Below are 287,533 nucleotides of genomic sequence, written 5' to 3'. Positions count from 1 at the left end.
ACATGTGGGCAGCAGGGTTGAGACACAGGCTGGCATGACGTGAGGGGGGATCTTCAGCAGCTGGCAAGGATAGTCCTCTCCGTCTTCTCCCCAAACCCCCAGATCTCGGCCCTGTGCCTGGCCCCAAAGTGCCTGATCATCGCCCCGAGAGGACCCCAGGCTTCCAAGAGCCCCAGGTTGGAGGCTTATCCAGTGCAGTCCCCCGAGAGGGCAGGAATCTCCTCTATAACGTTCTTGATCCAAACTCTGCTTGCTTACCTTCAGGGATGGGGAACTCCCTCTCTGTCAGGAGGTCAATTCCCTCTGACTCCAAAGTAAGGTCCCCACTCAGTGGAGTCAGTCTATGTCCTCCTGCTACTGCTCTGCGTTGGTCTGCTTTGCTCTCCATGGTCACACCACGTGATCTTGCCCTGGGAAGAGCCCCTGTGATCATCGGAACACCCCCCGCCCCCTGCCTCCCATGAGCTCAGCTCACTGCACTCCCCCTGAACCTCACCCCCCACTCCCACCCATGCTTCCTGGCTAGCTTTCAGGTTTTGTGGTGAGTCAGGGGAAAAACCATGAAGCCTGGAAGCACTTTACCCACAAAGCAATGACGGCAATTCATGCCACTTGGCCAACTGGAGCCAGAGACCGAGTCAAGAGCCCGAGACCCAGAAATGAATCAGTCCCTGCCCCTGAGGATCCCCACTGGGCCAAGGGTGGGATGGTGCAAAGGTGGGTGTACCTGTACCTGGGCATCAGCCAGAAGTGGGGGACCACCAGAGGCAGCGCTCCCTGCCGGTCGCAGGTGGGTTTGCAAGGGTAATTCAGGATGGCTAGTTTCCCAGCAGGTGGACAAAGGCAGGTGGCAGAGAGAGAGAGAGAGAGAGAGAAATAGAGAACCTGGAGTGGGCACAGACCTGAGAGCAAAGGCCAAGCTGTGGGGCCACTTAGCCCACTGATTTGCTTGGGACAGAAACTATCAGGGATCCGCACGCTTTGTGTGTAAAGGGCCAGACGGTTAACACCCGGCTTCTGCGGGCCTTTCGGCCTCCGTCCCATTTTCTCAGCTCTACCGTTGGAGCTCAGAAGCAGCCGGAGAGGATGCCTACATGAATGGGCATGGCTCTGTTCCAACAAAACTTTATTTGGTGACACTGAAATTTTATTTTCACATAATTATCCTGTGTCATGAAATGGCATTCTTCTTTTGATGACTTCCCGGCCATTTACAAATGTAAAAAGGATCCTTAGCCCAGGGGCTGTGCAGAAACGGCTGTTGGGCTGGATCTGGCCTGCAGGCCGCAGTTTGCTGACTCCCGCCCTCCCCCCCACCCATGTGTTTGGGAATCCTGGCAGATTGTGCTCATAGATGGGTAGAAGTGAGCCTTGAAAGCCAAGGGGAGGCTTGGTCAGCGCTTGGTTACAGATCCCACACCCACTGCCCTGGGGGAACTCGCCACTCACCCATCTACCCACTTTCCCACCCAACCCAACTGTCATCAAGTCAAGTGTTGAAAGGTACAGTGGGACGATTTCTTTAAACATGCATGTCCAATGACATAGGAACACAAGCTTATTGTTAAAGGAAACGTTGGTGCGGTAGAGAGCCTAGTAAAGAAATTGCCCTTCCAATCCCACTGTATACCCGGGGGTGACCATGGTTAGGAGGCGGGTGAGTGTGAGCCCAACCTCCTTCCTGTGCACAAGGACACACACACACACATACACACAGTGTGTTTATTCACACCACACGTAGTGCATCCTATATAACTATGCTTTTGTCACTTAGCAACTCAACCCCGAATCTTCCCTCCTCGGCACACGGATGCGTCCTCTGGACCCTCGCACCAGCCGCCGAGCAAACCTCGCCAGCAGTGGCCCACTGACGGACCGCCAAGCTGGTCCCCGTGTCACAGGATTACAAGCAGCCCTGCCACAACCCTCTCGACACCGTACCTATTTCTGTGTCCCTGTGCCGGCAGTCCTGATGGAGAGATCCTCAGAAGCGGAAATGCTGTGTCAAAAGGCACCAGAACTTAAAATGTGGATCAGTGTGGCATTCTGGAACACTTTCTCCTTGCCACTAGGAATAAGCAGAGTAAATCTTCTGGGGCCTGGAGAGGCCTACGGGGGCCAGTCAGGATCTGGGACCTCAGCCTCTCAAGCATTCCTAGAGGACTGTGGGTTCCAGAGGCACACCTGCCCGTCAGCGCCTTCATCCATCCCTCCATATTCACCCAGCCCCCCACCCAGCTCCCCACCTATCCCCCTACTCACCCATCCCTCCCTCCCTCTCTCCATCCACCCACCATCCCCGCATTCCGTCCTTGTTGAAAACTAGTGGTGGCTTGAGTACTCTGGCGGTCGTGGTGAATACAGCCATATCCCTGCCTCTTTAGTCTCCACCATCTAAGGAAGGAGAGTGTCTACATGCCAGATGCTGACAGTAGAGCAGGAACAGACGACAAAAAACCCCTCCCCCCCACCCCCCGACTTACATTCTAGTGGAGGAGACATAATAAACACATACAATATGTTGGGGAGGTGATGAGGCAGAATGAAGGGGTTAGGGAGTCCTGGGAGTCAGGCTGTGCTCTCTGAGCAGCGATCCGCGGGCAGTGAGGGGAGGAGTGGGACAGATAGGGTAGGCGTGAGTGTCAAAGGCAGAGGGAACAGCCAGTGCAAAGGCCAGGAGGCAGGGATGTTCAGGGAACGGCACTGAGGTAGTGGAAGAACAGGTCATCTCCTAAAGGGCTCCTTGGCAGGGAAGGGCTTGGCTGTTGCTCCGAGTAAGAAGGGGGCCTGTGAAAGTTCTGGGAAGGGGGGGGGGGTGACCTGACTTACAGTTGGCTGCTGGGTTGGGAATAGACAAAGGGGGCTAGCGCTGAACTGGGGAGTTGGGTCAGGAGGCCACTGAACTTGACCCAATAAGGGATACCAGGCCAGGTGGCTGGGTGGAGGTGGCGAGAGGGTGGGACTTGGGTGTGTTTGGAAGGTAGCCATGAGCCTTCCTGATGGGTTGGTCGTGGAGTCATAAAAAGGGAAAAGGATGGCAGCAAGGCTCAGGGCTTCACGAACTGGAAGAATGGGGCTATGGAAGGGGTGGGGGTTGGAGGAAGGGAGTTGAACTGAGAGCTTGACTGAACTTGATAAGTTGCCAGTGGGCACTAGCCATCAAGTGCAGAGGGGATAAACAGGTCAGAGGGTGGAGACAGACCCCGGGAGCAGGCAGGTGGATTTAAAGCCCCTCACCAGCATCAGAGGAGAGGAGGTGGAGGAAAGAGGAGTCCAGGGGCGAGCTGACACCAGCAGGCAGGAAGATGAGGAAGAGCTCGTCGAGGGACCTGAGAAGGAGCGGCCGGTGAGCAGAAGGAGGGCCCAGAGAGTGGCGACCTGGGAGCCCAGGGCAAAAGGGGTTTTGTCAAGGAGGACAGGACCAGCTGGGTCAGGTGGTACTGAGCAGCCCAGCGAGCTGGGGACACAACAGTGACCACCGGTTTGACAACACAGCACGAGCTGGGCAGAGACGGGAAAGCCCACGTAACCGTGGGACCCCTAAGGAAGAGCACCTGGCCTGGGAGGGCTTCCTGGAGGAAGAGCGTCTATGCAGGAACCGGAGGGACACAGACACATTTGCCACGTAGAAAGGGGGTGTCCAGGCTGAGGGGTCAGCCCAAGGTCAAGAGGAGAGAGCAGTCAGCTTGTTTGAGGAACTGAAAGGAAGAAAGTCTGGCTGTAATGTGGAGCGCGGGAGGGGCAGACGCGGAGGGAGCGCTGTCCTCACAGGACCCTGGAGAGATGGCAAAGCAGATGGTGGGGTCCCTGATTAGAGACCAGGCTCTGGGGCCGGGTGAGTTGTGGGGGTGCCGTGTGGGGAGTGAGGAACCAGGAGGAGAAGCAATTTGGAGACGGGTGATTAATTCGATGAGTTTAGGGTGCGGAGGGTGTTCAAGGGGAGATGTCCAATGTCAGTGTGCACGTGGGCTTGGTGTCGGGGTTGGAAGGGACCTCCCTGTGCAGGGAGGTTGCTGGGAAGAGCTGGGTGGAGCTGAGCCCCTCACCCACCTCTTTCTCTGCTGCAGCTCGAGGCCCGCCTGTGTCCAGCCACACACTGCGTGCTGGGGAGGGGCCCGGCAGCTTCTAGCTGTTGTGGTTTTTCTTGCCTGGCAGCAGGAGCCCAGGGGGAGCCCGGCGGTTCCTCTGAATGAGCTGTTGTAACTATGGCTGTTCCTCCCATGTCCCTCCCATCTGCAGCCCACAGAGCGCCTTTGCCGTACCCCTCAGGCACCGCAGAAGGAAGGGGCCTCCGCCATTCCATGTGCGCTCTTGAACATTCAAGGGACCGTGATTTACGGAGCACCTAGTAGATGCCATCATAGCCGCGGGAGAGCAGGCTAGGTAGACCCAGGCAGACTGGCTTCTGTCCTCAAGGTGCCACCAGGGGAGGCAAATAGTAAATGTGTAATTCGAGTCCAGTGTGGTATTTGGAGAAAGAAGCTTGGTGGGGGGCAACGGGGTGGTTGGCAGCTGGGATTCGGGGGGCTTCTAGGAGGAGGCAACATTTAAACTACAGGTCTGAAGGATGAGTCAGAGTTAGACAAGAAAAAAATGGGGTGGGTGGAACAGTGTTGGAGTGAATGGGAACAGCCTGCTGAAGGCTCAGAGATGAGAGAGCGTGCCAGGTGGGACGGAATGGAAGCAGTCAGTGTATTACAACCAGGCCGTGCCGCCTTCAGGTGGCAGCGGTTTGGAGAGGGGTGTGGTGACGGCAAAGAAACTCAAGAGTCAGGCTCAGGAGTTCGGACTTTCTCCTGAGGGCAATGGGGAGCCATGGAATGTCTTAAACAGGCAGTGCACTGCTCAGATTTACATGTGGGAGAATTCACAGACAGAAATTGGAAACACCCAGTCTCAGCCCAGAGAGACCCAGGATCATCTCATCCAAGGCAAGATCCTCTCCACCTTCACGTAGGTCCCTTCACAGGTGAGGTGGGTCAGTAGGGCTTGCACACCTCCAGGGACCTAGACCTCACTACCTCTGGAGCCATGCCCCAACGATGATGTGACAAGCCCTGTCAGAGCCCCACAGGCACGTTCCGGGAATCCAGTCTTGTCACCGGGATACCCCGGGGCATTTAACACGCGCCACGGTTAACACGCGAGGTGGGTTGGGCCGCACCACGGCGTGAAAATGGCCCGGCAGCTGGCGCTGGAATGCAGCGCCGCCACCTACGGGGGCGATTGACTTGTTGCGTGCGAGCGCTCCGGATGCCACCTGGTAAGGCTGTCGGCAGGATGCTGAAGAAATAAATCTGTTCATGAAGATGCGCCGCCCCCTCCCCGCCGCGACATCACCCCCCTCCTTCCCACCCCCGCTCCCACCCGGGCCGGGAGCCGCTGCGCCTGCCCCGCAGCGCCACCGTGTGGGCGAGGCGGGTCACGGTGGAAGGTCTGTCGCTCAACTCCAAGTACTAAGTGCTGGGCCAGGAAAGGACGGGATGGGTCACTGGCCTTCCAGGCTGCAAGGCACAGCAGGTGCTTTTCTCATTAGATTTTTAAAATTTATTTTCCAGAATGGACGTATATTTGCGTGCTGTTTAAAATTATTTAAAGAGTATATGCTTACTGAAAGAGATAGGCAAACTCGATAGACCATACAAAGCTGCGGTCGAGTTTCCTCCCAGCATTCAGGCTGCCCACCCCCGCAGACATCCGCGGATTGCATCCTGACCAATAGGCTTCGAAATTTTCTTCTGCAGAAAAAAATTCCTGTATACATTTCCCTTTGTCCCACCTGTTTTCCGTTTCCTTTTCCTTATTTTTTCCCCTATGTATACATAAACAAATGAGATCCTATTATATGTGCCTAGTTTCTGCCAATTGCTTTGCCTTTTTTTAAAAAAGATTGATTGATTTGACAGACAGAGATCACAAGTAGGCAGAGAGGCAGGTAGAGAGAGGAAGGGAAGCAGGCTCCCTGCTGAGCAGAGAGCTCCATGCGGGGTTCGATCCCAGGGCCCTGGGATCATGACCTGAGCCGAAAGCAGAAACTTTAACCCACTGAGCCACCCAGGCGCCCCTGCTTTGCTTTTTAAATTTATTTTTATTGGGGCACCTGGGTGTCTCAGTGGGTTAAGCATCTGCCTTCAGCTCAGGTCATGATCCAGGGGTCCTGGGATCCATCCCTGGGGAGCCTGCCTCTCCCTGCTTGTGCTCTCTCTCTCTCTCTAACAAATAAATAAAATCCTTAAAAATAAATAAATTTATTTTTATTAACTATAGAGTAGAGGAAAAACAATACTTACCTAATGTATGTAAAGGATGTGAATCAGGTTGAAGTGAACACTACGTGCTCCCTTCCCAATTTTAAATTTTTATTACCTCTGAAGTTTCTTCTATGTTACTTTATTTTTCAGTTAAAAAAATACATTTATTTTCTCTCCTTTCTCACTTAACTCTGGATTGATTTGGTATTTTTTATTACTACATGTTATTTCTTTATTAGCTTGCCAGTTTTCTATTCTTTTAGTGCTTCCCCTAGAGATGACAATATGCATCCTTGACTTATTAAAGTCTAGCATAAATTAGTACTCTTACCACTTGCAGGAAAATGCAGGAACCTTAAGCCACTTAAAACTCCATTTACCCCCTCCTGACTTACATGCTATTGTCATCTGGTGCCATTTGGTATTTTAATTCTTTATATATTTCAAATTCCACAAGAGGATATTATTATTGTTTTATACAGACAATGTTGGTTTAGATTAACCACATATTTTGTCTCTCTATTGGCCTTCATTTCTTCCTGCATCTCCAAGTTTCTGTCTGGGATCCATTTTCTCCTGCCTGGAAAACATCTTTTCCTAATTCCTTTGATGGGGGTGAGCTGGCGACAAATTATTATGGTTTTTATTTGCCTGGAATACCTCTGCTTCATTTTCATTTTCAAAAGAGTAGCTTTTGCTGGGTATGTACTTTCAGGTTGGCAAGAGAGGGCAAGAAAGGAGACAAAAGCAACAGAGAAGAAGTGGGACAGAGAACAAACAGGAAAGTGGGAGACATAAAGCCAAATATGTCAGCAATTATATTAAATGTAAGCAGATTAAATACTCCAATTGAAAGATAAGCATGGACACCTTGGATAAAAAATGAATAAAACCCAATCATATGCTGCTTATGAAACAGACATGTCCAATATAAGGATACAGAAATGAAAAGAGGAAAAGGATGGAAAAAATTATATATAAAATACTAACCCAAAGTAAACTGGTATAGTTACATTAATGTCAGCAAAAGTAGAGTTTACAGTGAAAAAAAAGCAATGCTAAAGATAAAGAGAGTTATTCACAGTGGGAAAAATATGTTCAATTCATGAAGCAGATACAAGAATTCCAAACTTGTATGCAACTAATAAGGTAGCTTCAAAATATAGAAAGCAGAATTCAAGAGACCAAAAAGGAGAAACAGATAAACCCACAATCCTTCTTCCAGTAATTGATAGCACACGCAGATAAAAAAATTAGGGGAAGCTTCATACACCCACAGGAACATCGCAGGGATCCTGCAGTCTTTTTATTGAATCTTAACAGGTGATTCCGGATTGTCACTTATCTCATTTCTGATAGCTTGATTAAGATGGTGTCTGCTAGGCACCCCCACTGTAAAATTACTCTTTTCCCATTTGTAATTCAAGAGCATTTTTGTGGGGAGTTACTTTGAAATATATAAATATCCAACTCTTTATCAAGCTTTCAACATACTCATTTATTTATTGCTATCAGTATATAGTCATGGATTCCTGTTTCATTCAATGGGTTATATCAATATGACCAATACTGGTTTATTAATGTCAATACTTTGACACTCAGATATCTTCAGCTGTGGCCAGGGCGCACTCCTTTAGATTTGTTTCCTTATTCTTTGTACACTTGCTTACTTTTGGTTGCAATTTGACATTTCAGACTCATTTTGTTTTTTTTCCCTGCCCTGAAATCAGTCATTTCCCTAAGGATACTTGATTATTTTTAGTGGAGAATGAAATTTTCAAATTTATTTTTTTAGTTAATTGGTTTATTTACTAGATTTTATTTATTTGAGAGAGAGAGAGAGAGCATGGCGGGGGGTAGAGGTAGAGGGAGAAGCAGGCTCCTTGCTCAGTCCCAGGATCCTGAGATCATGACCTGAGCCTAAGGCAGATGCTTAACCAACTGAGCCAGCCCTTCCTCTACCCACCCCCATGCTCTTGCTCGCTCGCTCTCAAATAAATAAATAAAATCTTTTTTTTTTAATTTAAAGATTTATTTGAGAGAGAGTGCATGGGCCAGGCCAGAGGGAGAGAGAGAGAATCCTCAAGCCCTCTTAGGGCAGAGCCCAATGCAGGGCTTGATCCCAGGACCCTGAGATCATGATCTGAGCCAAAATCAAGTCATCCGCTTAACGGACTAAACCACCCAGCTAGCCCTAATAGAAAATTGTATTTAAAAACCCACTAAGAGGGGCACCTGGATGGCTCAGTGGGTTAAAGCCTCTGCCTTTGGCTCAGATCATGATCCCAGGGTCCTGGGATTGAGCCCCGCGTCAGGCTCTCAGCTCATCAGGGAGCCTGCTTCCCCGCCCCTCTTTGCCTGCCTCTCTGCCTACTTGTGATCTCTGTCTGTCAAATAAATAAATAAAATCTTAAAAAAAAAAAACCCACTAAGAAAAAAAATAAAAATAAAATAAAACCCACTAAGTGTGCCCACTACCTTTGGTATGTCACTGTTCTGCTGTTTTCTCAGTGGACAGAGCTGGGAGTACGTGTGTGTTTATACACGTGTATCTACACATCCCCCACGCCACATCTCTATCCATTCAACATCTATGTACAGATGCGAACAAGCAAGAGCTTGAATTTCTATCTGGCGCCGCGAGGTCTTTCTAATTATTTACTTTTCCGTACTTGCATTTCCTTTCTCCAGTGGTGAGAAATCTGGCTTCCATTAGTTGGTAATATCTTTGCTTCTCTTTATATATGGGATCAATCCCGGGATATTAGCGACCTGTTGCTGTATAACAAAATCTCCCAAAACTCTGTGACTTAAAACAACAAAAACCACTTATTCCACTGTTCCTGCGGGTCCGGAATTTGGGAAGAGCTTAGCTGGGGATTCCGGCTTGGGTCTTACATGAGTTTGCAATCATCATCCAGGCTGTAGTGAGGGGCCGGAGAATTTGATTCTGAGATGGCTCCACAATCCTTCTTTCAGTAATCGATAGAGCAAGCCAATAAAAAGTTAGTAAAAACTTCAAGTTGGTGCCGACTACTGGCAGGAGGGCTCAGTTGAGGGTCGTGTAGCCTTCTCCTTAGGGACAATGAGTGTGGCAGCTGGCTTTCCCAGAATGAGTGATCCAAGAGAGAGCAAAGGGGACACAAGAATTTATTTCAGAGCAGTGGGGTCTTAGGTCCCTCCCAGGTCTGGGTTCTCAGATCCCGCCCTCAGGACTCCCATCCTTCTTTGTCTTCCCCAATGGAGCCCAAAATGGGCAGAGCCCACCACGCCCATGATGCCCAAAAGATGTTGATGTTCATTTACTTTTTTGTTCCAAGTCATTCTTCCCACTAGATTATGAGCTCCTGGGCCTGGGTCTGCGTCTAGGGGGGCTGGGAGGGGGCCAGGCACATAGTAGATGCTCAGTAGGTATGAGTGGATGGGATGGATGACCAAGTGCTCTGACCTTGGGGTGGAGGTCAGGCAAGGGGTGTCTGAGACCTTGACCTTTGGAAGCCTGCACCCTCCCTCCACATTCCCACTCCAGGTGGAAAGAATTCAAACCTCAGGAAATGTCCGCCTCCCTCTCAGCTTCAGTCACCTTCTAAGGGGGCAGCCAGAACTGTGTCCCAAAGGCTAGGGCTGGAGAGGAAAAAGGTGCGGTAAGTGTGGGCCTTGGGTGTGACAGCACATTCACAGGGGGCAGGTTCTCTGGGGCCCGGGGACCCAGAGCCAGGGGTGGGAGTGGACTCCCTCCCCAGCTGAGGGAGCCTGAGCCACGGAGTCAGAGGAGCCCTTGGAAGCATCCTTGCAGAGTCTTTGGGGGAGGAAAGCAGAGAGTTGCCATGGAAACCATCCCACAACAACCCACTCCACTTGGAGCTCACGGAGGTTCCCTGAATAAGAACTGTCATCTCAGGGCGCCTGGCTGGCTCAGACACTAGAGCAGGCAACTCTTGATCTCGGGGTTGTAGGTCCAAGCCCCACGTTGGATGTAGAGCTTACTTTAAAAAAAAAGAAAAGAAGAGAAGAGAATCATCATCTCTTTGAGGATGCTGCCTCTTACCCACAAGTGGTGTGTGTGCTGGCTGGCGTGTTGGCCTGTTGGTGTGTTGGCTTTGTACACCTGCATGTGGCCCTCACCGCACACGTTACCTCGGGAAGCACGGTTCTCTCTTCTCCAGGACTTTGCACGTGCCTTTCCTCTGCTTGGAACATGCTCTCCCTTCCCCAGCCTCACCTTGGTCTGGTGCTCTCTTACCCACTCATTTAGAGTAGGTGAAGGAATCTTCTCCTTCGGGAAGCCTTCACTGACCCCCGCACTGTCTGGCCAGGGTCCCCTCCGGTGTTCCCACAACCCCCACCTCGGGCTTCCTTCCCCTACCAGCACTGGGCATACGAGGCTGGACTTTCTGGATTTTGTGTCCATGAGTTTCTCACGTGCAGGATTGGCCCAGAAAGTGCTTGCAGAAGGAAGGAAGGAAGGAGTGAATGTGGAAACAACAACTACTGCAGAAGGGTTTGGAACACTAGCCAGGCTTCTCCGCTCAACTCAAAAAACCAAAGTGCTGGGGCACCTGGCTGGCTCCGTTGGTAGAGCACGCAAGGCTGGATCTTGGGGTCGTGAGTTTGAGCCCCACGTTCGGTGTGGAAATCACTTAAAAATAAAGCCTTAAAAGAAATCAAACCCAGGGACACCTGGGTGGCTCAGTGGGGTAAGCCTCTGTCTTCGGCTCGGGTCATGATCTCAGAGTCCTGGGATCGAGCCCTGCATCGGGCTTTCTGTTCGGTGGGGAGCCTGCTTCTTCCTCTCTCTCTGCCTGCCTCTCTGCCTGCTTGTGATCTCTCTCTCTCTCTCTCTGTGTCAAATAAATAAATAAAATCTTTAAAATCTGTTTAAAAAAAAAAAAAAGAAATCAAACCCTGCCAGGGCACCTGGCTGGCTCGGTCAGGGGAGCATGCAGCTCGGCCTTGGGGTCGAATTGGAGCCCCACTGTTGGATGTGGAGCCTACTTGGAATTAAAGCAAGCAACCAAAACCTGTCATCAAAGGTGACAGGTCTCCCAGAGATAAACCCAAGAGCCAGCTGTATGGGCACCCCCCTACCCCCACCTCAGGCTTGTTAGAAATGCAGCTTCCAGGCCCCACCCCAGACACACTGGTTCAGAATCTGCCTTTTACAGAAAGATTCCCAGGTGATTCAAAGGCACGTTAAAAGTCGAGAAGCGCGCTCTGGGGACCCCCAATTCCCATTTTACGGGCCAGGAAAGCAGAAGGTTATAACAGGAAAACTGAGGCTTGCAGAGGGGAGGGTGCCTTGCAAGGCAGTGGCTGCGCTGGGACTTCGAGCCAGGTGGCTGGGTCCCCAGTGTCAGGCTCCTGCCTCCACCTCCACCGCTTCAGCCCACTGGGCTTGCAAACACCTCCTTTCTGGCTGGCCCGACCTCAGAGTCCAGACCCTTCCCTTTCCGCCTCCTGAGGTCTTTGCAAGGAGCGTGTGCTCCCCCTAGTGGAAGCCGGCCACAATGGCCCGGGAGGCTTGGCTCCCCATCTAACAGTTAGGAATGGAGACAGAGGTGGAGGGTACATGCCAGATGCCAAGCTCCGTGCTCAGTCTTTTTCCTCTTTTTTTTTTTTTAAGATCAATACTTTTTTATCTAAAAAATATTCTTAATTTACCATATCAGCTGTTTGTAAGTGCACCATTCAGGGGCACTGGGGCACCATTCAGCATTGGACAACCATCACCGCTACCCACCTCCAGAACTCATCATCTCAAACAATGGGAACTCCCCGTTGCTCTCTGCTCTCTGCCCTGTAACCTCTGCTCTCCTTTCTGTCCCAGTGAATTTGCCTGTTCTAGAGACCTCACCTACGTGGAAACATACACTATTTGTCCTGCTGTGTCTGGTTTATTTCACTTACCACAGTGGTTCCAAGGTTTGCCCGTGTTGTCATGGGTCAAAATTTTATTCCATTTTAATTAAGGCTGAATAATATCCCACTGCGTAGACACTCCACATTTTGTCTCTGCGTTCATCTGCTGGGGGACGCTTGGGTTATTTCCACCTCCTGATGATTGTGAATACTGGCATTATGACCGCAGGTGGACAGGTGTCTGTCCCTGCTGGGAATTCTTCGGGGTGCGCCCCTGTGAGTGGAATTGCTGGGTCCTATGGTGGTTCTGAGCGCTTTCCACAGCAGCTGTGCTAAGTGTTCTTTGTGCCTTATCTCAGGAAAGTTCTGGAAGCACCACCTGGGAGGCTGGACCTGCCCCTGAGATCCAGATGGACAAAGTAAAGGGTCCTGTGCCCCTCAGCTAATAAGTGCAGAGCCATGATTAAAGCCCAGGTGGTATCGGGCAGGGCACAACACTCCGTGAAGTGACTCAAGGGGAGGCTGTCACAGAGAACACCACTCGTCTTGACTCTGTCTTCTCCCCTCGGAACCCTTCACCCAGCCCCAGAGCGACTCATTCCCATTTAGCACCAAAGTCATGCTTTTCCTGAGCCATGGGTTTGTCTGCGTTCGAAGACTTTGGGATTGTGTAAGGGGCTGTAATGGACCCCCTTTTGTGCCACCTGCTAGAAGCTTAGAGCCAAGGCGTGACCCTCCACAGCAAGATGCAGTGATGGCGGAACCCAGCCCCCTCGTAGCAAGAGAACGTCTCGCCATGTAGCCCAAAAGCTAAGCATTCACCTGACAGAAAGATCTTCAACACTTAATCCTTCAAAACTATATTCCCTTTGTGGATTTTTTCAAGAAAATTGTCTTTTCAGATGTATGTCTAGATCTTTTTCATGGGAATAGCTTTTTTTTGTTTACTGTAACTCCTTGTTTACAAAATGTATCATTCTTCAAATGTACATTATAAGGGCCTCTCTCCCTTGTACAAGAGGATGTGGTGAGCTGTGTGTGTGTGTGTGTGTTCACACCCACGGGCTCTGTACCCTGGTGTAGAGAAACCTATGAACTGACGGGGCAAAACCGAGATGAGTTATCTCTTCGCCATGGCTGCTGATTGCCTCCTGCATTTCTCTCTGCCTTTAGGAGATGACAGAAGCCACCTTCCAATTTTCTGAGCCTGTGGTCTTATTTCCAGAACAGTCAATCCTTATGGTCTGTATTTTAACTTCCCTCCCGCCTCCTCCGTGTTCCCATTCTTGTGCTTTCTCCTCCTTTGCCCACACCCTTATTCCCCGCTCTGGGGGTGCATTTTGCCACCTTGGAAGTTGCCCGAGATCTTTTCTGCAGCCAATCAACCCTCGGCCTAGTTGCTGTGGGGTTGCTGGGCTCCTAGGCCAGGCTCCTTGTCTTTCCAGCACTAGCCAGAAGGTGGCACTAGGATGCTCCCAAATTTCCCACCAGGGTCAGGGCCAGGGGACCTCAGGTATTACGTAGACAGACCTTAGGTATTGGGTGGACCGTGGAGGCCCTGAGGACTGCAGAGGGAAGAGGCTGGGCCAGAAGAGAGCTGAGACATGGCATCAGCAATCAGCGTCCCACAGGCTGGGCTGATTTTCGGGCCTCCCAGGCTAAGTATTCCAGGTCAATGTCAGGAGTGAATGAGAGGTGCTCAGGAAATGTCCACGATGTCCTGGAGGAAGGAGTAGCTTTGCTCCTTATAGGACTGGTGTCTGGGGCCCAACCCAGGACCACACTGCCGCCAGGTGTTTGTCCACCGGCGCTGGGAGCCCCTCTCTCCTGGGAGTTTCCATCGTGAAATGCAGGGGGTGGAGAGAGATGGTAAGAACGGCGGCAGCTTGTCCCACTTCCCCTTGTCCTTCTGGTTCTTCTCCCAGAAGAGGAAGCCAGCGGGAGGGGCACTTTGCCAGCAGCCCATGGGTCGCCAGCAATGAGCCTCAGGGGAAGAACAACAGAAAGAACTTGAAAATTGGGGTTTATAACCATCGGTCTGGTGAAAAGCCTGGGCTTCAGTGCCAGTCCGAGCTCAGACGGGAGCGGGCATCCAGATGTTCCTGCCTTGCACACTTTCTGACCTGGGGCCGATTACTTACTCTCCCCAAGCCTCAGTTTCCTCATCTTGAAAATGGAGAGAAGAACCGTTGTGTTGATTCCATGATTTAATGTTAGTAGGCTGCTGGGCCTGGCACCTGGGCTCCCGTCCCAGTCAATGTGCGTATCACTGTGGCCACCTTTCAAGGAGCGACCCGGGCAAGGACCTTGGTCCTGGGGAGTCTCCATTTCCTTATTTGATAAATGGGGGTCTACAGATAACTCCCTCCCTGGGCTGTTGGGAGAATGGAGTCAGCATGTGTCGGCCCCTTGGACAGGGGTCAGCACTCAGAAGATGTCCTGTCACCATGGGCTGGATTGGAATCCTAAGAATCCAGGAATAGAAGGAAGTACTCTTTCTAGTCCTTAGTCCCCTCTAAGTGTGTGCTCTGTGTCTGCTTGAATGCTTCTGGTGATGGGAGGCTCACCACCTCTGAGGAAGCTCTACCTCTTCTGTTAAGCTCTGGCCTTGACCACACCCTTCTTTGTGTAGGGCTGGGACTCATCTCCGGGCAGCTTTCCACCCAGGAGTTCAATGTATTCCAAACCCTGATCTCTGGGGGCCATCACTAACCCCTCACTTCCCTTCCCCATGACTTCTGCTAAATAGATTAGTCCTCCAGCCTGTGCAAAATTAGATTCTGGATCTGGCAAGCCAGAGAGGGGGTGGGGTACAGCTGAAGTTGTCCTGTGGTTTAGGAGAACAATTAACCAATTCCATGCCAGGCCTGGGATCATCCTGCAGAGCTGGTGACCAATGGGGGAGGCTGCTTCTGCTGGGACCAGGGATGTCCACAGTCAGAGTTCATGTTCATGGAGCCATTGGACACATTGCCATGGCTGCCTGATGCCCAGGGTAGCGCCCACTGCAGATGGGGAAACTGAGGCTCAGAGGTAAGTGGCCAAACTGGACAGTCTGTCTGTAGGTGAGTTTATTTGTTAGTTCAATTGTTCTCTGAGCCCTTACTCTATGCCAGGCCCTGCGTGGGGTCCTAGGGGTACTGCAGAGCACAAGACAAAGGTGATTTTATGCTTGGCTAGTGTAAGGCTAAGTAAAGAGGGAGCTACTGAAGGGGAAATAATTTATCCTCCCTGGGAGCTGGAAAGATGCCTTCATCCGGCCATCTGTCTGTCTGTCTGTCCATTCATCCATCCATTCATCACAGAAACATGTACTGAGTGCCTAGAATCAGGGGTTCCCCAGAATTCAGACCCTATGACAGAGACATCAGTTATGATCCTCTTTCTTCTTGGGACAGTAGTTCCCTGATTTGCCTTTGGGGGACCTCGGGCCCCAGCCCACATGTTTCATAGTCACCAACTCCCGTTTCCAGTCCTGGGGGTGGAACACATGATCTGGGCTAAACCCATCAGTGCTGTCTACAATTCTGGCCGTGATGATCTGTTTAGGGATAGGCCCTTGACCTAGGTCAGGCCAATCAGGACCAAGAGGGCTCTTTCCCAGGACTCTGGTTTGAGAGAAGGAGGAAGAGCCCTGTCCCTTCCCCCGGACTTGGTGTTGAGGTCATAGGAGCTGCTGGGGGTCACCTGACAAAACCGGAGAATGGAGCCAACCCCGATAAAGGAGGCTGGGGTCAGCCACTCCAGCGATGTTGTTTGAGTCCTGAATCTACTTACGTGGAGGCCAGATGTGTATACGATGGGCACCATTTTGTGGGTAAGCCAGTCTGGGTTTGGGGTCACTTACAACATAAGAGGCTGCCTGATTCAGGCCCCGCCCTCCTCCATGCTGACCCTGGGAGGACATCATGATCCTCAATTTCCGTGGCCACGTCACCACCTCTCACCTCCCTGACAGCTCGTGGCTCTGACCCCCTGCTCCCCGAGATGAAGGACACCCTCCTCTGCCAGCCTCCCAGAGTAGGGCTTCTCAACCAAGTTCAGTTCTCCTTGGGGCTCCACCCTCTGCTCTCACCTCTGCCCCCAAACTTGGAGCAAACCCCTTGTCACTCAAGAATTCTTTCTTGGGCTGTCCCCTGAGGATCCTGCCCGGGATGACGTTTTCTGTGCTGGGAAACGGCCCCTCCGTCCCCACAAGGCTCTGTCTCTAGGAGTCATCCCCCCCACCACATCTCCGCACTAAGTTTGCCTCCTAAATTATCTCTAGGCACCCCCAGTCCTGCCGTCGCAGCTGCCCGGGTCCAGGCCGGACGTCCCATCAGCCTTCTCCCCCTGGCATCTTGGCCTCTAGCCACTGTCATCAATGGAGGCACACCCTTTGGGACACAGTCGCTTAAGAGACAATTCTTGCAACCTCTTGCTTGGGGTAGAGCATGGTGGGCATTCTGGGAGGAGCTTATCTTTCCACTGGGGCTCCCCATGTCCAAAGCTGGACTTGGCCTCTGGCTCACCCCAAACCTGCCCGTCCTTCTTTGCTCCTAGCTCGGGAAAGGTCATCACCATCGCTCTAGTCGCCCTGAAAGGTGGATGCCAACCTTGACGGCCCCATTTTCTCAATCTCCACACTCAGTCACCGAGGCCCTCTGGGATGACTCCCTGCCTGCCTCCTCCCCTCTTCATCCTGCTGGCTTCTCTCTTGGCTGGACTCCCCGCCTTTAGTCCAGACTTCTTCATGCCGCAAGCTGGCCATCTACTGTTAAAATGCAAATCCCATCATGTCCTCCCCTCCTGAAAAGCCTTTGATGGCTCCCTACTACCTAGGAATTAAGTCCAAATTGTCCCAAGGCTGGAATGGCCAGATTTAGCAAAAAAGTAAAAATTAAAAAAAAGACAAAACAACAACAACAGGATGTCCAGTTCATTTGAATTTCAGATAAACAATGAGTGTGTGTGTGTGTGTGTGTGTGTATTGAGTATGTCCCCATCCATGCAATATTTCACATCTGGACCCTTTCCATACACCTAACTTCATTTCTTGCTATGCTTTATCTCACATCTGAGCCTCATGAGGGACTGAACTGCTTGACAATGAACTTCCCCAAATGGGTCAAACATGTTCTTACCCACAGGCTCCTCTTATCTGCTGTTCCTTCCACTGGAAGGGCCACGTCCCCTTTTTATCCTGGCCAACCTGTGCTCATCTCTTGGGTTTTGGCGCACTGGGGCCCCCTCCTCCAGGGAGCCTCTGAGCTCCTTTGTCGTGGATTGGGCTCCTTGCCTGGGTGACCAGAGGCCCCTGTGTTTCCCTGGTTGGCAGCACTTTACCCTCTGGATTGTCATCCAGTTTGCTCTTTGTCTCTCTCCTCTGTAGACAGGGAGTCACCAGCCTTGCCCAGCCTGCATCTGGCCCGGCCCCATCCAGCTAGATGCTCCCGAGGTCCCAGAGCCTCAGCCAAGCCTCCGTGTTCTTCTTTCTCTCTTGGCCTGGGTCCCGGCTTGATGGTTCACACTCCCTGCTCGCCTGAGTTCCCAGGAAAAGTGGCCTCCACCCCTAGCCCCCTGCCCGGGGCCAGATTACAACATGCTGAGACAATGGAGGCTCCAAGCCAAACTTCCAACAGGCCTGCCATTAAATCCCCCACAGCATCTGCGTATAAATCTGGGGACAGATGCGGGTAGCTGAAGCTGTGGCTCTCTCACAGTGGGTACACCTAGGCCTTTGCAAGGGTGGAGGGGAGGGAGCTTAGGCCCGAAGTCAGGACACCTGGGTTTGAATCCCAGCCCTGCCCCTTTCTAGCTGTCTGGAGAACAGGCAGATGAGCACCCCCTGAGCCTCAGATTTCTTGTCTGTAAAATGGGTATAAAAATGCTGACCTCACGGGCTCTGTTGCCAAAGAAGAGCACCTAACACATCCGAGGACATCCCGCAACAAACGGGATGCTGGCTCTCACCTCCGCTCGTGTTTCTCGAAACTAATGGTAAAAACAGGAGGCCAGAGCTCTCCTGGTGGGTGTCTTCTCCCGGAATCACTGACGTCTCCTGCCCTCGCCGTCCAGCTTTATTCAGATAAGTGGGGGGAGTATTATCATTATCAGCATAGGGTCTAGACAGCAGCTCCACTGGGAAAAACACCTCCCAACCAACGGCCCAGCCGACCTCCATATCGCTGACGAAGCAAGCTGAAAGCCAGGTGAGTGAGGAGAGGGGGGTTAAGGGCAGACGTTAAGGGCCAGGAGGTGGAGAAGCTAGGCCTGCTCTCTCCTCGAGGCTGTCCCCTCCCATCTCTCTCTGTCCAGCGCCCTCAGACCCCCGCTGAACCACCCCCAGCCTTCCCTTGTAGACATTCCTGGGGTGCTTCTCAGACCCCCCTCATCATTTAGATCCTTTACTTCCCACACCATTATTTACATCCCAAACTGAAATGCCATGAGGGGGAAAAAAAAAAAAAAAAGAAAACAAAGGAACAACATATCAAAACAGTGGGATAATTTAAAGGTACAACATATGTGTCCCGGGAACACCAGAAGGAGGAGAAAGAAAGGAGCAGAAGACATTTTGGAAGTAATAATGGCCGAGATTTTTCCAAAATTAGCGACAGCCTCTCTCTCCCTACCTCCCCCTCCAGATGCTAGGGGCCCTAAGGGCAGGAGTCTGTCAGCTTGCACATAACAATAACCAAAACTGTTGAGGATGACATTTACTAAATGTTTTAAAAAAATTATACACGCACACAGACTTTCAGTTGCAATGCCAACACATACAGAGCTCAGAAGTCATCCCTTCCATCCTCCATAAGAAAAAGCCAGAACTGCAAATCTCAGATCCATCAGAAAGCTGAGGTCACGGGGCAAACCCCGAACACTGGTGAGACCAGGAATACAGAGAATCACTTGCAGATTAGCCTCCTCGGGGAACGGAAACCCCTGGACTGTAACTGGCAGGAGCGCTTCCGATGGTAACTGATAGATGGCTTGATGCTTGGTGTAGACTAAGTGGAGAGTTAAACAAAACGCCTAGGGGCCCAGTCTTCAGGCCCCCATGTGTCTGAGGGTTGTATATCCAGCACCCCACCGCGGGCTCACGTTGAAGACTGGAGAGAAATCCCACCATGCTTCCAGCACGGACAGCCAAAGAGGAACGACTTCGAGAAACCATCCAGAAGGTTGTCTGTAACAAAGGCCTGCCCGCTAGGAAAACTGCTTCACCCCAGCATCTTATCTGATCTGGGCAAAGAGCAATTAGACAGCTTTAGCCACTTCCAGCCTTCCGGTCTCACAGGCAGAGAGGGTGGGGGGAGCTAAGAAAGACTTCTGAAGGTCACAGTCCCATAGGGACTCAGGCCGGAGAAAACAAAGCAAAGCAAAACAAAACACATTGAGATTTAATAATAAGATTATAGAAAGCTTCCCCTCCCCCAAACTGTACCAACACATCAAGGGGTCTAATCACAGTAGATTACCATGTAGAAAGCTGGAAGACAAATGCATTATTTAAGAAAGACTTGCAGGGGCGGGGAGGGGGGGGGGCCTGGCTGGCTCAGTGGGTAGAGCACGTGACTCTTGCTTCTGGCGTTGTGGGTTTGAGTCCCACACTGGGTGGGGAGATTAACTTAAAAATAAAATCTTTTTAAAAAGAAAGAAAGAAAGACTTTTTAAGGAAAACCAAAGACAACTAGAGAGAAAATAGCAAGGAACTAGAAGAAAACCCAGAGCCTCTGGCGCCAACAGTTATAACAAACATGAAAGACAGTCCTGATCCTAGCCAGGTTCATATAGAACCTCACACTAGAAGCCTGATTGGGCGCCTGGGTGGCTCAGTTGGTTCAGTGGCTGCCTTCAGCTCAGGTCATGATCTCAAGGTCCTGGAATTGAGCCCCCCACTGGGTTCCCTGCTCAGTGGGAAGTCCACTTCTCCCCCTGCTCGTGCACCTCCCCCAAATAAATACATTTTTTTAAAATCTTTTTTAAAAAAGAAATAAAAATCAATCAAGCTCTGATTACCTCAGTTTTTAGCACCAGATACATCACAGCCAGTTTTCAACACAAAATTACAAGACATGCTAAAGACCAAAAAAAAAAAAAAAGTGTGAAGAGACAAAGCAAGCATCAGAAGAGGACTCAGCTACAATGCAGCTTTTATAATTATCAGATAAAGAATGTAAAATAACTATGGCTACTATGTTCAGGCCCTAATGGAAAAAGTGTACAACATGCCAGAACAGATGGGTAATAGCTCAGAGATAGAAACTCTAAGAATCAGAAGAAAGTGCTAGACGTCAGAAACACTGTAGCAAAAGTGAAGAATGCCTTTGATGGGCTTATTAGTAGAGGAGACACAGCCAAGGAAAGAATTAGTGAGCTCAAAGCTATGTCAATAAAAACATCCCAAACCGAAATGCAAAGAGAAAAGAGAACGGGTCGGGGGGGGGGTGCGCAGAGAAGAGAAGGAACAGAAGGTCAAACACTGTGAGACGGTTACAAAAGGTGTAACGTATGTGTCCTGGGAAAACCAGAAGGAGAAGGAAGAGAGGAAGGAGCAGAAGAAATTTTGGAAGCAATACCGGCTGAGAATTTTCCAAAATTAATGACAGACACCAAACCTCAGATCCAAGATGCTCAGAGAATATCAAGCAGATCAATGCCAAAAACAGAGCAAAACAAAACACAAACAAACAAACGACAGCAAGGCATATTATGTTCCAACTACAGAAACCCAGAGATAAAAAGAAAAATCTTCAGAGAGGCCAAAAATGAAAAGCACCTACCCTATAGAGGAACAAGGATGACGGTCACATTGGACTTTGGTCAGAACCATGCAGGCGACAAGAGAATGGAATCGTTACTGAAAGAAAAAAGACAAACCGCCCAGAGTTCTGGATATAGTGAAATTGTCCTTTAGAAGCAAAAGAGAAATAAAGTCTTCCAGGGTGCTTGGGTGGTTCAGGCGGGTGAGCGTCTGACTCTTGATTTCAGCTCAGGTCATGATCTCAGAGCCATGGGATTGAGCCCCATGTGGGGCCCCGCACTCAGCGTAGAGTCGGCTTGAGGTTCACGGTCCCTCTCCCTCTGCGACTCGCCTGTTGGCTCATGCTCTCTCCCTCTCTCTCTAAAATAAATAAACAAATCTTTCTCAGACTAACAAAAACAGGAGATTTGTGGCCAGAAGTCCCGCTTGCAAGAAATGGTCACAGAAATTCTTCAGAAAGGAGGGAAATGATGCAAGTGGCAACTGGAATCTACATGAAGAAAGAACATCAGAGAAGGTGTTTCTCCATCTTTTATGGGTTTGGTTGGTGTGGCTGCAAGAAAGCACACAGGAGAGGTCAGGAAAACAAAGTTTATGACACTCCCAGGTCCTAGAGATGGGAGGCACTGAGCACAGGGTAGGCAGTGCCCCCTGGGAAGGACTTCTCGTGGTCAGGAGCGAGAAGACTAGGGAGGGCATGCTTAGGCCATGGCCTTCACTGGCGGTCCCATGGGGCAGAATGAACAGCTTATGATCGGCTGGTTTGAATAATTGGGTGGGGGATGACTTTGGGCTACAGAGGTGCCCTCTAGTTGCCTGTTACCTTGCCCTGGGATGATTGAAGCAGAGGGATGTTGTCTCCCGGGGCATATGGATCAGATGGGGTGGGGGGAGTGGGGGGCTCTGAATTACAGTATTGTAGGGTGACTTTATCACCCTGTTATTTGAAAGCTGATTTAGATTCGTTGTGAATGTATGTTGCAAACTCTAGGGTAACCACCAAAGAAAAAAAATTTTTAAGCATAATTGATAAGCTAAGAGAAGATTGACAATGGAAGCAGAGTAGATGCTCAATTAAAACGAGAGAAGTCAGATAAAGAGGGGAAGGTTTTAAATGTGTGTGTGTGTGTGTGTGTGTGTGTGTATCAAACACAAAGAAATATAAATATAGGTAAAATGACCCATAATCCTACCTTCAGACAATCGATGTTGAAACCATATTTAAAAAATCAGATCAGAAAGTGCAAACTAGGGGCACCTGGGTGGCTCAGTCGTTAAGTGTCTGCCTCTGGCTCAGGTCATGATCCCAGGGTCCTGGGATCAAGCCCCGCATGGAGCTTTCTCCTCCGTAGGAAGCCTGCTTCTCCCTCTCCTACTTCCCCTGCTTGTGCTCCCTCTCTTGTTGTGTCTCTCTCTGCCAAATAAATAAATAAATAAAATCTTTTAAAAAAAAAGAAAAAGAAAGAAAGAAAGTGCAAACTGTACAGACAGCAACGGAATGAAATTCGACACTCTCCCTCCAAAAAGCTTTCTTCCATTGTTAGTTTCTTGTGATTCTTTCTGAGGTTAAAAAAAAAATTATACACAAAAATAAATATTGCTTACCGGTGACCTCTTTTCTTGTTTATGGTTTTTTACTGCTGTAAATGATGCTGCAAGGAACACTCTTCTTATCTTTTCAAAAACTTTTTTCTTTCGAAATAAGTGTCAGCTGAGAGGGAAGTTGCCCCAAAAGTAGTCCACTCCTCCCGGAGCTTCCCCTAATGTTGACATCTTATGTGGTCGTAGTCCAGTTACCACCATTAGGAAATTAACCTCATGCACCTGATGGCAGCCAGCGTTTTTCCTATCAGTGCCCTTTCTCTAGGCAGATCCACCCCAGGATCCCACGTGACATTCCCTTGTCAGGCCTCCTCTGCCTCCTCCGATCCGTGACAGTTCTTCCTCTTTCTTGACCTTGACACCTTAGCAGAGTTTTAGCCAGCGACTTCCCAGAATGTACCTCCATGGGTGTTTATCTGATGGGCTGTCATGATTGAATTGTGTACTGGCGGCAAGAATACCATGGAGCCATATTGTGTCCGTTCTCAGAGCCTCCTACCAGAAGATTCATGACGTCTGCTGATGCTCAGGAAGTGTCTGTCGTAGTAAATGATACTATTTCTCATTTGTGATTAATAAGTGTCTTGTGGGGAGATACTGTCATATGATGCAAATATATATATTTACACACACACACACACACACACACACACACACACACAGAGGGATGCCTCTGATGTCGGGCCAACACCATAGAATTCATTCCAACCTTTCTCTGCTTTTTTCTGACTCTTTCCTCCAATAGCACAAAGCCTGGCCCCACAATGTGTGACCCTACTTCCTCAGTCCCAGTGCATGCATGGGATATACAGAACGGCTGCCCCATACTGCTGTGAAAAAACAGATTTACTCACTGGAACACGGTCTTGGTGCACAGTTAGTTGACTTTCGACTCACAGACGTTTTGTCTCTATCCGGTCAAAACAATGGCTTTCCAAAGGCACTCAAGTTCGTTCCTTTCTTCCCTGTGGCTTTCAATGTGGCGACTTTATTGGTATGTCACACTGTCATATTTGTCTGTTACTGTTTGGACAACATTTGGGGCTCCCACTACATCCTGGTGGCTTCTGTATTATTTGGACAATATTTGGGGGCTCTCCCTACATCCTGGTGACTTCTATACTATTTGGACAATATTTGGGGGCTCCCCCTACATCCTGGTGGCTTCTGTTTAGCCAGTTAGTTTGGGGGATTGTAAAAGGTTACCAAGGCTCCGAGGCAGAGGTGTACATGAGTGGATGCCCAGAAACGTCATTCATCCCATCTCTCCCCTTCCCCCCTCTTCCCACCCTGCCCTCAGCTACGCCCTGCAGATAACCAATTCCATTGGCGCTCATTGATCCTTCCTGTGTCTCTTCTGCTCAAGTGAGTTGACGCGTGTGTATTTTCTTACGCTCCTTTAAAAAAATACATTTATCTCGAAAACATTTGGCAAAAGTTCATTTCAGGGAAATTCCAAGCATGAGATTTCTGGTGTGCGCTACATTTGTTTCTTAGATTATACCAATTGCTTCTGTATGGTAGAGGAGGTGCTCAGTAAATTGCTGACGAATGAATGAATTCTTGGTTTGAGACTAACTCATAGTGTAATCTGGGGAAAAAATCTCTTCATCTCTCTGGACTTCAGCTGTCTTAGGTTTATGAGCGAAGTACGGCTCTTCCAGCTCCGACCTTGGAGGACACACAACAAAGACAGCTAGATGTGTGCTTGACCGCTTCTCTGCTCACCTTTCACGGTTCCTCCCACCTCTTGCTGTCTGCCTCTCCATTTCCTCTCCACCAACAATAATAAACACACAGCAAAGACAGTAATAGCCAGGACTTCTTTTTTCCCCCTAAGATTTTATATATTTATTTGATAGTGGAAGAGAGAGAGCACAAACAGGGGGAGCGGCAGGTAGAGGAAGAGAGAGAGAAGCAGACTCCCCGGTGAGCAGGGAGCCTTATGTGGGGCTCGATCCCAGGTCCGTGCGATCATGACCTGAGCCAAAAGCAGATGCTTTAACCGACTGAGCCACCCAGGCGCCCCTCACCAGGATTATTTACCAGCCGCTTGCCTATGCATTACCTCATTTCATCCTCACAAAAACCACCTGCCGTGGAGACTGTTATCATTCCTACTTTAAAAGATGAAGAACTGAGTCTGGGAGTGTCGGTTGTTTGCCCAAGGCTGCATGGTTCTAACTCGTGGAGCACAATTCGAACTCAGATCTGCCCGACCTCTGAGTCCACACGGTTATGCCCTCGGCAGAACGTTCTCCCTGCTCCCCCAGCATGTTTCCGTGAGCCTGCCTGTTAATGGATTCTTGACCACATCTCCTATGTCCAGCATTTCCCGTCCCTGCTGAATATAAATAGTGTTTTGTGCCCAAATTAGCCATAGCCGCTCTCCCCCAGGACTTCAGCGCTGCCGAGCGCTCTGTGACTTTCCACAGAACGTCTGCAGCTGCCCAGATGCTGAGTTGCCCAAACTTGTGCAAGCACGAAACCATTTTCCTTTGCATCATCTGCTTACATCCCACGTACTCATTGGGCCAAACCTTAATATCACCCTTGGGTTTTCAGGGGCAATGTGACCCGGAGGGTCTCTCTTTTCGGGGGTAATTACGTGTCCCTAGGAGGCTTGCAGCCTGGAAACCATCCAGGGGCCAGAAGAGTGACTCTGGCAATGGAGACACCAGACCCTGGAATCCTGCCAGGGAAGCCGGTGAGGGCATCAGGACCAGCCTAGCCCCCTGCATGTCAAAGGCAGTCACGCTGCTTCTTTTGTTCCCTTGGCTGGTTCTGGTTTCGAGAGCCAAGATGATACTCCTTCCCCTTAAACCCCGGGGGGCGGGAGAGTTTGGCCTCAGCTGCGTTTGCCCTGGTTTGCCTGTAATCAGAAAATGTAGGGGCGCCTGGGTGGCTCAGTGGGTTAAAGCCTCTGCCTTTGGCTCAAGTCATGATCCCAGGGTCCTGGGATCGAGCCCCGCATCGGGCTTTCTGCTCGGCAGGGAGCCTGCTTCCCTCTCTCTCTATCTCTACCTGCCTCTCTGCCTACTTGTGGTCTCTCTCTGTCAAATGAATAAATAAAATCTTTAAAAAAAAAAAAAAGAAAGAAAGAAAGAAAATGTACCCACTGCCCGGCGTTACGGAAACCACACCAAAGGCCCCAGAGATAAGGAGGCTCTACGAGAACACCTCTTTTTGATGAGAAATGCTGCCTGGGGCTGCCGCCTCCCACAATTCCAAGAGGCACTGCTCAGAGAACGTGGGGGACACAACAGATCTGCCTCCCCAGAGTCCACCCTGGCAGAGTCTCCTGAAATGGATCCAGATCAGCCATGATCCCGATGCTGCCTCTTTCCCTCTCTTGAGACAAAAATTAAGACCTTGTTCCACTGAAAATAAGGCAAAGAGCAAATATCAGGCAAGATGATGCCTCCAAATTCTTGAAATTTCATTTCCTGAAATGTCTTCATACGAGCTGTGACCCCCCCCCCAAGACATTATTTTTAAAAATGAGAAAGAATTGGGGCGCCTGGGTGGCTCAGTGGTTTAAGCCACTGCCTTCGGCTCAGGTCATGATCTCAGGGTCCTGGGATCGAGTCCCGCATTGGGCTCTCTGCTCGGCAGGGAGCCTGCTTCCCTCTCACTCTCTCTGCCTGCCTCTCTGCCTACTTGTGATCTCTGTCTGTCAAATAAATAAATAAAATCTTTAAAAAAAAATGAGAAAGAATTGTCCCAAGCAGATATTTTCAGGCAATTCCAGGTTAAGTAAAATGTAGCAACTCCCTCTGCGAAAGGACTTGTCAGAGCCTTTAAAACACTGAAGACCCCGTGAATCTAAGGGCAAAAATGAGCTGTGACTCTTTCTTAAACTTATTTCACTAACGAAACCACCCCCCCCGCCCGCCTTTTTTTTTTGCAACTAAGGATTCAGAAGAACACACTTTGGGAAACTCTGGCACCAAAGGGTGTGTTTTCCCCCCAAAAGCCAAACTTGCCCTAACCACGTGTAGAAAACATCTTTTTTCCCCTCCTGTCCCTCCCAGCTTAAATCCCATTCCATCCCTGAGACTGCTGGGACCCTGGCACAGCTCAGCCCACCAGCCTGTGGGCCCTGGAATGAACCGTGGTATTTGTTGAAGTCCTAGGATTTGTGGTTGCCCGGCCCTGGAATGTTGTTCTCTGCCACCCCGTCGTCCCCTCCCTGTCCCCTGCAGCCTCCCACTACTTTCGCTTAGCCTTTAGCATTAAACAGAAGTATGTTCTCCCTTTAAATCTGACACTCCCCTGCTATGTGAAGTTGGGCCAGTGATAAGACCTCTTTTTGGGTTAACTATGCCTACATCCTAAGGAAGCTACAAGACCTATGGTAGATAAAGGATGTAACGAGCTGAGGCCAGTGCCAGGCACATAGTAGGTCTTTGGGCTCTCTGGTTGAGTGATCCCAGCTGTGTTGTTTCCTGGCCGTGTAAACTTGTGCAATATACTTCTTGTCCCCGAACTTCAGTTTTCTAGTTCCTAAAGTAAGAATAATCATGCATATTTCAGCGAGTCATTGGGGAAATTGAATAAGATAATGCATGAAAATGCTCTTTGGAAGCTGCAAAGCCCTACGGTAGCTACAGTAACCATGGTAACGACAATGCGTTCGTGAGATGTAAAGCAGATGTCCCAACCTCCAGGAACCCATTCTAAATCCCTGAGGAATTCTGTGTACTTGGCAGTGACTCCTACAGGACTGACAACCACCATTCATCCCATGGATATTCTGGACTGCTAACAGTATGCCAGGTTCCAAGCTAAGGCTGGGGATGCCTACCAAGACCCGGGAAGGGGCATGACATTCTGCCCTATGTGCTAATTTGGACGTGGGCAGAAGACACGGAACTCTAGGGTCAGAGAAAGGACTTTATTACCCACACCACAAGCATCAGCATATTTGGACCAGTTTCTCTTTCCCCCAGGTCCTTGGGGGTAGAGTCACCCAGCTTCGAAAATAAGCACATAGGGCAGCCCATTAAAGTTGAATTTCAGATAAGCACTGAATGAGACTTTTTTGTGTGTAAGTCTCAAATATTGCATAGGACATGCTTGTATTACAGGAGTATTCATGTCCATCTGAAACTCAAACTTAACTGGTGTCCTATAATTTAACGGGCAAATCTACTCAGGGATGGCATAGATGGGTCCAGCTGGATGCCTGACACGCAGTGGATTGTAATACAAGAGAAACCAAACTTTTATAACAGACACATTAATTCAGAGAAAGGTCCCTCTTCCAAGGCTGTTCGTTATGTAAACATCCTTGAAAGAACCGTCTAGAACAAGGGGCAGTCATGGGCTCTGCTTGCGACAGTCGAAAGGCCCAGGGAGAGAGGTCTCCCCGCAATATCCTGGTGGAACAGGTGTGGGGAAGAGGTGAGGGCTGGGGTCTCAGCCCCCTGGAGTCTGTACCTAGAGGCGGAGCCCCATCCCTGACCCTCCCCTGGCCTTCCTCCCCCCATCCACCCATGACAGTCCACCTCCCTTGCAGGGGGAGAGCAGACTGTACAGCAATCCAGGAGCCAAAATAAGAGACGGACAAGAATACATATGCTCCCCCTTCCAGCTCATTCAGCATATGCTTGTCTGGTGCCTATGAGGCTCGGTCCAGGCACGAGGGCAGGTCATGACCTCGTCTTGCCCTCATGAAGCTTGCAGTCTGCGGGATTTGTAAAAGGGTCCCCGAGAAAAGTGGCTACTCCTTTCTGTAAGGGAAAGACTCCAGCTGTGACGCCCGCACGAGGTTCTCTGCCTGGAGGCCTCCGCTACAGCCCCACGATCTACCCGTCGCTCTCTGTCTGGCCTGTGTCTCTACTTCCCTGCCTTGGCTCCAACCGCAGCGGCCTGGTGGTGCCTTCCCCTCCCCCTCCCCCCCATACCCTGCTTTTCCCTGGAAAATTGCAGCTCAGATCCTGCCTCCTCCAAAAACCTTTCTCAGAATGGCGCTTCCTTTCTTCCCGCTCCGGCTGCAGATTTCAGCTTCACTCTGAGCACCAGTGAGCACCAGCTTTCCATCCCCAGTATGGGAACTGACCGCCCGCCCGGAGCCTGGACGCTGGGGTCAGACTACCTGGGCTTCAGGCCAGGCTTGGGCACTTGGAAGCCAAGCAATGCTAGGAAAACTGCTCTGCCTCTCGGTGTCATCTCTGGAGAGGGGTCACCGAGAGGACTGAAGGAGATAATTAAGGGAAAGGGCCTGGCACAGAGCAAATGCTCACTCTGTAAGTCCCAGCGAGAATGATTATGACAGATTGTGTTCGTGTTCTCTTCCTGCTGATTCCCCAACAGGGCCCCACTGTGCCAGCGTCGTAATCCCCAATTTACAGATGTGGAACTGAGACTCAGGGATACGAAGTGATTTGCCGAAGCTGTGCCAGTTAGTGAAGGAGCTGGGCCTCCCACCTTGGCCAGCCTGTGTTCTTCCTGGGACAGAAAACCTCATGGGGTGTGGGAGCCAAGTGCCCCGGGAATGCTGGCTGCGCCTCCTGGAAAGCCGGGAACCACGAACCCAGGAGGCGCCTTACCTTCCATCCCAGGCTCCATCTTGGGGAGAAATGGGCTGATCTACAAGCAGGTGGACTTGGGGGACCTTTGAGCCTCAGGGGGCACTGGCGATGTTATTCGCACACTCAACCCCCTCTCTCCCATTCCAAGACATTCCCGTAAGGAGTCATGTGAGCCCTCACGGAACAGGGAAGCTCATTTCCTTCCGCTGTTGCTCTGCCTCCCCAGCTCCTGCCGCCTGCTCTGTGGCTTTCCTTCTGAGCCCAGAACACTTGTTTGGGGCCCCAGGCCTGCCCTGAGCTCCTGCTTGCCTGGGCTGTTTCGTTCATGGACTGTCAGGTCTCCAGGGTTGCTGAGATGCCCGCCGATGCCGAGAGCCTCAGCGTGGAGTAGGACTGGGCCAGGGAAAGCCTGCTTGGCTCGGGCGGGTGGACCCAACCTGGGCGACTCAAAGCCTCGGTGTCCACACCACACAAGGCCCGAGGGGCAGCGAGAGGACCCTCAGGAGCCTTCCCAGAGGCCGGGTGCTGTCCATTCCTGCTTCTAGAAACATTAAGGGCATGTTCTGTCCCTTTCTCTTTTGTGGGGCATCAAGACTTCTCAGTGAAGCCAAGGGACTTAGAAATGCACCCGGCTTGGGGCGCCTGGGTGGCTCAGTGGGTTAAAGCCTCTGCCTTCGGCTCAGGTCATGATCCCAAGGTCCTGGGATCGAGCCCCGCATTGGGCTCTCTGCTCCGTGGAGAGCCTGCTTTCTCCTCTCTCTCTGCCTGCCTCTCTGCCTACTTGTGATCTCTGTCTGTCAAATAAATAAATAAAATCTTAAAAAAAAAAAAAAGAAATGCACCCAGCTTGTCTGCTCTCCTTGGTGGGGGGGCGCTCAGGCCTCCCAGAGGAGAAGAACATCTTTCCTTCCTTCCAGAGCCAAACAATCTGCGCTCCCTGCATCACACACCTGCTCATTATCAACTCGGTGAAGGAGACGTCTCCCCTAGCATCAAGAAAACAAGACTCAGCTTAAGCTCTCTCTGAACCGGCTCCTTGTGCTAACGGCCCTCTCCACAGCCCGTAGCCCACAAACACCCAAACACCTTTGAGAAGTGGGGTTTATGGATCCGTTTCAGGGAGAGACAGGCTCTTCCGACGACCCTTATCATAATCAGAAGGGCTGTCACTTGCGGAATGTGTACAAAACACGTCCTGTGTGTAACCCACCAGCAGTCGGCTTGCATCCTGGAGCTCTGCTGGAATGTGTCCAGCACCCTCCACCCCAATGTCACAGCCCCTGGAAGTCTAAAACCTGTGAGTGTATTGTGTGGTGTAGGTTAAATTTCTTTAACCATCAGACCCAGAAAGAAATGACCTAACCCAATAGAAGCATATTTTCCTCTCCTGATAAGATCTAGGACATTCCAGGCTGGTTTTGGGTGGGGGGGGGACTCTGCTGATGGCCACACATGGCTCCCAAGGCCCCCCACAGGCAGGAAAGAGAAGCAGGGAGGGACTGGTGCAGGAGGCTTTCTGGGCCAGGCCTGGACGCGGCCCTCATCACTTCCACACGCAGTCCACGGACACCAGCTCCCCTGTTGGGCCAGGCCTCCCTGCAGGGGAGGCTGGGAAATGTAGCGAGCTGGGAGCCCAGGAAGTGGGGGGCGGCTCCCCACGGAGAGCTGGTGGTCTCTGCCAAACCAGGCTTTCTCAGAGCCCTTAGCTTTGTCTTCCTGATGTGTGGTCTCTGTTTCTCATTCACTTGACTCAGATAGGAATTTGAGTGCTCTTTGGTTTACACAGACACACACACACACACACACACACACACACACACACACACACACCCTGTTGTGGGACTGGATCATCTGGGGCTGTAGAAGGGATGGGGCCCGGTGGCAGCTTCTGGGGAAGGGCAGCGGCGCTCTTTTGCCTGGAAACCTAGCTGCTCCCCACTTCCCGGTGCTGGCCCTTCCGCCTGCCCCTTCCCTTCCCCTCCCCCACCCCATCTCTTTATTGTTTCTTTTTAAAACTTTTATTTTTAAGTCTAGTATGGTTAACCCACAGTGTTATATTAGTTTCAGGTGTGCAATACAGGGATTCGACACTTCTGTACATGATTTGGGGCTCGTCACGATCACATACTCTTTAATCCCCATCCCCGAGGTCCCCCATCCGCCCACCCACCTCCCCTCTGCCAACCACCTGTTTGTTGTCTACAGCCAAGAGTCTGTGTTTTATTTGTCTCTTTTTTCCCTTGTGTTGCTTGTTTTCTTTCTTACATTCCACATATGAGTGAAATCATATGGTATTTGTTTTTGTCCGACTTATTTCACTTAGCATTATATCCTCTAGATCCATCCGCGTTGTTGCCAATGTCAAGGTCTCCTTCTTTTTGATGCCTGAGTGGTATTCCATTATATACATATATATCCCCCATCTTCTTTATCCATTCATCAATTGATGGAGACTTGGCTTGCTTCCATATCTTGGCTATTTATTATACATAATGCTACAATAAACATAAGGGGGCACGTATCTTTTCGAGTTAGTGTTTTTGTTTCCTTTGGGTAAGTACCCAGTAGTGGAATTACCGGGTCATATGGTAATTTTATCTTTAATACTGTTTCCCACAGCTCCTGCCCCCATTTCTTCCTCTCCCTTTCAAGAGCTCCCTGCCCCAAACGAAGTCTTCCCAAACAACACGCTGAAGAGGTGCCCACCCTACCATACCCAGCCCTCTCCAAGCTTAGTGAGGTGTTTTCCCTGAACAAAGGCAGTTCCTGGCTGTTAAGATAAGAGATGCCAGCTATTAGGACAACTTTCTCTGTTTATGTTCTTAGTAACTCCTGGAGTAGGCATTGCCACCTCACTTTACACGAAAGAGAAGGAAAAACTTGTTTCATTGAACAGCTGGTCATTCGCAGAGTCTTGGCTCTAGAACCCTAGGTGTGGCCTGGGTATGGCTGGAGAAGGGCACTGGTATCTCTCAGGTGGTCTGCATGGTCCTAGGGCTGTGCATTTCTTTTTTTTTTTTTTTTTAAGATTTTATTTATTTATTTGGCAGATAGAGATCACAAGTAGGCAGAGAGACAGGCAGAGAGAGAGAGGGAAGCAGGCTCCCCGCTGAGCAGAGAGCCCGATGCGGGGCTCGATCCCAGGACCCTGGGATCATACCTGGGCCAATGGCAGAGGCTTTAACCCACTGAGCCACCCAGGCACCCCCTCCTGGTGTATTTTGCAGGAAAGGAGATACATTTCCTGTCTCCCTTGCCCACATCTCCCCCAGCTGTATTCCCTGTGCAGCCAGCAACCGTGGGCCTCCAATGGAACTACAGAGCAATTTGAAATTCCTTTCCAAACAGCCGAGAGGGCTGAGTTCTAGAGAAAGGAAGAAAGGGAGAAAGGAAGAAATCGGTAACAAAGCAAATCGCAAGACTATTCTTGTTCTGGTCTTGAGGGCGTGGCTCAAGTTCAGTGCTTCAGGGTAGCCCCTCCCCGGGGTTCCCAGTGTCTCTCCCACCTTGGAGCAGCCAGAGCACTTTCTCGTCGGGTGACCAACTCATCCTCAGTTGTCTGGGACTACCCCAGTTTTAAAGGCAAAGCCCAGCATTCCAGGAGTCCACCTTGGTTCCAGGCAAACTGGGACAGCTGGTCACCCTGCTCTCCCCGTCCTTTTCATATTTGCTACCTTTGTAGTTGCACGGTGATTAAGCATTCTGGCTCTGGAGCCTGACGGCTGGGTCCTGTCTCTGTCCCTTATTGGCCATGCAGCCCCGAGCAGGCCATCTCTCCCCCTGGCCTCGGCTGTATTATCTAGTCCCTTGGATCACAGAGAGGACACAGATGCCGCCTCACAGAGACGGGACAGAGATCCCGTGTGCGGGCGGCTCCCTGAAAGGCCCTGTGTTAAGGTTCTAGAGGAGGCTGGTCCTGACAGGCTCCTGGGGGCATAGGGAGGGGCTGGTTGAGGCAGCCCAGAGCTGATAAGAGGCGCCTGTGGGTTGGAGAGATGTTTTTCTGGAGCCTTGATAGGCGAGTAGGAGTTATTCTTGAGGAGAATGGGGAAGAACATTCTAGGCCAAGGAAATGGGCTGGGGAAGTATGTGTCTGGTCAAATTTAGCTGAGCTGGAACTACGTCTTCTGGAATTTCCTTTGGGTTGGGGTTAGCCATGAGAGAAATCTGCCTGAGGTTTGGAAAGGGGAAATGAACGCAGCCGTGTTTGTGCTCTCAGACTGTCAGCAGACACGCCTGTAGCTTGTCCGTACGGCGCAGATGTGCCGGTTCTCCGTCTATGTGTGTGTGTGTGTGTGTGTGTGTGCATGCGGGCGTGTGCACATGTGTAAGGCGGGGGAGAGAGGAAGGGGTGTGGTAGCAGCTCGCACCTGCTCTAGCTCCTGCTGGACATTCTCCTTCAGTGTCTTCGTCTCTTGGGCCAATTTTGCCAACAAAGTCTCCAGCCTCTGCCGCAGGGCGGTGGCACGAGGGAAGCTAGAGGCTTGGACGCCAGGCGAGACAGGTGTGGGTCCTAGTTTGTTTTCGTCACACTCTCCCCAACTCCTGACCATTCTCCTTCTCTGTTGCCCGCCCTGCTGGCCTCATATCGGCCCCGGGTGCAGAGGTCGCGGCTGGGCAGGAGCCGCTGGCACAGCCGTTCCGCTCCTAGGATTGCGTAAGGTCGGCTCCCTGTAATACGGTCCCGCTCTCTGCCCCTCCTGGTGGTTCTGCTTCTCCAAATGAACCCCAGCGGATGCCCCAAGTCCTGTGTGATGGGGGGACGGTGTGATGGGAAATGAGGATAGAGGGGTGGGCTGGGCCCCCGGACCTAAAAGTCATGAAGGTCTGGCCAAAGGCTTACAGTTCAGCCTGCTGTTAATGAGGAAGCATTGAAGGTTTTTGAGCAGAGAAGTGACACGGCCAGATCCCAGATGTCTTTTTCCTTTTCCAATGTCCTTGATTCCTATGATTGTGTGTTTATTATGGTCCAAGCCCTGGGCTGGGTCCTGGGAGAGACCTAGAGGGTCAAACATGGATCCTGCCCTCCAGGCACTGAGCACACCTGCGCACACACGCACGCGTGCACACACACACGCACGCATGCACACACACACGCACGCGCGAAGTCTCGCCCATCAAGGAGGGACTCTGAGGCAGATGGTGGTCAGAACCACAGAAAGAGAACTGGCGAAACACTGCATTTCCTCAGCAGGAATGTGGCTTCCTCAACCCAAATTTCTTCTGTACTTCCCCCACCCAGGGCCGAGGGAGTTTACAGCCCTGCTTCTTGGATTGACGGCTTTCAAGTCAAAGCTAATCTCTTTTTATCAGAAGAAACTGGAACATGCTTAGGGGCTTATACTAAACAAACAGAAGTTTCAGAAACTATCTTTTCTCCTCTTGTCTTCACCTACCCAAAACTGTGGATGCCTCGGCTTATCAGCAGGGGCTAGGACATGGGGACACCAGGAGTGCTAGCTGGTCAGAGCTGAGACTCTGACACCTTTGTACATGTGCCCCTTTAGGGGATACCCGCCATCCAGCCTTGGGCTACCTGTGCCCACGGATTTACACGAGGGCTGAGGAGCTCCCTGGGAGGAGACCCACGGCCACAATCAAGGCTCTGACAGAAGCAGGTGTGTGCGGCAGAGGGAGGGAGAAGGAGGAAGGAGGAAGGGAGCCACTGGCAAGGCACTCAGCATTTCTCCCAGAGGGTAAGGGATTTGGCATGGCATCTCAGACTCCCCAACAAGACCAGGAAGGGGGACACAGGGATTAGTGGTTGCTGTTGGAAGCTGCCTTCATCCTGGTGGTCCTTGTGGGAACCATAGGAGTTAGCTCGCTGACAGCTAATGTGGCCTTGCCGTGGGGCTCCTAGACCATGTGTCGCCCAGCGAGCCTTCTCATCTGCAGACACGTGACAAGCGGTGGCAGCCCTGGGAGGTCCGCCTGCATACAGGGCAACGCAATAGCCCGAGCTCGACGGCAGAGCCTCAGAGAGGCAGAGGGACAGCTGTGTCAGATGCTGTCTCCTGCTCAGTGAGATGCCATCAGCATCTCTCACTTTCTAATGGCGAGAGCATTGGCCATGGCTGTGACAGGAAGTGGCACCCAGGGCTGACTCAGGAGGATCATATCATGCGCCTGGGGACAGGGAATCCTGTGTGAGCAGGGGGAGGCTTTCCAACTCACAGCACTGAAGATTAACTGTTAGCGGGACATTGTCCATTTCCGTAGTTGGCAAGACCCGAGAACATTGGATTAGACTAAAATAAGATTGGAGCTGGTGCCAGATAGCGATTGGATGCGTGGAGAACTGGAAATCCGGTCTTTGTGGGAGGGGAGGGCATGGGATTTGGTGGAGCCTGGGGAGAGAGTGGGGGTGTGCATAGGGTGCGGGGCTCGGGGTGGGAGAGAACTAATCCCCTCTTTCGTATGGCTGTCATGGTACAGAAGGGGCAGACGTTTCTGCAGGGAGGGGCAGAAGGGAGGAAGCAGGACCAATGAGGGAAAGCCTTGGGAAAGAACATTCTAGCAGGATTGTAGCAGAGGCCAGATGACTGAACATGGGGACGCTGAGGACCAGTGGACTCCAGGCTCTGAAGTCTCGCGAACCAATAAAGTTAAAATTTAAAAACAATTCTGGCTGTCAACAGAAGTTTAACACCAGATGAACAAGGAAGAACGTACTCACAGCCCCCCCTAAAACAGGATTTATGGCTCACATTCCAAGAAGAAGAAGGAAAAAAAAAAACCCAGAAGAAAAGATCACAATGTATGCCTCCCGTTTCTGTTCCCATGATGGGCTGTGATGCAGCAGTGGCCAGGAAGGAGTCTCACCTGGAAACACGATGCGGATGAACCTGAGAAACACAGCGTGGAGGAAAAGAGATAAGAGACAAATCACAGAAGGGGTAAACCACCACACTCTGCCTCTAAAAGGATTCAAAATCAAGCACAGCCCCAAAATATATTGTGTAGGGGCAGATATAGCTGTGGTAAAACTATTTTTGAAAAGTGAGGGGATTGGAAATACAACTTTAGGTGGTGGTTACAGCTGCGGAGAGGCGGGGGAGGGGAGACAGGCTGCGGGAACCCCCAGGTGGCTCTGACAGCCTTGGTCACTTCCGGGTCCGTCCCGCACAGGTGGCCGAAGTGCAGGTGTTTGCCTTATGACTTCATAACGTGACGTGTATTTTTGTCTGTATAAAATATGAAATACAAATTTTAAAAAAAACCCAAAGGACATATGCAGAATTACATCAAAAAAGAATGCATCTATTTAAAAAAAAATTTTTTTTGTAATTTCACGGTTATGTCATTGTTGTCTATCCAGAATCCTTTCCGTTTAGGCACCTAGACCCACGGTAACACAGAAATGGAGCTCATACAGCCAACTTGTTCCAGAATTTCCCATCCTTTTCCCCAATCCAGCGTCACATGGAAGTTTGAAGGTCATTCTGTCACTTGTGCAAAGGCAGGAAGTGGAGGGATGGTAGCTCTGGGGGGCAGGGCTTGGGGGAGGCGGGCAGCTGGGCTGGCTGGGAATGCGGTGGGATGGGACCGGGAAATAGGCAGATACAATCTGGAATTTGGAAACCAGGCAGAGGTAGGAGGGAAGGGTGTGGTGTGGAGGGCAGCGGGGGAAGGGAGCGCTCGCTGTGAGCAGCCTTTGAGAAGGTGAGAGTCCCTTGTGGGGATGCTCTTAGACCAGAGATGGATTCCCAGTGACACTTTGGTCCTCCTCCAGCTGTGCCCTCTCTGTGCGGGGAGGAGTCCTAGGTCCAAAGGGACGTACCTTCTCAGAGTTTCCCTTGCCCTCTCCTTGGACCCACACCCTGCAACCTGGGAGTTCTCTGCTCCGTGGTCCTGGGCCTGCTTCCTGAGGACAGATGGCGCTGCCCCAGGTGCCCGGGACGGTCACGCACGGGGAGAGTGTGGACCAGCCCCTGTCACGGTGTGTATCCGATTCTGAAACAACTATGCCTTCCCTGTGAGAGGCTGTCTCTTGCTCTCAGTTGACCCTTTGCGAGCTGCTCTGTGGAGAGACCCATGAGGGAGAGGGGCTCAGGGAGCCATCCAGCAACCAGCAGGGAGGAACTAAGACCCTCAGTCCACAGCTCCGGAGAAACCGAATCCTGAGTGAGCTTGGAAATGGGTCCTTCCCCACGGGAGGCTTCAGTGGAAAGTACAGCTTGCTGCCAGGAGAGATCTGAGCCAGAGGCACCCCACCTAAGCCGGGCCCAGCTTTCCGACCCCGGAAACTGGGAGATAATGAATGTTTGCTGTTTCAAGGCCCTAAACGCTGGCATAGTGCGTTAAGCCACGATAGATAACTAAGCCAGTGGCTTTCCCTCTTCCCTCACCAGCCCCGATGGTTCCTGGTTCCTCTGTCTTCTGCTTTGCTTGCAGTCAGTAGGCCTGTTCTCCAACCGTCTGTCCCTCGATTTTCTAGGCTCTTCTGGGGCAGGGCAGCGCGTGTCCATCCCATGGGGTCTCTGGGGGAGGGGGGGTTCTCTCTTTGTGCCATCCGCTGAGTCTGGGGCATCTCCCTTGGACAGAGAGTGATGGCCCAGCCCAGAGTTGGGTCCTGGCAGGTGCTAGTTCTGCAAAATTCTGTAGGTTTGCTGTGTGACTCTGGGTGGCCATTTGAGCCCCCTCTGGCTCCCTCCCAGGATGGCCAGGGACGCAGAGCGCTCTCTCAGGATCATTGCTGCAAACCAGGAAGAGTGACTACAGTTTCTCCTCCCTGGAAAGGAGCCTCCGGTTCACTGGTCTCCTGGGCCAGCTGCTTCCACCGTTGCCATGGAAAATGAGGATGGTCAAGGGAAGCTCAGAGAAGCCGTCAACTCGTGGGGGTGGGAGTGAGACAGCCAGGCCCCAGCCTCCCACTTTTGGCCGGCACATGACCTCAGAGCTAAGTGCCTGTTCCTCATTTCCTCACAAATGCTCCCGCAAGATCGCCTCAGCCTTATTTTTCTATCCCTTCCTCCAGTTTTCTGTGTGGGTATTCCAGGGTCTCCCCCAGAGGAGCTGCTCCTGAAGGACACTTGGAAAGAGTAGAGTGCAGATAATGGGAGACCCCGGCTTGAGAATCAGACCTTGGTGCAAATCCCAGCTCTGCTTTTCTCTAGCCGCCGTGATGTGGGGCAAGTCAATTAATCTGTTTGAGCCTCAGTTTCCTCCTCTGTAAAATGGGGCAAGTCACTGATCCTTGAGAGTGTTTTCAAAAACGTTTACTCTGGTAAACATATATATATAACAAAAAACTCACCACTGTAACCGTGTTCGTGCACAGCTCGGGGGCATTCGAACGTTCACACTGTTGCACAACCATCGTGACCATCCTTATTGGGGCGCTGTTATCAGCCCAAACCCACACTCTGTACCCATGAAGTGGTAGCCCCCCGCTTTCCCCTCCCATCAGCCCTGATTACCCGCCTTCTCCTCCCTGTCTCTTTGAACCTGACTCCTTTGAGTTCCTCGTGCAGGTGGAATCAGATGGTGTTCGCGCTCTGCGTCGAGCTCTGGTCACGGAACTGCTGCGGGGTGTCGGAGGAACAATCGGAAACGCGCGTGTGACAGCTACAGCTGGAGGAGGGCACGTACTGGGTGCTAAGCCGTTTGTGGATGAGCGACTATCAGGACAGGCCCCTCTGGCTCTGGGTCCCCGGGGCAGAAGGAAGAGGACAGAAAGGGAGGGGTCCGCCTTACATGTGGGGAATCCAAGCCCCGGGAAGGGAAGCAGCTTGCCCGGGTCACGTAAGCCCGGGGACTCCAGATTGTCCTGTCGCAAGGCAGGCCGTGCGGTTGACGACGGAACCCGGAAGGTCCCTGGTGCCTTCAGCGCCACTGCTGCCGGGGACAAATATTCTGTCACTGGGACTTGGTTATTCCGGGTCTTCGTGGGGTCTTCAATTCCCAGTTCGTTCACGCATCTACTCTCTGCTCCTGCCCATTAGCTCCTCAAAAGCTGGGTCCCTGGCTTCTTCATCACTGTGTCCCTCAAACCTTCGGGGCGATGGCACGATGAATAGCTCCCGGCTTTAACAGGTGTTCACGGTGCTGTAACAGAAAGCAAGTCCATCGGGGCCCCCAGAGCAGGACCTCCTCAAAACCAGAGGCCTCTTTCCCCCAGCCTGCCTCCGCCTGGGCTAGACAGTTGCCTTCCTACAGCCGAGGCTGGGCTGGATCTGGGCTGGCCCCGGGAAGCCTGGCACCTCCCAGACCACGTGCCACCATTGCCAGGACCCCGGGGTGGGGGGATTAGTTATCTACCTCGGCTGTGACAATTATCAAACACTTGGTGACTTAAAACACATGCGTTAATTATCTCATCGTTCTGAGCTCAGAAGTCGGACAGCCTGGCCTCACTGACCTAAAACCAAACAGTCAGCAGGGCCGTGTTCCTTTCTGGAAGCCGTAGGCAGCATCTGTTTCCTGGCCTTTTCCGGTTCCAGAGGGTGCTCATGGTGCCCGTGTCCCCAGAGCCACCAGGGAGGGACCAAGTCCTGGCATCACACCACTCCAACCTCTGCTCCTTCTGGGATCCTTCTGTCTCTGTCTTTTGCTGTTAAAGGCTCTTGTCTTGGGCTCATCCAGATAATCCAGAATTTTACATTTTATTTTTAAGGTTGGCTGAGTAGCCAATTGATGGCCTCAGTTCCTTTTGCCATGTGACATAACACACTCAGGTTGGGGAAGTTAGAATGGGGACGTGCTGGGGGCCCAGTATTCTGCTCCCACGCCTTGTAGCAATCCCCTCCGCCCCCCCCCCGCCCCCTCAGAGGTGGGTGCAATCACTTTCTGGGGCTCAGGAGTCTGCATTTTACACCTGGGTCAGGGGAGCAGGAAGTGGGGACTAGGAGAATTTCATGGCAGGTGAATGAAAACCCAGGTCTGAAGTGTGGGTGTGTGTTCATATAATGAAGGTGGGGAGGCAGTCAGGGTACCCCAAAAAAGAGCCCCAGGCTTCTCAGGCAGGTTCTAGTGACTCCTGGAAACTTTCCTTTCTTTTTCCTGTGCCATCCTGGTCCTTACGGGCTGTGGATGAGTCCCTGGTCACAGATGGAGCTTGTGGCGACAACAGATATTTCCAGGTGTGTCTCTGAGATCCCGAAATGCCTGCATCCTGAGTCACTCAGGGCGTGCAGGGGGCCCGCTGGAACACGCAGAGGAATCCTGGTGGGAGAGACGTGTCGCAACCATTTGGAGAGGCGTCATTTTGTCAGAAGAACTGGAAAGCAAGACTCAGAAGATTGGAGGGGGAGGGCCCTGCCTGAAACCCTCTGTCTCCACCGCTCTCAGGAGAACAGAGTTTGAACCCCGTAGCACCTCCCAGCTGCACATTACCCAGTCTCCCCTTGCCGGTTTCTGACCTGCCTCATCAGCTTGCCCTTAACCCCACATGTGTGCCCTTCTGTCCTACCTACCTCAGGCCTTTTGCACATGCTGTTCCCTCCTTGAACGCCTTTCCCTCTCTCAGCCCCTTGTTACCTTTTACTCATCCTTCAGAAGCCAGCTTTCTGATCATGTTCTCAGGAAAGCTTTCCCGGCCTCCCTGGAGGAGTCTTGACTTCCCCCATGCAAAGCCCTCAAGGGCAGGCTGTGCTGTCTCTGACAACACTTTTCATGGTTGTACTTTCTCTCCCAACAGTCTGTAAGCTCCCCAAGGGCAGGGGCTGCTGTGCCGGCTTAGCATCATGCCTGGTACACAATAGGTTCTTAAAAATATTTGCCCACTGAACAAAAAAAGACAGATGACTACATTGTCCAAAAGTAGAAGATGCTTCTTTGGAGGCAGTGAGCCCTCCATCCATGAGGAGCATTCAAATGCAACTTGATATTTGCCTGGAAAGAATATCTGTGTAGGGGGGAGTTAAGCGTGGGATGAGTGTCTCAGATGAGTTCTCTCATCCCCTTGGATCCCAAGAAGCTAGAGGGATGGGGGAAATGGTATGAAGCAGCCAAAGTTGACAACTCAACTCTAAAAATTTTACTGTTTATTATTTCATTTTTTTGTTTCCTCCACTAAGAAAGCTAAGGAAGGCTGTGGTCTGGGCTGGTGATCAGCTTAGCCTGAGCCTAGTGGAGCTCTAGAATGTGGATCACATCATGGAGGTGGTTTCATCTTGAAATAATGGGCAAACTTTCTATGTAGCCCATGGCAGTCAGCAGTCCTCGGTGGCTGGGTACTCTGGAGGAGTGACAGGACCTCCCAGGCAAACAGCATCCATTTGGCTGAGGTCAAGAAGGGGGCAGCTGTGACCTGAGGAGCCGACATTCACAGAGGCTGGAGCTGGGTGCACCAGCCAGGGGAAAGAAGACATGGACAGCCCCAGAGGCGTCCGCCACTCATGTTCAGCATCTCCGTTTGGACCTCCTTGAATCAGCGGGGTCACCCTTGGTATCAGGCACTTCATTTTGCCAGTGAGAAAGTGGAGGCTCAGAGGGTTTCAGCTACTTGTCCAAAGCCTTCCACTCCCCCCGAGGGTGGGAGCAGGACCTGAACCCAGCTTGTCAACCCCCAGATCTCTTGACCCGTTCATTCTTGCTGCCAGTACTGAGGCTCCCCTGCCTGGGGCAGAGCCCTGCCATGCAGCCCAGCAGGGAAGGTGAGGGCATCATGGGAGAGGGGCACGACGTTTGGGAGGGGTCCCTCCCTTGGGACCAGAGCTGCGGTGTTCCTCCAGACCCTCAGCGTTGGGGCCTATGGGAACCAGCTTCAGCTGAGCTCTTGCAAATTTGTCCTCTCTGGTTCCCACAAAGGAAACAGAAATAAATGAGTGGGTGAGAGGCTGTCAGGTGCCTTTTGGGGCCCCGTCGGTGTGAAAGGGGAACTGCTCTATCGTACACACCGTGGACGTTTCCTGATGTGGGGAAGGGACAAGCAGCCCAGGACTGCCAGGCTCACCTGCCAGTGTCCAGGCACCCACCCACCCAGCACACACGCGTACACACACATGGACACACTCACACACACACGCACACACTTGCAGCACGCACCAAGAGGCGTGCCCACAAACCACCCTTGCAGACAAACTCGAAAATGCACATAAGCACCGTCTCGCTCACACTCAGCCGCATTCGCACACCAGTAGGCACCCAGACCTCTTTCCAAACACGAGCACACACAGACGCAGATGAATCTACAGGACTGGGTGTGCATAGCTGTACAAAGGCCCTCGAGAGGGCACACGTGCTCTCTCATAGGTATTCATTCAATTATCAAATATTGATTGAGCCCTAATACGTGCCAGGCCTTGTCTGGGCTTGCAGACACACGGACAAAGACGTAGTCAAATATGTCTGCACACACGATGGTGCACTTGCAAGCAGACCCACAGTCACGGAGAAGCAAACACGTGCCTACAACACTCACACGCATCACAAACACAAACTGCTCTCCAGGCACACGTCCAACTTTGTTTTCCAGCTTTACCGACACATAATTGCCCACACACCCAGCTGGATGCCTCAGTAAGTGAATATGACGGAGGGGCGTTGTTTCTAGAGAGATCTTGTCTTGGCCACTTTTCTCTGCAACCCCTCCTCCCACATCCTTTCTCCATTTCCTCCCACCCTGCTTCTCTTGTTGGTCTCCTGTAAGGGGAGGGGAGGCCACAATGCTGTTGTATTTGTAAGAAATTGAAGCTGAAAGGCTTGTGGGCCTGGGTTTCTGTCTTCCCTTGCATTGTTCTGAACCCCCCCCCTTTTTTGTTGTTGTTCAGATCAACCTGATTGCCTCTAGCTGAGGGCAGTCCCAGACCCTGATGACCTGATAAAATTCAGTCCTGGAACGCAAAGTTGGGAGAATTTGGTTGGAAAGCTCAAGGGATAAGAAAAGGAGCTAGTCTTTGGCCACAGGGTGCATCCCTGACCTAGCTCTCCGGCCTAATCCCCTTTCCTTTGGAAGGAAAGATTGAGGCTGGGAAAGAGGCAGAAGTTTGCTTAAGCCCCCTAGGCAGGAAGCCAGATGGGGAGATCTTCCCACTCTTCTGGGTCACTGTACCTATGGGGCATGCGGACCCCGGGGAAGGGACCTGTGGCAAGATCTCTTCTAGGGAGAGCTCTGAAGCTAAAAGTCAATCAAGTTGGGGCTCTCCTAGATGGAAGGGGGTGTGGCTAAGTCTGACTTGGTCACACCCAGGAAGTGGAGTCAGCGGAGAATATACATGAATATACTTTTACCACAGGAAGCTGGGCACCCAGCAGGGGCTCAGATAGTGCCGGTCACCCCCTTATCCAGAAAGGAGACAGGACCCCAGGCTTGAGAAAGAACTCAAAGTGCTGTCAGCATGCAGACTGCCCACCCACTGCACACAGGTGTGTCAACTTGTATCCCAAGGACCCGGTCTGGCATAGAGAAAGCACACAATAAGAATCTTTAAAAAAAATCACAGTCAACTCTAAGATGGACAAAAACATCGCCGTCCTTTAGAAACGATCTATGGTCCAGGAAGCTTCCGTTCTGTCCAGGACCCCAGCACCTGCAGATACAGCGTGGGGAGAGAGCAGCTCCCTCCGTCGGCGTTCAGAATGACCGTTGTCCCCTCACCTTCTGTGCAAAGAGACACACAGGGCTGGCTTCCCAGGATCGCAAGTTGGTTGTTCCCTAGGGTTACAATTTGAGGTGGCCCAAGAATGCCCATCCACCCTCCCTGTACCTTCCCCATTGCCTCTTCCAATTCCAGACATTCGGCCACTTGACGTTCATTCCTCAGTGTCCTGATAACCGTCAAAGCTTTTGTACGTGCCTCATGTGCAAGGCATCCCCTCTCATTGGCTCCTGAGTGGTAGGATTCCTTGTTGCACCAATAAAGAGACCAAGTTTCTGAAAAGAGCAGCATCTTGCCCAAAATCCCAGTTAGTAATGGTCACGCCAAGATGGGGACCAGGTTTGTTAGAATTCAGGACTTTCTGTCTTCCCTGGGACAAGCCCTGGTGACTCTGGCTTCCTGCATGCTGTGACCTCCGCCTCCAGAAATGGGGTGACACATGGCTCTCGCAGGAGGCCCCCTCCAGCGACCAGGGTATGTGAGCCTCGGGTAGCACAGGTGGTAAGACAGAAGGCGGAGAAGTGACCTTGCCTAATGAGGGGACACACAGACCCAGGCACGGAACATCTTAGCAGGGACCTCCTGCCAGGGTTACGAAGAAGAAAAAAAAAACAGGCTCTCAACACGTGTTTTCTTGACAGCCCCATAGATCATAAACCAGTACCACCGGAGACAGAGTTTAATAGACTTTCTTAGTTTAAGAAGGTTTTTTGCTTTTTTAAAATAAATAAATAAATAAAACCTAAGAAGTACATGCTTACAATAAGGAGAGGCATGACTCTGGATGGGGTCGGGGGAGCATCCCAAGAAGCTCCCTGTTCCCTGGAAAGGGAGGTGCAAAGGCCCAGGTTTGGATTGTGTTTGACCTGTTTGAGGGACATCAGAGAGTGTTCCCAGAGCCCAGGGGGTGGAGAAGAGTGTCAGGAAGCGGAGGACCAGGAAGCCAGGTTGTGCCTGGGCTGAGAACTGCAGGGAGAGGACAGGGTAGCCAGGAGCAGACGGAATGGCCTGTCGGATAGGAAGACCCCATTCCTGCAGGGTTTAGTGCCTGAAGAATTCAAAGGCTCTCTTCCAATAATTGATGATAAGAGCACCCATTCATTTGGTGTCTTACTGTATTCAGAGTCTCTTTTGCAGGAACACACGTTACCTCATTTTTTACCTTTACAAATCCCTGGGAGATAAGAGCTAAGGATCCCATTTTAGATAACTGAGCCTCAGAGAGGCTGAGTGATTTATTTTCCCTCAAGGTCACACAGCTTGTGGAATTGCAGGAGCAGAACTTGAACTCAGACGGATCCCGGGCTGGTTCTACTAACATTCGATTTCGAAAGCATCAAAGATAGCATTTGAACTCTTGAGAAGACCCAGTATGTTAACATTTTTTTTTTAAAGCTGTGTTTTTATTTTATTTATTTACTTGGTTTCAAAAATAGATAAGAGGGGCGCCTGGGTGGCTCAGTGGGTTAAGCCTCTGCCTTCGGCTCAGGTCATGATCTCAGAGTCCTGGGATCGAGCCCTGCATCGGGCTCTCTGCTCATCGGGGAGCCTGCTTCCTCCTCTCTTTCTGCCTGCCTCTCTGCCTACTTGTGATCTCTGTCTATCAAATAAATAAATAAAATCTTTGAAAAAAAAAAAGATAAGATATTCTCATGGAATGACAACCCAAAAGTATGAAGAGGTTTACAGTGAAAGTTTCCCTTCCCCCACCCTTACTCCCCTCCACTCATGGATATCTTCAGGGCCTGTTTCAGAGGTTCAGGGGAACACACTTTTAAAATTCATGGAACACAGCTTCGGTTTGGTTGCATAGGTAGAATAGAATTCTTTGGCCCTGGGAGCGCTGACAGTTTTTTCAACCAAGTGAACCCAAGAGCATTAAAATACTGGTCTTTCTCCCTGTTTCTGCCTTTGAAAATCAGATATGTGCGTCAGAGACAGAATTTAATATCATAAGCAGACCAATAACTTCCAAATACAACATCAGATAAAAAGATAAGCTATAGCCCTTCGTGGAAATGATTTTTAGCAGCATCTCCTTGGTTCAGTAAAGGAGAGGGAGGTTGATGGGCCCCTAAGCCTTCCGTCTCCTGGGCTTGTCAACTCTTTCTGATGTCGTTTTTGGAATGCTGGTGAGGTCCAGAGCCAACGGCCAAGAAAGAATTCTTGAGACGTCTTTGGTGCAAAAAGGTGATTTCATTAAAGTACGGGGACAGGAGCCGTGGCCAGAAAGAGCTGCTGCCCTGGGCTTGTGAGGAACGGCTGATTATATACTCGGGAGATGGGGGACGAACAGAGAAAGGGAAGTGTCCAAAAGGACTTTGGTAGAAGAGCCTCAGGACACTGGAGGCCTGGCTGTTGTCAAGTTAAGGTTGCTTTTCCTTCTAGCAAGGCTGTAACATTAAATTAAGGTAGTCGGGAGCTTCCTGGAGGAATGTTAGCCTCTTTCTTTTTTTTCTTTTTTCTTTTTTTTTAATTTTATTTATTTATTTGACAGAGAGAGATCACAAGTAGGCAAAGAGGCAGGCAGAGAGAGAGGAAGAAGCAGGCTCCCTGCTGAGCAAGGAGCCCGACGTGGGGCTCGATCCCAGGACCCTGGGATCATGACCCGAGCCGAAGGCAGAGGCTTTAACCCACTGAGCCACCCAGGCGCCCCTGTTAGCCTCTTTCTATTCCAAGTTGTTGTCACTAGGCTGCAGGTCGTAAAGAAACTTAAGTGTTGACATTTCCTTCTGCCTCTGTTCCCCACAGCACTCGTGGAGGGGAGTGTGATGGTAGGGCTCTGGGAGAGGTGGAGTCACAGGTCTCTGAAAGTTCGGTTACTGATTAGAATGCTTTTTCCTTGGTAAACTGGTGGGGATTGGTACAGGACTGGGATCTCTATCAGTTAACCTTCTGTGTTTCCCTTCCCTCAGTGCCGGAGGGATGTCACACAGACCCGGTGTCGGGGGTGGGGTAGCTTGTGCTTTGTCCTCAGCCTGCCTTCTGCTCTCGCATCACTTGCCACTTATTGACCATCATCGAGCCGGAGGAAAGCAATTATCTGATGCCCGTCCCAAGTCAGAAAGCTCGCCCTTCTTTCCTTCCTGCCCTCCCCTCCCCTCCCCTCCCTCTCTCCCTTCCTCCCTCCCTTCCTTCCTTCCCGGCTCTCACTTTCTCTTTCCTTCCTTCTTTCTCTATTTCCTTCCCTTGTGACTTCACTTTTCAGAGGTGACTGTGGGAGTGATCCCTCCAACACAAGCTCCATCACGCCACCTTCCCTTCCTGGGGATCCTCCCCAGGCCTCTACCTGGGGAGGTGGTCCCTGGTCTTCCCCTTCAAAGCCTCTCTGCTATGACTCCAGCTTGAGCTCCGAGCCCCCAGGGAGGCTGATGGCCCAGGGAGAGCCCCGCTGCCTGGGGACCTTGCCGGTCCAGTCCTCTGAGCCTGTGCACATGTCACTTTCTCTGCTCCCTGCTCCCTGCTCGTCTCCACTTCGTCCGAGACTCAGCAATTACATTTGCCTTCTGCTTCTCTGGACTCACTCGATCGCTTCCAAGTCTCTGCTTTAAGACACCTTTCCCTCTGGACCTGGGACTTTCTCAGCTTGTCTGGGGCCAAGGAGCTCCAGAGAGAGCTGACAATAACACCCAGCTCTGAAAATTCCCAGCTTGTGATGTCAAGGCCATCACTCCCCCACCCAAATCTCATTTCCTCATCTATAATTTGAGCAGTCCTACAGACCATCTCCAGGGGCTCCGGGGCCATGTGTTTTTCTGCTTCTCTGGAAGTTTTCCCATTTCCTTGGTCTGCTATTTCTGTGGGGAGGGCTCGTCGGACTCTGAGGACCTTGGTCCTTCCCCCCCAATCCCACCTTTGTTGATATTTCTCTCCCCTTAATCTCCCCTCCCCCCAAGGTCTCCAGGCAATTTTCCCTGCCAAGAATCCTCTGGATTCGCATTCCAAGCTCTGCCTGCCAGAGGTGCCCTCACTTCCACGTTCCCGACAGGCAGAAGCTGAGGAACGAGGGACCTTGTGAAGAGAGAGGAGCGAAAGGGTCTAGGATCTCCTTACGCATCCTTCCTCCGTCTCTGCACACCTTTTTCCATTCAGTCAACCCATTTCTGCCCACGTGTCCTGAGTGCCTGGTGGGTGCTGGGGATGCCACGTGGCACGACGCGAGAGTCACTGTAAGGCACTGACCTTACAGGGCGATGCGGCCCAACAACAGTTTATTCCAGGTACTTCTAAGGGCCGTGAAGGGGACATCCGGGCACCCTGACCCAGTGACCCTTCCTGCAGGACCCAAGCCAGGTGTGAAGATGGAAGAATGTTTGTCTTTCCCTGTTTCTCTGCAGGGGTTCCTCTTCTACCCTGGCTACCTGTCCTCTGTGACTTACCTAGATTGTAAACATCTCCCAACCTGTGGTTTGTCCATGAATGGGCTCGGGCATCCTCCCTGATTCACATTTTAATGGAGTCAAATTTATCCCCGTCTTTCTTGATGGTCAGTGCTGTATGTGAGTTTCAAAAATCCTTATCTTTTTTTTTTTTTTAAAGATTTTATTTATGTTTTCCACAGAGAGAGAGACAGCGAGAGAAGGAACACAAGCCGGGGGAGTGGAAGAGGGAGAAGCAGACTTCCCGCTGAGTAGGGAGCCCGATGTGGGGCTCGATCCCAGGACCCCAGGATCATGACCTGAGCTGAAGGCAGATGCTTTAACGACTGGGCCACCCAGGCACCCCAACAATCCTTATTTTTATTTGAGGTGGTAAGGATTGAGGTAAAATAATATTTTCCTGTAAAAGTTTTAAAGTTTCTCTTAAAGTTTACCTGTCTGTTGTTGTGGGGTGTGTGTGTGTGTGTGTGTGTGTGTACGCACGTGCGTGTGCACACGTGTTAGGAATCTAATTTTATTGTTCATATGGCTATCCAATTGCCCAGAAACCTTTCTTATATAAAATTCATGTAACATAAAATTCGCATTTAAAATGGTTCGGTTGTGTTTAAGGGCACAGTCTAGGGGCATCTGGCGCATCCACAGGGTTGTGCCATCCCACCCCGGTCTAGTTCCAGAACGCATTGGTCAGCGCGGAAGGAAACCATGTACCCATTGTGCAGGCACTCCTACTTCCCCTGCCCCTACTTCCCCAGCCCACGGCCACCACTTACCTCATTTCTGACTCCGGGAATGTGCCTATTCGCGGTTTTTCATAAAAATGGCAGGTAAATGTCATATAAATTGCGTCACACAAAATGGTGGCCTTTTCCATTTGGCTTCTTCCACTTAGCCCTTCACTGGGTTCGGCCCTGTTATCCCATGAATCCCAATATTTCCCTCCTCTTTATGCCGAACAGTACTCCACTGGCTTGAGGCACCACATTCTGTCTATCCAGCTGAGGCCTCCTGGGCTGTTTCCACTTCTTCCTGATTCTAGTGATGTGATGGACATTCCTGTACAGAATTTTGTCTGCATACTTGTTTTCAATCCTTTTGGGTCCAGCAACATTTTCTGTTCTTCCTCCCCACTTCCTTACCCCCATTGATGTGCAGTTCCCCCCTCCGTCAGACACTAATTTTCCATACATGTGAGTGTCTTTCTAGGCTACTTATTTTCTTCCATTGGTCTGATAATCCATCCCCGTAGCAGAGCACACTGTCAGAGCTTCATGGTACATCTCGATATCTGGGTGAGCAAGTGCTCACCTCTCCCCACCCCTGCTTTGCCAAAACTGTCTTGGTTAAATCTGGCCCTTGGCTCTCCCACATGAACTTTGGGAGCAGCTTGTCAAGGTCTACAAAAACTCCGTTGAGCTTTGTTTTGGATGGAGAGGTTGGCTTGAAGGGAAGAAATTGTGCCCTTTACGATGGTGAGGCTTCCCAGCAGACACATGGGTCCTTCTCTTCCCACCTCAGGACATTGGCACATGACTGCTTGGGTCCCCTCCCAGCCCTTCACCCAGCAAACTCTTTCTTCTTCCAGGCTCGGAGTCCTCTCCATGAGTACTTCTCCCTCAGAGCCCTGATCATTGGTCCTGAAATCATTAATTGGGTAGGTGTTGATTTAACATCTGGACTGCCGACTCTTTTGGGGCTATGAATCTGGCTTGCTTGTGTGCCTCAGTTCCTCCACTTGAAGCAGAGGAACTGACACATAGTGGGATGCCAGGAAATATCTGTTACAAGAATGAAGAATGTAAAGGGAAGAAGGTCTCCGGGCCCTGGAGTACTTAGGCCACACTGATGTAGGAAAGACATTAGGGTTCAAAGCCGATGACCAAGAAAGAATTCTTGAGACTTCTTCGGTACAAAAAGGTGGTGTCATTAAAGCACGGGGACAGGACTCCTGGGCAGAAAGAGCTGCACTGGGGTCATGAGAAATGGCCCATTAGATACTTTCAAGTTGGGAGGAGGTTAGGGGTGGCATAAGTCTCTGAAGAAATTTGGAAGCAAGGTTTCCAGGACCTTGAGGGGGCTAGCTATTGTTGGGAAAAGGTCATTTATTACCATCTAAACCTTAGTCATGAGACCCTTCAGATGTACATCGGTAGGTCACATGCTTGGGGGATGATTGCCAACATGGATCTTGGGGGATTTCCCAAGGAATTTTTATATGTTTAAGTAGACTCACAAGATCCTGGGGGTTGGCCTAAGATTGCCTTTTGCCCTTAGCAAAGTAGTCACATTGAGGCAGCTGAGCTCCTAGAGGAATGTCACTCTGCTTGTTTGAGGGACCCATCAATGGGCTGCAAGTAGTAAGGAAATTTAGTAATTTTTCTTCTGCCTTTTATGTCCCACATCAATACCTAGAGAGATGGTGAACAAAGTTACTTGTCTGTGCCTTGGCTTTCTTCCCTGGAAAACGGGGATGTGATGAGGATGAGCTGATTGGGTGGGTGGGGGGGGGGTCAGGTATGGCTGGAGTGCTTGGAGTAAAGCCCACAAGTGGTCAGCACTAGCCAATTGCCTACCTGACCCACCCCTCCCCTCCATGAATCCAGTCTCACACTCCTGGGACGTGGCAGCACGTTCCAAGGTCACCAACTTTGATTTTACCTCCCCTAAGATCTAGTCATCTTACCCCATTTTGCATATAAGGCAAATGAAACTCCGAAGGGAAGAATGACTAATCTAAAGACTTAAACCTAGAACTCCCAACCCTAAGCCCAACGAGTAGTTTTCAAGGTGTTTTCCAGCTCAGATATTGTCAGTAGAACTGAGGTTAAATTGTGAGAACTACACGGATCCTCTCAAAGCAAAACAAAACTTCCAGACCCACACACTGTTGACTTAAGTTATATTTATCTTATGGTTCCAGAAATAGCGATAAAACTAAATTAAGCATGAACTCCTCAAGCTCACAGCTCTAGAAACAAACCATAAAGCCCAACAAATCTTCTAAGGAAACAGACACACAACTGTGAAACCAAGAAAATCCAAATTAACAACATTTAATGAATGCGACTGATGATGTGTGGCTGAAATCCAATGTCTGACATTGGGGTTTAACGGTAGCAGAGTAATGTTTTTACACGTTTTATGTTTCCGGTGTCATCGTCTTTTGATTTTGATCTTGATGAGCCATCCCTTGAACCACTGTCAGAGTTACCTTCATTGTTTTCTTAAAAACAAAAACAAAAAACCTCATTTATAATCCAGTTTGATGGGCTGAGCAACTTAAACAATGCGTTCTCCAATGCAGTAATGAGAAACGGAAATAATGCGTTTAGTATCATATTACTTATTGTATATTTATGGTGATACTTACTACTGACTACAAGTGTGTTCACCAAAGACAATAATGGTCCAATTTATGCTCTAGCAAAGGACCCATTGTGCTGATTGCCAGGGAGCTCCTCATTCCTGAGCTGCTGTGTGGGGCTGATGATTCCCTTCTCCCACCATCTCACTCCACTGGACCGTTCTTTGTAGCTTTTGGAGGCCTGGTGCTGGTGAGGTCTGGAGCCCACAGCCAAGAAAGATTTCTTGAGACATCTTTGGTGCAAAAAGGTGGTTTTATTAAAGCGTGGGGACAGAAGCCATGGGCAGAAGGAGCTGCTGCCCTGGGATTATAAAGCAGCAACAAGATTATATACTGTGGGGCTGGTGGAAGTAAAGATAAGGGAAGTTCCAAAGGATTTTCATGTGCCAAAGACTCACTGGCTACCAGAGGCCTTGGATTGTCAAGCTAACGTTGCTTTTCCCTCTAGCAAGTCATTAACATTAAGACAGTAGGGAGCTTCCTGGAGGAAGGTTATATTCTGCCCGTCTCAAGTATTTGTTAATGGGCTGCAGGTTATAAGGACATTTTATTTTATCTACATTTCCTTCTGCCTTTCTTTCCCACATCAGACCCATCAGGAAACCTCATTCTGCCAAGCTCCAAGACAGGCACCTGGCCCACTGACAGCCTCTGTGCCTCCTCCAAGGATCCAACCAGGCTTCTGTTCCCTTCTGGTTAGCATGAAACAATTAAAATTGTACATTACACCCAGGCTTTGTGCCACTTCCCTGGCGTCAAAGTATAGTTCCAATGCTTTAAAATATTTAAGAAGCTGACTTCCCAGTCCTTCAAACTGACGTTTAATGGCAAATGACCCGAGCAAAAGGAAGTTTTGACCGTTCACCCGTAAAAAACCTGGTCGTGGGCCCCAGAGGGGGAGTAGGACGCCTGTTGTCTTCCTCAAAGCTGGCAAGCTAAGCGAGGGCCGCCGGATGTGCCTACAACAACTGACCAGGAGTAGCCGCCCGTCATGCGTCATACCGGGCGCAGAAGCACAAACTCTCCAATAGACGTTGTTGGGGTCGGGGTGGGGGGTGCTCCTGTTTAAATAATTCCAGTGGAGAACCCCAGGGGGTGTGTAGGGCGTTTGAGAAACTTGGGCTGGAGTCTGTGAACGAGCGTGGGCAGGACCCGCACCAGGTGCCCAGAGACCAGCCCCCACTTCCGGAGCTCAGGACTTGGGGGGCTCCGGCGAAGGCTACAGCCCGCCCGCCTGTCGCTGTCGCCCATCTGCGCTCTTCCTTCCCCAGGAAACAAATGGTGGATCAGACCTCCCAGGCTCTCGGCTTCCCCAGGGGTTGGCGGCGCGCCAGGGCCCCCGAGGCCCCTCCCTGCAGTACCGGGTGACAGACCCCACCCCACTCTCCGAAGCTCCCGGTTCCCCCCTCCCCCCACCTCCCCCACCACGTGCAGCCCGAGACGGCAAAGAGGCCCAGCCACCGTCACCAGGGATTTTCTTTTCTTTTTTTGCTGGTTGCAGGCTTTTTTCTGCCTGAGTGAAAATGAAACAGACACCCCCGCCTCCCCGCCCGCAGACACTCACACTCACACGCACCCGCACTCACGCACTCGCGCCGCCGGCCTCCCGGCCGCCAGTGTCCGGGGCGGGCCCCGCTCTGCACACACGGCCGCTGGCGGCGCCGGGCGGGGAGCGCCAACGCTATCGAGCGCTCGCCGGCTCCAGCGCGCGCCCCTGCCCGCCGCCCGCCGCCCGCCGCCCGCCGCCCGCCGCCCGGGAGCAGCGCTCCGCGGCCCGCCCGCCGGAGCGCAGGCTGCACACCCCGCCCCGGCACGCCCCGCGGGGCTCCGGCAGAGGCGGCGCGGCGACTGTGCGGGCGGCCGAGGGCGCCGCCGGGCCGGGGGCCGAGGCGCCGTGCAGCCCCCCGTGCGTCCGGGCTCTGCGGATCAGGTGGGTCCCGCGGGGCGCCGCCCGAGCCCCGGGGTGGCCGGAGCTGGGCTCGGCCCCGGGGCTGCGGGCGTGGCGTGGGGGCGGCGGGGACGAGGAGCGGGCCACCGCTCCGGCCCTGCCCTGTTTCTGCCCTGCCTGTGTCCTCGCTTTTGTTCTTGTCGCTATCACTCTGCCCCGGTCCCTGTCCCCATCCTGTCCCTGTCCGCATCCTGTCCCCGTCGTTGCCTCTGCCCAGCCTACAGACTCGCCAGAGGGGCTGCGGGCGGGGTTCTCCCCACGCGGTCCGCGGGATGCGGGCGGGAGAGAGGAGGCCTTGGGGGAGCGCACGGGGGTAGGACCCCCGTCCCTGAGGAATCTGGAAAGGAGTGAGGGGTCTGTTCCCCCCAGTCGGGCGGGACAGAAGACGGCTCTGGCCCAGGACCGGACGGTAAGAGGATGCCCCTGGGAAGGGGGAGACTGGGAAGGTACAGCGAGGGGCGTGCGAGCCCCTGAAAGCAGGAGCACAGAGGGGGAGTGGTCCGAGAGCGAGGACGGAGCCAAACACCCGGCGCGGCGCGGGGAAAGTTTCAAACATTAGTAACTTTGGCAGCAAAAGGGCCTGCTGCACTGGGTTGAAGGGAGGAGACAGGGTCCCTTCGACTTTACAAGCCACCCCGTTCCTGCTAGAAAGGGACACCACCCGCCTTTGAAAATGGCAGAAAAACAGCTAAACAGAATGATTGCACAAACTCTTGAAAGGCATCCAAAAAAACAGTAAAGTGGAAAAAATTGTCAGCGCTCGAGGAGAGAAAGCAGGACGAATTGAGATTTCCCAATCTTCCCGCTGGCAGGCGGGAAGAAGGAGGAAGGCTAGGAGGGTGTCTTCCCCGCCCCCCTCGCCCAGGAAGGAGAGGAGACCCGGTAGGCTGCTTCCGTGGCTTTGCTTGTCGTTTGCGCACCTTCTGGCTCCTGCACAGGCCTCGTTGTCTCCTCCGTTTACCTGGAAATAGGTACGTCTCAGGAGGCAGGAGATGCCCCGGGGAGCCCGGGCCTCGCTGCTTCTTAGCTGGGCGACGCTTGCCCAGGGGCAGCCTCAGTTTCTGCAACTATGAAATGGGGATGCTGTTCTGAGTAAGAAAATTCCAGTGCGGAGGGGCCAGTGTGAGCTGTGCTGGGTGGGGACATGGTTATTCTGTTGCCCTTCTGTGCCTTTGTGGATACACTAAGCAACTACTTTCTATCTTGTTCCAAGTTCTTGCTAGGTTTACCTTACCTCCAGCGCCAGATGGGGGCAGGTGCAGATCTCGGTTATTGCTACAAGTGGCAGATTCTCAATGACTGAAGAAAGCAGAGCTGAAAAAGTCCCTACGGTTTTTACCTGGTCCGAGAGATTTCGGGCTGTGTCTCTGGGAGTCTTGTGGTCCTGGCTGCCTAGCACCACAGTCGGGGAGGAGAGCCTCCAGGGCAGGGCTCTGACCCCTCCCTGCCTTCTTTCAGACAGAACAAGTTTCCTTCTAGAATCCTTTATCTCTTCTATATATTGGGAAACCCCAGGGGCTGTTTTTAGTATCACATTCTTCAGATCCAGTCTGGTTTGGTCATGTCGAGAGGAGAAACTGAGTCAAGAGGTGTGCGAAGTGACTAGTGTGACTAGTGTGACTAGTCTGATGGCCAGACCTTGCCAGGAAACCTGTCCCCCGAGTCCTGGGCCGGGAGCCCCTTTCCCTGGCCCTGGTGGCTCTGAGCAGCCATTCCGCCAGCTGTTAGCACCGGCTGACTTGGACCCTAACTCCAGGGCCTCAGGTCCATCTCCTTCTCCTGGAAGAATCGCATGGTCTGAGGTTTTGTTTTGTTTTGTTTTGTTTTTCCTTAGGACTTTTGTGGGAACTTCACAGGGGTGTTGGTTTCACAGGCTGAGATCAAAAAGAAATGCGTTCAGCAGGAGCTAGTTGGCACACTGGCCCCACCTGCGCCTAGCCAGACAGGGTGGGGAGTTCAGAGACGCCAAGGGGCTCACCGCCCCCCACTCCCCAGCATTTAGCTTTTAACTCGAGGCTGGGATTAGACTGCAGCTCTGTCTGACTCTAAGTCTTATGCTCTTTACATTATGTTATCTCTCATGATGGATTTTAAAAAATGACTAATGGACAGATGTCAGTAAGATGGGAGCAAGGGTGAGGGGAGAAGGGCTGAAGGGGGGGGCAGCATTAAGTGGGAGACTGGGCCTTCATACTATAAATGTAATCGTATTTGAAACGGGTGTGTTTTCTGCACTGTAGTTTCTTTTTTAGTTTAGTGGGTTTTTTTTTTTGTAGGTATTTAAAATTATTTTATTTTTCTAATTTTTCATTAAAGAATAATCTACACACAGTAGCATCCACGGATCTTAAGTGTTCAGTTCAAACATGTCTTGGCAGTCGTTTGTGGCTGTGTTGTTGCTACCCAAAATGAAATGTAAATATTTGCATCATCCTAGAAAGTTCCCACGCCAAACTAATTTTCCTTTGTCCTTACAGGCAACCATTTTTCTGATTTTATTACTATTGATTAATTTTGCCTGCTCTTGGGCTTCATGTAAATGGATTCGTACTGTTTATCTCAGGTTTATTTCACTTGACATAGTGGTTTTCAAGGTCACCTGTGTTGCTACGTATATGAGTATTTGTCCCTTTTTATTCCTGAGTAGTACTCATTCTGGATGGGTATACCACAATTGGCTTATTTATTAAGTCTCTTGTTGATTAACATTTTGGGTTATTTCCAGTCGAGCTCTTAATTTCTTATAGAATTCTTTTGTGGACGTTTGTTTCACGTGGGAGTGTTCCCCCAGAAATGTATGAGGCTTGTGATTAGTCCACACCCTTGACGATGTCTGGTGGCATCAGTCGTTTTGATTTTAGTTATTTTAGGGGCTGGGTGATGGTATCTCATACCTTCTATTTTTACAATGGAATTGTAAAGGTTGTTGGAGCAGATGGCATGAACTGGGGACAGAATATGGAATAAGATAGTAGTTTGGAGGCCAGTAGTTGGAATTGTGACCGTAGGAGTGTGGATTTCTGGGCTCAGGTGAGCTCTCCATGTATCGCCTGAGATTTAAGACCTGGTCCTCCTATTCTGTACACGTGGCAAGTTCGTCCATGCTTATGGCTTTAAATGCAGCCTGCAGGACAATCATCTTATCTCCAGTTCACATCTCTGTTTTGGGTCCCCGATTCACATGTTTAACTGCCCGTTGGGCATCTCTTCTTGGAGGTCTCAGCCACACTACATACAGACTTGACAAGAATGGAACACCACTCATCATCTCATATTGGCTTTCCATCATAGGTCACTGGATGAATGATGGTACCACTGGGAGAATATATAAAGAGGAATGTTTGGGTCAAGGGCAGGGATAATGTATTTGGCTCCATGCTAAATGGTGCGGAACTGTCTGGGAAGATAAGGACAGGAAAATGCACTGGGCAGTCAGGAGATGACTGAAATCTGCTGGGTGTCGTTTTGGTGGAATGGAGGGCAGGCAAGCTAGATCGCTGAGACCTGAGAGCGAAAGAAGCAGAGATGGTGAGTACAGGCAGCTCTTGCAAGAAATTTGTTTGAAAAGGCCAAAGGGAGATTGAGCTACAGTTGTCCAAAGACAGGGTGAAGGAAGGGATTTTAGGATGCAAAGGACAAGGGAAAAGGAGGCTTGGGGGAAGGACTCGGTCCAGGAGAGGGAAGGTTGGCCAATAGAGCAAGGTGCTAGGGGAATAGGAGGGAGCCGGGAGGTTGGTCTGGAACAAGGATGGATGGCTCCACTTCTGAAGCTGGATGTGAGTGAACGAAGGGGAGAAAGCTTATCAGCTACAGAATTCTCTGTTGACCCTCCAACATGCACAACCTTCGTGACGTGGAAGGCTCTTCACCATCTGCTCCCTTCTCATCTCACCTGGCTTGTGTGTATCAGGTAGTTTTCGCTGCAGCCGTGCTGCGTAACAAACAACCCTCCAGTCTTAGCTGACAGCCGGTAAAGTTTATGGTTTGCCTTGTGTGGCAGCTGCAGAGCAGGAAGCCACATGGTCTCGCGGCTGTGCTCCCGGTGCCAGCCAGCCACATCTGTTCCATATGTCTTCTCCCTTCAGAACGCAGGCTGAAGGACCTGCCTCGATCTGGTAGGTGTTATCTTTGTGGTTAGAGCTGGAGGAAGAAAGGAGGGATGGGATGTGTCATAAAGCCCGCTCTCTGAACGGGCCCAAAATCAGCAGGACAGATGGATGGATATATAGGCATGAGTACGGGGGAGGGGCAGAGGGACAAGCAGATGCCCCGCTGAGCAGGGAGCCCCACCACGCAGGGCTCCATCCCAGGACCTGAGATCATGACCTGAGCCGATATCAAGAGTCAGATGCTTAACCAACTGAATCACTCAGGTGCCCCATCTGTACCGGTTTTTTTGCAACAGCATTTGCTCAGTGTGTCTCTGTGGCACATTTTGGTAATTCTTGCAATGTTTTCATTATTTCCACAAACTCTTTCATTATTACTATATTTGAATTGCTGCAATCTCATGACATCAGCTGGGTTATTAAAGCAGAGGCAGGATCTGAGAGGTCTGACTCCAATTTTAAAAGAAGTTCTAACATGGGCAAAATGTTAGCAAACAGCATCTCGTGCTATAGAGAAATCATTCATGAAAGCAAGAGTCATTGATGCAGCAAACTACACTGTTTCCTTGTTTTAAGAAATTGCCAAGCCACCCCAACCCTCAGCAGCCAGTTACCCTGATCTGTAGCCATCAGCATCAAGGCAAGACCCTCCTCCACCAGCAAAAAAATTCCAAATTGCTGAAAGCCCAGATACTGGCTAGCTTTTTTTTTTTTTTTTTTTTTTTTTTTTTAAGCAATAAGGACTTTTTAAATTAAGACATGTACGCTGTTCTTTTTTTTTTTTTTTTTTAAGAAATAATGCTCTTAATAGACTACAGTGTGGCATAAACATAACTTTTATGGGCATGAAAAAACCACAAAATTCATTCGATTTGCTTGGTCACAGTATTTGCTTTATTGCGGTAGTCGGGAATCGAACCTGAGGTATCTTGGGGGTATGTATGTCTCTAACTCTGCTCTCTGGCAGGGAATGATGCTTGGGAACAGCACTCCAGGTGAGCACACATATTTGTTCATAACTCCCCAATACAAGTCTCCATTGATTTTTTTTTTTTTAATCTCTCAGAATGAGTCCCTATTGCACGGTCTACTCTTTGGGACAGTAGCCCTCTCTGCAGGCATGGCAGCGCGCTTTCAAGTCCGTGTAGCTTTGTGCACGCGGTCCCTCCATCTGGGAGTCTCCCTGGAACCAAGTGTCTGACCCCGTGCAGGCAGGCAGTCCTACCTCTTTGTCGTCCTGTACTTCCACGCTGCTGAGCCTGCTTCACTGAGGGGCAGTCCGCTCCAGCCCAGACCGCTGCTGCCATGGCTGTGTGCTCTCTGCTCCAGGCTCGTGTCCTCTAGTACATCTTGTCACTGGAACCCGTGCCTTGCCAGACACCGGGCCGATTGGGGTTTTGATTTTTCCCAGGCCCCACTCTGCCGTCAAGGTATAAGGCCCCTGTTCCTTTATGGGGCAGCCAGGATCTTGCAGGAGCTGCCCTCTCTGCCACTCTTCATTCCCCCCCCCCCGCCCCTTTGAATTTCTGCTCAGGCCTCAGTTCCTGAAACCCTCTCTTGGCTTTATGGCTCTGGGCTCTCTCCCATGCTGCCCACCCCTGCTTGGAACGCCCTCTTCACTTCCTCGCCAAATCCACCTGCAGACTCCTACTCATGCTTCACAACCCAGCTTGATCATCATCCTTTCTGGGAAGCCAGTCTCTTCATCCTGCTTTCCAGGAGTCAGGCGATGCCCTGCCCCCCCACCCCACCCCCCCTTGCCTGCCCAGCTACCTTGGGGAACCTGCGGGTACGTTTTGTCACCTGTGGTTGGTTCTTTCTTCCTTGACCGAGAGCTCCCCCTGTGGTGAAGCGTGGCCCCTGTTGGCCCACTGCCTGACTTAGTATTCTTACTGGCCATCCACTGGCTCCAGCAGGAGCAAAGCCCCTCACTGCTTGGCGTGGGCTGAAGGTCCTCTCCCAGGAGTTTTATCTTTGCTCCTGGGAGAGGGAGGCCAGCTGAGTTCTTTGGGGAAGCCAAAGTGATGTAGATTGGGTCCATGTACCGAAGGCAAAGGGGTCGTCCTTTTGTATATTTAACCAAGAATTCTAAAAGTCCCGTCCATTCAAAGAGGAAGGAAAAATATGTCATGTAAATCGCCAACCAGAGAGCTGACGTGATCAGCTGTGCTTGTCCCACCCCAGTGTGGAGGCCACAGACCTCGGCTGCAGGCCGGCGGACCCGGCTGGGGGCGTTGCCAGGACACGCGCTCGGGCAGCCACTCTGCTCATTTTTATTGCCAAACAGAGTTTCATAAGGGAGAGGTGGTGATGGCTGGTGGAGGGTGGAGCTGTGTGCTCCCGGGTTTTGTGCACCGGGGAAAGCCTGCTCCGTGTTCACAAGGGGACTGGGTTGGGGGGGTGGGATGCAGCCTGTGTCTTCTCTCTTAAGGCACCGGTGCTTGGCAGGTGGCAATGTCAGGAAAGATGGTGGTGCGCCCACCTGCGCCAGCCTGCACCTCGGAGAGCGAGTGATCTGAGATGGGGGGGAGAGCCCAGGGAGAGCAGGTTCTGGGGAAGTGGGGGTGGGGGCAGAGCAAGGTTCCCGGTGGGGGGGGGTATGTTGTCAGGAGGACTGAACCGTGCTGAGAGGTTGGGTGGAATGAGCCTGGAAGAGATCAGCTGGCTACCGGTTGACAGCAAAACCCCGGGGAAAACAGAAAAATAATTATAGAATTATTATTAGCGTTCTCTATGCCAGTCAGCAGTTCGAAGAGTGAAGTCATATTTCCATCTTGCTTGAGGGTCACAAAAGCCCTGTGAGGGCAGCAGATTAAAAATTAGGTCCCCATTTTATGGGGGGAGGGGCGGACCGAGGGATGGGAGTTCTAATGTTTCGGCCAAAATCTCTTAAGAACCAATAGCAGAGGGAGGCATGAAAGCCTAGTCCCGACTGCAGACATGGTGTGGCTTGGAGACCCTGGCGGGGTACAGGCACGGGGAGCGAAGATGGGTCGGAAGGTTCTGGGGTGTTGGGCTTGGAGCCATGTCCCTCCCAGGACACGGCTGCTCCCAGGGGCTGCTCAGAGAGGAATCATCCAGAGAGAGTGAAAGGCCGTCTCTGCAAGAGGCCGGGAGACAGACGCCAGGTGTTGGGATGAGTTCTCAATGGAAGTTTTTAATTCCATCTGGGCTTGGGTGCTCTTGTCTTCAGGAGGCTTGCTTTTAAATGTGCACTTAGGGGCAGGACGGTGGAAAGCGTCTGGGCTGAACTTGAGCTAACCTGGCCATACCCTGTACACAGCACACATGCTGCCAGTGGGCAGAGTGGTTGGGGGCCACAATGCACCCCCAACTCTGCCAGCAAAATGGCCCGAGGCCGTGATCTGGCAAACTTCTCTCTGAGCAACTCCTGCTGTTAAACCAGCAAGTCTAACTGCCCTGGGCAATGAACACTCAAAGTAAAAGCCAAGAGGGAGAAGCAGTCTTGTGCCCAGAGGGAGCCCACGTTTTTGACCCCTGCTCGCCAGTTGGACACCAGGGACTGTGGTTCTAGGAGATGCGCCCATGCCAGAGACCGTGCTTTGAAATTAGCTATTCGTTCAACAGCCACTGAACCACCATAAATTCATTCGCTCACTTATCCACGGGCCCAGAATCTGTTGGGCAGCTGCTGTGTGCTGGGGTAGATGCCTGGGAGGGAGCAGCGATCAGAGACACAGTCCCTGACCACAGGGAGGCTGGGATTCGGCTGGGGAGACTGTCGTTAAAAAGAAAGACGGCACAGCAAGAGGCGTGGAGGAGAAGAACAGGGTGGGTATCACAGGGGCCTGCACCTGTTGGGAGAGGTGGTCAGGGAGGGCTTCCTTGAGGAAGTGACCTGTAAACCGAGCCCCACAGGAGTTAGAGGGTGAAGAGGAAAGTGTTTCAGGCAGAGGAAAGAGGCTGTAAGAACCAATTGTCCTGATACCCTGCTGGCTGTTCCAGAACCCAGACAGCCTTGGTGCCCAGAGGTGCACAGAGACGGCAGCAAGCCTGGGACAACGGGCCAGCTGCCCAGAGGGATGACATTGGGGTTGGTAGTGTCTGTGTGCAGAATAGCAGCTGCTCCCCTGTCTCCTCCCTCAGGGAACCGTGAATCCTCAAGTGGACTCCAGCTGTCCCCGAGAGGAACTTGCCCGGCTTCTGTAGGGAAGGCAAGACACTTCTCAGAATCATGGGCAGGGTCTTGGTGCACTGAGTTGACTAAGTCTGTGGTTGCCTCTGAAGTGGTATTTTGTATAGCAAAATCTGTCTTCGTGTGTTAGCTAGAGCAGTGCAGAGGAAGGGCCGGGTAATATTCCTATGTGCAAATTCAATTGCGTGCTTAAGAATTATTTACTGGGCGTGCAAGTGCTCAGTAAATGTCTGGGGTTAATGTACAGAGTAGCACCTGAGAACGTGTACTGGGCAGAGATCACGGTCGGAAGCAACAGTTGGAGATTCTAGATCGCAGAGGCAGACAAGGCATGCGTCGGAAGGATTTCTTTTACCGCTCACAGTATCCCTGGGGAGGCCGGAACACCAAGCTGACCCGAAGCAGTAGACATGGGCCACAGACAACACAGTTAGGGTCCTGCCCAGGAGCTAGTTCTAGCTCTTGCCGCCGGCGGAACTGCTGTAATGTTTCACGGGCATCCAAACCTTCGTGCACTTCTTTGGGATGTCAAACCCCTAACTGGCCGGCCTAGGAAAGGCTGCTTTAATCCAGGGGCACCTGGGTGGACAGGAGAGCGTCTGGCCTCTTCTGCTCTGGTGGCCGGAGGCGATTCCTGACGTGAGGCTGAGAAGCCACAGAGTCCACCAAAGCCACCAGAGTTGGGGCACCCTCAGTGCTCTCAGGACCCTGCAGGCCTAAGGAGAGTCACAGGGCCGTCGCTGCGGGAGGGAGAAGGCTTCTGGAGAACTCTCCGAGGGGCCGCCTGGCCTTGGTCACCTTATTGAATGTCCGGGCCTCAGCATTCTGTGGTGCAGAGCCGACTGGGGCGGAGTTTAGAGACCAATGTGCCCCGTGGCGTAGTGTTCTTAAATGGGAAACTCCCCTTGTTGTTATGCTCAGCAGAAGTAACTTCACTCAGCTGTTACCAGAACAGTTGTGTCCTCAAAGGAAGGAAACCCAGCTTAGGAAAATCTAGAAGTCAGAAGTGGACCACAAACTTTTCTACGCACAGATTCTCTGCAGGGTTCCTTGAAATTTTTGCTGCCTCAAGATACTTCCCGTAGGACTTAAGTGACCCAAATTCAATCCACTGCCAGATGGACCCTTGAAAAGTCCTGTTGAAGAGACCAGCTCTTTTGCAGGAACAGACATCCATTTAGAGATCCTAGTCTGGCTTCCCTTCCTCACTGGGGAAGCCTTAAAAAAGGAAGAGAAAGTTCAGGCCCCGTGACTGGAGGTACCCCCCCAACCCCCGCAAACCCCCAATCCCCGGGAGAGTTGGGGCTGCACCACCACACCCTCTGGCCGGAAGAACACAGACTCCCACAGACATAGAACACCCGGGTTAGATCTAGACACGGAGGCAGGCTGGTGAATGTTTCATGACTAGCTCCTTGAGAATTGAAAAAGCCCTGGTACATGATATTTGCCAATTTCCACAAATATTTCCACCGTGACCAGTTTCAAGCCACCAGCGGAGGACTTGGGAGCATACTGTTAGCACTTGCCTCCATGTCTGCATAAGGTTGGTTGGAAATAACCTCAAGGGTACACCATGTAATAAAACAATTAGGAAGTGATGAGTTTTGATGATTACCTTTGTTCTTAATACAATCATTTAATTGTAAGGTTACACAATTTAATTTTTAATGATGGCTGTGTTTAACAACTCACTTGCCAAATTCCTGAAAATTTAGCATTTGGCTCTTGCAAGCCAACATGAGCCAAATTCAGCATGCTCCTGGCTTGGGAGGTCCCTAGGGACCACGGAGAAAGGCCAGTGCAAACAGGATTCCCAAACAGCCCTCCCTGCCCCCACTGTCAGTCTCAAACATGTTAACACTCTTTTTTTTCTTTTTTAAAAATATTTACGTATTTGAGAGAGTGAGCGTGAGGTTGGCGGGGGAGGGGCAGAGGGAGAAAGAGAGAGAGAGGATCTCATGCAGATTCCCTGCTGAGCACAGAGCCCCACCTGGGGCTCCATCCCAAGACCCTGAGATCAGGACCTGAGCCAAGATCAAGAGTCGGATGCTTACCTGAGCCCCCCAGGCGCCCCATGTTCACATCTTTTATTTGCTTTATGACTCTTTCCACCACCTGAAATTATATCCTTAATTATTCGTTAATTATAATTATTAGTTTGATTTGCTTACCAACCGGAATGTGAGCTCTGTGGGAACAGAGAACCTGTTTGGTTCACCGTCATGTCCCCAGTGCTTAGAACAGCACATCCGTGCCATAGGCTCTCCGTAGTCGTGGATCCATAGAATGAATGGAAGTAAGCCAAGGAGCTTTGAGGGTTCGAATCCTGCCTCTGCTATAAAGGGCATCTTACCTTAAGCCTATTCCTTTAGCTGCAAAAGAAAAGGGTTTGAGTGGAAACCCCTAAGGTTCCCCGCCACTATTAAAACATCTCTGTCGGGCGCCTGGGTGGCTCAAAAATCCTCTGCCTTTGGCTCAGCTCATGATCCCAGGGTCCTGGGATCGAGCCCCACATCGGGCTCTCTGCTCAGCAGGGAGCCTGCTTCCTCCTCTCTCTCTCTCTCTGCCTGCTTCTCTGCCTGCTTGTGATCTCTGTCTGTCAAATAAATAAATAAAATCTTTAAAAATAAAATAAAATATGTCTGTCCCTGAGAAAGACACCCCATCCACATGATGCAGCCGGACACATTTCTTCAGTGAGCGCGGTCCAGGGAGCTAGTGCATGGGTTTTGGGGACCGTCGGTTTTATTCTTTTGCCCTGTGGACAGCTTTTTTAACCCTAAGTGCCAGGGACTTTCCTTGAGCAGCTTGAGTGGTTCCTGCCCGGCCTTCTGGACGGTGAGAGAGAGCCTGTGCCGTGGCAGCCGAGACTTCAAGGCCAATGGCATTTGCTACGGCGTGAAATGCTCTCGGCTCAGGACGGCGGGTCTGCCTGGGTGAGTTGTTCCAGCAGGATTGGAGCCCAGACTCCACCTTGACCGCAGAGCCCCTGAAGCCACACGGGGCAGCTGCAGGGGGCAGGCTGTGACCCTGTGTCTCCTGCACCAGGCTTTAGGGCTTAGGACAGTGCGGAAGAACAGTCAGTCCTTCTTTGTTCCTCTCTTTCTAATCCTCCGTGGATGATATTTTGCTAAAATACAGTAAAATGAGTAATTACTGTCAATTTCTCTGCCTCCTCGTGCAGGAGAAAACAGCACCCTCCGCAGGCCTAGCTCTGAGGGCCGCGGCGCTGGGGGACGTCGGCCAAGGCTCCTTTCATTCCCACAGCAGCGGGCAGAAGCAGCCAGTGAGGAAACTGAGGCCGGGCGTGGTTCCGGACCACTCTGTGAGGAGCAGAGGGAGGCAGCGCTGCCCACCCCTGCCATGTCCGTGGAGGGGAGAGACCAGCACTTCTCATAGGGGACAGAGTCCCCTGTTCCCCACTCCTCGGGGGCTGTGATGACTGAGTCCAGCCTCCTCTTTACCTGTGATGGTCAGGACAGAGACAGGAACAGAGCTAACCCCACACCTGGCATCTTCTGCCGCATCTCATCCATCTTTCCAAACAGCCATCCTCTCCCGGGTGAGTCGAGGGTGGCCCTGGGGTCCTCCCCCGGCTGCTGAATCTGGATGCGCCCACAGACCTTCCTGGGCTAGCAGCTGGCCCCCAAATCCATCTGCTTTGGGGAAGCGCGCTAGAACTTTCTGCCGTTTGCCTTACACTTCTCTTTCCCTGACGAGCTTCGCTGCACCCAAGATGCCGATTGGCTTTCTCTGAGGCACGGGCCCGGGCGTGGCTGGCAGGGCCAGTAGGACGGTCTGGGCAAGGTGAGAAAGGGAAGCGATCCAGAAACCAGAGTGGTAATGAAACAACCACTCACGCTCCCCGGGCACTTCCTCACCTCAGATGCTGCCCAGGAGCTCTCCGGGAGGCCTGGCTTTTCATCAGCCAGAGAACCACCCCCCAGCTTTGCAAGTGAGGAAACTGAGGCACAGAAAGGTGAAGACATTTCCTGGGGCCACATGGCAAAGGAGAGATTTAGGGACCCAGACACGGGCGAGGAGATGGTGCCCTTCATCGTGGCACCGCGCTGGCTTCTGGAATCGAGCGGGGAGCCAGCGCAGCCCCCACATCCAGGCCCGTTACTCAACAGATGGGAAATGCAGGCCGGGGGTGGGGGTAGCTGTGCTTCCCTGCGGTCGCATGGGGCGTGGGCCGGAGCCCAGGGGTCCAGCCCTCCAGGGTGGGGGTGGCAAGGGAGGCCCAGATGGGCACCAACAGGGTCCTCTGGCCACACTCTTGGAGAAAGGTCTTGGGCATAGAGTCTTGGCTTTAGTAGAAAGTTCAGAAACTCTTTGTTTCTGTGTTAGTCCAGCCATGCTTGCGAGCAACAACCTGGATGTCCCATTTCCTGTGTCTAAGGTATTGCCCTCAGCGAAAGGCAAGGGGAGGAGGCAGCCTCCTTACTGGAATCACTATTGTCGACGGTGGGAAGAGCCCAGAAGGTTGTACCTGAATGCGTCGTTCTGGAGATGGGGAAACGGAGGCCCAAGAATGCAAGAACCTGTTCTCCAATCTTGTCCAGTGCGCCGAACTCACAAGGGTTGTTGGGTTGGGTTGGTGGGTTGGTTGGTTGAGGGGATAAAATCAGAGAACGGTGAGCTGGCAGAAAAATAATATGTCCCCGGTCCACCTCCCCTTGTTGTGTAGATGAGAACCTGAGGACAGCATGGCCATGGGTGGGGACAGGAGGGTGTTTTCTGAAGCTCAGAGCCCCAAGAGGAACTTGTTTTTTGAAACATCGTACAACAAAAACCACTGACTGTCTCCTCTGTGCCGGCTGATTAATGATGAGTCCTCCATCTCGTGGCGAGGCGTGTATGCCTGTGTCCAGATGCAGTGGGCAGTGCCCCAAAGGAGAGGCATACACTGCATCAAGGGAGATTAAAAATGTAACGGGGCGATGTCCCTTGGGCAGTGACACTGTCATCGAAGCTTAAAGGAAAGGAGGAGGGTACGCAGGTGTGAGGGGGCAGAGAAAGGGGTCCAGACAGAGAGAAGAGCATGTGCGAAAGTCTTGAGGCAGGAAGTGCCTCATTTTACAGATGAGGATGGCAGAGTCCAGAGATTGGCAACTTACCTAATTTAGTGCCTCAGAATCTTCCTGTCCCCTCCCTGCCTTTTCTTTTCTTTTTTCTTTTTTTTTTTTAAGATTTATTTATTTATTTATTTCACAGTCAGACAGAGATCACAAGTAGGCAGAGGCAGGCAGAGAGAGAGGGGGAAGCAGGCTCCCTGCTGAGCAGAGAGCCCGATGTGGGCCTCGATCCCATGACCCTGGAATCATGACCTGAGCCCAAGGCAGAGGCTTTAACCCACTGAGCCACCCAGGCGCACCCCCCCCCGCCGCCTTTTCTTGAAAACTTTTTCTAAAGAGAGAGGCAAGAGGTAAACAACTAGTGGACGAAGGAGTTAGTGGTGGAGCTAGAAGTACCAGGAACCCCCGCCCCCACCCCCACCCTGTTATGCCAAGGGAGTTTTAGGAAACCCTTTATCTGGCCATTCCCTAACCGTGTGACCTTGAATAAGACAGAGAGCCTCTCTGAACCTCTGTTTCTTCATCTGTGAAATGGAACCCACCTTCCAGCTCTGAGGATCTCACATGGACTCCAATGCAAGAGCTTTGTGCTGGCCAGTGTTAGAGCTAGAGCTGGGGGTTGTGGGGGCTGCTGGGCTCCCCTCCCCTGCCTCCCAGGGCTGCCCCTGAACACTGGGTCTGAAGGAGCCTCTGTTTACCCCACTGCTGTACCATAGTCCTGAAACCCACCGCTCAGCATTAACTACCTTTGGTAACTACCACGCTCCAGTCCACCACCAAGGCGCACATGAATCTTAAACGGTGAACTTCTGAGATAGAAAGGTAGAAGCTTGAGCACCTGCTGTGTGCCCAACATCTCAGGGACACTGTACATGTAACCCCTGCAACGGCCCTGCAAGATGGGGGCCTTTCTTCCCCTGGGTTGGGTAAGGACTGCCTGAGATCCCATGGCCAGTGAAGAGCCGCTCTGGGGTAGCCTGGGCCTCACCCTGCCCAGAGGGCCCAGGAGTCAGGAAAGGCGGGTGTAGCTAGCTTAGGATAGAGGGGGCACCTTGGCGGGGAGACACATCAGCTGCCCTTCCAGCCAGGATCCTTTAAATATTTGGGGGCTGTTGGAGGAAATGGATTTGCAGTGAGCACAGAAGGTGGGGCTCTCCTGGCTTTGTAATTCTTTCTGCCCAAGAGTGTTTTCCAGAAGCATAACGGATAGAAATTCACCGGCAAAGTCACTTTCCTGACTGGTGTGTGAACGTCCTGAAGAAAACATGGGCTGTCCCCCACTTTTCTGTGGCGTTCTTTCTCTCTTCAGTTTGCGTTTGAGCTTTCCCAAGCCAGACAGCTTTGGGGGAAGCTCATTAGAGGATTATATTTTGGTTCCGTTTTTATCTGAAATTTATTTAAATGTAGGTGAGGACAGCTATCTTAAAAAGGGGAAGCACTCTGCCTGTCGTTCATTTCTACTGAGTGGCTTGCTGTGTTCTTGAGTTGGCATCCTTGAACTTGGCTCCTTTTATTAATTAAGTACATAAAGTATCGCTTCCATTTACATAAAAGGCAACAATGCATTTTTGGAAAGTGTCAGAGAACCACCAGATTTATTTAATTAAGTGGATTTTTGTCCAGTTTTGAAAGTCATTTGTTCTCATTGTAGAGCATTTGCAAATGCGGGGAGGTGGAAAGAATAAAGTGATGGCTTTCCCACAGTCCCTTCACACGATTCACCACCATTACCACGTGAATCTGGTTCTGGCTGGTATTTTTTTTTTTTTTTAAACCTTGGAGAAATATACATAACGTAAAACTTACCATTATAACACTTTCTGGGCGAACCATTCACTAACGTTAAATACATTTACATCAGTGTGCAACCATCACTACCGTCCATTTCTGGAACATTTCCATCCTCCCCAGTGGAAACTCTGTACCCATTAAGCAGTAACTTCCCATTCCCTCCATGCCCCAACCCTTGGCAACCTTCACTCTACTTTCTGTCTCCGTGATGATTCGAAGCACCTCATCTAAGTGGGATCATCCAGTATTTGCCCTTTGGCGTCTGGCTTATCTCATTGGGCATAATGTTTTCAAGGTTTATCCCTATTGAAGCAGGTGTCACAACCTCCTCCCTTTCCAAGGCTGAATCCTATTCCATTGTATGTATATACCACACTCTGTCTATCCATCGATGGACATCTGAGCTGTTTCTACCTTTCTGGCTATTGTGAATAATGCTGCTTAGACTTGGTACACAAATACCTCTTCAGGGGGGGCGCCTGGGTGGCTCAGTCTAAGTCTCTGCTCGGGTCATGATCAGAATCCTGGGATCCAGTTCCATGCCTGCTTCCTGCTCAGCAGGGGGTCTGCTTCTCCTCCCTCTGGCCCTCCCCTAGCTTCTGCTTCCTCTCTCAAATAAATACATAAAATCTTTAAACATAAGTAAATTAAAAAAAACAAAAAACCCAAATACTTCTTCAAGTCCCTGTTTACAGTTATGTTGGGTATATATATATCCACAAATAGGATTGCTGGATCGTATGAGAATTTGATGTTTAATTTTTTGAGGACCCGCCAAAATTACTTGTCCAGTAATTTTGATATATTAGATCCAGAGTTGAGATCGTGGTCTATGTGCAGTTTGGTCTCTGGCTTTCTCATTTAATTTCCCATTTTATTAACTATTCTTCAAAAACAATGTTTCTTTAAAAGATCGTGTAATATTCCATTGCATAGCTGTCCCTACGTTTCCCCCCTCCACTCATTGATTTCTGCTCTGCAGCAGACGATTTTAAAATGCATAACCCCAGTGAGCAGCCTCGTGCTGTGTCCGTACTTGTCTGAGGAATACGCCAGAGAAGTAGGTTGCTGCCTTTAAGGAATTTAAAAATTTCTCCTTGGGGATTCTTGGGTGATCATCCAATTCAGTGGTTTTAAAAGTTCTTTGTAGCCAAGGAAACTTAACTGCAAACAAAATAGCACACGGAAGCACAGCACATGATAATGGACAGATAAAAGGGGAGATGATCCAAGGAAGGGTGGACAGTGGGCTCAGAGCCCTGCTCTCTCGGCCTCCCCATCTCCCTCCTGTGGTTCCCGAGGGCCTTTGGGAGATTCTGGGGTTCTCTAGAACATAGTTGGAAAAATACCAGGGTGACCCTTTTATTTTATTTTATTTTATTTTAAGATTTTATTTATTTATTTGACAGAGATCGCAAGTAGGCCGAGAGGCAGGCAGAGAGAGAGAGGAGGAGGCAGGCTCTCTGCTCCCCGCAGAGCAGAGAGCCCGATGCGGGACTCGATTCCAGGACCCTGGGACCATGACCTGAGCCGAAGGCAGAGGCTTTAACCCACTGAGCCACCCAGGCACCCTCAGTGCCTTTATTTTAAAGAAGAGAAGACATTTTGAGCAGGGAAGGGACTTGCCTGAGGTCAAGTTCATTTTTGTACTTCATTCATTCTTTTTTTTTTTTTTTTCAACACATGGCACTTACTGCTTGCATGTTGGAATCACTTAGGGAGGGAGCTTGTTAAAAATACAGTTTCCAGGGATTCTTCTGGATTCCAAAGCAGTAGATGTGGGAGAGACCAGGACTGGACCCCTCACTCCCCCGTCCACACTGGGCTCGGTGGGGTGCTCTCATTCTAGCCCCCTGCATTTGCACGTGCTTGTCCTTCAACCCATGGACACTCCTCCCCATGCACTCACCCTTCAGATGCCGGGTTCGAATGGAGCCCCTTCCTCTCTGAAGCCTGGCACACAACCCTGTGCAGTATGCCTTCCTCCTTCCTCCTTGACCCCAGAACAGAACTTCCCCACTTGCATTGATTTCTTATCACTGCGGGCAACAGTTCATTGCTTCGAGGCCTGGCTCTCCCACTAGAATGTAAGCTCCCTAGGGAGCCTGTGTATAATTTCTGCATTCTCTACAGCTCCAGGCACACACTGGGTGCTTTGTGATTCTTGATGGACTGGCATTGGATCTGGTACACACCCCATCTCTGGAGGATAAAAAAAAAATCAGATAGCCGCAACTTATGGAAGGTCAGATAGTCCATCAGAGCAGTGCCAAGACTGGCACTGGATGTCCTGAGGCTCGGCCCTCTGCACTGGCCACCTGCCAAGGAGGACAGCTGTCTGGTCTGGAAACAGAGCACTGGCCCCAGCTGCCTTATCCCTGAGTCCTATAATAGCCCAGATTTTCCAAAATTTAGAGAGCTCTGCCTGCTTGGTGATTCAGCATGCAGGTTTGGATGCCTGAAATTTGCTTTATGAAACTTCAGCATATGTAGGATGGGATTTCGTGTTAGTGCTGTTTAGACTGAGGCAGTGCACAGATGCTAAGAAGGCAAGTCTAGTGGGGGACGGCCAGCTAGTCAACCCTCAAGGGTGCGTAGCTGGGGCTGGGGGTCAGCCAGCATTGTATCCAGAGGCAGCTGTCACAAACCCGCCTGGTATTCCAGTTTGTGATCCACAACTGACGCTTTTCTGATGAGCACACTGGACGCTAAATTTTCTTTTTATTGGGGAAACAAGTGACTTGTTCGTTTCAATGAGGAATTGTTATACATGGGCTCATACTGCTGAAATCGAAGTATTTATGGTATTTATGTATTTATGATGTGCAGGTGGGCTAAAGGAGCAGTGATTCACTCGCTGCCCTTGCAGGAAGATGGCATAGGGTCCCTTACTCTGCTTGCCCGGTCCTAGCCAGGAGCTCTGGGTTCTGCAGGGTAGGTGGGGGGACCGAATCCTGCCTCTGGAACCCAGGCACCTGCCTCCACCATGGATGCCTTTGGCATCTGGGGAAGCCCATAGACCCCTTCTGAGAATGTTTTAAAATCTGAAAAATAACAATAAATGAGATTATAGAGGAAAGGACTCAAATTGGACTATCGTTATTAAAATATTAATAGCAGGGGTCGAGTTTCAGCTCAGAATGAGAGGCTTCCGCATCTGCAGAATGGGGGTGATTCATACGTGTTTCAGAGTTGAGTAAGAACTGAAAAAGTGTAAAGTGCTTAGAACACAGTCTGGCATGTTGTGTGTTCAATAAAGGGTAGCATTTGCTGCTGCTACAGCTACTATTACTAGTTATTGTATAAAGTACTTATTCCTGCTCTTCAGGACCTCACGATCTGGCTTGGGAGACGATGGACATATGAAGTAGTAATTAGAAGGAGAAGTTCAGGTGCAGAAGGAAAGCTTGATAAAGGGCCAAGGGGAGCTCCAAGGGAGTGCCATGGCTCCGACTGAAAGAGTACGAGTAGTGGCTAAGCTTTTGGGCCCGCCAGGCTCGGATAGTTCTGGCTCTGACCCTTAGCTGTTGGAGCTGGGCAAGCCATATCATGTCTCTGGGCCTCAATTTCCTTCTCTATAAAGTAGGATAACAGTAAAACCGACTGTGAGCCCTGCCTCCGCGCCTCCTGTGATTAGTGAAGGGGACCATGTGGCCAGCTCAGTTCCGACCCCAGGAGGCTTCTAGGGATGCTTGGCACCCTGGGTCCTTGTCCCTGGTCGGTCTCTCCCTTCCGCCTCCCAGCGCCCCTGGCATCTGCTGCTCACCTGCAGGCTCTCAGGCTGCAGTCTCTCTTGCTCTTATCAGATGATCTAGCTATCTCATACAAGAGGAGTCTGTAGACAACAACCCTTTCGACTTCCTTATTCTTTTCAAATGCAGGTGAACGTTCAGCCATCATTGGGACTTGAGGAGAAGATTTCTCCAGGGCATTGGAGAACTGTTTTCTCCTCCTCTGCCTTGTGTGTGGCCATGCAGGGCTCTTAGCGATGGGGAAGGTGAGGTTTTGACAGGGAAGAGGGTAGACCAAGACCTCGAGAGTCGCCTACTCTGTGAGAGATGGGCTGCGTATCTGAGTCAGGATGGAGTAGGTTATAGCAAGCAGCAGCCCCTCGAGGCTAGGGACCAGACCCATAGAGGTTTATTTCCTACTCTAACTGATACAGCATCTGGGGTCAGCTGGTGGCTGTGTCCCTCACTCAGGGAACCAGGCTGCTGGAACACCTTCTTAAATATACTCCATGGCACAGAGAAAAGAGAGCCCTTGGGGGTCTTTCCCTGGCTGTTGAATAGCCCACTCTTACCACATTGGTCCGATGAGTCGCTAGTCCCCAACCACAAGGGGACCAGGAAATGAAATCCTGCAGTGAAGGTGGAGAGCTGGAAATATTTGGTGGGACAGACAGCATTAGTGAGACCTGGGCGGTGGGGGGGGGGGTGCAGGGGCGGGTATTCCCTTATGTGCCTAGCTGAGGTAAGCAGCCCAGGTGGTGTAGACAGAGCAGCCTATGGACTTTGCATCGTGCGTCCTAGGAAACCACACTCCGATTAAAACCCCAAGGCCATGTCTCAGCCCCAGGCAGAAGAACAGAGAGGCACACATGGCTACGGGCATGTCTGGAGGGAACAGAAGCAGAAGCTCAAGTGGAGAATGGAGCCGTGAGGAGAGCAGGCAATACCTCCTCAGAGCTCGAGGCCCTAAGCTCACGACCAAGGCCAAGGCAATGGGGTTGAACTGTGGCTTCTTCATAACAGACTCATGTGATGTGGCAATATTCTTCATAACAGACTCATGTGATGTGGCCTCAGTGGAGCTCGTATTTATGTGTTTTTGCTCCATTTCTGAGCTGCTTTATGTTTATGCATGAGTGAGGATGTTTTTTTCTGAATCGGTTGCCTCTTTTAGCTTCAGCCCATCCCGTGCTCACCTTTTCCCAGTGACATTTCTGTCAGAAAGCCCACCGTTGGCATCCCCAAGTCCTTCAAGAGCCGTGGGGCCAAGGGAGGGGAAGAACAATGATGTGGCCATCGCTGGCAGAGGCTTCTGGAGTTTTCTTGGCCACAAATAAGGAAAGTTGGGAAGAAGACCGTTGACGGCGGCCTCCAGCCCCTCCCTGAGCCCTTCGATTTCCTGTGCTGTGGTTTAGAGGCATCTTGTCCTGGAGAGATGCCAGACACCTGGGTAGCAGCCCTGATCTCATGTCATTGCCAGGCGGAGCCGTCATTTCCCTTCCTCAGGGCCTCAGTTTTCTGAGCTACAACAGGCTCAGGAGACGGGGGGCATGCTTGAGGGTAGAGTAACCTTGGGTAATCCTGCAGCCACATGGGCAGGTGGCATGTGAGACTGTGGTCCGATGCTTCTAGAAAGCTGTGGAGCTCAGAGTAAGGGAGTGACTGCATGTTGGGGGGCTCCTTTGTCTTTCCTGTCTCAGGATATTCCCCTGGATCACAGAGTGCATTTGGCGGTGCGATACTTGGATTCTGGGCTCAGCTTCTCTCCAGAGCTCCATGGGAGTGAGGCCATATTGGCTAATCCTTATAGACCTAGCAGGCTGAGCAGGGCCAAGTGGACACAAAATCAGTACTTATTTTATAAATGAATAAACAAGGGACTACATCATTCCCTTCCACTTTGACTGAAGCAGTGACCTTCAGACTTCCTATGGGCCAGAAGCAGGTTGGGAGAAACTCTTGGCTCCATCCAAACCCAGCTTCTGGTCCAAGTTGAGTCACCTTGGGCAAGTCCCCAGATTCCTCTGCTGGTGGGAGGAGCAGTACTCACCCTGCCTCACGGGCTAGGGAGGCTCCAGCAGGTGGGAAGATGTGAAAATGCCCCATCCAAAGGATGGGCTGGTTGTTTTTAGGACCCAGGAACATGGTGGATTCTTTGGGAACACAGAGCAGGTGATGCTATGAGCTGGAGAGTTCTGGAATAATCATTATTAGGAATTAAGTAGCTGCCACTGAGCACTTGTTCCAACATCAGGCCCTGTGCCAAGCACTGTTTGTGTACCCTCTCACTCCCCATGGTTGAAGAGAAAGGCATTGGTTGTTACTCTCATTTTACAGAGGAGAGAAACCAAGTCTCGGAAGCTCCCGTGATTTGCCCAAGGTCGTGCATTTAGTCCATGCCAGGCCTGCCTGACTCCCAGGCGGGCTGTAAGCCCCGTGCCATGCTGCCTCCTGGCACTGGGATGTGGCGGAGATGGCACTTGTCTCTCAGACCCCACTGACGATCATGCCAGTTCCTTTCTCCTGAGTACCTGCAATGGCCTGGGAGCTTTACGGATGTTACTGTTCATCCTTTCAACAGCTCAAGGAATAAAGAATTATTATCCCTACTTTACAGGTGGGTAAACTGAGGCTCACAGAGGGTGGAGTGACTTACTTATCCAGGGTCAGAACAGCAGGAAAGTAAGTGGGACTGGGATTTGAATCCAGGCCTGTCTCATTCCAAGAAAAGGAGGAGAAAAAGCCATCTCCATTGTGATCTCAATTCAGAGGTGTTTTGTTTTGCTTTGTTTTGTGCTGTTAGCTTACAGCTAGGATTCCTGGAACCTCATCTTTAGAGATTAGTTCTTGGAAGTCAATTTATTGTCAAGTTATTACAAGAGTCAGTTTATTACAAGAGAGATGGGAAAACCTGGTGATGGGGGACGAGACAACCTCTGGATTTTCCAGTAAAAATTTTTTAAAAAGATGTTATTTATTTATTTGAGAGAGAGAGGGAGAGTGAGCATGGAAGAAGTGGGGCAGAGAGAACCAGGAGGAGGATAGGCAGGGGAAGAGGGGGAAGCAGGCTCCCCACTGAGCAGGGAACTGGACGGCAAGACTCCATCCCGGAACCCTGAGATCATGACCTGGGCCAAAGGCAGATGCTTGACTGACTGAGCCAGTCAGGTGCCCCCATTCTCCAGTAAATCATTAGCCTTTGAGAACCTTCTAGGCTGCATAGGGGAAGCAGGGAGAGTAGAGAAACTCCCAGCCAAGGCACTAGGGGACAGGTGGAGGGCAGCGGTAGAGCAGAAACACATCTGGAGAGGCTGGGTTTCCACCACCTCTGAGCAGCTGTGGGAAAGACTATGGATACTGGTGAGGAGGATCCCAAGGGACCCCCAGGTGGTAAACACAAGCCCTGGATTCTAGCTGGAAGGGATCTTGAAGAGGACTTCATTGAACTCTCTTTATTTTATGGAACCATTTCTACATAGAGTGACCCTGTGATTTACCTGCAGACGGGCACACCTTTGAAAGTGAAAGGGGGCTCTAGGAGATTAACCTTTTAACTGCCCCACAACACATGTCAACCGGAACCGTCAGAGGGAAGGCAGTCTGTATGGTCGCCCCGATTTTATAGGGCCTTTCTTACTGACGACACCAGGCAAAGGCAAAGACTGTAGAAAGGCAAAGCACAAGTGATAGAAACAGGGGGACGGTAAAAACGAAGCAACAGGAGACAGACCCCTAGGGAGAGAGGAGTGCTGACTTCTTTCCGCCAGTGGACGCGCGCACGGCCTGGCTCTGTGCCAAGGCTGATGGTAGGATCAGGAACTGACATCTGTAAACAGCATTTGGCATTGGTAGGTACACGTGTCCCTCTCGCCAGATATGGACTTGGAAAAATGCAGGCTGCAGGTCTGATTCAAGCTGTGCGTAGCCACGTCCCAGCACAGTCCCCGGTACGGGGGAAATGCCCTCCACGTGTGTATTGCTGGAATGAACGCTGGTGGGCATGGCTTTGCGGAAGTGTGAGAGGGAAGATTGTGTTTGCTTGCAGAGGAAAGGGTTGGATCTCGGAGGAGCTGTCGGGTTCAGTGGGGAAAGCACGGCTCCGTGGACAGAGAGAGCTTACTGGCTGTGTGATCTGGTCCGTGTTACTTAACCTCTGAGCCCCAGTTTTCTGCCTGGGAAATGGAGAGCATCGTCACTGATCAGAGTAAGGATCAGATGAAATGGCGCATGTAAATGAATGATATGATAGCCTTTATCCTTATTAATAACATTCTAGGAAGCAGAGATCAGAGATCGGTGCCACACTGAAAAGATGTGCTTTAAACCATCAGAAAAGTCTAGAGACGGGACATCTGGGTGGCTTGGTTGGTTCAGTGTTTGCCTTTGGTTCAGGTCATGATCTCAGGGTCCTGGGATCGAGCCCCACGGCGGGTTCCCTGCTCAGCGGGGAGTCTGCTTTTCTCTCTCCCTCTCCCCCTCCCCCCTGCTTCTGCTCTCTCTCTCTCTCTCTCAAACAAATAAATAAAATCTTAAAAAAGAGAGGAAAGTCTAGGGTTGAAACAGTTCCCCATCACAAGAAGCCTTCAAGCAGAGGCTGTCTGGTATGCATGCTGTCAGTGGTGGACAACTTTGGGGGGCAGGCTGGCTAGTGAGACCCTGGGAGCATTGACAGATTACCACTGGCATAAAAGCCAGAGGGACTTGAACTCTTGTGGATGAGATTGACTTGTTTATTTCTCTCATGTCACCCTGGCTGGTAGACGTCAACCAGCCAGGGCAACACACAGGGGCAGCGAGGCTGGGACTGGGAGCTGGCTCCTTGAGACACAGGCTCTGCCTGTGGGAGGGAGAAGAGGACCCGGGCAGGGGCCAGCCTGAAAACCTTCCCGTCTCTCCCCATGTTATGCTTGCTTGCGGGAGGCCCTCCCATTGCAGCTGAGCGAGGCGAAGGCTGCTTGGAACTTGCCTCTCAGCAGTTGTGATCTCAGTCAGATGAAGCCGTGGATTAGGCACACCTGTTGGCTCTGCGCCCCACCCAGAGTGCCTTTCTCCAGCCAAAGGCTGGGGCCTCCCCTTCTGTCTCTGGTGTTGGGAGCCCCATCACAGCCTAGGGCTCTGAAAGCCCCAGCCGCCCCTCTGCAGGGGTCTGCAGCCAGAGTCTGTGGCCGGGTTGGAGGGGGGCCACGGCCCCCCATGGCTGGGATGCAGGGCAGAGCAGGAGACCCTAGCCCAAGCTTTTCATCTGCCAGGAGGTGGAGGGTTAGGGAGAGAAGGAGGGGGGAAGCGTGGGAAACAACCCACACATGCAGGGAGTTGCCCGCAGTGGGACGCAGAGCCAGGACCAGAACCACCTCCGGGGTGGCACTCCTTGCAATTCTCAAAACAGCAGCCACTTTGCCCAGACACATGTGTGTGGCCTTCTCCTCTTGTCCAGTGGCCAGGGGGCCCCAAGGGGGTCCGGCAAGAGCTGGGACTCCAGATGGCCTCACCGGTCCCCGCCTGCTGCCCTCCCATGCCTGTCTTGGCTGCACAGGGTCCTCTCGGGCTGTCTCGATTCCTTTGGTTCCCCACCCGCCCCAGTGCCCTGCCTCTTAGCTGTGCCTGCCTGGTTTCAGGGTGGTGCCTGTTAGGGATGCCCCGCTTTGCCCTCTATGCTGCTGGGCCTTAGCACCCAGCAGACCTGCCCGCTCTTGCCTGTGTGCCGGCAGCTCCCAAACTGCACCCCTCCCGGCCTCAATCTCTCCAGGATGCCCTGCTGAGCGGGCTCCAGCAGCTTCTTCAAACCCGAGGCATCTAGGACGAAACTCAGCAGCTCCCCACATTCCCACCCTTGTGCTGCATTCTTCAGAAGCACCAGTACTAGTCCACTCCGCTGCTGCACCCAGAAACCTGGGCACCAGCCGAGGGCAGACCTTTCAAACGGCAGCGAGCGGCTGTTTCACCGGACTCCTGGTGCAGGCACTGACCCTGGGCCCACGCTGGACACCCAAGCGTCCACACCTGCAGTAGTGTGGACTGCACTCGTCTCCGCCTCGCTCCCTCCATCCCACCGCTCACTGCCAGTCGTGCTCTGATCACGGCCGTCCACTTTTTAGAATAGTTAACATTAACTGAACACGCAGGTGCCAAGCCCTGTGCTACCCATGCGGCGTCGCCCACGAGATGCAGGGAGCATCAGCTGTTATTTCGCTTTGGTACAAAACAGATGAAAGTACCCACCCGCAGAGTTGACGTTTTGGTAGAAGCAGAAAGATACTTAAAAGATAAACAAGGGGGCACCTGGGTGGCTCAGTGGGTTAAGCGTCGGCCTTTAGCTCGGGTCATGTTCCCAGGGTCCTTGGGTCGATCCCCGCATCAGGCTCACTGCTCAGTGGGGAGCCTGCTTTGCTTCTCCTTCTCCCTCCACTTGTGCTTTCTTTCTTTCTGTCAAATAAATAAATAAAATCTTTAAAAAAAGAAAAGATAAATAGGGAACCTACAAAAAGAAAGTCATTCTAAATCCAGGAATTTCTCCCCAACGAGGTGACACTTAAGCAAAGTTGAGGGAGAATGTACTTCATGTAACCCAGAGAGAATGTCTTTTGTGACTGCCCTGAACGAACACAGACAGCTTGCAAGCATTTGGTCTGTAGGGTTGTCACCGACGCTTAATCCTCCTTCCTCTGCAGAGATAATCAGGGTGGGATCTTGACCTTCATTTTTCCCAGCCAGAAGTGGTCATGGGTGCTGGGCCAGGCCTGCCACACCTGGGCTGCAGTCACCTTGGCCATAACTCTGAGGCCCCACTGTCTTCTACTTCGAGGTGTATCCGGTGGACAGCTACCGCACGCTTGCTGCTAGCTCCTAGATCCATGGGCGGCTGGGACTGGATGGGCCCTAGTCACCACGAATGATGAGATGAGGCACCCCGGCCAGGCCCGGTCTGAGCTCTTCCCTGGGTGGCCTCTGTCCTCCTTCGATCAGCACAGCTGTATGGCCCGAGGCTCATTTGCTGGTTTTTTTGCTTCTCAATTCAGGAGTGACCACAAGTGTGTGCCCCTTTGTTTTGAGAGTCTGAGCATGACCGTAGATCAGGGAAAGAGGAAGACCGTGCCAGATCCTTAAGAGCTGAATTTTCTGCCTTCCGGGTTTGCACACTGAGTCGAGCTGATGTTAGCCAGCCTGGAGCCTGTTAACCCCACGGCCTGCAGAGCGTCTCCTGGAGGCGGCCAGGGGAGAAAGAGCAGCCCCGGACTCACCAGCTGGTGACCTTGAGCAAATCCCGGAGGCTCCCAGAGCCTCCTTCTGTTCCGACTACTCTGTTGGTGATTCTGAGGATCACCAGGAGGGACTGCCTTGTCATCTGAGAAGTGGGGCCTGCGAGAGGTGCTTGCGTGTGAAAAGGGACCAGTTTATCTTAGCCTCCAGCCTCTGCGATCTTTCCTGTTTGCATTGACCATGGCTCCAGGTTTCTGGATCGTTGAATGCAGCAGATCATCCCTGGACCCTAGTAGGGAGCTCAGTAGTGCTCGGTAAAGGTAAATGGAAAAGGCTCATTCATGACAAAGTTTCATGAAGTGGCCACACCTGTGTAACCACTACCCAGCCCAAGAAGCAACAGGACCAGCCCCACAGGAACTCCTCTGGGCCCCTTCTGACTCTCAGCCACCCCCGTCCTTAACTTCTAGCACTGCAGATTGGTTTTGCCTGTTCTTGAACTTTAAATAAATGAATTCACCCAGGGCTCCTTTCTCTGGGCATTCCGTGTGTGGGAGTCACCCTGTCGGTCTTAGCAGCTGCCGCTGGCTCGTTCTCACCGTGGTGTGCGGAATCATGCTCTAGGACGGGACTGAGCTGCTCTGAGGATGGGCTTTGGGGTCGTTTCCAGTTTTTGCTGTGCTATGAACGTTCCGGTCCTGTGTCTCTTGTTGAGCTTATGGGCCTTTTCTTTTGCGTCCAGATCTAGAGCATGATGAACTCGCTTGCAAGGCACACCTTTGTTCATAAGCACGTTCTTGGGACTTCCAGACCCTAAACACTGTGGCCAACCAGCTCATGCCCGCAGAGGAGGGGGTGTAAAATTTGGTCCAGAACAGCAATAAGAGGCTGGACTTGACGGGACTCCTGGACTTTGGTCCCCTCTCCCAAGTCTGGGGTTTCCAGAATGTCTTCCCAGGAGGCACGTGGGGCCCCTCGGGAGGGCTGGAATGGAGTTGGGGGTAGTTTGGGGCAGGCACGGGGGCGTGGGGGCTCTGAGCTTCATTTCCCTGCCTCACCCAAAGCACTCTGTGTGCTCTGTTTTGCATAGTGGGGTTCTGAGAATGACTTCCTGTGGGGTTTTTGTTGTTGTTGTTGTTGTTGTTTTTAATAAAAGTTTGAACTGCTTCAATGTTTGAAAATCCACTGCACTAAGGTCCTTTCCAGCTGGAAAGTTCTATTTTGGGAGCAGGAGGTGGGTGTAGGAAGGGTTAAGCATTATTCAGCCAAAGAGCAGGGTTGGGCCTCAGTGACCTTTTAAAGTTCTTATAGCTCGGTTTTCGATGCGGGAGATCTCATAACATTCTGTAAAAATAGCGTTCAAACGAAACAACTTCTGAAGTTCAAAAGATGTGGAGGAGAGGCTTAACCTTGAGGAACGTCTAGGTAGCATTTCGACAAGAGTGTTGAGGACTCTCCCTCGGACTCTCCCTCTTGCCCACCCACCCCTGCATTTTTTTTTTTTTTTTTAACCTCTCCATTGGCTCTTCATTATAGTAGTCACTTGGGGACTTCGGGGCTCAGAACAGTTCCCATTTTGCCAAGGAGTGGGCGATGTGGGCAGCCTGCGGGTCCCTCTCAAGGTGGTGGCCTTCTATCCTCCAACACTAGGCCTAGTTTGGGCCTGTAGTTTCACTGGGTGAGGGAGGCCCGGCCACTTGTGGACCCAAAGAGAAAGGTCTCTGCCTTGGCATGTAGCTCTGAGTCGAGGCCTGATAAACAGCCCATTTCTCGGGGCCAGCAAGGAACAAAGCCCCTGGCTGCAGCGGGATCCATCAACCCCCCTCTTCCTGAAACAGCTGTTTATTCTTTTGACAGGAGTTGGAAGGCTGCACCTTCCCTTCCTCCCAGCCCTGCCTCCTTCTGCAGAGCGGAGCTCAATAGAACTTTGTTGTTTTGCCTTTTACTCTGCGGGAGAGAAGCAGACGATGAGGTATGTGAAATGTTGAAATTATTTGCTTCTGCCTTGTTGGGGTCACTGGGGAAGGTGCGAGCAGGCTCCGAGGCATGGACCCACCTGGGGGAGGAAACTTGCTCTCCCCTTGACCTCTTGCTGGTGCCCTCAGCAGTCCCAGAAGAAGACAGAGTCTTCCCTCCCTGCTCTAGAAGCTGGAGCCGTGGGACGCTGGCTCAGGGATTCACTGTAAGCTCTTTATTTTGCTCCCCCAGGGGCTGGCTGGCTGGCTGGCTGGCGTGGCTGTGGCCTGGGCTTTTCTCTCTAGGATTCCAAGGGCTGTGCAGAGGCTGGAGGGCCCGGGGCTGGCGTTGTGGGTAGACCCAGAGCCCTCCCACGGCACTGCACACTTCATTTGCCATATTTCTCTTGGGAAAACCCTGGCACGGCGACTCCTGGGCCAGGCGGTAGGGACAGGCTTGCTGGATCCAGGCCTTAAGAGTTCCTGAAGGGGATTCAGGAAAAGGCACCACAAGAGGTACCTCAGGGAACAGGTTGTTCCGTTTGTGGTGGCTGGAGCGACAATTAGCCCTGTGTTTAGTCTGAGACCTGACTCTTCATTTCCTCTGCCTGTGTTTACTCTGAGCCTCATAATGGAAAACATCACTGGAAACAGCCTTCTGTAAGCTTTTTTTTTCCCCCCACAGATTGTCCCATGTTTCTTCCAATGGGGAACATTTCCCTGTAACACCCAGCATTGCAGGGGGCCCTCTCCCCTCCTCACCCCCAGGCAGCCTCCTCTACTGAGAGCGGGGCCTGGGAGACAGAGGGGCTGCTTTTCAGACTCCCCCTCTGGGTGAGCGCAGTGACCTCAGTCTGTATTAAAGCTGTTTCCTCAGCTAGAAGCTGCTACTCTGACCACGATGAGGGACGAACGAGGTAGAGAGGGTGAGGAAGGACCCACCGGGCACACGGGAGGAACCTAGAAATGGCAGCGCTGTTTAGCCAGTGCTCACCGGCTGGCCCCAGGAGAAGCCAGCCCCTCAGGGAGTCCAGCCTATGAGTGGCCGGCTCGGGGTCAGTTGTGACCCAAGTGATGATCGTGTGATTATCAAGAGAGACAAAATGAGAGGATGTGTCAGAGAGCCCCAGGTGATCAGTCCATGGATAAGCCTTCACGCTTCTTGAGAAAAGAGGGTTAAAAGGGTGGACATGGAAGCCCAACTCCCTGGGCCTGAATTCCATCTCTGCCACTTTGTGCTGTGTGACAATGGGCAAGTTACTTAACCTTTCTGAGCCTCCATTTTCCTATCTTTAAAACGGGGATGCTGCTAGAGTGACTTCACAGGGTCGTTGTGAGATGCATCTGAGAGACTACTGGTAAAACTTTTGGCCCAGGGCCTGGCCTAGCTCAGCGGGTGAGCATCCAAGTGTTGAAGGGCCTGGAGCTTATTTCATTTTCAGAGCCTTCTTCAAGAAAAAGAACTCAGAGTTGCGAGTACAGTATTAGCATGGAAATGAAGATTAGAATATGAGAAGAGATAACATAGCAAATAACACTGACAAATACTTCAAATAGGACTAAATCCAGGAAACGACATCATAATAAAATGATGTGAAAATCATAGAAAGACGATTAGTCTACTTAGCTGCCTAATGCATCTGTCTTAGTCTGCATAGTCTTGGATTGCCTCTTTATCTGACAACGATTTTGCAGTATCATTTTCGATTGAGACAAAGAACAAATCCATTTGGCCTCTGGCACGGTTAACCAACGTTACTTTTTGTTACGGAGCATTTAGAAACGTCTCTTAGAGCTTCACAGCTTAGTGGTGCCACATCTGTACATCTCTTGGCTGTTTCTCCCTCGGAGGACCCAGCTCTTCGACCCTGGAGGGGTTAGGGATGGGGTACGAGGTGGCTATGAAACCTGGATCACTGTGACCCCTGGGCAGGGCGCAGAGCAGCATCTGGGTAAAGTCCTTCCTCTTGGGACCCAAGTGGGCAGCTCCTGGGTGCTCAACCAGGTCCACCTGGGGCAGGCTGTTACTGGGACCCAGGTGGGCATGCAGGGAGTGGGATCAGTCACTCGGCCCCACCTGCAGCCCCAGGACAATGCTCAAGGCTGGAACGATCCCCCCAGATAGGGGCAGCACTCCTTGCCTCAGGAAATGTATAGGCCTTCCTGACCCACTCCCCACCCTGATGATCTGGCCCTGGCTTGCAAGGAGGACTAGCTTCATTAGCTTCTGGTTAAGTCAGCCTCTGTGCTCAGCGCATGCTGGTTGGTGCTCCCACCACTCAGCACATGCTGGCTGGTGCCCCCACCATTCTGTTGTCACAGCAAAGAATTCCCCTAGGCCATGGCACCAGGAGCTCCCTGTGTGTCTAAGTGAGCTGCCCTTGTAAAGTGAGACTTCTAACCCTCACCTTCCTGGCCCGCCCACCTTGAGCACCGGGCGGGGGTGGGGGGCACCATGCTGAGTAGCTGGGTCCTGAGTGTGGCGGGGGGGGGGGGGGAGCTGTCATAACAGTCATCTATGTGGGTCCCCCGACTCTTCTGTATGGTGCAGCCTCCAAGGACCCAGACTCCTCTCTCAGATAAAGTCAGAGCTCTACTTCAGAGCCACAAATGCAGAAACTCTCCTATGGAACAGTGTCCTTATCATGATGGCTGCCATTTGCAGCACGATTGCTGACCGCCAGGCACAACGTGCTGCATGGACACCGTCCCCTTCAGTCCTTTCTCAGGAACCCTGGAGGAGGATGTTTAAAGCTCCATTTTGTACATGCAAATAGAGGCTCTGAGTACTTGCTCAAGGCATGCCTCCAGGAGCGCTAATTCCAGAGTCTTCCTGCTGGCCTAGTTTCCACCTGGAGTGCTGGGTCTAAACATTACAGTGGCAGATGTGGAGGACTCAAGAGGGTTTTGCCCAAGGTCATGAGCACCCAGTTGGTTCCTCTGCCCTCCCCTGCCCTCTCACCTGCTTTGTTCTGGTTTGCAACACTTGTCCCTACCTAACCTGTAGCCTTTTGGAGTCTCTTCGTTGAATGCAAAAGTCCAGAAGTGACTTAAGACTAGCAGGAGTCAGCCTCATGGGGAGCATGCTGCTGGGTTCCCGGGTTTGGGGGAGGAATCAGAGGCAGAGAGGAGGCTCTTTAGCCTGTGGGAAGGTCTGGTTTCCCTCTGCCCAATTCCTGTGCTCCCGAGATAATGGCTTTTCCAGAGTTTCTGAGTGTTGTTACTCAGCTGAGACGTTCACCCCCTGACAAGATGGAGAAAACATGGTCCACCAGAATTCCTTTCAGAGAGGAATTCAGGTTAGGAGGAATACCTTGACTTAGCCCCAGTGGGGTGGAACTCCGGAGATTCTCCGAAAGGGGTGTGTGCGCGCACGCGTGTGTGTGTGTGTTGTTCTGTGTGGGACAGGGTGGGGGTGATAGGGAAGAATTAATTTATGGGCCACATGGAGAAATCCATCCGACACTTCATGTGGAAACTGTTGTGAGGGCCACGCTCTACGAGGAGCCCAGGGGCAGCCCGTATGTGGGGTTGGAAGCATTTGGGGGGAAAAATCACAAGTGTGACAAGAGGGCCTAGGAGATGGTGGGGGGGTTTGGTGGAACTGGACCTGGTTGAATCTTCCAAAGGGTGGCCCGGAGTCACATTTCCCCACATGAGACAGGGTGGCAATTTTCAGCCCAATTCTGTTCTCTACCCCTTAAAAGAAGGAATTCAGAAGCAATCCCACATTTCCATCTTGATGGGGAAGAGAGCCAACCACCAATTTTCAGAATTATCCAGTTCTGAAAATTCTGAGACAGAAACCCAAGAGAAGGACTCGTAGACCACATCAACTGCCAAAGGCCTCATTTTGGTCCAGAGAGAAAAATTAAAATGTCTTAGAAGATGAGATGGCCACCCTGCCAAGCCTCCCTTCCCCCAGGGACTTGGATCCCAAATTCCAGGAAGCACAGATACACCCATTTCAAGTGCCTCGCTGAAGGGCACAGAATTGGCTCCCTGGCGAAGCTTCTGGTTGTAAGTCTCCAGCAAGAGCGACGACTGGCCATGATCAGGTTCAAGCCGTCTATGAAGTCCAGAAAGCCACAGGCTTCCAGAGTTGCCTCTGATGCTAGCTTCTGGATTGAAACAGTGTGCGCATATTTGGAGAGGCGAGGAGGAAGTGTGTCTGATTGGGACGCCACCCGGGGTTAAGTGTCAGCGATCCTTCTCCACCCCGAGAGTGTGGGTGTTTCTTACACTGGGAAACAGTCAGCATGGGCTTCTCAGCAGAAGGGGCTGGTGGAGCTCTGGGTGCTAGTGGCAGTGTGGCCACCTCCTCCGCACATGCGGGGTGTCGGTAGCAGGGCCCCTGGCTTGGGCTTGGTCAGTGTAATCCCACTTGCATCCCACGTCCAAGGAGCTCTTCCTCAGGCTGTGGCTTGGAACAGATAGAGAAACCTTTAGGGTCCCTCATTAGCATCTATTTGCACTTCGTTGTTTAATAAATCAGTCCTACGCTTTCTCTTCACATTTGTTTTGAACTCTTGCTAAGTACCAGGCATGGCCCCTGGTCTCATTGGAGCCTCCCAAAGGCCCATTTTATGAACTAGCATTTTGGGGGAGCATCTCCACAGTGCCAGGCGCAGGGAGAAGCGTTTTGTGGACTCTGTCTCTTGTCATCACCATTTTCATCCCCATTTTATTTTATTACTTTATTTTTTAATAAGATTTTATTTATTTATTTGTCACAGAGAGAGAGAGACAGCGAGAGAGGGAACACAAGCAAGGGGAGTGAGAGAAGGAGAAGCAGGCTTCCCGCTGAGCAGAGAGCCCAATGCAGGACTCAATCCTGGGACCCTAGGATCATGACCTGAGCTGCAGGCAGAGGCTTAACGACTGAGCCACCCAGGCGCCCTTCATCCCCATTTAAAAAGATGAGGAAACCAATTCAATTAGAGAGCCACGATCCCTTTTCTGAAACCCCATTGGGGTGTGGATAAGACATCACGTATTAGGCGGCGCCCCAGTACACGAGCATTACTTAATAAAATACTTGAATGTTGATGGAAAGAAACATTTAAACAGTCTCACTAAGTGGGATAAAGATTATAGAGCGCCTCCTATCAGTTAGGGTCTTGAGGCCAGTGGAATTATAAAAAGACTTTTGGTTGGGGGCGCCTGGGTGGCTCAGTGGGTTGAGCCTCTGCCTTCAGCTCAGGTCATGATCCCAGTGTCCTGGGAGTCCTGGGATGGAGCCCCCCCATCGGGCTCTCTGCTCCGTGGGGAGCCTGCTTCCCCCCCTCTCTCTCTGCCTGCCTCTCTGCCTACTTGTGATCTCTCTCTCTCTCTCTCTGTCAAATAAATAAATAAAATCTTTAAAAAAAAAAAAAAAGACTTTTGGTTCTCAGAGGTTTTTGGAGCTATGCATGAGGACCCGAGGACCTACCCCAAGGTCAGGGCTCCCCGGCTCCATGTGTGTTTGTGCTGGCCCCCAGATCCACATTTCTCTGAGAGTGAAGACATCTCCTCACCGTGAGAGGTGGCCACAGTCCCAATCTACTAGATCTGTTCGCTCCCAACTGTACATACAGCAATCAAGACATGTTTATATACCTATTGTGTGCCCATGGATTGATTGATTGATTGATTGATTGCCTGTGGGCATGGTGGGGAAAAGCTAGGTGGGGCTGAGAAGTGAGTGAGCCTAGACTTTAAGGGACCAGGGTCGTCTTCCCCTCTGAGGATGGGGCATGTGGTCAGTGTATCAAAGGCAGCAGAGAGCCAGGGAAGAGATGATTCCCCACAATCGGAGTCAGGAGGCAGCTGGAGCCCATGGGAACCATTTATAGCTACGCCCTCACCCACCCAAGTCCATGGCGGACCCTGTGGTCAGTGAGTACACTTCCTCCCTGAGTGCCAAAGTGGCCTTAGGCTCCTTCCCCACTGGGAATTCATTAAGTTAGTCAATTCATTAAGTGAGCCCAATCTGCCATTGCAAGCCTGCTCAATTTAAGGTAGAACACACTTCTTAGCTCTAGTTAAATATTTATAAACATTTCCCCTTAGAGGGTGGAAGCCTTGCTTAGAAACCATATCTCACCTTGCATTTATTTAATACATCTCTTCCTTTCTCCTTTTTTGTTTCCCCAGGAGAAAATAATGAATGTCAAAGGAAAAGTGATTCTGTCAATGCTGGTTGTCTCCACTGTGATTGTTGTGTTTTGGGAATATATCCACAGGTAACTGGGGAGTGCGGTGTCCACTTTGACTTGAATCTCTTAGTTACCGGCCAAGTCACCAGGTTGAAGTTGAAATTGAGATTAACTGAAACAATGAAAGGCAGATTCCACCCTTCCTGTATCCCAAGCCCTGGACTATATTTAAAATCATTAGATCTCCAAGTACCTTGGAGCAAAATTCTCTTCCTTCCTGCTACAATCCGAATGTCCTGATTTTTATAACCTTGCCATTCCGGGTAGGCTATATCCAGAAACAGCAAGGCCACTGTAAACCCAAAATGTGACTTTAGATAATTTGTATGATGAGCTGTGGGAATTACCTTAAGAAATTTCAGACAGGAATTTCGTGAGAATTCCACCCTGAATTTTGCAATTCTAAAATATTTTCAGGGCTTAAAGGAGCAACTCAGAGTTGTTGACTTTTGCTGTAAAATCCACTCCGAGTGGCGGGTGATTCATTTGTGCCTGGCTGCAATGCTTGGGGGTATTTTGTTTTGTTTTGTTAACTCTGGAAAGCAAAATGAATTAAACATTTCTCGGTTTTCACATTCATCTGTGGATTCACCCTAAAATACGTGCTTCTGTGCTTTGGGAAAATAAATGGTCTCAGAGGTTCCAGCTGGAGAGACTCCTAACAGAAAGAAGTCTCTGCAAACAGCTACAAATATGCAGGATGCCTTTGACCTCACTGGGACAGCTCCGTCTTGCTCCAAAAAGTCCACCATACAGCTCTGGGCAGGGAGAGCTGTGTTGGCACGGCTACTGCTGTTTTCATGGTGGGGTGCTTTAGTAGCCCCCAAGTTAAAGATGGCAGCCTGGATTAACATTTGAATTCTTTCAATTCTGAAATCCTAAGATTTGATGAGCCAGCAGGACCATCTTGGCTACTTAAAAAGGACCAGTGCCTTTAAGAACATCAGTAGGAGAAGGACTCCCCAGAATATGGAGCTGTTATTCCCCGGAGTACTGCATAGATCTAACCTGTTGTGGAGCATTACTCTGTTTCATTCTGAACAGCTCATTTTCATAAAATCAAGACAAGCTAGAGTGTGATCAAGTTCAAGGGGTCTACACCCACAGCTTTCAAATTGAGGGAGCTGGGGGTACTTAGTCCTAAGATGAGTGGATTCAGAGTTGAGTGCAGGGAGCCTGGGATCCCTTGGGTACTTGAGGGCAGAGGAATCTGGAGCTACGTTGTCTGGAACTGGTCCTCTGCCACCATGTACCACCTCTGTGACCCCAGGCACGTTACTCAGCAACTCTGTTCATCAGTTTCCTTCTCTTTAAAAATGGGTGATAATAGTACCTGCCTCATAGGTACGTTGTGGGGAGGATTAAGTAAGTCATTGTATATAAAACATTTAGGGCAATGCCTGGGACTTAATAAGCACTCAGTAACTGCTAACTGCCATCGTCGTCGTCATCATATTGGCTCCAGAGGGCAGAATAGGACACGGGGATTTGACAAATAGAAGGAAGAGCTTTAGCAGTTGGAAGACTCCCAGCAGAAGAACAAGCACTCCGTAGGGTCCCTGCCCTGAGTCGCGATGCTTGTGCGGATAACCCGCAGGCTCTGAGTGCTTGATTGTTTAAGCTTGCTGTTTTGAGTCTGAGCCAGAGTTGTACTTCCATATTTTGGGCAGCTTGCAAAATTAAAATGTGGGAGCCAAAAGCCCCAGTGTGCATTTTGGCACCAACCTCCCATAAACAGGGTTATTTTGCAGCGCTGGGCACTGGCTGAACAGTAACTAGAGCAGGTTCTGGCTGCTCTTTGGGACCAGGGTTTGGCACCCGGACTCTGGGCACATCATCCTCCAGTGTGAGGAATCTAATGAGGGTCTGCAAGAGGTGTAAACGGCAGCAGATCCTTTGCCACCTCGTGAGTTGGCCGCGTGATGGCTTGCGGGGAGCTGAGGGCCCTAACCTGAGACAGGTGCACAGCAGTGAGCTTAAAAAGGATTTTGACATAACTAAATGGAACACATCAACTGACTACACTCAAGGGGTTATGGTCAAGATGGAGCAGGAAGATGCTAGAAGTAGAGAAAGACTATCAGGGTAGAGAAAAGGAACTAGCAGAGTTAAGGAGGCTAAGATTGATTATGTTTGGCTTGGAGGAGGAATCTATTTTTTGCATTGATTTACAACTGTTTATTGAGCACCTACTAGGTGCTGGGCACTATGCTGGGATCGTATCAAGAAAGACACAGAAGAGATGGGCATTTGAGCCGTGCCTTGAAGGATGAATATGTGGGAAATGTCATATATGCATCGTGGGTATCACGGTGACTGTTGAGATGCTGAAGGATTCTGAGAGGAGGGTGAGGAGGAGAAGAAGGAGAAGTTAGTCCAGAGAAGTGACAGGGTAGCAAAGCTGAATTTAGAAATTGGTGCCCTGAGTGCCAGGTGGCCACCTGAGGGGTGGATCCCATCCTCATTCCCCTCCCCCTTCCACCTCTTGTAGCATCTGGAGTTGGATTCTCCAGGTTCAAATACCGGCTCTACTCCTCACTAGCAGTATGGCTTTGGGCAGATCACCTAATGCTTCTGTGCCTTGGTTTCCACCTCCGTAGAATGAGGAAGAGTAGAACCTACTTCATGGGTTGCAGTGAGGGTTCAGTGAGCTAATATATGTCAATTGCTTAGACATATGCTGAACAGTGGCTGGCCAAGCATTCACTATTATGAATATTGTCAGAATCAGTAGAGGAACAAGAAATTTTAGAGTGTGGTCCATGAGTCCTGGGCCCAGAGGAGGAAACCATCGGCAGTGAGAGAGCATGAATTTTCTTCCTACAAGGAGGTGCTGACACCCAACAGGGGGAGAAGGCAGAGGGAGGGGATAAGAGGCTAAGGGGCGTTGGCAGAGTCTGCAACAACTGTGAGTCATTTGTGTTTTTCAGGGTTGAGGGAGCTGGGGTCAGGCAGGGGTTGAGCCAAGGGAGGTGCCTGAACTCTTCCTACGAGGCTGTCCTCCCTTTATTCAGAGAGGAAAAGGGGCCAAGCAAGGCTTAGCACTGGGGCACAGCGTCCCTGCGCAGAGCAGTGGAGTAATGCATGCGACAAGTTCTGTCACTCTCCCCTCCAAAATGCCTCTCAAGTCAGTGAGCTTCCTCCCCTCCGCCTCCTCAGCTACCCTGAGTCATGCCTGGGCAATGGCCATCACTTCCGAAATGGTAACCCACATTCACTCCTATATTCCTGCACTCCGTTTTCTGGTGACCTTCCTCAGTTGCATGTAACACCCTGTCCCTCCCTTGCTTAAAACCCTTCAAGGGCTAAATCCCCAGTAGGTCCCAGCAAGGTCTGGCCTCTGGCTACTTCTCTTCCACTTCCTTGCACATTTCAGTGCCTCCTTTTTTCCTCAAGTCCTTTGCATGGTTTTTACCTCTGTCTGGAACACTCTTCCTACTTGCCCTTCCCCTGGACTCCATTTATTCTTCAGATCCCAGCTAAAACATTCCCCCTCTTCCAGGAAACCTTCTGGGTCTTCCTGTTAAGTGCTTATAGTTACTTATGCTTTTTTTTTTTTTTTTGGTTAAGGTTTGAGATTTTCCAGTGACCTCTTTCCCACCTCTTGTTCTGAATAACCCTGATGTGACTATAAGTGAAAATTTCCAGTCCCAGTAGAAACCTAGGAGTAGTCAAAACCCAGGCTTTCAGCTCAGCCCAGGGCTTCGCTGTTAATGGTTGCAAAATCACTTTTCTCTGAATTAAAAGTAACATGATATGTTTTTATTTCTCATTTGCTTTCAGCCCAGAAGGCTCTTTCTTGTGGATATATCATTCAAAGTAAGTGCTTTGAATTCTACAGGTCTATGGGAGGTCTCCCATGTCTAGTCTGTCACCTCCTCAATTTTTAGCATGGCAGCGGGCTGGGGGGTGGGGTAGAACCCTGGTGAAGGGCTCCGTGGGGGTGGTGGGGGAGGTGAAGAGTGGTTTCCCAGGGATGTCGACTACCCGCCTCCCATTCCCTAGATTGGCTTTTATCCAACTGTGATTTGTATTTTGCCCTTGCTTCTCATCAAGGGTTTCTTTAAGTGGTATCACTTGGAGAACATTCCCCGTTGCTGATGAAAAGAATCAGGACAGGTATTCTCCATTATGCTGCCCAGTATATGTTATACAAAGACCTTGTAAGAAATTCCTTTGAGACAAAGGATCAGGAAAAAAAGTCAGGGTCTCCTGACAAACTAATATATATATTTATTATTATTATTATTATTATTATTACCGAAGGCAGCGAGAACTACGTAAGCCTTCATTTTTCTATCTTTGGCTTGTTTGCCAGGAGGCTCAGGGTAAAGTCTTGCGCTTAACTGCTCGTACTTTCCTCAGCTTTCATTTCTGATATCATTCCTTCCCTGGTGTCAAATCCTGGCTTTTATGCTCACGTTCTGTGGGATCTTAGCGCTTGGCCCAAACCCATGTGGCCAAATTCTCAGCTATGAAGTGAACATAAAGGTGAAAACCTTTATTCTCATGAGTAGCTGGGATGACCAAGATCAAATGAAAACAGCTACCTGGGCGACTAAAGAAATACTTCTCTTTCTGTTCCCTTTTGTTTAAGTCGTATGTGGTCTCCCTGTGGTATGGCGTGGTGGTATTATCCACCATCTGAAACACCTCCGGAACGTAGATGGGCTTTAAAACAGGTTTCTTCCTATTATTAGGCCTGTTCCTGCCTCACCACCTGATTTGTCCCGCCACAGGGCACCGCAGCCTCTGCCTTCCCGCTTTTGCTTGTTGCCCTCCTCCAAAAAGCCCCCGCCTTGGAGAGACTCTCACAATGAGAGAGGATGGAAATTTCCACGTGTGGGTGGCGAGGGTGGCTTCTGATGACGGACAGCTTCCTGAGGCCGTCCCTGCTGGCCTTGGTAGCAACCTGAACTCTGCTTTAGCAGAAGAGATCATTCTTGGAAAAATATGCAGTTTTATTGTGTGTGTGTGTGTGTGTGTTAAGATTTACAATGCGTTCTAGTAATTTTCAACTTGTAATAAAGCTCTCTGCTATATACGATATCGTTTATGTTTCAAAGCTACCTTCGTGGTAGGTTTATTGTCATGATTGTCACCATGGTTATTATATATCTGACTTTTCAGAGGAGAAAACCAAGATACAGAGAGGGAAAAGGTCCCATCACGGTCGTACTACCAGTAAGTGGGATATCCATGACTCGGGTTTACCTATCAGTCCCCCCCCCACCTTGCACCCCCCTTCTCTCCTCTGTCCCTGCCAGGGCCCCCTAGTTGAGCTGAGTGAGGGGGGCTGCCCAAGGGAGGGGAGGTCGGACAGGGGTGGGTCCATCTTCCCCTGTTTGACTAGAGCAGCTTCACTTTTTTTTAATTTTAAGTTTTAATTTTAATTCCGGTTAGTTACATACAGTGTTATCTTAGTTTCAGGTGTACAGCAGAGTGATTCAGCACCCCCGTAAATCTCCCAAGATAGGGTAGCGTCACTTCTGTTTTATGAACTGGCAGTTTTGTTTTGTTTTGTTTTAAGAAATTAAGTGATTTTCTGCCATAAAAGGAGTTCGGAAACCCTCCCCCGACGAGCCCAGTTTGGGACTGCTTCATTTTCTAAAACTGTCATCTTTCTCATTTCTTAGAAACCCAGAAGTTGGTAACAGCGTAAGTCAGAAGCACTGGTGGTTTCCGAGCTGGTTTAACAATGGGTAAGGTGAAGGGAGGACCCTCTATGTTTGTCCGTCCGCCCAATGCTTATAGAGAGTCTGAATGAAATAGCTTCATGGTCGTGACCTTCTCGATCACTCGTCTTTCTGGCCCTGTTGAAGTCATACAAGGAATCTGTTTCATGGTTGGGACTAGGATATTTAACTTTGGGGGTTTGGTTTAGTTTTTCCATTTAACTTGGGGGTGAGTGGGGCTTGGGCTGATGTTTAGGCTGTGGGAAAGATGCTTGCAGCAAATTCAGTTAGCTGTTCATTAGTCCAGCAAGTTCCCTGAAATAACCTGAGGGCTTTGGGTCACTAAACTGGTAACTGTGCAGACCTGGAAGGAAAATAAGAAAGGTGGGTACTGAGCCTTTCCACCAGAAGCATGTGTTTATGCACAAACACATCATGTATCGTGAAGCTTTCTCCAGATACCCCCGCGCCGCACGCATTCTCCACCTGGGAAGGCGTGCTCATGTTCACCAGCTGTCCCGGCACCATAGATCAGCCTCCCTGCCTCACTTGGCTTGCTTTCCCTTTGTACGTAGGACCCACATTTACCAAGAAGTGGAGGACACAGATGAAGATGAACGAGAGGAAAACAGCGGAGAGCTTCAGCTGTCAGACTGGTTTAACCCACAGTAAGAAAGGAGGCATCCCCCACCCCCTCCCTGGGTTCAGTAAATCCATGAGCTCCCATCAGAGGTGGCAGGAGGCAAAAGTACCATTGAGAACGTTCCTGGTTGGGGATACGGAGTCTTAGCATCCATCAGACTTTCACCATAGATTAGATGAGAAACTGAGGGTCTGGGTGTTTTGACTCAGACGCTTGAGCAATGACACAGCGATTCTGACAGCAGCTGTCCAAAGGCAGCAGGAGAATCACAGAATAGTGGGGCTGGAGGGGGTCTCGCTGGCCACGGGGTATTGTGGAAAGCTGCGGCATCTGGAGTCAGAGCAAGAAAATTGTCTCTTGAGATTCAGCTAACTCATCTGAAAATTGGCGGTGATGATGAAAGATCTCATGAGGCCGTGCGTGCATTCACTAAGTGAACATACAACAAATGTTTATCAAATACCTATGATATACCAGCTGGTATTTTTCAGACTACTAGTCACAGTCCATTAATATGTTCAGAAACTAGTTTAATGGGTCAAAATGAGTTTTTTTTTGTAAAGAATTGAAATCAAATAGAAAATCAGGAGGCATCACATGAAGTAGAAGTAAGGTTAAATATTGTGAGGTTGAATTATTGTTTCCGTATGTATGTGTGTGTGTTTGATTGTGATGTAAAATGCATTTCTCACTATAGGTTGTGGTCAAAAATACTGTGCTAGACGTTGTATTAGGCACAGGAGATAGGAGAAATCAGTCAATATGGTTATACTTAAGAAGTTCGTAGTCTTCGGGGCAGGAGATGTGCAGGGAGAATTTGCCAGAATTGGGAAGGAGTTGTGGTCAGTCCGACTTAACACAACGTGGCTGGGGGAGTAAGGAGGCAGGTGCTGTCCAAGATGACCGTGACACCTGAGAGACTGGTGGGTGGTGGTGGTGGTGAGCACGATAGGAAGAAGACAGCCAGGACTAGGAGTGGGGGTAGGTGATGAGCTCTACTAGAGACGTTTGGATTCAGGTACCTGCTGGGCATGGGGACTGAGATTCACAGGGTGCCTGTCTTAGTCTATTCAGGCTGCTGTAAACATCAGAAATGTATTTCTCACAGTTCTGGAGGCTGGGAAGTCCAAGATCAAAACCCCAGCAGCTTTGTTGATTGGTGTGAGCCCACTTCCAGGGTCATAGACAGCCATCCTCTCTGTCCTCACACGGTGACAGAAGGGCCGAGAGGGCTCTCTGGGAGCTCTTTCTTGAGGGCCCCAGTCCATTCTTGAGGCCTCCACCATCATGAACCAAGCACTTCCCAAAGGCCCCACTTCCAGACGTCATCACACTGGGAATTGGGTTTCAGTGAATTCCGGGGTGGGGGGGGAACAGTCAGTCAGTCTATGGCAGTGCCCATGAACTCAGTGGAAGACGTGTGGTAGACATGTGGGCAGCCCTGGGACCTGTAGGCCTGGAGGGGGCCACCCAGGTAGAGGGCTAGAACCCCATCCTGTCATATCAACATTTAAAAGGCCGGTGAAGGAAGAGAAGTCTGAGAGGGGGCAGGAAGATCCGTAGAGGAGAAGGATCAGGAGAGACTATTCCAGTGGGAGGGGTATGAGCTCCGGAAAGACTGGGTTATGTTCTGGCAAGCTCTCTTTTTGTTTGGGGGTAATGTGGAAGGATGGGAATTTTGGCCCCCACGTATGTCATTCAGTGAGCTGGGCAGCAGGGTAGCCGTCTGTGAGACGCTAAACCCTTACTGGAAATGCAAGAATATGGAAGCAGTGGTGCCTTGTTAAGCCCCTTAGGCATGTGTGCTGGGGAGGGGAGGGACCTCCATGAGGCTCGAAGGGCTAAGTGAACCAGAGATAGTCACCAAGTCCCCTTCTAAGGAGGATGGTGCTCTTCTGCTGTGGCATTTCTGCTCACTGTGCGGGACCTAGGAGGCAGGTTGAAGGCTGAGTTACTGGAGACAAAGGGAGAGACATATCGTGGCCACCAGCTGTGACTTTGCTCTGCCCCATGCATAATACAGCATCTCCTCCAAACAGATGGTGAGCAGATATGTAAGGAATATCAGTTTGAAGAGGCACTAAATTTAAGCCTTCCCAGGACACCAAAGTATATTTCCTGCCTAAATGAAGGATTAGATGAACGACTGCATGAACAAATAAATATATTTCTATAAGTGTATCCCTTCCTAGAAACGACCTATAACATGTTGCAGCATATTGTGCACACATTTCCACAGCGAGATCTCTTAGCTTCTGTGACAAAGCACCCTCTGGATTTCCCTCCTACTTCTCCGTTCTCCCTTCTCAGTCCCCTCCAGAAGCGTCTCTTCTGCTTCCCAGCCATCAGTTGTTGGAGTTTCTGGAGGCTCTCATCCATTCCCATGGCCTTAGACACCATGGTGTGAGAACAACTCCCACCTTCCCATCATCAGCCCAAAGGTTCCCTGAGCCCTGACTTGGGTCTGAGCGCCTGCTGGGCAGCTCTGCACACACGACTTCCATGACTCAACTGGATCTCCACATTCTACCCTCCCTTGTTCTCAGTTCCGATCTCACGCCACAGTCCCGCCTATCTCTCCGGTTCATCCTTTCCTCTACCCACCCCACAGTCTCCCTGATGGATGTGTTCTGTTAATCCTGCCTCCAAAATTCTTCCTGCATCATGTCCTTCTCTGTATTCTGCGGTCCTCATTCTTGTTTCTGTTGCCATCAGCTCTTTGCTGGGTCATGCCAGCTCCGGCATGCTGATGCACACATGGTGTGCACCTCACAGCTTTTCTGACCTGCTTCATGATTCACATTTTATCATATTCATATTTAAAATATTCACTTTGAACACTTCCTCTACCCAAAACTTGGGGACCACAAGGTACCCATTAGTCAGCATGTAAAATTTAAAAGCTACCCATAGCTTAGGTAGGTGTGTGTTTATCTTGTGGCAAGACTCTGGCCATCGTGGAGCTGCACACACTGACCTGGTGGGTGTTGTGCTTGGACAAAAGGCATTTGGGCAGCTCTGAGTCTGTCCTGGCACTTTCCCCTCTTTCTAGAGCCCCATCCTTGTGATCTTGCACATCTCTGGCAATTGGCAGTAGCAAACACTAGCTCTGACACATGGGTGGCCTGCCCTGTGTCACTTCTTTCGGGAGCAGTGGTGTGGATGGTTTTGCTAAGACTCCCTGATGCACAGGTTCATCTGGGAACTGATCTGGTTCTCATCCTCCCTCCTCTGGGCCCCCCACTGCCTGTGTTTTCAGGCTGTTGCCCGGCTTCTTCATCAGGGTCCAGGACATACTGGAATTGCCAGTGAAATTTAATAATTAACAGCTGGGAAATAGGACATTTTAATTTTTAAGTAAACATTAATTTTTAATATCGCTGCCTTTTTCTTTCCTGCTTGGAGGACTCTCCCCAGCCAAGCGACAAAACTGGGTATGACTTTTTCTAACTCAGTCTTTCTAGAAGATGAGGACTAAGCAGGGATCCCATTGTATAACAGGCTGACCACCTGTTGGGAGTGTGAGATTCTCAAGGAGTAGGAAGGAGTCTCATTTCTCTGATCTCTGTGCTCAGCAGTGGGGCTGGTGTGGCTAGGAAATGTGTGGTGAGGGACTGCCCCTTCTTATAAGGCTGAAGATGCAGATCTCTTCTGCTTTTCTCTTACCCCTCCTTCCTTTATTTGTAAAATATGGGGGAGGGTAACACCCACTTTATAAGGTGGGGGTGGGGATTAAATGAGAGATTGAAAGTCAAGTACTTGGTCCCCGTGCACATAAGTATTAAATAAGTACACTTGCTACCTTCCAGCCCCCCACCTTCCTTTTTTTTTTGAAGATTTTATTTATTTATTTACTTACTTACTTAGGGAGAGTGTGAGAGATAGCGGGGCGAGGGTCGGAGAGAGGGAGAGAGGGAGAGAGAGAATCTCAAGCATACTCCCTGTTGAGTGAGCCCAAGGCAGGGCTTGATCTCACAACCCTGAGATCATGACCTTAGCTGAAATGAAAAGCTGGATCCTTAACTGACGGAGCCACCCAGGCTCCCTTTTTTTTTTCCTCTTTTTTTTTTTTTTTTAATAATATAACCTGCTTACAACATGTCCAGCTCGTAAACAGTTGCAAGACTTGGCTAGTGGGCTGGGTCGGAACTACTGAAAGATCCTTGCTGGGCTAAAACTAAGGTCCGCAAAGAATGAGGCAGTGACACAGGGCAGAGTTCAAGTTCAGAAGCGTTGGTTATAGATGTGTAAGCCGTGTGTGTGTGTGTGTGTGTGTGTGTGTGTGTGTGTGTGGTGTTTTGTGGTTTGAAATCCTGTCATTCAACAAAGGGGGGGTTTTATGTGACTAAAAGCATCACATAAACTTCTAAAAACATAACAAAACAAAAGCTCATTATTTCTCATTCTGCACTGATAAAAATGCCAGGGTAGCTAAGGTGAGTGGAAATGATGACAAATGTGGGTTGTAAGCCCAGCCTCACCAGCAGAGCTGGTACGTGTCCATATAAGAAGCAATACAGGGTGGCAGCTCAGAGCATGGACTCCGGAGTCAGACCATCTGGGTTCAAAAACCGGCTTTGCCTCTTACTAAGCTCTGTGACATTGGGCAAACTATTTAACCTCTCTGTGCTGCTCACAGATAAAATGGAAATCAAAATAGTACCTCTGAAGGGTGATGCCCTGAGCACAGTGCCTGGTCTCACGGGACATACTCATGTTAGTTTCCATCAGCGGCAGCCAAGTTAGCAAGTCTTTCTGAGCCTTGGTTTTCTTACCTGTACAAGAGACATAATATGTGGCAGGACTGTTGCCAGGACTAAATGAGAAAGTGTAGTGAAGGTGCCTGGCACAGGTTGGTGCTTTCGTGATTGAAGGAAACCAAGAGCGGTTCTTCTCGGAGCAGCCAGCCCGTGCAGGGTGTGAGGGCAGAGCCTGGACTCCACACAAGATGGCGGGGGCAGGAGAGCAGCCTCAGAGTACCCCATCCCCCCATCTCTGGGGGTGATTCAGCTGTGCAGGGGGAGAGGGAGGCCTGAATCAGGGCACAGGCTGGAGCCGGAGGGACTGTCATCTCAAGAAGTAGAGTGAAGAGCTTGGTGACTGATGGACAGAAGATGAGAGTCTGCTGAGGCACTTTTCCATTCTGGGGCTAGGGCTGGAGTGGGGCTGGGACTGGAGCTGGGACTGGGGTGAGGTTGGAGCTGGGCTGAGGGCTGGGGCTGGGGCTGGGATGAGGTTGTGGTTGACCCAGCTTTGCCCAGCCTCACTCTGGAAACCCCAGCTTAGGTGGTGGGATTCTGGCAGTTTTGTGAAAACCCACCCTCCCCCGATGTGTGGGACTAGGGGAAGTTCTCACTGGCTCCACCTATTTGCTGACATGTCCCCCAGAGCCTCCCCAGGGCCACACTCACACAGTTGGCCGGGCCCCAGTGGGGACCACGAGGACTTTGCCCTCATCACTGGCCTTTACCCCTCAGTGGATGAAGTACAAGCAGGTGGTTAGTGGGGACAGGCCCATTTGTGCTGAGGTTTGAATCTGATGACTGTTTCAGTCTCTGCTTCCCAGCAGGGGAAATGCAGCCACTTCCTGAGCAGTTGGGGGTCAGAGCTGAATCTGTGTCACCCCCTCCTGCTGGGCCCCAGCTGCTACACAGCCCTTCCACATCTACCCTCCGCAGTTGGTCAGTTTGCTGTCGCTCTTGTGTTGCTTCCTGTGTTTGCGTTGGCTTTGCCAAGTCCCTTTCGAGCATTCTAAGTGCAGAAAACATGCCTCGCCTTTGCCCTTTGTGCTCCTAGCAAAGAGGCAATGTGGTCTGAGGGGAGGGTCTGTGCCAGAGCCCCATGTTCCAGCCTTGGCCGTGGGGGTGGGGGGAGGCTCTATTGAGTCCCTGCTTTTCTGGGTGACTTTGTCTCTTTGTTCGTGAAACGAACAATAATGCCAGAACCCCCTTAAATTTGGGGCCCTTTTTGGCCTATAACCAAGGTTTTACCCAGAAATCCATTTCTGGCGAAAGGCAGATTAAAATAGCTTTCTCTCATTTGGTTCCAAGGTCACTCTTTCATCCTCCCAAGTCAAAGATTAGGGCCTCCTGAGCCTTGAATGGCACCCATGGGGAAAGAACCCAAAGATGCCACTGGCAGTTTAGGAAGGGTTGGGAAGATAGGGGAAGGGATCCAGAAGGAAGAAGAGAACTAGGAAAGCAGCAAAAGGGGACAGAGTGATGGAGATGTACAGGTAAGATCCCCATTAGGGCCCCAAAGGCAGCCCTCAAAGGTACCTAGCCAGAGCCTCCTGCCCCTCACGCAGAAGATGCTGCCCCTGCAAAGGTCACACCAGTCTGCTGACTGCCTGGGGTGAACTCAGGATTCAGGGGCAGTCTCAGCAGATCATAGCTGACCCCAGTGTCCCCTGAGACAGTCTCTGCCACACCTTAGGAAAGCTGTCCTGACTCATGGGGCCCTATATTTTGTCACCAGGAAACGTCCAGAGGTGGTGACGGTGACCGGATGGAAGGCACCGGTCGTGTGGGAAGGCACTTACAACAGCACCATCCTAGAAAATTATTATGCCAAACAGAAAATTACCGTGGGTTTGACAGTTTTTGCTGTTGGAAGGTAAGTGTCCCTAATAAGATCAACCTCCGCTTTTTCTTGTTTCATTGTCAGAGTGTTTGTAAGGGGCCCCCTGGGCTCACGGAGCTGTTCCTGCCTTGTCTGAATTCTTAGATAGGAGAATGTTATAACGGGACGGTTTCCATCCCTCCTCTGCTGAGCGCCCCCCCACCCCCCAGAGGGCTGAGAACAAAACAATAGTGAGTGGACTCCTTCCCACCTCAAAGTGAGGATCTTGGGTTGCAGGTTAAAGTATCCATTCCACCCACGGAGCCTAGGGTCTATAGCACACCCACACACATCATGGCTTTATCTGGAAATTCCAAAAACGGCAGCCGTTGGCCCAAATGTGCATCATCCATCCTCTTACACTCTCAGACCCAGGACCAAGGACAGAAGGACCTACAGTCCAGACCGATCCATGCATGGCGGTTCTTCATGTCTTCCACGGCGCCTCAGGTCTTCCTTGGCCCCCAGAGATTCAGTTAGCCAGAACCTCCTCTCTAGAGGTTGGGTAGGTTCCTGTTTGGGCTTTCATTTCCTTGTTTAGAATGCCTCTTCCAAAACTACAGTCATTCTTACTTGAAATTAGTAGCCATAATATTAGTTTTAAAATGTAACATTTTAAAACTAATATTATGGCTCTTTTGGAAAGTCTTTGGGTTTTGAGGAGTCGACTCACCATTTTGCTCTTTTGGAAAGTCTTTGGGGCTTTTTTTTCCCCAAAACAAAAGCAAAAGTTCAATTTTCCTAGTCCCCACCCCCACCATGGGCCTCTCCTTCTGTTCCTTTCCTGAAAACCACATGGAAAGTTGATCCCTTGGCCTCTACAAAGAGTGTTGAAGGCCCAGGTTGATTTGAGCCTCAGATCTACCTGCCGTAGGGCCTAAAGGAGAGCTCTGTGAAGATCTGATGGTTCTCCTGAGAGCCCCCCAACACAGAACCAAGAAGCCATCGCTCTAGCCTTACTAATCAAGAATGGTGACCTGGCTAGTCACCTGGGTGGCATCTCTAATAGACAAGGGTGACTCTGGAGTTTTGACATTTTCCTCAGAAGAATCTGTAGCATTCTGAGTCAGGAGCCTATACTCAGCTCACCTAATCCCATGGCACTGGGATTATGTTAGGGATTGCTTCACTCTTGGTGTTTCCCAAAAGAACAGAAGACTGCCTATGGCTTCACAACAGCTTTACCGTCCAGCTACAACTCTGCAGAACCAAACTATAAATCACGTATCCTGGGGAAAGCCCTATGCTCTCCGCTCTGAAGCTTGCGGGGACTGTTTGTGTGCTCAGCAGCAATAAATCCTTGTAAGAGTGGATTTGGACTTTTAAGAGGTGTGATGTTTGGTTTGTTTTCAAATAACAATGCAGGAAGCCAACAGCAGTGTTTTAATCCCTAAACAATGTTAAACCTCCAGCAGCTCCCTCCCTCATCCTAGGATTGTCTCCCAAGCTTCAGAGCACAATAGATTTTTCTTAAAGTTCCAGAGTACCCAAGAATTTCCTGGCAACCAGCCATAGAGCCATGTTGAACTCCCTGTTTATATTGCTCAGATATCTTCTTTCCATTTAAATCACCAGGACTGTAAACTCTTGGGCTTCTGGTGACCAGCTTTAAAAGCACACTTTGTTTTGGTAGTAAAGAAAGGAAATCCAGGCAGTCACCAAAAAGCACAACGAGGTAACAGTTATTATGGCTCACAAAACTTCTTGACTGGCTGCAGCTATGATCAGCAAATTAAATTCAATCCACAGTCACTGAGCAAAGCATGAGTCTGGGATCTGCATGAGTTGTGTAAAGCCATGTGACTCCTACTTCTTCCTTCTCTCTGTGATCTTCCTGGCTTCACAAGATTGTACAGCTTGGGTTATAGAAGACACCAATATGACGTATTTGGAATAAAGACATACATAGCTAAAATATCTCCACCCACCCATTAGCGTGGCCCAAATCCAAAACACATTGTCAGTACCACATACCAAATGCTGGTGAGGATGTGGAGCAATGAGCACTCTCCTTCATTACTGGTAGTAATGCAAAATGGTGCAGCCATTTTGGAAGACCATTTGGCAGATTCTTACAAGGGTAAACATAATCTTACCATATAATTCAGCAACTGCACTCCTTGTTACTTAGCCAAAAGAGTTGAAGACGTATGTCTACACAAGAAAACTCCCCACAGATGTTTATACCAGCTTTATTGATAATCGTCAAACTTGGAAACAACCAAGACATGCTTCAGTAGGTGAATGGATAAATAAACTGTAATATCTAGAATATTATCAGTGCTAAAAAGAAATGTGCTATCAGGCCATGCATACTTGGAGGAACCTTAAATGCATGTTAACTTAGTGAAAGAAACCAATCTAAAAAGACCGCATACTGTATGATTCCAACTATATGACATTCTGTGGAGACAGTGAAAAGATCAGTGATCGCCAGGGGTGGGGTAGGGTTGGGGGAAAGGTGCTGATGAACAGGCAGAACACAGGATTTTTAGGGCATTGAAAATACTCTGTATAATACCATACATAGTGATAGATACATGTCACTATACAGTTGTCCAAATGCATAGAATGTTCAACACCAAGAGTGAATCTTAATGTAAACTATGGGGTGATTATGATAGGTCAGTGAAGAGTAGTGGATTGCAAGGCATGTGTCTCCCCAATGCTGGATACTGGTATTGGCCGGGGCGGGGGCGAGGGCGGGGGGAAGCTGTGGGAAGGGAAGGGGAGCAGTGGGTACATGGGAACTCTGTGCTTTCAGTTCAGTTTTGCCGTGAACCTAAACATGGTGTGAAGAATAAAATCTGTTTTGAAAAACAAGGAAAAAAATAGTTAAACTAAGGTTAAATCAGGTTGTTTGCTCTGGTGTTAGGAGGAGTCTTACACTGGTGGGAGTGGGAGTGGGAGGCTCCCAGGGTGAATATGTAATATAGAAGGATATCTATGCCCTGTAACCCATTCTCTGGGTCCCAGAAGAAGATAGGAGAATAGTGATGGTTAGGCATAATATGTCCCCAAAGAACCTAAGGGTCATGTCACTCTTGTATCCGGTAGGACAATAGCAACATTGGGTATAGTTTGAGGGAGAACTAGTGCCCCCTAATGTTGGTCAGAGGGTACAAGCTTCCAGTTACAAGATGAATAAGTTCTGGGGATCTAATGTATATCATGGTGATTACAGTTAATAATACTGTTATTAGGCACTTGAAAGTTGTTAAGAGAGTAGATCTCAGATGTTCTCATCACAAAAGAGAAATAGTAGTTATGTGAGATGATGGGGGTATCTGCTAATGCTGTAGTGGTAATCATTTTGTAATATACATGTGTATCAAATCAATACTTTGTATACCTTAATGTTATACAATGTTATATGTCAACTACCTCAGTGAAGCTGGGAAAAAAATATCAAGTAGTACCCACTTTGCCTGCCCAGTCTGAACCAAGAGATAAATAAGACTAAGGGCTAAGCAAGATAGATGACGTGAAATCATGTTCAGGGCAGTTAAGGTGGGTACTGGAGAATGTGGCTTCTGTCTGCAGACCCTAGGCTTCCTGAAATTAAATCACTGAATTAGAAAGATTAGATATCCAGGTTTCCAGATGCAGGGTAGGGCCTGTTCCAGTACTCTCACTTCAAGGCCCCAAGCAGTTGAGAACACAGGCTCCAAAGAGTGAGAGTGGTGGGTACAGGTCAGTCTTCCAACATCAGCAGGTAAGTCACTCCTCCTCCCCAAAGTGGAGCAAATGAATGGTGGAAAGCCAGTCAGGAATGTTGCCCTATCAGATGTGGAAAACACCTGTCTGGGATGGGGAAGATCATTCCTCCCCTACACTGCCAAACACAGACGAGATCATTGGAAGAGCATGGAGTCTCCTGTGCAGATCCCAGCAGTTACATTTGTCCCATTCTTCTTTGTTTCAGATACATTGAGCATTACTTGGAGGAGTTCTTAGTATCTGCCAATAGGTACTTCATGGTTGGCCACAAAGTCATATTTTACATCATGGTTGATGATGTCTCCAGGATGCCCTTGATAGAGCTGGGTCCTCTGCGTTCCTTCAAAGTGTTTGAGATCAAGCCTGAAAAGAGGTGGCAGGACATCAGCATGATGCGTATGAAAACCATTGGGGAGCACATTGTGGCCCACATCCAGCATGAAGTGGACTTCCTCTTCTGCATGGACGTGGACCAGGTCTTCCAAGATAGCTTTGGAGTGGAGACGCTGGGCCACTCGGTGGCTCAGCTGCAGGCCTGGTGGTACAAGGCAGATCCTGACGAGTTTACCTACGAGAGGCGGAAGGAGTCTGCAGCCTACATTCCATTCGGCCAAGGGGATTTTTATTACCACGCAGCCATTTTTGGAGGCACACCCATTCAGGTCCTAAACATCACCCAGGAGTGCTTCAAGGGAATCCTCCAGGACAAGAAAAATGACATAGAAGCCGAGTGGCATGATGAAAGCCACCTAAACAAGTATTTCCTTCTCAACAAACCCACTAAAATCTTATCCCCAGAATACTGCTGGGATTATCACATAGGCCTGCCTTCGGATATTAAGACTGTCAAGATATCTTGGCAGACAAAAGAGTATAATTTGGTTAGAAATAATATCTGACTTTAAACTGTGCTGGTTGGCTTCTGAATTTGAGAGAGTATGATTCTGGCAACTTTCTCAGAAGAGTAACACTTAACTTTTAAACAATACTAACAAAACACCAACACCGCAAATACTTACTCTTCTTCCTTGTAACTTTGAACTTTGCGTATGGGAGAATGAACCTATGGTAATCAGGTGTAAATTCCCAGTGATTTCTTATCTATGCTGGGTTTGGGGGGAAATACAAAAAAAAAAAAATTTTTTTTTTTTTGACACAGGCAAAGAAAAAGCCAGAAACCCTCTGCACATGCCAGATAACATACTGGAGAAAAAGGTGCTAAGGAAGTGGTTAGCCACAAGATACAATTGTGAGGGGTCAGCCCTTCGACTTCAGTGTCCTTGCTGAGTTGCTCAGCAGCAAAACTCTGAGGAAGGACACAGTCAGTCCCCCTTGGCAATCCTCAGATGGTTTCAGGAGCAGACTGCTTCAGGCCATTGGCTGTCCACGTTCTTCTCCCATCAGGAAAATGTCATTTGGCTTCTGTACAGAAGATTGATGGAGAATTCTCAGTGGATAGCATGGTGGTGAAGGTTTGGAGTCCCAGGCTATGTGAATGAGCCAATGGGGGCTCAGCATGGAGTGGAAACAGACTCATAGTGAGTTTGCCATGAAGTGGCAGAGGGTGGGAAAAGAGGCTGGTCACTGTGGGCCACCTCTGAGGGGCACAGGGCACGGGACTGGTGCTTAAACACGGAGCGGATCCAGGCGCTGTGTGGGAGGCTGTGTGGGAGGCCGTGTGGGCCATCTCCAGCCTCCTCAGACCCACAGCAACCAGGGCAGTGGTTTTGCATGGAGATGCTTCTCGTTTGGCCCAAGTCACATTCAGTCTGCTGGACTCTGCTGCTTGTGTCCTCAGTTCTGTGGCCAGAGGAAGTGGATGGTGACAGAGAAGGCAAAGGCCCACAGTGGACTAAAGAGGCTGGCAAAGAGTTTCACTTCCCAAACCTGGGCTGCATGACAGCCAGTCGTCAACGTGCCCGGCCTCCGCCTGCTCGAACCCTCAGGGCCCCCGAGCCCACCATGCCCCAGAGTGGAGGGCTGACATCCAGGAGTAGACTGGATTGGAAAAACCCTCCCATCAAGCAACCTCTCATTTTCCCCTGCCCCATCTGCACTAAAGCAGTGTAACAACCAGAATAACAACGGCGAATAAAATCTGCTTCATATCAGAAGCAGAGGGTACGGCAGTGGGACACGCCATCCTCATGACTGAACAGCTTAACATGCAGTTCCCTTCTCTAAGAGAAGCTCTAAAATCCTACATATTATTTAAAGTTAAGTGATTCAGTGTCAAGGAAGTTGGGACGCAACATCTACATAGGCAGGAATATTTATAGTTGGCATGTGTTCCAGTTTGGGTCATTTTGTTTCCATTTTTAAGTAATGGATTTGAAGAACCACTGCCCTGGCTCCGTGGTGGGCACAGTGGGCTTATGTGATCCAAATGAAACCCATGTTTTTTTTTATCCTACCATTTCACTGTGCCTCCTACTCTTCAGTCCTTGCCAAAAAATCTCACAACCCGGCAAAACCAAACCAAACCAACAAAAGTCCTGAAGAAGTGGACTTCGTGAAAGAAGACGAAAGCCACACATCAGGGTGCTGCCTCTCCAGGATTCAGGTTTTCCGGGATCCCTTCTGGAGTAGGGACAGTTGAGCATTTATGTCCTACACCAAAGAAATGACCTATCTTAAAAGATTAGGGGAAAGGATTGATGTTTATTTACTTTTGAGGGAATCTTGATTTCCTTTTGTTTGTTTAAATTTAAATCTCAAGTGAGTAAACACAAGATCTCATGAATAGTTCTTCTTAAACATTAAAAAAAATAAAATTCCTGATTCACAGTTGAATAAATTATTTTCTCAGTAGATTCTGGTCTGGTCATGGATTGTGCACTTCCTCCCAAAGACATTCAGAGTCGTCCATGATAAAAATTTTACATTCTTAAGACTCCAAAAAGTCCTGAGGTCTTTCTAAAAACACGTACACTATTAAGAAGATAGGATATGGTTGAGAGTCCCAAACTTTTAAAACAACAAATGCTTATGGAGAGCTCTTCCATAGTGGGGCATTGAAGTAATTAACTCCCCGTGGAGGAACCAGAAAGAAAGGCTCGCCCCTGAAGCCTAGGGTGGGACGGGGCAGAGGGAGAAAACAATGTCATACTACATCTGGGGGTTGTTAGTCCTGACCTCTGGGGAATATATATGGCCAAGGGACTCTGGGAAAAGGCTAGATTTCCAGCAAAGTCAGGGCTGGTGGATTTGAAATAAATAAATGAAAAGTGACAAGAATGAGGGAGTGAGGTGCACTACATTTTCAACAGGGCATCGTTCCATCATTAGAATTATTTTCATTTTATAGATGAGCAAAGTGATATTCAGAAAGGTTAGCCACCTGGCTAGGAAACAACTGAGTAGAAGCTTAGACCAGAGAAGCCGACAAGGACAGATGCGTCAACACCATACATCTGAAGGACCATGTTTCATATCAAGGAAAAGGCAACTTTATAGAAGGATCTCATAAAGGGTTGTTTTTGCCATAAGAGTTAATATTTTAAAAGCTAGATATATCTCCAAGCCTGTTGTGTTATTTCCCACTTTTTGTGTACTAAACCTGCCCTAAATGCATTAGTTAAAATGGATCATGTAAAAAAAATAATAAAAGACTATGGTCATTCTTATCTTTTCTTCATGCACGCAGGGCTGATTCAAGTCCTATGGGCACACACTAGCTGTTGTGCCAAGGCAGGTGCCACTGAGGGTATGATTGGGCGGGGCAGGTGGAAGGGACAGCCACACCTCCACCTTCCACTCCACCTTTGATATGCGGGTCACATGCAGCCGGAAGGGGACACACTTCTTTAAGCCCCGAAGGGCCTTACTTCCCTTGTCCTTCCTGTAATGCCACATCGTTGATGTCTCCCAGCCAAAGTCACCTTGTGATTTACCAAGAAAGGAATCATAGTTACGGCAATACTTAAAAGTATTTATTAAACGCACTATTTGTTAAATGTGCCTTATGTAAGTGAATAACAGGCACAATAGCATAGTAACGGGTGAAAGGTCGTAGAAAGCATGATTGCATCACATATAATGCATAATTTTTAAGGCGAGAAAACAGGGTTTAGTGAGGATCCATTGGCCAAAGCCTCAGATCTATAAGGGTGCCGACTAGAATTCAAACCCAGGACGATCTGACTGTACATCCTTTGCTCTTTTCACAGCTCCTGTCTGCTTCCCTCACTCTCTTTCACATATGTGCAAGCGTGCACAGATGCGCATACACACACATTTTAGCTATCTTGTTTTTGAAATTTGAGGACACCAGAGGAATCACTACCAAAAGCTCTCAATTCCTTTATTAGGAATTAGGAACTTAGTAGACCAAAAACTCTAAGAATGCAGGTCTAAAGCCATCATCTAGTGCCATGTTGGAGAAGTGGACAAATAAAACGTGAGCAATACGGAGTCCAGGGAAGCATGGAGGAAGGGGGGAGAAGCTGCCTCGGAGGGGCTGACTCTGAGCTTTGAAAGAAGCAGGTGACTGAGGAGTGGAGCTGGAAGGAGATTTCAGAGGGAGGAGCAAATGTAAAGCACAGAGGGCTGCCTTCCCAGAGACCCACACAAATGGTGCTGGGGCCTTGGTACTGGCTGAAATGAGCTGGCAGAGCCTGTGTGGAAAGCAGTAAAGACCATGTGAGCACTTTGGCTGGTTGAGGACTCCACATTTGCCTGGCATTTTGTGGCTCTCCTTCTCCCCTCCCAGCAATACCGGGGCGCTTTGGTGGAGTCGACGTGATTTCCATGGAAACTGGTGGCATGGTTGGAGCAAGGGATCCAGACTAAGCAAATCAACACTTTCCATCCCCTTGGTGGCAACAGTTGATTTGGGGATGGGCAGGTGACCTAAACTAGTCCACTCAAAGTGAATCTCAGGTCCTTTCAGGAAATGAGGAAGCATGTAGTATTAGGAGCTTGACCATGGGAAGGTCAGCCTTAGGATGGAACTGACAATAGGACAGGAGGAGCAGGGAGGCTGAAGGAAACACAGTCCTTGATGACAAGCCTGAGTCGCTGTCTCCAGCCTTACCTGAAGCCTGCACTGCCTGTGGGCTTTTCAAATGTGTGTGTGTTCCATTATTAAGTCAGTTGGACTTATTTATAACTGAAAAATACCCCGTTGAACTCTTCTAGATGTGTTAGCTCCTGAAAGGCAGGTCCACAGTCCTGGCCCCCAACTACATCTCAGAGGTGCTGCTTAACTCATACCTACTTAATGAATGAAGGAAGGAATCATCATATCGACTCCCATCATGCTTAATAAGGAGTGGTTGTTTTTCATTTAAAAATTTTAAATTTTGGTTGTGAACTCTTATGTCCTACCACAAAGAGGATGCTTTCATATCTGGCACCTGGAACATCTCCCCCTCTGTGTAGTACATAACATGAGGACTTAGGAATTGCAGCCTGGGCTTCAGGCTCGAACCTGGGGCTGTAACCTACTGCGTCGCAATAATGATCTGGCTCAAAATGTCCATAGTGATGAGGTTGAGAAATGGCGATGTAACGTTCCTTTGAACTTCATTAAGGAAGAAACACTGGGGAGTCGACATGCATAATACCCAACGGCCTGTCCCCTAGGAATAGTCCCTGATGGATGTCAAGAGCTTTAAACTCACCTCTTACTCCTGTAACATTCACAGCTAAGACAGAAGTATTTCCCTATACTGGACACCAGAAGGCAGGGATTTCCAAAGATTGCACGTCTCCAAAGCAAGTGCAGTGATTAAACACATTCCTCTCTGGGTCTGCTAAAGACCACACATTTGTAGAAATAGATGTGAATAAGCGAAAATAGCTATAAATATCTAAAGAATGTGGCTGTAAAAAAATCAGCCAAAGTTAGAAAATACTTTTAGTGAACTGACTGTAACTGTTCAGAATAAGACGTGGTTACGCCTGCTAGGTATTTTAGTTACAAATATTTTGATTGCTGGGGTGCCAGGGTGGCTCAGTTGGTTGGGTGTCTGATTTAGGCTCAGTCATGATCTTAGGGTCTTGGGGTCAAGCCCTGCATCAGGCTCTGTTCTCATCAGGGAGTCTGCTGTCCCTCTCCCTCTGTACCCCTCCCCACCATGCACATGCATGCCTCTCTCTCAAATAAATAAAATCTTTAAAAAAATATTTTGATTGCAAGGAACAGGCATCCTCCTTGAGCTGTCTAAATCTGAAAGGGAGATTTTTGGGAGTCTCTTTTTTGGGAGGGAAATTTCAACTAAATAAAAGGGAGAGTTGATAACCAGACAGTAGTATACTGAAGCTGGTTTATTCCCAGCTTCCCGTGCAGTGAGTGACTTTACTGTGATAGTTTGATATGGGCCATACTGAGAATACTGACACCATGGGAATCAGTACACGCTGGAAATCAGGGCTTTTTCCCTCTTCCTTTCTTTTCCATTTATCTTTTTTAGGACTTGGTTGCATAAAAATTTTCCAGGCCATGAGCAAGAGCCAGGGAAGTTCTATCTAAAGGCTTCAACAGCTAAAAATTGTGAACTTTCCCCAGGGGTCTGTCAATATGGCTCAGCCCCAACTATTTCCAGGCTCAGGGTTTCTTCCTTCAAAACTTGTACATTCCTGGAAAAGAAAACGCAAACAGCACAGCATCCACTCCTGCTCCCAGCCGCTGTGCTACAGGGCAGGCTTAACCGGAGGGTTGACTGCACTGCGGGGCAGTTCTCAGAGAAGGACATATCGTGAGCTGGGTAGATGCCTCTCACAGTGTCTACCGCACTCCACTTACAACTATCTAGTCGTCAATCACTTCTTCCCATGTATCTAAAATATTCCCTGCTACCATGATCCAAAAACATGCTACACTACTCTAGCACAGCCCCCTTGCCTAAGAGCAGACCACAGAATCCACAGATAACATTAAAAGGCCAAGCTTCTCAGAGTCTACTGTCTCCTTTGGTTCCTTAGAGAACACATCTGACTGTTCAACAATCTGTACAGTAAATGGTAAGCTTAGCTCACACCCGAAACACACTAGAGTCAGTGGTGAGACACAAGGAAAGAAGAGGGAAAAAATTATAGTAACCCCTGTTTAAAAGAAGGAAACGGGGGCGCCTGGGTGGTTCAGTGGGTTAAAGCCTCTGCCTTCCGCCCGGGTCGTGATCCCAGAGTCCTGGGATCGAGCCCGAATCAGGCTCTCTGCTCAGCGGGGAGCCTGCTTCCTCCTCTCTCTCTCTCTGCCTGCTTCTCTGCCTGCTTGTGATCTCCGTCTGTCAGATAAATGGATAAAATCTTAAAAAAAAAAAAAGAAGAAGAAGAAGTAGGAAACGATGGTTATCTGCTCAAGAGGCATTTCCTTGAGCCTCTGCTATAAGTATTCCATCAGGGCTAGGTGCAGTCTATCCATCATTTCATTCTACTGTGGATTCTCTGAACTATGTAAGATAGGATTGGTCATGTGATAGGGCAATAGGCCTGCAAGCTGAACCGGCTGGAGAGCTTTCTCTTGTCCGGGATCCCACTGAAGCTTTTATATTATCAGGTAAATGGGATCAATGTGTATGGGGCACTGCCTCCAAAATCCAAAGTAGCCCATAAGATTTATACCTCTCTCTTAGTTGTAGGGGGTATACAGCCCGGGTTCTCAAACTTGGCTGCACCCTAGAACTACCTGGAGAGCTAATATTGATGCCTGGTTCCGACCCCACAGATTCTGATTGAACTAGATGGGCATTAGGACTTCTAAAAGCTTCCTAGGTAGAGAGGGTTCCAGGAACGTTGTGGAATTGGAAGCACCAGGCATCTGTCTCCCCACCTAGACAATGACTGCACTTGCAGAATCTAACTATTTTGGAACTCCAGAATCTATCAAAGGTGAGCAACTTCCAAAGGAGGGCTTGGATGGTACATTAAGGTTAACTTTGGTCAATTTCAGCTCTTAGCATGGAAGCAGCCACCCATTCTCCACTCCAGCCATGTGGCGAGCAGTTGTGCACATGTTCCTGGAATCTTGGGGGACCCAGAAAGGGCAAAAGGGACCCTGTCCTCTGCATATCAGGGATCTGTGCTCCGATCACTAACCGATCACTAACTGTAGCTTAAGATTACAGAGATGAGTCAGAGGCAGGCGGCTGTAGATGTTGCTCTTCCCAAGTTGTTGCAAGACCCTCCCCCTTCAGCTGAAGAGACCGCCCAGGGATTTAAAGGACCAGCATTCTTTTTCTCTCTTTTCATTTTTCTCTTTTCCTCTTTTGGGAGCCAGAGTGGAAGATTCCATAATGACTACATACATGGGAAAATTAGTAAGTGATCATGCATGCCCAGGGATAGGCTCAGAAAAGACCTCAGAAGGCCTTAAATTTACACCTTATCCTGATCCTTGGCACAGAGACAGCCTACAACAATCAAAAAAGCAAAAACAATAAATGAAAACAACAACAAAAAACAGTTAACACTGGAGAAAAAAGATAATTGACTTCCAGAGTTATCACAGTATTAGATTTAAATGTCCAGTTTTCAACAACAACAACAAAAAAAATCACAAGGCATACAAAGAAACAGAAAAGTATGGCTCATGCAAAGGAAAAATAAATAAACAGAAACCGTTCCTGAAAAAGTCCTGATGGCAGATGTACTAGACAAAGGCAACTGTCAACAGTGCTCAAAGAACCAAAAGAAGACATGGGTAAAGTCAAGAAAATGACGTACGAACAAAGTGGAAATAACAATCAAAGAGAAAAACCAAAAGAGAAACCAAAAAGAGATTCTGGAGCTGCAAGCTACAATAACTGAAATGAAAAATTCATTAGAGTGAGTCAAAGGCAGATTTGAGCAGGTGAAAGGAAGAGTCAGCGACCTGGAAGATACATGACAATAAATATTATGGAGTTTGAGGAACAGAGTAAAAAGACTGATGAAAAGTGAACAGAGCCTAAGAGACGTGGGACACCATCAAGCAGAGCACATACACATTGGGGGCATCACAGAAGGGGAAGAGAAGGAGAATATATGAAGAAATAATGCTGAAGACATCCCAAGCTTGATGAGAGAGATGAATGTAAACATCCAAGAAGTTCAACCAGCTCCAGGTAAGAGGAACTGAAGATGCACACTTTGAGACAACTGAGACACATTGTTATCAAACTTTTGAAAAATAAAGATAAAGACAAAGAGAATCTTGAGGACAGCAAGAGAGAAATGACTCATCACATACGAGGGATCCTCCATAAGATACTGGCAGATTTCTTTTTTTGTTTGTTTGTTTGTTTGTTTTTTAAGTTCTTTTATTCTGCATATACATTATTTTTAAAAAGTTTACATAGTACAGAATGATTTCAAGGGTGATAGGACTTCAAAGATTTGGGAGGATAACAAGTTATTACATCATATTTCATCAAGGAATTATTATTACTTTTTAAATTTCTTTTCAGTGTAACAGAATTCATTGTTTATGCATCACACCCAGTGCTCCATGCAATACGTGCCCTCCGTAATACCCACCACCAGGCTCCCCCAACCTCCCACCTCCCGCCCCTTCAAAACCCTCAGATATTGGCAGATTTCTTGTCAGAAACTTTGGAAGTCAGAAGGGAGTCTTCCAGAGTGAAATGAAAGGACACTAGATAGTAACTCAGAGCAGCATGGAAAAATAAAAGTAAATACATGGGGGCACCTGGGTGGCTCAGTGGGTTAAAGCCTCTGCCTTCAGCTCAGGTCATGATCCCAGGGTCCTGGGATCAAGCCCCACATCGGGCTCTCTGCTCAGCGGGGAGCCTGCTTCCTCCTCTCTCTCTGCCTGCCTCTCTGCCTGCTTGTGATCTCTCTCTGTCAAATAAATAAATAAAATCTTTAAAAGAAAAAAGTAAATACATGGGCAAATACAAAAACTAGTATTGTAACAACGGTTTGTAACTCTAGCTTTTGTTTCCTATGTTACTTAAGAGACTAATACACTTTTAAGTCACTATTCTAAAAGCTAGTATTATAACTTCAGTTTGTAACTTCAAATTTTGTTTACTACATATTTAAAGAGGCTAATGCATTTAAAAGAACTGCTAGTTCATGGTTTTTGGGCATACCATGTGGAAAGATGCAATTTCGTGACATCAACCACCACAAAGGATGGAGACAGAGGTGTAAAGGAACATAGTTTTGGTATGTTATTGAAGTTAAGATGGTATCAATTCTAATTTAAGTGTTATAATTTCAGTATGTTCACTGTAATCCCCATGATAATCACAAAGAAAGGAGCTATAGAATATACACAAAAGGAAATGCAAGAAGAATTCAAGTATTTCACTACAAAAAATAAACTAAACATAAAAGAAGACAGTAATGGGGATGCCTGGGTGGCTCAGTTGGTTAAGCAGCTGCCTTCGGCTCAGGTCATGATCCCAGCGTCCTGGGATCGAGTCCCACATCGGGCTCTTTGCTTGGCAGGAAGCCTGCTTCTCCCTCTGCCTCTGTCTGCCAGTTCTCTCTCTCTCTCAAAAAAAAAAAAAAAAAAAAAGACAGTAATGCAGAAAATGAAGAGCAACAACAACCAAAAAAGGCCCTAAGGCATATAGAAAACAAAAAGCAAAATGACAGAAGTGTCTCCTTACAGTAATTACATAAAGGTTAGACCTTTATTCTTATGGCTAGGATGTCCAAGGTCATGGAAAACACCTACCTAAGTGACTAAATAAATATTTCTTTCTATTCCCTTTTTAAAAAAAAAATTCTTGTGTTGTTTCCCTCTTTACTGTAACCTTACCTTCTTAATAGTAAGCCATCTCAAACACTTCCTGAGGATAGATGGGCTTTAAAACAGACTTTCAATATTATTATGCCTGTTCATGCCTCACCATCTTATTTGTCCAACCACAGGACACTGCACCCCCAGGCTTCCCACTCTTTCCCCTCCTCCGGAATGCCCCCAACTTGGGGACACTGTCATAGTGACACAGTGTGGAAACTTCAGCATGTGGGTGGCTAAGGTGGCTTCTGATTGCAGTTTAAATGTAAATGGATTTTCATTTCCTCTCTTTTTCGCATAAGATGATTAACATTGATCTATCTTTCATTTCACTGACATTTTCTTCTATAGTATACAGTCTGTTTATAAGCCCATCCGCTAACATCCTTACTTCAAATACAGTACTTTCAAAATTCTAGAATGTCCATTTTTAAACAGCTTTCCTCTGTTCATTTGCTTTGACCAAGTTTTCCATTAAATCCTCAGCCATTTTTATAATAGTTGCTTTAAAGTCCTTGTTTCCCACTTTCAGCATCTGACTTATATTGAGGTTTCGTTCTCATCACTATGGGTCACATATTCCTGTTTCTTTGCATGTCTAGGAACTTTTCCAAAATGTATACCTGACATTATAGATAACATGTAGAGACTATGGATTCTGTTAGTTTCCTCTAAAGAGTGTTGATTTTTGTTTGGACAGATAGTTAACTGGGCTGGACTCAAATTCCAAATTCCATTTATCCTGCAGGGGGAATTGCTGGAAATTGCCCAATTTCAGATGTTGCTATTTCCTAGTTTCCCTAGTTTTTCCTATGCACGGACAATTTAGTTGTCATCCAGGGGTTAAGTCAGAGTTTCTGTGCAGATTTTGGGGCACCCCATTCTGTGTTTTCCTTTCTGGGATTTTCTATATTACTTTTCAACCTCCTTTACATCTACCAATTTCATCCTCTGACCCCTCAAGTCTTTCTCTGTGAGTTCTAGCCACACAATACCGTGTGAATTGGGAGATAACCTCAGATGAAAAGTTGTATAAATGTACATTTTACCCAATACACTTCCCTCCTTTCAAGGATCAACCTGGTTTTGTTCCATCTCTTTTGTCTTCAAATCGTTTTATTTAATTTTTATTTTATTTTCCCTTCCAGGACTTATGATTGTCATCTATGGGAGCATTAGTCTGGTATGATCTACTTTCCTATGACTCAAAACATTCTAATTCTGTATTAATTTAATTTCATTATCCTCCTTCACCACCCCCCATTTTTTCTTCTAGGAAGAATGGAGATCAACAGAAAACTTCTAACATTAATATAGATTTTATTTCCTGTATGGATCATGTATGGTGTGTATTATTTAGGTGACTGTAAACCACTGGTGAGCAGTAATTGCTTATTTATACATTGCTTAATGTTGTCTTTTGATGAGCAAAAGTTTTCTAATTATAATAAAGTATAATTTATCATTTTTTAGTTGTTGTTTTCTGTCACCTTCTAAGGGACCTTTATCTATCCCCAGGCTAGAAAGATATCCTCCTACGCTTTTCTCTAAAAGTTTGTGGCTTTAGCTTTTATGCTTACATCTATAATTCATTTTGAATTAACTTTTGGTATGTGTCGGATACACACAACAACATAAGTAAGTTGCAAAACCTTGAGTTAAAAAAAAAAAAAACACAAAGAATACATGCCATACAATTCTACTTATATGAAGTTCTACAGCCGGAATAACTCCACTATGGTAATAGAAATCAGAACACTGGTTTCCTGGATGGGTGAGGGTAGTGACACAAAGGGGTACAAGAAAAAAGATACTGGGGTCATGGAGATGCCCTGTATCTTAATTAAAGTGGTTTTACACAGACATGTCCATGTGTAAAAAACCCAATGAGCTATATAGTTAAATTGCTTGTGTTTTACTTCATATAAATTATATTTCAATTAAAAATGTATTATAGGGGCGCCTGGGTGGCTCAGTGGGTTAAGCCTCTGCCTTCAGCTCAGGTCATGATCTCAGGGTCCTGGGATTGAGCCCCGCATCAGGCTCTCTGCTCAGCAGGGAGCCTGCTTCCCCCCTCTCTTTCTGCCTGCCTCTCTGTCCACTTGTGATCTCTGTCTGTCAAATAAATAAATAAAATCTTTAAAAAATGTATTACCAAAAAAAACCGCCCAAGTAAGGAAAAGAACTTCAATGATCCCACATTTTTTTTTCTCCTAAATGAGACAAAATCTAGTCCCTTGGTAATGACAAAGAGAAGCTACTGGCATACGAATTATTATGATTGCAAGTATCCAATTCTTTCATCATCAAAACAGAATCTGATGACATCATCATTCCGAGAAGACTGAAATAATCAACAGGCAAACTGGGGAGTGCCATAGAACCAATACCAGGTTATCTGATTCATGATTTTTCAAAGGTCTTAGAATGTCCTGCTTGAAAACTGTCTGCCAACGTGAGGTTTTCCACATGTCTTCCCAAACCACCATACCCTAAATGTTATGTCTCTAAGGAAGAAACTATATAAAAGTCCTAGGTGATCTTAGGAAAACAAAAGGTAAGAGTTTGTCCTTAATTTCAATCAGACTGAGCCACCTTCAATTCCGTTTCTGCACACAATTTCGTAAGTGCATAGACTGAGTATCACAAAGGAGCTTCATAAACTTCCTGGCTAAAATTCCTAGGTCAGGGCGCCTGGGTGGCTCAGTGGGTTAAAGCCTCTGCCTTCAGCTCAGGTCATGATCTCAGGGTCCTGGGATTGAGCCCCACATCTGGCTCTCTGCTCAGCAGGGAGCCTGCTTCCTCCTTTCTCTCTGCCTGCCTCTCCGCCTACTTGTGATCTCTGTCAAATAAGTAAATAAAATCTTTATAAATAAATAAATAAATAATTCCTAGGTCAATGAACAAATAATCTAAAAGTTATAGGTAAGCCTCTAGCCCATTCTTGGAGTTCATTTTATATTCAATTAGTTTTGAGATGGAGCATCTATTTTATGCTGTTATTGGTCCTATCACCTGTCTTGGAATGACCAACTTCATAATATTAATTCATTAAAAATAAGTTCCTTCATAACTATGTGCCTTTTAGAGTCCAAGTATTTTCACAATTATCTCTCTTCTCTGACATCCCACCCTGTGAGATAGGCTGGGAAGTGGCATTTGTATTTTCTGTAGGAAAAGCCCTGTGCACTCTAGAAACGACAAATGAAGATTATAAAATCTCTTGCATCAAGGTCAGCTTAGACCAGCTAATGTCCCAAGACTTTGGACAGCTAGCTCCCACAAAAAGTGTCTCCACAGACTCAACTCTATTTTCATATAGAGAGACGTCCAAGGACCGGATGTGCCTCAAACCCTAGCCAATACCTATGAAATCAGCTGGCTTAAGTCATGGAGAATCACAATTCAACACATCTCATTCTATATACATTGTTCTGTATTTAACCTACTTCTATCTGTTTCTTTTTCCTCTCAGGAAAGGATGAAGTATGGAAGAAAAATAATTCAGTTGTTATTACTTTTATTGTTTCTATGGGCTTTGCACAAACGGTATAATTTCAGGTAATTTTTAAAAAATTAATGAATATTTTGGGCACCTGGGTGGCTCGGTTGTTAAACATCTGCTTTCGGCTTGGGTCATGATCCCCGGGCCCTGGGATCGAGCCCCGAACTGGGCTCCCTCCTTGGCGGGAGGCCTGCTTCTCTCTCTCCCACTCCCACTGCTTGTGTTCCCTCTCTCACTGTGTCTCTCTCTATCAAATAAATAAATAAGATCTTTAAAAATACATAAGAATTAATGAATATTTTATTCTGGGGTTTGGTAAGGATCTAGTTTATCAGAAAGATGATAGGCTAACCCCCTGAATAAATCAGCATCCAAATGTATCAATCCAATATACCCCAAAATATCCAAATAGCATTCAAATATATCAGCATAAACATATCCTTCAGCATAAAAATTCTTTGCTTCTAATGTGATCAAAGCTAACATAATTTTTGTAGGCTCATATGTGTGAGGAGAAGCAATGTTAAGATACCAAGATAGTGACCATATAATTATGGCAGTTGGCAAATGTTAGAGAAACCGCCATTTTCAAATAGGTGGCACCTTTAAGAAACATCCCCAATATTGGTGACTTTGGGCACTATGTATGGTATCTGCTCTCCACATAGTTACACACGTAGAAAGATTTCATGGGTAATTAGCAAATTCCATTGTTTCAATGACATTAAGTTAGCTCTTCTTTCATTTCTAGCTCAAAGAATTAGGTTTCCTTTCTTTAAGATACAGCATATGAAGTCCTTAACTGCAGTCACTACTGTTTCTCTACAACCAATAATGTACTTGGCACATAGCATGTCTTAGTCCGTTTGAGCTGCTATAACGGAATACCATACCCTAGGTGGCTTATCAGCAACAGACATTTATTTCTCACAGTTCTGGAGGCTGAGAGGTCCACGATCAAGGTGCTGGAGGACTTGGTGTACTGGTCCATAGACATTTATTTCTCACAGTTCTGGAGGCTGAGAGGTCCACGATCAAGGTGCTAGAGGACTTGGTGTACTGGTCCACAGCCGCCTTCTCCCTGTGTCTTCACATGGCGGAAGGGACAAGGGAGTCTTCTAGTATCACTTTGGCAAGGCTACTCATCCCATTCATGGGGGCTCTAATCTCATGACCTAATCATGTCCCAAAGGTCCCACCTCCTAATGCCATCATACTGGGGGTTAGGATTTCAACATACAGATTTGAGGGGACAAAAATATTCTGTCCATAATATTATGTGTTCATTGAATATTTGGCAATATTAGGTAACAAAATGCATGGATTGATGGAATATAACTAGTCATCTTAAATGTGGAAACCCGGAGTGCCTGAGTGGCTCAGTCTGTTAAGCGTCTACCTTTGACTCAAGTCATGATCTCAAAGTCCTCCAATCAAGCCCCATACTGGGCTCTCTGCTGAGCTTCTTCCTCTCACTCTCCCTCTGTTCTCTCTCTCAAATAAATAAATAAAATCTTAAAAAAATTAAATGTGGAAACCCTTTATATAAGTTTAAAAGTAATGTAATGCTATTTGTTTATCCTAAGCACAAAGAAACTATAGCAGATATACCAGTGCCGGTAAGTCTTATTTACAAATGCTCTATGACCTTTTCTTTGAGGACAAAACCTGTCGGAGGACAGTGGGGTACCTGCAAGTTCTTGGCTCCTGCAGGCAGGGTAAACCAAAATAACTTTGCAAACATATGTTGGAGATGCTCATGTAAGGTCAGAGGACTGGGAGTACTAGGAGTGAGAACTGGTTAGGGGAAACATGTGATGGGAGCCAGAACCCAGCTTCCAGGAATTCTGGGTCTTTTAAAGCTCTGGGAAATCACATAGGAGTAAATTTTTGGTTAGAAGACTTGGGAGATTGTTATTAACCATAGGCCACCTACAAAATCATACTATCAGAACATGAGCAGAGAGAAAAACTTCCCTAAAAATTGCACAGGACCCCAAATCATAGTATGTTCTTCAGTTTCTCCCTAGAGTCATGGGAACCCACATAGTGAAGTAAAAGAAACTTTCTTTCTGATGCTTGCTGTGTCTAAGAGCTTTATGTCTCTGGTGGTTCTATGGTGCACAATGCTCTCATCAGGACAGTGACTCCATATCTGGGTGAGCTGCTCTGCGCATGAAAATAATACAGTAAGATGGTTTTCATGGGCAGGGTGTTTCCTCTCTATAGAGCCATGGCTAACAGGGGGCAGTAATTCTCAACTACCGGAAAACCCCTAGACAAAGGTGGGAACATGCAGAAGAGGCTGGGAGGAAGAAGGATTTAACATGTTTTCTGGTAAAATGTACACAATGCAACACAATCTAATAATCACTCTATCATTAATATCAGCTCTCCTTAGCATCAGACCTTACACATATGGCCTTAACACACTAATGCTTGGTAACCAAAGGCTTTGCTGTCAATGAGGCAGGTGCCTGTGTAGAAGGCCTTGTCTCAGTCACACTCTGGACACTGTGGTATTCACTCATGACATACAACTCAGCTCCACAGCTGCCCAATCCCCTCCTGAACTCAGTCCAGGATCAACTCTCCAACGACAGGCTAGCCAGGGTGCCATTAGAGTGTATAGGAAGGAGGAAGTAAGGACTCAGGCCCAACTGTTTGTCTTTCCACCTGCTGTGCATCTGGACAAGATAATAAAAACTCTTTGTGTCTCAGTTTCCTTATCTAGTAAAATGAGGATAATAAAAATGACAACAATACCTATCTCATAGGGGTGGATTAAATTAGATAATACTTAGGAAAGTATTCCATAAGTATTAGCTATTAATGAAGGAAATCTAACTTTATCTAGCAATACATCTCTTAGGTAGGGATATTTAACACAAGACCTAAAGGCTATGTAGGAATTAGCTGGTTTAAGTTGTGGCATGTTTAAGGAAATTTAAAGGGGCAAGTGAGTATGGAAAGTTACCATTGTGGGGCTGGGTAGGAGATGTGGCTGGAACAGTGTGAAGGGTCAGATCACTCAAAATGTCCTGGCCATTTAAGGAATGTAGATGTGATCCTTAGGACAATGGGAAGCCAATGAACCCTATTAAATAGAACAGTGGAGCTTCAGAAACATGACAGTGGAAGTACAGTGGACATATGGAGAATGGGTTGAAAAAGGCCAGTGCAAAAAAAAAAAAAAAGAAAGAAAGAAAGAAAGAAAAAGGCCAGTGCAAGGACAGGTAGAGAAGGAATCACAGTGTTAATTATGGAGGATGGGAATATGGGGGTTCATTATATTCTTCTCTTTCAGCTTGTGGACCTTTGACATTTTTCATACTACAAAGTCTTGTTGAAAATGTACAAACAGTGAGACCAATTAGAAGGCTACTACTGTAGCCCCGACAGATGATGGTGATCTCAAGTCATGTGGTGGCAGAGGATGAAGATAGGGGATGGATTTGAGAGATGTTTTGGAGGTACAGCCAGTAGGGGTTAATGATGGATTTGAGGTCAGGATTTAGGGAGTGCTCTGAGTGTAGAACATTGCTCATAACTTCTGCTTTGTCAATCTAAGTGATAAGGCAACATATGAAAGGGACCTACTTTGGGGAAGACAGGATGATTTTCACATTAAACATCATCTAGTGGCATCAGTGCAAACTCAAGTAGAAAACTCCAGAACACAATTTGATGTCTGGGTCTTCAGTTCCTGGGAGAGGTCAAGATGCACAAACAAATCTGAAGTCACAGGAAAATGCCTGCATGCATGTCAACTGATCAAATAGAAAGCCGAGGAGAAACCCTTCAAACCAAGACTCCTGAGCAGATAGGATATTTAAGGCCAGAAAGTAGGGTTATATTTTTATTGCAATAAAAGAGGGGGGGGATCAGTGCTCAAGATAAATTTGGTGGCAAGGTGGCAGAAGACTGAGGGAGCTTTTATGTGATGATGGGTATTTCTCTATCAATGAGAAGAAGGAGAATGAGCATTGTGGAAACACATAAAGGTTTCTGGGCAGCCCAGAGACTTAAGTCAAGATAAGAAATCATGATTTTCCCTGCCACTTCCATCAAAGTTGATCATTGCTTTTTGTACTGCTGCACACTTATCTTGCACTTTACGTCAGATTATAACATAGCCCATGATTTGGAAGACACTCAGTTACCACAAACTCAGATAGATATAGTGTGATTCTTTGCATTATTCCTCCTGATAGGTCTGTGGATACTCAGTCAAAAGAATTAAAGCTATCAGACTGGTTTTCTCCCAGGTAAGAATTCCAAATCAAACACATGTGAGATTGATCCATAGAGCGTTTGGAAGTTAACAGATGGCAACAATACTACAAATGGCATTCCAACTGTTAGATGGCAGATGGATCTTTGATTACGTTTAAAAAAAAAAAAATAAGCAGTGACAGAGATGCATTGGGAATGGACGTTAGGGCCCACATTCTCCATAAATGAGAATGCAGAATGACAGAAACCCAAAGGCCTTAAAATTATGTCAGGTCAAAGTGTGAAGAGTGTATCTAAGATCTTTTGGTTGATTCTCCTCATTTCACCAAGGAGGGAACCAAAGCCCGAATCAGATAGGTGGGCCATCTGCGCACTTCTCACTTTAATATGGCAGCTTTCCTCTGGCCTGACTTCCTCTTCTTACTATACCCTCCTGTTTTTCTCCCTGGTGCTGCAGCATTTCTGGACTTATCCTAATTAAAACTTTGCAAGGAGATGTCCAGTTAAGATCATTATTGGATAATGGTCTGTGACTCTCCTCCTGTGATACCTTTACTTTTTTCAAATCTAATCAGGACACAGAAAGCAGCAGAATTATTTTAACTGGGAATTTAATACAAAGAATTGTTAACGAGTATAAAGTTGTTAACTAGGTAACTTGAGCTTAAACTCTGATGCACTCCACTGATGCTGGTACCTCCCAGCTCTTGATAGGCCTCTTGGGACAGGGAATCAGCCTTCTAGGGAAGGGCACCGTGAGCCTGGGTTTTTAAGTGTTGGAAAACCTGAAATCTGGATTCAACTGCTGGTCTGGGAAGGAACTGCTGATATGGGGGTGTGGGATTTGAGGGAACAGGAGGTAGGCAAGGAGCTCACTGGAAACAGGAAAGAGCAAGTTCCTTCTTCCTCCAGGCCTGTAATTTTCCTCCAGTGACCTCTGTTAGCAGAGCCGCCCAGGGTGCCCGCTGGCAAAGCAGAAATGTGGTTTGCAGAGCCCCAGCTCAGGACAATAACGCCAAGTATAGTGTGGTGGGTTCAGTAATGAAAGATGCTAGCTAAGTAACTGGCACAGGATCCCACTAACAAGACAAGTAAGGCATATCCTTGTACTCAGGATGATGATTCAAACCAACAATTGAACAAAGGAAAAAAAACATATATTCATTTACACAGATTCCAAATAACCTGCTGATAAAATTCAACTCCCTCTGCTTTTTTTCCCCCCCATCGGGATCTCTTTGCTAGCGGGGAGCCTGCTTCTCCCTCTATCTGCCTCTCCTCTGCCTGCTGCTCCCCCTGCTTGGGTGTTCTCTCTCTCTCTGACAAATAAATAAAATCTTAAAAAAAAAAAAAAAGATTTGTCAATTTTGTTGATCTTTTCAAAGAACTAACTTCTGACTTCATTAATTCTATCATTTTTTTCTCTTCTTCTAGGTCAGTTTTCTCTGCTTCAGTCTTTATTATTTCTTCCTTCTGCTTGTTTTGGGTTTAGTTTGCTGTTTTTTTCTAGTTCCTTAAGGTGGAAGGTTAGGTTATTATAGGATAGCTTTCTTCTTTTTTAATATAGATGTTTACAGCTATACATTTCCTTCTGAGTATTGTTTTTCACTGCATCCTGTAAGATTTGGTATGTCATATTTTCATTTTTATTCATCTCATTGTATTGTTTTATTCCTTTTTGTGGGTTTTTTTTCCCCTTCGGCCCATTGGTTGTTTAAGAGTGCGTTGTTCAATTTTCATATACTTGTGAACTTTCCAAATTTTCTTGTTATTGATTTCATCCCATTTTCAATGAAAAAGATAGTTTGCATGTTTCCAGCCATCTTAAGTTTATTGAGATTTGCTTTATGGTTTACCATATAATCATCCTGAAAGTGTTCCATGTGTATTTGAGAAGAATATGTATTCTGTTTTTGGTTAAAATGTTCTATGTGTATCTTTCTTCTGACTGTTCAAATCTGCTGCTGAAATCTTACAAGTTTTGTTTTTGTTATTGTTGTTGTTGTTGTTTATCTATTATACTTCTCAGCTCCAGAATTTCTATTTGGCTCCCTTTATAATTTCTATCTCTTTATTCACATTCTCTATTTGTTAAGCTGTTGCTTTCCTGGTTTCCTTTAGTTCTTTGTCCATAGTTTTCTTTGGTTCTTTCAGCACATTTAAAATAGTTGGTTTAAAGTCTGGTTCTAGTAAGTCCAATGTCTGCGCTTCCCTAGCTTTTGTCAATTCCCCAGTTTTTGTCAATTTTTCCCCCTATGAATGGACCATACATTCTTGTTTCTTTGCATGCCTCATAATTTTTAGTTGAAAACTAAGCATTTTGTATATTATAATGTGATCACTTTGGAAGTCAGATTCTCTTACCTCCTAGAGCTGTTCTTGCTTACTGCGAATTGTAGTTGTTTGTCTTTTTAGTGACTTTTCCAAACTATTTTTAAAGACTGTATTCTTTGTCTTGTTTGGTCTGGGAGGTCTCTGTTCCTTTGGTTTGTGGTCAGCTAGTGGTTAGACAGAGATATTCTTAAATGACTAGAGCCAGAGTGGTGGTGATGGTGGTGGTTGGAGGGCTCTTGGAGAAGAAGGAGAAGATGAAGAGGAGGAGGAAGAGGAGAAGGGGGAAGAAGAAGAAAAGAAAAGAAGAAAGAAAAGAAAAGAAGAAGAAGAAGAAAGAAATGAACCCTCTTACACAGTCCTTGAGGATTGGTTCTGTGTTTGGGTCCTCCTTCAACACAGCCCAGCTATTTACAACTCTACCTTAGCCTTACCTCCCGTTTTCACCTAGTCTAAATATCATCCAGAGGTGAAAGCTTAGGATCTTCAGAGATCTTTTCTGAGCATGTAACCTGTTCTGAGCATGTGCATGGATTTCCTAATTCCTCATTATACATAGGATCTTGTCAAAGGCTTTACTTTTCAAAGAACTCTCTTCCAAACTTTTCTTCCCAGGCTTTCAGCACATCTAGTGTTTATTCCAACTGTAATTTCTTGCCTCAGGTGGCAGGGGCTTGTTCCTTTTTAAAACATTTTCAAGGATTGCCCTCCACTTACCCATTTCTCCATTTTGAGAGAGTTCTGAGTTAAGCAAAACAAAGGAAAGCACTAGAAGTCCAGTCCTTTGAGGAGCCCTCGGGTCAAAATGGACAAACACAATTCCTTTGGAATTAGATCCATTCTTCTTCTCCAGAAGCAGGACTCCACTGAGGACATGGTTTGGTGTTTTTAGTACCACTGCCATACTGGCAGGGAGTGGTACAAGGACAAATTAAAATACCACAAAGCTCTCTTTCTCCTATTGTGTTGTCATTCTTTTCTTGATTTAACTTTTGCTTGATTGCTCTAAAACTCTACCTTCCAGAGTTTTGACAAAGTTGTTTCTGATAGTATGCAGTAATAGTAGCCTGGCAGCATTTTAGAATATGAAACTGGAAAGGTCATTTTTCAAAATATGGTCGCTGAAAATAATTAATGTCAAAAAGCCTAACACCAGGGAATTTTATCCAAATACAGGAGATATTCTTACTTTAGACTTTGGGTGACATTTTATCTGTGTCCTCAAGGATCTTGGAATCACAGTATAACTAATCTGTAATGTACTTTTGAATGATCTAACCATTTCTGAGAAGCTATTTCTCTAGTTTATCATAACAATCAAGGCTTTGGATTAGGAGTAAGGAAATGCTGCAACCAGATACAGGCTTTATACTTTAGTAACACCTACTGATGTTTTATTAAAAGGTATTTTGTTCATAGTTCTTATGTCTTTCTTACAGTGAATCCATGAACCTGACTACCACCAACTGGTCAGCTCCAGTTGTGTGGGATGGCACTTTTGATAAAGAAATATTGGAAAAGTATTATGAAAAACATAAAATTACTGTGGGATTGACTGTATTTGCTGTAGGAAGGTAGGTAATGCCAAATGTCCTTTACATTCAAGCTTTTTATTGTAGAAGATGGTAGATAATCAATAATCCCACCTCAAGAATCTAAGAAAAGTGGGACAAAATAAAGACAAAGTAAACAGAATTAAGGAAATAGTAAAGATGAGAACAGAAATCCATGAAACTGAAAACAGAGAAGCCATAGAGAAAAATCAAAGAATCAAAAAGCTTTTTCCTTGAAAAAAAAAATCAGTAAAGTTCACAATCATCCAAGAAGTCTGGCAAAGAAAAAAATTTGAAACAAATTACCAATATTAGGAAAGAAACAGAGTGTATCACCTCATACCTGGCAGACATCAAAAGAATAATCAGAGAATACTATACTCTACACACATACATTTGAAAACTTAGGTGAAACAGAGCTTGAAAACACTATCACAACCCACCCAACATGAAATCAACCGTTTCAATAGCCCTATATCGGTTGAGGAAACAGAATTCATAATTTTAAAAACTCCTAAAGTCTCCAGGCCCAGATGTTTTCACTGGAAAATTCTACCAAATATTTAAAGAATTAACATCAGTTCTATATAATCTTTGAAAAATTGAAGAGAAAGGAACACTTTCCAATTCATTTTATGAAGCAAGTGCTGCCCTCATATCAAAATCATACCCCAAAATTTACAAAAAAGTATTAAGTTGAACAACTTATATATTACCCATTAAAATTATAAATTTTTATAAAGAAGTTCTCAAACTCAATACCCAAAAAACAAATAATCCAGTCAAGAAATGGGCAGAAGACATGAACAAACACTTCTCCAATGAAGACATACAAATGGCTAACAGACACATGAAAAAATGTTCAGCATCACTAGCCGTCAGGGAAATACAAATCAAAACCCCAATGAGATACCACTTTACACCAGTTAGAATAGCAAAAATTAACAAGATAGGAAACAATAAATGTTGGTGAGGATGTGGAGAAAAGGGAACTCTCTTACACTGTTGGTGGGAATACAAGTTGGTACAGCCACTCTGGAAAACAGTATGGAGATTCCTCAAGATGTTAAGAATAGAGCTACCCTATGACCCAGCAATTGCACTACTGGGCTTTTACCCCAAAGATACGGATGTAGTGAAAAGAAGGGACACATGCACCCTAATGTTCATAGCAGCAATGTCCACAATAGCCAAACTGTGGAAGGTGCTGAGATGTCCTTCAACAGATGAATGGATAAAGAAGATGTGGTTCAGGGGCGCCTGGGTGGCTCAGTGGGTTAAAGCCACTGCCTTCGGCTCCGGTCAAGATCCCGGCGTCCTGGGATCAAGCCCTGCATCGGGCTCTCTGCTCGGCAGAGAGCCTGCTTCCTCCCTTCTCTCTCTGCCTGCCTCTCTGCCTACTTGTGATCTGTCAAACAAATAAATAAAATCTTTAAAAAAAAAAAAAAAGAAGATGTGTTTCATACATACAATGGAATATTACTCAGCCATCAGAAAGGGTGAATATCTACCATTTACATCCACATGGGTGGAACTGGAGGGTATTATGCTAAGTGAAATAAGTTAAGCAGAGAAAGACAATTATCATATGGTTTCACTTATATGTGGAATATAAGGAATAGGGCAGAGGACCATGGGGAAAGGGAGGGAAAACTGAATGGGAAGAAATCAGAGAGGGAGACAAATCACGAGAAATTGAAGGTTACAGAAGGGAGGGAGATGGGGGATGGGGTAACCGGGTGATGGGTATTAAGGAGGGCACGTGTTGTGATGAGCACCTGTGTTATATGCAACTTATGAATCATTGAACACTATATCAAAAACTAATGATGTTTATTTTGGCTAACTGAACATAATAATAAAATAAATAAAATAAAATTTCGAATTTTATCAACTTTATAGTAACTCATTATTAAATATTGATAGTAACTTATTCTTTTTTAAAATAGACCTATTTTATAAGTTTTTTGTTTTGTTTTTTTTAGTAATTTCTACACCCAATGTGAGGCTTGAGCTCACAGCCCCAAGATCAAGAGTCGCATGCTCTTCTAAGCCAGCCAGGCACCCCTGATAGTAATTTATATTTAAAAAGAAAATAACACAGGTGTTCCTGGGTGGCTCAGTTGGTTAAGTGCCTGCCTTTGGCTCAGGTCATGATCCTGAAATCTGGGATTAAGCCCCACATCAGGCTCCCTGCTCAGTGGGGAGTCTGCTTCTCCCCCTCCCTCAACTCCTCCCCCCAATTGTGCTCTCTCTCTTACTCACTCTCTCTCTCTCAAATAAATAAATAAAATCTTAAAAAAAAAAAAAAAGAAGGAAAGGAGGGAAGGAGGGAGGGAGGAATCCTTACAGAAGAAGCTCCTGTGTACCTCCTTCCCAGATCTGTTCTGATCTGTCTCCATTGCTGCCCCAGGATCTGTAAGAAGGCACAATGACTGACCCCATGCCAGAGCAATGCTCCTACTTTCAGGATATAAGTGGAGCTTCTGCTTCCTTCCCACCCTCCTTTGGTAGAACACACTGAGTCTTAACGAGTCCTATGCAAATGAAGGGGCACTGAAACCAAAGCCTCATTAACTTTTTTCATGTGTGTTAAAGAACCACTGAGAATCTCAGTTATTAATGGCATCAAGTGCCTCTGAAAATAGGAGTATAGGTGGGACTTAAAACAGGATAGATTGGAAGTATCTATATGTGGGCCGCCTGAGTGGCTCAGTCTTTGGGCATCTGCCTTCAGCTCAGGTCATGATCCCAGAGTCCTGGGATCGGATCGAGTCCTGCATCAGGCTCCCTGCTCAGCAGGAGGCCTGCTTCTCCCTCTCCCACTCCCCCTGCTTGTTTCCTCTCTCTCTGTGTCTCTATCCATCAAATAAATAAATAAAATCTTAAAAAAAAAAAAGAAAGTACCTATATGGAGCATTTAGACATGAATATTTGCAACAGGAAGGAATAAGCCAATATAATAAAACATACACACCCATGCAGAAGTGAAAGACTGTGGCTATGGCTATGACATTGTGGATCTGTAGGGAAAGACTTCCACAAGGAGGCTGGAGAGAGGTGATGTCAGCACGAGAACACCACAATTGTACCTCTATGGCATGTATAGATGGCAAGTGTATACAAATATAATTCCCAGGTAGCTTGAAGACCAAAGGTTGAAGGGAAAACCATAGTGTATCTTTGTGAAATCAAGACAAGAAAGGAGTTCTTAATCAAGATACAGAAAATACTAATCATAAAGGAAAAGGTTGATAAATGTGACTGTATTAAAAATTAACTTTACCTAAGAAAACATCAGAAAGACCCAAACTGGAGAGAAACTGAGACCGCCTAGAGGAGCCTGAGGAAACATCATGACGAAATGCAATATGTATTCTGGATTGGAGCCTGGAAACTAGAAAGGCCATTCAGGGGAAAAACTGGTGAAATCAAAACAAAATCTGTGGTTTAGTTATAGTATTTAACCACTGATAATTTCCTAGTTTTGACAAATGTACCACGGTTATAGACATTAACAGTAGAGGAAGGTGGGTAGAGCACATACAGGAACTCTCTATAATATGTTTGCACCTGTTTTATAAATCTAACACCATTCCAAAATAGAAAGTTTTTTAAAAATCGAAAAAAAAAAGTTTGCCATTATAGTGAGAGTGCCTGACAATAAACTTTTTTCCTTGTAAATGCCTGCCATTAAGCTTTTGATCACTGAGACATCCATGTCAAAGACATCCAACTCAAATAAGCCTATTGCCAGTCTTGACGTGGTCACTAGCTAGACAACTAGGTAAAGAGCCAGGCCACCCCTCCCATGAAATTCCCCTTTTAAAGAGAGGCCTGGGTAACCTACAAAACCGACCACTTGAGTGACCCTGCATTTTCCTTCCTGTGCTTTCATTCTTGCTATTAGGTTTTAAACTGTGAAACCCCAGGCACCCCACCCCCGACCCCAATAAAGGTGGAACCTCCAAGGTACCCCCTTCTCTCTCCCTACCTAGGACCTCGCTCTGTGACCCTGCACTTACCTTGTACCCTCCAGTGCTTGTGAGTAATAAATCTCATTTTTTCAAAGTTCTCTGGTAGTTGTTCCTGAGATGCATCTTGCAAGTGTAATAAGAACCACCAGGACTGGTCCAGCCAACATTGGCTCTGTAGGGGAAATGTCTGTGGGGGGTCTTGCCACAAGTAGCCGGGCTCAGGTGAGTCCCAGGCATTCCTGGCAAATAGGATTACTATTAAAGGCCGAGAACAACAAAAACAGCCCTATAGTATGTCATACACAAAAATTCATTCACATGGATAACCAACTTAATGTGAAAGTTAAAACAATAAAGCAACTAGAGAAAAACATAGGAGCATATTTTCACTACTTTGGGGAGGAAACGATTTCTGAAACGTAATACCAAAGCACGAACCATAAAAAATGTGGATAAATTGTATTTCTTTGCACTTGAGTTGTTAGTTTCCAACTCAGTAGACTATTTCAAGTGATATTTTTCATAATTTATCTTGCTTTAATTATTAAATATTTTAGATAATCCAAACTGGAAAGTTTTCTCCCGACTCCAACCGCTATGTTTCTTAAAACTTAGGTCAATATTCAGAACTTATTTTTAGTGATTATATAAATATTATTTGAGGCTGAAGTGTGTATGATTGCCCATCCTTTTTTTAAGTTACCTCAGGCCACGTATTGTTCTGAGAATTTTCACTGTTTGGAGGGACCAGAAATCAGAAAGTTTTGTTTTCTAATCCTGCAACCTTAGCGTTATATTAAAGACCATGAGGCAAAACAAGAGAGACAGTGCAGATTGCGGTAGCTGGCCAGGCTACCTGTGACCTTTTCTGCATAACTGACTCCTCATAAAGCAAGCCGCAGACATCAATCACTGCTCTTGCAATGCCTCAAGACCTTCTTGCCTACAACCTGAAAAGCAAATGCCCTCTTCTCTGATCACCCTGAAGGCTCTGGCTGTCATCTTGCCCTGGGCTCGATGCTGTTTCCTGACCTCACCAAGTTTCATTCCCCCTCATGAGGAAGTCCCCTTCTTTCCTATAATTTGCAGAACCCCGTCAGGGAGAGGAAAAGCAGATGACTTCACTTGCTTTTACACCACTTAACTACAACTCAAGAAGTACTTCTAATATTTGGTTTGCTTACTAGCATGTTTGGACAATCTATAGCCAGGATAATTAAAGTAGTAGGTGTTTCACCAAAATATAAGACAATGAACTCAGTCATTTCTTATTTGCTTCACAGATACATTGACCACTATTTGAAGAAATTTATGTTCTCTGCAGATAAGTTTTTCATGGTTGGCCATAAAGTCATAATTTATGTCCTGATAGATGACTTCTCCAGAATGCCTTGGATACAGCTGAGTCGCCTCCGTTCGATCAAAGTGTTTGAAATCAAGCGAGAGAAGCGATGGCAAGATATCAGTATGATGCACATGAAGGCTATCAGTGAACACGTTGAAGACCATATCCAATATGAAGTTGATTTTCTCTTCTGCATGGACGTGGATCAAGTTTTCATCAGGAAGTATGGACTGGAGACTCTGGGGGACTCAGTAGCTCAGTTACACGCTTACTGGTACAAGGAAGACCCTATAGGAGTGCCATATGAAAGAAATAAGTTATCAGAAGCATATATACCTTTCGGTATGGGAGATTTTTATTACCATGCTGCTGTATTTGGTGGCACGCCCATTCAAGTTCTCAATATTGCCAGGGAGTGCTTAAAAGGAATCATGAACGACAAGAAAAACAGCATTGAAGCAGTCTGGCATGATGAAAGTCACTTAAACAAGTATTTCTTTCTCCACAAACCCACTAAAGTCTTATCACCGGAATATTGCTGGGCTTTTTCTAAAACGGATGTTCCTTTTATTCACAACATCAAAATCTACTGGGCTAAAAAGGATTATAACAATCTTAGGGTGACAGTGTAATTATATGGCACTTCCTTCAGGTTGCTGAAGTTAAGAGTATCATCTTGTTTTATTCCTGAGGAAATTAGCACTTGATAAATTTTAGCACTAAAAAAAAAAATTCACTAACAAAAATGGCAAGACCACCCACACAGTATACTCATACTTTTCCTCATATTCATTTTGGATTGTATAAGAGTGGACATAGCAGTTGCAGAATGGACGTACTGACATCGGAAGGAGATACAGTGACTTCGTAACCTGCGTGAGTGTTGAGGAAATACTATTTGTTGGACCACATTAAACAAAATAGAATCTCTCACCAGAAAATCAAACCTGAAATATTTTTACTGATCCATGCAGATACACACTTCTCATATTGCTTAAGAAAGGGGATTGTGTAGAGGTGTAGATAAGAAGTCAATGCAAGAATAATAATATTCCCTCTAAGTACAACATTAAAGATGTTAAAGTTGCCACTAGATGGACAGATCATTACTTAGGAAACTTTGAGTCATTCAAAAAATTTTTTTGAATTTTTAGTTTTAAAACTACAAAGTTGTTTGTTGTAAAAACTAATTGAAAATAAACAAGATACAGAGAAAATTGAAAGCCCCCCTTTATCTTCCCTTTGAAAACCTACCTTTCAAAAGTCTTTTTATAGGCATTACATACCTACCACATGAATACACACACACACACACACACACACACACACATATTTACATAGTATTTTACACAAATTGATTTATACCGCACACATGTGCACATACATGCATACACACAGATTTTATCACTAGTCAGGGTCTAGTTAGGAAAACAGATAGTACTATTCTCGGAATTTTAAACAGTGGGGATTTAACGCAGAGAACTGGACATATAAAAGAGGTAATAACAGACCTGAGGAGTATGCAAGAGAGTGGAGCAACCCACAATTTTTTCTTTTAAATGAAGGCAGTAGCAGTTCTAAGGCTGAAGGAAAAATTGTAGAATGTCCAGAAAGAGCTAGAACCTAGCATGAGTTGCCAGACACAAGTGGGGACAATAAAGAGAGGAGTCCCAGTCACTGTTAAAGATGTGACCTAAATACAAGAGAGAAACATACAGACTTTTCTCCTTCTCCTATCCTGTCTTCCTGTTTTCCACTGTCCAGTGCTATCCATTAGTCAGATGCAAGGGCGTCTGGAAGATGTAGGTCGCCGCCATAGTGAGCAAAGCACAGATAAGATGAGAGGAATCTGACAGTAAACAAATGTCTACCACAGTTCACCCATTTTGTCACAAAGCACCCATACTTCTTCCACCCATGCCTAACTCCCATAAAACAATTTCATGTTTCTACCTTGCAGAATTTAACCCACTTTTGCATAAGCAACCACTTTCTTCCCAAAAGGGTGAAACACAAAGTAACACCCAACATTGTTTCCCTCATCGTGTCCAGGAACCCAAGATGACATGAGGTCCTCTCCCTTGGGACTATATGTGGTTCTTCAGTTTGGTGAACTCTGATCTAAATTGTAAAGAAAAGAATAACTAACATTCCTCCTTAAGGGGAAAAAAAAAAACCAAGCAGGAGGAGAAGGAAAAAGGGAAAATAATTAGTTAACATATAAAAAGATATATATACACACACACATACTTACATTTATAATATAAATATACATGCCTCCTATAGTCCTCATTTCTGTAGCCAGTTCTTTTTTTTTTTTTAAGATTTTATTTATTCATTTGACAGACAGAGATCACAAGTAGGCAGAGAAGCAGACAGAGAGAGAGGAGGAAGCAGGCTCCCTGCTGAGCAGAGAGCCCGATGCGGGGCTCGATCTCAGGACCCTGGGATCATGACCTGAGCTGAAGGCAGAGGCTTTAACCCACTGAGCCACCCAGGCACCCCACTGTAGCCAGTTCTAAGGTCAAGTTCATATTGATCACTTCTTTCTTCCACCACCAATTTTATGTTCCTTACCCTCTGCGAGAAGCTCAGCTGAATAGGGTTCTTTACTAGTGAGATGACATAAACCTTTCCCCTGTGGGATCTGAGTCCTTAGTGGGTCTTTATTCATTGGATTGCCATGGTTTAAGAGGCTCCCAGGGAACACCTTGAGTTCTATCTACAGCCCTCATTCCACCATTCTGTAATAGCAACCTGCTGTCATCTTGGTGGCTGTGCTCAGTTCCCTGATCCAGGATAGAGACCCCCTTCTCTGGCTATTGATTCAGCATGATGAGAAGGCAAAATGGCCAAGGGAAGTCTCAGATCCCAATTCAACAGGACCAGCACTTTTTTTGTTTCCCTATGCACTAGAACCTCCAAACTCACGGAGCCCAAGATTGCAGAGAAGGAAGTGAAAATTGTCCCATAGATTATTTGGTGTAAAAGAAAGCCTCACATCTCTACTTCCAAGTTCCAGGATCCATACATTCTGGCTTTGAGGAAGACAATATGATACAGCAACCACTATTTTAAGATATATCCCAAACCTTTAGGACAGAACTCCCAACTTCACCAAGTGTTGCCTTAGAGCTGATACTATAACTGATTCTTCTTTAGGCCATTTTGTAAAGTTAGCTGCTTCTGGGTTAGGATTTCCATGGTAAGACCAGTGAATTCCACGGACAGGAACCTATCATTGCACTTAACTGACAATAAAATCTACATCCTGTCAGAGGCAGTGAATAAAACATTCTATAAGTCCGTAAGAGGTGGTGCTTGCAGAGGCACTATGGAAAAGGAAGGTATATCTTTACCCAGAATATATTTGCTTGGGGACAAATTTCTTCTCCTTCCCTGATGGAAAAGATCCAAAATAACCAATATGCCACCAGCGGCCAGACAGTCCCTCAAAGAAAGGAGTCATCTGATGTAGTCAGGGTGGCCTCTGCTGTTGGGTGCTTACACATTTAGCCGCAGAGAAAGCCAGATCATCACTGATGAGAGGAAAGTCTATCTTACTGAGTCACTGGGTAGCCTCCATCCCTGCCCCCAAGGCCACTTTGTACATGGGTCATCTAGGAAGCACTGTGGTGATTACAAAAAGAGGTTAGCTAACATCACAGAAGTTTTTCTCTACTTGATGACTGAGACCCTGCTCTATTAAGATTGCTCTGTGGTGAGTATTTTCAGGTGACACTCACATCCTTACCCTCTGTACCCATTTCAGAAGCCCATAAAGGACCTCAGACTTTCTTGTCACCAATTTTTCAATCTGCCTGAGTCCAATCTCATAGAAATGAGTTCCAGTGACGATGGATTACAGCTGCATATATCCACGCTTTTAGTTTGTTGGATCAGAAAGCATTAAGTTCATGGTGGGTAGGAGAGATCATAGTCGAAGTAAATTTAGAATCCCATTGTGTTCAGTATTCATTGTCTACCTGGCTATGCAAAATGCTCTATTTAGTGCCTGTATCTGCCACTTTAACCTGCTAAGGGGCACAGATCCTTGCTCTGCAGACTGTTTTACATTCTCTTGCCCTGGGTCTCTCTCAAAATGGGCAGGATATTGGTTTCTCAATATATAAGTCAGAGTGGCACTTAAGTACAATATACCTTGCCTCCTATATCCGAAAGGTCCCACTGAGCTTTACACACATTCTGATTTGCTGGTAAGTGGTGCAAAGTGCAAGAACTTGCCTAGAGCCAATAACCCTACATGCTCCATAGAAATGTCACTGATGTGTTGGGCCCCTGAATTCTTCTTCCACTTCTTTGCATACATTTGTATTAGCATGACATCTGGGATTCTTGCTCCTTTCTGCTCAAAATGCTCAGCATGGTGTTAACAATGGTAGCCTGTAAGATGTCCAGGTGGTTAGGATGCTGTGGATTGTATTATGAAAACCAGGAGACTTTGTGTAACTCTGAGGTTTACTGATGTCTCTGCCAGGTAAAAGCAAACCGCTTTGGATAATTCTTACTAACTGGTATAAGGAAAAACATCTGTCACCTGCAGAACAAATACCAGGGAGTGTGTTTATTTGCCCTTGCAAAGGTACAAGACCAGGAGAAGTAGCTGTCATTGAGGTCACCACTCGATGAACTTTATGATGATTGCCAGGCATTCTACAAATGTGTCTGTCTTTTATGCTGACCAAACAAGCAAGGATATTAACAAATCTCAGGGAGGTGTACATGTTTCAGTAACTTCAGAAATTCAGCTCAATCCAATATTATATTCCATTCATCTTAATCTAATATCATTAGATAGTAAACAAGGGTGTGATATGAATTGACAACCTGCAGTGTTTGTTTTTAATGGTTCCACTAATCTTTACAATTGCCACAGGGAGTTGGTATTATTATATAACTTGATCTACTACTTTAGTAGGAGAGATTTTTCCATTGGCTTCAGTTTGACCCTTCTTACCATGTTCGCCCTTATACCAAAAAGACTAATGTGAGTACTCTACTAGTTGCTAAATACATATATTCCAACTGTGAAGTCACGAATTCAGAAACTACAGAGTGGCTCTGTTATATGATGGGACCACTGTGAGATAAACTCAGGGGTGGAATTTAATTTATCCCCTATTCTCCATACACCTCTGTTTAGTAGGTCACGATGCTATTTCTAGCCTCTAGAAATTGTCAACTCAGAGCTAGTGTCAATTCTGTATTTTCCTCCAAGGATACAGTTATTGTACTAAATGAAACAGGTCCTTCCTTGAGATGACATAGACCCCTCTTCAGTCAAGAGACTCCAGATCTATAAACTGGTTTAGGTATGGAAACATGATGAGGTACCATAACTTGTTACTGTGACAATTCAAGTCATGTTTCTGCTCACTAGGGCTAGGGTTTCTCTAATAATGGAAATCCCATAATTCTCATTGAAATCTGAGAGTCCATCTCAATATCAGTATTTCCCCACACTGACTCATTTCTCAATGACTTAGTGAAAAAGAGAGTCCTCTGAGTCCCCCACCATGTCCAGGAGCATAGTTGGGGGAAGGTGAATGGTATGAACCCGATAAATTCACTTCAACATTTCTGTCTCCCTAAATGTTTGGATTTCTTCTACATCATGCCAAAAAACTTATGACATCTCAGCCTCATTGGTTGTAGGTTACCACTGAATTCAAATTTTAGTTAACATCCAAGAAAATTCTTAGAACCACTTACAGTTGACTAGGACAACATATTAAATCCAGAATATGAGGTAAATATACCTGTTTCAACAACTTCAGAACTTCAGCTCAATCCAATATTATATTTCATTCATCTCAATCCAGTATCATTAAAATCCATTCTCACACGTGTTTCCCTACTAACACAAATTAGCAAGAGCTTTAAATTCTTTTAGTGTACCTATCTCCTACTGGAGCAGACCTTGATTTTTGACTCTAGGTATTAGGTCTTTAGGCAATGAGAATAGGCATCACCTTATAAATTAACTGTCTTGGGTGAGATCTTTATGGAGTCTTTAAGCAAGAAAAGACTTGTTTTCTCAGAGAGAATGAAGAGGAGGGGTTGTTTCCACTGACAAGGGAAGCTCAGAAGGAGTAGAATTATAAGTTCTCAGATTCATCTGAATCCACCCAAATGCTCTCATTCCAAGTATAGGGTTTCCAGTTTTTCCAAATTCTCTAATTTTAACACGAGACTTTTTAAAGTTTTTATTTAAATTCCAGTTAGTTAACATACAGAGTAACATTAGTTTTAGGTGTAGAACCTAGTGACTCACGACTTACATATAACACCCAGTGCTCATCACAACAAGTGCCCTCCTTAATGCCCACCCCCCATCTAGCCCATCCCCCAACCACCTCCCTCTAGTAACCCTGTTTGTTCCCTATTGTAAAGAGTCTGTTTTCTGGTTTGCCTCTCTCTCTCTCCACCCCCTTCTCTCTTTTTATCTCCTATGTTCATCTGTTTTGTTTCTTAAATGCCACATACGAGTGAAATCAGATGGTATTTGTCTTTCTCTGATTGACTTGTATTGCTTAGCATTTTACTCTCTAGCTCCATCCACAACATGGCAAGATTTTATTCTTTTTTTTTTTTAAGATTTTATTTATATATTTGACAGAGAGAAAGAGAGACAGCGAGAGAGGGAATACAAGCATAGGGAGTGGAAGAGGGAGAAGCAGGCTTTCTGCTGAGCAGGGAGCCTGATGCAGGGCCCGATCCCAGGACCCTAGGATCATGATCTCAGCTGAAGGCAGACACTTAACCGACTGAGCCACCCAGGCATCCCGGGTTGTAGGACAGTTTTATTTTTAACTTTTTGAGGAACCTCCATACTGTTTTCCACAGTGGCTGTACCAGTTTGCATTCCCACCAACACAAGAGACTTTTAGAAGTTGTATATAAACTTACATTCTAATTATGTACATCACACAATTTGATTTGGGGCCTTATCCTCAGCCATGTATGCCTTACGACTACAAGTACACATGCACATGCATGCACATACACATACACATACACATACACATACACAAATACACAGGCTCCAAGGGAACCATCTTGGTCTGTGTCTATGCCTTGACCTGAGATTTCCAATTTTTGGAGTTCTCATTTTATTTCTGTACATTCTCCGGAACAGTCAGAAGCAGCAATCCCATCTCAAAGACCTTGTACTTATTATGGCCACAATGGTGAGTACAGCACCTATGTAGTGTCCCGAAGTCTTCTCTTCAATGTACACTTCCTTTTTTTTTTTTTTAAGATTTTATTTATTCATTTGACAGAGAGAGAGATCACAAGTAGGCAGAGAGGCAGGCAGAGAGAGAAGGGGAAGCAGGCTCCCTGCTGAGCAGAGAGCCCGATGTGGGGCTCGATCCCAGGTCCCTGAGATTATGACCTGAGCCGAAGGCAGAGGCTTTAACCCACTGAGCCACCCAGGCACCCCCAATGTACACTTCCTACCAAGCTTAATAGTGATAAAATAATTTAAATAATTGTGATGTCACTACATGACACAGTAGTAACCCACAGTAGGGCAGGATTCTATACAGTAGTCAAACAGGTGAGCAACCCAAAACCAGAATCCCACTTTGAGAGATTATTTCTTAGGGCCTTTGGTGGATAGTTGACAAAAGTGAATATTAGTATCCCTCTCTGTATCCATGCCCATTTTACATTGCCCAGTTGATGTTCTCCAACAGCCAGATATGTGAATACAGACCCAACCTACTAATTAACCCAACATACTAACCAGTTGTGTGCTCTCCCAGCTGACATCAGCTAAGCCTAGCCCAGATCAGCAGCAAATGGCCCTAGACCCATAAGCAAAAGTAACACATCATTGTTTCAGCCCTTAAGGTTTGGGTGGGTTGTTATACAGCAAAAATTAATTGATATCAGAGCTCCTAGTCTTAGGAACTATTATCAATTGGAATCCAATCAGGACAATCAGGGTATTTCAAATGAGGGATTTTAATTTGAGAACTGGTTACACAATGACAGAACCGCTACGGAGCAGATGGGACAGTGAGGAAACTGAGGAGCTATGACTATCCCGAGACCCAGAGCAGCCCAGGAGGGAGGTGGTGGCACTGAAGACCGAAAGCCGGGCCCATCAGTGGGGCTGGAACCTGCTACAACTGTGAAGGCAAGGCTATCTGGTGGGAGCTGGAGTCACAAAACAGACTTTAACTTAGGCCTTATGTTTTTTTCTTTAAGCTCCCTAGTGCCGTTAGATACAGCCCCTTCACCTGCCTGTTGGTCCTTGATTTCTTTATGTCCTTCATTTCGTTAAATAAGTTAGTATGTGTGCATAGTACAGTGCCTGGCGCATAAGTGTTATAGGAGCCATCATTATCATATACTTTGCCTTTGATGAGCCCCTCATTCAATCAGAGACGATGTAACTGTTTACTACTATATTTCACAGGCTGCCAGAAACCTGTCTCTGAATACTAATGGGGTTTAAAAAAAAATTGACTTTAGACCCAAATAAGGCTTGAAAACCAATTCTAAATTCTAGATTCCTCCTATTTCCCCACATGTATGTTGCCTACAAACCCCCTTCTAGTACCAAAATCTGAATTTGTCATGGCATTGATACTGACTCTGATTCATCTAAACAGGGAAAGAATGTATCAAATGGCATGTTGGGTAAGAAAACTGAACCGTTAGACCTCAGCAGCTTAACCCAAAAACAAGTTCTCACTCACCCTACATAAGCAGTGAGGGTTGGAGCCAGGAAGTCTGCTCCATCTTGTCACTTGGGGACCCAGAACAATGGAGGGTCCATTCTCCGTGACAGTTTGTCACAATGTCGGGGAAGAGACACTGGAGAATGATGCAGGGCTCTTCAGTGCCTCAGCCTGGACTTATCACATGACCCTGCCAAGTATAAAAGGGCTAAAAAGTAGAGCCTTCCCTGGAAAGGAAGGGGGAACCAGAGAGTGGTAAGTGGCAGTAATGTTTACTACAGAAGAGTAGGAAGCCGTTCACAGTCCTTAGCAAGTAACCACTGAAAAAGAAATAGAAAAGGACAAAGGGAGGAAATACATGATACGATGCTGTAACAGGTATAATCTGTTGGAATATCCACCCTGATCCCATCACCCATTATCTCCCAGCTGATCTCCGTACCCTTGAAAACATCTTCCCTAACATTAGCCCTTGACTCTATTACAGATAATTTCACATTGAACCCCTTAAGGTTTAAAGTCCTGATTAGCATGCCAGGTAGTTCAGGTCATATGCCCACGTTTTAGCTGCAAAGGGCAGGGAGAGGAAATTTTTGCCTATTTCAGCTTCCACACTGGATGGAAGGATGCTGTTGCTTCTTGAGTTTAAAGTTCCTGTAAATGAAGGGTGTTCAGGTTTCTGAGCACATAAAACATAAAAATGTGTATTATGTAGTTTGAATGTTTTACATATTTAAGAATTTTATATAAACAGAATCACACAGTATGTGCCCTTTTTTGCCTGGCTTCTTTCATAGTATCATCATTTTTTTTTTTTTTAAGATTTTATTTATTTGACAGAGAAAGACACAGGGATAGAGGAAACACAAGCAGGGGGAGTGGGAGAGGGAGAAGCAGGCTTCCTGCTGAGCAGGGAGCCCAATGTGGGGCTCAATGTGGGGTTCGATCCCAGGACCTTGGGATCATGACCTGGGCAGAAGGCAGACGCTTAACAACTGAGCCACCCAGGCGCCCCGCACACTATCATTATTTTAAGGTTCCTTATGTTGTGGCACAAATCAGTGCTGAGTACTATTCCATTGCACGGACATGACACAGTCTGTTGATCCATTCACTTGTTGATAAACATTTTTTGTATCCACCTTTTGGCTACGTGGGGGGAAAGCTACTACAAGCAGTCACGGACAGCTCTCTTTATAGACATATGCTTCTATTTCTCTTGGGTAAATATCTAGGAGTGGAATTGCTGGATTGTACAGCAAGTGTGTGCTTAAATCACTAAGAATCTACCAAACTCTTTTCCAAAGAAGTTGTAATATTTTACATTCCCACCAACCATATGTAACAGTTCTACTTCTCCTATCCTCACCAATGCTTGGTATGGTCAGTTTTCTTAATTTCAGCCATTCTAAGAGATGTGTGGAGGTATATTGTTGTGGTTTTAATTTGTATTTGCCTGAAGACTAATACGATTTTTTTCATATGCTTATTTGCCTTCTGTTTGTGTTTTGTTTTATAAAATGTTCAAATATTTTACCCACTTTTGATTGTATTTCTCCCAATCTGCAGTTTTCTTTTTATTGTCTTAACTGTTTCTTCTCCTATCTTCTCTACTACACATTTTATTATTTTAGATGTTACATTTAGGTCAGTCTTTCATTTTGAGTTAATTTTTATATACAGTGCAAAGCACTGATCAAAGTTTGTTTTGTTTTTGTTTTGTTTAAGGGTTTTTTGCATTTGGATATCCAATGCCCCAGACCCATTTTTTTAAATTTTTTTTTAAAGATTTTATTTATTTGACGGAGAGAGACACAGCGAGAGAGGGAATACAAGCAGGGGGAGTGGGAGAGGGAGAAGCAGGCTTCCCGCCGGGCGAGCAGAGAGCCTGATATGGGGCTCGATCCCAGAACGCTGGGATCATGACCTGAGCCGAAGGCAGAGGCTTAACCCACTGAGCCACCCAGGTGCCCCCAGACCCATTTTTTAAAAAGATTTTATTTATTTGAGAAAGAGAGAGCACGAACGTGAGGGGGAGGCAGAGGGAGAGGGAGAAGCAGGCTCCCCACTGAGCAGGAAATCCCATGTGGGGCTCAATCCCAGAACTCTGGGATCATGACCTGAGACGCTTAACTGACGGAGCCACCCAGGTGCCCTGAGACCCAGGTTTTTTTTTTAAAGACTATCCTTTCACTAATGAATTGCCTTCTCTTATTTGTCAAAAATCAACTGTCCATAGAGGTACAGATCTATTTCTGGACTTCTGATTCTGTCCCAAAGATCTGTTTGTCTATATTAAAACCATACGGTCTTTTTTTTTTTTTTTTAACATATAATGCATTATTTGCTTCAGGGGTGCGGGTCTGTGAATCATCAGTCTTACACAATTCACAGCACTCACCATAGCACATACCAACGTCCATAACCCAGCCACTCCATCCCTCCCCCTGAGCCCCCAGCAACCCACAGTTTCCTGAGATTAAGAGTCTCTTATGAAAACCATATGGTCTTAATAATGGTATCTTTAAATCTAAAATTATGCCAACATAAAAAGTTGATTTAAAAATGCAGAAAGATAGAAATCTAAAAGAAAATGAACAAAAGCTATGGACAGTTTACAGAGAAGGAATTACAATGGCTCTTAAACATTCAAGAACTCAACATCAACTATAACGAAACAAGTATAAATTAAAGCTACGCTAAGACAGAATTCAGACACTCAGATTTTCAAATACCCAACTATTTTAACAACACACTTCATATTGATGAGAATGTAAGAAAATGGGTACTTTTACCCATTGATGGTACTAGTTAAACTGGAACAAACCCTATGGAAAACAATTTTGTAACATTTACTTAAACATGAAGTGGATATAACCTTTGACCCAACACTAGTTCAACATGTGCTCATATGGCAGGTTTGCACCTTCAAGTAGAAATGGAAGTGGAAACATTGTGGCATTTCTTATAATGGCAAAGACAATAAACAAGCAAAATGTCTAGCAATAGAGAACTGGTTACATAAATTATGATACATATAATATACATATTAAGGTTCACTAGCAAAAGAATTGAGTTAGATATATGAAATGTAATGGAATGATCTTCAAAATATACTGATATGTGAGATATTCGAAGTACTGAAGGATGTTTTTAGTATGCTGTCATGTGTGTGAAAAGGAGACCTATACACTTAAAAATAGATAAATGTCCTTATAGTTGCAGAATAGTTATGGAATAAATCCCAAGAAACTGTGAGTGGCTGTCACTGGGGATAAGACAATGGAATGAGTTGGTGCTGAAGAAGATAAGCATTATGTAATCTTTTTCTCTGTTTGAATTTTCTACTCTGTGTGTGTGTGTGCGTGTGTCTTTTTCAATAAGAAAAACCATTTTAAACCTTTAACAAAGGTACATGCTATCTTAAATTAGGAGTGATCATCTCAGGAGAGGGTGACTACATTTGATTATCATTTCCTTTTTGTGCTTTTATGCACTTGACAAATTTTGTAACGTGAAAATGTGTTACTTCTATAATCAGAAAAATAAGTACTTGTAAGACATTCTAAAAAAGGGTAAGAAAGGATTAGATTTACCTGGGATAATTGGACAATGCCTAAAAGAGGGTGAAGAGAAAGACAGAGCATGTTTTTTGTAATTCATCTACACATACATATACAAATAGCACACCACTCAAAATATATTTCTGTAAGTAAAAATAAGTCAACAGTAAAGGTAAGAAAGTACAACAAAGGAAACTAAAAGCAAACTATTTTTTAAAATCCTTTTTCAAATGGGACAAAATTTTACCATCTGGTAGCAAAGAGAACTTGCGACCACATGTATCATTATGACAGTATCATTGTGACTTTCAAATGATTTCATCATCAAAAGAGTCTGGTGACATCATCACAAGCAAAGGATTTAAACACTAGGACAGTATTTTACAATATCTGATTTTTTTTTATAGATCCAAAAATATAATGATTGGGAAACATACTAGGACTTCTTTTACATCACCAAAACTAAAGGTAAGGCTCTCAGGAAGAAACTGTATGAAAAATTGGGTGATCTGGCAAAATCATAGGTAGGGGTCATCCCCAAACCTTGGCCTTAAAAGTATATTGTACAAAATAGATGACACTTCAACATATTACTGGCCTTTAAGAACAATGTCATTGAAGGCACACTGTCAGAAAATAATCTGACTAGATGGACTATTACCACATACATAGAGTATTTCTAATGGGTTTTTTAAAAAGATTATTTATTTATTTGAGAGAATTTATTTATTTATTTGTTTGAGAGCACGCACACATGTGGAGAAAGGGGCAGAGGCAGAGAGAGAATCCCCAACAAGACTGTCCACTAAGCACAGAGCCCGACACTGCGCTCTGTCCCAAGACCCCTGAGATCATGACCTGAGCTGAAATCAAGAGCCAGAGGCTTAACCAGCTGAGCCACCCAGGCGCCCCTCTAATGTTTTTGAATTTAAAAGGTAGTCATTCCACATTCCTGGAATTGTGTCAAATTCAAGCCTTCCCAGTCTGGTAGTATCTATAGAAGAACTAACCAACAGAAATATAGCACAAACCACATTTGTAACTTTAAATATTCTAGGAGACACACTGAAAAAGGTTAAAAGTAAACAGATAAAATTCATTTAAATGGTCTACTTTATTTAATTCACCATATCCAAAATTTCATTTCAACATTTCATCAATATATGCAATCATTAATGAGATATCATCCACTATTTTTTCCATAATGAGTCTTCACACTCCACTGTTTGGACTAACAACGTTTCAAGTACTCACTAGTCACTAGTTGCTAATAACCACCATGTTGGAAGATACAGATCTAAGCATCTTGCTCATTAAATAAGTATTCAAAAACTAAGTATCAGAGACCTCCATTTTACTCCAACACATACCCAAAAGCAGGACCTGTTCTTGGATAATGCCTACTGAAAACCAATTTATGCTGATCAATAGAGATCCTTTTTTTCCCCCTTAAACTCTACCCTCAAAGTGGGGCTCAAACTGATGACCCCCGGATCAAGAGTCACATATTCCATGAACTGAGCCAGCAGGGTGCCCCATGGGTAAACAGAAATACTATCTAACACTTGCAACACAAGCTTAGTGCATTGGCTGGAGCCAAATATCCCATTTCAGAGTATAATACCTTTAATTTAGATTTTTAATCACTGTTTACAAGAATATACCTTTGAGAGAGCTCATATGTTTTTAGGTAACTAGTCCTATAGTCTTTGAATAAATTATTAGTCTTAATACCTTCGTGAGGAAAAAAAATATATAAAAACCGACTTTGGGGGAAGAACATATTCCAGCGCATAAAAACACCTTCATAAGGACCTCATTTTCTTTTCTCAGAAGCACAAGTGAAAAAGAGAGAGAGTTTTACTGAATTTCCTTTAGGTATTCGGAGTGGGGGGGAGGGCTTTGATAAAAGAATACAAAAGGAATCTCACACTCTGCACCAGACCTAAAAATTACTAGTCGGCATCCTGAGACTTTTGTAGGCACTTCATACAAAATAGGTGGTTTCCCTAAGTCTGCCTTCTTCCTAAGCTCAAGCATTCAAGAATCAGAAATCAGACACTTTGGTGGCCAAGTTTCCATAAGTTGATTCCATAATTAATTAGTTATTAGAAGATGGCAAGGAAATTGTTTCTTACTTTCCAAAAAACTCCTTTCTCTCCCCCCACCTTTTTTTTTTCCCTAGGGGAGAAAGAATTCTAAATGGAAAATGCTGTTATTAACTGCATTTGCTTTAGTGCTGATGATTATGTATCATTCCCGGTAAATATAAAAGATTGATGAATTACCGCCTTTAATGATTGGCAGTTGATCTAAAATGCTGAGTTTTGTGTAAAAATAAAAAGTTAATTGGAGATTTTCTCCTCTTTGAGGAACTAATTAAATTATAGATACATTCTTTCACTTTTCAACATTCAACAAATATTTATTGAGCACTTTTTTTGGTGCCTGTTCTAGGTGTTGGGAAAACAGTAATAACTCAAAGAAAGTGACTGCTCTTAGGCAGCAGCTTTATATTCTAGGTAGAGAAGAGCGACGATAAGCAAAGACATATATAACATAATGTCAGGAGCTGTGTATTTTATGTAATAGTGCTAGGAAGAAAGAAGTAAGGCAAGATAATAGAGAATGGAGAATGTTGGGGGTTATTTTAGGTGCATTTTAGCTTAAAGCTATGTCAGTGCCCCACCTGATAGGAACGAGACTCAAAGTAATGTGCTATAGAAACAGAGCTGCACTTGGAATCTGTCAACCTGCTAGAGTTCTCTCATAGAAAAATTCAAATTCTTCCCTCCTCCTGCCTTCCTCTTTACAGTTTCTTTAAATAAGCAATGCCATGTTACTGACTGCTATTGGAAAATCAGCTATACTGTGGGAGCTAATGTCTTTTAAAATTAACCTTATTGGTTTGGTATCATGTCTTACATGTTATTTGTCCTCTTAGGGTGTTGTACCTTAATGGAAAGGACTCATTGTCACTTGTAATAGTATTATTATAATCTTTTTGAAGATAGGGGGCTTAGTCAAAAAGGAAATAAGAGACCATAAGCTCACTGCAGTTCTGGATTCCAGAACCATAGTATTATTTTGGTATATGGCAGGTATTTAGTAATTGTTTGGCTAACAATACCAATGAATGGATTTGAGTTCTAGATTTTTTGTTATTCCAACTGTAATAGGCATTTGTTCAAATTTAACACTAAACTATCTTTTTTTCATATATATTAAGAATAAAGAACCACCTACAGAAGATGAATCTCTGCTGGTAAGAATCTTTGTTCTATAAATATTCTAAACTATATTGAGGGCAAAGTGGTTGGAGTCAAGTGAGTTCTAATGATGATGGCAATCAGAAGGATCGGAAAAATGGACTGAATTCTCTAGAGCAACCACTGACAAATTTCTTGGGTATCAGTTCAGAAATATTTGATACACATGTATATGTGCCTGCATATGAGTTCATATGGATATGCATATGTGCACGTCTCCAAATTTTGTTCCCTCACCACACTCACCTGCTTACACTAGACAGATTTTTCACATTTGCTATAGTTTAAGTATCTCTCTCTAGGATGATATTTTTCTGTAGACTGATAGCCCTCTGTAGTCCACCATGTTTTCTACCAATGACCCAGGTAGGACCTGAAAAATTAGTGAAACCAACTCTCAAAAAAATCAACTTCTTTTTTAAAAGTTCTCCATTTGTCACTATACATTTTTAATGAAGTTAGGCATGGTCAAATTGGATTTTGAAAAAGCACAAGTCTTGAGCAATCTTATATTAAAATATTTTTGGCTAAAAACACCTCTGAAATGTCAAAATGGGATGCACTTTCAAAGTTATTATTTAATATTTGATTTTGAAATAATTACAGATTCATAGGAAGTTGCAAAGATAGTGAAGAGGTTACATGTACCCTTCACTCAATTTCCCCCAGTGTTATATCTTACGTAATTGTCATGCAATATCAAAACAGGAAATTGATGCTGGGACAATGTATGTATATAATTACATAACACTTTCTCACATGTGTAGATTTGTAGACCGCCACGGCAATCCATACAGAAAACTATTCCATCATCACAAAGATCTCCTCTGAGCTACCATTTTATACCCAACCCTAACTTCCTCTCCTCAACCCTTTCTAACTCCTAGTACCACTAATCTATTTTTATCTTTATAATTTTGCTACTTTGAGAACGCTTTATAAATGGAATCATACAGTATACGATCTATTGAAATGAGCTTTTTTTCCACTCAGGATAATGCTCTTGACATCCAGCCACCTTGTTGTATTTCAATAGATCACTCCTTTTTTGTTGCTGTGTAGTATTCCATGAAGTGATGTACCAAGGTTTGTTTAACCATTCACCCAAAAAAAAAAAAAAAGTATTTATTTATTTATTTGAGGAAAGAGAGAGTGTGCGCATGCACGAGTGGGAGCAGTAGAGGGAGGGGGGAGAGAATCCCAAGCGGACTACTCCCTGCTCAGCACAGAGCCTCAATCTCACAATCCTGAGACCACTACCCAAGACTAAGTCAACTTTCAGGTGCTTAACCAACTGCTCCACCCAGGCACCCCTACTGGGGGACAGTTTGGATGACAGTTCTTTTCTTAAAGCACCTGAAAAATATTGTTCTACTTCCTTTTGGATCCATAGTTTCTAATAAAAAATCCATTTTCATTCAAGTTATTTTTCCCCTATCAGTGAATCATTTTCTTCTGTCTGTTTTCAAGATTCTTTTCACCTTTAGCTTTCTTTTCATCTTTATGTTTCAGAAATTTGGCTATCATGTGCCTTAGCAAGGTTTCGTTTTCCCTTAGGAATATCCTGTTTAGGGGTCACTCAGCTTCTTGAATCTGTATGTTTATCTTTTGCCAAATTGGGGGGGGGGGCGTGTTTAGCCATATTTTTAATACTTTTTCAGTCCCCTCCTCTCCCTTTCCATTGGGATTCCAATTAATAAATGTTAGATCTTTTGTTTTGGTCCTACATGTCCCTGAAGCTTTTTCTTTCTTTTCTTTTTCTTCCCCCCCCCCCTCAGTTTTTTCTCTCTGTTGTTCAGGTTAAGTGATTTGTTAGTCTGTCTTCAAGTTCACTGATTCTTTCCTCCATCATCTCCATTCTGATGTTAAGCCTATTTCTTGAGTTTATTTATTTCAGTTTTATATATATATTTTAAAAATTTTATTTGTTTGACAGAGATCACAAGTAGGCAGAGAGGCAGGCAGAGAGAGAGGGGGGAAGCAGGCTCCCCGCTGAGCAGAGAGCCCGATGTGGGGCTCGATCCCAGGACCCTGGGATCACGACCTGAGCCGAAGGCAGAAGCTTTAACCCACTGAGCCCCCCCAGGGCGCCCCAGTTTTATATTTTTAAGTTCTAAAATTTCCATTTGGTTCTTCTTTTTATCTTCCATATCTTTAGTAAGACTTTCTATTTCTTTGCTGTGACTTCCTATTTTTTTCATGTTTCATATGTTTGTAATTGCTCATAGAAGCACTTTTTTTCCCCCACTGAAGCACTTTTACAAGGGCTACTTTAAAGTCCTTGTCAGATAATTCTAATATCTGTCATCATGGCATCTATAGATTATCCTTTCTCATTCAAGTTGAGATCTTCCCAATTCTTGGTATGATTTTTTTTAAAATTGAAACTTGGACAGTTTGGGGTATTACGAGACTCTGGATATTATTTAAATCTTATGTTTTCATAAGCATCCTCTAACACTGTTCCAGCTGAGAAATAGGGTGGCACCATCTCATTACTGTCAGTTGAGGGGTGAAATTTTGGTTCTTGACTCTGCCTCCCTTAAAATCCAGTGGGGAGGGGCTCCTTATTACTAATGAGCAGGGATGGGAGTTTGGAGTCCCCATGTGGTCTCCACTGACACAACCACAGGAGGACTGCCAAAATTGCTAAGCAATGGTGACAGTTTTAACCCCCAATAACCTCTTCTAACTCCATACCAGTGAGGGAGGGAGGAGATCCTTATTATGGTCTGGTGAGGGTAGTAGTCTAAGCTCTCTACTTTGTCTTTGCTGGAGGGATGGATATGGGGCTACAGTTTTTCAGTGGCACTGGGCACAGTGCTTGGGCACAGTGAGTAGTGTCTACAAGTTCTCTGCCTTGCTGGGTTGCCCTTTTCCTGGTCCTTTAGTTATCAAAAGCAGCCTTTCTCAAGGATCTTTTTTTGCCCCCTGTTTGTGCCCATTGTCATCTCTGGGTTGCTGGTTTCTCTGGCACCCAATCTGGGCTATAAGTGGCAGAAAACCCAGGGAACGCATTGCCACATCGATCCTTGAGTCCCAGTGCACCTACCTGATCTGCTTTCTTCTCTTCACCTTTCAGAGTCTACTTTTGTTTGTTTTAAATATAATGTCCTGGGGTTTTAGCTATACTTAGTGTCAGGAATGGGGAAAATGAGTACTTAGTCCATCTTTCTGGAAGTACTAGTCCCTTAAAATTAATCTTATTTTATATTCCCAGTTTATGGAAAAGAAGTTCCCTCATAGCCTTGTTAATTAAAGAATTAACTTAAAACAAAACCTTAGGTGGATCCTATCTTCAAATGAAAATCAAAGACAAACATCCAGATCCCTGTTGTAACCCCTTTATTTTAACATGTCATTAAGTATCTGTCACATAGTAAGCTACTAATACTTGATAAGTGAATTAAATAAATCTGTGTTTTTGTCTGAATATGCATTATTTTTCCTGCTCTGTTAATTTAAAAAATATATTCCCCCATTCAAGAACCATACTATTCCTTGCCTTCCCACCTTTGGTCATGACCCCTTCACCTTACACTTCTTTCCTGAACTAGCCTCTATCCTTCCAGACCCAGTTTACATATTTCATCTACAAATAGTTTCCCTTAACCCCACATTTAGGTTGGATGCCCCATTTATATGCTCCCATGGAGATCTGTTTTTCCCTATTAGTGGTTAACACTCTGTACTGGAATTGTCTATTTGCTATTGTCTTTCCAGCTAGTCTATTGGCTTCCGGAGAGCAGGAGCTGATCTAAATGTTCATAGTTATAGAACAAGCACCAAACAGTGCCTGTATATTACAGGGACACAATAATTACTTGTTGAATAAGTGGATTACTCTTAACTTGACTTTTTCTTTGTATCAGGGATCATGAAGCAGAAGAACCTCAGCTCTCAGACTGGTTTAATCCTAAGTAAGAAAAAATATTCTGCACATACATCATTATCATCATCATCATCTCAATTTAAGTGGGGGAGTTTTTTTTCCCCCATCATCAAATTGTACCTATCCTGGGAGGCTTCTAGGCCTTGGAGTTTTTACTTTCTTTTAATATTTTTTTTAAACTTGTTTTTAAAGATTTTTTTTTTATTTATTTGACAGATAGGGATCACAAGTAGGCAGAGAGGCAGGCAGAGAGAGAGAGGTGAGGAAGCAGGCTCCCCGCTGAGCAGAGAGCCCGATGCGGGGCATGATTCCAGGACGCTGAGATCATGACCTGAGCTGAAGGCAGAGGCTTAACCCTCTGAGCCACCCAGGTGCCCCCTCTTTTAATATTTTTTAAAGATTTTATTTATTTATCTGAGAGAGAGAGAGCTTGAGAGGAGAGGAGAGGGAGAAGAAGGCTCCCCACTGAGCAGGGAGCCTGACACATGGCTCTATTCCAGGACACTGGGATTGTGACCTAAGCCGAAGGCAGATGTCACCCAAATGCCCCCTTGGAGTTTTTATTTTTAAGGCTTTTATACATAAACCTAGTGTCTCTTTATCAAGAACCGGGCAATTAAAGGTCATAATGAGAAAACTTGTTATCTAGTTTAACGTTCCTGGTTTTATAAAGGGAAAAAAAAAATCTTTTTAGTAGCAGACTGAAAATGCCATTAAGGACTTCTCTTGATTTTGGCATTATTCGGGGAAAAATCTCATTCCTTATAATGGCCACCAAGTATTCTATTTTATGGCTCTATACCATAATTTATATAGCCAATTCCCTGTTGGTTTTGAATCATTTGCAGTTTGAGGGCTGTTGTAAGTCATGTTTTGTTGAACATCCTTGTACATTTTTTGGTCCCTCTTTGTGTGAACTTAACCATATAATAAATGCCTATTGTAGCATCATTAGTTTAAGAGACGTAGACATTTTACATTTTTATTCAGGTTGCTAAATTGCCTTTTAATAATTATTCCATTTGTTTTATAATTCACAGTGGATAAATGTGAATAATATTTTATTTGTTTTATAAATTTACATTTTATTCTAGTAGTATCAAATATTATTGGCAAAAACTGCTAGTTAAAATATCTCAATTCAATTTGCACTTCTATAATTATCATTGAATTTGGATATCTTTTATATGTGTGTTATTTGTATTTCATGATCTATGAATTCTTTTTTTCTATTTATGTCTGTTTGTTTGTTTTAAAGATTTTATTTATTTATTTGACAGACAGAGATCACAAGTAGGTAGAGAGAGAGGAAGGGAAGCAGGCTCCCTACTGAGCAGAGAGCCGGACATGGGGCTTGATCCCAGGAGCCTGGGATCATGACCTGAGCCGAAGGCAGAGGCCCTAACCCACTGAGCCACCCAGGCGCCCCTCATATTTCTGTTTTTAAAATAACCTCAAGTGCACAGAATGAGATAATAATCTTTGCTCCATGACTCACTCTCATCGTTAGGTTATGCAAGATCCACTGTTTACTTGTTTGCTTATTTTTAATGAAACAAGAACGTCAACATTCAATAACTTCAATGCCCAGCTCTGCCTTTTCCAGTACCCCCATTCTGTCTCTTCACCCTCTGCCTTGAAACAACCTCTGTCCTGAATCCTGCATCATCATCCCCTTGCTTTCTCTTTTTTTAATGTAAGTTAGATCTTCCCTATGTGTTCTGGAAATAGCATATTTTTAAATTTTAGTTTTGGTAACTTTATAAAGAGGATATAATGCTGTGTGTAATCTCCAGGGACTTAGTTCAACCCTTAATATTAGAGTGCTTAGATTCATCCAAACTGCATATCACTATTATTCATTTTGATGGCTGCGTGATAGTGGACTATAGAAATGTACCACAGTTTGTTTATCCATTGCCTTAGTAATGGGCACTTGAACTGTTTCTAGGTTTTTGTTATTATGAACATTAAGAAGTAACACTCTTGTAAGAGGTCTTTTTAAAGAGTTCAAAGTATTTAAAATATGAAAAAAATTATAGATAAAATAGCTGCCCAATATCTATCTTTGGCCTCATCTTCAACTATTGTTTCCCTCCCTCCACTCCACTCATGCTGGCTCCTTGCTGTTCTTTGGATGTAACAAGCATGCCCTCACCTGGGCTTCTTTGCACCTGCTGTTCTTTCTGCATAGACCATCCATCCTCCAAACAGCCAAATGACTCATTCTTTCACTTCCCTCAGGACTCCACTCCAATGTAATCAGTAAAGCCTTCTCTAATCACTCCATATAAATCGGCACGTCATTCCCTTTCTCCCTTATCCAGATTTATTTTTTTCATTGCTCTTATCAACATTTGACACACTGTATATTTGCTTGCTTATTCATTTATTATCTGCCTCTCCCATGAGAATGTGCCTCGAAAAAAAAAAAAGCCCAGATATAGTATAGATTCAATATTTGTAGAATAAGTAAATACATGAGCTTTTGTCTAATTGAAATGATAGCACCTCCATAACAATGTAATAGTAGTGGTAGGAGGCATTGTGTTTTATTACAAAGCATCATATTGGCTTTTAGTTTAAAATGAAATGACCTCTTCAATACTGAGATATCGGGAAGAAGTTCATTTTCCATTCTTATTAAGTAGAAAAAACTATAAGCTTAAAGTAAATAAATATAAAAAATAAATGTCTCAGAACATCCAAGGAAAGTGTGAAAAATAAGAAAGTTAAGAGGATTTTGCCTTAAATATCTGAACATATTCTAACATCATTATGATCAAGTCAACATGGAATGGATCAGAGGAGTAGTAAATCCAGAATTAGATCACAGTACGTATCAAAGTTGATATATAACAAAACGGTATTTTAAAAAATCAGTAAGGAAAGGAGGGATTATTTTATAAATTATACTGACACTATGAGCAAAATAAGTATGGGGGGAAATGGGGCCTTACTCCTATGTCATAAAGATAAATTCCTGATAGATTACAGACTTGACTGTAAAAAATAAAGCAGTAAAAAAAATTGTTAGAAAATCAGTATGACAACATGTAAAGTCTAGGTAAGAAGGAAATCTTAATTCATGCTGGGAAGTTCCTAGCTATTTACAAAGGCATATTTTACTATATAAAAAAAAATTAATGTTTATTTGGTTTAAAACAAAAGATTTAGTAGACAAAAAGTAGGAAAAAATTAATGTAATACAGATAATTACTGAAATATAAGGAACTTTTATAAAAGAGAAAAAATTAACAATTCAGTAGAGAAATATGAAACTTGGGGTATCTGGGTTGCTCAGTCAGTTAAGCATCCGAGCCTTAATTTCAGCTCAGGTCATGATCTCAGGGTCATGAGCCCCACATTGGGCTCTGTGCTGAACATGGAGCCCGCTTGAGATTCTCTCTCTCCCCACCCCACCCATCCCCTGTTGCTCATGCGCGTGCTCTCTCTAAAATATATATATACACACACACACACATATATATGTGTGTGTGTGTGTGTGTGTGTGTGTGTGTGTGTATATGTATATAAATTCCTTCACATTAGAGCAAATTGAGATAGCCAATAAATATACAAAAAGATATTCAAATTCACTAGAAATCACAGAAATGTAAAATGATGTAATAATGAGCTACTATTTATACCTATCAAACTGAAATCTTTTTAAAGCTACAGTCTAAAAGTATAGAGGAAATGCTGGTGGGAAGGTGAAGTATTGCGGCCTTTCAAAAAGTAATTGGGTAACAACCCAATTTTTAAAAATATTTATTTATTTGTTTATTTGTTTATTTATTTGAGAGAGAGCGTAAGCACTCCCTCTCGAAGTGGGGGAAAGGGCAGAGGAAGAGGATCTTCAAGCAGACTCTCCACAGAGCACGGAGCCTTATGTGGGGCTCGATCTCAAGACCCAAAAGATCAGGACCTGACCAAAAACCAAGAGTTGGTTGCTTAACCAACTGTGCCACCCAGGTACCCGGGTAACAACTATTAAAAAGGAACATGGGTATACAGGAATCCTACTCCTGGGATTAGCCAGTAAAAATAACAGCAACAATACCTAAGGACATAAGATTAAGGTTGTTATATCACTTTTCATAAAGACAGCAATCCCAGAAATAAAATGAAAATATTTTCGTAAGGAAATGGCTAAACAAACCGTGCACACCTTGGAATATTATGCAGCCATTACAAAGTGAATAAGAACTAGTCCAGATAACCTGAAAGGATGTCCACAAAGGTGTGTCGAGTACAAAGGCAAGCTGCAGAAAAGTATGAATTATCTCATTATTATGAAATAAACAAGGTTTTAAAGCCTGGATATATGTGTGTATTTAATGTATATGTGCATATTATACACATATTATCGATAGAATTCTATGAATATGGTGGGGGGAAGAAAAGGGTACCAATAGGCTGCTAGTATGGCAATCTGGCTGGGAAGAAGGGAGGTGGAAGATTGTATACTCTGGAGCAGGAAACATACACACTGGAAATTCTCTAGTATTACCATGATTCTGTTTGCTCATGGTATATTTATCTCTATGACATCACTTCTGCTTCTTACACTTTTTAGACTCCTATTCAGTTTCCTAAAACTAGATATACCACAATATAGCCTGGACTTACAGGAAGAGTCCCCGCCCCCTCTCTCCAGAACTACTTTTTGAACAAATTATACCCTCCCATATTATTGTCATGATCCCATCCCGTCAAATCTTAGTAATGCCTTCTAGCATTGAAATAATTTCTAATTCATTTTAGCACCTATTCTCTCTCTATTAGGAATGTGGATATCTGAGGCCATATATATGATTTCCCTCCTTCATTATCATACTTCTATGTCAGACCTATGATAGTCTATAGCACTACGACACTTTAGCATTCTCACCTGTGTACCTTCCTTCTGCAAATTTTCATTGTTAGCAATATACTTCATGAGTAGGTCAATTTGTATACTGCCAAATACCACCTGCTCAGGTCTCCTGAGGTATTTTCTAAGCTCTTCAGATACTGAATCTATCAGGGTATGAGAGAAACAGCTCAACTGAGATGAAGTAACTTTAGTAAAGGGGTGGTTGGCAGATGTGTGAACAAGGTGAAGAGACCCAGCAAAGGATACAGAGGCATCAAGAGATTTGCAACAGCAAGAAGCTGTGACCATGCTCAGCCTAAAGGGACAAGAGAAGGGATGGTGTTCTTGGAGATTTCCAGGGATTTCTGGAACCAGGAATGGACTGCCCAATAGAAGTTGTAGTTGTATATGGACACAGCCACTGTCAAGATCTCAACAGAGCTGGAAGAGAGAGAAAGAAAATAGACAACCTCCTTTCCTGTCCTCTGATCTTATGCTGGTGCCTCCCACTCACAGCAAGCCATACAGCAGGGAACTTTGGGTGATCAATTTGCTCCCAAGGCAGGCCAGGTAGAGAAGGGCTGAGGATAGAGAGTGGAACAGTAAATGGAGAATAACTAACACAATCCAACCTTTTTGCCACTAAGCATCATTTCTCAAATTTGACTTGATTGAGAAGCTCATGTTCCCCAAACAGGAGAAATAGGAAGTCACATCAGCTAAGGGGTATCATCAAGATGATGGCAATCCAGCCATATTCCCAACCTAAAATGTAACCTAAATTGTAACATTTGCCATCTCTAGCACTCTTCATATAAGGTGGCGAGGGGGAGAAAATAATTAACATAGCAAATCATGGCTACTATCCCACTTCTGCAGCTGTACAGGTGGTTGGCAATTAAAGGAGGCAGCTAACAATCACCTCCCCATGATTTCTTTACTGTCTGCTAACCCCTTTGATGGCCAGAGTTTCTATATGATAGGGTGACTCAAACCGCCATTCCTGAAGAGTCTGATTCTCATTGTGGTCTGACCTTATGGAGTTGCCACAACTTCCCACTGACCGTTATTACTGGAAACGAGAGTAGCAGAGGCAACTTGCCAGAATCACTTGCATTCTATATGAAGCCCTCCTTGCCATCACTGTATAACCTCATCTTGATATCTTCTTGGTGAGGAAGATCAGTCATGCCAACCAGATGTTTCTGCCTGTTAACTCTGGAGCATGAGGAACCACAAGTGACCTGATATCAGGTTCACAGAACTATGACTTACTTCCTAGAGGAAAGACTCCTCCCTTGGGAACTGAGAACACTACACATACTGAGCACAAGGTCACAACAATGGCAAGTAAACGTTCTGTAAGTGAATTATGAGATGTAATCATGAGTAGGAACATCCCCACATCCACCTTGTTTTATGAACTGCATGTTAGCTTTGGAAGAAACAGTGTTTCATAGTGTTCACTGATTCAAAGCATGAATGGCGTACTACTACAGAACAGTTCCTCAACCTTTTCAGGGGAATTAATCTCGGAACTAGCACTGAAATTGAGACTTTCCCTGGCTATTCCACTTTCTATCAGGCTAGCTGCCTCTAGACCGTGAGGCACAGAGTCAGACCAGAGAACTTTATGTGAGTGGGCCAACTGTTATACTACTTTCACCATGAAATGAGTACCTTGGATAGAGGCAATGTTATGTGTGATACAATGGCAATTAACAAGATATTCTGGGGAAAAAAAAAAAGATATTCTGCAAGTCAACAAAGCTGACCTATTTGTAGACAGGAAAAGCAAATCCCTACCCAGAACATAAAACATTCCCCTTGAAGGAAAATCTTGTCCCTTTCTTTTATAAAAGCCTGATCTAATCAACCAGCCATCTGGCTGGCTGATCTCCCTGGGAAATGGTGTCATAGTGTGGGCTCCAATCGTCCCCTGTCGTTGACAAGTTAGGTGCTCAGGACTGGACATAGCTTGGTCTTAGCAAAGAGATAACCATGACATTGAGCCCATGCATAAACTCCACTGGACTCCAAGTAGCTGAGGCCACTTTACACAGAGACACTAAGCCAGCCACGAAGGAAACTGGGCAAGGTGTCTAGTTGCCATCCAGAGGGTAGATCATCTTGCCTGCCAGACTGCTAAGCAACTCCTTTGCAGAGAATGCCCTCTGGCCAGCATTTACCTTCCAGAGAAGGAGTTCCATACCTGTAACAGAAATCTAATGACTCCAAGTCTCTCCTACTTCCTCTTTTGTTTTACCAAACAATTTCTTTTTTTTTTTTTTTAAGATTTTATTTATTTATTTGACAGGTGGAGATCACAAGTAGGCAAAGAGGAAGGCAGAGAGAGAGGAGGAAGCGGGCTCCCCGCTGAGCAGAGACCCTAATGTAGGGCTCAATCCCAGGATCCTGAGATCATGACCTGAGCCGAAGGTAGAGGCTTAACCCACTGAGCCACCCAGGCGCCCCTACCAAACAATTTCTAAACACAAGTTTTTAAACTGACTTCTGCTTTCAGAGACCCTTTTTGTTCTGTTAGCAAATCCTTAATCTGACCTAATGAAGAAGGAGGGATAATCTTCAAACTCTTTCATCTTCTCAAGTAGATATTGATTTGCATCTGTGATGTGCCTAATTGATAAGCATCATCACTGTGACAAGGACACATCTGGCCAGTATTAAGGTGGAGTTTGAGACTTGTGAATCAAATAGAAGTGCAGACTTTAAGTAGGGTTTTAAAATAAATGTATAATAAATAAATAAATGTGAAAGTTTAAAAAATCCCTAAAATAAAATCTTTTGAAGATCTTAAATCTTGACTCTGCCATTTGTTAGCTGTGGGATACTAAATAATTGACTCAATCTGTGCTCATGTTTCCTCATATGAAAAATAGAGATAATGATAGTACTTATATTATGGGACATTGTAAGGATTAAACGAAACCTGTAAAGCACTTAATCACTGTGCCTGGTACATAGTAAGTACTTTATAATCATTAGCTATTATCACTTGGACCAAAACTTCTGTTGTCATGATAAGGTGGTAACTTAATTTGTTTCGTGTTTGTTCAACAGAAAACGTCCTGATGTAAAAACAACTGATTGGTTTGCGCCAATCATATGGGAAGGAACTTACGATAGACAAGTCCTGGAAAAGTATTATAAAAGGCGGAACATTACTGTAGGCTTGGCTGTGTTTGCTACTGGAAAGTAGGTGCTACTAACATTCATCCTTTTTTATTTTGGAAGAATGTGGATAAGCACCCATGAACTCTCTACACAGCCAAAGAATTACTATAATTAACCCTAATCATGATTTCTGGCTGACCTGCATAATTATTTATAGTGGTTATTTTCTCTAGCTATGGCTGAGTCCTTTACACGACTTAGCAATCTTCTTATTAATATCCACTTAGCTCTCTTCTCCTTTCTTCTCAACCAACTTTATGGCTCTTCTGAGACCCCCAAGCTCACTACCACCTCTTTCATTAACCAACACAGTTAAGCTCTAGATGCAACTTCTCTGCTCCTACCTACTGATAGGTCTTAGCAACAATAATACATGTGTTAAGTGACATGTATTCTCCTGATGAGTTTTCAAAATGTTTTGTTTTTCATGTTTCACAGGTTTGTGGACCAGTACCTGCAACAGTTCATCCAGTCTGCTAATAAATACTTCATGAGTGGCTACAATGTTATCTTTTACATCTTGATGGATGACTTCTCCAAACTACCTCCAATAGAGCTAGGTCCCCTTCGAACATTTAAACTATGTATTGTACTCAGACAACATGTGTGGAAAGACCTGAATTACATATACATAAGAAACTTGAATAAGTACATCCTAGAACACATCCAACATGAAGTTGACTTTCTCTTCAGTATGACTGTAAACCAGATCTTCAAGAACGACTTTGGGGTAGAAGCCCTGGGCAAGTCTGTAGCTCAACTCCATGCATGGTGGTATTTTGGACATGACAAAAATTTCTCTTATGAGAGAAGCCCTAACTCAGCAGCTTTCATCCCTTTTGAAAAGGGAGATTTCTATTACCATAGTACAATTTTTGGTGGCATGCCCTCTAAGGTTTTAGCCTTCATTGAAGAATATAAAAAAGGAGTTCAAAATGATGCTAAAAGTGGACTTAAGAGTGCATATGAATGTTACCTAAACAAATACTTGTTTATCAATAAACCCACTAAGTTGTTATCACCAGAACACAATTGGGATCCAAATTTTAGACCTCCCCCCCAAATTAAACATGTGAAGATAGAATGGCAGTCAAAAAGTATTTGATGGTTATAGCATTAAATTTATGAGTTAATAAGTGAATCATCAAAATAATTCCTCAAATATAAAACTTACTAAAAGTTTCAGTATTTTAGAAACTTACAAAAATGTGCAATCTTTCGAAATTGTTTTTCTCTTGTCAATTGTGAACCATCTAAATCTACCTAAACTGGATTAAGAATAAATGGATGTTAATTTAATATTAATGCACAGTGATGTTATAATCTATATATCATAAATAATGTAGAAATACTTTTGGAGGCATAAAATGAAGAAACACACCCAGACTCTAGTTCAGAAAATAAAGATGGTCAGAGAGATGATAGATAGATGATAGAAGGATGGACAGATAGATAGAAAGACAGATATACATATACATGTACACAATGCCAAAGGGATATACGTAAGGGAAAAAATATTCATCAGATGAAAACTTCATCAAATACCCTTTTTTAGTATTGGGAGATGTATACTTTTTGTAATTAATCTCAATTAGTATTTAATCTATTATCTGATTGAACTTAGGTGAATTAGAGTCATTCTACCAAAAACATATCTTACCTCTATTGTTACAAAGATTCATTCTTTGTTAATATTCTTTTGCACTCATTCTTTTTTCTTTGGCAGGGGTGCACAGGGAGAGGGAAATCCTGGAAATAATTGTAGAAAACTATAAGAGGATTCTGAAAGGTAGAACAAGGAAAGCAAATGGGCTAGGGACCCTAGGGACCTTAGGGACCTTAGGGACCTTAGGACTTGAGGAATGATATGGAGGGAGTTCCCTGGAATTTCTTTTGTCTCCCATATATCCCAGACTGGGCACTGCAGAGGCACACAGCTCAGAACCACCAAAAGGCAAAGCCAGGAAAAAAAAGGGGGGGGGGGCAAATAAACTCTAGGACAAGCCAGGAAAAAGCCCAGGAAAGAGGCAGCTCATCAGAGACCTAATGGGGAACCCCACCTCCATGCCTTACCTGGCGGCCTGCTCTGCCTACACCAGCAGCACCTGCAAAGAGAAGACAGAGAATTCCACCCAGAAGCTCAGTGTCTCTTGGCCCTCACTTAGCAGTAGACGGAAACCTATTCTAGCATCTCTTGGGCCTCTACCCAGTGGTAAGAGATGACCTCCACCACTACCACCAGAGGCAGGAGGAGGCCCAGGTACCTGCTTCTCTCCCTCAGGGGCACTGGCAGAGATGGGGAAGAAGCCTGTCAGCACTAGATGACCTAGAGAGATGGCCCTGGAAAATACTCCATCCTCCACCCACCACCGAGAGCCCAGGAAAGCATCTTCCATGGCCTCAGACAATACCAGCAGTGATTAGGTAGACACAGGGTGGCCCAGACAACAGGCTCAGGGAAGCACTCACTGTCTCATAGCCTAGCATCTCCCACACTCCCCCTAGCAGGACCTGCCTGGGAAGGAGCTCTTCACCCCCGCAGGCAGCATCAGCACAAGCAAACAGGAGCCTAGATGGTGCCAGGTGAGTGAAATGGACCAGAATAGCACTATGCAGGCTCTGAATCCTATACTATCATTGCAACCACAGCCCAGAAAAGAGAGCCAGGGATGATGCCTCAAACATAAACAGGGTGACCACCGGCTGAAATAAAAAACTTAAAGAGGATCCAAGGACTCAACACTTCTATTCAAAATTTCCAGGATATGATAAAAAAAATCATACCAAGGACAAGAAAAGTCACAACCCAAACAAGAAAAGGCAATCAATGGATGCCAATATAGAGATAAATCAGATGCTAGAATTATCTGACAAAGATTAGAACAGCCATCATAAAAAACTGCTTCCATGGGCACCTGGCTGGCTCAGTTGGTGGAGCATGTGACTCTCGATCTCAGGATTGTGAGTTTGAGCCCCACATTGGGCATAGAGACTGCTAAAAACAAAAAACAAAACAAACTACTCACTACTTCAACAAGCAACTCCAAATTATCTCAAAACAAATTTAAAAACAGAAAACTTCAGGAAGGGACATCTGGGTGGCTCAGTTGTTAAGCGTCTACCTTTGGCTCGGGTCATGATCCCAGGGTCCTGGGATGGAGCCCCACATCTGGCTCCCTTCTTGGCGGGAAGCCTGCTTCTCCCTTTCCCACTCCCCCTGCTTATGTTCCCCTCTCTTGCTGTCTCTTTCCGTCAAATAAATAAAATCTTAAAAAAAAAAAAAAAAAAAGAAAACTTCAGAAAAAAATGTTTTTAACTGAATAAATAATATTTAGCAACAACTATCTGTGGAAGAACACATGCCATGTACTATCATTTATATATTACTTTAAGGATGCAAAGTAATAGTACATGCTGCTTAGGAATATATATGTACAGGCAAAAATATAGATATAAATGCAAGGATAATCATATTTGTGATTGTGGTCAACCTCTGCGATAGGAAATGTAACCAGAAAGGGATATATAATATATTTCATCTGTACGTGAAATGTTTTATTTTCCAAGCTTGGTTACTGGTACTAAGTTGTTCATCATAGGGGCACTCAGGTCATGATCCCAGGGCCTTGGGATCGAGCCCCACATTGGGCTCCCTGCTCAGCAGGAAGCCTGCTTCTCCCTCTCCCACTCCCCCTGCTTGTATTCCTGCTCTCACTGTCTTCTCTCTCTGTCAAATGAATAAATGAAATCTTTAAAAATAAATAAATTAAAAATAAATAAATTGTTCATTATAATAGTCTTTACATTTTTATGTCTGAACTATAATAAAAAAGGACTTTATTGAGCAACTCTACTGAGTGATCTCTGTCTCTTGTAATTCAAAAATTTTCACTCAATGCCTTAAAGCTTTAGGGCTTAATTTGCTAATTTTTACTTTAACCTTTAAAGTTTTTAGGTTTAAATTGCCCCTATTGCCCCTACCAAAGACTGTAAAAAATGAATATATTTCAAAGGAGAACAAATATTTACATGTGGAATCACTATCTACAATAAAATGTAGAATATGACCATACCTAAGAGGAAAGATGGTCAATGTTATAGTTTTTAAATGAGGTAGTGGTTTCTATGTAAAAAGAGTAATGAAACTGACAAACTACTTTCAAAATTTAATAAGAAAAAAAGAAAACATAATATCATAAACGGGAGAGATGTTGTTACCAATAGCACAGGTACTTCAAATACAATAAAAAAATACTTTAAACAAAAATTTTCAGTAAGTTTAAATATATGAAGAAATGGAAATTTTTAAAGAAAAATATGAAATTGCAAATGACACAGGAAGAAACAGAAAAATAAAATATCTTAAAAGAAACTGACTCAGAGGAGGAAAACAAGTCTTCCCTCAAAAATTACTAGGTCTTGGGTGAAACAAGTGAAGGGGATTAAGAGTACACTTATGATAAGCACTGAGCAGTATATAGAATTGCTGAATCACTATATTGTACACGTGAAACATATAACATTGTAGGTTAATTATGCTGGAATTAGCATTTAAAAAATCTGTAAAATAAAGAATAAGCCCTTACCTCATACTGTTAAAAAAATTAACTCAAAATGGGTAAAAAATCTAAATATAAGAGCTAAAACTAAAAAATTCTTAGAAAAAAACATAGGGACAAACCATGACCCTGGATTTGGCAATGGTTTCTTAGATATGACACCAACAAGATGAGCAAAAGAAAAAAATAAACTGAAAATACAAAGCTTTCATTTTCATTTTATTTTTATTTATTTGATAGAGAGTGAGAGCACAAGTGGGGGAAGGGGCAGAGGGAGAGGAGAAGCAGACTCCCTGCTGAGCAGGGAGGCCAACGTGGGGCTCCATCCAAGGACCCTGGTATCATGATCTGAGCTGAAAGCAGACACTCAATGGATGGAGCCACCCAGGCACCTCCAAAAACTTTTATGCATCAAATGACATGATTAAGAAAGTGAAAAGACAACCACAGAATGGGGAAAAAATATTGCAGATCATTTATCTGATAAGTCCAGTCTCTAGACTTACTTATATAAAGAGTTCTTACAACTCAACAACAAAAAAAGGACAAACATTCCACCCTAAAAATGGAATGGGCATTTTTCTTAAACTATATATATAAACGGCCACCAAGCATACGAAACGATGCTTAATATCATTAGCCATTGGAGAAATGAAAAAAACATTGAGATACAACTTCATACCCACTAGGATGGCTATAATTTTTAAAAAAGATTTTATCTATTGTCAGAGCACAAGCAGGGGGAGCAGCAGAGGGAGGGGGAGAAGCAGCCTCCCTGCTGAGCAGGGAGCCAGACACGGGGCTCAATCCCAGGACCTTGAGATCATGATCTGAGCCAAAGGCAGACACTTAAACAGCTGAGTCACCCAGGCACTCCAGGAGGGCTATAATTTTAAAAGATGGAAAATAACAATTGTCAGAGTGTGGAGAAGTTAGAGCCCTCATACATAGCCATGAGAACATCAAATAGCGCTGCTGCAGTGGAAAACATTTTAGCAATTCCCCCAAAAAGTTAAATATAGAATTATCACATGACCCAGAAATTCTGCTCCTAGGTATAAATCCAAAAGAGCTGAAAACGGGTGTTAAAACAAAAACTTGCACATGAACGTTCACAGCAGCACAATTCAGAACAGCCAAGAAGTGAAAACAATCCAAGTGTCCATCCGTGAGTGAATAAACAGACTGTGGTTTCCACACCCACACACAGAATATTATTCAGCCATAAAGAGGAACAAAGGACTGGTACATGGAATCACATGCATGAACTTGAAAACATTACGGTAAGTGAACGAAGCCAGTTATGAAAGAACACCTATCATCTGGTTCCACTTACATGAGATGTCCAGAATAGGCAAATCATAAGATAGGAATAGGTCAGCGGTAGTTTAGGGCTGAGGGGAAAAGTTAACAGCTGAAGGGCACATGCTCTCTCTTTGTGGTGACAAAAATGTTCTAGGGTTGACTGTGGTGCTGGCTGCACATATTTGTGACTAAAATACCACTGAACTGAAGGCTTGAAATGGGTAAACTCTCTGATATGTGAACTGTATCTTAACAAAATTGGGACAAATTATTAATTTAAAAAATAATTCCAAGCTCTGATGTGTTCTCCGGCAAATTCAAAGAAGAAATAATGCCAAAATTATACAAACTCAAGGATGACAGGAAAGGAGAGATGCATCAACTCACTTTCAGAGGCTGGTTAAACTCTGATACCAAAACCTGACTGTGCTCTCAGGCATCCTTTAACCAACAAAGGCAATGAAAGTTAGAGGCCAATCTCGTTCACAGATATAAATATAAAAAATAATAAAGAAAATGTTGGAACCCAAATTGAGAAATCTATTAAAAAGATATTCAGTCATGATCAAGATGGATTTATCCTAGGAATGTAAGGTCAGTTTAACATTAGGAAATCAAATAGTGAGATTTACCACATTAAAAAATTAAAGCAGGGGAAAAAATCACAGTATTTCTAGATGTAAATTTTTAAAAAAATTTTTTTATAAAATTCAACATCCATTCATGATTTTATTTAAAACTTTCCCCCAAAAATATATTGGAATTTTCTTAATCCAATCAAGAATATCTACAGAAAACCAAAGTAAACTTACCATTTGCTCAATGTTGAATATTAGAAGCTTTTCCTCTGAAAAGAACAATTAAAGATTCGCTGGTATCACTACTTCTGTTCTAGGTTGTGCTAGTGATTCCAACCAGTACATGAAGGTCAGGAAAAACAAATATAAGGCATAATTATCTACAGATGGTATATTATGTTCATAGAACCCCCAGGAAAGATAAGCCATTAGAATTAATAAGAGCATTTAGCAAAATTGCTAGATGAAGAATCAAAATACCCAAATTAACTGCATTTCTACTACTAGCCATAAACTGTTAGCAAATATATTATTTAAAGATGTCTTTTACAATAGCATAAAAAATCAAGTATCTAGAAATAAACCTATCAAAAGATATACAAAACCTCTAAATCTATTGAAAGTCACTGAAGACTAAAATAAATGGTGAACTGGAAGATTTCACAGGGCTAAACATGCCAATTCACTCAAAAACGATCAATTCAATTCATTTCTAATTAAAATTCCCAATAGGTTTAGTTTTTTGCTTTTGGTTGGGGTTTTTTTGTTGTTGTTGTTTGAATTTGATAAATTAAAAGAAATTTTTTTAGAGAGAGAGCACACATATGCATGAGTGGTGCAGGGGAGTACGGGCAGAGAAAGAGGGAGAGAGGGAATCCCAAGCAGGCTCTACGTTCAGTGCAGAGCCAAAGGGTTCATCCCACGACCTTGAGATCATGACTGAGCAGAAATCAAGAGTCCATTGCTTAACCAACTGAGCCACCCACATGACCCTAGACAAGCTGATTTAAACCTTTATGGAAATTTTAAGGGCCAAGAATATCCAGAACACTCTTTAAAAAAATAAGGTGAGAGTTCTTGCTGTATGAAATATGGACTGATTATAAAGTAAAAAAAAAAAAAAACAACACAACACTAATACTGTCACAGAAATTGACAAATCAGTGGAACATAACCAAGATATGCAATGACTCATACATAAATGAACACTTCATATATGACAGTAATGGTAATGCATGGTTATAATCTTTTCAGTAAACTGTGCTGGGAAAACAGAATATTCCTATAAAAAATGAAGTTGTATTCTTTCTCATCATACACAGAAATCAAATCCAGGTGAATTAAAAACCTATAAGTGGCCCCTTCCTTCCTTTTCCTTACTTTCTCAAATAATTTAGTCCCAAAGCCTTGAGGTAGGGCAGAGCAAAGTAGGCATTAACGATTTCTTACCACCTTTCTCCTCCTTCATTGTCGTCCATCTGGCTCATGTTGTAATCTCTCACTTGGATTATTAAAATGGCATCTTACTGCTCTCTCTGCTTCTGACCTTGCCTTTCAGTCTGTTCTCAATACAGCAGCCAGGGTGATCCTATTAAATGGTACACAAGGGGCACTTGGATGCCTCAGTTGTTTAACTGTCTGCTTTCGGCTCAGGTCATGATCCTGGGGTCTTTTTTTTTTTTTTTAAGATTTTACTTATTTGACAGAGAGAGAGATCACAAGTAGGTGGAGAGGCAGGCAGAGAGAGAGGGGGAGAGAGAGGGAAACAGGTTCCCCACTGAGCAGAGAGCTCGATGCGGGGCTTGATCCCAGGACCCTGGGACCATGACCTGAGCTGACGGCAGAGGCTTTAACCCACTGAGCCACCCAGGCGCCCCATGATCCTGGGGTCTTAAGATCAAGCCCCACATCAGGCTCCCTGCTCAGCAGGGTCTGCTTCTCCCTCTCCCTCTACTCTTCCTCCCTACTTGGGCGCATGCTCTCTCTCTTTTTCTCTTTCTCTCTAAGAAAAAAATAATAAATACACAAGACCATGTCCCTGATCAAAACTCTGTTAGGATTTTCAACCTCTAAATAAATGTGATAGTCCTCACTGTGATTCCAAAGGGTCTTATCTCCTAATGCTCTCCCCCTAGTTCAGCCTTTTCCTCCTCACTGTTCCTTGAACTCGGCAAGCTTTCCACTTTGGGGTTTTTGCACTATTACCTCTGCCTGAAATGCTCCCTATCTCATTTTTAATCAGAGGCTTCCCTGACCACCTGATTTAAAATTATAGACCCTCTCCCCACAAAACCTTAAATTTAATCCTTCCTTCCTTGATTTATTTTCCCCCCTTCACATGTATAACTATTTAGCATAGGTTTCATTTTACTTATGCATTATCTTTATCCCCTCAAGAATGTAAGCTTCCATAAATTCAGGGGTTTTGCCACAGTTTTAATTTCAATACCTAGAAAAGTGATTTGCATATAGAAAGTATTCAATCAGTATTTGTTGAATGAGAAAAATGACAAATGACTGATGACTTTGGAAACTTAACAGATTCTTAATTCATGGAACTAGGACAAAAGAAGTACATCAAAGCTAACACTAGGTGGCGCAATACTATAAGGAAAGTATCATAATCAACCCAGCCTTTCCTCCTGTGATACTGCTTCCAGAAAAGCTAGGGTTGCCAACTTTCCTCTGGCCTCAACACTCCCCAGCCTGTTGATGTCATGTTTGCAGTAAGAACTTAAAATTCACCGGTGAATGCCCCACCTGCATGAATGTTATTCCGTCCTGCCAAGCACATCAGTTCTTCTATAAGCGCTAGTACAGAACATGCCATTGTATGTTACCAAGTTCCTACTCCCCATCCCTTGCAATACCCCAACCCACCTTCAACTGATGTCACCACTGCACCAAAGCCTTCAAGTTTCCAGAGCAGTGGGGTGGTCTGTGGTGAGAAAGAATCTGTCTCCCCTGGGTTATACTCTGATTTTACTTCCAACCTCCTATCTCTCTAGAGCCTACACTAACCCATAGCATCCATGGGTTAGGAATCGACATGAATGGCAGCTACCATGGAGGACTAAGAATCACTGTTTCTCTGCACCACTAAAGGCTCTCTTACTGCAAGTTTAAGGCTTCTTGACTGGTGACTCCCTAAGGACCAGTTATCCCAGGTGACTGGACTCCGTGCTTCTGCCAAGAAGTTGCTGTCACTAATCTGCCCCACCAGTTCCTACCCAGCCGGGGTAACCAACTTGTCCTGGTTGCCAGGGCATTTCCAGTTTTAGCATAGGAAGTCTCAGGTTCCAGGAAATCCCTCCATCCGGGGCAAACTAGGACAGTTGGCAACCCTACATTAAGCCCAGATCCTTCTGTAGTTCACTGAAACTCAAATCAGAACTGTCACATGGGTGCTACAAATATTACACCGTTCTCTCACTCCACTAGTGGTTATCACCAAGCACGTCATTTCTCTCTCCTTTGTGTCACCTACGTTCATTTTCTCCTCAACATGCTAAAAGTTAGTGGAAAACAGTAACCAAGAAAAGACAGGACCACAGAAGACTCAGAGCCTTCGGGAGTGAAGTTTGGATCATGTCACCTGGGTAGGCGCTGGCTCAGAGCAAAGGGAAGATGAAATGAGTACGGGAAGAAGGAAGTTAGAAACGTCAACCACAGGCTTACAACCAGACAGAAAAAAAGACTAATATCTAGGCATTATTTTCTTCTTTGCTTAATGTATGTACGCACGTGTGTCTGTTTATGTATTTTTGTATATATTAAATAATTTTTTCTTCTCCCTCCCCATGGTACTTTTAAGAATTAATGGCAGTAGGGGCGTCTGGGTGGCTCAGTGGGTTGAAGCCTTCAGTGGGTTGAAGCCTTTGCCTTCGGCTCGGGTCATGATCCCAGGGTTCTGGGATCAAGCCCCGCGTCGGGCTCTCTGCTCAGCAGGGAGCCTGCTTCCTCCCTTCTCTCTCTCTGCCTGCCTGTCTGCCTGCTTGTGATCTGTCAAATAAATAAATAAAATCTTAAAAAAAAAAAGAATTAATGGCAGTAGTTAACTTACAATTTCATCTTTAGATTACAGTCACTTAGTCAAGAGGGACTCCAACTGAACATGAGTAACTGACATCATCCAGACATGAATGTAATGACATTTGGAAATTTTCCTTTTTGGGGTTAAAGGTGAGAGTGCCTATTTCTTCAAAGGGTAGTTGTATCTTGTTAGAGAAATGGCTAGAATTCGGTATTGCTGCACAGGAAGTTGAAATACATGGAGAAAGTTGTGTATGGACATGGAGTAGGCAATATGAGGAGCTGTCCCTGTCATTAAACCATTGCCTCTCAGTCCATGCTCTGCTTTGTGATGCCTGGGTTGGGACTATAGGAACTCTGTGTTGCCAGTCGACTTCCTGTTGAATTCTGCAAGGCAGAGGACAGGAGAAGGGAAGACAAGTGGTCTTTTCTGACCTTTCCTGACAAGTGGTTAGCAATGGTAACATTCAGCTTATGGGAAGCACTTCTAGAACCAGGTTCATCATGCCTAATCAAAGATATCAGCACCAAAAAAAAAAAAAAAAAGATATCAGCACCAGTTAAGCTATGGTGCCTGCTCCGAGGTCTGAGGGCCCCTCCTTTGAGCTTCCTGCTGTCTCCCCAGGCCTAGAGCGGTAGCTTCATCCTGGAGTTCCCCTCTCTAGGTTAGCTTGGTATCCTCTTCTCTGCCTTTTCAGTTCTCCAAAACTGCTTTACCAATTCCCTATATTAAATTCTCTCTGTTGAAATTCTGTGTTTTCTACTGTTCTGAAGTATCCTGACTGATTCAGTCACCCTAGAGAACTGTAACCACCTGCAGTGCTGGCTAGAAACAAAGGAAATGTGAAGTAAGTGGCAGAGGAGGGAAGTGCTCAATATGGACTATGACTTTTTACAGCAACAAAGACTGCACCACCACGAATGTGTATTTTTGTTATGTACATATTAACCAATGATTTATACTTTTTCCCCTTCCCCTTTACAGTTTTGTATGGAGCATGGTTGGAACTTAGTTTGCAATTTTGTTCATAGGTCACCAGGCCACAAGTTACCTCTAGACCTGCTGGAGAGGAATGAGGATCACAAGCAGGTCCTGAAATTGAAAAGGATACAATGACTAATGGGACTTTGAGTCTGTCTTCCTGTTTGGGGAGAAGGAGTGTCTCTGTTTGTATGATGGGCAGAAGTAGGAAAGTATTAAATGTGAGTAGAAGAGGGAACTGAAATGCTAAGTGGTAAAAGGGATGGGTTCTACAGACGTTGAGCCCACTTGTCCTCAGATTCGTGCTTGTCCTTCCGTTGCTCTGCAATCTATGGGAGGAGACACTGGCTTCTCTTAACCGTGGTGCCCAGCCTCACTATCAGCTGGTTTCTGAAAGACTGGAGAACGAGAGTAGGAAGGAGGAAGCCAGAACATTTCTCTCCCTCTCCCTTCTACCTCAGGGACTGCAGCTCCGTAGGGGCCCCAGTGCTCACTAGACAGGTCCTTAGAGGTCTGAGGCTCCAGAAGATGAGCCCCAGCCCTGGGGCTCAGAAACATAGCCTTCTTAATTTTGTCTCTCCAGGTTACAGACAGTGGCTCTTCCACTGTTACTAATCTCCGCGTTGCTTTCTCAGTTACTCACTCAGTTCTTTCATCTGGCAGTCACGTCCCTGCATGATATTTTCTCTGTTGTAAATACTAAAGATGGTTGCTATTTCCCTCATTGTCCCTGACTATTAAGACAGATGATAGCTGACTATACTATACACTATAAAGCTAAGTCAATATTTTGCAATTTTCCCACTTCTGGGAATTTATCTAAAAAATATATCCACATACCTACAAAATGAGATTTGTATGAGTTTATTCCATTTGCAAAGCCAACAATATATTGAGAACAAACACAAGTCATTTTCTGTAAGGGAACTGGTTAAATAAATATTAGGACATCAACAAACCTGTAAAAGAAGAACAAGGAAAACCCTATGAACTAATACAAATTCTTCAGTGAAGAGAGCACAGAATGGTTATCTTTTGTGCAAGAAGAAGAAGAATATGTTTGTACTTGCATAAAGAAACCCAAAACTCACACAAAAAACTAAGGAAAGTGGTTACTCGCAGTGGGTAAGGCAAAGGAGAGCAAGGCAGAGACGAGAGGGAGTACTCTCAGCATGCATTCTGTGTTGTTTGCGCTTTTGAGCCATATAGTCCCACTACCAACAGAAAAAGTAACAAAAACTATAAAAATGCATGGGAAAAAATGCAACCTGGTCACTAAATGATAAACAAAACCAATATCAAAACACTTTATATAAAATTGTAGGAAAATAAAAGAGGAAAAAACGACTACATACTGTATGATTCCAACTCAAGGACATCCTGGAAAGGACAAAGCTATCAGTGGTCGTCAGGGGATTGGAGGGGGCATGAATAGGCAGAGCGCAGAGGATTTTTAGGGCAGTGGAAATACTCTGTATGATATTACGTGATATTACAATGATATATTATATGATGTTATAATGATATATTATATGATATTATAACAATAGACATATGCCGTCATACACTTGCCCAAACCCATACAAAGTAGAGCACCAAGAGTGAACCCTGAGGTAAACTATGGACTGTGGGTGATTATTATACATCAATAGAGATTCATCCTTGGTAATTACTTTATTTATTAAAATAAAAATGTACCATTCTGGTGAATGGAAGAGGCTATGCCTGTGAGGGGGCAGGGAATCTGGGGGAACTCTCTGTACCTTCCTCTCCCTTGTACTGTAAAGCTAACACCACTCTAGAAACAAAAAGACGAGAGACAAAGGAGAGGAAAAGAAAGGCAGCAAGTAGTCAGAGGGCTCCAGTCCTCACTTATGCTACTGGTCAAGAAGCCAGTGTGGAGATTTTAACTCCCCTTCTCTACCCATTCAAGTTTTGGTTGTCCTTGGCAAGCATAAGTCGGGTATGGTTCTTTGCCTGATTAACTAACCCACACTTATTCCTGAGGTATCCGAGTCTGCCTTGTTTTTTGTTAGACTTAATAACTGGGTATGTAAAAAGAAGCATTCCCTACCCAGCCTAAGCCTGGCTTTATAGCAGTAACCCTAACTTGCCTTCGATAATGAGGGCCAATCACACCGACCGACACATCTCTAGCTGTGAACTGAGTTTCTTGATTGATCTCAATGTTTTATGAAATACAGCAATGATAACCCCCCCAAAAAAGCATTCAGTGATTCCATGGATTACACTAATGGTAGAATTATAACAAACAGAAATGGCAAATCCAAACAGATTAAATGTCAATTTTGATGATTAAAAAATGTTTCCCCCAAGGCTTCCAGATAAAGATGGCAGATTGAACATAATAATTCAATTTCATTTCCTCTGAAATCACACTAAAACTACCATAAAGGGATCTTTCAAAGCCCATGAAACTATAAATACAAAGGCAAGGGAGATAATAGAAACAAAATCTTGCTAGCTGGAATGCAGAAAAGCACGGGATATAGTGGGAAAAGCCAAGAACTGAATTGATGCATACCACAGAATCTTCCAAGGGCTCAGGAACTGAGTGGACTTTTAGAAGTGGGGATAAAGGGGTGCCTGGGTGGCTCAGTGGGTTAAGCCTCTGCCTTCAGTTCAGGTCATGGTCTCAGGGTCCTAGGATCGAGCCCCGCATCAGGCTCTCTACTCAGTGGGGAGCCTACTCAGTGGGGAGCCTGCTTCCTCCTCTCTCTCTCTGCCTTCCTCTCTGCCTACTTGTGATCTCTCTCTGTCGAATAAATGAATAAAATCCCTAAAAAAAAAAAAAGAAGAAGAAGAAGAAGTAGTGGGGGATAAAAAGAGATACTAAATAAGCATTGATAGAACGCAGTTTTGAAATACATTCCCCACCCGAGTGTGGGCTGGATTTAGTGACTCTCTTCTAAAGAATAGTGCAGGAAAAGAGAAACAGTAAGTTGAGAACCTGAGACACCACCCTAGCCAAAGTGCTCAAGGTTAACATCACCGGTCCTTAGTCATGTTGATTCCGGGCACCCCTGACATGACGCAGCTCATCCCTGTGGTGTTTTTCCCCAAAATGCATATTCCCAGTGTAATCACAGCAAACCCAATGGAAGGACAGCCTGCAAAACACCTGACCGGTGTGACTGTCAAGGTCATGAGAGACAAGGAAAGACCAAACAACAGTCACAGATTGGAGACCAAGGGAACATGATGACCGAAGGCAATCTGATATTCTGCAACAGGAAAAGGACATCATGGAGAAACTGGTGAGATCCAAATAAAGTCTGTGGTTTAGGGAACACTGTCGTCCTCCTCTTAATCATAAGAGATGTTACCATAGGAGAAGCTTGGGGGAGAATATACAGCAACTCCATAATACTGTCACTTTTTTTTTTTTTTGGTAAATCTAAAATCATTTCAAAATAAAAGGATTTTTAAAACACAAAAATGAGAAAAGGAGGTAAGAGTTCTCATTCCCAAACAAGACGAAAACAGGGAGGGAGACAAACCGTAAGAGAGCCTTAATCTCAGGAAACAAACTGAGGGTTGCTGGATGGGAGTGGGGTATCAGGGATGGGGAGGCTGGGGAATGGACATGGGAGAGGGTATGTGCTATGGTGAGTGCTGTGAATTGTGTAAGACTGATGATTCACAGACCTGTACCCCTGAAACAAATAATACATTATATGTTAATAAAGAAAGTTTAAAAATAAAAACAGGGGTGCCTGGGTGGCTCAGTGGGTTGAGCCTCTGCCTTCGGCTCACGTCATGATCTCAGGGTCCTGGGATCGAGTTCCGCATCGGGCTCTCTGCTAGGCAGGGAGCCTGCTTCCTCATCTGTCTCTCTCTGCCTGCCTCTCTGCCTGCTTGTGATCTCTCTCTGTCAAATAAATAAATAAAATCTTTTAAAAAATTTAAAAAAAACCAAAATCTTAAATAAATAAATAGATAGATAACTGTTGAAAAAATAAATCCCACATGGCATTGACTGGTGAATGGGGAGTGACCGAGCAGCTGCAGGAACAAGAACACTACTGGAAAATAGGAGCAGGACCTAAGTGCCTGCATACCAAATGCTAAGACCCAATACCAGCCTTAGACCTAGGCATCGGGGCCCCACACAGTAGAGGCCCTACAGGTCAAATACATTGTTGAAAGAACCAGTAGGTACCATTATCACCCAAGACGCAGCACTCGGTGCCAGCACAGTGCAGTCTAGAACCTTACATGTTTCATTCTGTGATGCTATCTTCATTTAGGCTTCAGGGAGACGCTTCTCCACTTCTCTTGCGCTTGTCCTCCTTTCTCCTTGAAGTAAAAGGTGACTGTCCCTGAACACTCTGTAAGTGTGTGGGTTGTGCCTCTGCTGTCAGAGACAGACTTTGCTACAGAGAGAATGTGTGGAGTAGGAGCACTTTGGTAAAAGAAAATACAAATTAACTAGAGTGACAAATCCTTCCTCTCCGAGAGCATGAATGAAATAGATACTTGCATTTTAAAGTCTCTGAGTATCGAAAATCCACTTTTTTTTTTAACCTCATTTCAGATTCCACTCAGAGAATTCAGTGATATTCACTAATTAGCATACTGGTCGACACTGTTACACATAGCAGCTGAGCAACATTTTGTAGGATTAAATAATTCATATTATTCTTAAAACTGTATGTCTAGAAGTAATATGTGTGAAGAAAGCTATGCATATTTTACACTGACAGATGGATACTAATTCTAGAATTGTAATTACTTTCACTTTTATAAAGCATTTGATACAATTTAATTAAATTTTCAAAATATATAGTTAAAAATTCCAGCTTTAAATATTTTATTTTAAATTTTTGTTTTTATTGAGTATCATCAGTCTCTTACCTTTTAGTTTTAATAGGTTATCTTGAATATTTTAAACGAAAAATACATAAAGTCTACAATGACCCAAGAAAGGTCTAATGTGATGTTATTGTCAATAAATCAAATTTTATGTGGCATTCCAGGGTAATATTTTTGCTGAAATTAAGAAAAAGAAAATTCATAGCAAAGAATATAATCATTTATTAGTTTGGCAAGCCTTTACTTTACTATTCATCCAAACATCACTAACTCTCAGACATATGCAATAAAAATTAAAATTCAGGTGCCTAATAATTCACAGCCTTTCAGTCATATAAAAACCACAGACTGAGATAATTTTCAGTTTTGTTGTGAAGGTATTTATGTCAACTCAAAGGAAGAAAAGAGAGTTTATTTAATAGTTTGATTTATAACTTTTAAATATTTAGACATGTGGTGTGTGGCCTCCATTAGCATTTATCCTGGGACACATAAAATTATACTGAAAAGCAATTTAAATCGGTAACTGGTATGAAGAAAAATAAGAAATTTTTAAATAAGCAATTTTAGGGGTGCCTGGGTGGCTCAGTGGGTTAAAGCCTCTGTCTTCGGCTCGGGTTATGGTCTCGGGGTCCTGGGACCGAGCCCCGTATCAGGCTCTCTGCTCAGCAGGGAGCCTGCTTCCCCCCCACCTCTGCCTGCCTCTCTGCCTACTTGTGATCTCTGTCTATGGATGGATAAATAAAATCTTTAAAATAAATAAATAAATAAGCAATTTTAACCTCAGAAAAAAAGCACAAAATAAGAAAAGAGATATGCTTGTAATATATTATATTTGACTATGCATAATATTGGCATCGGTATAGTGTAAATACTGAACATTCACTCAACTAAAAATTATGTTGAGAGGATAGAGTCGGGAAGCAGAGAGGATGGCAGGATGAGAGATAAATCCTCCGCTCTCATAAAGAAAGTCATTACTTAAGATCTAAAATTGCTATTCCCCACTCCCCACAGCGGGAGAGATCCACTGTGACATATGTGTCAACAGAGAACTGGCAAGAAACCTACAGGTACAATGTCAAGTGCAGAACCCAGAACTGCCTGCTGTTGCTAGTAAACTGAGCCCTCAGCAATGGCACAGACCAGGGCAGACTTGAAGACAAGAAGTCCATGTTGCTGAAGCCCATGCATAGCCTCTACCACTAACACCATGGCTACTGTGTTGACAAGTCCATTCAGCAAGCACCAGGCTGGCTGGAGACAAAAGACAACTGGCATCTACAGAGAAAGCCATCTTGAACATCCTAGTGTCAAGAAGTTCTTCTGCAGAGGAGAATTTCTGCTGAGCATTTCATGAAAGCAAGAGGGATTAGAGGAAAGAAATCCAGGGAGTGTTTGCTTTTTATCTATTTTTTAAAGATTTTATTATTTATTTATCTGAGAGAGAGAGAGCACACAGGCAGGGGCAGTGGTGGGGGGTAGGGAGAAGCAGGTTCCCCACTGAGCGGGGAGCCCGAAGTGGGGCCCCATCCCAGGACCCTTGTGAACATGACCTGAGCCGAAGGCAGGTGCCTAACCAACTGAGCTACCCAAGCATCCCAATTTTTAACCTATTTTTTAAATTCTTACTTTATTTATTCTTATTTTAGAATTCTTTCAATCTATTTTTTAAAAATTCTTAGTAATAAGAAATAGTCACATATTATTCCTATGACCAAAAATAAATTTTCATGAATTAACTATGGTAAAACCTCCCTGAGATGTGATTATCACATTCACCCTGCTACGTGATGACCATGCCTACTATTTGTTCATTTCTGTCAAAGGGCTCTGCCACCCCCACCGAGGTTATAGCTCTCACTCCAAATGAGGCCCTATCCGTCAGCATTCTCAGCCTAGAAAGGGCAGCCAGTGGAGTGCTTTTTAAAGACTCTCATACTTCCTTCACAAACCCATTCCTTGTGGCAAAACTAAACTGAGGGTCTTCTGGAGTCTATCAGGGGACCTATGAGGGGCCCACAGGCAGTTTGCATGACAGATGGAACCCCGCCCTTCTATACCTAAAATTTTTTATCCTTTCTTTTAGACCAAATTCTTTCTGGCTCTTCAGTGTTATTTGGACAGGCCAGCTCAGTGTCTTGTTGGAAGTATGGCTGACTGCCCAAGGAACCACAGTGGCTGCAAGCGCAATCTTATTACTTTGGCTTAGTCTGAAAATTCCATTTCCATTTTCCTAGTCAAGAACCCTCAAATGCATTCTGCCAATATTCCTCCCAAACGAGCAAATTCCTATCATTCTTGTGGATGTTAACACTCAACTATGGATGTGCCACAACTGAGAACTGTTTCAGATAAATCTAGGAGTTTGGGGTTCTCTAAGGCTTGGTTTCTGTCATATATCCCTATTCAATTTGTCAAGACCCCCTCTCTTCCCTAATTCAGCTTAACCTACCATTCATGTAAAATATATGGCCAGGTATCTGAATTCATGTACTCATGTAATTTACCAAACCACAGAATCAATCTTTGAATTTGGTTTTCAGATACCTCAGCACTATGACTATAAGCTAGAAAAGACTTTTTTCCAGACCATCCCATAAAGGCTTGAATGTCATTCCATTAGGGCAATATTTTTGCAATTTGAGCACATCATCTGCTTGCTTTAAATCATCCATGCCATTAAAGGCATCCATCAGGGTTCAATCACTCCTCTTCCCCTTTAAATTGGTCTACGGCAATAGTTATCTGGTTCCCCAGAACTTCCTCTTCAGCGAGCACACAGTCTAATACGACCATACACGATAAGTTGATTAGCTATTTTGCCAATTCATAGTACAGAGTGCTACCTTATCATCCCAGAATATGAAAGGAAGTCTCCGCCTTTTGCCTGATCTCTACATTATTACCATTTCCCTGAAGCTGTGTTACCCTCAATCCTCTGTCTGGAACCACTAGACAGTAAACTCCATGGAGGGACTATGTCTGTCTTATTAATCAGTGTATCCCCAGCACCTAGGCTGTACCTGACACATAGTAGGCACCTAGTTAATATTTACCAAACTCATTAATAAAACCAAATGTCAATTCCTCTAAGAAACGTTATTATAGTGCTTATTACATGTTTTTCCTTCTGGGCTGAGTGTCTCAATACAGAAACCTATCTTGATCTTGGGATTATAAGTTCAAGCCCCATGTTAGGTATAGAGATTAATTTTTAAAAAGAAACAGAGGGGCCTGGGTGGCTCAGTTGGTTGTGTCCAACTCTTGATTTCAGCTCAGGTCATGATCTCAGGGTAGTGGGATCAAGCCCCACGTAGGGCTCTGTGCTGAGTGTGGAGCCTGCTTGGGATTCTCTCTCTCACCCTCTGCCACACACTCTCTCTCAAATAAATAAATAAATCTTAAAAAAAAAAAAAAAAGAACAGAAACCTAATAACAAAGACATCTAGTAAACTAGTAACAGAGGTACAGGAAAGACCTCAAACAATGCATATAATAAAACTAATGTCCCTACTACCACCATCAAAGGAGATACTGTGAAATAACTGAGAGCTTAAAAACTTACAGGCTCATCTGCATAGGAACATGGAAAAGCTGGAACAGCTTAGGTTGCTAACACCTGCAGAACTGGTCTCCTAAGAGATAAACAAGTTGCTTTCATCCCCACCAAAAAAAAAAAAAAAAAAAAAAAAGCCCTTTTGGAAACAGCCTGTATTTCTTTTTATATCATTTTAATAAAAGAAATTCCTTCAAATTTAAACTCATTAGGTTGTGAATGGGTATTCTTCATAAAAATAACAATCACATCTGAAAATGTTAAGAGGCTGGCTTTTAATAATCCATGTCCATGTACTTGTTAGGGCAAATCAATTCAATGAAGTTTCTGTTTTTCTAATATCAGAGATTTTCCAGGAGAGGAGTGTAGGTAATTTTGGTGCAAAGAGAGTTTTGATGGGGGGAAAAAACCATGCTTGGATTGGGGCAATGTGATAATCCGAGTACGTTAGCACCACACAGTATGAAGGAGAGGAAAAGCAGGTAAGAACAGCAAAAGGACACTAAGGACAAAATACCCCAATTTACAGACCACCTCCAGTTGCTTCAAGACTTAGAACAAAAAATCCTTCCTCTTGTTTCTGCGCCTCACTCCTTCCTTTCTCTCCAGTTAGTGCTGCTGTTTATCTGCTTCTAAATGAGGGATGACAGGAAGGATTCTGAGAGGCTTCTTTTGAACATGAACTCCACTAAATACGACTACTATGCTGTTGGATTTTGTTGCAGTCAGAAAACTGTGCATACCCAATGCTCCGACTGGTACTACTGAGGCAACAATGAACTTTCTGCCACTTTGGAAGGTCTAGAATTCTCAGAAAAGCCTTGTGTTGATTTCAACACCTGAATAAATTACCTGACAGAGAGCTAAGAACAATTCAGTGAGTGCATATGGAACATAAAACTAATCAGCCTTGCTCAAGGGGGAAAAAAAATTACTGACACAACCAAACACTTTCATTCATTATCATATTGCCAATCTATAAAAATATGGTAGCTTTTACACTTAAAAAAAATGAAAGTTCCACTACACTGGATTAGAAGCAGTTTGTTGAATTCTGTGACTAATTTAATTTTATCACTTTTTGAGGAAGTTTGTATAAACTTACCCTTTTGTTTTATGATGGGCAAATTATAACACAGACTGTTTGCCATGATTTAGTGTATGCTGTGTCTTTTTTTTTTTCAATATTTTATTTATTTATTTGTCAGAGAGAGAGATAGAGAGCACAAGTCGGGGAGCATCAGGCAGAGGGAGAAGCAGGCTCCCTGCTGAGCAAGGAGCCTGATGTGGGACTTGATCTCAGGAACCTGGGATCATGACCTGAGCCAAAGGCAGATGTTTAACTGACTGAGCCACCCAGGTGTCCCATCACGTCCTGTCTGTTCACTTTCTTTTCAGTCTGTGGACAGTTGGTTAATCATGAAAACAGAACTTAACCCAGAAATCATTCTCAACTTCTTTCCTTCCAGTAGAAAAACAGTTTGCATTTCTCCATCAAGAAACCAATGTTTGGAGGAAATGTGGAGTAGCAAAAAAAGTCACTTTGTTCTTATATTTAAAAAAAAAAAAAAGCTAAAAGTGAAAGGAAAATGGCATCACTATTTCCTTAATTCCTCTATATGGTTTGACTAACTTTTAGTAACCACACCTCCATGTTCAGTACAGATTAAAGGAAACTTTATATGTACATAGACCACTTTAACTTTTCAGGGGATATAAATTCTATCAGGAATAAAATGTGGATTTAATCTTTACTTGAATCTCTGTGTTTCCCATAAAAAAAATCACCAGGCACTGCATAGAAGAAGACCTGAAGACATGAACATATATATCATATCTGTGATGAGGAAACTGGGCGGGCAACCATTGCGGGTTTCCAGGTTCCCTCAACGAGCCAACTAGGATCTTTAAATTTCTCTTTCAACTTGAGCTACCTGCCATCACCTCTATACAGCACTTCAAACTCTAGACATCACTTTCTCCTTTGAGCTTCCTTTGCCTAAAAAAGACCCTTTCTTGGACGTTTTCTGTTCTTGGTAAGATAGAGCACTTTTTCTCAGATCACCCCAGCCCAAGGGGAAGGTGGGATCACAGTAAGTCTCCCTACACTATAGGTCTCTGACACTGACTCCGCCTCCACAGGCACGTGAAGAGCTCCAGTTTCTCTGCTGAATGGCTCTGGGTGCCCCAACCGCTGGTTCATGAATGCTCTACAGAAAAAGCTGCTTGGTTACCCGTTTGCCGGCAACATTGTACTCCTCTGCTAATGATTTCCCCTGGTGCTGCTAATGAACTAAACAGGGGCCAGGCTGCCATGCCCACTGATGGCTCTACAGCTATTGGGACCCACCAACAGGGACCAGCGCTGATGGAACTGCCAGTGTCTATGCCATGGATCCTGTCCTTTGACCATTCCAAAGCCTGGCCACTGATGCTGCTGACGTTTCTGCTGTTGGTGATACAGTCACTGTAATTTGTACACCATTTTTCTCTTTAGCTACCACGTTTTATCATTGTGAGTTGCAAAGCTGGGCCGTAGAACTATATGCAGAAGCCTCCGCTATACTCAAACAATTTGTCTGCTACAATGCGAGCTGACCGTCCTTAAATCAAATATGGGATCCTGAAAAGTCTTCCTTACTTTAAATAATTATACATTTACTCTGCCTTTTTAGGAAAAACTTAATTCCTCTCCAGTTGATTAAAAAAAAAAAAAAAGCTCTTCTTTATTGAAGAGTGCTAGATAATGCTAATAGATGTAGTAGGAATAATAAAATCAGAAAATCACTGTTTGATAATCCCTGCCCCCCAATAAAATAATTGATTCAGACAACAATTACCAGTGGGTGACAAAAAAAATTAGCAAATGAAACACATATAGCACTTACTGAATTAAGTAGTGGGTCAATTCTTTCAACATTCCATGTGATTGAAATTTTTTCAGTAAAAAGTTGGGGCAGGTGTAAAAGTCTCCCTTGATTTACAGTGAGGTGGGTCTCTTTCACGAGGATTGGTACCGCCTTAGGTACAAAACCCTGGAGTCAGTTAGGCATGACCAAGATATACTGACTTCCACGGCAAACCCACATTAAGCCTGAGCTAAGAACCCGGCTAGGCTGACTCATAATTTTTGTCCGGATGCCTCTTTCCCATCCTCTCAGTTCTGTTTCAGAGCTGTTTTCACTTCCCAGGTGTTTTAAGAGCAGCCTCTGACAACAAATATGAGTCTACAACCACAGAGTCACAACAGAGGGCAAGCCAGAACCATCTGGGAAGCTTTATCAAAGTACACGCATCCAGAGCCTGACCCTTTGATGTTTCAGTTCACTAGTTCTTGGGTGGGGCCCGGGCATATGATTTTGAAAAAGTATCCAGATAACTCTGCTATGCCTCTCTGAAACAGAGAGGTCTTTCTTTGAAACAATACGTGGGCTTTTACCTGAAGAATCTATATACAGGAGAAGGGATGGGGGCAGATTTAGAAATGGGAAAGATAAATATCAAATTAGGAAGCCCGGAAAGTTCAAATTATTGGTATGGTAGTCATTAATGCTGCTCACTGATGTCTAATTCTCCTCTTTCCTGAACCTCCAAAACTGCACTTTCCCCTTCTTGTTTAAAGTTGGACCCGGCCATGTTACTGGCTTTGGCCAATGAAATAGAAACAGTAGTGGCATGTGTCACTTCCAAGCAGATGTCTTCAAGACACAGTACGCAAGTCACCACATCCCTTTTTCCTGCCTTGGTGATGGTGGAAGTGTATGTCGAGATGGTGCATCCATCTGCTGAGACCCTTGGGGGACTATGATGAAACAGCCCCGTTACCCCATGTAGGCCATGAAATGGGAGTGAAAAACAAACATTTTTGTGATAAATCATTAAATTATGAAAGCTGTTCAGGACACCTGGCTGGCTCAGCTAGTAGAGCATGAGACTCTTGATCTCAGGGTCATGAGTTTGAGCCCCAAGTTAGGCATAGAACGTATATAAAGATGAATGAATGAATGAATGAATGAATGAAATGTGGGGATATTTAAAAAAATATGAAAGCTGTTCATTAATGCAACATAATCTACTCTATCCACATCTTTTTTTTTTTTTTTTCACAGAATCTAAGTAACTTATAGAGAATGAGTTCTATCTCCATCAATAACTCAACATTTACAAAGACAGTGTTAAAGAGAGGGAAATGAGGGAGTTTTAGGGTCTGAGATCCCTAAGTTTAAACTTGTGGTATCGCTTGTTTGTTCTAATAAAATTAATATATAATGTCTGTATAACATACAATTACCTTTAGTAACTGCTAATATTTTTTAAGTTCTTACTATATACCAGGCACTGAGCTGAGTAAATGACATGGATTATTTCACTTACTTTGCCATTTTGCAGATAAGAAAAATGAAGTTTAAAGAAGTTAAATAACTTGCCCAAGATCACGGAGCTAGGAAATGGCAGAACAAGAACTAATACAGGCAATAGGGCCTCAAAGCCTGTGTTCTTAACCACTACTCCTTCTGCTTCCTTATGTGACTTTGACTAAGTTACTTGACTTCTCTGGAGCTCAGTTTCCTCTATACAGGGGTTAAGAGCTATCAGGCTCTTAAATACCTTATCAGGTATTATTTTTTATGATTAAAGGAGATAACTGGGTAAAACAATTAATATGATTCCTGGCATATAACAGGTATTTAAGACACAGTAGCTATTATATTTTAGTAGCTAATATGTCACTCCTTGGCTTCTCCTATAAATGGAGACTAGTCAGTATGGGAAAAGATAACAAGAATAAATACTTGTCATGACCTATGTGAATTCAGTACCATAAAAAGATAGGTAAGACAAATACAATAATCAATCCTACATTACTATGCTTACATTACTTAATAGCCAGTGTTGACTTCTTAAAATGGGTTTTTGAAAATAAAGATACAGTGTATCAGCAAGTGACACCTATAAAATTCCCAAGGATGTAATAACTGCATCCAGGAGCTCCAAGGCCATTATGTCTCAAGGTCCAAGAAAAAAAAAGACTTCAAGGGTAGTGTAAGATATTTTCTGCTCAACTAGTCACAAATGATACGCTGGGATTGATATAGTTCAATAAACTGATATTCATCTATTAGTTGATAAACTATATAAGATAGTATCATATTTGATGTGAAACTATTTGCTCTGGGTCTTCTATTTGTTTATTTAGCTTTCCCTTTTCTTCTGCTTCCTTATGTAATAACTTAAGAGTACAAGTACAGATTTTCTACATAGACAATATTCTGCAAATGAAGAGTTTTATTTTCTCCCTTCCCAATCTGCACACCTTATACTTCCTTTTCTTGTCTTATTCCATTTGCTAGGGCTTCCAGTATGATGTTGAAAAGGAGGGATGATGAGAGTCATCCTTGCCTTGTTCCTGATCTTAGAAGGAAAGCTTCATGTTTTTCACCATTAAGCATAATGTTCGCCTTAGGCTTTTGTACATCTTCTTTACTAAGTTAAGGAAGTTCTCCTCAACTCCTAGTTTACTGAGAGTTCTTATGATGAATGACTATTGGGTTTTGCCAAATCCTTTTTTTGCATCTACTGATATAATTTTGTGATTTTTCTTCTTAAGTCTGTTGATGTAAGAGATTACATTAACTGATTTCCAAATGTTGAACCATTTTACATATAGCTGTGTATGTGTGTGTATGTGTATATATATTTTTTTGGGGGGGGGAGAGTGAGAGCACACATATGGCGGGGAGCAGGGCAGAAGGAGAGGGAGAGAGAAAATCTTAAGCAGGCTCCATGCTCAGCATGGAGAACAATGCAGAGTTCAATCCCATAATCCTGAGATCATGACCTGAGCTGAAATCAGGAGTTGGATACTCAACCGACTAATCCACCCAAGCACCCCTGTATATAATTCTTTTTATACCTAGGCCTGGTGCCTTCTATTTTAGGTCATTTATTATCAGTTCAATTTCTTCAATGGACATAGGTGTATTGAGATTGTTATTACATGACATTTTGATAGGAAGAGTTCATTCCATCCCTTTTGTTAAGATCTTTTAGGGACTTCATATTTACCTTCTAAGTTTGGCATGTACCTTTTAGTCTGCTGTCATCTCTTAACGTTCCAACTTTCTGCATATCTTACTACTCTTACTACTTGCATTTTCCCCAAAATATCAAGCTCTGTCATATGCCTATGTATGCATAAGGACTTTTCTGTGTTCCTAAAGTATCCTTTTCTAATTTGTATTTATCCTACTAAACTCAGCTTTCCATAGAAGCATTTCCTGATGTCTCCCGGCAATTTACCTGCCCCATTCATCTTATAAAATAGAAAAATGAAATTGTTCTTTAAAATCATAAGGAAAAAGCCAACAGTTTAAAGTTATTTTAAATTTTCAATGTAATTCAAGATGTACAATGAAATAAACTATAAAATACTGACCTGGTTGTAGATTGTGTCCTTTATAAATTCAGTATCAAAGACAGATAGACACATTTTGACACAGCATATCAACAATGATATAAACACTGAACAATAAAATATCATTTCAAGATAAACGTTAAGTATATATCAAGACTAAAGGCAAACTTGAGTACTCATTTAGGTATACTTAGATACTTAGATATATCACTTTCTTAGAAGTGTTTGTATATGAAACATTTGAGTCTTTTTGTTTATTTTTATTTTTCCGAATGGTTAACAGCTTAAACTCTTGAGTTATACAGACTTGGGGTAGACACCAAGTTACATTCTGTGAGACCTTAGGCAAGTGATTAAACCATCTCAATTTCCTTATGGGATAAAAATAAATAGTAACTAGTGGCGATGGTAATAATATTACTTGAGTTATTAAAAATAATGTCATTATATAGGCCTCTCTTTCCCCTCATGCACAGTGTTTGAAAAAAAATTTTTTTTACCATGAGTCCTAGTACCCTGCAAATAATAACCCGTTGAACCCCTTCTCCAACACCATTCTTCCTTACTCTTTTTTATAACTGCCAAAACAGCAGAATATGGGCTAGATGGAGCAACATTTCAAGTAATCATTCTGAATCAGAAACATTCCTTTTAGTAGTTATTAAAAATAAATCATGTCTAGAAAAATAATTGCTCATAATTATAGGTCCCCTAGACACACTTTGTAGGGAAACATAAATGGTTTTGAGTATTTCAGAGATGTGGATGTAAGAAGACAGGTAAGACAAAGATTTGGATCACCATACTCATATGTGATATTATGGGCTAAAATGTGTTCTCCTAAAATCCATACGTTGAAGTCCTAACCCCCAGGACCTCAGAATGTGACTGTATTTGAAGACAGGGTCTTCCCCCCACCTTTTTTTTTTCTTTTTCTTTACTTTTTTTTTTTTTTTTTTTTTGGAAACAGGGTCTTTAAGGAGGTAATTAAGGTAACATGACGTCATTAGGGTGGGTCCTAATCCAACATAACAGGTGCCCTTGTAAGAAGAGGAAATCTGGATACAGATGCATACAGAGAGAAGACAATGTAAAAACATAGGAAGAAGATGATACTTACAAGTCAAGGAGAGAGGCCTGGAACAGATTCTTCCCTCAGGCTCCGTAGAAGAAACCACCTCTGCTGACTCTTGATCTTGGACTTCTCACCTCCAGACTGTAAGAAAAATAAACTCTGTTATTTATTTATTTAAAGATTTTATTTATTTATTTGACAGAGAGAGACACAGTGAGAGAGGGAATACGGGGGGAGTGGGAGAGGGAGAACCAGGCTTCCCACCAGGAAGTGAGCCCAATTCGGATCCCAGGACCCTGGGATCATAACCTGAGCTGAAGCCAGACACCTAACAACTGAGCCACCCAGGCGCCCCTAAACTTCTGTTACTTAAGCCTTCCAGCTTGTGGTACCTTGTTGTGTAAGCCCTAGCAAGCTAATACCTGTAGAAAGAAATGCTATAGCATATGCTCTACAAGGGAGGGAATTTTTGCCCTTTTTTGTTCATTGATGTACCCCAAGTACCTAAAGCAATGCCTGGCATATAATAGGTGCTCAGCAAATATTTGCTAAGTGAACTTCTTAATAAATAAAGCAGATTAATAAAATCCTTCCTATAGATGCTCTGTTAAATACCATCAATGTTTCAGTAATACTTTTTATTCTCACAAGACCTGAGAACCTGAACTCAATGCTCTTACCAACTCTATGTTTAATTGGTCTGCTGCCACAGCCCAGATATATAAAATCCTCTGGTGAAACTCTTGGTATGATTCAATTCCAGGAATAATTTCTTACAGACAAGAGCTAATAAGATTAAAAAATGCTGCTGCAATACAGTACATGTGAATTAGTCCACATAGAGAAACAGATCAAACTTGTTAGTCCCATCCTGGGGAAAATACCACAGACAGACGGAACTTGCTGGTATTTGCTGTTCCCTGAAAAGGATCTGACTAGCTGATTTCACTAAAGGCATCAAGAACAGCCTGGATTCACAATTTAAAGGAAAAAACAAATAAGGATCCTCCTGTTGTTTTCATTAAAGCATGTCTTGTGTGGATACAGGAAAAAGACAGATTAAATTTCCTCTGACTTATTCAATTATATGACTTCATGGTGCATGTAAGTCTTTAAACCAAATCCATGTCTTAATATCATCACTACCACCATCAATCGATACTTAGTTTAGTTCCCTGAATATGCTAGGGAAACTAACAGCAAAATAAAACATAAAAGAAATATGGAGTCTATATTCTCATTCTAACTTATATGCACATATCCTTTAATAACAACTGGAACAAAAAAGTCACCAAAATGATAATAGTTCTTGATGTGGGGAACAAAGGCAAAAGAAAAAAATTAAATTTCTTTACAATTTACAGTTCACTGACAAGTCCTTTGGATTGGCAGAGTGACCTTCCTCTAAAAACTCAACGGTTTTTATGTTAATACTCTGCTAAAGGCAAAAAACAACCTTCAATTAACATTATTCCAACCTAGGGGCACCTGGGTGGCTCAGTTGGTTAGGTGACCGCCTTTGGCTCAGGTCATGATCCTGGAATTATGGGATTGAGTCCCACATTGAGTCCCACATCGGGCTCCCAGCTCCGCGGGGAATCTGCTTCTCCCTTTGACCTTCTCCCCTCTCATGCTCTCACTCACTCTCTCTCTTAAATAAATAAATAAAATCTTAAAAAACAAAACAAAACAAAACATTATCCCAACCTCCAGGATCCTATAAGTATACTTCAACACATAAAAATTCCTTTGGGAACTTCCTTTTATCTTAACTCCCCCAAGATACATGTTAGCAAGCATCCTCCAAGCATATGGCCCATTGATATACATCTGAAGGGTCTCATGACTAAGGTTTTACTAGACAGTAATAAATGACCTTTTCCTAACAAGAGCTAGCCCCCTCAAGGTTCTAGAAACCTTGCTTCCAAAATTCCCTAGAGACTTACACACACACACACACACACACACACGCTAGAGAGACTTACGCTATCCCTAACCCCCCCCCCCCGACTTGAAAGTATATAATCAGTCACCCATCAGAACACCAGTGCAGCTCTTTCTGCCCACTGGGTCCTGTCCCTGTGCTTTAATAACACCATCTTTTTGCACCAAAGACATCTGAAGAATTCTTTCTTGACCATCAACTTCAAATCCTAACATCTTTCCTACATCACATTTATACAGAATATGCATGAGAAAGCCAGAACACACTAGTTTCATGGGCAGGCAAAATTCAGCATTTTAAAATCAAAATGTGGACACATCATCCTGAAGAAAACTTAAAAATCAAGTCAAAACTTTTTCTTAGTTCTCAGTCAGTGCTTGGGCCAGGAATTAGCTCCCCAACTGATGCAATCTGAAACCAGAGCCAAGAAGTGTTTACCTAAGTCTTTGTCCCAAAGGGAGAGAAGCTTCTTCTCTAAGTCTCTAGGAGTGATGCTGCTGGGACTGCTTTGAGACTTGAGCAAATGTAGCAAGTAGGAGTACAAACATCAAAATCACTTCGAAACACTTCCTTTTCCAGCAAAGTGAAAGCCAGATAGTTTTTCATGATATGCAATTTGTAATCAAGCCCTCCTCTACTGAAGGATTTAATTAGCTGGTGGTGCATTTGCTCCTTTTTCCTGGGAACCACAGCATAAACAGGAAGTACATGTCTCTGGGGCTTATTGGTTGCGGAATGGAAAAAATGAAGCTGTGGATTCTCTCAAAGATGATTTAGAGAGGAAGGATCATTAAATTACTGTACTCCCCTCCTTATCTTCTCCAGGAGGCTTATAAACCAAACGAATGCACAAGCTGTACTCCACAGGCAGGAAAATACAACAGTTCTTTGCCCATATGTGACGGGAAGTCAACTTTACAGCTCTGTGTCAGGTTTTTATCACATACTCGGGTCTGCATCCCAGAGCAAAGATGATCAGCCACTGTCTTAACACCTGTTAGAACCGTGTGTGCTCCAGTTTCCATCCTGACAGTCACAAGGCTCTGGAGCTAAAATCAGAAAGTCGATCATTTCATATTAAACAAACACCACAGTGTTAGGTATTAAACAACCAAACGCTGAGGCTATTAAAAAGAACAATGTATTCCTCACAAGGGAGATCTTTGTGGTAACGGACTAGCTCTGCAGCTTGACTGCAGTGGCGTTATACCCATCTACCCATGTGATACAAGGGCACAGAACTACACACAGACCTTGGGCTGCTGTCCACGTCCAGGCTTTCATAACTTACTAGTGAAGTAAGGTATAACTATTAGGGGAAAGTGGGTAGAGGGTACCTCTCTCTGCACACTCTTTGCAACTTCTTGTGATATCTGCACTTATTTCGAAATAAAATGTTTTTAAAAGTGGACCTTCGGGGCACCTGGGAGGCTCAGCGGGTTAAGCCTCTGCCTTCGTCTCAGGTCATGATCCCAGGGTCTTGGGATCGAACCCCCGCATCGGTCTCGGGATCGAACCCCCGCATCGGTCTCTCTGCTCAGCAGGGAGCCTGCTTCCTCCTCTCTCTCTCCGCCTGCCTCTCTGCCTACTTGTGATCTCTCTCTCTCTGTCAAATAAATAAATTAAATCTTTAAAAAAAATAAATAAAAGTGGACCTTCTTGGGTACATCAACATACTTTGAACATTTTGCATTTGGACAAGTCATGGAGAAGTCATGGAGAATACAACATAGCCTGGTTTTCAAGTGTAAGGCTTCGGCCGCCACCCAACAGAGGGCTTGGGGCTGGGAATACCCTTGCGGATGCTTTGCCTGGGACTCCCTTTCTGACCTCCCCTGTCTCAAATTTAGGTCACACCTCAACGCCCACCTCCTCAGGGAGGCCTTCCCTGCGCCCCCTAACTAAAGCAGGTGCCCTCTGCTCTTCTGGATACCTCGGTCCCTTGTAAAGATCTGGTAGTTTGTCGCCTGTCTCGCCCCTCGCCTATGAGCTCCATGAGGGCTGGCACCGCGTCTGCCCCCGCTCGCGCCGGAGGCTGGTGGCAGGTGCACCCAGAGGAGTTTGTTGAATAAACGCACCTCACTGGGATTCACTCCTTCGGGCTCGAGGGCGTCGCGTCGCTTCCTCCCCCTCGCACCCACTGACTCTCTCAGTCCCCGCGGCCCTCAGCCACACACACGTGCCCCTTCGCCCCCTCGCCTCCACTCGGACCCCACCCGCCCAGGGAGGGCGCCATTTTCCTCTTACTCGTCGGCCCTGAAGCCTGCTCTCCCTCGCGTGCGCCTTTTCCTCAGGTCACCTCCTCAGCCCCCTCCTCAATATCTCCGCGCTCCCGAGTGCCCGCCCCTCCCTTCTGGTGCCGCACCTGGGCCGGGACCCCAGCCTGGAGCCTCGCCGCCCTCCGGACCACGCCCCTCAGACCAGCGGGGCCGCGCGGGAGGTGCTCGCCCCGCGGCCGCTCAGGAGGGCCGGGCGGATGGGCGGGGCAGGGGGGGGCGTGTCCCTTATAGTCGTGGGCGTCGATTGGCCGGGCCGCGGGTAGGGGGCGGGACTGCAGCCTGGGTCTCGGCCCTGGATCTCCGCCCGGGATCTCCGCCGCGCATTCTTCGCGGAAGCCGCCCCAGAATCGTTGATCAGGACCGGAGAGCGACGCCTCAGGCTCGGGCAGCATGGCTGAGAAGAGGAACACGGGGGACGCCGAAGCCCGGCGGCTCCCCGACTCCTTTAGGGGTGAGCCCCGCGCCGTCGCCCACCTCCCCTAACCCTCCCCTCGGGAATTAGCCGCAACCCGGGTGTCCCAGGCTCGTCTCCGTCGCTTTTAAGCCGTACGACCGCCGCTTTAAGCTTCGGTGACGCTGAAAATAGTGAATCCTGTTCCGCGGGCAGGGGTCCGTTTGAGGGATGTTAGGGTGCAGAGTGCACAGCGGCTTGCCTGGCACACGGGGGACGCAACTACTGCAGGGCACGTTTCCAATACCAGAGCCATGGCAGGGGTTCGCGTGCTCCAGAGGTTGCCAGATGCCAGGCCCTGTGCCAGCGCTTTGCGTTTCTTATCTCGTTGCATGCGCGCGGGCAAGATGTGTAAGTGACTCACGGCCAGTGACGCAAACCTGCACCCCACACTCAAGACCCTGGGTCTTCCTGTCGCGCGACACCCCTTTCCTTCCCCGCCCCCCCATCCCCTCCAGCCAGCCTTTGCCCGGAGCGACCACCCCTTCTCCCGAACTGGAAAGAACTCCTGCCCCCCAGCCCCACCCCTGGCCAGTTTCACTTTAAGAAGCAAGACAGACCTGGGCGGTTTTGCCCCCCGCCCCTCACACATAGTAAGCTCTGTTTGTGGAAGAAAAGAAGAAAGTCTCTTCCCTCTCTTCCCAGCTTCACCTTCTGCCGTTTTCTGCCCCCTCTTTACTCCCTTTGTCCTAGGGACCTCGCCTCTGGGGATTTGTTTCTCACTGGGAATTCTTTTAAGTACTCCCACCCTACGGGGGCCTTCCCTGCCCTGATGGCAGAAACCTTGAGTGGCTCAGTGTTGTTGCCCTGTGAAGGAACTAGTACCCTTGAGATGGCTCTCATCTTGAACCTTTATTGGCTAACTCCTTGGGGGTGAGAGTGGGGTTCCAATAGAGAGAGGTGACAATCCTCCCCCGGGTGCTGAGTCCCTCCCAGGGGCTCTTAGTGATCCAAAGGAATTATTTCTAAGGATGGAATTTCAGACAGGCTGACATAGAGAATGACATTTTAGGGGGGAAGGGTGAGCTTTTCCAGCACCCCCACAAAGAACATGATATTGGACTTAACTATTCTGACGAGTTGTAAAGCCAGCCTTGTCCACCCATCTAAGTCGCATTTCCGTTGCCCAGCGATCCTTCTCAGGAACATCCAAAGAATTATCTGTCACTTTTCTCTGCCAAGCACATTGGAGAGTTACTTTCCCAAATCAGTAGTGTAACAGGAAGGATGTATTTGAAGAAACCGATACTCAGAGAGGTTGAATTACTTCAGAGTCACAGTTTATAAGTAATGGAGCCATACTTTAAATTGGGTTTTAGCTGACCCTAAAACTCGGAGTCCACCTCTTTTATAGTTGATTGTCATATCCTAGATGGGAAGGTGGGTGGGATGCTTTCCTCTGTGCTCTGTTTGACCTTTTGGTGGGAGACAGAGAGACTATGAGGATAGTTACTAGCAGTTTGGTGAAAGCAGTGGGAAATCTGTTTGTAGATGTTCTTTGGGAATATGCATGATCTTTATACTTAATATCCCTTTAGTTGGTTTTTCGTGGTTACAGACCAGTTTTCACTTCTAAGTTCTTTTTCTTGGCTCAATGATTTAACTTTTTTTTTTTTAGACAGAATTTTTTTTTCAGACTCTAATGAAAACTGCGTGCTCCTCAGAAAATTATATATACAAACAAAATTTTGCTTAGTCTAGGTCACCTTTTTTTTTTTTTTAAATATAAACTTTCGAGATCCAACACTGGTAGAAAGCCATTACTAGAATTTATTAGATAGAATTTATTGAGTGCCTGCTATAGGTCAAACACAGCCTAAGTGCTTTACAAACATGATCTAATTGCAGTCTTCTAACAGCTCCACAAGGAAAACATTATCCACCATTTCACAGCTAGGAAACTGGGGCTTGGAATAGAAAAATCACACATGTGTGCCTCGGAGCCAGGTTTCAAACCCAGGCTATGTGATTTTCCATTTTCCCTATCCTAGAGCTATCTCCAAAATGGGTACCCAAGAGAGGACCTTCTCAGACATTGGTACTTCACTGAAGGTGAGAGACAACAAGGAAAGCCCAAAGGAATCTAACTTCAATCCAGACCTCTTGAATAAGACATCTCCAGAAGGCTGCTTCTGGGGGAGGCGGTGGAATATAAAAGCCCAAACTCTGTCCTTTTATGATTTTGCTGACAATTAGTCTTAGGAATATAAATAGGGCCAAACCTAGGGTAAGAGCCAGTGCATTCACTTTGTAATGAAATAGTGCAGGTGGATTGCAAAGAAATGTATTATTATAATTAAGAGACATGTCAACAGAATGTATCCCTTTGGGACAATGCCTGAAAATAAGCAGAATCAAGGGACTGATTTGTTTATTTCAGTTGTTACAGCTGATCAGATTGGGGAGAACTTTGTAACTTCTTTAATAATTAATCTGAGTTAAACCATCAATGGTCATAAATTAACTCAAACCAATGACCAAGTCTAGTAAAGACACTGCTGGGGTGTGTGTGTGTGTGTGTGTGTGTGTGTGTGTGTATTTGATTAGAAAGGTTCCTTATTACATGGTCTTATTGCAGATAGGCTGTTTGTCTGGGTTTATATTATCTTGATAAAGGAATTAACAATTATCGTGACAATACATTGTTAAGTGTGGAAGGAAAGAGGTTAGAGATTACAGTCAGTGGAAAAAAGGAAGTATGTGTCAATTCTCCTTTCTCCATTCTTTTTGAATGTCTGTCTATACTCTGAGACTGGTAAAGAAACTTAAACCCCAGGCATTTAGCCTGACATTTCAGTAGATTAGTCTCTGAAGATGCAAGCAATAAAGTGTCTGTTGTAAAATATCAGCGAAAATTATACCAACTTTGTCTAGTTATAAACTCACTTATGATAAGATTGTATAGTACAGTGTAGTGAAACAAGAGTGGAATTTAGAATTCAAGGATCTGAATTGAGATCTCAATACCATCCCTTAGTACCTGGGTCACCTTGGGTTAAGTCTCAGACTCCCGAGCCAATTCCTCGTCTCTGTCCTGGGTATAATCTTACTCACGGTAACTGCCTCCCAAGGTTTCAAGAATCAAATGAGAAAATTTATGTGAATGTACTTTTGAAACATTAAAATGTCAACTATTCAATCGGAGAAAGACAGCTATCATATGATCTCCCTGATATGAGGAAGTGGAGATGCAACGTGGGAGGTTTGGGGGGTTGGAAAAGAATAAATGAAACAAGATGGGATCGGGAGGGAGACAAACCATAAGAGACTCTTAATCTCACAAAACAAAGTGAGGGTTGCCAGGGGGAGAGGGGTAGGGAGAGGTTGGTGGATTATGGACATTGGGGAGGGTATGTGCTATGGTGAGTGCTATGAAGTGTGTAAACCTGGCAATTCACAGACCTGTACCCCTGGGGCTAAATACCTTATATGTTTATTTAAAAAAATTTTTTTAAATCAACTATTGAGGTAATTCATTAACAGGGAAAACGAAGAATGAAGTTAACAATGACTATTGAGAAAATGTAGTAATTATGCAGGGAGTTTAAATTTATGGGCAAAAAGTTGTATGAAAGGTGGTCTAAGATGGTTTAGAACTTTATTGACCTGCTCAGATGTAGTCTGTTTCTCCTCTAGAGATAGAGTCCCCAGGCAGATTGTTAGTCTTAATATTTTCTCAGCAGCATTTAGGTCCCAGAAGGCAATTCACTTACTAAAAAGTTTATGCCTATAAACTGTATCAACATGATCTTCAAGTTGTAATAAAAAAATAACGCTGCTATTTATTGAACACTTCCTGAGTGTCAAGTTCTTCTCATTGGTTTTTATATGAGACAAGTATTGTTCTTTTCCCTTATATTACTTATATTACTTAATATATTACCTTATATTACTCCTGAGCAAAGTTAGTGGTAGAATTGGAATCTGACCCCAGAGCCCCGAGCTCTTACCCACTGCTTAGCTTCTTGATCTCAGTTGAAGAACTATACTTTTATCTGCCCCCCAACACACTCACACCTTCTTTTAAAAGAAAGCTCGATGCCCAATGTGGAGCTTGAATTCATGACCCTGAGATCAAGAGTCGCATGTTCTACCGACCAAGCCAGCAAGGCGCCCCCAATTTTTAGATAAAGTGATGTTGCCCTCCAAAGACTTTAATGAGAAAAACTCAATTGTAGATATTTTTAAGATGTCCAAGTAAAGGAGCTGGAGGGGGGGTGGGGAAACAACGGAAGAAGTAGGAGGGTTTTGCTCTCTTAATATATTTCAAGTCTAGTCTAAATTTAATTCACCTAATAGCATTATGAAATTGTTTTTCTCCAGTTTTTCTGAATATAACTGTTTCTGTCTTTCCGGCTATGGGCAATAGTCAGCCCATACATACTCATTCTGACAACTGCTTTGGGACAGAGGATGATTCTGAACAGTATTCAACAATTATTTACTTGGCAGATGGTTTTTGAGTACCTGTTATGCTCTAGATGTCTGCTGTATTAGCTCATCTACTCTTCACATTTAACCCTCTCAGGAGGTACTCCTATTAGCCCTATATTTAAATGAGTAGATTAAGCACAGAGAATTAAGAAACTTTCATAAGATCATGCAGATAATAAATGGCAGCAGCAGCTTTGAAGCCATCATGCCATATTGTATTAAGAAGATCAAAATCTGGGGCGCCTGGGTGGCTCAGTGGGTTAAAGCCTCTGCCTTTGGCTCAGGTGATGATCCCAGAACCCTGGGATCGAGCCCCACAAGAGCCTGCTTCCTCCTCTCTCTCTGCCTGCTTCTCTGCTTACTTGTGATCTCTGTCTGTCAAATAAATAAATAAAATCTTTAAAAAAAAAAAAAGAAGATCAAAATCTGGGGTGCCTGGCTGGCTCAGTTGTTAAGTGTGTGCCTTTGGCTCGGGTCATGATCCCAGGGTCCTGGGATCGAGCCCTGCATTGGGCTCCTTGCTCAGCGGGGAGCCTGCTTCTTCCTCTCCCACTCCTCCTGCTTGTATTCTGTCTCTCTCTGTCAAATAAATAAATAAAATATTTTTTTTAAAAGATCAAAATCTATGAGGAAGACAGACCTTGAATAGGATAATTACAAGTACGATAAATGTTTTTTAGAAAGGGTTAAGTGAAAAAAAGAAAGAAAGAAAGTTAAGTGCTGTAGGCAATTTGGAGAGGAGACCTCTTTAAGACTCAGGGGGTTCAAATTTAAAATTACTCATGACACCCTCACCTCTTTTTCCTCCTGCTTTATGACTAGAACACTCGAATGAAGAAAAGCTACAGAAAATCCCCAAGATACTTGGGAAAGAAAATATTCACACTTACTTAATTTCCTTACAATCTTTTCAAGTTAGGCAAAGGACTCCCTTTATTTCAATTTGCATTGGAACTCTTTCTTGAATGGGTCTGGCCATGCCCTTTTTCTAATATCTCATGGTAAACACGTTTTGTGATTCAGATCTGAAAATGCTTCTCCAGTATCAGTCCTTTTGATCCAGTATTTGTAGGCATAGACGGTTTATAATAGGGAGGAAAAGGTACTCTCTCTGGCCATGGTTTTTAACTTGATACCATCTGGCCTTTAGCCACTCCAGCCCAGAGACTAATTTCTTCCCTAGAGGTTTAAGGATAAGGGCATTCGAAGAATTAGAAACCATGCCTAATTAAAATAATCATTTGAAAGATGTTATAGTGTGTGCTTGTCTGCTTTGAAAGCCTGCGCACAAACGAATGCAAGTTGTAATCTCTCCAAGTACGTACCAACATTTTTTTCAGCATACACGTATTGAGCCCCTACTGTGTGCTAAGCTGGGCCCCTCTCTCACTCCTCCTGGTGTCATTTTTCTCTCTGTAGTGTGCTGCTTCATTTTTGTTTCTCTCTTCACTTTTTTCCTCCATTTTTCTTCTTTTCCTTTTCTTCTGTTGTTTCCTTCCCTTCCTTGTCTTTTTATTTATTTATTTATTTTTTAATATTTTATTTATCTTAGTGAGAGAGAGAGAGCACGAGTGGGGCAGGGAGGGGCAGAAGGAGAAGGAAAATATAATCAGAAATATGATATCCTGAATATTTATACCTTTCAGAAAAATTCAAAAATTGCCAAGACCTTTCATTTCAACCTACTGTTGTTGATCCTTAAAAGGTGCTGTTAGGACCATGCTGTTAGCATGTTTTTGAGACCAAATTCCCAGCCCTCTTATCTCTCTCCACCCCAACAGCACTGTTCTTGGCAGTGCATGAAGACAGAAAGTGCTTCACTTGCGTTCCAGGAAAGGGGAAGGAAAAGCTTGTCCTTAAACGTTGCTGTTCAGGCATTGCGACAATCCTTGGGCTCTGTCTTTTTCTTTTTGTGTGTATTAATGCAAATGAACCTTGAGTTAGATTTTCAGATATTATGTAAGACCTTTCTGGCCTTTCCCTGAAGAGGAAATCTAATCTTCTGAACTTTAGAAATCTCAATGATAAATGGAATTTATTATTGCACATGATTTCCAACAGTGTCAAGTTCAGTAGACCTTTTAGTAAATCTGCTGATACTGTATCATTAACAATGTGGTGCTCTGAAATTATGCCTGTGTTACTCTCTTGAAAAGATTATTTTACTGCTTTTTTGGACGCGAACCCAACAAAAATTACCATACAACTTGTTTTGTTTTGTTTCATTTGTTTCGTGGTATTGTTTGTTTTCTTCTGTCTTGGCTCAGGAAGTCTTTTGCTTTATTACTCGGGGACTCCGGGAGGAATATTTCATACCTACTTTACAGCTAATTGTGAATATTAGAAAGATGGTATGTAAGGAATCCACTTGTGGCTGACATGTGATAGACTTTCAATAATTGGTTATTATTAGTCATAATTAAAGATACCGCCAGAATGAGAGAAACTTAAGAATTACACAATTTCATCTTTTCAGCAAAATTAGTTTACACAATAAAAATGGATAGAAATTTTACTAAGCATATATGCAATGCAGCAGAATTCCTATTTGAGAAAATTGGACATAATGTAAATGTTCATTAGGTTCATGGAACAATGAACAATTATTCAACCTTTAATAATAATGAATATGTACTGACATGAAAAGATGTTCACAGTATAGGGGGAAAGCAGATTCAAAATTATTATGTATACCATTATTTCATTTAAAAAAAAAGGATACAAATGGTTTAGAGGACACATAGCAAGGCAGAAAATTCATTGTCATCTAGAGATAAGGGAAGTATAGATAATTTTTCTTCTCTAATTTCTTTAGCTATAATTTCTAATTTTTATAGGGACAATATTTTGCTTTTACAATAAGAGGGAAAAAAGCAGTGTTTTTTAAAAACATTGTCAGTTCCGGGATGCCTGGGTGGCTCAGTGGGTTAGGCCTCTGCCTTCGGCTCAGGTCATGATCCCAGGGTTCTGGGATCATGCCCTGCATCGGGCTCTCTGCGCAGCAGGGGGCCTGCTTCCCCTTCTTTCTCTGCCTGCCTCTCTGCCTACTTGTGATCTCTGTCTGTCAAATAAATAAATAAAAAATCTTTAAAAACATTGTCAGTTCCCTGGAGATAAGCCCAGTTTGAATATTGACTTAAACAGTGTTGATACATACACTCATACCCATTTTCAAAACCTTGCTTTGGTTAGTTAAAAATTTGATGCAGTTTTCAGAAGAGTTGGTAGTAAAAGAAAAAAAATTAACTGCGGCCAAGTAGTATTTACAACCCAGTGTCATGGGATCCCTAATCTTTTGGAGTGTTCCCACCCAGCGGTATCAACCAGAGTATCTCAGGAATGCTGAGTGCTCATTATTGCCTTTTACCTCATACAACTGGTAGGGAGGAGCCAGGCTTCACAGGTAGTGAATGAGAAAATTGGAGGAAATGAATTTCATGAAATTTGGGGAAGTAACTGAGAATTTCTTTTCTTTGGCCCATAAATGGTCGAGGATGAAGGGTTCGCTAATATCCTGGTGAAGCTGAAGCCTCACCTCTCAGAGGAATGTGATTTGTGTACCTTTCGGAGCTATAACCAGACTGGGAAGAATTTCAAGGGTTGAGAATGGGCTAGTTTAGGCACTGGAATGGTATGAAGTGGTGCCACCCCCAGTGTATGCACTGATTATTTCTAGCTGAGCATTTGAGATGTGAAAGACCAAGCCCAATTTTTAGGATATCCACTTCATTTCTTGTTGCTCTTCGTTTGTAATCCCATGTCATCCCATGTCATCCCATGTAATCGCGTGGGGCTTTCAAAAACACAGTTTCGTGGTAGAAACTGAGGGCGCGTACACATATGCACATGCGACACACGAGAAAAGACTGGACTGGGATAAAAGAAGAGTAAGAAACGTCACTGCCCTCAGAGAGTTTATAGTCTAATGTGTTCAGGACAGAGAGCTGTGAAATTTGCCTGGGAACAGGAGGCTTGGAGCAGTATTTTAGAAGGCACCAAATGCTGTCAGAAAAGTATTTGTGGCCAGTCTGTTCCTTGTTTGGAATCTGCTTCACTTTGGAAGCCTAGACCTGAGCCTGGCCACCAGCCTGAGACTATTTTGCTATAAATAGGCACAGCTGGAAATAGGAGGCCTTCCTCTGTAGGAATATCAGATTTCATTCTCTGAACTCCTACTATGTTCTCCCAGTTTGGATACTGTCTTGGGAAAGTGCTCCACACATGAAATCTTCTTTCATGAGGAAATTTTTTTTTTTTTTTTTTTTTTAATTCAGAGGCAAAGGACAGAAGGAATGACTTGATTTAGAACATGGGCTCTGGGGTAGAATGACCTGTGTTTGAATCCCGTGTCCTCCTCCACCCTGTGGTCTTGGGAAAGCTTTGTTGCTTCAGTTACCTCATTTGTAAAATGGAATTAAAAATACTTGGGGCACCTGGGTGGCTCAGCTGGTTAAGCATCTGCCTTCAGCTCAGATCATGATCCCTGGGTCCTGGGATCGAGTCCTGCATCAGGTTCCCTGCTCAGCGGGGAGTCTGCTTCTCCCTCTTCCTCAGCCTCTCCCCCTGCTTGTGTTCTCTCTCCCTGTCTCACAAATAAATAAAATCTTTAAGGAAAAATACTTACCTTCAACTTAACTTACAAAGAGTAAATGAGATAGGCATCTCGAGTAATTGAACACAGTGCCTCCGACATACTGTCTACCAGAGGTGCTTGGATTATCATCAGTCGTGATAATGCCTGATGGAGCCTTCTGCACAGGCAGCACTGGGTCCCTGCTTGGAATATCCTCTCAGTAGATACGTCGATGACTCCACAAACTATAGCTTAGAAACCTCCAGGAGATTAATTTAGAGCACTTTTATTCATTTATGCATAGGACCTTTACCTCACAATGTGACACAGGACTAGAAAACCATTAAGTCTTCTGTAGCATTTCTGGTCTTGCATCCTGCATTTCGGAGCACTTGATCTGGGTGCCACCTTGTGTCCCTCTTCTCCCAGGCTCTCAGCTTCAACTCTGCTTATTTCTTGGCCTTCTGTAGATTCAAAGGCCTGTCTCACTGCCATTCTTGCCCTTCCAAGCCATAACCATTGCCCAGCCTGCCTCCTCCCCTCTTGCCATTCTCCCTCTCATTACCAAGACAGTTCCTGGAAATATTGCAGAAGCTTTCTGTGATTCATAAGGAAAGTGATAGTATCCCTGGGCGTTCTCCGTCCCTCCACCCTCCACAGAAAGGAAAAACAAACTAAAAGTGAGGAAGACACTGGGTACAAAAAGTGCAAAACCCTACCTAGGAAGTGAAGGGGGTTTCTCAGGATGATAGGGAAAGGCAGTCCCCGGACCAGCTGCTCACACTGCCTAAGAGAGCAAGTCCAGACACCCCTCCAAGAGATACTGTCTTCGAAGAGGAAGTTGGTAGAACACCTGACCCTTATGAGAAGAGATTTAGACCACTGATGAGAGGTTTGAGGTTGAATCAATGCATGCATTAAAAACTAAGCAAAGGGAAAAAGCAAGACGTTGGAGAAAAAAAAATAAAAAGTTGTATGGGACAGAAAAACGAATCAGACATCCCTACCTGGCTTACCTTTGAATCATATTTACATATTCGTGAAGTGTAAAATTTGATAATGATCTAACCAAAATGATGATATAATTAGAAGGATGCGTATATTTATGGGGTGGGGGAGAAGCTAAATCCTCTTCCATTGGGGAAAGTCAATAATAATGCTCAAAATGAAGAAAGCAACAAGTGACAAAATGAGCATATTATTTAGAAACAGAGAAGTATAGACCAAAATACTCAGCCAACAGAGCAGTTGACTTTGAGGAAAAAAAAACGAAGAGGTAAGTGGGGGACTGCTCTCTTTTTGTCCTAATCTTGGAGAATTTTTGGAACTTTTTAAACTTTGTGCAAGTGTAGCTGATAAAAAACTAGAACAGAAAAAGCACAAGTGCAGGGCACCTGGGGAGCTGTTGGTTAAGCATCTGTCTTCAACCCAGGTCATGATCTCCGGGTCCTGGGATCGAGCCCCACGGTGGGCTCCCTGCTCAGTGGGGAGTCTGCTTCTCCCTCCCTCTGGCCCAGCTTGTGCACTCTCTCTCTCAAATAAATAGATAATTTTCTTTTAAGCTCAGATGCATAGCAACAAAGTCTAAAAAAATAAGGTGAGAATAATAGAAGGGAGAGAAATAGTTCACAGAATTTATTTATAAAAATGTGTGTGGTTTGGAAGAATATTCATCATCTCTGGATCGACTAATCCCCCCCACCCCCGCCCCGCTGAAATTCTTGTAGTGGGGTGTGTATTATTACCTTCCTAGTAAGACTAGAGATATTTCATGTTGTGGGAAAGGAAGCAATTTCATGTTGCGGGAAAGGAAGCAATTAGAAAAGCCAGAGGAAAACTATGTATAAAGATGTTTGTGATACATTGTTAATAATCCTGAGAAATCAGAAACAGTGTGTCTAATCATCCCGAAAAGGGTAATAAAGTACAGTGCACATGCCAGAGGAAATAGCTCGCAGTTTGCCTTAGTTCATCTGTCCCCTCAGTTTAAATGCTCTTTGCCTTCTGTCCCCACTGTTTTGGCACCTTCCTTAACTGTTACATCCTTCAAGACACACCTCTGACAACCGCCACCGTCCCCTACCCACCCTAACCCACTGTCACCTCTGTCCCAGCTATGTAAGTTACTCCCATTCTGTGTTCTCAAAATGCTCTACAGTCTGTGTAGACACTTACCCACCTAATGTTGTAATGATCTCTCTGTCTTGCCCACTGAACTTGAACCTTCCTGAGAGCCGGGATTGGGTCTTACTTTTATCATGTCAGTGCAGAGCACAAGGCATAATAAATATTAGGCACCTAATAAACGTTTGCAGGATAAAAAATAATGTGGGAAATCCTTGTCGTGTTAAGTAGATGAGAAAAAGTAGCCCCTGTGCTTCAGCATTGTTACAAGGATTAGATGGGCAAATCCAGAGAACACAGTAGAATTCTAGGCATCAGTGAGTTCTGTGGACAGAGGATGAAGGTGGTGGGAATATGCTATTAACAATGACAAGAGATGTGTATTTTTTGTTTTCACAGATAGCCCCAGTACAGGCCTTGGACCTTGTGGCTGGATTTTGGTGGCTGTCTCGTTCTTGTTCACTGTTATAACTTTCCCCATCTCGGTATGGATGTGCATAAAGGTAAAGAAGACGTCACTTGCATCTGCCAAGGGGTCAGCCCCTCACTACATAAGCCCACCGTTGTGTGTATCTGTGTAGAAAAGAGAGAGAGAGAGACCGACCTGCTGGCCTGAATCCCTTTCCCTCACCTCTCCCTTGGAAAATTCCCTCTAGTCACCTGCTGTAATGGAATCTGGGGACTTCTTTCAGCCATGGTCCAGGCAGCCCATCTCATAGATTAGAGGAAGGATCCCTATCGGAAATGTTCCAAAGTCGGGGATTTGGGGTGGTCCTGTCCAGAGTCAAGACGCTGAGGACTGGCTGCTGGCTCCATTGTTCTCCGTGTGACCTTTGCCTCGTTTCCTCCCTATAAGATGGGAGGAAGTAGCAATACCCACTTCACAGGGCCATTGCGAGGATTAAAGAATATCTCTAAACATACTTATCCCAATGCCTGGCATATGGCAAGGGCCCCCCAATTGCTGGTTATTTTTTCCATAAAGTCATTAATACTTTGATAAATGACTATCATTTACATATTCCTAAGAAGGGAAAAATATGCTCCAAGAATTTTCAGATAAGTTTATGATTATAATTTAAGGAGTCAGGAGATAAACTATGGGAAATTTAGTCATTTTTATTTCTTGTCTTTATTACCAATGCATGAGTAACTGAGTGAGGATGTTAACAGTTGAGGAGTGGAGTTATGGATTTGCTCCTATATACTACTCTATACTTCCCAAATTTTATACAGTGAAATATCTATTGCTTTTATAATCACTTAAAAAAATAATAACTACATATCCTGCTTGGTAATTCAGCACTGAACGCGTTATTTATAGATACTGTTTGGATTTTATTTTATTTTATTTAAGTTTTATGTGTTTAAGAAATCCCCTACGCCCAACAGGAGGCTCAAACTCATGACCCCGAGATCAAGGGTCGCGTGCCCTTAAGACCGAGCCAGGCAGACACCCTGATACTGTTCAGACCCTAGAGAAAAAAACCAACATAGAGGCATCTAACCTGTTTAGAACAGAATATATATTTAACAAGCTGCCTATAAATACATAGCATATATAAAGATTTGTACTCCTCATGTTTAATTATTATTTGTGTTTTTCATCTAGATCATAAAAGAATATGAACGAGCCATCATCTTTAGACTGGGTCGCATTTTACAAGGAGGAGCCAAAGGACCTGGTCAGTACTAGAATTCTGGGTCGTTGGCCTGGAGACCGAAGTTCTTCCTCTTATTGATGTGGATTCCCTTACGTGGGTCCCTTCTCTGTTGACGTAGAAAAGAGTGCCTGTAACAGAAGCCGTGTGACAATAGCAGTGGGGCTGGCCAGTCATGCTACAATCGCCCTTTCCTTCCCTGGGCTCCCCTCCCCTTCCCATCCCCGCCGATAAGATTATGTTAGGCCAAGAATAGTCACAACTGTGGAAGTTTGAGCATGAGAATTCCTACTCACTAAAGGCTTTCTAGATCTTACTCTCTATGCCTTAGTTCTGGCAAACTTCCCTTCAGCCCCTACTGTATGCCAGGCTCTGGGAATTCAAGGGAGACTAAAACATAGTTCCTGCCCTCAAGGAGCTTGCCGTCTAGTGGACACCAAAAAGGAAGCAGTTACAATCCCGTGTGATAAGTACCATGACCAAGTCATTGCAGATAGCTGTGGAAACCCAGAGACAGGTGACAGATCCCAGCTAGGAGGATGAGACCAGGCTTTGGAGGTGATGACAGCTTGGCTGAGTCTTGAGGCATGGAGAGGTGTTGGCCAGAGGGGCGGTATTCCCAGTAGAAACGGCAACATGGGCAGCGTGATGTCGAGGTGGGTATGGCGGGCCCAGGGAGGGAAAGGGCCTACAGGTGGCTCGGCCCAGCGCAAGTGTAGAGCTCGAAGAGAGGGGAGCGGCCAAAGAGGGGCACTGGGGCAGGCCATGCAGGACCTTATGTGGCGTGTTCAGGGCTTCATGGGCTGAGAAAACGGGTCAAAGGAGAGAACCTGGAAGATGCAGAAAGACGTGGGAAGGATCGTGTTGGTCTAAGTAAAAACCAGATGGCCAGTGGTGGCTGAGTCAGGAGATGATGTCACGGGTCTCAGTGGCAGCAGTTAGGTGGGGCGAGGGAGCAGGAGGATGGCATTCCTGGCATCTGGCTCTTGCACTGAGACGACCTGGCTTCTTTCCGTTGGTTCCTTTGATTCTGTTAGGGTGAAGGGATGAGGCGCCAGTGTCTCTCGATAACGTTCTGTGTTTCTTTGTTGCAGGCTTGTTTTTTATTCTCCCCTGCACTGATAGCTTCATCAAGGTGGACATGAGGACCATTTCATTTGACATTCCTCCTCAGGAGGTAAGGTGGTCTTATGCCGTTGATAACAGATGTCATGTGTGAAAGTGGTGATGAGAGCAGCACAGAATAGGGTGGGGAGAGCATGGGTGTAGAGCCTGTCGGCTTGTCACCATTTTCCAGCTGTGTGCCTTTGAGCAAGTTCCTTAACCTCTCTGTGCCTTAGTTTCACCATCTATAAAATTAGAGGTTATAATGGTAGGACCTACTTTTGGGGATGGGGGAGAGAGAGCACACATGAGCATGAGCAAGCAATGGGTATGGGTAGAAGGGCTCGATCCCAGGACCCTGAGATCATGACCTGAGCCGAAGGCAGACACTTCACTGACTGGGCCACCCAGGCATCCCTAGTAGAACCTACTTCAGAAGTTCTTGTGAGGACTACCTGAGACCTTACATGTACAGTGCTTAGGCCAGTGGCTAATAAATAGTTAAGTGCATACGTGCTTATTATTACCAAGTATAGCCTAGTGTTAGCATTACTGTATCTGTCATCCTTTTTCCTACCGCATTTCTCTGCTATAGGTTTCTGATAGGAAATCCAGCTTAGCACAACATTCTTCTTAAGGTTCTTCATTTTATTCTAGATACAGAATTAGGAGCTGCTCATTTGGCTTTTTAGATAAAGCATATAATGTTTTGTAATAGTCATTACTCCATGCTCTTTCAAACTCCTTCGCAAGGAATATCACAGTTGAAACTCACAGCAGGATCCTTGAAAAGCACGTAACTGCTGTGGGGCAAAGGGCTTCCACCAGACCAGAGTGACAGAGCCGGGAGTGATGTTCAGCTCCGTGGGTTCCTCGCTGAATGCTTTTCCCGCAGCTCCATGCTAAACGCACCCAACGCTGGTGTTCACTCCTTGGTGGCCCGTGACGGTGAGGGCCATCCTGGGCCACATGTCCGGGGAGGCGTCGTCACTGGGACAGATAGAAAGCCTGGAAACAGGATGAAGGGAGGGGCAGAAGAAGAGTGTCAAGTGTTTCCTGGCCAGAAGCCAGGTGCACAGCAGGCTGGGGGAGCCTCGCCGGGTTGCCTTCTCTTGGCCTCGAACCCAGGAACCAGCGTAGGAACCTCCTTGCTGGTGCCGATCCAGACAGGGGCTGAGGTCAGACTTCATCATCCACGTGCATGGAGGGACGCCGGCAGTCACTGTTACCCACGAGAACAGGCTAAAAGCTGTGCTGTGTTCTCTGCACGTTTTCCCGTCTTTCAGAGAAGACAGACCCTCAGAAGGAGCCCCTCGAAGGGTAGCTGGGAGTCCTGATGCTCCCCTCTGTAAACGCTGCAGACATCCAGCAGGCGTGCTGTAAGCTGCTGCCTTCCAGCAGCTTCCTCCACTCCCGGGAGCCGCTGAACCCACAGCGGATTGGAACGTGGCAAGCAGTCCTTCTTCCAACCCCCTTGAATGTAGTATGAAGGAAGAGAAGTACCCCGCCAACAATTAACAGTAGGCAGAGGCTGCAGCTTTAGAAAGCTCTGGCTGTGGCAGTCGCAGGGGCAAGAGGCTGTTCAGAGACGATGTGCATTTTTCGATCATATCATGGGAAATCATTAATTTGCACGCCAACGTGGTAATACACTATTAGAAGGACTTTTAGATTATCAGAAAAAAGAGGTAACTGCTTTCCTGCCTGACAGGGACAGAAGAGAAATGCACAACACTTGTCATTACTGCCCACCCATTACACAGCCCTTTACACTCCCAAAAGAGCCTCGTTCCGCTGGATCTTCAACTTCAAAGCAATTTGCCAGCAGTTTGCATAGAACGGGGCTGTGTTATTAGCCCCATCTCGCAGATGAGGACTCTGTAGGACAGGCAGGCTGAGAGCCTCATTGGAGATCCAAGCCAGGTCCAGGAGGCACAGCTTAGGTCTCCTGACCCTCCTTTGCACGCTCTGCCACAATCACTGTGTTCCTCTCTCCTTGATTCACTACCTGCTCTGTCTCCCGTACTCTGCCGGTGAGAGAGACAACAGAGACAAGCTGCCGTCAAGAAACGCATAGTCCAGTAGAGAAGCGATGAGGTCGACTGGCAGCACAGTTGCTGCAGTGAGGTGCAGAGGGGATCATGGCTAGCCCTGCCTCGTTAGGGGAGTTTCACAGAGGAAAAGACACAGGAGCTGTGTCTTGGCTAATGAGGCATCATGTCCCAGTCTGCGGGTGTGAGGGAGAGGAGAGGACATCCGAGCCGGGGGGACACCTGCACCAAGGCCTGGGACACAGAACACGATGCGTGTGGGACCTCCACCTTCTCCAGTGTGGCAGGTGTGCAGCAGAGAGTGGGAAGGAGTGAGGCCAGCAGGCCACTGTCAGAGGACCTGAAAACCAAACTAAGGAGCAGCCCGGGGGTGGGAAGAAGCCCAGACGCACGATGTCTCGGAAAGCATTTTTATGCAGCATGCTGTAAAATTTATTTTTACCCTGACCTCTCTCTATAACAACAGTCCCCATTCCCTTTGTGTTTGACTTCACTGTGCTGCCTTAGAGAGTTAACCCAGCCTAGGTCCTGCCCCGGTGCCGGGCTATGTCGTGCATGATGCTCCTGCCCTTGCACACACTCACACCACCCTCGGGAAATGAGTTCTTCTTGTAAGACGTAGTTCAAGTATTGCCCCCGCCACCGACAGCTGTCCCTTCTTTCTGCCATGGCTTCCTTGATTCCCCGCCCTCTAGGAAAGTACAGTGCCTACTGCTGAGTGGTATCTCAGAATTTGTTGAATGATTGAATTAGCGAATAAGTGAATGTATTTTATTAAAATTCCAAAGGCATAGTTAGCTTTCGGATGCTGCGTTGTCTTAGTCCCTTCAGGTGGCTCTAGCCAAATCCCACACACTGGGTGGCTTATAAACCACTGAAAGGTATTGTTCACCGCATCGGATGCTTTAATCCAAGGTCAGGGTGCAAGCAGGCTCAGCGCCTGGACGAGGCACTGCTTCCTCATTCATAGATGACCATGAGGGCTCCACCCTCCTGACCCGAGCATGCCCCAAAGGCCCCACCTCCTAATGTCTGATGCCATCATGTGGGCGGTTAGGTTTCAGCGGCTGAACTTGGAGGGCACACTACACTTACTACACTCTGTCAATGGCACTTACTACAGAAAATCGGCCGATGTCTTAAGATGTTCTAGAGAACAACACTGCTTACAGTTCTCTTAAAGAAGGAGTCGGTGGGCAGGTGTGAGATGGCATCCTTCCTGTTACAGATCCTCACCAAGGACTCGGTGACCATCAGTGTGGACGGCGTAGTCTATTACCGCGTGCAGAACGCCACCCTCGCCGTGGCGAATATCACCAACGCCGACTCGGCGACCCGTTTGTTGGCACAGACGACTCTGAGGAACGTCCTGGGCACCAAGAACCTTTCCCAGATCCTCTCCGACAGAGAAGAAATCGCACACAACATGCAGGTGAGGCCGTGAGTCACCAAAAATACCGAGATGAAGCCAGAGGGTTACTGGTTGTTTGACAACTTTTGACTCAATCCGATTGGGAGAATCACTGGCCGGCCTTTTTCTCTTCATTGAAACTTGTTGGAAGGAGTATTTTTCACACAAAGAGCTCATGGCTTAACAGCTCAGTTGCATTATTTTTTTTTAATTCCCTTCCACCTAGGGTCCCTCCCAGAATTAGCATTAACCTTTTTCCTTTAGCGTGATAGTTCTGAGGCCATTCTGAAAGACAGCCGGGGGGTCGTTAACGCTTTGTTCTCTGCACGAGACCCATGACTTCCCTTGTAACTCATATGCATCCCGAGCTTTCTAGAACCATAGATAATGAATTAAACCTGGCTGGTCCAAAAAAGATAAAGGACTAAAATCTGAGATCTTGTTATTTATCGATGTCATCGTGTATCAAATCTCTGACCTTCACCTGATGCCCACAACCACCACAGCAAACAGAAGGGAAGGTTTCATTCCTTCCGTTGTAAAGGGACCCCGATGAAGCACAAAGAAGTACTGTGGCTTAATCCTGTTAGATCAGGAGCCAGCGGGCCACCTGTTTTTATTAGTAAAGTGTGGTCAGGATACAGCCATACGCACTGGTTTATATATTATCCATGGCTGGTTTTGACCCACAATGGCACAGTTAAAGAGTTGCAGGGAGGACTGAAAATAAACAACCACTGTCTGGCCCTTTGAGGGAAAGCTTGCCAACCCCTGCATGAGCTTCTTTAAGAGAACCAGGATCAGCTTCCCAGGCCCCGACCCCCACAGAGGAGACCTGACTTCTCCCCAGGATCTCCCCCAGCACCCTGTCTGCTCCCCGGCCCAGTGGTCTGTCCTCGGCCACTGGGCAGGGCTGAGCCTTCTTTGCTGGCCTTCTCTCTTCCGAACAGTGTACCCTGGATGATGCCACTGATGACTGGGGAATAAAGGTGGAGCGCGTGGAAATTAAGGACGTGAAGCTGCCCGTGCAGCTCCAGAGAGCCATGGCCGCGGAGGCAGAGGCATCCCGGGAGGCCCGCGCCAAGGTAGCCTTGCTGTCTGCTCTGGTCTTGTCTCTTTTCTTTTTTCTTTTCTTCTCTTTTCTTTTCTCTAGTTTTCTCTTTCTTTCTTTCTCTCTTTTCCATACTTTGTTTTTCCTATTGAGTTTTCTTCTTAGTTACAAAACAGCAAAACATAGTTGTTACGAAAATGGAAATAATCCTCAAGTGTATGTCAGGGTGAAAGCCTTCCTCTGGCATCTGAGTCACACACCCCCAGGGGCCACGGCTCCTGACAGCTTAGTGTGCATACTGGGGCTTTCCCTGATGAGGGTGTTTGACTGCTGGCCTGTTTGTTTTACGAAAGTAGGCTCGTACCATACCTGTTCTCTGCCTTGCTTGCTTCACTGCACAACATCCTGTGAGCCTGGCGGTGTGTGTAGAGCCACTCAGTCTTCGGTGACTGCGTCTCCCATACCCTATCTTCGCAGACCCCCACTAAGCACAAATTCACAGTTCTGAGTTCAGAGCAACTGGGCAGTCCCATCAGTGTGCTTACCATCTGTTCCTTCCTATTTTGTTTCTTTCAAAGCTTTTATTTTTTTTTCTAAGTCATCTCTACACGCAGCGTGTGGCTCAAACTCGCAACCCTGAGGTCAAGAGTCCTACGCTCTACCGACTGAGACAGCCAGGAGCCCCTCCTTCCCTATTTTTGTCTTCTCTTTCATTCTCTCTTTTCTCAGGCTCTTCTTCCTTCTTACTGTTCCCTCTTCCTCTCTGTTCTCTTAACTTTTTTTCACTCCTCTTTCTCTGATGTCTGCCTTCCCCCTCCTTCCTTGGTCATCACCATCCCTGCCTACCTCTGCAGCCTGCATGGTGCATGCCTCCCATGAGAGGTGTCAAGGAAACGTCTATTCATCTAATCTGGGAAAGAGGATTTCTGGAGCTAATATAGAAGGACACAGGGATAGCTTGCCAAACCCAAGGTTGGGAAGCAGACTCAAGTCTCCAGAGTTGGAGCCCAGGACCACATTGCGGTCAAGACCAAAGGGAGCTAATCATTCTACCGCCTGGGCCCCACCTCGCTGCTGACAGCTTGAGGGCAGGGTGTCTGACTCTGAAGTTTCCATACCTCCCTGGTTGAACACTAAAGGGGACAGACCTGCCTTGATTCCAGATTCACAGCAGGGAGATCTTCTTTGGTCAAAGTTTAGCTAAAAGGGCAAAGTCAGATGTTAATAAGCTCCCACAGTCCCTTGTGCAGATATGAGCGAGTGGAGGAAGAGGGTCAGTTGTCATAAGAGGGCTTGCTGTGGACTTGACAGATCTCCCAAGATGCAAGGAGCAAACCAATCTGTTGTTTTGTTGGAAAATAGTGGCAGCTGGAGAGAACGGGCTAACACAGAACCCTAAACTTCTAGTAGGAAACCTTTAAGATGCAAGTCAGGTGCTATAATTTCTTAGCCAACACCAAATAGAGTAGTATCTCCTTTGACACACTATGCCCAGAATTTTCTACTGACCAGGATTGCTAGGTTTTCCCAACGTGATAACTAATGCTTATGAGGACGGCTGGTATTGCTGCAGAAGCCTCAAGGGCTCGCTCTCACAGTCATCACCCTGAGAAGACTGAGTGGTATTTCTAGTAACATTAAAGATGCCTTACTGTGTGCTAATAAGTATTTTGAAAATTAGGAACCGCTTTTATCTAGAATATGTCATTAACCAACAGCCCCGTTTCTAAGCCATATTGAATGGAACTTACCACACATAGATGACTTAGAGTGTCAGAGCCTGAAATGTCCTTAGAGGTTATACCTTCTGGAGGCGACAAATAACCTGGCCCTGATGCTGCCCCTCCCACCTCCTATTCCCCTGCTGGTAATTAACCACAGCACTGTTTTCTACTGAGCTTAGACTTGACCTTAGACTCCTCCTATTGCCCTCCAGGTAACAAGCCTCAACTGCTTGGAATGGGCTCTAAAAATGAAACTTATTTGCCATCCCACGGTTCAGATGAAGAAAATTGAAGCCCAGAAAATTTCTGTGGTTTCCTCAAGGGCAGACGGTTGATGAGTGACCGCAGAAATGAGAATTCCCCTCTGCTCCTCACTGCCTCCTTTGGACCTCCCGTGACGGACGGTCTGCAGGTGTTCTCACCAGCTAGGGAGGAGATTCCCTGATAACAATGGGAAGAGACAGAGGACGCCCGTTAGAATGCTGAATAACTATGCTCCCACTTAGTTGAGACGGTAGAGACCATCTAGACTATTCTCGTGGACCTGGGCTGTGCCTGTCTTTAAGATTAAGGTGAGCACATAGAATCACAAGGAGTCTCTCCCTTCTGTAAAATAAAATAACCCTGCAACCACCATAAGGCCAAAAATTCAAAATCATATATTCAGGTTCTCATGGAAAATAGGGAGTCTGTTTCTTCAATATGTAAACTGGGAAAAAAAAAAGGGTAGGAGAGCCTCTAGACTGAGAGACTTCAGAGAGAAATTCCTCAAGTTAATTAGCCACCAGGGAAATGCAAATTCAGATCCCATGCAGACGCCATGCTAGATATCCACCAGAATGGTTTAAAAAAAAAAAAAGAAAGAAAGAAAGAAAGGAAAGAACTGAGTGTGGGGGAGGGAGGACCTGGTGCTCTGATTTTGTTAGCGAGACTGGAAATTTGGAAATTTGGAAATTTACAGTCTCTTTGGAAGAGAGACTTTGGAAAGCCGTCTGGCAGTGTGTATCCAACAGAAATGCACTTGGGTGTTTACCAAAAAGCATGTGCTGGAGTGTTCACAGCAGCATTTTGTAGTACCCTGAACTGGAAACTGTCCGCGTGTCCCTTGCCGTTGAATGGATAGAGTATGCTTTATTCATGCGAAGGAGCACCAGGCAATGAAGAGAGTGAACATAACATGGTTTGAGAGAAAGGAGCCCGGCACGAAAGATGACAGATTCTCCCGCGAGCTTGACTGTATCTTAGCAAACCTCTTTCTCGAGTGTGTAGACCAGCTCTGATTGACTCGAAGGTAGTACCTTTCCCGCTTGCATCCTTCCTGATTTCCTCTCTCACACCTCTGAAAAGAACACCTGGCACGTGCTTTCAGGCTCATATTCCCGGGGGCCTCCTCATCCATTAATTGAGAGGGGGGAATGCAGGAATGCAGAGTCCCCTTTCTCTGCCCTTCTCAGCCCGGCCCACCCCAGCTCTGGAAGGAGAGACCACAGTACCAGCCTCACGGGCCTGAAAATGCCCGACTCTCACATGGTGGATCAAGTGATATGAAGTGTTGATCAGCATGGGGCTGCCCCACAAGTAATTGGCTCTGCTCTCCGAGGTCCCATTCATGGCATCTATGTGGCTGGTGTTTAGACAACACGGCTTGCCTAGCCTGGTGGGTCTGGCTGCCCAGCCAAGAGACTGTGTGTTGGCTGGTAGTGGGAGATAGAGATAGCTTTGCAGTTGGTCCATGTCCAGACCGGGGGGCGGGGGGAGTGCTTTACTGGCCATCTGAGATGACATGGAAAAACCCATGTCATCTGTTCTCGGGGCCGAGGTCGGTTTTGCATTCTGTACGTACAGTGCCTGCCTTAGAGCACGGTTACGTGAGGCACTTGGTGTGTACCTGGTTCCTGCCCCTTCTCACAGACCTAAGTGGGACATCCTGATAAGCTGAGATTTTTATCCTCTAACCTGAGTGCCTTCTCTTGGTAATACCACATCTGATATCCCCCATCTAACCTAATGGGAATCCCCAGGCACCCAAACCTAAAAACCCAGGGCCCTGCCTCAGTTCCTCTCCCTCCCTGTACCCAGTTAGCCTCCCTACTGCTGACTGTCCTCCTGAAAAGCCTCCCAGCCCCTTCCTCCCTCCATCCGCACTACCGGCGAATCGCCCTGGTCACTCCGAGGCTGTCCCACTGGCCCCTCACCGAGTCTCCCCATCCATCCCCAGGCATCTGTCAGCCTGTCCTCTCCAGCTAGACCTGGTGAGGTTCCTGCTGGAAACTTCAGCAGCTTCCCAAGACCAAGCACCCCCGCCTCCCCTCAGCCTCACACTGCATTCAGCCACTTATGTCTTTCTGGAATACACCAGCTTTTTTTTTTTAATATACCACAGTACCTTTTCTTTTTTTTTCTTTTTTTTTTTTTTTAAGATTTTATTTATTTATTTGTCAGAGAGAGAGAGAGAGCGCGTGCAAGCAAGCACTGGCAGACAGAGGCAGAGGGAGAAGCAGGCTCCCCGCCGAGTAAGGAGCCCGATGTGGGACTCGATCCCAGGACGCTGGGATCATGACCCGAGCCAAAGGCAGCCGCCCAACCAACTGAGCCACCCAGGCGTCCCGACCACAGTACCTTTTCATGTGTGCTGCCTGAAGTATTCTTCAACTTTGTCCAAACAGCAAAGCTTTTGCCCTGTCCTGTTCAACTTATTTATCTCACCACCTTACCTGCAAAAACTGCTTTCCCCTGAGGGCTGGCCCTGAGCCTCGTACCCATCTCTGTCCACATTTGTCGCGCTGGAACGAAGCGGCCAATTTCCCTGTCTGTGTCCCCTGCTTGACCAGTTGCTGAAGGAGGCGAGGGCACCCATTCTCTACCCCTAGCTCCTGCCCAGGGCTTGACCCCTAACGCGGCCCCCAACAGTAACAGTGTAAGTAATCGTAACTCCACTGGTCCTAAGACCATTGATTCGGATCCTGATTCTCATGGGAGTATTAGGAACCGTGAATATTTTGAGATCCGTGTGCGAATATGCTAGTGGACTGCCCAGTGAAGCTTGAGGATCCCAGTATCTTCAGCCCTCTTCTCCGAGGATCATGAAGTGAGAGGAACCGCCTTGATTTGGCTCCAGCTTTCTGTCTTCCTCACTGTGGCCTGAGGAGGCAGGTGCTCTCCCATCTTAAGAATAAGAGGGGCGCCTGGGTGGCTCAGTGGGTTAAGCCTCTGCCTCCAGCTCAGGTCATGATCTCAGGGTCCTGGGATCGAGTCCCACATCGGGCTCTCTGCCGGGCAGGGAGCCTGCTTCCTCCTCTCTCTCTCTCTCTCTTTCTTTCTGCCTGCCTCTCTGCCTACTTGTGATCTCTCTCTGTCAAATAAACAAAATGCTTAAAAAAAAAAAATAAGAAACCAGAGCTCAGCATGTTAAATTACCCCCATGAGGACACTCAGCTGGTAAGGCTTTTGGTTCGAGATTTGCGTGAAAGCCCACCTCATTCCAAAGCCTCCCCACCGCCCAGTGATGTTCAAGCTCTTATGCTCATTGAACCTCTCGAAGAATTTGGAAAAACTGTATGGTCCCATCACACATTTTAAATAGACCTGTAAAAATTTTCATTTGAATTGATACACTTGGCTGAGCATAATCATCCCTGGCGTGTTTTAAATATTGACATTTCACACTAAAACTGTGAACATCATTCTTTGAAAGGTACCCAGTGAAATTCAAATGACTCTATTTAAAATATGTAAATAAGGTTTTCGTGGTCGGGCATGTTTTACTGTCCCTTCTTCTTCTCCTTGAACTTGTTTCCACTCCACCTCTTCCACGGATTTCTTTTCCTAATATGATATATTTTGTCATGAGTCATTTTATTACTGTACCGCAACACATTTAGTATTGAAGTTAAAATTATTATAAAAAATTTCCCGTGACTACAAGCAAGGCATTTAAATGTTTCAGAATGTCTTCTCAGTAATTTTTTTTTTAACTAGAAATGCTTCTCTTAACAAGACAAAGAATTCATGTCTTTGTAGCCGGCTGTTACTTATTGCCAAAAGACTAAACATCAATTCCAGTCTTAACTTTTCATTTTTATAGATATAAGGAATCAGAACTTTTGTTTACATAAATAAGTGGGTGGAAATGGAAGTTTTGTTGCAAGTCATGCATGCAATTCTTTGCACTGCCTCTACATTTAGGTGCTAAAAAAAATCATACAGCCATCTTCATTAAAAAATATATATATATATATTTTTTTTTAGATTTTATTTATTTATTTGACAGATCACAAGCAGGCAGAGAGGCAGGCAGAGAGAGGAGGAAGCAGGCTCCCTGCCGAGCAGAGAGCCTGATGCAGGGCTCGATCTCAGGACCCTGGGATCATGACCTGAGCTGAAGGCAGAGGCTTTAACCCACTGAGCCACCCAGGCGCCCCCAAAATATATATTTTTTAAAGATTTATTTGAGACAGAGAGAATGCATAAGGAGAGGGAGCGGTACAGGGAGAGGGAGAAGCAGACTCCCTGCTGGGCAGGGAGCGGGACTCCAGGCTTGATCCCAGGACCCTGAGATAGGAAGGAAGATGCTCAACTGACTGAGCCATCCAGACGCCGCTCAAAAAGTAATTTTAATGGTCATCCGCTTTCAGTTCTGTAAGGTTCTCTTCCTTTTTAGCAATCAAAGAACTGGAAATCCATTTTACTTGCAAAAGGATTCATATCCAGCCATTAGTCAGTCTCCCAACCCCTACAACGATATTTTGAATTGTCTCTTTGCCTGGTCCCCTGAAGCGTGCGAGAAAGGTCACAGTAAAAGAGGATGTCTTGACCTCAGGCACGTACTTGGGCAAATCAGAGGAAAAAGGACGTATGCAAACTGGGTAACTGGAAATCGATTTCTTAAAACCGTTTTTTCTCGGCCCTGCAAGGTTGAGTATACCTACGCAGGTTTGAAGACTGCTGTTTGAACACTGCTTTTTTCTCCATTTTACCCACTCCCCGGTCCTGTCGCGTAGGTCATTGCTGCCGAGGGAGAAATGAACGCATCCAGGGCTCTGAAAGAAGCCTCCATGGTCATCACTGAGTCTCCGGCAGCCCTCCAACTGCGGTACCTCCAGACGCTGACCACCATCGCTGCTGAGAAGAACTCCACGATCGTCTTCCCCCTGCCCATAGACATGTTGCAAGGCATCATGGGGGCAAAACAGTGAGCCTCGGAGGCCAATGCAAAGATGCGCCCTTCCTTTCCAGGGTAGAGTGGGGACCAAATCAGCCCTTAACCTGTGAGGAGAGAGGAGGGTGGGACCTCAGCTATCCTTCCTCTCTTTCCCTTTCCATATGTTGACTGCAAAGTTCTTAGCATGTGTAGTGATCATAGCAACAGATGAAGATTGTTAGCTTGTAAATACTGAGAAAGAGGAGTGCGGGGAGGGGACTGGTGTTTTATAGGAGATAATTTCCTACTCTTTAAAATATTTAAAAGTTCATATATTTAGATCATCATGTGATAGGTTAAATGCCCCTTCTTTTGACTTTTCACTGGGTCATTCTGCACCCTTTATCTGCAGCCAGACCAAAGGCAAGTAAATAGGTTATAACCACCACTTGACACCCTGGCTGGACAAATGCTTTGCAGAAAGCAGAGACCTTAGGCTACAACCAGCTTCTCTGGGCCACATGTGCCTTACTTTCGGGGAATCTTAAGGAAACATTCCTGCCATCTGCTCTCTTTCGAATCCCAGGCGGTGCTTTGAAATAACCCTCTGTCTCAAGGAGGCATTTTCTTGCCTGTACCTTTCAACACTGGAGGAGATGGTCAAGATCAGTGAGAAAGATGATCTTAACCCTTGAAAGACTTTTAAATCCACTGTCACAAAGATCTTTTTAGAATAATATGTTTCTTTTCTTTTTTTGCTCGAAACTTCTTTGAGCCTCTCTATGACCAAATGAGTCCTCTGTGCTCTTTCAAACCAGCTACGTGTCACAAAAGTGCTTTTTTCTCACTTTTGCCTATTTTCCTATATCAGGTTCTCAGCAGTTTCTGATTTTTTAAACAACACTTTCTCTAAGTTCTATGAGCAACTGTTTATATACCCATTCAAATAGCTTGAGGATGAATACTTTTTTAAAAAATGTCTTCAGAAAGCCATTCTATTTTACTGTCTGCATGCTATTAACTCTTGTACACTGTGAAATATTTTGGCTACCAGTCCTGTTCATTAAATACTGTAAGGAATTCACAATATATTGGGCACATAATAGCCAATGAGCTTGGCAAGACACTGTCAAACTTAGGACATATATACAGATCTAGGTCTCTTTTCTATTTGCGGAATCCTTTCTCTGTCACCAAGGTCAATGCTGAAAGAGGAAGTGGTCAGCCCCTCTGGACCACGGTTGCTTATTTTGCAGTAATAGGGAGCACCTTCAGTTTCGCAAATGGTGTGAATCTGAGCAACCTGGCATTCGTCCTGTTGGCCCAAAAACCTGGCCGGCGACACTCCTTCTTGAGGCTCTGAATTCACCTACAGAAGTCTTCCCTGCCCAGAGCCCAGCCTGCATATCTGTCCTTAGCTAGATCACTGTCAGTCCCACACTAGGAGTGTCCCCTCCCCGATCCCCCATTTCCAAGCTTATTTTAGGAAACCTTGAGCCATGTATCCAGGTTCCAAACTGAGTTTTATTAAGTGTATATGGAGCATTTTGACTTGGAACTCAAGTTACTCATTTTAAATAATGCTCTTATCTCTTTGGTGAGCTGGCAACCCATGAGGGCCAGGAAACAACTCCATATCCTGGCTGAAAATCTCTTCTCGGGTTCAGGGTAACCGTGCTTTCTGTTCCTGGAGTTTACTTATTTGCAGATACCAGTCTTCACCTCTCTGCCTTGTGGATTCATAGCCCAATAGGGTGGGATTAAATTGCTTGAGAGGGAGGGAGCATAAAAGGGGTCTCTAGGGTGAGTGTTGGTGTGAGAGGTTTTTCCACATGGCCTCCCTTTCCAATGCTGTACATAATAAAGTGTGCACTTTTACTCATTTTCTTTGGGTGAAAGAGTATGTTTCTGCCTGCATTTAGTGTTTTGTGGATTTCATTTTTCGGAAGTGGCCCAGGAGATCCTCCTGTCCTGGGCCAGCTGCGTTGGCTTCTTGGTGTGCTTTTCATGGGCCAAAAAAGGAGGAGAGCTTACAATTGTCCATCTGTCTTTCTTGTCTAGGCTCTCTCTGGTGCACCTGCCCCCACACTTTCCCTGGGGAGTTTGAGATCCATGGACACCCTAAACCCATCACTAGTTTAATTTCCCTTTGCTTTAATCCAAACAGGACAGGACCTCCTGTCACCCAGTGGTCTGTCCCATCCCCACTGCCTTGCACACTGTCCAGCCCCAAGTGCACAACCAATACCTCCTGACCAGCCCAAGGTTGGACACGGGATTCAAACCCAGGCCAGCCTCTTCGGCGCCTGTCATGGCCCATCACAATGACACACACATTGTAGGTGACAGGACACAAGTTCACTTTTTTGAGGGCAAAAGTTGTTAGGAAGAGAAACTATGTGGTTGATGTGATTGTGTTCTCAATTCATCATTTTGCCTTTGAGAGAGAAATATGAAGTCCAGTTGACTCCATTACCTTAGGCAACTTCCTTTTTCCCAGCATAGTGGAGCTCTGTCAAAAGACCACAGCCAGCAATAAACTCAAATTGGCCAATAAACCACCTTGAATGGCAGTAGAGGAAGTGAATTCAGGGACAGGTCCACTTGCAATTTGTCTTCCCACAAGTATCCAGGATGTGAGCCGGCTTTTCTAGACAGGCCTCCACCTGCCTCTTAGAGAAGGTTCTAGAAGTTCCAGGTGAAAATGCTGCTTTTGTTCCAGGAATCTGCTTTCGTTAAGTTGATCACTTTGTGAAAGTAACCCTTTGGGGTGAGCCAGGAGTTACAAGATCAGGTCCCAACCCCTTAGCATGGCAGTTGAGGTGCCCTGGGCCCTGCCCACCTCTCAGATGGGAGGCCTAGCCCTCCGCAGCTGGTCCAGCCCTACTGGCTGCAGTCTGTTTCTGAGCACGACGTTCTCCCTCATCACTCCCACTGTACCTGCTGCAGTTTGCCTGAGAGGCGAGACTTCCCCTCCTGCCTCACCTGGAAAATTCCTTCTCCACTCCCCTTGTCCTGTCTGCGTCTGCGATGAATCACAATCTCTGGAGGTAGGGCCCCCAGGGCATCTGTGATTTTAAAAAGCTCCCTGGGCAATCTGAGTGAGCCCCAGCTCTGGAAATGGTAGCGTAAACACACACACCCTTCCTACCACATAAACCTTCACACTGGTCTCTGTTCCACAGTTCCAGGCATGGGAGTCTCACTCTGTAATGGGTGGAGACCGGGAGGAGCAGGGGGCATGGAACAAAGTGAGGGAGAACGTGGGGAGAAAAGACTAGAAGGATAGAAGGGAGGAAAAGGGATCTGTTTCACTGCAGTTTCTTGCTCTGGTTTGGAACATCCACGGAGAAAAGGTCTAGAAGGAGCTCATGGGAAAGTCTAAAAGGGACTTTGTGACACCTTAAGTGAGAGCAGAGATTCAGGGCCCTTGGGGACAAAGCAGGGCACAGAGCAAGTCCCTCTCCCAAGGCTTTGGGAGCCTCAGGGGCACCTTCTGTGACAGTAACTTCAGTAGCCGAGATTTCTCCAAATAGCTTTGGGGCAGCAGAATGACTCACGGAGCGCAGAGGAAGCCAGGAAGGTGCAGGCAGATTAGTTACAGGGTATGTTGGCTGGGAGAATGCACCCTGTCCGGGCTTCGAGGCAGTGAATGCAAATGGCTAAGGCCCCAGCTGCTGGCTTTGAACTCTGTCCCCACATGTGTACCAAAGCCACACCTCCCAATGACAGAGTAGAGTGGGGAGATAAGACACCAAGGCTGCTCCTGCGGGGAGCGCAGCTCCTACACTGGCTGGGACACTGTCTGGGACACTCTAAGTCAAACAGATACTTGCACGCCTGTGTCCACAGCGGTCTTGTTCATGACAGCCGGAACGTGGAAATGACCTGAGTGCCCACGGACGGATGCATGGATAAACCAGACATGGTGTATACACACAACAGGCTAGTATTCTCCCACAAAAAGGAATGAAGTTGTGATGCTTGCTACAAAACATATGAATCTTGGAAACATGCTGCTAAGTGTGACACGCCAGACACAGAGGGCAAACTTTGTACAGGAAAAGGCAAATTCGTGGAGACTGAAAGTCGAATAAAGGCTACCAGCAGAGAGGAGGGAGGAACGGGAGTCACTGTGTAATGGGCACACCATACGTTGGGGACATGAAAAAAGTTTGGATATAGATTGTGGTGATGACCTCACAACACTGTAAACGTGTTTGATGTCATTGGATGCCACTTACAAATGGTCCAAATGAATATTATATGTAGTTTATACCACAGTAAAAAATAACAAAAATGGGACCATATGATTTAAAAAGTTTTTCTTTTTTGGGGGGATAGAGGATTGTTTTAGGGTTTTTTGGTTGGTTTTCCTTGCACTCAGGCATTCCCTGACAGCTCTGGCGGGCTTCCCCGGACTGCTTGGCCATCTGGGATGGGCCCCTCCCAACTCCCTTCCACGCAGACCAGTCCCCTGGACCCATCTCCACACATTCCACCTCATCCTGGCGTCAGCTTCTCGAAGGTCCAGGATTCACACCCAGGGTGAAGGAAGCTCATTCAACGGAGCCAAGGCCCCAGTGAGGCCCCTCCCTGGGCACCCCCAGAGGAATCCCAGGACATAGGCAGCCGCAGCAGGCTCACGCACTTCCGAAAGCTTTTATTGAATTCAATTTCCCAAAAGCACAGATATTTGAGACAATTTCGCGAGGACCCTGACTTTTCACGTGGCTGGTTTTGGCTAGAGTAAAAACACACTCACACACACCAGAGCGGCCCTGCTCGCTGTAAGGTCTCCGACGGATGGACTGTTAGAAAAGGCACTGACTGGGGACAGGGGTGGGGCCTGACCTTCCTCAGGCCGCCAGTTCGGCCATGGCCCTGTCCAAGGGGTCCACAGACCAGTAGTTGTCATCCCAGCCGAGGAACCAGCCCACAAAGGATGGAGGCTCGAAGCCTTGCTTCACGACGGTGATGGGGGTCCGCCTGTCGCGATTGGCTGGGTCCGTCTCGATATAACGCTTAGCTGTAGAAAGACACGTGCAGGGAAAGGAAACCCCAGAAATCCTTAGTGCCTCCTTCAGCAGGGAGAGGAGCTTCAGGGCAGGACTTGCCTAACGTGGCTTCTGGTCTTACTATCCCTGCACTAGATGCCACCATCTAGGGCAATGACCCCACGTGGCTCCTCCACCACCGTGCCCGTGAACCGCAGAAGACACGGGGCGACAGTTCAACTTCCTGCTTCATGAAGCTTATATCATGTCTCAGTCTCGCTCTCCTCTATGGGGAGATACTAATGAACCAGCTTAAGGGCCCCAGCTCCCAAATCAGATCTGGTCAGCTAGCAGGGCTCTGGTCAGGAACTCCCCAGACCCATGCGGGAAGCTGCTCCCACCACACCATAGGACACAGACCCACAGGCACACTCAGTCCTCACCAGAACTCAATGCTTCTGTCTTCTCCTCTTCTTGGGAATCCTTTCCAACCCAGACAAAGACCTGGAGAGAGATGTGAAACGAGAGGGATGTGAGAGTCCCGACCACAGGGAGGGGCCGGGGGCCGGACACAGGACGCAGGCTGCCTCTAACAGAGTCCACAGAGCAGGACTGGGAGGCTTTGGAACCAGGTCTGCAAACTGACGGCCTACCAGCATGCTTTGCTGGCCACCGCCATCACATGTCGGTCTACGGTGTCTCTTCAGATAAGTTTAATTCCCAGCTTACGTTAACATCTGGACTTCCCAGTTCTCTTGAAAACCTGGAGGATCTGGCAACCAGGGGGCTTCACCAACGTGTGGATGAAGCTGAGGGGCAGCCCCCCCGCCCCACTTCGGACCAGCAGTTCCAGGTTGCCTCAGGCTCCAGCAGCCCGTGTCCCCTCCCCCATCTCAGCCCCTCCCTCACCAACACTGCTAAGCAGGAGCCTCGGGCACTGAGTCTGAGATCCCGCTCTACAAGTGCACGAATGGTCCCTCTATGGGCACTGATTTGCTCAGCAAGGGAGCAGCCAAACACATCCTCCCAGCAAATACACCTGAGCCTGCTCTGTGCAGTTTCTGTGTGTCTGGGCTGCGCAGATCTGAGGCTTAGAAAAATACCAGGTTTGAGCTTGAATACAAATATTCTAATACAAACATTTTTATGCCCATCTAACATATTTTAAAGAGCACCTGTCATTGATACACGGATATTAGGCAATGAAACACCGGGCTTGACTTCTCTCACTTATCTACGGATGTGTCCCCTGCTCAACCAGAAGCCCCCTCACGGCAGGGAGTGTGTCTGTTTCGTGCACACAAGGGATTCCAGCATCGTTCCTAGAAGACGGGCGCGCGCAGGAAGTGCTGGCTGAGTGAATGAATGAGCAGATGAGCAGACAGATTACAGAGCCAGTGGAGCAATCGCTCACCATAGCTGGGGGACTCAAGCTGTGAACATTCTAGTACTTGTCTTCTAACTGGGCATTCCGGGAAGCAGAGGCAGAGGGGAGACATGCCTTTGGGGCTGCCTCCTAGAACTCCGATAGCTCTGATGGGAAGGGCTACTCACTGCCATCTCCCATGAGCATGTAAGCCCCACGAGGGCAGGGGAATGCCTGCTTTATGTACTGCTCTATCCCCAGCACCTAGAGCAGTGCCTGGCACGAAGCAGGGCTCAGTTAATATTGACTGACTGAATGAATGGCACCATCCCCTGCCAGTCGCACCCAACAGCCTTCCCTAGGAGAAGCAGCAGAGAGCTCAGAGTCCTCTAAAACAGGAGGTGCACTCCGAAACGTCCGGGTGTCACTCTGTGGACAGCTGATACCTGTGTATGATATGCTAACTTCAAGCTTCTTGGTCAATAGATTTAAAGTAAGAGTTCACACTCCGCTACGGCCCGGGAAAGGATCCTGGGCGTCTGACTTGCATTTATAGGGTACTCTGGAGTTTGCAGATCTTATCTACATCTCATCTTATTGAATTCAGCAAAGTAGGTACCATCACTCCCATTTTGCAGAGGCAGAAATGGAGGCCCAGAAGGGGGAAGGGACTCACTGCAGCACACGGACCTTTCCAGTAACACCTGCCAAACCGATGTTAGAGCTGGAGGTGTAGCGCCTCCCAGGCCCCCAGCCCAGACAGCCTACACCTTCTGTCCTTCACCCACCTGGTCCCAGGTGTCCAGGAGCATGACATCATCTGTGGCCAGGTCTTCCTGCATGAGCTCACCAGGAACCTCTTCGATCTGGGAAGAAACAGAAGGGGTCAGTGACAGCGCACCAGGCCCTGGCATTCCCTCCGCTGGCTTGGCGCACTCGGTCTGTGCTCAGGAGGGAGATGCTCCAGCCTGGAGGGGATCTTCCCTCCCTGCTATGCCCTCAAGGGCTGCCCCCCCCCACACCCCGCTGCTGGCGCCACACTCCTGGGAAGCCTGACTCCTGATGGGGAAGCAGAGGCAGAAACCCCTGCGGGGGCTCACCACAAAACGGCCGATTTTGTTGGAGCAGGCAAAGAGGCGAGGAGGGTGGGCGTCCATCTTCTTGTCCTTCAGTCGTGGGGACGTGCGGTAGGCGGCCTTTCCGCCCAGGGCCTCCCAGAAGCTGTCTGTGAGGGGAGGCCAAGGCAGTTGGCCCCCCAGACACCACCTCTCCCCAGTGCCGCTCATCAGACCCCGCGGTAAAAACCCTGCCCTAGAACGACCCACTGGTCTCAACCCTCCTCCACCCTAAAATCCCAGGGGACCAGAGAGGGATGGGGCCTGAGGGAACCTGAAGGTGATGAAACAGAGACCGGAGAGCCGACCTGGCCCTACGCACACAGCCAGGACTACCTCTGGCTTCCAAATGACGCCAGCGCTGCGGGCTGGGGATAATTATCCCTGCTCAACAACGGGGTGACGGAGGCTCAGAGAGGGTAAGCAACGCGCCCAACATCACACAGCTACTTAGTGGTAAAGCCAGGGTACAAATCCTATCTGACTCTATCCACCCCCCCCAACCCCGTTCTTTCCACTACACCTGCTCTGTCCACATTTGGCTACTGAAGTTCATTAAAATTAAGTATAATTAAACATTCAGTTCCTCATTCTCATTGATTCCCAGCAGACACATTTCAGGCGCTCAGTAGCCAATGTGACTAGCGGCCACCATATTGGCCCCGGGCAGGGGTGAACATGTCCAGCCTCTCAGAAAGTCCCACTGGGCAGTACAGCTATAGACTGAGCTGCTCCTCCCCATTTCTACTGAGCATCAGGCGGGAAGGAATGGGCTCAGAGCAAGAGAAGAGAGACTGAGGGCTGGCATAAAGAAGATGTTCCCACCTACATTCTGGAAACAGAGCAGGTTTATGGCAATTCTGTCCTTGGAGATTCTGAAGATTAGAAGAGACTGCTGTCCTCCTCCACCCCCCCCCCCCACCCCACTGCCATGAAGCTTCTACTCCTGCTTGTCTTTCAAGGCTTCCTAGCAAGTGACCACCTCCTCTAGCGGCCTTCCTTGAATGCCCCAGCCCCCACTGAGCTCTCCTTTCTCTTAGCTCCTATATATAAGGCCTCCCTCTCACTGAACATAGCCCTCATTTGAATTCAACCTGCTTTTCTTGGACACACCTTCGGGGGCAGGCACTAGAAGGGGCAAGGATCTCGAGCCCCCCCCCCCCCCACCAAGCAGAAAGAAGGGAGGGAACCTAAGAGCTACAGTCCCCGGAGAACACCAGGCCTCTCCAACCCCCACGCCTACCTGGCTCGCTGCCTTCTGCCACCTGTACAGGTTGGGCCCGCAGTACCCTGAGCAGCTCCTGGGCTCCCGTCTTCTCCGCCTCGCTGGCTCCTGCACCCACCCACAGGTAGGCGGCCGATGGCGTTTTCAGGACAAAGGCATCGTTGGAGTTCAGCGCACCAGCCTTAGGAATAATCTGGGAAGGCAACACTCAATCAGAAACCAGACAGAAAGCCCTCAGCCCCCTCCTTACTATCCAGGAGACCCTGCAGTAGGACCAGCTCTTAGTTGGAGACCTGGAAGAGCACTCCCATCACAGCTGAGGGCACGGAGTTTAGACAGTGGGGGGTTTAGTTGATTCCCATGATTCACTAATGTGCTGTGGCTCAACATAGTCATTCTAGAATTCTGGGTTACATTAACAGAAGTTAAGTGCCCAGAACAAAGGAGGGGATAGTCCCATTCTCCTCTAGGCTGCTCTGACTATCCTATAGGATTATGTTCAGGTCTGCACCTTCCACCATAAAAGGGATGGTAGCCATGTGGCATGAAATCAGGAAGTGTCCCCATGGGGAAGAACGGACTACCTCTTAGGCAATAAGCTTCCCATTATGAAAGGTATGCAAGAAGCCCCAGGTATCCTTGAGACAAGAGGAAGTCTAAGACATACAATTCTGCTTCCCAGGCCAGGGAAGTTACAAAAAGCTGCCTCTTAACCGCTGACCCCAAGATCCCCACCCCCACCAGTCCTGTGCCCAGACATCTACCCATCAAGCATGGGAGGTTTCAAGCAGGCCAATCCCTCCTGGGGTCCAGGGCCTGGGCCTCACCTCAACGGCTCTGGTGGCTCCGGAGCTGCTGGCCCGGACCTGGAAGAGGCGGGTACTGGCAGGGGCCGTCTGTCCGCCCTCGCGGGATGTGCCGCCCTTGTAGATGATCATAGGTTTCCCACCAAACAGGCTCATGAGGTGGGCGGGCTCCTTGCCTTGGACCACACGGCTCTGGCAGGGCAACAGGACAGCAAGTCAGGCAAGGAGAGCGGGGGCATTTGTGCTACTGTGTGGCAGCAAGCTCATGCCCCCACCCCAGCCAGTGTGGCCTAGGCCCTTCCTCCAGACCAGGCCAGCACGCTGGTGTCTGCACGCCCAGCACACAGGAGCTGGGCGGGGACAAGGGGAGTTCCCGGAAAGCTGGAGACAGCACCACTGCCTCACGGCCCCCAGGCACTGCCTTGGCTGCTCTCCCCTCCCATAAGGACCTGCCTTACTGACCCTGAGTCCAGTCCAAGAACAAGAGACCCATGTTTGCAAATATTCCCTTAAATAGAAACCCTGGGTTGTTCGTGGACATTCTTTCAGAATGGTGACGTCAGCCCAGGGCATGAAAGATGGCAGAGTGGTAAGAATAGAGCTTTCTAGATATGGAGAGACCCCTCTTGCCCAGCCAGAGGAACCTCCTAAACCCATAAATCCCTTCACATCACATTTACCATGGAGCACTATCCTCTTCTGCTCAGGGTTAAGGTCAATCCTCACCATGGCTTCTGCATGGTCTGGCCCCTCTGAGCACCTCTTGAGACTTCTCTCATGGCACTCTGTCCCTTGTTCTACTGCTCAATGCCCCCACCCACCTCAGGGCCTTTGCATATACTCTTCCCTCTGCCTATAATGTGCCTGCCCAACTCCTACTCACTTCTTAGGTCCCAGCAGAAAAGTACCTTCCTAAGGAGGTCCCTGTCTAATCCAGTTAGATCCTACCCAGGATCTCTATGGCCTTACACTTTACACGTATGTAACAGGGGACTATTATGGGCCAGGCATGGCTCTAAATGTTTTACTGATATTAACTCTTTATCCACATGGCAATCCTGGGCAGAGAGAGGATACTTTGAGACTATGCAGGCACAGAGAGGTTAAGTGACTTGTCCATGGTCACCCAGAGGTGAGACAGGATTCAACCCACAGGAGGCTGGCTCCACGTCTGCCCTCTGCCTGCACCACCATGCTGCCTCTCCAGCTCCTCTCTCCGTGTTGCAGTCTGTGATCACACATTTATTTGCCTGAGTGTCTGCTGAACACCCTTCTCCCCCCGAGACTGCAAACCACATTGGCACAGGGGCGCCCCATGGCTGCAGATGGTGTCGGGCACCCCGCTGCATGAATGTGTGGGGGACGGGTGGATGGACAGTCCGACAGAGGAGGAACCCAACGGACGAGGTGCAGGGTGAGACCCAGTGGGGCATCAGGCTGGTCTCACCTGCACAGGGGACCCTCCAAGCTCCTCATCCAGCTGGGCGGTCAGGATGGCAGACGCGGCGACCTCATCCTGCGTGGACTGGGCACCTTGCCTGGAAGAGGAAGCTATGCTCAGCACCAAGGTTTGCACAGAACCCAGAGTGTCTTCTTGGCCCTGGGCCTTGAGAAACCCACAAGTCTCCAGATTACAGGTAGTGAAACTGACAGGGAAAGGGATTCTCTCAAGAGCTGCCAGTGCCAGGAACCCAACCCACATGCCACATCCCCAGCTCAGCATCTGGCCTTCTTCTGAGATCTGAGCAAAACCAATGGTCTCCCTTATCCTAAATGTGTCCTGTGGGCCGGCCGGCGGGCTCATCTCAGGCTGGGCAGCCACAAGGGAAGGTGCCCCAAGATGCCAAGGTGGAGAAAGGTGGCCAGGACATTTCTTAAGGTCAGAGAAGCAAGCAGGACACGAGCCCTTTGCAGGAAAAGACATCAGTACTTAGCCTCCTGTGAACCTGCTCAGAACAGTCTGCACAGATGTCCACCAAAGGACCCACGGTGCTTGCCCTGAAAGGGCAGACTCGGCAGGGGCTTGGCTTTCCGCCCCACCTTTTCCTATACTGTCCAAACTCATAACTAACATGTGTTATCTGTAGAAGCAAACAAAATCTGACAAATCAAGGTGCTGACGCAGCTGTTGTTTTTAAAAAAATGCCACCTTCTAAATTTTGTACATGTATGGATTACCTACTCAAAAAAAAATTATTTGAAGCTGCTTTTAAAAGTCTGACTTTGTCACAGAGAGGCATTCTACAAAATAACCAACCGGCACTCTTTCCAAGTACCAAGGCCATGAGAGAAAAGACTAAGGAGCTGTCACATATTAGGACACTGTGATTCATGTCTAAGGAGGCTTGATGACTAAGGGCCATGTGGGATCCTGGGTTAGATCTGGGCCACAAAGAAGACATGAGTGGGGCGACTGGTGAAATCCAAGCAAGGTCTACAGATTGGTAAATAGTATTGCACGCAATGTTAACTTCTTGGTTTTGATCATTGTACTGTGGTTAGGGAGAGAGATGTGTAATGGGTACATGGAAATTGTACCATTTTTGCACCTTTTTGGGAAGCCTCGAGTTATTTCAAAACAAAAAATTTAAAGAGGAAGAAATTCAACCATCAGCAGAAAGTTTTGAGATGGTATAGCAAGAGAAACACAAGCTAAAAATATACTAAGATGCTGTCTTATCTACTGTAAGGTTGACAAAGATCCAAAAGTTTGACAACACAGTCCACCAGCGAGGCTGTGGGGAAACAGACACTCACTAGTGCCACTGGGAACATGAAATGCTGCAGAGCCCATCTATGGAAACTGGGCACCATCTATCAAAATGACAAGTGCATTTAGTATTTGACCCAGCAATCCCACTTCTGGGAACTTACCCTACAGACATTTCTCTACACATTCAAAATGATATTTGTTTAAAGGTCACTAATCATAGCAATGCTTGTAATAGCAAAAGACTGGAATCAATCCAAGTATGCACTAGCAGGGAATCTGTCAAACAAGTGACAGTGTAGCGACACAACATAATATTATGCAGCTGTAAAGGGGGAAAAAAAAAAAGAACAAGAAAGTACCCTAGGTACTGACATGGGTCGATCTCCAGGAAGTACTAAGTGAAAAAACCAAAGTGCAAGACAATATACACAGGGTGCTATCCTTTGAAGGACAGGGAAGGGAGGGAGCTAGCAATATAGTTGGAGTTGCAGGAATTATTACCGGAAGAATATATAACAAAATGAATGAAAGCTGTTACTCATGGAGGGGTGGGGACTGGAGAATCGGATGAAGGGGGATGGGGTGGGAACAAGATTTCTCAGATACCTTTTTATTTTGTCTCGGTTTTTGAATGACGTGAATGCACTGCCCATTTGAATGGAATTCAAATAATTTTTAATTAGAAGACACGTGGGAGGCGAATGGCCCTCGGTATAGTACTTGGCGTGGAATTGTGGGAGGGAGCTTCTGGTTGCTTCTCCCTATTCACTGTACCTCCTACCAGGGTCATGTGCTATTTTTGGAAGAATGGTTTAAATGTTGTTTCAAGAAATAAGACAAGTGGTGTCACCCTGTAGATAGGAGCCCCCTCCCCCCCCATGTGGCCAGTCCACTGCAGGCCTCTCAGCCCCATGAAGTGCTCGGGGCCCAGGTGGAGCCCACCCCCCCCCCGCCCACCCAGCCACATGACCCCACAGCCTCACCAGTTGTAGATGATCTGTCCCTGACGGTTGCCGTGACGGTAGTTGTACAGAATGATGTAACTGTCCCCACCGTAGAACTGCCCATACGTGGAGGGGTCCACGGGCACTTTGTTGGAGCCTTCGATTCTCCAGATCTGCCAGGACAAGGCTGGGCTCAGACGCAGTGTGGTACCCCCCCCACCCCCCAACTCAGGCTAGCGGGGGAACCGCAGTGCAGTGGATCTGGGTTATCCAACAGGACGAGCTTTTTATATATGGCTCCACTGGGGCTCAGGCTGAACCCCAAGAATTTGCCCCCATCACAGAGCCAGTAGGATTCAAAAACCAGATCCTTATATGATGCCCCCACCCCACCCCCTAGTTCCGCCTCAGAGGGGTCAGCACAGGCACAGGGAGCTGCACAGTGGTACTGAGAATGTGCTTTCGGGGAGGGTAACACAGTGAGTGCCCACCTCCACCTGTCCTGAGATCAAGTGAGTTTACTCAAGGCAGTCTCGGACAGCACCTGGCCCAGGGTGACAGCACGTAGGGGAAGCTACTCTCATTTTAGAATTATGATTGAGGTGATTACTAATGATAGGGTTATCTGTAACGTTCGTGAGTTATCTGGATTTTACAGATCACCTCCAGAAGCAGGGGCATCCCTAGGCGACCTCTGAATGACCCTGCTGGCAGGTCTCTTCCCAGAGCCCCAGTGAGCTTTTCCCAAGCGGTCATGAGGTCCTGCAGCGCCACCTGGTGGTACTCCAGAGACACCGCGCTCTCCAAGACCAAGATTCTCTGGACCTTGAAAATTCTGGGTGAGGGAGTGGGATTAAACCCCATTTTTACAGGTGAGAAGAGTGAGGCTCAGAGAGGGCACTCAGCCAGGCTGCCAGAGCTCTTTCCACCGGCGCTACCCGGAACATTTGCACTGCATCCTTCTCTCCCACTGAAGTAGTACATGAGTGAACAAGTGATTATAATACCAATGACAAAAGCAATAATAAATAAAAATCAACACTTTCGCTGCTTCTAGTATGTGGAATGGAAACAAACAAACAAACAAACAAGTAGACTCTACTTCATAAACATCTCTGAACCCCAGCCCCCACCTCTCCATCTTCACCGTGACCTTCCTGGCACCCAGGCTGTCTTCTCTTGTCTACACTATTACAGCAATCTCCTCAGGGGGTCTCCACCGTCATTTTCCTACCTCTAATCCATTTTCACAGCAAGTTTCAAAAGCACAGAACTGAGCTTGTTGCCTGTCTGCTTTTAAAGCAAGAAAACCCTCACTTGCACCCACGGGTTAGGGGATCGAGTCCACACTCCTGGATGCGGCATTCAAGGCCCTTCCTTGAGGATGCAGCAGCCCGAGGCTCTTGGGACAGTTCCCTGCCTGGAATACCCATCATTCTTCCTCTCTTGCAGCAAACTTCGACCCACCCTCTGGGGCCCAACCGAAGTGTCCCCAGCTCTGTGAAGATTGCCCCAACCACCCCGCCCCTTTTGCCCTTTCTCTGTTCCCATCATCTGTGTGCGCGCCTCCAATCTTCCACTGACTGCTCAGGTCTGAGCAATCAGCTGTGGCTGTGCTTACACCAGGCACTCCTGCCAGCAGGGGGAGGTCTGAGACACTTGGCCCAGGGCCTGGCACACAGCAGGTGCTTGCGGTATGCTGGCTGTGAAAATTAACTAAGGCAAAAGAATCCTACCCACCAAGACTGGGGTCAAAACCTCATAGAGGAAGGACCTCAGGGAAGCAGGAGGCAATGCATGAGCCAGAGGTGCCTGGGAGGGAGCCTGGGAGGGGCCTGGACACACGCACCCAATCCCCCAGGCACCTGTTTCTGGCCTGTGCCATCGTCATCCATGCCGTGCTGGGCTGCCATGGCCGTGGATGTGTGCAGTGTGGCAGCATCGAAGGGCACGCGCTCCACATTGGCGATGTGGCTGGAGAGGTAGGCCAAGCCTGGGCCGTCTGTCTGGTCTGGGTCCCGCCAGTTCTTGAAGAACTGCTTGAACAGTGGGGTCTCACCACCCTCAGGAAGGACAGAGACCTGGACAAGAGAGGGAAGAGCAGGATGGGGCTGTGCTCAGGTCCCCCTGAGGACAGGGGCCTCCCGGCACAGGTCCTCAGGGCAGACTCAGACACCCAGTCCACACGGAGCAGGGGGAGACACCCACGCCATCCCAGCCCGGCCCCAGCTGAACTAGACCCAACTTCACTATGCTGCTTGGCTCTGAGACTCACCTGGGTCTGCCTGGGGTAGTCCATCTTGGAGATGAAGTCAGAGGCCGTTTTGAGGGCAGCCTTCCTCTCCTCTGTGTTGGCCTGCCTGCCTGTGGGGGATGGGGGATGAGGCACCCGGAGTCGGTGCTACGTCCTAACGTCCAGTGGTCCAGGAGAAGCAGCAGCCGAACCACCCTCCCTATCCTTCTGAGGCTGCAGACAGCCCAGACCAGACCCCGGCCCCAAGATGACCACTCCAAGAGCCACTGGGGGCCCACCTGGGGGGTCCTAACTGATGACAGTAACCACACCAACAGTTGTAGTTTTGTAGTCCATTTACGAAGCATGTACTCTGTGCTCAGAACTGTGCAAAGCTGATTTTATTTAATCCACACAACGACCCTTTGTGAGAAAGATCATTATCATCCTGTCCCATCGACATAAAAGAAAACCAAGGTCTTAGAGAGGTGACTTGACCAAGGCCATACAGCAAGGGGGAGAGCTGTGATAAGATTCTGAAGCCCACACACCACATCCTCGGGCCCCCTTCTTGCTCCAGTCCATCTGTCTGCAGTGGAGACCTCCTCCCACTCCCCAGTCTGAAGTTCACCCCAACCCTGAGAGCCTCCCCATGCCTACACAGCTCCTGGACAGCAGGTGCCAGCCCACAGTCCCCAGCTTTCTTATAGCCAATGCTGAGGGGTCCAAATAATAATAATAATAATAATAATAATAATAATAGCAGCTACAAGTGCTCAATCTCTCTCTCCCCCTCTGCCCTTCTCTGTGCACCCACCAACTCCCTCCTGCTTCTGTCCTCCTCCCCTGGACAAGCGGGATGTCAATGGGCCCTCTCAGAAACATCTGGGCCAATGTTTTACAAGATGTTTTACAAGAACCTCTGATAATCAGTCCCACAAGACATTCCCTACAGATTCCATGAACCTCTAGCATACCATTTCCCAAATAGAAACCAAATCACTTTCATGAAAAGCCCCAAAATACATTAGCAAGTTAAAGGCTCTTAAAAGTCCTGCAGTCAACAAGCCTATTACCAGTGTTGCCCATGAACTTATCTGACCAAAGAAGTATACACTTTTTTTTTTTTTTTTTACATGATGCCAATTAGCCTCTGAGAGAACTGGTATTGTAACATACTTGGGAAACACTGGTTTTAGCCCAAATGGGACATCTACCTGGAGAGGGTAAGCCAAGTGCCCAAGATCACAAAGCAAGTCAATTGCAAAGCCAGGGTTTCAGAACAAGGCTCAATTTCTGTTCCAGAGCCTGCCATGCCTCAGGGCACCTGCAACACCCACTCTAGTCTCCCAGGGCTACAGGACTCCCACTGAGGGCCTGGGGGCTGATCAGAGACCCTTCCCCTTTCCCCAGTACCTTTCCAGACAAAGATTTTCCCATCTCTGCCATGGTCCAGTATGAAGCAGTCCTCGGACCTCAAGGCCCCCTGGGCAAAGGGGTTCTCATCAGCCACGAGGGAGACCGACATGGTGCCGGCACCATTGGAGACCTGAGGGGACAAGGGACAGGAAGCCCAGAACATGAGTGACATCCACCACTTTGGCCTGCCCAGGCAGCACCCTCAAGCTGACACATGGGTGGCCCACATCCCACCTGCCACCTCAACCAACATGGGAGTGTAGCAGCCAGACCCGTTTCCCCAAGCTCTGAGGCACACTCAGGTTTCCCTTTCCCTTCTCTGCTTTGCTGAAGCCATACCTGTGACCACCGTACCCATGTAATGGGGAAACTGTACAGAAAGGGAAGGGGGGTAAGACACAGGCGTGCAGGTAGCATATATCTGTACAGTTGGCCGAGGAGACAGACAATCTCATTAGTAAAAAAAAAAAAAAAAAAAAAAAATTTGGGGACGCCCAGGTGGCTCATTCAGCTCAGGTCATAATCCCAGGGTCCTGGGATCAAGTACTACATTGGGCTCCTTGCTCAGCAGGGAGCCTGCTTCTCCCTCTCCCTCTGCCCCTCCCACTGCTTGTGTTCTCTCTCTCTCTTTGACAAATACATGAAATCTTTAAAAAAGAAGAAGAAGAATGTAAATGCAGACGCAGTGTGGTATCCTGGATTGGAATCGGGAACGAGAAACTGGGGAAACCCAAATCAAGTCTGTCGTTTAGTTAACAGTGTTGAACCACCGTCAATTTCCTAATGTTGACAAATGTCTCTGGTTATGATAAGACGTTAAGGAGAAGCTGGATGAAGGGTATGTGGAACCCTCTGTCCTATCTTTGCAACTTCTCTGCAAACCTTTAGATTATTCCAAAACGAAAAGCTTTCACGAAATTAAAATGAAACTGTGCCACGCTAGTCAAAACCCAAAACACTGACAATCCCCAGTGTTGACAAGGTTCCCAGTAATCTGGGAGCCCTTCCAGAGTGCAGTTTAATAATGTATCAGAACTTTAAGTAACAAACGTTCTACATTCACTGAGTAGTTACTACATGCGGTTCTGAGCAATTTGTATAACTTAATAACTTGTCATTTTAGAACTCCTTTAATCCTTGCATTAACCCTATGATAGTTCTACTTGTATCCCCTTTTTATTCACAAGGAAACCAGGGCACAGAGAGGTGCACAGCTCGAAAGCCAGACCTGGGATTCGAAGCCAGGCAATCTGACTCTGGAACCGGTATTTTCAATCACTGACTTATTATTCAGGCTTTGACCCAAAAAATCCATGTCTGGGAACTTGCTCTAAGGCCATACTCAGCACAGGTGCACAGAGAGGGACCGTGTGCAATCAGTAAAGGTAGAAACATTCTAGTGGCCATCAGTGTCTGCTGAGATTCTGACATTCAGAAAACAGAATACGACAGAGCTACTACAAAGGACCAGTTAGATCACTGTGCTAGAAAGATTCCTGGCCACACTGAGAGGGGAAAAAAGGTCACAGAAAAGCATGAATACTTTGGATCCATTTATATCAAACAGAGATGGAAAAGCGTGTAATTAGATACAAAAAGATGTAATCTGGACCTTCTTTCACCAAAATGATAGCCGTATAACCATGGTAACCCTTAAAAAAGGATGCAGGAGAGGCTGGTTTTTTAAAAATTGAGTTTCGTTACTTTTATAATTAAAACATTTTAAAAATAGCACTTGTTATCTTAAACTATTGAAATTGCATTGACATTAATTTTCTTTTTATGTTCTGGAGTATTGCTTACTATCTTCTTCATGAATGTACTTTTTTTTTTTTTTTTAGATTTTATTTATTTACTTGACAGAGAGAGAGAGAGAGAACACAAGTAGGCAGAGAGGCAGGCAGAGAGAGAGGGGGAAGCAGGCTCCCTGCTGAGCAGAGAGCCCAATGCGGGGCTCGATCCCGGGACCCTGAGATCACGATCCGAGCCGAAGGCAGAGGCTTAACCCACTGAGCCACCCAGGTGCCCCATGAATGTACATTTCTTTACAATCAGAATAAAAATCAATGCGGTTTTTCCTTGGAGGTGATGGAAATCTGCACCCCCTTTTGTTGTAACTTTACCACAAAAAAGCCGAGGGCTCAACATGAGCATCATGGGCTAGGCCAGGCTTTCACCCAGTGCTCGGCCATGAGAGGCCAGAGTTCTCAGCTCAAGCTCAGCCTGAGTTTTAAAAATCAAAAGAAATAAATTATAAATAAAATAACTACACACACACAGGCATGTGCCCATTTCTGTAGTGTTTCCCCAAGCATTTTCCTAAATCAGTTTTCTCTGTGGACTCCTAGAAATCTTCCAAAGTTGACCTTACTCTCCTACCCCCATTTTCCAGGTGAGGAAACTGAGACCTAGAGAAAAACGATGTGCCGCCCAAGACCGCACAGACGAGCAGGATGTGACTGTGTCTACAGTTGATCAAATTCTCTTATGGCACAGGAAGGCAGAGGAAGTAGACAGATGTCTGCTAGAGACACATGGGAGCCGAGCCCCCCAGCCCGAGGGCACTCTGCTCTGCATCCCCACGGCAGTAGAGCTTGGGAAGACCGAGTCCCCCGCCTCCCTGTCCCAGCCCCACACCCAGGGAACAGAGCAGCCGAGGCTCACCTTGTAGAGTTTGGCCAGCTTGCGGTTGGCTGCGTCCTCCTTGGCCGTGTCCTCCGTACCTGCAGGCAGAGCTGGCTTAGGGCCCAGCACCTGCAGGAGATGAGGGGTGGAAGAAAGCATGGCTTGATCTCCTGGTGGATCGCAGGGAGGGGCCTGGGCTCCTCAAACAGCTCCCTCCCCAGGCAGGCGGGGACCCCCCACCCAGGCAACCACCGTGACCCTCCTCCAAGGGTAAGATGCCCTCCAGAGATGTCCTACATCTTTACACGTGCCTCCTGCATGTGGGTCTCAACTAGAGCTACCCGTCAAGTCCTTCCCTCCCTGCTGCCTCAGACACCCACTCTCCCACTTCTTCCCAGGCTTTCTCGGAGTGACAAACACCCTCCCCCACATGCCTTTACGTGATCCCACTTAAAGCTCACACCCATGAGGCCCCGATGGCCACTCTCACTTTACCGAGGAGAAACCTCAAGTCCAGAGAGCTCAAGTATCTTGTACAAACAGCTATGGGCGGGGCTAAGCCAGAACTTGAACCTGGATCCCTGTGATTTCACAGCCTATTTTCACTCCTCCATTCTGGGCTACTCCAGAGTCAACAGCGCCAGTTATGGCCCCTTCCAAGCCATGGCTGGTATCCAGTCTCTTCCCCATAACAACCTTCTGCTCTTCCTAAAAACTGGAACTCAACACCCCCAGACAAGTAGGAGCCAAAGGGCATAGAGCAGTGCTCACTGGTCTCCTCCTTTTCCTGGTGAATTCTGCCTCTATTGATATGTCCTCAAAGAACAATGGCTGGCAATGCCATCCTGCATTTGCCAAATGGGCCATAAATCACTAGGAAGATCCGAAGAGGAAAGAGGGGATTGGGTCAGTTGTCTCTTTCTGATCTGGCTGCAGGACCAGGATTGCTCTCAAGGGATGCCACAACCCTCCTCCTCAGTTCCGTGGAGGACCTGGCTTTCCCAGCTGGAGGGTGTGGCTCACAACCGCAGCAGTTGCCAGGCCCTGGGATTCCAGCCCCACCTCTCAGGGGAGTCTGGGAATTGCCGAGGAAGTTGCTCTTCCCCACTCTCTGAGGAGTTCCAGCTTAGTGGAAAAACAACTTCGCCTCATGATTGCCTAACCAACAGAGGGACAAAAGGAGCAGCCCAGATCTGCGCTCAGCCCCACCCTGCACCCCTGGGGTACGGCTGTGCGTACCTGGAGCATCGCCTCAGGCTCAGCACCCTCCTCCGACACGTGCACTCGGGCCCGGCCACTCCGCTCGTTGTCCCGGATGCCCTTGGACACCTGTGTGGCCTTCAGCCTCTCAAATCGGTTGCTGTTAGAGCCACACCACTGGTGGATGTCCTGTAAGACAGGGACCCTGCGTCAGGCAGTGCCCCAGCCTCCAAATCAGCCCCACCCAATGACACGGCAAGGAGGGGACTCCAGGGCAGGTGTTAAGTCCCCCTTGTTCTGGGCCTGCCCACGTGACACTGACAGGGCACACACACGCCCACACCCAAGCACAGTGGGCGTGATCCGTGTGCGCCAGTGTGTGCGAGTACACAGCTTGGAGCATGTTTCACACACAGAATGTGCATAAAAATGCCCGCCGGCTGGTGGGAGCGGAAACTGGCACAACCACGTTGGAAAACCCTTCGGCTGCAGCTACTAGAGCTCAGCATATGGCTATGCTGTGACAGCACCCCTCGCACAGGCGCACTCCACATGCCCCCCTGAGACCCACGGGAGAACACTCGGGGAGCACGCCTGGAATTGCCTCAAACCAGAAACCGAGTGTCCAGGAACAACAAAAGCATAGATAAACAGGGGCACGTCAGCCCAGTTCAAGGTGACGTAGCAAGGAGAACGGACAACCTGTGAGCAGATGCCGTACGGATAGAGCTCAGAAACAGAATGTTGATCAGAAGTTGTCATAAGAATGATTCCGTGCACATCGAGTTCAGAAGCGGGTGGAACCCTGCTATGTGGCTCAGAGTTCAGGAGGATGGATGCCCTTGGGCTTGAAGGGACTGGATGGGGACAGGGGAGGACTTCTGTGAGCTCATGACCTTCTGTGACTTGATCCTGGTGTTGGCTACACCAGCGTGCTCACTTTGAGAAATCCACTGAGTGGTACACTCAGGATTCACACACTCTTTCGTGGACCTATTATACTTTAATAAAAAGCTTACGCTCAATATATTTGCCTCTGTTTGCATGGACATCACAGCACGAACCCAAACGAGGGGGCAGTGGAATGTCTGGCCATGCCCATTTGCAGGGAGGAGTGCACGTGGATGGTAGAAACGGGTACAAAGCATCACACGTCTGTAAGCTGGGCTGGGGTAAGTGCACCCCACACACGTCGCCATAAGTAAGTGTGCATGTCCGTGAACAACACTCCCGAGTCTATGTGTGCAGACACTCATCATGGTACGTGTGTCTGGGTCTGGTGGGCAAAAGCCGATAGATTTGGCACACGTCTGCATCTGTGAGCGACTATGTGTAAAAAGGTCCATGAGATGTGCATAGGAACACAAGATGTCGGGGAATCTAGCCATTGGTCAGAGTCCAAGTACACTGCGTACAAGGTCTGTGCACCCGGGTGTGAAAGGCTTGAGTCTGCCCACGGGGGAGTCTACGTAGGCCGGGTGCCTCTGTCCTCTGGTCTCTGCAAGTGTGTCAGACTCGTGCACAGAACACATGTCCACACGGGGGCTGTTGTTCCCAGGGCTTGCTGGCCCACGTCCTTGCATGTCCCCCTCCCCAGAGTGGGGCCCGGCCAGGCCAGAAGCATCTCAGGGGCCCCTGGGAAAGGGAAGGGAGGGACTCACGTTGCCCAGGTCCAAGATGAAGCAGTCACCATTGTTGAAGCTCTCCCAGGACACGGGCACCTCAGTGGCGCGGACCACACGCCGCCCTTTGACCTGGAAGAGTCTCTGCACCACTACTTCATTGGGCACCACATGCTTGAATCCTGACGCCACGCCTCCTTTCTGTCGGGTGAAGTAGACAGCGTCAGTCCAGGGAAGCAGATATGGGGGGGGGTTCTGGGGGGAGGGGCAAACTGAAGGAAATTCTGGCTTGCGGACTGGCAGCCTTCCAGCAGATTCCCTGGACGGAGTCTACCTGCTGCCAGCCCTTTGAATCTCGTGCTCCAGTAACAAAGACCCCCGGGGTCCACTTGCCTGAATTGAAAAGCTACAGACAGTCCTTTCTCAACACCAGCATTTCCCAAGGAATGTTCTAAGAACTTTGGCCCTCCAAGTTATTCTACAAGGGAAGGGCTGCAGGATGAAGCACGGGGAATGCTTCTTACTGGCTCCCAGACCGCTCACAACGCATGTCAGCCTAACACAGGCTCTGAGAAGTCCTATGGTAAAGAAATGGCTTGCCTTTTGTTTTATACAACATTTTCCGACACGGAATCAAGAACTGCTTTCTCAACCACATCCTGCCTGCAGATCCCGTGTTCTGCAAAACCATTTTGAGAAATGCTAATCCCAAGCTTTCCCATCCTTCCAGGCTCTCCAGGAAGATGCCTCCAACCCACACCCCCCTACTCCCTACAACCGATACCACCGGCCTGTAGCAAGTCGTGCCCAGCTGGGCCTTCAGGGGCAGCTGTGGGTCAAGTACAGAGCACCGACCTCAGGGTCAAGTCCCGCCCTGCCACTAGCATGCTGGGTGACTCTGGGTAAGTCTCTTCCCCTCTCTGAGCCTCTCCTTTCTGTAATGGGGACAGAAATCCCTGCTCTGCCACTCTCTGCAGTGGTCGTAAGTCCCAGGGAAGGGGCCTTCAGCAGGCCTGCCCTGCTCCGGTCAAAACGGCCCTGGACTCAGGAGAAACCAAGTAAAGGGGCCTGGCTTTCTCACCAGTGGTCCCCAGCCCCCGTATGACAAGTCAGAGATGACAAGGTCCTTACAGAGCTTCCCATTTTCCTTGTGGTAAACTGAAGCCCAAAGATGTGAAGGGACTTGCTCAAGGGCAGCCAGCAAGTGCATGGCAAAGCTCAGGCGGAAACTTCACCTCCCATTCCCAGGCTGGCTCCATGTGCCATGGGAGTGGAGGCAGAAGGGGACCCGCCAAGGCCAGAAATGTGGCATTCCCGTCCAGGCCCCTCTCTGCCACCTCACTTTGCAGAACAAAGGAGTGAGTTTAAACTGAGCTCTTATTATGCCCATACACGGTAAGCAATATAGAAGTGCCGGTGCAATGACAATGCCCACGGTGCTGGGCATTCTGCACACATCATCTATGAGGAAAGTATCCTTATCCCCATCTTACAGATGAGGAAAGCAGAGTCCAGAAATGAAGGGACTTACCCAAGAGCTCACAGCTAGTGCATGATGGAGCTAGGATTCGAACCCAAGTGTGACTGAATCTATAAGGCCCACATTCTTCCCCCAACATCAGGTTTTCTTAGAGCAAAGGTAATAGGGTCACCCAGGACAGAAGGCAGAAACAAGCCACTGCTCAGAGCAAAGTTGGTCCAGTAGAAGAGTGGTTTCTCCCACTGTGAGTGAAGCGCCCCCTGGTGTCCTTCCTTGGTCCCAGCACAAGACCTTTCAAGAGCATTCCCTTAGGGGGAGCCAAGCTGTTCACAGACGCTTTGCCTCCACCCTGCTTCCTGGGCCCTCTTGCTGGGGGGCAGGTGAGGAAGGGCAGCTGAGGAAGAAGATGCGAAGCCCTGTGCTCACCTGGTAATGACCGCAGAGGCTGCCACTTAATAAGCCCGTCCCCGGGAAGGGGGCACCTGCTTGCACCTGCTTTACACACATGCGATTGGGTCCTCACAACAAGTCCCTAAGGGGGGGACCCTCATTACCCCACTTCACAGACTAGAAAACTGAGATCCAAAGAGGTTACCCAGGTTAGTCCAGGGTCCCAGCTAGTTGGTGGCAGTACTTTCAAGTTCACCCCTCCAGGGACCCAACCTTGCCCATACCATCCCAGGAACTCCTTAGTGTCTGTAGACAGCCCTGACCCAAGGACTTTGTTCGGCTGGAGGTAAACAGGCAGCGGATCTGAAAAGCTTCCCCAGAAGATGATGGAAGGACACACCAACCATTTCCATGGATTCCTCAGAGATGAGGAAATGGGGCCGTGGCAGAAGAGAAAAGCCCTTAACTCTTTTTTATACATTTCTGAACTATTTCACTTGTTCAAGCATGCTTTTGTTATTTAAAAATAGAAACTTTTTTTTAAAAAAAGGAAAAGGGTTGTTGTATGTCATAAATCTCAGTTTCAACAAATTCTCTGTATGTGAATTTATAAAGTAAAAGGATGCCTGATATTTCATGACTGTGGACATGAATCTCCTGATTAATTAGCTTCCCAATCTAGGAAATTAGACTTGGAAACACGAACAGAAAGATAAAAGCAAGCTCTTGGAAGACATTAGTAGATCTACAAGTACAGGGGGTGGAAATTTTCACTGTAATCTTTAGAACTGGTTGTTGTTCTATATGGTCTAATTATTAGGTGAGCAGAGACTGGCATCACATTACTTGAACAAAATTCAATAGATGGTCTTAAAAGTCACTTTCCAAATTAAAGTGATGAAATATATATATATATGTATCAATATACATACATCAAGATATATATATATAAAATATTATATATATATATATATATATAGAGAGAGAGAGAGAGAGATCCTTATCTATACATGAATATACCCAGTTCTATGCTCATAGAGAAACATTACCCATTTGGTGTTGGTCTGGGTCCAGGATATACATTATATATATACACAGATATATATAAATTTTGTGTATATATATACATCTGTAAAGTTGAATTTGGTGTATATCTTTAAAAGTAGAATCATGGAGAGCTTTTACTTTCTAAAACCTGTATTTCTATAATGTTTGACACTTTACAAAAAGCTTGTACTACTCTTGTAGTCAGAGAAAGAAAAAAAAAGCTACAAAGTTTTACATTTCTTAAAATGTTTCACTGTTTATAAAAGAAAGAAAAATGTACTGATTGGGGCTGGTCCCCTCCACCCCCTAAACTCTGGGCTCCTTATCTGATAGATGGGAGGGAGGCCCGAAAGGGTTCGGTGGGGCCCGGGGCTTCTCTGACTCAGCTCAGCCCAGATTCTGTTTGAACAAAAGGTTTCATATAACCCAGCCACAACGGGTCCCTAGGGTTCTGTCTGAGAGGTGGAGGAAGGGGAAGAGGAGGAGAGATGGACAGACTCTAGAAAGTGCAGTACTTTTAAGGATTGGGGGGTTGCAGAACAGGAGGGGCCAGGCCCTATGACAGCCCTTTCTAGTGGCTCCTGTCCCCTCCCTGCCCCTTCTCACACCCTGCGGGCAGAATCGGTTCTGAGGAGCAGGCTTTCACAGGAACAAGTCTTGCGTGACAAGCTCCGCTCCTTGGGGATCTATAATTGATGAGGGCGCCAGGCCAAGAACTTTAGGCCTGCCAAGTGCGGGGGCAGCTGGAGGACTTGCAGAAGGTGGAAAACAGGACCAGCTTTGGACCTCCCATTTCCACCAGGAGGAGCCTGGGCCTTTCAGGACTGAAGCCCCAGATCCAGTCCCAGATGCTCCCTGGAGGCTGCCTCAGAGTATGGCCCAAGAACATCCTGGAGAAAGCACCAGAGGGCAGAGGCGGCTTGCTACCCATGCAGATTCCTAGGCCCCATCTGCACAAAGATCAGAGACAGGGAGGCTCGAAACATCCGCTCGGAGCACCTCTGTGCTAGGCCCTTCACACTGAATCCCAGCTCCGGCTTTTACGAGCTCTGTAAGCTGCTAACCTGGTCCAGAGAGGAGCGGCTCTGTCCACACAGCAGCAACAGTAAACACGCACAGTTGTGACAGGCCCGATAAGCATGTGAGAGCGAGCACTCGGCCACAGGCATCCGGCTGGCCTGAAGCCTCACAGCAAAAAGGGGGTAGCCTTGGGTCCTGATCCTCAATCTCCCTGACTCCTCGTCAAGTGCTCTTGCCACTTCCTGCCCTAAGGACTGCAAAAAGGCCTGGTCCTTCTCCAGCTCTGGGGCCTGGGTTCCAACCTTCTCACCTCCTCTTCTTAATATACCAAGGCCTCATAAAGGAAGAAGGCAGAGCTGGACGGCTCAGCAGGAGGTTGTGGGTACAGATCAACTGGCAGACAAGGGGTGCTAGGGAGGCCCCAGGGCATCCAGCCCAGCTCCACCCGGCCCAGGCCTGAGTCCCTGTTCCCAGAACACACCCTGCTGTTTGCTATCTCAGTCTCCCAGTGCTTTCCCACTATCCAATCCCCTGTGTCTCACATGAGCAGACCCTGTTCACGCCCTGTTGGCACAGAGGACACTAAAGCCCAGAGAGGGACGATGACTTCCCTAAGGTCACACAGCACATCAACAGCACAAATGGGGCTTCACCCCTGTAGGTGAACCCGGCTCATGAGAGGCAGGTTGGTGTACTGGAAAGAATGCTGGGAGTCAGGAGATCTTGGTTCTAGTCCTGGCTCTGGGACTGACTTGCTGTGTGACCCTGCACCAGTTGCTTAACCTCTCTATGCCTCAGTTTCCCTCCCTACCTTCCAATAAGATTTTTGGACTCTGACATTAAGGCCCATCTGGCTTTCAAAGCTTGTGATCCCCTCCCTATCCTGACCAAAGAGAACCACAGCTTTGGAAACCTGCGGCTTTCCCTGAGCCCTTTCATTTCCCAACTACCCTTTATCAAATCCTCTCTCCAGGCCGGAAGGGCAGGTGCAACAGGCTCTCGTGTAACCAGAGAGGAATGGGAGGCTCTCAGAGATGCCAAGTGGCTGCCTTGTCACACAGCATATCAGGGCAGAGCCTCTCAGGGCTCCTAGCTTGGCTTTGCTCAGCACCACCTGGCTGAGGGTTGCTGGCGAAGAGCTCTGTTGACTCAGACTCATCAGGATTCAAGTTCAAGGGGGATTCTAATGAGGAAGGTGGTCAAGGGTGCCCTTTCAAATGCCTAACGTGGGGCCTTCTGTTGGCAGGGCCGAAGCACTAGTGGGTGCAGGAACAGGACTGCTGGGAAAGTGATAGGCTGGGTCCCCACCCCTCGCTGCTGGGGCTAGGAAGACAATCCTGTGAAGAATTTTCTTCTCTCCATTTTAAAGATAAGAGTCAGAAGCTCAGAGAGGCAGTGTGATTTGTCCAAGGTCACAGAGCTAGGAAGGTCCAGGATTCAAACCCAGGGCTAGCCAGCTCCAAAAGCCAATCTCTGACCAATCTGCCACACCACCCCACGAGGCTGAGAGATGGGTGGACCTGAGCAAGCTCTGCCATTGGTGCCTCTGTCCCTAATGCCTGGGACCTACCTTGTACTTGAGGCCAGACTTGAAGTAGCCCAGGAAGGTGGCCGACTCGAAGCCCTGGACCTCACGGTGCTGCACGGCCCGGCCATTCAGGTAGTCATCCAACTGCACGGTGAAGATGGCGGCAGCCCCGCTCTCATCCTGGCTGCACTCATTGCCTGGGGGCGTCAGAGCAGTGTGAGCCTGGCTTCCCCCAAAGCCGTCCCAGACTCCAAAAGAAGAAGAGTCCAGAGCCCCCAGGGCTGCCCTGGCCTGGCTAGAGAAGCTGGGCAAGCCCCTGCCTTCTGTGGGCCTCAGCTGATCCATCTGTATAATGGGGCAGTCAGGGCTGGACTCCATGGTCTGTAAGAGTCCTCTCAGCTCTGACACGTCCCCCATAGTCACCTCACACTCGTTCCCCCCCACTTACTCTCAGACCTCTAGGCGTGAAGTCGGGCCCAGGACCAGTGGTTCAATTCACAGATTAGGAAAGTGAGTCACCGGGGGGGGGGGGGCCGCCAGGATATATGTCCCAGCAGAGGCTCCTGACTCCAAAGGGCAAACTGGGGTGTGACTGGGACTGAACCAGGGAAGTCGGCCCCCGCTCTGAGCACCATGGGAACCTCTCGAATCCTCAGACGCCCTCGTGAGGTCATGTGGCATTGTCACCACGTCCCCTCTACAGAGCTTCTGAGTGACCTGCCGGAGGGCAGTGCTGGCATTTGACCTGGAACAGGCTGGCTCTGGAGTCTCGGGACACCACTAGCCAAGGGGCTGGCATATTTCTGATGCCCGTCAGTCGCTCAGTTCCTGCGGGGACCATGCGCTTTACAGGGGAGGGGGCGGCCTCACCGAGCCAGTAGTGGAGGTCATACTGAAGGTTCCCATTCCTCAACTGCACCGTCTTCAGGATGACGTAGGCGTCGCCTGTGAAGAAGTCTCCATAGAGGTTGGGGGGCACGGGCACCAGGTCAAACTTCTCCACGCGCCAGATCTGCAGGCCGGGCTCCTTTCCCGCCTTGAGGAACTCGGGGTGCTCCACCACCATGCTGCTGGGCTGGAAGAGATGGGCAGAGCCTGAGTGGGGGCAGGGGCCTGGGTGAGGACAGACCCCAGGGCACGAGGGAGGGTGGTTTCCAGCCCCAAGAGCTTCTCACTTGAGCCTCTGACTCTCCCCGCCCCTGAGGCAAGTCTATCCCTGTCTCTGTGAGTGAGCAAACAGGGCAGAGTTTAGGCTCCAGACCCTGTCCCTGACCAGAGTCTGTCTCGCCTCCTCAGCTCACTGGTGATGGAGGGACAGAAGGCCCTACCTTCCTTCTCCCTCCCTTTCTTAGTGCCAATTGGAAGGGGCAGCTGAGGCATGGAGAGGTGAAGTGATTCTGCCACGGACCCCCAGCTAGGAAGTGGTAGAGCAGGAACCGCCCACAAGATCCAAGAGCATAAACTCTGGAGCCATAGGGAGACCCCCTCAGATGGCAAAGGTAAATCTGGGGGTTCCCAGGGGTTCAGCGTGTTCCCTTCCAGCATCCTCAGTGGCTCTTAGAACTAGAAGGGTCCTCAGAGAGCTCATTATCCAACCCCATTCTGCAGATCTGGAAATTGAGGCCCACACAGGGGAGGGGACTGGCCCAAGGTCACACAGCCTGTTTGCTTTTTACTCTTTGGAAGAGTTCCCATGTCCCACCCATGTCCCCATCACACTCCCAAGAAGGGCCTAGATGACTGAGCCCAAGTGGCCTCCTGCGCTGTTTGCCTCCTCCCTCCTGCCCCCACCCCACCAACATCCCACCCCCAATTCCATTTCTTGGAAAAGGTGGAGAGGAGGCAGCCAGGGTCTGTAGGAGCCTGTTGGAGATGAGGTGGTCAAGGATGGGGGAAAGGCCGTCAGACATGCACAGGGGCTGGAGATGGAGCGGAGCAGGATGGTTAGCCTGGAGCCGGAGGGCAGAAATCAGCAGGCACAGGTCACCTCAGGCCAGAGGATGGATCTAAGGGAAACCAGATGGGGAGAACTCGGGCAGAGGGTGGAGAAACACAGAAGGAAAACAGGAGAGAGAAGGAGAAACCAGACAGGGCAGACATATCAGGGAAGGGAGAAAACATAGAGTAATGAGGATAAGCAGACAGGGGTGAGGTCATACAAAAAAAGCAAGGGGGGGGGGGTATACTGGAGAGGGAAAAAAGGTATCAGACGAGAAAGAATATGAAATGAAAGAAAAAATCAGAGGACAAGACACATCCCTGTAACTAAACCTCTCTGTCGCCTGGGAGCAGGAGAGCTCTGGTTGGCCTGAGAAATCAGGATAAGTGACCACCCTGCACCCTTCCATTGCGGAGGCTCCTTGGCCGTGGGCCTGACAAATCTGTAATTATAAACCGTGCAGTGGTCCCTGACTCTGCTATCCCCAATCTCCTGCTCCCTCCTTCAGCCCACTCATGACGGACCCCAGGCCTGGGCCAGTGCTGAGATGGGAGTCTAAGCCCTGAGGCTTTATAAATACCAAAGAACTATTTTGTTTCCGCTACTGGTTACTGCATGTAGTTTTGTCCGTTTCTATGGGAAGGCAACTCAGTACATTCTCTGCAAGTTATTCACAGACTGTCAGGGCCGGGAGGGATCTTAGAGACAAGCCTCTCGTGGCCCACACTGTTGGGGAAGGGAAGCGACTCATCCATGGTCTCTCTGCCGTCTGGTAACAGAGCAGGGACCCCGGCTTCCAATTCCACGCTGGGTGCCGGCTTCCCTCACGCGGCACACTCAGGATCAGCAGTCACTGTCAAAGGCTCAACCCTCAGGCTGTTCAAGATCCTAAAGTGTCTCCTGAAACATCAGAGATTAAATGTTGTTCAAGGTCCAAAAAAAAAAAAAAATCATAAAGGAGAGAGAAATCAGGCAGAGGGAAAAAGAGAAATCAAGAGGCGGAGATGGGTAGGAAATCAAAAGGCAGAGGCTAGGAAACAAGAAACCCGGCCAAGGTGAGGTTAGCCTCTAGGGAGGGAAACAGCCAGGCGCCCTGAGGTTCCCACCCCCAATCCACGGGAGCCCCCGAAGCAGCAAGAGATACTTACAAAGCAACAAAACAGTTTTTCCATTCTAGACCTGAATTACTCCCCTTTTCCTAGCGCTGTATCTGCAAGAACTTACAATAGAGAGTTACTCCGGGAGCCCCCGGGCCCCCCGGGCACTCACCCGCCCCTGGGCCGCCCGTGCCTGGGCCGTCCCACGCGACGCGGTGGCCGTGAGAGCTGGCGGTGACAGCGCGCACAGCGCCAGGACCAGCGCGCAGAGCAGCATGGGCGCAGAGTGGTGCCGGGCCATGGCAGCACCGGAGGCAGAAGACCCCAGTCCGCAGCCTCGATCTCCCAGTCACGGACCCTATATAGCCGCCGGCCCTTCCCACTTGACCCAGGGACCGCCCCTCAGGGAGGGCGCGGGCCTGGGAGGGGCGGGGATCTAGCCTGGAGGTTGGAGACGTTGGGGATCCAACCCGGACCGACCCGACTGGGCGTGGCTGTCCCTTCACCCCTGCTCCGGGGGCGAGATCAAGCAAAGGGCCTGACATACAGCAGGCACCAACGCAATGCACACTAAAGGGGTGCGTGCAGGTAGGAAAGGCAGAAGCCCAGAGCTCAGCCTCCTGTGTGCCCCACCCAAGCCCGCCCCCTCCCCTCTCTGCACCTAACATCTCCAGCAAAAAACATAAAAAACTGGTTTCGAAGGCTTTCCACACATCATATAAAGGCTGGCAGCGCCTCACATCCTTTACAGGTAGGCAGTATGGACAGCCCCGTTTTACAAAGGAAAAAACTGAGTGTAGAATGGTCAAGTCAAGCAACTTGCGCACAACTAGGAAATGATGCAGCCAAGATCTGAACCCAGGTAGTCCCGGGTGGAACCCACCTAGGCAGCATGCAGCTGCCCCCAGCCAGGGGCGGCAGTGCAGGGGGCTTGCCCTCACTGCTCCAGTGAGCAAGCAAGACTCCAGAGGGACAGGCAGACCTCTGGGCTCCTGAGACTGCTGGTGCTAATTTACTCCAGACCACCCTTCTTTCCTTCTTTTTAAACAGTTTGTTTTTATTTAAGACTTTATTCATTTATTTGGGGGAGGGGGAGCACATACGAGCAGGGGGAGGGGCAGAGGGACAAACAGACTCCCTGAGCCCGGAGCCCAACACAGGCAGGACCCCAAGATCAAGACTTGAGCCGAAGTCAGACGCTTAACCAACCGAGCCACCCAGGTGCCCCAACAGTTTTTATTTTAAAAGGGTTTTATTTGGGGGCGCCTGGGTGGCTCAGTGGGTTAAGCCTCTGCCTTCGTCTCAGGTTATGATCTCAGGGTCCTGGGATTGAGCCCCGCACTGGGCTCTCTGCTCTGCAGGGAGCCTGCTTCCACCTCTCTCTCTATGCCTGCCTCTCTGCCTACGTGTGATTTCTCTGTGTCGGATAAATAAATAAAATCTTTTAAAAATAAATAAATAAATAAAAAGTTTTATTTTTATCACAACTTAAATTCACCTATTTGTACAAAGTTGTTCCCTCTCTACCCTACTCAGTTCTCCCCAGGAGCAACCTATTCTATCTACCTCCTTTAGTTGATACTTTTGGACTTACCCTCCTGTCTTAAATACCAAGCGCTTGCTGGTTCTTGCAGTTGTTGGTAGTGGTTCTGTGGGTTTATGTGGTTTGTTTGTTTGTTTTCCCCCAGGGGCAGAGGTCTTTTTTCAGTTCCAGATCTTACCTATTAGCTGCCCTGGGGAAGACAGGGATTTAAGTCTCTTCCCCACTCCAAGGCTCCCTTCCCACCCCTCCACTGTCCCCAGTGTTGCGTTAGAACAAATACTGTTCTGAGTCGAGGCCTGCCTCCCACTCCACCAATCCCTCTCTCCTCCCTCCCACCCCTCTGCTGGATCCACTTCTCTTTCCAAGTTCTCTTTCCATCCTCTCTCCCAACAGCCTAGTGCTATGACAGGAAGCAAACTGGGGAGGTAGAGACTTGGGTTTGACCCCCGCCTCCACTGTGTGAAGTCCTTTATGCCTCAGTCTCCTCATCTACTAAATGGGTATAATAGTTGCTGAGGATTAAATCAGTCTGTAGGTATGAAAATGGCCTGGCCTGCAACTAGGTAAATGGGAGTTCCTGTCCCCGTTCTCCCCAAGCTATGGTCACCTATCCCGGCTCATCCTGGAGGCCAGCTTCTATCGAATCAGGCTGAAGTTTGCCCTGTACCACCCCCAACTTCCTCCCACGTGAGAGTGTCTGTGGGTCAGATAAAGAACTAAGGGAACACACAGAGAGAAGGCAATTCAGACTGTAGGGATTACAAGGAAGCTTCATGATAGAAAGGACTTGTGACCTAGGCCTCAAAGGACAAGGAGGAGGGAGATTGAGAATAAAAGACATTCTAGGAGGGGGAACAGCATGGGCAAAGGGTAAGCAAACACAGGCCACATCCAGTGGATAAGGAGGGGTCCAGCCTAAAACACAGGGAGCAAGGAGAGATGAGAGGGTGGCAGGAGTCACAGCAGTCCGTGTATCCTGCTGGAGTGTCATCTCGGTGTCCATGGGGAGTCCCAGGGAGGTGCCCAAGGTCTCGGGACTGCGTGCCTAGGCCTGGGCTGGCAGAGTCTGCATTCAGAGCTCTTCCCTCTCGCTGAGGATTTGGAGGATTATAAAAACCCCACAGTTCCTATAAGCTCTTGCTGTAAGCGTAAACTGGTTTCACCTCTCTGGATAGCAATTTAGCTCCCCGAATTCAAGGAAGACACAATGCAACAAAGTTCCACTTCCTTCAGTATTACTTACAAAGAAACACCAAAATATACGTGCAAGGACGTTCACTGAAGCATTGTTTGAAGGAAACTGGAAAGGACCCAAGTGTCCCGTTCAATAAATTATGGAGCCTCCATACAATGGACCACTTTGCAGCTGTGAAGAAAGAATGAGCTGGATCTGATTGTGCCTGCCACATAGTAGGAAGGCAGGAAGCAACGAGAAACCTCTAAGTGCAAAAGGCAAACTGTACGAGGACTAGCATCTGGCTCCTCTCCTCTTTTTGGTAAGGGTTCCATTTCTGCATACATCCTTAAAAAGTCAAGGAGGGGAAACCCCAAACCGTCCAGGCAGTTTGCTTGAAAGGCACGAAGGGGGACAGTTGCACCCTCAAATACGACTGTGGCTGCCTGAGGCTGGAGTGAGCGCCCAGATCACGGTCATCGGCCCACGAGGACACCCAAGGGTGACAAGAACATTCTAACACTGGAAAATGGTGACAAATTACACACCCGGAAAATCTACCAAAAACCAGAGTACCGAACGCTTACAATGGGCGAACTGTCATGGTATATAACTTACACCTCAACGTACTTGCCTGGAAATAAAATGAGCTGTAGTGTTTGAAACAATTTACAAGAATGTATGCATCCATGGTCATTGGGTTTTTTTCTCTTTTTAAGAAGAAATAATACCACTCGAAATAGACTTCAAGTGATATCTGCTCATTAGACAGCTTGGAAAACACAAACAAAGTAGAAAGAAGAAATTTCCTTATCCTCCCAGTCCCCAGAGTGAAAGTGAGTTGGCAGCTAGCCTAGCTGAGCAGTCCTTCTGGAGCAGTGCGGCCCCGACCTGGCCGGGGGGTGATTCACAGAGGGCTGCTGTGGCTTAGCCTTGGCTCCGGGGGTCACTGACCACCAGCCCAGAGTCCCTGCCCCCCAGGTTACTGATTACAAAGGCCCTGCAGCTTTGCCTGTCACACCGCTCGGGGAGCCTGGGTCCTGAGCCTCGGAGACCTGGTGAAGAGACCCCGGCCCCTTCCCCCCAGGGTGCCCACAGCCTGGAAATTCTTATGACCAGGCAGTGACGTGTGTGGGCTGTGACGGGGCACCACGGCTTTACGCTGCTCCCCGCCCGGGGGAGGATGCACGAGTTCGAGACAGCAGGGGGGCTGGAGTGCAAAAGAAAGACCCCGTGGTAAAAAGGAAGAGGCTCAAGTGCTAGGCCTGCCTCTGCCACGGACTTCTTGGGTGACTTTGGATAAGTCCCTGTCCCCGTCAGGGCCCCAAGTCTCCACATGCCCCATGCAGTAGGACAGCATGCTGTGACTCTGAGATGCATTCCCAGAGACTGGCTGTGTGACCACATCCAGAAGCTGCGTATCTGTGAGCCTCAGGGTTCCCATCTGTAAAACAGGTGCACTGGCGGGGATCACGTCTACAGGACCCTCTGATTCAGACAGGCCAGGGCTCCTGACCTGCAGAAGGAGACACTACCGTCACCAATGCCCCCTCACCTCCGGGTCTGGACATCTCTGGGAGAAGAGAGGGAGGGAAGCGGTGGGGCAGGGATAACACCTAGTCTCCTCACAGCAACCAGGGGAAAGAGGCATTCAAGTCCCCATGTTACAGACAGGGACACAGACTCAGGGAGCTTCAGTCACTGGCTCAGGGACAATCAGCTGGAAGGAGGCACTGCTGAGATTCCAATACAAGCCTGGCCAGCTCCAGTCCCCAACCACTGTCTGGGGGGATCAAGCAGGACTGCCTGCCACCATCCAGCCCCAGGCAGGGAGCAACAGGGACGTTTCCAGATAAAGGGCCCTAAACCAGTCCGTAAGCCAGCCAAGCCCAGGCCAAGCCTGGCAGCCAGGAGTCTCTGAGGCAGCCAACCCCTACCCCCCACCTCCAACACACACACACCTTCCAGGCTGGGGCAGGAGGTCACAGGAAGGCCCTCTGGGCCTCCACATACCTGTGTACCTGGGACAAAGGCATGTCCTAGGAAGACCCCTGGCTGTGGCCCCTGAACAGAGGAGAGACTGAGGCACCCGTACTCTGGGCCACTCCCAGGCGCTCAGGTCAGGCGTGGTTTCTTTGGGGGGGGGGGGCAGGCTCTGCCACCACCTGTCCTGTGAGCCCTAGTCCCTATTCTCTTCTGGAACTAAGACATCTCCCCGACCCTCAATCTTGGCTGCTCCCGGCTCCCCACCACTGCCCTGTACCCACTGGACAGCTTTTCAGTGTCTGCCACCGGAAGGGGCCCATGTCGCTCCCCTGCAGTTGGACCCCCTCGGTCAGCTCTGGCCCTGCTCCCTCTTCCTCTGTGACCTTAGGCTTGTCTTCGCGTCTCTCTGGGCGACGCAAGGCAGCTAGCAGAGACTGGAGGCAGCGACCTCACCCTCCGCCCCCAGCCACTATGTACAAAAGGCCCTTGGCTGGGCTGGGAAGACACCACCCTGTTCTTTTCTCTTCACCAAACACTGCTGTGGTTGACTTCTCAGGCAGCCGGCCACTCATGGGAAGCCCTCTCTCCCGGAGCTTGTTTGCCTTCTGGCTCGCTGCTGTTCTCTGGGTCCTCCTGGGAACCCCCACCCCTCTAGCCCTGGATTTTGCTAATTGGAACAATAGTCAGTAAACAGAGAAGCCGGTTATGAAACCCAGCGAAACTGGACAGGGCCTCGGTGCGATGTGGGGAGCCTTTGGACTTGAAAGCCCACGGGTTTCAGAACCTGGGAAATTCCGCTCCTGGGATCAGGGCCTCAGTCTCCTTATCTCTAGAATGGGAGAATGATACCTATCTCGAGGAGAGACGAGGAGGCCCAAAGGCCGGGCACACAGGACGAGCTCTGCAAAAGTCAGCATCCTGAACTGAGGCCTTGGCTCGGCACGTACACACACAGGAGAGGAACGTGGCAGGGCGGGAGAAAGGTTACACATTCCACAGTGAGATTCTTGAGTTGAGGTCGGAGTTGTGTGACCCAGAGCAAGTTACCCTCTCTCGGAGCCTGGGGTCAGCCGTCTGTAAACAGGGATAGTGGGGCCCAGTGAAAGGATGGCTGGGACCTCTGGAGCCGGGCTGCTGGCAGGAGTTACCCAGAGGAGGAGTCGTTAGCTGCAATGTTCACTAGTCCATCCTCTTTGTGTATAATGACACCAAGAATAAGAGTGTCATTTCTCGGAGTCTCACAGCAAGTACCTGGCAGGGCACCCCTAGAACCCAGGTCTCGGCTCCCAGATCAGAGCTGAGGCCTGAGCCCATGACAGGACAGGGTCCCCTGGAAGAGCCAGCTGGACCTCCGCCTTGGCCCCATCCACCCCGGGTGTGGACAGCTGTTGGGGAGATGGCCAGTAGAGCTTGGCTGACGCCACATCCAAGAGGCCAACTATCCCAGGGACCGAAGCCACTGGCCCTTTCCCAGTTTCCGGAGGTAACCCCACCTAGTGCTGAGAGCCAGCCAGGGTCAGCCTGGCCCCACCACGTCCTGACCCTGTGCCCTGGAAGCAGCCAGATTTGGCCGTGGCTGCTAGCCCAGCACCCTTCCTGCCGGGGTCCACTTTGTAGTCTGTCTCCCCTTCTCTGGGAGAAGAGCTGGCCCTCCGAGGCTTGGCAGGCCAGAGGCTGGGGCTGTAAACAGTGGCAAAAGCTATGTTCCAGCCCTTCGGGCACCCTGCAGCCCACTAATAGGGGACACAGGGCACAAACACAAATTAGCAGCAAGATAAAGAGGCCCAGTTACAGGCATTGTAACTGCGGCACCAGTAGAAGATGGGGACCCCGTGTCCATCTGCAAATAGCTGGGGAGGCAGGGCCTATGAAGCCCAAACCAGAGCCAGAATGAGCAGAAGCCATGGGAAGCAGCTCTCTGTTCAGAGGAAAGGCTTTCCAAGAAGGAGAAAAACAATGGGTATGATTGTGGAAAGAGCTCCTGCCAGGAAAATGTGGGTGTAAATCCCTGACCTAGCACTTCCTAGCTGTGTGGCTTTCAGCGAGTTGCTTCTGCTCTCTGGGCCTCAATCTCCTCATCTGTAAAATGGGGATTATAATACCTTCTTCCTAGGGTTGCTCTGAGAATTTAGTACGGTAAAATACATGTGGGACTTCACCAAAGTGTTTGGCATAGGGTATGCAACTATAAAGAAAGCTTTGGTTACTGTTTGCTGGGAGTTGGGTGAATTATGTCTCTGAGACTGAAGTTCCTCGTGTATAAAACTGGAGTAAAAATACCTTTCTTAGGGCACCTGGGTGGCTCAGTGGGTTGAGACTCTGCCTTTGGCTGGGGTCATGATCTCAGGATCCTGGGATCAAGCCCCGCATCGAGCTCTCTGTTCAGCAGGGAGCCTGCCTCCTCCTCTCTCTCTGCCTCCCTCTCTGCCTGCTTGTGACCTCTCTCTCTCTCTCTCTCTGTCAAATAAATAGATAAAATCTTAAAAAAAAAAAAAACCTTTCTCAAAGGCAAGTGGAGGGGACTGAATGAGACCATAAATGGGGAAGATCCTAGGACTATGGCTGGTATAAAATAAATGTTCAAAAAAATGCCACTTCCTTTCCCCCTCTTCTGGAGAGGTAATGAGCTGCCCAGTGGTGACCCAGCCAAGAGGACTCTGGTGACAAGTGAACCAGCTCATCTCTAAGGACCCTTCGGGCCCTGGGGCTCTAGGATTCTGAAAGAAACAGGAAAGGCAAAAATGTTTGTGCCATTTCACCAAAGTCCCCTCCTGCCTGTCTAGGGATCAAGCCTATCCTTCACCAGGATCCACCAAGCATGTTAGAAGCTCCCAAGGCTGACAAGCATCATGGTGGGAACAACAACAACAGGACATCAGAATATAGTGACAGGTCCCTCCTGCCGCAGGCTCCAAATGAAGCCCTTCTCTGTCCCTGAGCTCTGCACAGCCAACTATGGCCAAAACCCCTGTGCTGGGCTCTGGCAAGAAGATCGAGCCCATATACCTGGGTATCAGTCTGCACCCTGCAGGCAGAACTCTTGAGAAACACAAAGGGGGTGGCTGTGGGAAAGAGGAGAAATGACAGAGTCCAGGAGCAGGGACCAAGCCCGCAAGAGCTCAGGATATCAAGAATGACCCACAGGATGAAGGACACACAACCTTCTATCAAAGGGAACACAAGGCAATGTCCACTGCGAGTCTGAACAGAGCCTAAATCCCTACTGCAAGGGCGCTTAGGCAAGTGACCTTTGTGCAATGCATTAACTTCCTCTTCTAGAAAATGGGGTGATGATTCCTACCCTGTGGGGTATCTGGGAGGATTGAAGGAGCCCCTGGCAGTGTGCCTGGCACACAGCAGGTGCTCAATAACCAAAACATCCAAAGACAAGCTCCCAGCATATATGTAGGCCCTAGACACATACAGCTCACTGGCCCCCATATCTACCCTTGAAGACCTTTATCTCTGTGTCCTTGCAAGCAGAACAGGAGAGGGCTGGGGGTGCTCAGCCAAGGCCCAGAGACCTAGAATGGTTGCTGGTACCAAGGATGGGGCAGCATCTCAGGAGAGGGCCTCCAGCCAGCACCTAAAGAGCCTGCCCTGCCTTCCAGCCCCTCCACGAGTCCCTCCTTATGACACCCTGCCTTCTTCTCTGGTCTGTCCCCACCGCAAAGAACAAGGCCTCTAGAGTCACCGTCTGATCCCAGTCTTATCACTCAGGACCCGGTGACCCTGAGAAAACTCTCTGAGCCTGTGTCCTTGGGTATACAGAGTGGCCAGGTGAACTCACCGGCTTGCCAAACTTGATACTAGTAGAAGTCAGTTATGGAAAAACTGCAAAGCCTATGACATGATTAGAGATTCTTTGCAAAATATCTCAAACTTTTACCTACAAAAGAACTACCAGAGATTCAAAGATATTTTTTACTATTACTAATCCTTTTAATTTCAATAGTTTTTTGTTTTTTGTTTTTTTAAGTACTTTCCCCTCCTAAACATAAACAGAGGTAGAATAGTGGAATGCTTTTGTTCCTTTCCCGGCTTAGAAAATAATCATGACCAGCTGGAAGAATGAAACAAGATCCAGCACAGAAAACCCAGAGCCTGGCCCACAGTCAGGCTCCGAAACGGGGGACCGTCTTCTCTCCCCGGCAGCTTCATCTATACCCAGGCACCTGCCCTGTGACCAGCACCCTCCTGCAGGGGTCCAGCCCTCTGGGGGCTTCGGGAACCCTCGGTGACACTGAGCCTAACCAGAGTCATCCCACCAGGAAACTTACAGAAGGGCTGAGGCCAGAGCGGAAGTGCTCAACCCCCACGCTCCTGGCTTCACACTCACTTCCCGCCCCCACGGCCCAGGACCTTCCTGCTTCAGGGTCTCCATCTTTCCCCTGCCTTCGACACTCCCATGATCCACGGAGTCTAGTCTCTGCTCTGCCTCTGCATGACCCCAGGCAAGCTCCTGCCTCTCTGAGAGCCTCAGTCTCCTCATCAGGCTATTGGGGCTCGCGTGCAGACCACACAACATAAGGCCGTGCACACCAGGTGCCGGAGGGCTCAGGAAATGCTAGCCTGGAGCCACAGCCTCCTCCAGGCGCTCGCAAACTCTCCACCCCTCCAGCAGCAGCTGGTGGCTATCTGCTTCTCAGTCCCAGCAGCTGTGCATGCTCTCTCCCCTAAGCCCCCGGAATGCAGACGTGCCTGCAGCCAGCACCGGCAGACAGCCTGGGAGGGGAGCAGGGGAGAGGAAGGCTTAGAGGAAAATTACCCGGCTCTGGCCCAGCCAACACTGGCGCTCACAGCTTACCTCCCAGAGAAGGGATCTGGGGGCCTGGCAGGCTCTTTCTGAGTCATGGTCTGTCTTGGCCCCAAGCCTTGACCCCTGTCTGAGCTCGTAGGGTGGTAGAGGGTACCCTGAGCCCCACTTGTCCGGGACACTCCCACTCTTTGGCAGCGAAAGAGACAGGGAGGAGGAGGCAAAAAAACACACAGGCCTTTGTGAGAGGAGCAAATTGGCTCCTGCTGCTTTGTGCTAAAGCCCCAGGCAGACATGGAAAGGGTCCTTCTGCGACACAGGAACCTGTCCCGTTGCTGTATCTCAAGCCCTATACCCTGGCTACCATGTGCCAGCATCATACACACCACGTTCTCCATGCCCCGCAGCAGGCCCGTGTTCCTCGTGCCTTGTCCTGCATGTGTACCCCAATGTGTGGTGTGTGGACTGTGGCCCAGGTCACTTCGACCATACATCGTGCCATCTTTTGAAAAACCAGATTCTGTCCCATGAAAGTGTGTGCCACAAACTGTGTGCCAGGCCCACGAACAGCCTCCCTCACTCTGTGCTGTGATTTCAGTCAGGTTCCCAGCCCTTCCAACCATTACCTATGCAACCTGAGAGCAGTCGCCTCCACTCTCGGTGCCTCAGTATCTTTGGCTGTGAAATGGAAATGATATTAACACTCACCACATAAGAGTTGTTGTGGGAATTGAGGGAGATCAGGCATTTAAACTGCTTAGCCTAGTGCAGTGCACAGAGTCAACACAGTGTTTGCTAACACTGTTACAAGAACACCCAGGCATCTGTACTACCTCCTGTATGCTCCCCGCCAGGCTCCCACATCCCTGGCTCATACAAGGCATTAGACCTTCTACCACATTAGGGAAATTCGAACAATAAGGTAGAAGAAGGCTATGATTTTCCCCTCTCCTACGGAGGAGAAATCCAAGGCTTAGAGAGGGGCAATAATCTGCCTGAGGTCACACAGCCAGAAGGAGTGAAGCTGGAAGGGGCACACACAGGTCCGGGCACTCAGAGGGACAGAAAGTAGATTAGTGATGGATTTCGGGGTTTGTGTGTGTGTGTGTGTGTGTGTGTGTGTGTAGACTGCCAGCAAGCAGGCAGAGGCATCATTCAGCGAGGATTCAGGGTGATGAAAATATCCTCAAACTGGATTGTGATAATGGTGGCTTAACTCTGTAAAATTCACTAAAAATCATTGAATTAACTAAAACGGGAAAATTATGTGTATGCAAATTACATATAAATTTACTTCGACAACTGATGTACATTGGACTTCCAAAAAGCTGTGTTTTGTGATTTTTTTTTTTTAAAGCCCATGTACTTCCCATGCACCATTCTGTCCAAGCATGCAGCAAGAAAAGGGACGCTCCTTGAATTAGGAGGGTGGTCAAGCCAAGGCTTAGCAACTGCTCTGAGGCCCAGCCAGGGAGAGCCTTGCACTGCGAGGTTCCCAAACACCTCTGCAGCCCAGGTGTGCAGCATAGTCACCTGGGGAGCTCCAGGAAACGTGGATTCCCAGGCCCCACGCCCAACTTCTGAATCCATAGGTCAGGGTGGGGCCCGGGCACCTGGGATTCTGAGGCTCAGCCTGGAATGGGAGCCCTCATGATAGCCCAGCATCTCCTTTCACACTTGGGGAAACAGAGGCCAGGCAGGACTGGGTACTTATCAGACCTAGTGGATCAAGCAACGGGAAAGCCGGGGCTGGAACTGGGGGGGCCCCTTTCTTGTCCTTTCTCTCGTTTCCCTCCTCCTCCCTGGCCCTCTGCCTCCTAGTGACTCAGGGCTCTGAGTCAGACTGTGGCACCACAGAGTAAACTTCTCAGGAAAAACAATCCCCAAACAAAGCCTCCCCTGATCTGGGGAACAGAATAGGCCCAGGAGGTTAAGAGAGGGCGGGGAAAAGGGCATAGGCTGGAGGTGGAGGCTAGGACCCCATGACCTGGTCTCTCCTATTGACCACTGACTTGCGTGAGGCCCTAGAGACGGCGCTTCCCTGCTCTGAGCCTCCATTTCCCCACCCGTAAATAACACCTACTATTGCACATAGAGGCTTATTGTGGACACTCAACATGGTAAGTATTTATAAGCTTTCTCTTGTTGATAATGCTTCCCCCAAACCCATGGCTAGCATCATGCCATTTCACAGGCAGGGAAACTAAGGTGCAGAAGGGTTTATCCAAGGTTGCACAATTAGGAAGCGCAGAGAGGTGTCTGCATCTAGGCCTGTGTAAGTCGGAGGTCTTCCTCTCACGCCCACACACCTTGAAAACACTCCTACTGCTGCGTCAGCACACAGGTCATAGCTAATCAAACACAAGGCGGACGGCCACGGTGGCTTCCTGACCACAAATACCTGCCTCCCTGCACCTTTGCTCCCAGCCCTGCAGGGAGCGCACGTGAACTCTCCAAATCATCCAGAGGCTCTGGGCAGCGAGCGGAGCGCAGGGCAGGGAGCATCCAGGGCCCAAAGAACCTTACAGCAGGACAAGTGCAAGAACGAAGGGAGGTTTTTCTCCGGGGAACTGGGAACCGGCAAGTCAGGAGGAGGGAACAGCAAAGGCAGAGGCTCCAAGGTGTGACCCACATAGAGCATTGAGGACACTGGAGAGGCGTGTCTGGGGAAGGGGTCTGACTGCCTCGAGTCCTGGCCCGGTCCCAGGCGGTAGGGAGAAAAGGATCCCAGCTGGTGTCTGCTCTGTAGCTGGCCTGGCTGGTGGGAGTCGGGAGTTGGGACTTCCCCTGGATCCCCTTCTCGGAGCAGGCTTCAGGGACCACCTCAGATCCCCTGCTACTCACCCACAGGTCACAATCGCCCCCTAGGGCCTCTTCCTCGGCCATAGCTGGGCTGGGCAGAGAGCAGGCGAGCCTCTCCTTCCCACGTCAACCTAATCACACAGACCTATAAATAGGACCCTGTGGCTTGGTCCAAAATAGCTATGCCAGGCTCAGCTCCGCAGCTCTCACATGGGCACACACGGTTCCGGAAATGGTCCTTGACACACTGCCCCATTAAAAACCAAAATGTCCTCGGGAAACTATTGTTCATGCTCTAATTCACTTTCTCAAACATGAGGCGGTGGGCTAGGGAGAAAAGCCCACTCGACTACTGCTGATGATTGGAGACGGCCCCTGTGAGCCCTCTCTGCTTCCTACTCTCTGGGGACCCTGAGCAAGCCACTACTCTCTCTAGGCCTCAGTTTCCCCAAATGTAACTAGGTGGTTGGATGATTTTCTCCGGGCCTGTCTAGCCAGGATACTCCCTGGAAGTGTCTGAGAGAGCTCCTAGCCCCAAAATGCCCATTCCATTATTACCCCTTCCCTCATCAACTTAGGGATTTTTTTTTTTAATTATCAGCATTTAAAAAGTGAGAATTGCAAGAGGGAGAAATAAACAGGTCCAAGCCCTGCTACTGAAGGGCTAGGTGACCTTAGATGAGTCACTGTCTCTCTCTGGGCCCCAGATTCCTCAGCCATAAGATAAAGGTGCTAGTGGGATGATTACAGAGGACTCCCTGGGGGGCAGGTTACAACACGGATGGGGCTGTTACCAACCAACAGGGAAATAAACATAACCGAGCTATCAGTCTACAACAGGCCTATGCTTACAACTTAATTTCCCCATCAGCTATCCGCAGCAGCCCTTTATCACCCCCATTTTCACAGTTGAGTAAACAGAGGCTAAGGGATAAAGGGATGAGAATAGCAAGTCAGAGCCAGAGTGACGTTTCAGGCTCAGACCAGTTGCCTCTAATGTCCAAGATGTAACTGCAGGGGACTCAGAAGTGCCGACCAATGGGGACATAACCCAACAAGGGCAGGGGACAGAAAGGGGATAAGAGTATTTTACTGTATGTGCACAGGTGGATGGGAGTGACCAGGCTTCACCTAGTGACACTCGTTCTCTCCAACCAGTTTACAATGTTGACCCTGCCATGTGCCCTCCCCTCCACCTCCCACCTGTTCTCAGATCCCACTGTGCAAATCAGGCCTCAGCTCAAAGCCGGTCCATGGCTCCCTGGCACCTAGAGGACTGAGACCCAGCATCTCCAGCCACTCCCCACCTCAGCCCCACACTCCTGCTTTAGCCACACTGCCCACCAGGCCCTAAGCAGAGTGGCTCCGGGTCGCCTTTGCACACGTGACTCCCTTGGCTGGAATGTCCCAGTGCCCCCTTAGCACAGTGCTTGATGTAGAGTAGGAAAAGCCTTCCCTGGCTCCTGGAGACCCTGTCCTCATCCCAGAGCACTCTGGGCCTCAGCCCCCACAAACGAGATGGGATCTAACTCACCTCCCCTCTGAAGTGCAGGAGTTCGGCAAAGGTTTGCCAGGTAAATGAAAAGACACAAAGAGCAGAGAGAATCCTGCAAAGTGCACATTTCCCAGGACTGACCAATACCAGGCCGGGAAGCCTCTACTGAGGCAGCGTTAGGACAGCACGCTGTGGAAGAGCCAAAAATTACACTCTCAGCACGGATCAGAGTGGGACCCATGCCAGCTCTTTGAAGGGCTCCCCCTAATAAAGCGGTCTGCACAGGTCTCTCTCCTGCTCTCAAACGTCCAGTGGTGCCCCAGTGGTTTAGGATAAAATCCGGACTCTGACTAAGGCCCCTAAGGGCCTGCATGCCTGGGGTGCTGCTCTGTCTCTAGGGCTTTCCACAGTCATGGTCACACTCCTCTCTTCCAGTTCCTCCCGTGGTCACGCTCCTCTGTTCCTGTTCCTCCACGATCACACGCAACGTCCCGCCTCACAACCACGTGTCCATGCTGTTCCCTCTGCCTGGGGACTCCCTTCCCTGCTCATACAGCCACCTGCCGTCCCCTCTCCAGGTCTGGGCTTTCTCAGGGAGGCCTCAGTCCTGTGTCGGGTCCAGATGCCACCACGCCCACCCAACTCCACTTGCTCTTATAACCCCAGTCATCTCCTGCTCAGCCGAGGAACAGTGGACCTTTTATGCGTGTCGCGGCTGACGGCTGTAAGTCGCAACACTGCACGCCCATGGAGGTGGGAAAATCCTGCTCTTTGCTGATGCGCCAACACTGGTTCCAGGCCCAGGTATCTGGCGATGCACACACGGCTGAATGAATGAGCAAATAAGCAAATGAACCTATAGGAGTAATTCAAGACCAGAAGGTGGTGAGAATCCTGGTGAATGTCGGAGGCGGGAAGACAGGGCCCTAAGAAAATCAGAGAAGTGGGAGATCAGCTGAGGGGGAGCAGCCTCCCAGAGCAACAAGGAGAGAGCACTTTCGGAAGGAGAAGGTATTCATTGCTCCAGCAAGTGGTACAAGGAGACCTGAGTGAGGGCGTGTCGCCGGATTTTGACAAGTCAGAGGTCCCTGGGGCCCCCCAGTTGAACCCCAGTTCAGCAGAGGTGGGCATGAGGTGGGATGCACTGCAGGGGGACAACAGTTGAAGGGGGTGGGGTAGCAAAGCTCTCATTAACAGGTATTCAGCTGGGCCCGAGCCAGCCTGCCCTGCCAGGGTCTGCAGAAGTGGGGACGACAGAAGACAGGTCCCTGTGTCCTTGCTGCCAAAAGCATCGGCAGAGTGTAACACTCTTTGGTGACAGATCAGTTTGAAGCAATTCAGCTCTGGGGAACTGTCAGGTCTCTGGCCCCAAAGCAGGAGCATTAGAACCAAGACTGGCCCCAGATCCCTTCTTTCTGGGCAGCATTACCTTTAGGGCACAGCTGGAGTGGGCCAAGTCACATCTCTACACCTAGCCAGCCTTCTAGGAATCCCTGGGTTTGTAGACAAACCACTCCCGAGACTATCAAAAGGCCCCTGCTTCTAAGCTCTGGGAAAGAGGAACAGCTCCGAGGAGGGTCACCACCCAAAGCCAGCTGGGCCACAGCAGATGAGTAAACCCTGGAGTCATTCAGCCCCTTCTCCTTTTGGCCCCCAAGGGTGATGTCATGGGCTGGAGGGGTGTTTTCCAGGCTCTCCATACAGTTGCTGTTAGAAATTCACTTCTGCTCCGGGCATTGGAGGCTGCTTTTTTCCCTGGTAGTGATCCTTCCCACTTTGTAGCTCACAAAGCTCTTAAGCATCTATGAGCTCATACAGTCCTCACGACAACCTCGTTAGGTGGGTGGGTGGAAGACCAATATACCCATTTTATATGCGAAGAAGCTGAGGCCTAAGCCGGGCCATGAATTGGGTCCCTTGCTTCTAGAGCCCAGAATGCTGCACGCCCGCCCCCTGTGTGTCAGCCTCCTACAGCGGATCACCTGTGAGTCTGATAGTCAGGTGGGCCCCAACCTGCCAGCTATCCCAGGTGGGTATGACTCATCCACCTGCCCTGTGACTCACACAGCTCGGCTACTCCTCCAATGGTCAACAAGCCTGGAGACTTGGCAGCCATGGCCCCGCTTTTTCTCACCTCTCCAAAGCCTCTGGGGAGAATTCCTGGACCTCCAGGGAATCCACCCTCCTACAGAAGAGCTAACAAAGGCCTTGAGAGGGAAAGCAACTTCCCTACAGCCACGCAGTGAGAACACAGCACAGCAGGGAGAGGGGCCCTGGCGCCCTGGCACCCAGCCCACCCTTGCCTCTTCCCCACAGGATCACCCTCTCCCGGTCTCCCTCGCAAGGGAGGGCGAGGAACAAATGAGGCAATGAGCATTAACGGACTCTGGACTTTACTTCAGAAACCTCAGGGACTGGACTCCCTCTGAATCCATGGTAGTGACAAGCTGTTTCCACTGTCCCCTCCAGACTCCTCTGGGCAGCCAGAGCTGGGTTTAGGAGGACTCGGGGGTATCTGCTCTGCTCCACCTACCTTGCAGGGCTGTGAGGGGGAAGAGGGCTGCTCCGTGCAGAGGTGCTGGGACCACGGCCGAGGCACAGGAAAGACGGTTATCTGCACCACCTGTAAATAAAGAGCCAACAATCTCAACATCAGGTGCTCAAGGTCATCTGGTCAAATCCCCAGGTGATACTTCCACTCATCCCCAGCACCCATCACCACAGTCACACGGCCTCTACTTGCACACCTCAAGCAACGGGGCACTCATTTCCTGCCCAGGCTGTAAGACCTTCTGTTGAAGAGTTTAGCTGGTTGAAAGAACTGGCCTTAGGATGGGCTAAAATCTCTCTCCCTACACCTTACGCCCACTGGTTCTAGCTCTATCTGCTCAGATCCCCCAGAATAGGTCTGTCACCCTGTTTTCCAATGGCTCCTTAGAGACAAAGACAGTGATCTTGGGCCCTTCAAGTCTTGTACAAGTTGTGCACCCTCTTACTTCCAATTTTTCCTGAGACCGGGTATATGGTTCCCTCCCTCACCCCCTTCCCTGATCAGCTCCAAATGAACCTTGTCCGTACTGACAGCACAAGACCCAAAATTTGACTTTCAGGTGAGCTCTATCCAGGACAGGGCAAGCAAACTCTCACCTCCATCATTCTAGACATCATGCCTTTATTAATCCAGCCAAAAATCCCATTTGTATGTAAGGCAACCCCAGTGAACGTCTGAATTTAGCTTATGGTCCACTTCAGAGCTATGGTTCAGGATTCTGAAGTTAGACAAAATGACCCCTCATTTAACTAAGCGCATAACTTGATCAGGTTACTTCACCCTGAGTCTCAGATTCCTTCTCTGTACAAGAAGGACTATGTCAGAACCTATTCCATAGGCTATTATAAGGATTAAATGAGGTATGATATGTCAGGGATTTTGAACAGCACATATGTTTATTCTATTGTTATTTAAATCCCTAAACCTTTTTCTAGAAATGATATTTTTCTCATTCTGTACTTGTGCAGTTTGGGGACCCAAGTTGTTTACATGCCTAAGCATTGCCCTACCATTGTAAGACTCTATTATCATTATCTGGCAAGAGGTCTTTCTCTCCCATCAGGCTGTGAGCTCTGCCAGTCTGCTCTGCCTCTGAAACCTGGTCCTGGCACATGAGGTGGCAAACAGCAGGACCAGCGGATTTACTGCTAGATGAGTGAATGAAGGACCAGCCATGGTGGCCCCACAGTGGATTGTGCATCCCAGCCCTTTGGCCCCCTGCCTTTCAGGGAGAAACTGGATGTTCACCCTTCCTCACTCCCCAGGGCCCCAGTCAACCACATTTAAGGGTCAGCTAAGCAAGCTGGCTCCTACCTACACTGGAAAATTATCTGCCCAGACCAGCTTCTCTAAGCCAAGGAGAGAGTCCAAGATTCCAAATGCAGTGGGACCTACAGGCTGCAGGGATTAAGACACCAATGAGCCCTGTTCTCAGCTGACAGCCAAGGGCCCAGGCATTCTCGGTGCATTTCTGCATTTTGAGTGGCATACACACAAAGCAGGGGATCTGAAAAAGAGGCTGGTGTCCACGCCTCCTCTGTGGGTCTTCCTCAGAGAGTTCTGCCTGAAATTTCCTAGTTCCACGGGGTAGATCAAAGCAGAGTTGGGTTGTATTGTGTTCCTGCAAGTGATTAATGACCTCTCAGTTTCTGTTAACTGTGTGAGGACAAGCCTTTGAAATCCAGCCTGCTTCTCCTGTACACACCTCCAAACCACACCCTCATCCTTGCTGAGGGTGCTAAATTTCTTCCCGAATGTAATGTGCTCCTCCCCTGGTGTTCCCCATCTCAGCAACAGCACGATCAACCACCAGACACAGCCCAGGCCAGATCAGACACCAGGGCACCACCCTCCTCCACCTCCCCTACTCTGCCACTCATGCCTTCAACACCACCTCCTCTGGCCCTGCTGGTTCTACTCAAGTGCATCCTCTCATTCCCCACCCCACTGCCAGCATCCAGGTCCAGGTGACGGTCCACCCGTCATCTGGGCTTGGTTCCTAATTGGTCCCCCCCTCCCTTCCCTACGGTGCGAGCCCAGACCACATCACTCCTCTGCTCAGACTACCATGGTTCCCATGGCAGAGCCCCAGAGATAAAGTCCAAGATCCTCAGTGAACTTGTCAATGTCCTTCACGATCTGCCGCTGCCGGTCCCATGAGCTTCAGCCTCTTCAGTTCTTGTCTTCCACCCACACCCCTCCAAGCCCCAGCCCGACAAAGCTGCACTCTGCCCCCTGAGTCTGCATGTAATCTACACACAGAGTCTCATCTGTTCTAGAAGTCTCTTCCATCCCTATTCTTCATTTCTCCTTCCATTCATGATCAAGCCCAGTTTCCTCCAGGAAGTTTGCTCTAGCCTCCCCTCCCCCATAGGGTGAGCTCCTCTGAGCCCCCACAGGCCTCTAGTCTTCCCTGTCACACTGGATTACAGTCTGATTCCCGGTGAGCTTCCCCCATTAGACCAAGATCTGCTCCCATGGATCCCAGCGCCTAACTTAGGGCTGGGGACACCACAGCTCAAGAGTCACAGAAGGAAGAAGCTAGTAGATCACTTGCATGCACACATGCATATACACATGTGTGCACACATGAGTAAACATATACTAATGAACATGTGCACATTCAGTTAAAAGTGCAGGTGCTGCCACCTATGGGCAAAAAGAGCATTACACCCTTCCCCCAGCTCTGGAAGGGAGGAGGCCGGGAGATGCAAATTTAGCTGCGTTCTGCATTAACTCCAGCTAACTCCAAGTTGGTCTGTTTTCCATTCTGTACCTTAAGGCTACAGCAACTTAAAAAACAAGGTCCACAAACCACTGACTCTAGTCCACCGCCCACATGCTCCAGAGGGAGCCTTCAAGAGAGATGTTTCCTTCCAGCACTCACCATCCCAGTCTGGGGCCCTCGGGGCGCCTGTTTACTGAATTATATCTTAGAGAAGGGGAGAAGGCACAGTCTGTTAGTGCTGTCCACCAGTGGAGGGGCGGGCCTTTGGGTAGAGCACTCCCTGCTGGTGGTATTGTGCAAGTCACCAGGAACCCTGTATGTCTAGGTGGCTGAAGAGGAGCTTTCTGCCCTGGGAGTAGTGGTGGGGCAGGGGCAGGGGGAGGCTGAAGCCAGAAGTGTTTCTCTCCTAAAAGACTGCTCCCCGCATCATGGGAGGACTTTCAGATTTGGTGGGAGAAACACCATATCAGCCTAGCAATCCCAGAAGGGTTCAAATGGCCACCCCAACGACAACACTGCTTTTCTGAGCACCTACCAGTATTAAACTCTTTAAAGACATCCTGTCTCATTCTCATGATACTCTGCCAGGCAGATAGCATGGTTCCTATTTTGTGAAGGGAGGATACAAGCTCAGAGAGGTGAAGTAATGTGCTCAGAGTCACACAGCTAAGATGTCTGCCCACTTCCCACCAAGGCAGGCTGCCTTCCCGACTTCTTGGCCTCGCTAAATTTCAGGCACTAAGGCTAGGTCTCTTGCATAGAGAAGCACACAAAGCTTTGGTTACTCTAGATCGGGGTTAGCAAACTTTTACTGTAAAGGACCAGTTAGTAAATAGGTTTTGCAGGCTCCATACCTTGTCTGTTGCATAGTCTTCCTTGTTTGGTTTTAGGTTTGGGGTTTGGGGGAGTTTTCTTGTTGTTGGGGTTTTTTTGTTTTTGTTTTTGTTTTTTACAACATTTTAAACAATGTAAAAAGGATTCTTAGCTCAGAGGCATACAATCACAGGCTATAATACAATACAGCCTCCCCAGAGCTGTAGTTTGCAGCCTACAGACTCAAGAGAAGAATGTCTATAACCTTAAGTATAAAAACTTCTGGTGGAAATAGTTAAGACGAATGCTAGGTCCTTCAGCTGTGTTTCTCCTGCTCCAGATGGTTTCCTGCTGAGTTGCTCTCTCCTCTACCTCGCTCTGCAATTAGGCAGCAAAATATTTCAAGGGCTGTTCAGATTCTAGAAACTCAGCTGTGGATTAAACAGTTTGACTCCACACAGAGAACAAAATCGGGAGGCAAATTCGATGGGTGGAAAGAACCTCTACCATGAGACATTAAAAGATCTAGGCTCTGGTCTGGGCCCTTCACAAGGGATTTATTTATTTATTTATTTTTATTTTTTTTTTAAGATTTTATCTATTTATTTTGACAGACAGAGATCACAGGCAGGCGGGGGGTGGGGGAAGCAGGCTCCCTGCAGAGCAGAAAGCCCGATGAGGGGCTCTATCCCAGGACCCTGAGATCATAATCCGAGCTGAAGGCAGAAGCTTAACACACTGAGCCACCCAGGTGCCCCCTTCACAAGGGATTCAGAATCTTACTATGCAAAGTGTGGTCCCTGACCCAGCAACTTCTGCATTACCTGGGACCTCATGAGAAATGCAGAGCCTCAGGTCCCATTCCAGACCTAGTTAACCAGAACCTGAATTTTCACAAAATGACCTGGTGATCTGTGTTCACGGTAAGTTGGAGATCTGCCAGAATATCTTTCACGTTCAACTGCAAGAAAGGGTTTAAAGACATCTTTCTTTATGTCATAGTATTAAGTCTCTGATCTATCATCTGCACTAGGGACTCAAAAAGCACCCCATTTTGGACCACAACCTGCCATTGGATCTTTAAATTAAAGCTTTGGCTGGCAGAAAAGTAGAAGGAGGAGAACCAAAGAAGGTGCCACTCCCCCATGTCACAGTGGCGGGGGGGGGGGGTGGGGGGGTGGGGAGACAAGTCAGAGAGGGAAATGGCTTTCCCAAGACCATGCTGCCAAGGAAAACAAGAGGTCTGACCACAATCAAGTTGCTTCATCTTCCCAGGCCTTGGGTTTAATAAATGAACTCTCATTTGGGTTTAGATGAGAACTTGTGAAATCTCACCAGTGGTGCACTAGCAACCAGGGGACTCGCTATGTGTTTTACAACAATTGTTGTCTCTGGGCCCGAGTATCCCTGAACATGAAGTAAAGGGTGGGGCCGGGGAATTCCCAAGGTCTACCTGTAATCTGGAAACCACTTCGAGGCAAAAAGGCAGTGAGGAGCAGAGCCTTCTGCTGATGGACACCACAGTCCCACCGAGGTCTCAGGGCTGATAACACCAAGTCACACCAAATCAAGCCCGACCATCCTAAGCGTGGAGGCAGAGCAGTGACCTCACTCAAGTTCAAGGTTGTACAGCAAGTCCCAGGCAGAAACTGGAAATGAAAACAGGCTTCTCTCTGCTTCCTCAGTCTGGGACCATAATCATTAATCCTTACCGACGCCGAACTGTGCAGATGTATTTCCTAAATAAAAGACTGAAGTACAGTGTTCTGGGGAAATGGTCCCTGCGCCTTCTAGTAAAACAGCTAGAACTTTGATAATCAGCCTTTGGTGCTGCATCAAGAAGGCTGTCGCCCTCACGAACCGCTGGTTGGAGTTAAGAGGTGCTGTGGCCTTCTGGGCCACAATTTGGCAAAATGCGGCAAAAGCTACAAAATGCATCATTTTGACCCAGTAACTCCATTTCTTGGGCTCTCTTCTAGGAAATAATGAAAGAAGACTAATTTATACACTAGGATGTTCATCACAGCATTGTTTATAAGCTGCCTAAATGCCTACTAACAGAGGAAAGTGAATCATGGTATATTCCCACTTAGATACAACAGAGGGATGAAAAAGCAGGTTGGCACATACCATTTTCATAATAAAAAATAAAATTTCTTTTTTTTTCACAATTAAAATGCATTATTTCATTTCTTTAATCCCCCAGACTATCAGAACGAAAGATTTTAAATAGAAATAGACATGTATTTATCTACTTAGGTAGAGAATACTTCTCAAACTCTTCTAAAAGTTAAATGTACAGTCCTTAATAACATGAGAAAATATTTATGTCCTTATGCTGAAAAAAAAAAGTCAGAATAGAAAAATTATAAAAGTGTATGACCACAATTATATAGGGGTAAAAAAAAAAAAAGTGCTGCAAATATCAGGAAGGAAATGCCTCCAAATGTTAGCAGTGATTATCTCACATTGGCAGAATTATGGACAGCTCTTATTTTTTTATTTGCTAAATTTCCTTATCTTAAGCATTCGTTATAATTAGAAAAGGAAGGGGGAGGGAGAAGCCCTTTGAGGAAAGGAGGAAAAAGCACCCCATTTCTCATGAGTATGTCACCCATCCCACTTAGCCACTCCCCAAAAATCAACTAGTATTTATTGTGTCCACTGAGGGCCCAGGCTCACCATCTCGCTTACAGAGAGGAGATTAAGGGCCAGGCCCCACCCTGAAGGCTCATACATATCGTCTAGCCTTTGCTTGGCAAATAAGCCAGACCCAAATGATATCCTCCTTGAGGCTGGAACATAATAACGCTATTTGTTTAATCAGTGTAGCAAGATAAATGAATCCACTCCCACTGGTGTGGCTCCTTCACTGAGTTCCCTGAGACCCTATGGCTGAAACCATGCCTGGACCCCCCTGGGAAAGAGCAGGTTTCAGGGATCCTATTATCCCTTAGTCTAAGCACTGAATCCAAGAGGAGCAAAGGTTCCTTCTGAGGTAGAACAAGCAAGGCCCCGTTAGGGCCTAGGATAGGGAGCCAGGAAGGAACCTAAATGGCCTCGAGGCCCCTGGGAGCTCCCATCTCAACTTGACCTTCCTCATCGACAACTTAGAACCCATCACAACAACTTCAGGGCTATTGTGAGGCTCAAAGGAAAGAAGGTAAATCATGACGTCTCTCTAGGCTGAGCCTCAGTTTCCTTGTCTGTGAAATGGAGTCAGTATCTCTTCCCTCACAGGTCTGGGAAAAGACTAAACAAGACGGTGAACGCACACAGCAAGCATGCTTCCTCCGGTGGCCATGATTCTTACTGCTTGTATGGGAATAAGACCCATAAATGACTCTTAGGCCTCAACTTCCTTTTCTGCACTGTGGAGCTAACAACTGAGGCCACAGAGACCAAAGTCATGAACAATAGCTGCATCTCCAGCTGGTGCTGGTGTAGGTTAAACCTAACGACTGCTATGGGCTCACTTCGAGGTCCACATTCATGTGCTGAGCACAAAGCCCTCTGACTCAGAGACCATCAGAGCCAGCAAAGCCTGATATTATCCTGCCCACCCCTCTAGTGCAGGGTGGACCCTGGGGCCCAGAGAAAGACATGCATTAGCACAAGTCACCCAGTACTTTGTCAGTGGCAAAACCAGGACCTAAGTCCAGGCCTTCTGCTCCCCAGCCTTGCCCACCCCGCCTACTGCTTTTCTCTTTTCTGCCCTCAAATTGCTGATGTGGTCCCGGGGCAGGGCAGGGGAGAGCAAGCATATGGTAGGGGAGTGTGGGGTGGGAGGGGGGGCAGGGAGGACAACAGGAACCCAGCATGCCTGTGGTCTACAAACTCACAAACCACATCAGGCTGAAATCGGACACATGCTCACTCAGTTGAAAGGGAGGAGAGAGTTTTATTTAACACACCCCGGTTGCCTAAAGACTGCTCTCTCCCTGTCCCCTCTCCTGAAAAATGCATACCTCCTGGGACCTGCTTTTCCTTGCTTCTGCCAAAGGGCAGGGAGATGGTCCTGGCTGGGACCCCAACTCACGGAGTGACCTAGGGCGAGGGATCTTGTGTTTTCTCAGCCTTGATTCCCTGAAACAGAGGAGAGACGGACCTACACTCTGGCGTCCTGTTGATAGTATAGAAAAGGATGAGTTTCCCAACAGTGCTGCTGGGAGGCCCTTCAGACCTCTCTGATGCAGGGCTGAGCTCCCCAAGCTGTGCACACAGCCACCATGAACACCCCAGCAGTTTCAGTATGCCAGGACTACAAGGAAACTTCAGGGTAACATTTAGGGATGAAGAGCCAGGCTCTGTAGTCAGAACTCCAGAAAGCGGGAGCCATCATCTTGTAAAGACAAAACCGGAAGCACGTTATTTAGACTCAGGTCCCTCGTCTGCAAAAGGGGAAATCATAATGCCTATCTCAGAGAAACACTCATGAGGAATCAAGGGAATAATCAATGTCCCCATGGTTGGAATACTAAAAGGTAGCTTTTTGTTATAATCATGCCAGCCAACACCACCCCCATTTTACAGGTGAGGAAACAGAGGCCCAGAGAGCCAGGACTTGCCAAAAGTCACCTAGAAGAACTAAGACTGCAGCTCCACTCCCAAATCAGTGCTTCTAATTCCTCTCAGGCCTGTGGTTTCTCCTAAGTAAATACACACACTCAGAGGCTGTAGATACAGACTGTAAAGTTTGCTTGAAGAAAACCAGAGACCAATGCCTCAGCAAAGGACTATAGATCATGTAGAGAGATCATTGCAATGACCTACCTGGCAACTTCTTCTTCCTTTTTTTTTTTTTAAAGAGTCCAACATGGGTCTTGAACTCACAACCCTGAGATCAGGACCCGAGCTGAGATCAAAACCCAAGCTGAGATCAAAACCCAAGCTGAGATCAAGAGTTGGACCTTTAACTGACTGAGCCACCCAGGAGCCCCTGCCTGGCCACTTCTCAAGAAAGACCCAAACCACCCACAGGAGTAGGAGGAAAGTGACCTATGGCACTGGATGGCCAGTGCCTAACGCGTCCAATCAACAGCTCTCGCTCATCACAGATTGGTCAAGTGCTCACACGGCTACGAACAATGGCTACCTCTGGAGAAAGAAGGTCTGGAGGCATGACGTTTACACGACACTCTTCTTTGTATCTGAACTTTAACAATATTTTTTCCCACTTCAAAAATAAGAAAAAAGAAAAAAGAACAACACTGCAAAACTCAAAATAATTTAGCAGCCTTATCCAGCAGCTATGAGCCTATTGTTTGCTTTTCAGCGAAATTTATGGCAGGTTCTGAGACCTTTGGCTGGGCTTCCAGAATCTGCAACTCTGATCCACGCGGGTGGCCACCGCTCTCGTTCAGACCTGCACTCTCTTTCACTTGGATCATGCAACACCCTCCTCCGGATGCCCCTGCCTCCAGCTTGCCCCCTCCGATGCATTCCCTAAATCAACCACCAGATTAGTGAGAGTTTTTAACCTTGTTCGGTTCAAAACCTTTCTCTGCTTCTCATTGCCTTCAGGATAAAGTCCAAACCCTTGGTTTACAATCTTTATTTACAGTCTCAATTTCCACAGCTGCACCCTTCCCTCATGGCCACTCTAGCCATGGACTGCTCAAGAAACCACAGTACCTTTGCATAAACTGTTCCTGTTTCTCAGAATGTCTTTTCCCTCAACCCCCTTACCTTCTGAGAACTTCCTACTTATTTCTGCGGTTGGGGTGGCTCAGACAGACTTAGTCACCCCTTTATGGGTTGAAATAACTCTCAGTATCAAATGATTGTGTCGATCACTATGGATGCGAAGTATCTTGAGGACAGAGAGCTTTGTCCTCCTTGAGGCTTTTGGGCCCTCACAGAGCAAGGCACAGAACAGAGGCCCAGGCAAGTGTTGAACCAAGGAAGGAGGGAAGGAAGGAAATGCCATGAGAAGCAAACCCTACAGCCTCCCCACCCACCCCCAGCTGCCTGCTTTCCTATGTTCATGTTAGTCTGTAAAAAAAAAAAAAAAAGAAAAAGAAAAAAGAAAAAAAAAGGTTATGGAAATTTCTGGAGTAAAGTTTCTTTTCCTGATTCACACGGAAACCTTCTTTGCTGCTGTGTAACTCCCCCCGGGTGCCAACCCAAGCTCCCCGGCTGTTTACAATTTCCCTGGCATTTATAAATAGCAAGGCCTCAGAAAGGAAAATGGAATTTCAAAGGAGCTGGATGCTGCCTGATCTCCCATCCCATCCTTCCTCCTCTGCTCCAAGCCCCTTCCCCTTCACATCCCCAAGAAACACCAACCAGCACCCCCCAAATGTGTGGGAGGGGAGGGGCGGGGATGTCTTAATGAATGGAACACTCAAGAAAGAACAAAAAGCCCCACCAGCTAGAAGGACTCTGCCAAAGGCAAACTGGAACTGGGTCCCAGCCCTGCCCCTTTGTCACTGTGTGACTGTGAGCCCATCACAAACTCTCCGGGCCCTGCCGTTCTCCCAGCTGCGGAATGGTCACTATAAAGTGCGGTGCAGCCAGCGGTCCCAGTGCGTGGGTAAGAAATGTGGTCCTGGGAGAACAGGCCATACAGGATTAGGTCCTCGGAAAGTGTCTAGGAGCCGAGGTAAAGCAGAGGCTCCTCCCCAGAAGCCCCGCCTTTCACGAAGCCCGAGTTACCCCCAGGACAGCCCTGAATGCCTTTGGCTCTTCGGAGTTCTGGGTGTTTTAAAGATACTCTCTCTGCTCTGCTTAAGGGCGGGAGAAAGGGTGAGTGTATGTCTGGGCAGATTAAGGGCTACAAAAGAAGCCAATGTCCCCTGTCCTCCCGAAGGCTCCCCCGCCTTGCAAAAACTTGGGCTTGCCCTTGGCCACTGCCCAGAGCAGCCGGCCTGCACTGGACCAGGGGACACTGCTGTGACCAGATGCGGGGGGTGGTTAGTCCCCAGAAGAGACAGGGGCCCAGGGAGAAAGGGAGACTCCAATCACTGTCGTCAACTCGGAGAGAAGTTTCCGTGTGAGTCAGAGAAAGGAACGTACTCTGCAGGGCCGAGGAGGAGAAGGCATCTTCACGGAACAAATGCAGGCAGATTTCAGACGAGTACAAGGAAGAAGTTTCTAACAGTCCTGGGCCCCAAAAGAGGAAGGAGGTGGAGGGCTCCTCATCGCCCGCGGAGAGCAGGCAAAGGCATTATTACCTTGGAGTCAAGGATCCGCTGAGCAGACTCCCCGACGGAGCCACCGCCCAAACCGCGGACACGCGGCTACCTGCAAGCCCGGGTGGGGTACAGCGAGTGCGGGGGTGACCCCGAGCCCAGTTCCCTCACCGGCGGGGGCGGGGTCAGGGTTAGTTCAGGTGCTCGCAACATAGCGGGGCCTGTAGGTGGAGGCCCGGCCCCCTTCCTCCCCTGCCCTAGCCCCCCAATCCAACCCTTCTTGGCCCCCCAAAAGACCAGCAAGGTGAGGGAGGAAGCCCCTCTCCAGCGATGCCCAGCTGCCGGGACGAGCTCCACACGCGGGCTGACTCGCACCGCGGGGCAGGGAGAAGAAGGACCCAGATGCCCGGGATCCCCAAGATGTCCGGGGCCGTGGCCGCCCCTGTCCCCTACCTGCTGCTGAGGCGCTGGCGACTGCGGCTGCTGGGTCCAGCTGCGCTCAGCTGGTTCCGGACCGCGGGGCGGGGGCTCTGCGGTCGCTCCGACGCGGTGGGCAGGGCGCGGGCGGGAGCCGCCCTCGCGGCGGGGCGGGGCGGCCGGGCCGAGGGGGGCGGGGTGGGGGTGGGGAGGAGCGCCGGCCCCTGCCCGCAGGCTGCTGGGAGGACTACGACTCGGGCTCCGGGCTGGCATTCGTCGAGGGCACCCTGTGTCTCTTTACCAGATGCCTCGCTACCTCCCCGCAAAGAAGGCACCCGGCCTCTCCTAGGAATAAACTGAGTCTCGGAGCAAGGAGGGAAGATCTGCAGGAGGCGGGGGGGGGGGCGGGGGGAGAGACCCGGGGGAACTCCCGGGCTGGCTGGGCTGGGCTGGGGCCAAAGAGCTCAGTTGGGGTGGGCAGCGTGCCACGCTCAGCTGGGATCCACCGAGGCAGATTTCAGCATCAGTGAGTTCCGACTTCAGGAGGCAAAGTCCTCTTCGGGGAGCGCGAAATGGGCTACCCGCAAAAGCAGGGGAGGTGTGCAGGCGGCAGCTAGATCCCCTGGACCAAATGAAAGAGAAGTTTCCCAACTTCATTCAGAATGAAAGAACAAGAAATGTCAGGCGCATCCCTATCCTTAAAACAGAACCTAAAGAGGCTCTGGAGTCAAACGGCCTTGGTGGGAAGTCCTGACACTTACCAGTCCTGTAACTTGGAGCAAGTGACTTAACATTGGCAAAGTGTCATTTCCTCATTTGTTAAGTGGATAATTGCCTCTTCGTGGGGCTGTTGGGAAGACACAAAGAGTCTCAGCACAGTGGCCGGTTCTGTGGATTCTCCATAAATGGAAGTTCTTACCCAGTGTGATGGCGGATATTATTTTAGGTGATGGAAAAAATCCACATTGTCCAGAAGATGAGTGCAAGGTCACTTTTAAACAAATGCGATATTCTCTCCATCTCAACAGCATCTCACATGTGTTGGAGAAACAGCCACGTGTGATGGCACAGGGCACAGGACGGCCTCCAGCAGTCCTGCTGCAAAGATGGGTTTTCCCAGGCCTCTCTCAGTGGCTCTGTGGCTCCAGGTGGGGAGGACTCCCAGAGCAGGAAACTGGACCAGATGACCACGATGTCTGTTCCCAGCCAGGTGCTAGCAGCAGCCCCACGTTCAGCTGGGAATACCTCCTTCTCACACAAGGTAAAATGTACCAAGTCAGTAAGTGCCAGGTTCTGGGGATTGGAGCAGGAAAAGGTGGCATTCAAGGAGCAGAGAAGCCAGGAGCACCATACTCACTTCCTGGTCTTTCCTTCTTTTTTTCTTTTTTCTTTTGGTTTTTCCATTGAGTGGCAGCCAGGGAAGCCACACAGCCTGGGGAATCCCAGCTCAGCTCTTCCACTCACTGCCGCCTCCCTTTCTAAAACCCAAGTAATTACAGGAACCATTCTCTGGACATCTCTGGGTGTCTGGGTGTCTGTCTGGACATGCTCATGGGCTACCAACTTTCATCCTCACCTCCCCACCCATACCCCACCCCCCAGGTAGATGTTACCATGTCCAGTTTTCAGATGAGGGGGCCGAGGCACCCTTGGTTAAGAGAGATGGTTAAGTCCCTCTCCCACGTTCACACAAGTAACAACAAACACGCCGAGTCCTTGGTCTTTCTCCTTTGCTCAATGTCCTATGTCATACGCTGCCACGTTTCCTGGCTTGGGAAACTCTACTCAGTCCTACTTTCCCTAAGAACTGAAGCGGGGCGCTCACCCCAAAGAAAGGCTACACTCTTCCTCTGACATTCTCTGATTTTCCCAGAGGCTGCCTATGGCGCCTTGGGGGGGGCTGGTAGGGAGAAAGGCAAAAACACAGGATTCGGCTCTGAGCTCTTTGATTATAAAACCTGGCACACACATGCCCCAGATTTGCCTAGCATATCATTTTCAACGCCAGCAGCTTCTCTCCGGCCAAGAAGGGTAAACCTCTGAATCTGTGTCTCCACTGAACTGGAGAATATCAGATTGAGATGAAGGGTATTTTAGAGAACATCTGGTCCAAGCCCTCACTAAAGAAATAGGGAAACTGAGGCCAACGGAGCACAGGTTTGCACATATAACCCTCTAATTGCTTCACCTGGTACTGGAAAAGCACATGAGCACAAGCTGCCCCCAGAAATAATGAGAAATTTTGAGCATGATGCCAATGATGACAAGCAATATTTCAATTGGAGGGTCACACAGATGCCTAGTGCTTTGCTTGGCAGACATTCACAGCTGGTCAGGATAGATCTTGGCCTGACCTTTTAGTCAGGGCCAAGTTGGCCTTGCAAGGATGCTAAGAAGTCTCCTCTGCCTTGGTATCTTCTTTCTTTAAAAAAAAAAAAATTATTTATTTGAGAGAGAGAGTGTGAGAGAGAGAGAGCAGGAGAGGGGTTAGCGTCAGAGAGAGAAGCAGACTCTGCACTGAGCAGGGAGCCTGATGCAGGACTCAATCCTGGGACTCCAGGATCATGATCTGAGCCAAAGGCACACGCTTAAGCGACTGAGCCACCCAGGTGCCTCTCTGCCTTGGTATCTTATTCTCATTTCTTTCTAGACTCCTACTTGTACCCCTGTCCCCACTGGCTGTAGGCATCAGTGAGGCCTTTTTTGCTCTAGATCCTCACCTTCTTGTGAAGTGAAGAGTGAAGACCTTCTTGTTTTGGATAATATGGATCTCCTCTCATGGAAGAACGTTGAGGTACCCTTTTGCCAGAAGACTGCCTCCCCCTATCCTCCAGGAGAGGGGATGGGGGAAACAAAGGCCACAACCAGGCTCTACAGTGGATAATTTGGGGTTGTTGATCCCCCTTGGATGCCTCTCCCCATCCACAGGAGTGGCCCTCACTTGGCATCTATGTTTATATACTATCCACCCCACACCAAACACAGTTGATAGTATTAGGAGTAGACACCAGAACCAAGCAGGACTATCAGAATTCGGAAATAAAGTTTGGGATAGGGTGATTATGGTTAATTAACTGGGCCTATGGGGGCTAGCCATCTCTGAAGGCTAAGACCGCCATTTTGAGGTGACCACCTTCCACAGAGAAAGCCAGTGTGACCCACATGAAAAGGCAGGATGGGTGTGGGTAAATCAGTGTGGAGAAACTCAGAAAGGAGAAGGCCGATTGTCCAGGGAAGAATTTGGGATCCACTAGGGCTCTTTTGCAGACCTCTCCTGATGCTAGCCTCAGAAAAGTAAGTTATTAGGACAAGCATTTATTGAGCACTGAATGCTTTCCAGCAGGTTCCTAGAAGCAGAGCACAAGATCAGGACTTTATGTAAGCGACTGACTGAAGACGATCTCTTCAGGGATCCTGCAGTATCCCAAAGAGACCTTAGGGCACGATGCAGCTGGGTCTCAGGGTCAGCCCGGATGTTGGCCTGAGCACACAGAGTACCTGGAAAGTGCTTTGACTCCATCGCCCATCTGCCCATCTGCTTCATTGTTCTGCCTCAAATCCGACAAGCATCTCTGCTTTCCACAAAATGGCTTTTACCAGCAGGGAGCTGGAATCTTCGTCTGTGGCCCACAGGCTAACCTGGGTCACATGCCTACCCTTTATCCAGTGACTCCAGCCAGAGGGAAAGGCTCATATTGCACAAACCTGGCTGCTCCCACTGTAACCTGCAGATGGAGAGAAAGGGGGAGGGAGAGCCAGGCAGAGAAGACAGGATCACTAGACAGAGGACTCAGCTGGGCTTGAAAGGCTGGAAAGAGTTAAGACTGGAGGTAAGGAATGGGACAGAATCTTCTGCTCTGGGCACAGAATAAGCAAAGGTATGGCGGATGGAGGAAGACAAGCCTGGAAGAAGGGGAGAAGCCTGGGTCCCTCCAGTAATGTGCTAGAGCTAGCTTCAATCAGCTCCCCTGAGCTGGCTATTAAGTCTCCAGGAATTCTGACAGCTGGTTGTTAAACACAGCCTGTCTGCAGCTGCACACAGCTGGCCCAGTGACGGTGTCATAATAAAAATTAAAACTATAACTACCAGGTTTGGGGTGCTTACTGGTCACATTACGCCAATTTATTATGTCAATTAAGCCTTATAACTACCTCCAAGTTAGGTATAATCTTCAATTTTTCAAATACATTAAACAGGCTCAGAAAAGATAAGCAACTTGCTTATGTTTCTACGGCTGGGTGAGTAGGTCTGGAATCCGAGTCCAGATGTGTCTCCAAAGCCCAGGTTCTTTCTATAGCCAAAGAGAAGAAGGTCAGGGGGAAGGTGAGGCTTCCTCCAGGCTTCCCATTCAGGATCAGGAATTATTTAATTTCATCTTGGTAAGATGCGGGCCTGATGTTGGGCCCCTCCCTACAACACTTGATATAATGCTTTATGACAATGCACTGTTTCTATGGACGGTATCTGGAGTTGTTTGAGAAATGTAGATCTAGAAGAAGGATTATAAACGGCTGTGCTTCAGAAATAAGAAGTAATTCATAAAACCCCATACACACTTACACACACCCATACCAAAAAAAAAATCTTTGAGGCAGTGCTATTTTTGTATTCTTTTATGTACCCACAGAAGAAGTTCATGTCCTGTGTTTTTTCCTTACTTATTATTTACTTACTGCTTTTTTGAGTACGAGTTATGTGCCAAGCCCTGCGTTTAGGGCTAAGGACATAGAGATGAATCAGCCATAGACTCAACCCTTACAGGGCCTGTGGCCAAGGAAAAAGACAATTACAATAGGGTGTTATAGGAACTATGATAGAGGAAGCTGCAATAGGGTTGGAAGAAGGCTGGGGGATGCTGACAGGGTCCAAGAAGACTGCAAATAAGGAGATGAGCCAGGGGACGCCTGGGTGGCTCAGTTGGTTAAGTGGCTACCTTCAGCTCAGGTCATGATCCCAGTGTCCTGGGAGTCCCACATCGGGCTCCTTGCTCAGCAGGGAGCCTGCTTCTCCCTCTGCTTCTGCCTGCCACTCTGCCTGTGCTCACTCTCTCTGACAAATAAATAAATAAAATCTTAAAAAAAAAAAAAAAAAAAAGAGATGAGCCAGGCCTTGTAGGACACCTCCCAGGGCCTCAGCTTCTTCATCTGATAACTGAGTCCACCTCCAAGAGTTGTTGGAAAACGAAATTATCCATGTCCACCTTTTGCTGCATAGAAAGGGCTCTGTAAACAGTAACTGGTATCATTAGGGGAACCCCATAGTAAAGGCACAGAGATGCTTAGGATGAGTGAGCATGCGCTAGCGTGTCTGGAACACAGGGTACTTGCTCTGAGTTCTAGAAGATGGAACCAGGCAGCAAGAGGACAGCAGCACTCACAGGTGCCTGCCCCAGGCATTGCCTCCCTGGACACTAACCACAAATTCCTCAGATTGAAACTATTCTCATTCCCAGTTCTGAGAGGGAGAGATCGAGGCTCAGAGAGGTGAAGTCACTTGTTTACGGTGCACAGCTGGGAAACGGCAGTGGTGGACGAGAACTGAGATTTCACTCCAAAGCCAGTCTCCCGTGTAGGACTGACAGCGTGCCAGGCTGAAGGCATGGGGCACTGGGAAGCTGTCCGAGGCTCTCATGCAGGAGACTGACACTGTTGGAGCCAGCTCAAGAAGAAGTTTCCACGGAAGGGGACAGGGGCCCATTGGCCTCACAGCCCGGGCTGGCCAGGGATTTAGCAGAAGAGCTGGCTTTTGTTCTAGATGAATCAGCCCAGCTGTTTCTGAAAGCCCAGCCCCACTCTTCTGGGCTCAGCGGACCAGAAGGCATTCAGCTGTCCCCGCAGGTCACCAGTGGGGTGGGAGGGGGCAGTACTCTGTCCATTGGACTGCACCATTTACAGAGAGTTATATTATCACAACACGAAACAATGGGCTTTTTTTTTTTTTTTTTTTAATCTTGTGCTGCATCTCCAGCCACAAGTTGTAGTGGAAACACAATCAGGCCAGCAAAGCATTACCTTCTTTGGAACACGGAGAAGCTAAAAAAAACCAAAATAAAAACCACCCATAATAGCTGATTGGATTAAGGTTTTAGTCAAAAGCTGGCCTGGGTCCTCCACTCTGTGCCTCGTCCTCTCCCTTCTCCCTACTCTGTTGTGTTTTTCTTTTTCTCCCCGGGGCCCCCTCTTCCTTCCTCTCCTCTTCTTTCTTACCACGATTACTGCACTGGCAGCACTTTGCTAGAATCCAAAGAGCATTGCCTGGGGAATTCAGACACCTGAGTTCACTCCCTGTCCTGCTTTCTTCTTGCAGAATGACCCAGGGCAAGTAACAACCCCCACCCCAGGAGGGGTTAGACCTGGCTCACAAAACCAGGGATTTTTCAGCCCCTTCTTCTGCTGTACTGGCCCCAAGGAGAGCTGGAGGGCACTACCTCCTAAGATCTGGTAAACTGTCCTTCACAACATTAGACTTTAGGTCCAATCACTCTAGCTTGTCTCATCTCATATCTGCCATTTCTAGACATTCACATCTGACATTCAGACACTCACAGTGCAAATGCAATCATTTCACTTCTTTGTTTTTTAAATCAAAGCCACAGACTTGAGAAAGCCAAGACCTGATTAATAAGAACCTCAGTGTTTCCCTGATGGAGCTTTTTGCTCCTCCTGAATGTTCCCAAACTCCAAGGCTGAAGCGCCCCAGCAGGGACAGGGTCAGCCCACATCCACAGCCAGCAGTAGTCTGGAGTTCTGCTTGCTCCCTGGTGCACCATCTTGCTATTTTACCCCAACCTCGGACAAATGACCCTGCAGATCCAGGTCCCTGGGCAGGTGCCAGGGACCTCCATGAGCTGCCCCACTGCCTCACTGCTTAGCCCAGAAGCACACTCAAGTTACTCCTACAGCCATCCTACAAGGTCCTGGCCTGCCAGTCTCCATACCACAATGTGTCTGCAGACTCGCCCTTAGGGACTTCCAACGTCCCTCTTTTTTGTCTCCAAATGCCCTGCATGTCCCCCTTCAAGGATGAGGGAGCAAGCTTCGGGCAACTAAAGGTGAATTACCCCAAGGGGACTTTTAAGTTCCTTTTTCTCTAGAAATGAAAAAAGAAAAACAGTTACATCTTCAGCAAGCAACTTATGAACCTCTTTTAAAGTATACAATGGAATCATGGCATGAAATACAATGGGTTTGGTTTTCTGGAACCCATGAAAAGCTACAGGAATCTTATGTGGCAAGGGCCATGGCTTGGAGAGCTTTACATTTTGTCCCCATCCAGACAAATACCAGCTTCGTCAGCCTGGCACTGGTGGCCACACAGACCTGGCCTTGCTTTGTCTCTCCAGCTTCATCTCATCTCCTCCCACCTCTGCCACTGAATCACCTGCTGATCTCCCAGTCTGAGTGGATCCTGCCTTCTGTCAGCGAAATCTCAGTTCTCTCTCTTGGGACTGCCCATCTCCGCATTCCCCCCTTTGACTCTTTCCTACACGTGCAGACTCAGTTTGGAGGGACCCTCCTTGGCAAAGCTTTCCCTGACTGCTCTGGGCTGTATCATCTTAGCTGACCCTCCTGGCTCCCACACTCCCCTGTGATGTGTCCACCAGAGCATCAGCTGGAAAATCTGTCCTGTTATTCTTCATCCCAGGGCAATGCTTAATCCCCTTATAAATGATGGTTATTTTTAATTGTTTAATTACCAGATTGTTTACTGTCTCCCCCATTAGACTGTGAACTCCCTGAGGACAGGGCCAGACAGCTCCTTCTCTTCTTGCCTGTGAAAGTGCCCAGCACAGCAACCTGGACAGAGCAGACACTCACTACACACTCACCGGACTGAAGTGAAATGGCACTCATGACACTGTGTTATAATTTCTAGCCCTACCAACAAACCCCTCGTGGGCAGGGACCAGGTCTGGCTGGCCATTTGTTCTTTGTGCCCAGCACAGGACTTGGCACATGACAGGTTAGTAAATGTGGCATGAATGAATGAATGAATGAATGAGTGAAATGAGCGAAATTAGTTAAAAAGACTAACATAAAGGCAGGGTGAGCAAATGATCAAATAAAGGAATTCCAAATAACTTTTCTGAAACAACCAATTGGTAGCTGTTACTTTCACTGTTGGAAATAAATATAAGTTTCCTCTCTTGATTCTGTTCACTGGTACTGTTGGAAAAAAAAAAAAATCATAATGGAGTCGGTCAAGGCTAACCTTTAAAAAACAATCACCACAGAAATCCAATGACTGGAGCAGCCTCTTAATGAATAGGCAAGACACTGATATCAATTTACATTAATTAGTAAGGCTAAGATGCCCTCTTAAAATGTCTGCTTCCTTAACCTTCTAGATTTGTATCAAATGTCACCCCTTAGCTTTTCCAAGTTTCATATTTAAAAGAAAAAAATTATTCCCTATAACAACACTGATGTGTATGTGTGGGCGGGGGGGGGGACTACTATTTCTTCTCTACTATTCCCACAGAACTTCACTTCTGAAACCAAATGGGAGGGGGTTTCCCCACACTGACCAATCCTGTGATGCCAGGTGGGTGTCCTACAATTCAGTTCAGGTCTGACACTGCCTGGAGATAGCATCAGAGCCCACCCACAGGTTAGGGTTCGTTTCCACAAAACTGTCCCCACCCCACTTTGGATGCCGATTGCTAGCATAGGTCTCCAGGCTGTAAACTAAAGGTTCCTACCAACCCGTTCTCAGGTTCGGTAACTTACTAGACTGGCTCACAGAACTCAGGAAAACGGTTGACTTACTAGGTTACCAGTTCCTTATAAAGGAGACAACTCAGGAGCACCCAGATAAAGGCTTGCATAGAGCCAAGTGTGGAGGAAGGAGCAAGGAGCGTCCATGCCCTCTGGAAGCACTAAGCTCTCAGCACCCCCGTGTATTCAGCAAACTGTAATCACCCCGAACCCCACAGTGCAGGGATTTTTATGGAGGCTTTATCATGTGAGCACGATCAATTATTAACTCAGTCTCTAGTCCTTCTCCGCCCTTCAGGGGCTGGTGGGATGAGGATGAAAGTTCCAAGTTTCTACTCATGCCTTGGTCTTTCTGGTGACCAGCCCTGACCTGAGGCTCTCTAGGAGCACACCAAGAATCTCCTCCTTAGAACAATAGATGTTCCTATGGACTGGGAAATTCCAAGGGACTTAGGAACTCTGCATCAGAAACTAGGGTCAAAGAACAAATATTAGAACAAAAGATGTTCTTAGCACCTTTATCACTTAGGAAATTACAAAGGTTTTTAGATCCTTGGCCAGAAGCCAGGAACAAAGACCAAAATATATATTACTTGTTATATCCGCATATCACAGTGTTTGTTCCATAACCTATGTATATTTAAATGCTCATGATATTAAAAATACAGCAATGACTTAAAATGTCTTCAATATAGTCTTTAGTTTTGGGGCATCTGGGTGGCTCAGTCAGTGAAGTGGCCTGCTCATGATTTGGGCTCAGGTCATGATCTCAGGGTGGTGGGATCAGAATCTGAGCTCAGCACGGAGTCTGTTTATCCCTCTCCCTCCCCCTCTGCTCCCCACTACGCCCCTCCTGCCCCTGGCATGCACACACTCTCTCTCTTCTTTCTAAAATAGATAAATAGGGGCACCTGGGTGGCTCAGTTGGCTCAGTTGGTTAAGCATCTGCCTTGGGCTCAGGTCATGATCTCAGGGTTCTGGGATTGAGCCCCATGTTGGGCTCATTGCTCAGCAGGGAGCCTGCTTCTCCTTCTGCCCTTCCCCTCCACTTTCTCTCTCTCTCTCAAATAAATAAATAAAATCTTTAAAAATAAATAAATAAGTAAAATCTTAAAAATACCCATATAGTCTTCAGTTTTAAGTAAAGTAGCCATATTTCCTCAGCTTTCCTAAAGTCAGAACACGGCAACTGATACAGGACTGACAATAATCAGAAACTTAAACTCAGGATGTTCTAGAATTTTCTAGATGGGAAGTCCGCACACCCACAGTTATTTCTCTTTTTACATAGCTGTGACCACCATCTCTAAACGATCATACGCACAGCTTTCTTCCGCCTCATTAGATTATTTAGCAAATGTTTTCCCCTATTGTGATATATTCTTTATTTTTCCTCTGAAAAAAATCATCTAACCTCCTCACCCTCACCTGTAAACAGCTGTAATCACTTCCTCTCTTACCACACCTCGCCAGGGCTCTGGAGAGTTCAGTGGATGGGAGGAGGCTTTCTGGCAGGTGAGAGGGAACGCTCTGGAGTCATACACCTTCATGGAACCCTGGCTCTGCCACTTGCTTGTTGTGCCACCTTGGGCAGGCTCCTTGTCATCTAGGATCCTCAGTGTTCTCATCTGTAAATTGGAAATAATAGTGCCTTATGCAGAGGTGGCATAAGGATTCACTGGGTTTTTAAAAATGCACGTGCGATTCGTCATCCAGTGCCTGGCACACAGTGGCTCTTAATAAGCAAGAGCTGCTGCCATTATTGTTACCACCCTTCCTCTACTTTGCTTTTCCGTGGAATTCATGCACCATCATTACATAACTGTCACCAAATGGTTTCCTGTTCTTTCTCTTAGAGGTAAGGCTATCAGTACATCCTCAGGTAGGTCACCTTTTTCTACCCGCCCCCCCCGGCCCCCAATGATCTCTTCAGATTACAGTGCCAGGAAGAGCCAGCATGGCCGCCCAGCTGCTTCCTCTCTCTGCCTGGTGAGCTCCTGATTCTGTTCAAGCCTCACCTTCTCGAGGCCTTCTCTGACCCCCGGAGGGTGAATCTCCCTGGCCCCACTTCACCTCGAACATACCACTCCTTCACAGGGCCTCTCCCTCCAACCCAATTTCCACCCGGCCCCAGAGGACTTTCCTGGGAAGACAGGTCCAGCACTGCGTAGGAAAACAGTGGCTAGCGAGAGTGGTAACTGGCACAAGCCCACAGATGGGCAAGTGGAATATTTATCATTCTCTTTGAGCCAGTGGTTCCACAGCCGGGAATTTCTTTTAACAGGTGTGCTCCAAAAATGTGCAAAATGGTGTATGTACAGGGTGATCAGGGCAGTGTTCCCTACAGTAGCAAAAAAACTTGAAATCAGCTACCCGTCCATCAGTCGAGGATTATGTAAATAAATTATGTAATATGCAGTCACTGGAATATCATTCCCAAGCTCTACCTTTAAGTGAAAAAAAAAATGGTGCAAATCAACACGTATGGAATGCCAGCACGTATGTGTGAAGAATAAGGAAGAGAAAGAACAGACAGAAGTGTTTGCTTGAACTTATATAAAATACTTTGTAAGTATACATAAGAAACTGGTGACGTGGGTCGCCTCTGGGGAGAGTTCCGGTGGCTGATGGATGGGGCTTAGGGGAGATTTTCTGTATATACCTATTGTGGCCTTTGAGTTTCTTTCTTTCTTTTTTTTTTTTTTTAAGATTTTATTTATTTATTTGACAGACAGAGATCACAAGTAGGCAGAGAGGCAGGCAGAGAGAGAGGAAAGGAAGCAGGCTCCCTGCTGAGCAGAGAGCCCGATGTGGGGCTCGATCCCAGGACCCCGGGATCATGACCTGAGCTGAAGGCAGAGGCTTTAACCCACTAAGCCACCCAGGCACCCTCGGCCTTTGAATTTCTAAACCATGTAAATCATCATCTATTTAAAGTAATAACAATAACAAAGAAAACACAGGTTGTGAGACACAAAAATATTGCTAGATGAGCTTGTTACTAAAGAGATAGTAGAAGAATTCACCTCCTACAGAAAATTGCTCTTAGGTTGAGGAAAAAGCCTTGTAAGGGCCTTCCTGTTGTGCCCAGAGCCCAGTCTGGAGGGGAAAGGTTAAAATCATTAGATAGTAAAGGATGACGTCTTCGGGTGAAGAGGTAGTTCTGGTTTGAAGCAGATCTTGACCCAAGGAAACTGGAGTCTGGGGGTGCTGGGAACTGGGGAGAGAAAAGGAAAGAAAAAGGTCTAAATAAGAATAAGAAATAAGAATGGACCCTCAGGGCTGAGATGGCTCCCCATCATGGTGTGAGGTTGAAAGCCTTTAGGGCTAGTGACTCTTGTTGGAAACTCTTGTGTAAGTGGCAGGATGGGAAAGCTCAGGCTGGCTTAGAACCAAGCCGGCATGTAGCTGCCTCCCTTTCTTTGTCTATAACTATTTTCTCTCCTGTTATGCAGCTTCTATGTTGAGTCCTCCCCACCCTTAAGAATAGAGAAATCTTTTCCCTTTTTGGTCTGTTTGTATCAACTGCTGATGACCTAGGCTGTAGACTTAATAGATCATCCACTCTTCTGTTAAAGAACTAGACAACAGGAACTAGAACAGAGAAAGAAGGAAGTGCTATGGAGGAGACCAAAGGGAGAATGCAAGATTTAGAGATCAGAGGATTGGAGGAAGGGAAGAAAGTGACAGGGGAGTTTGCCACAAGTTCCCCACTGGTCTGGTTGCTGATCCAGGCCAGTTTACTAAAAAGGAGGAAGACCCAAAGATCAGTTGAGGCAGGTGAATGGAACTAGGAAGGAAGGCTTCAAGGGACGTTGTTTGAGCATCAGGGAGCAAGGCGAGCACAGAGGCGTTGTCACAGATCATTCAGCTATGACCAGAGAGAGGACCTCCTGTTGCCCACATCAAACTGGCCTATGCACATCGTTTCCGTGTGGGCAGCCAGTGGATGGATCACTCCATTAGCATCGGTAACTCGCTGGATGCTTGCCTACCCATACCATATGATTTCAGCATGAACCTGCTCACTTACTCCGGGTGACAGATACCTACATCATGCCCCAGGACAAAATCTGTAAGCCCAAAGCAAGTAATGAGACCCTAGACTCAGTGATGTGGTAACAAGA

General features: G+C 47.2%; 4 protein-coding genes and 1 long non-coding RNA gene across 8 annotated transcripts; 3 read left to right on the top strand and 2 right to left on the bottom strand.

Moving 5' to 3' along the window:
* Window positions 1–53,115: 53,115 nt before the first annotated feature.
* On the top strand, window positions 53,116–107,726 carry GGTA1 (glycoprotein alpha-galactosyltransferase 1 (inactive)). Its single transcript, XM_080820138.1, has 9 exons — window positions 53,116–53,207; window positions 81,148–81,262; window positions 87,381–87,469; window positions 91,226–91,261; window positions 92,573–92,626; window positions 93,079–93,144; window positions 93,693–93,785; window positions 100,238–100,375; window positions 104,307–107,726. The coding sequence occupies exons 3-9, from the start codon at window positions 87,390–87,392 to the stop codon at window positions 104,998–105,000; spliced, it is 1,161 nt and encodes a 386-aa protein (XP_080676264.1). The 5' UTR covers window positions 53,116–53,207; window positions 81,148–81,262; window positions 87,381–87,389; the 3' UTR covers window positions 105,001–107,726.
* A 10,859-nt stretch (window positions 107,727–118,585) lies between these two features.
* Window positions 118,586–190,992, bottom strand: LOC308353266. Its single transcript, XR_013967777.1, has 3 exons — window positions 190,887–190,992; window positions 186,622–186,717; window positions 118,586–119,389 (listed from the first exon to the last, which is right to left on the bottom strand). It is a non-coding gene; the product is annotated as an uncharacterized lncRNA (long non-coding RNA).
* GLT6D1 (glycosyltransferase 6 domain containing 1) lies at window positions 131,786–160,340 on the top strand (the record flags this gene model as incomplete). Its single annotated transcript, XM_080819491.1, has 6 exons — window positions 131,786–131,995; window positions 146,207–146,283; window positions 147,251–147,286; window positions 151,163–151,210; window positions 159,122–159,256; window positions 159,674–160,340. The coding sequence occupies 6 exons, from the start codon at window positions 131,786–131,788 to the stop codon at window positions 160,338–160,340; spliced, it is 1,173 nt and encodes a 390-aa protein (XP_080675617.1).
* A 137-nt stretch (window positions 190,993–191,129) lies between the features above and the next one.
* STOM (stomatin) lies at window positions 191,130–218,406 on the top strand. Its single transcript, XM_080820283.1, has 7 exons — window positions 191,130–191,251; window positions 202,782–202,885; window positions 203,995–204,067; window positions 205,138–205,220; window positions 208,427–208,630; window positions 209,560–209,694; window positions 216,385–218,406. Exons 1-7 carry the CDS (start codon window positions 191,191–191,193, stop codon window positions 216,577–216,579), a joined length of 855 nt encoding a protein of 284 aa, XP_080676409.1. The 5' UTR covers window positions 191,130–191,190; the 3' UTR covers window positions 216,580–218,406.
* A 2,369-nt stretch (window positions 218,407–220,775) lies between these two features.
* Window positions 220,776–274,787, bottom strand: GSN (gelsolin). 4 transcript variants are annotated; one of them, XM_080820559.1, is made up of 19 exons: window positions 274,725–274,787; window positions 263,580–263,669; window positions 247,342–247,412; window positions 245,125–245,329; window positions 244,297–244,451; window positions 238,829–238,990; window positions 237,207–237,356; window positions 236,007–236,096; window positions 233,340–233,472; window positions 231,966–232,054; window positions 231,556–231,771; window positions 229,730–229,863; window positions 227,481–227,571; window positions 226,055–226,225; window positions 225,246–225,420; window positions 223,988–224,112; window positions 223,676–223,753; window positions 221,965–222,025; window positions 220,776–221,553 (listed from the first exon to the last, which is right to left on the bottom strand). In XM_080820559.1, exons 3-19 carry the CDS (start codon window positions 247,363–247,365, stop codon window positions 221,384–221,386), a joined length of 2,229 nt encoding a protein of 742 aa, XP_080676685.1. In that variant the 5' UTR covers window positions 247,366–247,412; window positions 263,580–263,669; window positions 274,725–274,787; the 3' UTR covers window positions 220,776–221,383. The 4 variants fall into 4 exon arrangements, with proteins under 4 accessions (XP_080676685.1, XP_080676686.1, XP_080676684.1 ...); XM_080820560.1 differs by lacking the exon at window positions 247,342–247,412 and having other exon boundaries at window positions 274,725–274,778; XM_080820558.1 differs by lacking the exons at window positions 247,342–247,412; window positions 263,580–263,669; window positions 274,725–274,787 and adding an exon at window positions 259,594–259,684.
* Between the last annotated feature and the right edge of the window lie 12,746 nt (window positions 274,788–287,533).

The sequence above is a fragment of the Martes martes genome (assembly GCF_963455335.1).
Source record: "Martes martes genome assembly, chromosome: 12".
Taxonomy (NCBI): domain Eukaryota; kingdom Metazoa; phylum Chordata; class Mammalia; order Carnivora; family Mustelidae; genus Martes; species Martes martes.
Note: the sequence above shows the minus strand (reverse complement) of the source record. Positions and strands in the feature narration are given on the sequence as shown.

Bases quoted from the DNA above. Each gene is read 5' to 3' on its own strand.
- GGTA1 (XM_080820138.1), top strand. From the start codon at position 87,390: ATGAATGTCAAAGGAAAAGTGATTCTGTCAATGCTGGTTGTCTCCACT. The intron at 87,470-91,225 runs GTAACTGGGGAG...ATTTGCTTTCAG, and splicing joins TTTTGGGAATATATCCACAG to CCCAGAAGGCTCTTTCTTGT. The intron at 93,145-93,692 runs GTAAGGTGAAGG...CTTTGTACGTAG, and splicing joins CCGAGCTGGTTTAACAATGG to GACCCACATTTACCAAGAAG.
- GSN (XM_080820557.1), bottom strand. From the start codon at position 247,591: ATGGCCCGGCACCACTCTGCGCCCATGCTGCTCTGCGCGCTGGTCCTG. The intron at 237,357-238,828 runs GTGAGTCCCTCC...CCTGTCTTACAG, and splicing joins TCATCTTGGACCTGGGCAAC to GACATCCACCAGTGGTGTGG. The intron at 236,097-237,206 runs GTACGCACAGCC...CATCTCCTGCAG, and splicing joins AGCCTGAGGCGATGCTCCAG to GTGCTGGGCCCTAAGCCAGC.
- STOM (XM_080820283.1), top strand. From the start codon at position 191,191: ATGGCTGAGAAGAGGAACACGGGGGACGCCGAAGCCCGGCGGCTCCCC. The intron at 205,221-208,426 runs GTAAGGTGGTCT...TTCCTGTTACAG, and splicing joins TTGACATTCCTCCTCAGGAG to ATCCTCACCAAGGACTCGGT. The intron at 209,695-216,384 runs GTAGCCTTGCTG...CCTGTCGCGTAG, and splicing joins CCCGGGAGGCCCGCGCCAAG to GTCATTGCTGCCGAGGGAGA.